Source organism: Cyanistes caeruleus, chromosome 9 (genome assembly GCF_971803275.1).
Source record: "Cyanistes caeruleus chromosome 9, bCyaCae1.hap1.1, whole genome shotgun sequence".
NCBI classification, from domain to species: Eukaryota; Metazoa; Chordata; class Aves; order Passeriformes; family Paridae; genus Cyanistes; species Cyanistes caeruleus.
The window spans coordinates 30482430-30733125 of NC_141709.1; the positions used below are offsets into that span (position 1 = coordinate 30482430).

The 250696-nt window shown below is 46.5% G+C and overlaps 3 protein-coding genes and 1 long non-coding RNA gene across 9 annotated transcripts; 1 reads left to right on the forward strand and 3 right to left on the reverse strand.

Annotated features, from left to right (window-relative positions):
* Window positions 1–127040: 127040 nt before the first annotated feature.
* On the reverse strand, window positions 127041–169871 carry PLPP3 (phospholipid phosphatase 3). Its single transcript, XM_086841635.1, has 6 exons — window positions 169300–169871; window positions 144255–144412; window positions 139463–139746; window positions 138417–138474; window positions 131556–131732; window positions 127041–127307 (listed from the first exon to the last, which is right to left on the reverse strand). The coding sequence occupies exons 1-6, from the start codon at window positions 169436–169438 to the stop codon at window positions 127182–127184; spliced, it is 942 nt and encodes a 313-aa protein (XP_086697761.1). The 5' UTR covers window positions 169439–169871; the 3' UTR covers window positions 127041–127181.
* Window positions 169872–177003: 7132 nt separating this feature from the next.
* Window positions 177004–182489, reverse strand: LOC147651753 (uncharacterized). Its single transcript, XR_015273712.1, has 2 exons — window positions 182394–182489; window positions 177004–177125 (listed from the first exon to the last, which is right to left on the reverse strand). It is a non-coding gene; the product is annotated as an uncharacterized LOC147651753 (long non-coding RNA).
* A 12680-nt stretch (window positions 182490–195169) lies between these two features.
* PRKAA2 (protein kinase AMP-activated catalytic subunit alpha 2) lies at window positions 195170–214178 on the forward strand. Of its 2 annotated transcripts, none has more exons than XM_086902254.1 (9): window positions 195170–195417; window positions 201245–201386; window positions 203341–203434; window positions 204758–204902; window positions 205719–205806; window positions 208267–208491; window positions 209594–210098; window positions 211737–211863; window positions 212051–214178. In XM_086902254.1, exons 1-9 carry the CDS (start codon window positions 195324–195326, stop codon window positions 212287–212289), a joined length of 1659 nt encoding a protein of 552 aa, XP_086758380.1. In that variant the 5' UTR covers window positions 195170–195323; the 3' UTR covers window positions 212290–214178. The 2 variants fall into 2 exon arrangements, with proteins under 2 accessions (XP_086758380.1, XP_023788128.2); XM_023932360.2 differs by lacking the exon at window positions 195170–195417 and adding an exon at window positions 196786–197479.
* Window positions 214179–220254: 6076 nt separating this feature from the next.
* FYB2 (FYN binding protein 2) lies at window positions 220255–243582 on the reverse strand. Of its 5 annotated transcripts, none has more exons than XM_086841728.1 (20): window positions 243421–243582; window positions 238996–239707; window positions 237808–238002; window positions 236774–236807; window positions 234213–234301; window positions 233456–233484; window positions 232283–232314; window positions 231399–231483; window positions 230942–231095; window positions 228987–229107; window positions 228845–228885; window positions 228480–228549; window positions 226596–226679; window positions 225346–225374; window positions 224544–224604; window positions 223943–224035; window positions 222227–222311; window positions 220964–221120; window positions 220822–220855; window positions 220255–220401 (listed from the first exon to the last, which is right to left on the reverse strand). In XM_086841728.1, exons 1-20 carry the CDS (start codon window positions 243442–243444, stop codon window positions 220392–220394), a joined length of 2139 nt encoding a protein of 712 aa, XP_086697854.1. In that variant the 5' UTR covers window positions 243445–243582; the 3' UTR covers window positions 220255–220391. The 5 variants fall into 5 exon arrangements, with proteins under 5 accessions (XP_086697854.1, XP_086697851.1, XP_086697852.1 ...); XM_086841725.1 differs by having other exon boundaries at window positions 224544–224601; window positions 228845–228888; window positions 243421–243501; XM_086841726.1 differs by having other exon boundaries at window positions 228845–228888; window positions 243421–243469.
* Window positions 243583–250696: the final 7114 nt, after the last annotated feature.

Consider the following 250696-nt stretch of genomic DNA (forward strand, 5'->3'; position numbering starts at 1 on the left):
CCACATTTCTTGCTCTGGATCAGAGTTTATCTCCCTTCTTGAAGGTTTAAGATTCCCAGATAACCCATATATGGGGTCCCCAGTTCATGCCCTTCCTGGGATTGCACTTGAAATTCTTTTCTTTCTCCCAAGTTTATTACTTAATGCCCAGATTTTTTATTATTTCCATGCTGTTGCTTGAGTTTGCTGTTGTGGATTGGAGCTGCTGTTGGGAATTTTAGGGCAGCAAGGCACAGCCTCAGAGCTGCCCAGGCGTTCACAAACATTCCCCTGCCCCCTGCATGGCAGGCGTTTCTCTAAGCCTACTCTCATGCTTTGATTTTTTTCACCAGGATGGAAGGAAATCACACAGATACCTCTCTTCCCACTTTTATTCTGCTACATAAAATGCTGAGAGCCTGTCCCACTTTTTCTGATTTGTTTCAAAATTTACTGGAAGCTAAGGAGAGGTAAATGGGATCTAACAGGGATGGTGCTGAGCCCAGAGGGGATGCTGAGCTGAAAAAATTCTTGGATAGGGAGATAGGTAAGGAAGTATGCTAGAGTATTAATACAAAATAAATCTTCCTCTATTGTTTTTCTTTTCCAAGTAAAATTCTAACAGATACTCATTTACAGTTTGGATATCTGCTGTGAAATGTTTGACATATGGTTAGCTTCATGCTGTTAATTATTGGAGGCTTTCTGGAAGTCTCCTGAGGCACTTGGTGCAGATCTGTGTGGCTCAGAAGTTCCTGTGCAGGAGAGGCTGTATCTTCTCCTGCCACCTCCTTGTTGTGGTGGCTGCTGCCAGGCTGTGCCATCCTCCCGGGTGGGATGTCAGCACCAGCTTGGAAAATTCATTCCCATTCATCATTCAGCCCTGTGCAGCAGGCAGAGGATGTGCATCATTTGGAAGAGGGATTACATCAGGGTCAGCAGAAGGGGCAGAGCTGCAGAGACCCACAGGTGGTTTAACTCAGAGCCTGTGAGAACTGGAGTGGAGCAGCAGCGATCCTCCTCTCCCAGGAGCAGGGCTGGGGACCCTCCCCTGCTCAAGCACTGGGGTTCCTGACATCCAGGGGGGATTCAGTGTGGAGTTCCAGCATGGTCCAGCGCTCTGGAGAGCCTTTCTTTCAGCAGGTTGAAGCTTGGAGCAAGCCACAGGCTGGTTTGTGTGTACACAAGAGCTGGGGCTCGGGCTGGGCAGCCGGGGAACCACGGCCAGTGGGAGCAGCAGAGCTGAAAGCTTCAAGCTCTGCTTTGTTCCCCATGAAGCCAGGGAGAGTTAGATTCTCCTGCTTACTGGGGAGGCAGGAAAGACAGGAATTCCAAAACTTCATTCCTTCAATTCGCCCTTCCCTCAAAAATGCTGCTCTTCCTTCAATTTCTTCTCTGGTCTCCAGCCTAAGCCAAGTTTTCATAACTCCTTTTTCCCCCCCACCCTCTGGTTTGAATTACTGCAGTGTCTATCAGTTTTAGCTGACGTTGTGAATAAACTCTCATAACGCAGAGAACATCTTGCTTTCTAAATCACTTCAGTGATAATCAAATTTAGCAGGATGATTTAGAGCCCAGGAAGTTTGGAGGGTGTGTTTATTTTACTAGAATTTTTTTGCACACAGAAGTGGTCGCCCTGCTAGCTGTCCATACGAAGCACTTTAATTCAGAACTTTCCTTCACTACCCCATTTCCACTTTTACTGTCATCCCATGTTTTGGAGGATGCTAAAATCACGGCTTTTGTTGCCAGAGATGGACTAATGCTGAAAACTCCCCAGAGAGAAATGAGTTTTCATCCAAGAGTGGGCCGGCCAGCCAATTATTTTTCCTTAATAAGAACAACTGCTTGATGCTGCATCATACTTGAAACTAATAGTGAGTTAAATAATAGCAACAACAGCTGGTGGAAAGTGAGAGAATAGCAGGAAAAAGCTCCTCAGGCATCCTATAGTTCGCTTGTGGCCTTCATTGGCACAGGAGATGGTGGTGTGACTGCTATTGTACAAACACCATGGCTGCTGCTCAAGAAAAACCAATCCTTATCTGCCTGAGAGCTCTCTGTGGGAGGTTCCTGGAAAAGCACATTGTGGTGGTAAGGTGGGGATGACAGGCAATGACTTAATGTGCAGGCAAGGTGGCTGCTCACCACCACGGTTAGGAAACCCTGTCAGGGTTCCTTGGAGGCTTTCTGGGAAGCTTAGCTAGCCTGGAATAAATAGCATGGGAGTTAAAGTTCCTGGAATCATAGTGCTTAATGGGTCATGAAATCACAGAACATGGAACAGTTTGGGTTGGAAGGGGCATTAAAGATCATCTCATTCCATCCCCTGCCATAGGCAGGGACACCTGTCACCATCCCAGGCTGCTCCAAGCCCTGTAAAACCTGGCCTTGGACACTTCGAGGGATGAGGCAGCCACAGCTTCTCCGGGCAGCCTGAGCCAGGGCCTCTCCCCATTCACAGGGAAGACTTTTTTTCTAATATCCCATCTAAATCTACCCTCTTTCAGTTTAAGTCCATGCTTCATTTCTCCTAAGCTCCCTGAAACCAGTGGCCAGCTGAGCAGAAGGGGTTTTGGTCTACAGCAGCTGTCAGATTTCCATTGCAAAATCACTCCTCAGCTCTACCTGCCTCCAATCTGACTCTGCAGAAAAACTTTTCCAGCTTTATTTTGGATCCTAATGCCTGTGAATTAAATGCTGTAGAGCCATGGAAAAGCAGGCTGTGAGCTCCACAGGCTGAGGGCAGGCAGCCTGTCCCCAGTCTGATATTTCCATCCCTGCACTGACAGACTCTGCCTCAGGCAACTCTAATTAGAGGCCAGGTTGTGTGAGGATCTGAGCAAATTTATTCAGTTATTCCGCATATCTTGACACCAGCAAGGTTTTCTCCAGAGTCTGCACATTAATTTTGACATTAAATTTCCTTTATAGGTTTCTAAGTTCATACTTCTAACAGACTTGGCCTGCACTTTTCCCACTGATGCCCACAATATGCTTCATTTTAAGAGCGATGGAACAAGATGAGATTTTTCTGGTTGTTTTATTTCCAGAAGGCAGGCTGGAAATTACACAAGGAGCTAAAACATGCTTGAACCTCTTATCAGCATCATCAGATATATATCACAGTGTTAAATAGGAAGGGCTGTCTGCACAACAACTGGGAAAAGGTGTGAGTCATCTCTTCTTACTCCATCTCGGTGAGGGGAACATCACACCACAGCTCATAAGATGCCATTGAATGTGAAAGGGAAGATTTCAGCTATCAGGGTTTATCGCTGAGATTTTGCAATAGAAATGACCCGTGATTCACTTCTCATTTTGGAAGGTTTGGCAGTTGTTGGGGTGTTTTTTTCTGGGGTTTTTTGGGTTTTTTTTGAGCGAATGAAAAGCAGCAAGGAATGCACCCTGTGAGATCCAGAGCCCTCTGTTGTACAAAGGCATCGACGCTGCTTGGACACATAAAGGGCAAAGGACTTGCCAAACAACTGTGTCCTGACACTTCACTATTGGCTGAAAATTGACATCCATGCAGGACTCCCTATCAGCTCAGCTGTCTCTTGTACTCCTCAGGTTGGCTCAGGAGCTGCTTTTTCTGCAGCCATGAATATGTGCATACCTCAAGTGTGCCATTCCAGCTGTCCTGCTGCAGATCTGCCTTCAGACACAGAGGTCACGTACATCTGATGACCAGAGGGACAAATGAGTCTGAGAAAAATCAATAAAAGCCTTACAGAGCAGCCCAAGAGCAATCCAAATGGTGATCTGATGCAAACCCCACCTTTTCAAGCATTTGGTGCAAATTTCAGGAATCTCAGGCCCGGTGAGAACGGATTCTTTACTGTAGGAAAAAAAAAAATTGAAGAATTTTGCAACTAGTGCCTCTAGTGCCTCTGTTCTCTGGGCTGATTCTTTCTGACTGGACAAAATTTCATCCCAGTACTCCTGTGCAGTCCCTTTTCCAAGAAATGAACAGCCAAGCTGTGGCCAGTGTGTGTGTGATGGGAACAAGAGCAGGAAGGGATGCTTAGAAGCAAGGACTACTCAAAACCTTGACAAATAACTTGATTGGAGTGATTAATATTGACTACACAGAACAAAATGCAAAGTTTGGGAGGTTTGGGGTGAAAGCAAACAGTGCTGTTTCCCATGATCTCCTCTGCTCCCTGGCTAAGCTCTGCTCTTACCCCAAAGGTTCACATTATTTACTCCTTTCAAGACCTGGATAGTCACGTTGACCAAATATTGGGTTTATAGTTATGATAAATCTTTTGTTCTTCGTGCCAAGGACAAACAAAATGCAATGATAGAGGAAGAAGTTCAGCTGAAGTCTTGAATGGAGGACAGATGTTGGTCTAGAGGACAGATGTTTGTCTAGAGGACACTGTGACTCAGCCATACACATCTATATTACCTTTGGAAATATCAGAGGGTTTTTGCAGGAGGGCACTTGGGTAGCTGTAAAAGCTCCTTCTGGCTTTCAGATCCATGACTCTGTGTATCCTCTCATTTAAAAAAAAAAAGCATTCTCTTGAGGATTTTAAGAAGCTGAACATAAACTGCTGATTCCTGGATGGAGTAACTCCCTCCAGCCATCATGAGTTATCAAATTCCTCTTTTACCAACATCATTACAGCTCTTATTCAAAGCCCACTGGACTCTGCAGCTCTTCACTGACCCTTGCTGGCCTTAGGCTGATGCATTTATGCACAGAAAAAGCTGTCTTGAAAATTTTTTGAGGCTGGGTTTTGCTGCCACTTTAAACATTGAACATGACTGAGGTTTGGGTAATTGTTCCAATGGTGAAAAACAGCAGAAGCTGAGCTCACCTGAACAACCGCTCTTGTCTGATGATCTGGGATTGATTAGGGCCCTTAGTAGATGTCTGAAAAATCAGTTCATACCCTTTGCTTCGTGGGCAAACTGCACAAAACGTATTTAGTGTCTGCTCCCGCTGCTGCTGTGTTTGTTTTTGGTCACAGGCTCAGTGGGAAGCCGCGCACACAAAGCTGCGGGCAGCGAACGCGCGCGCTCGCCGAGAGGCTGCCAGGCACACGGTGCCAATCTGCGCGAGCCTCGTGTAAACACCGAGTCTAGACAAAATGATCTACAGGCAGAAGCCAGCTCTGATGTCAGAGGAGATCAAGTGTTGATAAAATTGCCTGAACCGGGGAGCCAGAGGGGTTTTGTGTTAAACTCGAGTAGTGCTTAGCGGTGATGTTTTTGTTCAGGTTGAGTTAATGGAGTTTTTGACTTCATGTATTACTTCATCCTTCCTCACTCTGCATCCAGGATCTGAGTTAACAGGTTCAAAAAACCTTGGCTTTGCTAAGTCCTTAGGTGTCCTTCTGGGCTGCAGAGTGCTGAGCCCATCCCTGGGTGAGGCCTCAGTGCTGTATCCTACCACGTCCCCCCTGATGCCTCCAGGATGCTGCCTGCAGTGGACAGGTGTGTGATCCCAGGGATAGACCAACTCACCTGGACCCCAAATCCCCTTTCCATCTCTGCTGCCTGCCATAAACACAGTGGGATCTCTGCACTGCAGCAGCTGCTCCCAAATGAGCACCATCACCTTCAGTTCTACAGCTCCTCTGGAGTGTGTGATGTGGGGCTGGTGTGGGCAATGGCTCAGAAACTTTTGCACATTTATCTGCATTTACAGGAAGGGCCTTGAGGTAAGGAATAGCTGAAGCCCAGCAGCTGAGCAGCACTTGCCATCTGGAAGTACACTCCCAGCAAAACCGCTGTGATGAAATAAAGCACGAGCCCCACCTGGTCTGGGCCACACTTTTGCCATTAGAGCTGTGGGATGGCTTCTGGAGGCTCTGACTCTGCTTAGCATGTAAATCACAAAGAACCTGCTGCCCCTTTCCCACAGCACCCAAAAATGCTTAACCAGCCCCTTTCTATGCTCCGCTGCTCCTCTTAGGCCTTGCCTGCCTTTTCCGAGATCTGAATCACATAATCTGCTTTTCTATCTCTGCAGCTCCATCGATGGTTCTGGTTGCAGGAGTGGTTGATCAGATCCCAGTTTGCCTCAAGGTTGTCCTGCCAGCATCTGCACACACTCTGTTCTCTGTTCCCTGCTCTGGAAGGCAAACTTTAACTTGATTCCTGGAACACAGCGACAAAATTTCCCCAAACCAGAGTAACGAACAAACTAACAAACAAAAGTTATTCATGGGAAGTGATTTAGAGTGCAGAACAATCTGTCTCTCACTAATCAGGTTAGGGCCACAATAAGCACCATGAAAGAGAAAGCCTGACGTGTGGTTCCTGTGGTGGGACAGATGTCCCACAGTCTGTGTCCTTGGCTGTCTCTGTTCCCAAGGCACTGTCCTGCTCTGGTCTGCTTCAGGACTAACTCCAGCCTCTCCCAAAATATCATCTCCTTAGCTTCCAGCTATTTGATCTGCTGGATGCTTCTCTCCTCTGTTCCCTTGGCCACTGAGGTGTGAATGAACACTGGGGCTGAACCACGGCGTGGCTGGTCCTGGAGAGCTGCTCTGAGCAGTCCATGGGGACATCACAGTCCTGGCACTCCCAGAGCAAGGGTCACCATCAGCTCTGGCCCCTCTGATGCCAGTGCCCCTCCCAGGCATCAGATGTGCAAAGATGAGGTGTGCCTGTGCCCCCCTCCCCTCATTAGGAAAAGCTCTAGGGAAGAAGTTCTTTCATATTTCCTCCAGCTGCCCCCAGAGGCACAGAAAAGCCCTGAAATGAGGAAAGACATTTAATCTATGTTTTGGATTTGGCTTAAAAGCGAGTTAACCCCCCTCCCTTTTTTTCTTTTGGTGGAATTTCCTTTGTTTTACTGAACAGCTGCAGGCTGCAAGGTCCCAGAATTGTAATTTTGGCCACCATATACTGTCACAGTGTGTATTACATATCCAATAAAGCCTGACTATTGCATCCTCTGGGCACACTTTAAAATAATTGCTTGTAAAAGCACATACTCATCTCAGCTGCACTCATCTGAGGGACCAGTGACAGAAAAGGTTCCCTGACTTCCCAAAATGCAAGTTCTCCTTATTGTCCTTACACCTCTCATTGTCCCCAACCTCAAACCCAAGATTTTCCGAGGGACCCACACAATATTTTTCTCCAGCACTTCAGCCTTGCTCAAGGCTGAGATGGCCCAACATGCAGCAGAAGAAGCACCTTGGGGACAAGGGGGTGGCAGAGGAAAGAGAGTGGGATTGTCCTGTCTATCCTGTAGGAGATGAAGGACCAGACCACAGCCAAAGATGCTGGCTTGTCTGCAGAGACATGATGTCACCCTGATGTCTGCCATCTCTCTGCTGTGGTTCAAACATCAAAACTCCTGCAGAACACCAAGGAAAAACAACTTCTCCAGCCAACACGGCCTACAAACCCCAGAGACTTTTAATTTCCTCCATCTCTTCAATCCTCTGTGCAAGCATGGAGCCCGTAGCCCTTTCTTGGCTCTTCCACCTGGTCTCAGAGTGACTATTAGAAATTAGTGACGAGTGAACATCCAGTTTGGGGTCACTTAACTTTAAATAAGCATCCAAACGTTTGCAGTGGAAACGGCCAAAGCTCATTTGTCTTGAAATTTTCTCACGCCATTTCAGGCACAATTTCTTCTGGCCACAGCTGGGAGTATCAGGAGAATTGTCCTTTTTGCTGTGTTTTGGCATGCTTGGCTCTAGTGTTAGCCAGAACTGGAAGCTGGAATAAAAATTATCTATCTATCTATCTATCTATCTATCTATCTATCTATCTGTCTGTCTATCTATCTATATCTATCTATCTATCTATCTATCTATCTATCTATCTATCTATATCTATCTATCTATCTATCTATCTATCTATCTATCTCTATTGTGTTTTATGTCTTTGTGTGTGTGTCCAAAAATTTTAAACCCTCAGATCCCTAATGAAAGCTTTAATAAAGCTTTTAATAAAAATAAGCTTCTTTTTAAAATAAATTTAAATTTAAATAATTTTTATTTTTTTTTTAAATAAGCTTTTAATAAAGCTTTATTCCAAATTTGGCTGAGTTGGACCTAACATTTTGGGAAGTGGTTCCTCCTTTTTAACCTAGCATATACAAACTTAGTAGGAATCAGAATTTCAGTCCCTTTGAAAGAAAAGAAGTCAAGAGATCCAACTCTGTGTGTGTGTGTGTTCTCAACTTTATCCATTTTCAGAAAGTAATGGGTGAAAGTTTATCTGCTGACAGCTCATTGTGAGAATTCCAGGTAGGAGCTTGCAATATTTACACAAGGTGTTTCATTGTGAGCTCTCAGAATGGGAAAGCATTAAAACTCCAGAAATACGCAGAGCGAGTTGCATTAAATTAATTCTCTTGCTTCCATTTTGGTACTTGCAAGGAATCTTTGCCAGTCCTCTTTCCATTCCAGAGCACAGCAAGGCCTATAAAAGAGCAGAAGAGTGTCTGCTCTGTGCAACATTTCTACTTGTTTATAGCAGGAGGCTGGGGGAGAAAAAGGCCTGTGATTTATTGCAGCTGGTGGGGGAATCTGGTTTTGTCCATTTTACCTGACTGTGGCTGAAACCATATGCACAATATAAGTGTACAGGAGCATACCTGTAAAGAATTTCTGCTGTGGAGATTTCTGCAGGGTTTTCCTGCAGCCTGACCTTCAGCAATCATGGTTTTGCCTTGTTTTACAGAGATCTAATTGTTCCTAATTTCCTGTCGATAAATGGTACAAGGTGTGGAGTTGCACTTTTAATGTTAAATTTCAATCATTTGTCTGACTTAATAGAAGTGAATGGCTCTTTCAAGCCCAAGTGTTTTTGGTTCATGTAGGACATATTTATACTGAAAATCTATTTTGAGTGGGTAAAGCCATTTTTCAGGAGTAGGAAAATATTTTCCACCTGCAGCTGCCGAGCTCTGGGGGAGCTGTGGGCACAGGGCTGGGATGCTCTGATCTCCCAAAATCAGCTCTGTAGGATGATTTTTCTTTCCTCCTAGTGCAAATCACCACAGATTCCCACTTGCCACAGGCAAGTCACAGTCACATGTTGCTCAGCTTTAGGGTAACCCTGGGGGCACAAGGATAATGCTTCCTGCTGGAACATTGTTGGTCCTTTGGCATCTTTCTCCTCTTGAGATTTCTAGTAAAAATAACTGGTTTTAATAGCTGGGTTTCTGTGGAAATCACAAATATTTCTTGCAGCAATCTGCTTTTTGCCACCAGTTTCTCTTGCTGTCTCTGATATAAAGGCTTCCTTAGCTGGGGATAGGCTGGAAGGAAATTGGTTCATCCAATTTAGGGATTAAATTTTCAGGGGTTAGCTCTTCTACCTCCTCCTCTTGTCTGCAGAGGCAGGTGAGGGAGCTCCACACATTCCTGCTGTGCCCATGGAGCACAGGAGCTGCACTTTGGGATCCCTGAGCCACAGAGGGAGCAGCCAAGGACACTTCTGGACCTGGGAAAGGAGTGCAAGGCTTGAAGCCTCTCTCAGAGCCCCCATCTGAGTGTCTCCATCCCAAATACACAGCAACATTTCTGCTGGACCTTGACCTTGCTAGGTGTGGTGCAAGGAGTAGTGCTTCCACCAGTTAATGCTTCAATGAGGCAATAAAATCCCAGAGAAAACTGAGATGATGCAATTAAGCATTGGCAAAACGGTTTCAACAGGATGTAGGAGAAATTATAGGAGAATTATTAATGATTTCTGATAAACCAGCTCAGACAAAGCAGATTGTGTACAGGCAGTGAGTACTCGATCTGTTGTAGACATGAGTAATGCTTCAGTAAAGTGTAATTTACTGAAATTTTTAAGTCAGCAATCATTATCCTGTAATGATTAATCTACAGATGAATTTAGGTCTATGTTGCTAAACACTATTTAGGAACAGATTAAAAAAAAAAATTATGACTCACCACATAATTTCCCAGCCAGTACGGATCCAGAGTAATTATTCCAGTTACAATGTCCTTGTGTTTGGTGTTTTTCATTCAGTTTTGCACATTATTGTGAAATGATGTTAAATTTTGTCTATTTTCTCCCTTTCTAAAGCACTCAATTGCACCCAAAAATCTACTTGTTTCTGAATAAATGGAGCAATTCTTTTATTTGAAGTGTGTGAAATTGCTTTTTTGAGTTCTGAATCTCTGAGAAGCGACCGCTTTTGCTGAGAAAAAAGATGTGTATCAGAACTTTTCCTTAGCATAGAGTGTGCTTTAATATAATTCAACTCATAGCTAATCCCCTCCTGCACAGATAACATTTCATACTCAAATTTTGCTCTTTGAGCTTTCCAGCCTTTCAATTCCAGCTCTGGATCCAGATCAGGTTTCCTCACTTAAATAGCTCCCCTGTCTGTTTTGTATAACTCCCAGTGGTTTACAGGGTATCTTTGTTTCAAAATCTGTTTTTCCATTCTGCTGGGACCACATATGTCTCTGTTGTGTTTAACTATCCCCTGCAACCTGTTAATACAGAAATAATGGGTTTGCAAAGATAAAAACCTCACCAACAAAATAACACTTCTTTCATTACAAAATGGAGGCTGGGGGAAAAAAAAAAAAGAAAAGAAAAAAAGAAAAGAAGTAGAGTCTTGAAACGAAAAATATTTGAAGAGAAGAAATATCTAGGTCACAGCTTTTCTCAATTTTTGTAATTTAATGCAGCCTGGAATAATTGCAGCATGCATTCTTTTGAAATCAAGTCCTATAATGCACTTTTTGCTCAATCTCTATTTTCAGATGTTGCTGGTAAGATACAAAGTTCTGTTTTCCAAATAACTACATTGTAAAAATGTTAAAAAAATATGTTGAATGAGAGTTTATCCAAATATTGAAAAGAAATGTAGCCATCCACATCAGCCTGATAGTTGGTGGGTTCTTAGTGGGAAATCGACTCCACTGCTGAAGATGCCACAGCCACCAGGTCCCAAACTCTGGAGAAATAAATACTTTAGTGAGGGAGAAATAAAAAGGGGGAAGTTAAAGATATTGTGGCTCCAGTCTCAGGTAATCTCAGGGAAATCTGAGGTAATTAAGTAGTGCATAAATGATGCAGAGACAGTCTGTGTTGATTCCCTTCCGAGAAAACAGTGTAATCGTGCATGAGGTCTCCTTCAAGATCCTGCCCTTTTCTTCTTACATTATATAATTTATTTTATAATAATCTATAGTTTATTTTATAATTACATTTTTAATTATATTATATTATTTAGAGTGACCTTATATTTTAAGGTCACTCTAAAGCAATTAAAAAACATCAGGAGGACGTCAAAAGGTTAAAGGCTTTGAGTACAGTCCCTAGGAGTTACCTGGCAGTCCCAGCTTTGCATCACAAAAAATGACTGGAAAACCAGTTTTGTGAGCTTTGTATTTCTCAGGAATGCAGGGAGGGGGAGATTTTGGTCAGAAAACAGCAGGAAAGAAGCTGCACCTTCACTTGTCAGTCTCAGAAAATAAAAGATTGGCATATAATACCTTTGGGTTGGCACAAAATGGTTTTTAATTTCCCTCTAGCCTCACATTTTTCTACACCCCACCTCATGTGCCACCAGGTCAGGGGTAAGATGGAAGATAAAGACTGAACAAAAGTATCTCCTTATCTGCTAAGAGAGAAAACACTGGCACGTTTTCAGATCAGGCCTAAGTGTTTGAAAAGCCAGCCCCATTGCAGGGGAAAGATTGTTTTCCACTCCACGGAGAAAAGTGAAGCACTTGAAAAAATCTCAGCATGTTTCAAGAAAAATTGTTGACTGCAAGTATGAAGTGGAGCTGACAAGGTGGTGTTAGGCATCCATTGGAATTTCTGGCCACATTCCCTCTGAAATTAGCAGGCTTAACCTCTCTCCACTTCTGTTGTGTCTGAGGAGAAGCAGCTTTCAAATAAGAAAAGGGGGAAAGCTTCACTTGCCCTCGTGAATAGTTCCTTACCCTTCCTGTCCACCCCTCAGCAGCTCCTCAGCACAGTCCAGGCCTGTGCTGGGTTTTAGGAGGGGTTTGGAATTTAGATCTGCCCCATCTCTGTGGCTGGCCAGCCTGATGTGCCAGGAACATCCATCCCCCTGTTACTCATTGCCACATTTCTTGTCTTACCACTGGTGACCTGACACTTTTTCCTGTGGATAATTCCCATCTGCCCAGTTAAACTGCTATGGCATTTTGAACAGTAGAAAGTATTGTCTTTTTTTTTTTCCCCACCCCCATTTCCTATCATTGATTCAATGCAGAGATCTGACTGGCCTTGCAAAAGAAAACTTAAATCAGAAAAACTTTAGTTGAGATTTTTCCTACCAATTCAAGTAGGTGTCTCTCTTTCTACTCATGCAGGACTAGGGGTTAACCAGTTGAGAGCTCAGTAATTACTGATACAACAACCTAGCTGCCTTAAGTGGCTTTTTGGGCAGATTTTTAATTGCACTGCATAGATGGAGCAGATTTTAAAATACTTTTGCCCTGCTCAAATTTAATTATACAGTTTGGGGTTTGGTTTGTTTTGCTTCGAGAAGTCATCACTGTGTCTGTATTAACAAAATTGTCTGGATTGCCCTTTCCAAGGTGTTAAGTCTTAGTTTTTATTCTTTATGCTGATGGTGGTAATTGGATTGAACCAAAGGCTTTTTTTTTGTTGGTCTAGTGGGATATTTTTTTCCCCTATTCACATGGTTAGTCATAATGACCATAAACAGCCCTATTTCCATCTGAATCAGTGGAGACACTCTGACTAATGTTGGACGTTTTATACAGCAGAAGCTGAAAATTCTTTATGTTTTCTGATTTAAATTCACCATAACTACTGTGGTAGTGCTCCAGATAGGCACAACACCCTCTGCTCCTCTCCCCAAAAGTCTCTTCATCTGACACAAACAGCACCAATCAAATAATTAATCCACTGAATAAGCCTTTTTTCTTTATTTCCTTATCTGGAATAATCAAAGAACATCATTGCCCTTCTCAATCAGTACAATTTTTTTCTTCACAAATAATTGTTCACCTGCTGATTTTTCTTATCAATATTGAAACACCATCTGAGGTTTTAGTTTTGTTTTTATTAGCCACTAGATTTGCAGGAGAGAGTAATACAACTCCATTCCATGATCAAAGGAACACGCCACTTGGTGCCAAGTTTCCAATATAAATACTTGCATTATAAAAATATCTTTCCATTAATTTGTTGCTTCTATAATTGTTCTTGTCAGTAAATGTGTTCATTACTGGAAAGAGAAACTTTAAAAGAACGTAAGACCAGTTACAGTGCATTCAGTAAGGCATTAAAATGAGTATTCCTGGGAACCCTTTTTGTAGTATTTTCCCAGCAGTACGTCTTCCAATGGACAGCTCTACAGTAAGCTCAGGGAGAGAAGGAACCTAGGTCATTTTCCATGGAAATCCTTGTTCATTTAGCCCAGAGACTGCAAGACTGGACACTGTTTGGCAAGACATAATTCAATAACAACCTCTTCCCTGCCTGGGAATATAACTCAATTGCTTGGTTTATCTGGGAAACCTCGTCTGTGCTCGTAAGCACAGAGATCAGCAGCTGGTTAAGAGGAGGATTGGAAGCAATTTCATTTGAAAATGTGACCCTTTTCAAACCTCAAAGCTCAGCTATCTGTATTCTTTTGGTAACCTGAGATGAGTGATTATTTGAAAGAGCCTCGGTATACATCCATTCTTGGTGGCAAGCCTTGTATTTTCATATCCACTCCTCGGATGAAAAAGAAACATGAGACAAATTGCAAAGAAAGGCCTTTTCCCTCCTGTTTGCAGAGAAAGTAGACAAGGAAAAGGGAGCTCAGGCATTTTATTAGAGGTATCACAGCTTAGCTGCTGGACTGTGGTATCCCTTCACCTTCCCAAGACAGAAGAGACCCTTTTCTCCTCTCATCAACACCTCAAGTCCATGAGTCACCTTCAGCAACTGTTCTGATAGCAAATGCAATTTACCTTTGTTCCATGCTGAGACAAAGATGCTGGAATCAAGAAGTCAGCACCGGCTGGGCCTACAAGAAACAATTAAATAAATAGAACCTTGCAATTGCATTAGAAGGCCTTGATTTCACCTTAAATTTCATTGGTTTTGACCTATTTGGAGTGAAAGGCTCTGAAGAATTGCAGGAGTAGAACAAAGGAACTTACAGCAGGTAAAATGACACCTGAACAATGAGAGGCTTCATCCTACTTTGGTGTCGTAAATTTAAAGTTTTGTTGCAGATTCATGCATTACATCAGTTTAGCAGTCAAGGATCAATAGATTTTTTGTCACCTGTGTAATCACACACACGAGTTATAGCTGCACACAAAAAGAGCAGCACTTACTGCTCTGTTAGATTCATATTGAATCTCAGACTTTGTTCTTTTTGCTGTATTTTATGCCATCACCTCAGTCACCTGCAAGAGATGCCACTCTGCCCTACTCTCATTTTCTGTGCTTTAAAAAAAGGGGGTAACAATTTCTTCCAGCAAAATCTGTAGTGATGAGGCAGAAAACTCTCCCCAGAACACAGCCTGCCCCTCGACCTTAAACTGTGTGTCTCACCTGCCCCAGTGTGTGCTGATGTCAAAATCTGAGCTGGCAATCCTTGGAGTCAGTAAAGGGAGACAGGAACCTGAAGGAACTCAACCACTTCCTCTGCAGTGGCCACCACACCTTAAATTCACCTGTTTTTCCCCATGGATTTAAGAGGGACACCATGAACCTCTCACCATGGGCAAGTCCTCCTTGTGCATTGTTAAGGAGCAGGGAAGTGGATCCATTGACACTCATCACACCTGTCACCTGTGTTTCCTCTACATTTTTATTTTTCTGGCTCATAGTGGGTTAAAGGGAAATCCACACACTGCTAGAGCTGCAGGTTAGTGCTCTGAGATTTGGAAGGATTTTGCTTTCTTGTCAGGTCATTCTGTAGAAATAACATCATTGTTTGCTGGAGAACAAAGCAAAACATCTGTTTTCCTCCTCACACCAGTAACTCCATTTGTCAAACCCTGCTAAGGCTACTGAAGCAGGAGACCATCAAAACACGAGAACCACTGCAATGTCTGAGGGGAATTCACAGCTCTGCTGTACCTGGGAAGAACATGAGTCACAGAGAACTTGGCAAGCACGGAGATGCTGGAGGATGTGTCTTGCAAGAGGCAGCACAGGGATGTCAAAAGGAGCAGATGGATTGCGCTGGGCTTTGCTGGCTGGAGGATGTTCTGCTGTCTCCCAGAGCAGAGCAGGTGCTCTGGAATATGTCTCACATCACACTTTCTGCTGATGGAGTGGTCACTGTGCAGGAAGCAGCTGAACCCTCTCCAGCTCTTTCCAGCAGCCAGGGGTGAGCATCCTGGTGGTGTCATCCTTAGAGATGGAGTGTCTGAGGACAGGCAGTGACAAGTTAATGTGCTTCACAAGTGCACAAGGAAGTGTCAGATGAACAGTAGCAATGAGATGGCAATTCAGGGACAGAAATCCTATGGGAGTGTAGGAGATCCATGGATTTTTAAATTTTTTTATTTTTTTTTTCTGTGAGGGAATTACTATTTTTTGAATTGTGCATTTCTGAGAGAGAGGGAGCTGCGTGGGACCTTTTGTGAGCAGATGCCATCTGCTCCATGGGGAATAGCAAAACAGCCTGGATGTGTTTTGGTTAAAACCTGGATGCAATGCATTGACTCTGGAATTCTTTGCCATCAGTCCCAAGGCAGATGGGCTCAGACCTTCCCAGCTTGGAGCTGCTGTGTTCACTGGGACATCACTCTGCTGCACACACAAAGGTGTCCAGATATTCACAACCTGCCAGAAAAATATCACCTCATCCCCTTGCTTAAGAGAGAAATGTCGTGCCCCCAGAATCACATGGGAAGATTTTCCCAACAAGAGTTTCACCATGCTTCGTGTTCTGTTTACAAATTGTGACCAAACTCTGCGGCCAAATCACAAGCCCTGATGAGAGGGGAAGGGCTGAGAGGATGAGGTGCTGTGTGCTGTGTGGATGAGCTGGAACCACTCTGCTGTGCCTCAGCTAATTGGCACAGGGCTCACTAAGGTGTGGGTCGTTTCATACATAAAAGCTTGTAATTGTGTGAGTCTTTCCACTCACTCCCAGTTCTGCTGATGAAAACGCACAGATGTGAGGGTAAAAGGTTGTGTGAGACTCAGGATGTCGCCAGCTCCTCCTAAATAGCCTCCCTGGGCTGCTCAAACGTCATTGCAATAATAGTAGTAGCTGTATTAATTTATTGTAAATTGAAAAGGAGAGGTAAAGAGAAAGAAAACTGTGCCAGGATCCTCCAGGAAGACAAAAATTAAAAAAAAAAACAAACAAAAACAAGGGGAGCCTCTTCTTCTTTTCCAAACTGCCCCTCTGGGGAAGGTGAGGGCTGTGCATTTCTGCCACCCCACCCTGCCCACTCCATCACAGTTTGCACAGGGAGAATTTCCTCGAGCAGCTGGGCTTGCCCTTCCCACACACCATCCCCCCCTGGATGCATTGCATGGGCATTTGAACGACTACCCAACCATAAAATAAGCATTAATGTTTTCTCAGGGAGAAGAGGAGGGCTGTATTTTCAATCCATTCCAAGATTTCCCTAAAATAAAGACTCCATGCCCATGGACAATAATTGTATTAGCACACCAGGAAGTTAAAATTAAAAAAAGGAGCTAAATAGGGACTGTGTTGGTCACACACTGCTGGATTTGTCCCTTTCTGGACACACTTGATTGGAGTTTTTAGTGGTTTATAGACAACCTGAATCTAACAGAGAAGGACTGAAGTACTGACATATGGTTAAGACAGTAAAACATCCAAAAAACATTTCCAAGCATTAGCTGAATGCAATCCAAAATTCCATTAAAATACTGAAATAATGTGGAAAAGGAGGAGGGGTTTTAAAAATTACTTCAGCCATTTATGTGGGTTTTTGTGTGTCTTAGTGTCTTCGTGACTCTTGGTTCAAATACCTCAAGTTCACACACCTCACACAAAGTGCTGCACTTGACTGGGTGCCACGACTGAGGTCCATTCAGGGGAGTTTAATCTCATGGACCCTAAAATCTAACACCTCCAAATTAACACCAATTGTGGCTAGCTTCTTCTTGTGCACTCTCTAGATATTAATTTCTGGCTGTGTGCAACTGCTGACAGGAAGAACGTGTTGGAAAGATTTAACTCGAACCTCACGCGAGCAGATGATATTCCAGAATATTGGTGCTTTGACAGGGGTCTGGGAGCTGGAATGGAGACAAGTTGGAGAAGTGTTTCTGGTGTTTTCATTCCTCAAATGCAGTCCCTCAGTGATGGGGGTGCCCTGCTTCTCCAAATCCTATTCTAACAGCTTAAAAATGTCCAGAGGGCTCTTTCTTTCTCCTAAGCACCTCGATGGGGAGGGTATAGAATATTCCAGCCTGGGCTGTGAGATCTTGGGGGAAAATTAAGAGGCTTCTGGGACATGGCTTGGGTCAAGGACTTCCAAGAAATCTTTCTTTGACAAGCTGGAGTTCTGTGCACAGCATTATTTCCTTTCCATGAGGTTCTATCCCATTTTCTCCTTATTTTTCCAAAGTGCACAGCTTGGTCAGCATCAGAAGAGCAAAAGGAGAAGCAGATGATCCTGTGAGCCTCAAGTGCTGGAGTTCTTTGCAGTCAAGGTGGGCTGTGAATGTCACTGCAGTCACACAGGGCTCCACACCTGAAAGATGAGGAGATGTGGCTGCATCTGTGACTGATTTGTGAGTGCCCCAAAAAGGAAATTGAATTGCAGAAAGGTTTTGCACTCTGGCTGTGTTTTTGTTTTGAGCTGGTGAGATTTTGCTGGAGGTTTGCTACCCAGAGCTGGATGTGTGGTTTCAATATTTTGACATCACTAGTGGAGGAAACAGTGAAAAATTGTTCTGTGTTATCCTATTAATCCTAAAATGGGACATTCATCTGGAAAACAACACCACATCCATCTTCTCATTATTGGAAATTTACTGGACTTTTGTCTGAGAAGGAAATTTGCTAAAATATTCTTCTGAGATGATAAATTAGTCAGGCAACTTCCAGATAGCTTCACCTGCAAATCAGGGAGGAAGTGGAATAACTTTCATAAATTACATTTGTCTTGTTTAAATAGATTTTTTTCCTCCTGTGCTATTCGGAGATTTTTTTTTCCCACTGAACAAACAACCCCAGCTCTTTTCCAAAGGCAAAGAAAATAACAATCCAAATGTGAAAATGAAACAGAATCATTAATTTGCTGTCATACAAAGCAGATTAGTCAATCTGAAATGAACTGTTTTTCCTTATTTGTCTGGTTTGTCAGCCAAATTAAAATAGAAAATCCATTCTTCGCACAGCTCTAAATATTTTGTTTCAAAAATAGTCCAAAGACATAAATTCACACAGAAAGTGATTCTCTTTCATTTTCTAAGTCATCCAATAGAGCAGGGGGAAAAAGGGAACAGAAGCTCCTCCAAGTTTCCTTCTGCTGCTCCTCTAAAAGCAGGGAAAACACATTTCTGACCACATTACATGTTTTAGTTGGACACCACGAAAAACAAGGCTCCTGCTGAAATGCAAAACGCCACCCGACCCAAGTTAAAACCTGGGCAACCAGCCATAATTATTTGCAAAATAAAATTAATCTGAAAGTTGTCATAAACAAAAATTCAGTGGTAAATGGGAGCATCCTCCTGGCTGTAAACACCCTCCCACGGTGGTCCCCGACTCATTTATCCCAGGATTTACTCTCCCTTCGAGGCACAGACAGAATTTAGGTCATGAGGACTTTGGCTTGGGATGCAGGGTTGTCCTGCCTTTCCTTCCTTCATCTTTCCTGCTGTGTTTTGGTTTGGGCAGCACTTGAAGGCAGCATCTTGGTGTTCATGGAGTGCACTGGGATCCATGTCTGGGTAGAAGGAGGACAAATACAGGCCCTGCTATTGGAAAGGAACAGTGATTCCTCTGAGGGCTTTGCTGTCTCTCCTTCATCTTCCCCTCACTGGGATGATCTCTCCTGGTGGGATGGACTTTCCCAGTGTGGTATTCCATATCAGCAATCCTGGCCTTTTTCTTCCATATATCCACTTAAAAATAAAGCTGGGGGAGGGAATGTGTCTCTGATGTCTCTTAATGACTTTTATTCATAACTTTTACTGCATGTTGTTTTTTAATTCTTTAGTTTCTACTTTCTGGGGTTGTGCTTCAGTTCATTTGGACATGTGAATTCAGGATTTACTGTACTCCTCTCTCTTTTGTCTCCTGGGGACCTTCCTGCCAAGCCAGCAGTGATTCTGAGTGCTGTGAAGTGCCTAATTGCCTTCACACTCTCTGGTTAAAGCATGTGGAAGCAGGTGAATTTGCCAGATTACCATATTTACCAACAATTTAACTAGCAGAAGACCTGGGAGTGCACAAGGAGTGCAGGAACAGAGATTTTCCTGCTTCTCTCATCCCAAATCTCAATCCACTATGAGATCTGTGGAACACACCCATGTATCTGGGCAGAAAAAAAATCCATGTCCAAAAAAAACCCCCACCAAATATTTGTGTTTCTTTCCACACCCAAGAGCTGGGCATTCCTGAACTTCACCCCCTAAGAATGGTTTTGACAACAGCAAGATCTTTTGGCCTGCTTCTGTGCTTCTGTCAAATCATCTTGTAAGGTTGAGAGGATCCAAGAGAGTAAAGCAGAACCACACAAGATTCTCTGGATGTCTCCATACCAGCCACTGTGGCTAAAACTGGCCCAGCTCCTTCCCAGGCCCTGGTCCCTGAGGTGTGTGAACTGCACCACCCCAAACCCCCTCAGAACTGGTCTTGCAAAAACCTTCCCAGGTTTGAACTCGCCCACGGTTCCAGCAGTGGTTTTTGCTGTAACCAGAGAGGCTTTCTAACTTTACTTTTTGGCTGAAGCAGCTCACCAAAATTCTGGGCTTAGCACTTCTTGTTTTCCCTCCTCACTCCTCCTTTCCTTCCCTGTTTGGCTGGTGGGAAGAGGAATGTCTCCCTGGAATGGGAGCTGGGGGTGGTGTGTTCCATGTGAGGCTGTGAAGTCCCGCTTCCCTCCGCGCACCAGGAATCAAAGAGCCGGAAAGGCTCCTCTGCTTCCACCAGCCAAGTGCCGTTCCCAACCGGCTCTTGGCCCCAGAAACTTCCCTTTGGAGCTTCTCAGTTCCTGTGCTTATTCTGGCCTCGTCCTCTGCTGCTGCTGCTGCTTCCAAGCTGCGGGCACACTCCAGGCACTCTTCCCAGCGCCACGTCCACCAGGAGCTTATTCCCCTGTCCGTGATGGGATGGAGCTCAGGGAGCTGCCAAAGAAGATCACCCCAGACCAACCCATCCTTGGTGCTGAGGTAACCATTTTCCACCACAGGGAAAGCGTTTCCCACCACACTACCCCTCGGCAGTGGATGTCAACAAGGGAAACCATCCGTGCAGCACGGCTGGAGGTCTGCAGGATTTCGGGATGAGCAGGACCTGGTGTGTCCCACCTCCTGGTGCCAGCTCCTGGATTGGCAGCCAGGATGGAGGATTGGCATTTAAGGGTCAGACGTGGCATATCATGCACTAAAGCAGTCACAGCACTGTGATTTAAGTAGGACCTGTTTTGTTGTGATGGGTGAACCATGTGAGTTTCACTTGGAGCTTCCTCCCTGAAGAAAACAGACCCAACATAATTCCTCGTATATTTGGCTGCTTTAATAAATATACTTATGTGTGCTGTAAAAGTAGAATATTTTCCTGGCCCTCAGGGTATGGATTTGTCTGCAAGCATTGCTGTGACAAGAAATTTCACAATTCCTTGCTGCAGTGGAAAAGAGGAGATCTTAAGTATTTGATTTAAAAGAAAAAAAAGGAAAACAGTCACTGGAGTTGTCTGCAGCACAAAACTTCGTAACTGTTATTATTCACATCGTCAACAAACAGTCTAAAAGAAGTGGTGTGCAGGGGTGTGGGAAAAGAGCTTTGTGGTTTTCTGTTTCAGCTCTGCCTGTGAATCACTTTGCAGTCTTGGGCAAGTGGCTTAACCTTGTGGGGGCTCAGTGTGTGCAGCCCTGCAGTGGCTGAGCAGCATTCAGGGGACCTCAAATAAGGGGATGTTTGAAATAGCCACGAGAGAACATGCAGAGTCCCCGAAGAAAGATGGCATGTAAATGTAATATAGTATTATCCTGGCTTTATCCCCCTCAGAAATCCAGATGTCTTAGATGAAAAGGGTGTTTTTGCTAAGTATGTATGGATTTTAGTTCCTTAGAGGCAAACAAAGCAGCATCTTCCAGACAGGGACCAAGATCCTGACATCCTCATCAGGCAGACTCCCACCTAAGCCAAGTATGGTTTTGCCTGAGCTAGAAATTGGCTCTTTGTGAATTATCCAACACAATCCATTGACTCTTTAACCCATAAATTGTCAAACTCAATTATTTCCAGCTAAGCAGATAGCTGAAAATAATAATCTGTAAGATAAGATACTCTGTCTTTAGTTTTAAGTCAAATTCTAGTTTGCTCAACATGAATGTTATAGTTACATAAATAACAAGAGAAAAAATCACCCCCAAATCCAAAAATCGTTTTTCTGCAAAAACATAGAGGATCAATTTCTCCAGTTTAGAATTACCAAACTTGGCAGTATTTCACATTTGAAATATAATGATGTCATCCGGTTGGCCTCTTCCCATTGCAAACAGTAAATCTTAAAATCTGGAGAGATCTTTTATTTGGTTATTCATATTGTACTGCATCAAGGGGTTACAACACATGTGCCTGGGCTTATTAAAATCATCTGGTAGGGGAGAAGTTATTATTTAAAGGCACAGTACTTGAGCCTGTGCTGCTTTTCTTGGAGGCTGCTCTGTTCTGATGTCAGCTGCATGTCCAGTCGTGCGTTCACTGCCACGTGTGTGCCATCGAGAGGTGCCTTGGTTTGGAGTGTCTTTATGTGGTGTCTGGAAAGAGACACTTTATCCCACGGACTTGCATCCATCACCCCTGGGACTGGGAGTGCACAGTGCCCAAGTTTCTTCAGGAAGGACTTCCATCAGCATGGTCATCCTGCTTTCAAATGGAAAGTTCCTGCTGCCTGGTGGTGGAGCCCGCACGAGCCCTCCCATTCTGGCAGGAATTTTGTTGTGCCAGCCAAATATCTTCTTCCTAGGGACAGTTTCATTGCATTTACTCTGGTGCAAGGAACAAACAGCAGACTGGACTTCTTCAAGTACTGTGGTGCCTTCCACTGGGCTGCTCCTCTCCTTGCTTTCCCCCAATTTCCAAAGGCTTCTTTCTCCTGCTTGTTTTTATTTACGTTTCTGAGGTCTACGTTGTTTGGCGCTTGGTTTGGGCTGCTGGCTGCTTTTCTTGGAAAAAAAGTGTGGAGGAGCCAGTGCAGGATGTCCTCACAACACTGTTTCGTGGAAATTTCCCTCGCTGGAGATCACTCTGTGTTTCTCCAAGGCTTGGAGCCAGCCCAGCAGTACCAATCCAGTACCTAGATTTTTTACAGTCAGTGGATCCCTGGCCATAGATCTGTGCAGGACCTAATTATGCCTCTGCATCGTTTTTTTTCCCTGTTTACTTAATATCCCTGCATATGTGCTTGTGCCAGCAAATTCTGCTCTAGTTCCCCCTTAAATCCCTCTTTGTTGGCTTCTTCCTCCAACCTGTGTGGCTAAAGGTTTCACTGGTTTATTAAATTCTCCTCATAGTAGAGGGGAGAGGCCCTTTCTGTGATTTAGACAGGTAGGAAAGTTTCCTACTGGAGTGAAACTTTGCTGAACACTTTTCCTGCAAGAGCAAAGAAAAGAAACCACCACATTTGTTTTCATATTTTTGGAGGAGGAAACATTGTCCAACACCTGAAAAATTAAGATAAATCTGTCTGGGAACATCCTTTTACTTTTTTCTCTGCAAGTATTTGGCAAGATGTGGCAACAGGAAAAGCCCAGCTGTAGCTTTGAAATGAGCTGATGATTCCCCACATGGAATGCCACCACAAAAGCCACATTTCTGACTGGGATGGGCAATGGACATGAACATCTTGGGGTGTCAGGAATGTGAATGTAAGATCTGCCAGCAAAAGTCTTATTCTGCCCATTTCCTCTCCTTCATCATGATTTTCAGTGCAGCTCTTGCTGCCTGTAGTAATGTTTATCAAGTAGTTCTCTGAATCCATTTTCACCATGGAAAATCTTCCTGCATCCTCCACACTCATGTATTTAATTTTTGTCCATTTGTCTATATAAATAGCAGACTGATAAAAGGCAGATCCCTCCACTTTCTTAAAAAAGATCTACATTCTCAAGGCTTTAAAACTTCAGGGTCTGAGTATCCTTTTAGCACAGTGCTGTCACAGTTTTCTACACTTACTGTGCTACCCCAAGGGTTGTTTTTGTGTGTCACTTTCCTTTCATTAACATGAATGTTAATTATTTTTCTTCATAATGGTTGTGACCACAGACTTGCTTTAGATAATATTAAATCCTGTCCCAAGAGATGGAATAGGCTCCTCATGCTTTGCAGTTTGCAGTCTCAGCCTTGTTTGTGTGATTCTTCAGGATAATGTCCTGCAAATGATGATGATGATGATGATGATAATGATGATGATGATGATGATGATGATGATAATGATGATGACAAACAGCATTTTCAGGCTCTCAGCTGCTCTGGATTTGTAGCAGCAGCTGCCAAAACTTGGTTGTGTCTCCATTTCTGCATCTCACTTGTCATTGGTCTGCAGCAGGAGTTAATGTGGATGCAACATGATTGCTAGAGAACCCAGAAATAATGTATATAAGAAATAGTCCCAAATTTCCATCCAGGCCTATAATGCAAATCATCCTTTTGTCTTTCATTTTATTTTATTTTATTTTTTCCAAGAATAAGATCTGCTTTCTGTGGAGGAAAGAACCTGACATTTCCTGAAATCAACACAAGTTTTCATCTGGCAATGAAAAATTTACTATTCCCAGTTGAAAGATTTTTTCATTTTTTTAATGAAAACATAACAGTCCTAGAAAAGAAAGAGCTGCCTGGCTGGTCCTGGTTGATTGTTGATTTACCCTGTATCATACCTGATCATTTTTGCATTGACTTTTTCTTAGCTTAGAAAAAGTGCTTTGATTAATACAAGGCAGAAACCTGTGAAATGGCAGTGAATATTTCAGAGTTCTTGTACCTGCTTAGTCAAACAAAACGTGCTTCCAATTAGCGTCGGTCTGCGCTGTTTCAAAATAAATGTGTAACTTATTATCAGCTGGTATCACAGGTTTGGAACCAAAATACATCCCAAAGGAAATGTATAACAAATATTTTGTATCAGTTGCATAAATCATGGGAAAATGTGCTTTTTTTTTTGGTTTTTTCCTCTCTCCTTCTGGAGATGCTGTGCTCCTTAAACATGAGCATCCTTGTGTGCATGTCCCTGTTCAAATGCAGGATGTGTCACCTCCACTCCTTTCCCTGGAGTTCTGCAGAGGGCAATGGGCAAGTTCATCAAATCATGGAATCATTAAAGGTTGGAAAAGACCTCCAAGATCATCAGGTCTAACCTTTGACCCAACACAAGTTCCAGCTTCATAATGAATTAAGGTCAGATGGTATCAGCTGCAAATAACCCTGAATAAAAATCCCTGCTCCACTGGGGGTCCTGGGAGGCTGCAGGGCTGGGAGCTGCTGGATCTTCCACGGGAGAAGAGTGGTGGAGGAGGTGAGGGCTGCAAAACACGGATCTGAGAGGAAGGAGAGGCTTTCAAAGAGAAGGAATGCAGTGTTTACATTTTTGATGGGTCTACACATGAGCTGATTGGAGCGACGCTGCACAGACACGTTGTCCAAACTGGAGGGTGTTAAATGCTTGGATGATATTCAAACATGCACATTCACTGTGTCACCCACTGGCTCCAGCAGCAGCCCAAACCCCAGAGGAGCCCTGTGATTAATTTATCCTTGATTCTTAGATAGGCACAGACTATTTTGATAAAGGGAGGAGAGCTATTGTGACTTTCCTTCCTTTATTGCTCCACCCAAGATAAAGTAGACAGGATATTTTACGACATTGTACAGACAGCCAATTTGTCATCTAGCAAAAGGTGCTGGACCTCAGAGACCAGGCCCCCTTCTGTTCTAGGCTCTTTAGCTCATATATAAAACTGGAGAAATCTGATTTTTCAGGATTTTCTCCTTGCTTCTAAATTGCCCAGCCCAAACTTTTTTGCATCAGGTCATATTATAGAAGTGATGAAGACACATGTTTGGTCTTTACTTATCTTTAAATATAATTCAAAGGATAAAGCCTTTATTTGGATGAACAATATACCCATTTTTCTGGGGTTTTTTGAGCCTTCTACTGTGAGGTTTGCACTGCCTTAAGTCCTGCTGTTTTGCAGTAAGAGTTTTCTGGCCAAACCATTGATTCTGGAGCCATAGCAGAGAAACACACCACGAAACCTTCAGTCAAAATTCAGCCAGAATTCAGTCAAAATACAGCCTTGTCCCTTCAAAGGCTGTGCTCCAGAAGTGTGTGCAAATGTTGCTGTGGGCTCATTATGACCCACACCTTTGGTAGCCCAGGCTGTTGGTGACCCTCGTTTCTGCTTTATCTCTGTTGTGTCTCTGCCAGACTTTGAGCTGGCTTTGCAAAACACCCTGGGAGATGTGCAGAGCTTTTGCTGCCCACCACATCTCTCAGTCCCCTGCTTGAGAGGGTTGCACCAGGTGGGAAGACGAGAGTTCCACAGACGAGGTTTGCTGATTGTTGGGGAAATGTCACTGAGAAATCAGATTTATTATAGGTTTTCTTCCTACAGAACCAATTATTTTGCCCTCATAGGTAGGGACTTTATCAAGAAAAGCAGAAAGGACTCTGTAGACCTGAAATACCCTTAAACTGCCTGAGATATGGGAAAAGATTGGACTGGTGGTGAGGTCTTGGATAGGTTGCCCAGAGGAGCTGTGGCTGCCCCATTCCTGGAAGTGTTTGAGGCCAGGTTGGAAGGGACTTGAAGCAACCTGGGAGAGTGGAAGTTGTCCCTGCCCATAGCAAGGAGTGGAATGAGATGATCTTTAAGGCCCCTTCAAACACAAACCATTGCAGGTTTCTGTGATTCTATGACTGGCATTACTATTTATGTTGTTGGTGACAAAACATTGCCCATATTTATCCTTTTGGTGCCTTTTCAGTCCTACCCACATCAAAATATTGAGTCTCTTCTGGGAAAAAAACCCAATAATAGAGTCATGAAACTGCTGCTGGGACAGTTCCTGTGCTGATTCAGATCTAAGCCCAGACTCACACCATGGAAGTGACGTGTCCCATGTCTCTTCCAGTAACACAGAGATATCAGAGGGACACAAGTCTGGTACTGTGTTTACCCACCTTCCTCCATCAATACGAATGACTCAGACAAAATAGATCAATGTCTAATAAAAGGAGCCATCTACTCTATTATCCTTTCAAAGAAAAACAGCTTTAAATGTAAGCGATTAGGCCACATTGCTTTAATGAGACGTGGAAATTAGCTGTCACTGCCAAAATGTAATTCCTCCTCTCAACCTCCTGTTCTGATTATAAGAATGGTAATTTGCCAGCTCCCAGCTTCCTGTTATTAAGCCAATTGTTAAATTTTTATACATGTTTGAGACGGTCATTTAAAACCATGGGGTTGACATTCACCCAGCAAGGATGATTATCACTTTTTCCTCCTCCTTCTCTTCCTCCTCCTTTCCTGGGTTTATGGACCTTCCTGTCTTTGAGCACTGTGGAAATTCATGCAATGGGGAGCTGTAGGAGACCCCTTGCACCAGAGGCAACCAGCAGAAGGAATCAGCCCCAGTATTTCCTGGAGGAAATGATGCCACATCACAAGCCTTGTTTTTCCTTAGGGAAAAACCCAACATTTTTGCTCTGAAAGAGACAGTCTTTTTAAAGGAAAAACCTTGTTTTATTTGCAAAATAATGTACCTAGAATAAGTTGGTGATAATAGCACCGAGGCTGTGGGTTTGATCCCTATATGGGCCATTCATTCCAGACTTGGGCTTGATGATTCTTGTGGGTCCCTTCCAAAACAGGATATTCTCTGATTCTGTGAATAAATAAGGTTCCTGTGTGTTATGAAATCTATTGAAAGAGAAAATAACTACAATAGAAAAGGACTTTGCATGTCTGGCTTCTCTAGGGCAGTGAGAAAAGTCACCCCCACCAAGAGAAATACAGGTACTTGTTTTGAGGTGTTTTTATAAAAGCCTGTCACCATTCTGTCTAAATATTACAGGAGAGGTTTTCAAACACACAAATAGCAGTTCAGCTTCCAACTCTCACCAGCTCTCCAAGGGAGATGACCATGAAATTGCCCTTTGTACAGTGAAAATCATTCCTGCCCGTACTGTGCTATTAGGTTACCCATATGAGCTTCTTCTGTTGACCTCAAACCCCCACGGAGCTCGTGTTCCCAGCTGCTGGCAGGGCTGGCACTTGGATAAGAGATAACATCACCAGTGCCTTTGCACCCTGCGTGTTTCACTGTTTCTTTTGTATGACACACATTTTTTCAGTGTCAAATGTCTGTATTTCTGTGGAGAGATATATATATATAGAGAGAGAGATAGACAGATATAGATATATTTGTCCAACGTTCTTACAACACTGCATTGGAAATCTGTGACAGGCAGGATCTATGTTTTCGACTCCCTCTTCTGTGACTGATAGCAAAGTTAAGGTTTCCTAATGTATTTCATTAAGTCGCCCACATAAGAAATCTCACTGCCTTTGGCTTTGATTCCTCTTGCATTTAATTTCCTACCACAATCCATATTCTGTCTCTTCATTCTAAGGAAATATGGATTATGTGAAATTTACTGTCCAAATGAAATCTACTGAATATTTTCCTCCAAGTGAGGGAATTCCCTGTTGATTTGTTTCTGTGAGGAGGCTACACTAGCATACAGGCAGAGCTACACACAGCTCCTTTCACAGCTATAAAACATTGTTGTTTACAGAGGTATATTTTCCCAGATCTCTGCTGTATTAATCATTGCTCCCGATCCAGAATGTTTACTCTGAAAAACAACCACCACCGACCACATCTCCCCTCTGGGATGCAATATTAGAGTATGAATGCAACGGAGAGGGCCAGGACTCCATCTCAGGGAGGCTCTGCACGCTCCTCACCCCCTCAGTTGCCTTATAAGACACACCCCAGGAACCAGGCTGGGCCTGTAATTGAAGCCCATCGATCAGCTCCTTCCCAAAACCTGTGGCTCAGCTATAACTGACGTGGCAGGGCTGTTTGTTTATTCTCCTGAACAGATGTTTGAGCAGAGGCTCCCCAGCCTCCAATAAAATATCGCAGACAACTGTGAAGTTTGCTAACCCCTCGTTAAAGCAATCTCCTTGAAGTCCTTAACTCACCAGAAGATAAACTGCACCAACATGGAGCACTCCCACTCTCAAGGACAGAGAGGCATTCCCACCAGCAAACACAGATCATAAACTTCTGCACTGGAAATCATTGCATCCCTGCTTTAGATCAATGCCATTAAAACAAAGGCAGATGGAATATTTCACTCTTATCTGGGCCAGTGGTTAATCGCCTTTCTGAGTGCTCACATCTTCAGCTCTTCCCTTCCTGTCCCATGGAGTGGCTGTCACAGGGTGGTGGCAAGGAGTCTTGGAGCACCCATCTGTACATCCAGAGCCTGGGATTAACCCTGTGGTTGGCAGCACATCAGCACTTCAGGACCAGCACTCACAGCACGACCTGCAGAAGTGGTTCTCCTGGCAAAGCCAGCAGATTGACAATGATCCCATTCCCACACACCAAGTTTGTCAGCATTTCCTTGTTCTCCAAGTGCTCTCTGCCCACCATGGTTATGGTCAGCCTCAACCCATCCAAGAGGAGAGGAGAGGAGCTGACAGACAGGGGTGGGACCCATGGGCACAGAGCTGGGACACCACAGGGGACAAGAAGTGGGGAAGAGAGCAGGCTGACCGTGGCAGCAGCACATGGAACATTAGCTGAGGACAGCGTGATTAAGTTGGGCACTATTAGTGGCTGACCAGCTCCTTTTTCCCCCAAGGCACAGTATTTCTCTAAATCTGCACATAAAAATAAAATGCACAGCTTACATTTTATTTTTGACACCGTTCCCCTAGGTTTTCATCTCTCAGTCCTTTCTCCCTCCAGCCGCGCCCTTCCAGGAATTCACATTGGACACATTTCTGCAAAGGGAATTAGTGGCTTCTCTTTAAAGCTATGGGAGAGGAATGCCCTTTCTATTAATGCTTATCGTTGTGTACTGCTCCAATAAAGATTCCTTGTAAACCCAAAAGAATGTCCTGAGCAGTGCTGGGGGCTGAATTGCCCAAGATGTTCAGTGGCCAGGGCCAGACGCCTGAACATGCACAATTTTAAAAACAAAGAGAACACTAAATATCAGCTCAAATATTCAGTTGGCTCAGGGCAGTGTTTTTTCCATGTTGCCCATTGTACAGTGCTGGGGTTGTGATTTCTTTTTGTTTTCTTTGTAAATAAATCCTCGTAATGACTTTCCCGTATCTGATTGCAGCACAACCGATGGCGCAGGTGACAGCGATGATTCAGCGTTGGTGAGGTCCCCACAGAACCCGTGTCTGAAGCTTGCCTGTGCCAAGGGACCTCAAGAAATGTCCCACAGGCCCCTTCTTTCCCAAGGAAATGGGGGAGACAGCCTGTGCTCAGCTCAGTTCCCAACAAGGAGCCAAGCTGAGCATCCAGAGAGCTGAGGGTGAGCACACGCAGAGCCAGGGCCCTTCTCTTCCACCACAGCATTTTCCTGAAAGCCATCCCTTTTCCAAAGAGGCCAGCAGGCAGCATCACAACAGCACATGGGATCCACACATCCCAAGGTGTCATGGGATCACCAAAACATGGGAGCTGTTGTCACCTCTGCTCTGGTAGCAGCTCCCTCAGCTGGTGTCAGCAGCAGCTTTCTGTCCTCCACGTGCAAGAGGCCCTTGGGAGAGACACAAGGCCCAGTGCAGATGCTTCAGAGTGTCTGGGTTGACTGGTGGAAGGTTTTTCTCTTTTGCAAAGTCAGTCTTCCATGCTTTGGACCGTGTTAATAGCATTTGATAATATATAGTGTAGGAAAGATGGAGCTTCTACATCCCAGACAACAGACTCCATAAATGCATTTCTAAAATAATTCAGTGAGAGATCATCTGTTACACTTGTGCATGATGAGAGGGAAATTGTCCAAAATTTGTATTCTAATGGGGAAAAAATAATCCTTGGAAGCAAAGAGAGGGAATCTGCTGGCCAAGAGACCCCAGAAAGCTTTGAGTGTTTCACAGGCTGTAACTGATACTGAGACTTTTGGGCAAATGGACAAAGGGATTCCTGAAGGCAGACCTCTCTCAAGCCGTCAAATGCACTTTTTTTTTTTTATTTTGTGAAGAGAGATCTATAATGTTTTGGTGCAGGAGGTTGCTGGCCTGTCAAAGCTTCGGGAAGTTATTTAACTTCTTCCAGTCACAGTCCTGGACTTCATGGTCTTCTGTCTTTATTTCTGATGAATTTCTGTCTCAGCTCTAAGATGTCTGGTTCCCATTCCAAGGATGTAATTTGACTTCTGCTGCAAGAGGTCTGACTACATCCATGGTTTTTCTGCAGCCAGAACTTACAGGCACTTCAGCTTCTATTCAAAGCAAACTTTGGGCTCTATGTACATGTTGGGGCCAAACTCCAGCGAAGCCAAGTCCCCTCAAGCCTGCATGAGGTCAGGCCCCTTGTAATTTTGATGCTTATAAAACATAGAAAATGAAGTGTTCTGCCTCTTTTATAAAATAAGAGCAAAATGAGAGAAAGCTTTTACTGCTCACAACATCCTGGAATTTTATGGACATTTAAGTGTACTTGTGCCCACAGTTTAGAGCTTGAAACCACTGGGCTGGCTGGCTATGAGGGGTGTTAAGGGATGCCCATTATCAGGATGGATGATAAGGTCCAGGGCTGGTTTTAAACCTTAAGAATAAACCCTATTCATATCCCTTTTCTCTACTTATTCCCCTAATAGGAGTGAAGAGAATAATTTTCATAGTTTTTTTTTACCCCAGAAAGCTTCTCCCACAGCAATGCTCCCCTCCAACACCTCTACACCCCAACGCTGTGACTGACATCCCTAAATCCCTCTAGCTCTTGGAGTCACTCTGGGTTTTCAAATGTCTGCATCCCTCTGGATGAAGCTCTGAGCACTGCAAATCCTCCTTTCCCTTGGTAGCCAGTGTTCACTGATGTCAGTGGATCTTGTTCCATGAGCAAGCCTTATTAGACCAGATCTGTGCTGCTGCTTAACAAAAAAGGAGAGGAAGAAGGGACAGGACTAAATTCATGTACTTAAGCAGCAGAGCTGGGCTGAGAGATAAATAAACCCTTAAATCACGGTGCTGCACTGTTGCCAGGGTGATCTATCTCTCCTTTGAAAATTGTGTCTGCAAGGAAATGACGAATAATTTTCCACAGGCAGACACACCGGAGTGAGTAACTTGGAGGACATCAGGGTTTTCGGTATTCCCGTCCTTCCGGAAAGCTGCGGCCAAATCCCTGCTGAGCACAACCAAAGCCTCTCCCTCCTGGAAAGCCGACTGAGGACTCGGAGAGCACCGTCAGTAAACCACGAGTAAAGGCCCCAGAACGATGTGCAGGATTCCAGCAGGACTCCAGCAGGACTCCAGCAGGATTCCAGCAGGATTCCTGCAGGACGTGGGCTCGCGCCTGGCCCGCGGCCACGCGGAGGTCAAAGAGGGAAATAAATCAGTGGCCAGCGAGCTGTGCCGGTGGATTTGGCTGTGATTCCCACCCCAGGCTCATTGCAGTGACTCCAGGAGCTGGGACTCCATTCGTCAGCCCGATGGTGGAAACGCAAAACCCAGATCCTTCTAATGGAGACCACGGGAAGGAGGCCCTCAGGAGAAACTCAGCAAAGGGAGTCATCAGCACTTTACAGCTGCATGTGTGTTGTCTAGGAGGAGAAAACACGGGGAAAAATAAATAAATACAACCAAACCCTGCTTGAAGGTCTCAGACCAAATGAAGTCACTTCCAGAAAAACATTGTGGAGCGCTGTGCTCATGGAACACATGGGTCTGTGCTGTGATTACAGCCCGCAGCAGACTCCTCAGGGGTAGGAGAGCCTGGTGCCCTGCCCAGGGTGGGGCAGTTTGGGGTGCAGTGGGGTGGCAAAGTCCCTGCATGGTGTCTTCTCAGATGTCCCCAGGCTGAGCAGGGCTTGGGGTGCTTGCTGAGGGCAGGGTCCTGCTGCACTTCCCTACCTGGGAAACCTTTCCAACATAAGCCAAGAGATCTCTGGCTCTTGAAGGAAGTGCTCATTACCTATTGGACCAACTTGATCATTAACCACAATTTTTTCCCGCTAAGCTTTCCCAAACCTCACTTTTCTCACATTTATTTTGCCCTCCTTTCACACCCTGGCTTTTTCAGGCTAATTTATTTTCACTACTGCAATGGCTGTTGCCTGTTAAGGGCTGCATTTGTAAGAGCTTGCTGGTGAAACACTCTTCAAGGCAAGGAAGGTTTGTAGGAGCATCTTGCAAAATAAGCATCCTCTCCATGATGTTCTTGACATCTCCAAAAACTCCAAGGTGGCAGATTGGGAGGTTTCATTGTGCAGTTATTGCTGAATGCTAAACATAAGCTGTATAATGGGGTTTGTGCTTGTCCAGAGAGGTAAATCAGGGCCTGAGGTTGTACTTGGAGACCTAGCTACAAATTTAGATTTTAAGATGCTCTAAATAGAATAACCCAGGCAGAGCTATTATTTTTTTAAAAAGCAGGAGGGCTGAGATCTGGCTCTGGCAGCTCCTTGGTGCCTGTGGGATTATTTAGCAGGGAGAAAAGGAGGCTCCAAAAAGGGGGAGACCTTTTCCCTCTCCTAAACTCCCTGTCAGGATGGTGGAGCCAGGTGGGGGGTCAGGCTCTGCTCCCAGGGAACACAGGACAGAGCAAGAGGCAATGTCCTCAAGCTGCCCCCGGGGAGGCTCAGGTTGGACATCAGGAAGAATTTCTTCACTGAAAGGGTGGTCAGGCACTGGAAAAGGTTGGTGGTGGAGTCCCCACCCCTGGGAGTGTTCAAAGAACTCCTGGACATGGCACTCAGTGCTCTGGTGTGGTTGCCAAGCTGGAGATCAGTCAAAGCTTGGATTCAATGACCTTGGAGGTCTTTTCCAGCCTAAAGGATTCTGTGTTTCCATGAATCTGTGACCCAGGGAGCTGGCAGGAGCTGTCATTGCTTGCAGTCAGATGCAGCCTGGGAAGGTGCTGGGCTCCCGGCACTGACCCAGGCTGGGAAATAAAAGAACCACTTTTGTCAGAAATATTTCACAGGAAAGAGAGATGTTGGCTCAAAGTCTATTATTTTTTTTTATGAGAACTGCTGTAAATTTCTGCATAGACCATCGACATTGAGAATCCAATTTCCCTGAGATAAGCCCATTTTGGCAGGGGACTTTGTCTCTCTATTCTTAGCATCAACAGTCATTATTCAGACTTTCGAAAGACTTTGACCATTTTCATCCTTCTTCAGCTTCAGTTTTGCAGCTAGACAGACTCCTCTCTTCCCACACCAAGTGAAATTCATGGGTGGGCTGAGAAGGACCATATAGTTTATTGAGTTACATCTTCCTTAAACCCTCTTTTCTAAAACTTCAGTGAACCATAAGCAGGTACCTCACACAGAGCTGAACTTTGCAGAAGGCAGATGAAAGCCAGGCAGGAGGAGGGAGGTTGTCCCAGGAGGGTCAGTCCTACCAAAGCCTACTCTGGCTTGGCAAGGAGCACATCCTTATTAACACTGGTTGTAATAACATCCCTCAGCTGCTTCATGCCTGCAGCAGGTGAAGTCTGCTGGATGAAGGCTTTGCCTTGGAAAGCTTCCTCTGTTGTTCCTTTATTTCAGCTCCCATTTTCAGGAAGGCTGCAAAGCCTGCCCTCCTTTGCACGCTCTCCTTCGGTGTTTCTGCTTCCTTCCCATGCCTTGGGCTCCTGCTTGATAGCAAGATGTTAAGAATCATCATCAACAGAAAAACAGTGCGCTCTTTTATTTTATTTACACAGCTGCCATGAATTTTGTTATGCCTAAATCCTCTGTCTCTTCCTCTCTCAGTGGGCTGGAGAAAGAAGAATGGGCTTTCTAGCATTTGTGTTTACTTTTATTGCTCTTTTAAAATATTTTATGGCCTTTTAACAGAGTGGCACAATAATATTAAAATAACTTGAAAAAAAAAACCAAATTTACAGAAAATGTATTAAAGCATCATAGAAATTGATTTAACACTTCAAATACCCATTCAAAGTGGCACCATGTCCTTGCTTTGAAGCAAAGCAATAAATTCACTTTGTAATGTTTTATTGGAGGTTTTATTGGAAATTAGAGTGCATGTACTAAACAAAATATCAGCTTATCTACACACAAATATTTGCCTAGAAGTTGGATGTAAGACAACATATTGTCCATTTCAATGTGATTTAGATTACAGTAGCCAGCAGAGATTCAGTCACGGCCCAGCCCATGCTTAGTGCCTGTCAATCCAGATTAAAAGCCAGTTTTACTCTCAAAAATATGCAGACAGATGGTGTCAAATGGAAAAACAGATATTTGCTTCAGGTTGTGCAGCAAGGCCATGGCTGATGAGCACCCCTTGGGTACACCCAGCACAGCACCCCTGGCGTGGCAGAACATTCCTTTCACAAGAGCCCCAGCAGATTATCCCCAGCAAAAGTTGTGATATGCTGATAGCCTTATCTGGCTGGTGGCTGGAATTAAAACAATGCAGTCCACTAATGCAGGCTTTTATCAGGGAGCAGACAAAACAAGGGGGATGGAGCTGCAGGCAAAGGGTTGGTGGATGGGAGGCATCCACCTCAGGCCAAGCACAGAAAGGCAGAAGGTGGATTGGTTTTTCTACACATTTGCACTTTTTCACTGGTTTTGTGCTGAATGATGTCCTGAGGAGCCATCAGCATCCCAGGGGACAAGGCCAGGCTGGGTACCCCAGCAGCACAATGAGTACTACCAAGCAGACTGGTAGTACTCATGTGTGTGGTAGTACTCTCATTCTTCCTCATCAAGGATTAGAACTCACACAAACCCCTTGGCTTGCTCAGCACTGATCATTTTCCTTCCCATTCCCTTTGCTTTTTCAAAGCTCATTGAGAAGCTGGTGTTATTAAAGCTGAATTAAAAAGCGGGGAGGGATGGCTATGCCAGCATATGTTGTTTCCGTGACATAAATAATTGCTGTTCCAAAGGTCACAGCCACAGAGGAGTCACGGGTGGGATGAGAACAAATGGTAATTATGGCACTTGACAAGCTCCCAGCAGCCCAGAGAGATAAATCTGCTGCCTGCTCCTACTTGAACTTATGGCATCCTGGATTTCAGGAGCTTCCACTCCTGCATGATCCAACAAACATCCTCTCAGGATCTCCGGTGAATAAATAACTCTTTGAAATGCGTCTTCCCTGTTGTGGCACCCGTCCCGAGGAACGCCTGCCTGTCCCTTTGGCATTGTGTAAACATGCACAGCACAATCCAGAGCTGTTTTTTTCTTGACTAGCAGCATAATTACTTCTTCAAAGGGCCAACTCCCCATGCCTGAGTTCATCAAGCTGTCACTCAAGAAAGTCAGATCTCCGGACGGGCGCTGCAGCCTGCTCTTGGGCTCTCCAGCTTCCCGCAGTTTCTGGGCTCCAACAGGAGCTGTTTGACCCAGCTGGCTTCTGGGCTGCAGGAGGGCACGGTTTTGTGCCAATAAACAACCCTCTGTGCAAGGTCAGCTCCTTCACAGCCGCCCCTCAGCTCCCTTTGAAGCCTGGGGTGTCAGCGAGCTCGGCATCGCTGTCGTGGGGTGTGAGGGAAAGGGGTTTATTGTGCTAAAGGGTGTTCCTCCTGGAACTTTTTCTTGTTTACTGCAAACCTGTGATCCCAGAGCCTGGCTCTCAGGACAGAACAAGGTTTTGTTTAACTGGAACCAGGGGCAGGTTTTGCTTTGAAGGTGCCCTTCCCAGCACAGATTAGAGCCAGGCTCCTCAGTGGTGTAAATCAATGGCGCTTCTACAAAGTCATGTGTTACCAGTCAAAATCTGGCTGGCTCACCTCTCTGAGCATCTGTCCCTCTGGCCAGAATCAGAAACACTCAAAAAACACTGGCTTTGTCCTACCACACTGGCAATATCCAGATTAAGTTATAAATTTGGTACTAAAAGCCCATTGTCATGTTCAAGCTACACAGGGTGAACACAACCTCGCACTACAAGGTAACAGAAGGAGATTAAATATTATAACCAAATCAGTTACAGATTTATTCCATAAACTTCTCGTGATTTCATTGTGCTTTTCCCTCCTTTGATGAATGGATTTTCTGAAGTCTGACAGATTTATTTTTTGTGGCAGGTATTTTTTTTTCTGCTGCCACGCTTTATACCATTTTTCCATTAAATTTATACCAGTTTTCCATTAAATCCTAAGGAGCAAGATGAGGTGAGAAATAAATTTGCTTGTAGCTGCAATTTGATTTAGGTCCATGTAGTTCTTACTTCTTCTTTTGAACAACACAAGGACTCTGTTTCCAAAGTCTTTGTGTGCCTGTTTGGAAACACTGGTGATTTTAGAAAAGGGAAGAAACCTGAGAGAAATTACAGGATCTGTGAATGGCATTTTTTTAAAAAAATTACTATTTAAAAAAATAGAATCTGTTTTAAGAATCACCTTTAAATGGGATATTTTCTGAAAGATTGTGGAATATTTACATGTAGTCAAAAAGGTGTTCTTGTAAAGACTTGTGGAGTATTTATTCATTACCGAGAAGAATTTCACTCAATGTACTCAGGCAGCCTTTAGGTTTCCTCAGATTTCTTTGGAGATTTCCAAACCTAAAAATGTTGTAAATATGATCAGACATTGCTGTGTCTGAATTCTGTCACACTGACACTTTTTTTCCCTTAAAAAAAAAAAAATAAAATACAATCCACGGTTTATTTTACTTGACCCTTATTTGATATTTAAGGAAATTAAACAAATATCACGTTCAGCCTCCCAAAATAATACAGGGTGTCCATTAACACGTGTTAAAATTAATGAAAGCTTGGTGGTGAACATATAAATAGCACAGCTGCCAGGCTGTTTTGTAAAACTGGAGTTGAGCTTTCCCTGCTGCAAAGTGTTCAGAGCAAATTCTCAGAGATAATTCCTGTTGCTATTTCTTTTGCTGTTCCTGCTTTTTGGGCTGTTTGTTGCACACTGGAGCAGTGCTCCATCAGTACCCCAGAGCTCTGCAAAACTGTTTGCAAGTTTCTCAGTGTTTCTGCATTTACCCCTGTGAGGAAACATCTTGAATCTCTGCACATTTGCACAACAATGTGCTGGTGATCCTCCTTGTGAGCCCCTTCCAGCTCAGGATATTTTATGGTTCTATGAATATCTTGGTATAATTTCACTGTGTTTAGTAGGGAGAATTCCAGCAGACAGCCCAACTGGTGAACTTAAGCATCAAGTTAAAGGGGAAAAAAAAAGTAATCTAACACTTCTGAACATCTCTAACCAGAGATTTGGATCCTTGTTCCTTATCCCTCCTTTTTTCCCTATTATTAGAGTTCCTAATTTCTTTTTCCCTAAGACAGCAGCTCTCTTCCATTCCCACCTTCACCAGTTTTCATGGGCCTGACCATAATTACATGGCGCCGTGCTGTGGTTCCCCAGCAGCAGGTTTCTTACCCATTGGCTTATGCCTGGTTTACCTAGCAAAAAAATGTCATCAGAATCTGGCCCTCTGCTTTTGTGTTGCTCTGTCCTTAAAAAAACCTGGCACCACCAACATGAGCTTAACAAAACCAGGTAGACAGTTTGTTTGTAAAGCAGCTTTACCCCAAATCGCCCCTCGCACTCTGGCTCCAGACAAAACCACCTTAAAGCAAATCTGTGATTAAAAAACTCTTGCAACCATGAGGTTCAGGACACCTGACTTCTCTCATCAGCCTATGAAGTGAAAGCCAAAGTTTTGATTCACTATCCAGATAAAAGATCCTTCTTCCCATCAGGAAGTTGCTGAGGAGATTAAAATATTAAATGTGATCTTATGTGGGGCCAGGAAGTTAATACATCCCCCCCACACTGAAGAAATTACACCTTATAAACAAACAGCCAGCAGCAGTGAGTTTTCTGCAGAAAGCTTCAGTGGAGCTCAAGCAGGGACATGCATTAGAGGTGCTCATCTAAAAACATTTTCCTAACCAGTTTCCCCCCACTCCAATTAAGCTTGGAGATTTTTTTCCATCAGCCCTTACCAGAAAGCATCAAAAGCTTATTCCAAAATCCACTGACATCATAGGAAGCCTTTCCAAAGGCTAATGGGCTTTGGGATCAGGCCCTCAGTTTTCCTTCCAAGCCTTCACAACAGTGAGCTTAAATCAGCCCGTGCGCTCGTGAGCGCCCAAGAAGATTTTCCAGCATTACGTTTGTTTGGGACCAGGTTCTCCCCACGTGGTGGACTTGATGTGAAGCCCATTTAAATCCCATCAGTCACTACAAAGAGGATGGGAGAAGAGCCAGGCTGGCTGAGCAGAGGTGGAATTCACCATACAGCTGCTCTTATCAGCAGGGTTTAGGGGAGGGACACCCATAGCAGGAAGCTGCCAAGGAAGTGGTGCCAGTGGCTCCATGCTAGGATGGAAATAGTGGTGAGGCTGAGAAGTTTGCATGGAAAAGGGTGGGAAAACCACGGAAGAAACATCAGAGAGGGTCTCTGCTCTGCACAGCAGCTTTGCCACTATTCAGGTTGTGCGACAACAGCGTATCTGAGTATTTCTGTGCCTGCCTTTTGGTGGTATTCATCTACCCAGTGTTAGACATTAATCTCTGCTTAATTGACCAGAAGGCTGCAGATCCATGGTATGTGAATATGAACCTAATTAGCTCACTTCAGGTTACACATTGATTTTCTGCATGTCGCCTTTTGGAGCTGTGGAGCAGCTTGTTTTTTGAGGAGAACATAAAAGAGAGAGGGACAGGGGGGTGTTAGTTACAGCTATAAATTTTACAGTTCACTGGAAACCACATTAAATGGCAACATCAGTTTATAGATCAACTCTGCAACTGCTTGGTCGTTAAAGCGGTGGTGGCAGATTATTGTGTTGTAGCCTTGTAAAATATGGGCACCGCATTTGCTGGGAGAGGGCTTAAAAAGAACAATAAAGGTCTCCAGTGTCTTTGATTCCTCATTTCTCTTGCACTGCAGTAGCAACATGATCTGATCTGTGTGTGTTTTTCTTGGGGGGAGCATTTGCCAGGCTTTTCTCTTATGCTCAAGAACGCAAAGCTGGTGAGTCTTCCCGATTTGAGGTTACACCAACTCTGCATCACTTTGGACTGGCTCAGATGTGGAAGATATGGCCATGCCACTCTGAAGATGCTTCCAGGGGCAGCAGTTTTCAAATTTCCAGTGCTACTGAGCAGTGCATCCAGCTCAAAGCAGTGCCCATGATTGGCTGACCCTTCTGGGACACAGAGCACCAAATGCCTCTTCCAGTTCAGCCAGACATGAGGACAAAACCCATGTGCAAAAATAAAACTTGGAAGTGATTAGAAAAATGGAATCTCTTCCCAGACAGTGCCTAATCGCTCCCTGTCTTCTGAAAATGTAGACATTTATTTTGGACTCTGAAGAGCTTCTTTCAAATGTTTGGCCACTGCTAAAGACACTGAGCTGGTTGGAAAATTCCAGCCACAATATGCTGCCTGGTGACCAATAAATTTTGCATTGATATTTTCCTTCCTTACTGGAACTGGAGCACTGTTTGCAGCACTGGTGAGGTGTTTGGTGGAGTAATTGGGGTTAATGGTCACGTTATTATCTGCTTGTGGCACAAAATTTCTCCCAACCAAGGAACAGTAAGTGCTGCTTCACCACGGGCCTGGTTGATCAGAAAGCTTTTCTTTAAAAAAGGGAGATTTCCAGCTTGAAAATGCAATATTTTCAGGGGAAATGAATTAGCTTTACTGCACAGTAGACAAGTGGGAATTCTCTCACATACTGACTAAGAAGTTAATTGTGTGAAATGAAACATTTTACAGAATGCTACTGCTACCACTCACCACACTGTGCAGAATTTCTCTGGATGAAATCCCAGTGGCTTTGTGGAGGATAAGCCAGAGATGAGATGTGGCACATGGCTGTCATGAGCCACTGTGGTAGGTCCAGTTGCAGATAGGAAACCAAACAGAACCCCCCGTGTTTGCTGTTGATACAGGATTTAAGCTGTAAGGCTTCTGGCTGTCTTTTTTCCCCCTATAAAGGCTGGATCACTAAAGCCACTGGTAAAATTCCCACTGCAGGAAGAAGAAGTGCTCAAATTAATCCAGTCCAGGTTGGGGGTGATGGCAGTCACCACCACAAGGCTGACAGCATTTTTTTTTGTGGAGTGAGTCAATGGGATTGACCTTCCCAGTCACTTTCTTGGGACCAGCCAATATTCTGGGCATGTTTTTGGTGATTTCTGCAGAATTCACATGGCTGCATGTGAGACCTGACTGCACTGCTGGCTTTGGAGCCACAAGAGCAGCAGGGAGCTTCCAAGGATGAGTGAAGGACCTCTCCTGTCCCTTTCTTGTGAACAGCAACAGCTTTTGTTGCTTTCACCTCAACAAGTGGTGCAGTCTTGTGAATGCTAAATCTACTTTGGAAATAACAAAAACAGAATTTAGTAAAAGTGACTGAGTACGTGGCGGTCCTGTCAAATTTGTTTGGTTCCTTCCTAATGAACAGGATTGTGAAGGCTTTTAGTGACTCAGGCTCTGAGCAAGGCAGCTGGTTTCACAGTTGTGATTTCCATCAGAAAGAAAGGAAAGAGGAAAGCTGTTGTTTATCTAATGCAAAGGGAAAGGGCAATGTGTCTCTGCTCGAGATGTGTGTGCTAACATTACATAATCTGACTGCTCTGAAGTAAAGAACTGGGAATTTTCATTATATTTAGGGTGTTTTCTTTTTTAATGTGAGGGAGGTTTCTTGGCCAAGGAGAGCATGAAGACTGAAGATTTCCCTCTTCCACCAGGCTGCATCCTATTTACAGCACATATTGCTGCTGTAACCCAGCCACAGATCCATTTTGATGCCACAGAAAATGCTGTTTTCTACAAGATGTCACAGTTGTGGTGCTGGGGGAGGCTCATGGTGGGAGAGTGAGTCCAGCATGGCATCAGTGCTTTGATATTCCAACAGAGGATCCTCAGGGATCTTCTGCCAGTGGGACAAGGATGGAAGATGTGGCAGGGGCTCATCTCAGCCAGGGTGGTGGCACAGGTCAAGGTGTGCTGTGCTGTCCTGCTGCAAGGAAAGCCATTCATGAACAGGCCCCTGGAGATGAGCAGCTCAGTGTCTCTTTGATGACAAATGCTTGAGTTCATCTGTGTGTCTCAACCTTGTCATCATCTGGGTGTTGTTCTGTTTACTGCCCTGCTTTTAAAAATAAAAACCTCGTCAGGAAAAGGTTGCAACACGCCCCGAGAAAGACATTATTTTCAGCTTAAAATTTCCTATGTCCCCAGCTAAAAATGTGGATCAGAGATAAAGCCTGACACGTTCTCACCATTTGTCTCTTTGGCAAAAGGAAAAGAGGGGTCACCCAGCCCTGGGTCTGACGTACAGGATGCCACTTGAGCCGTCACACTCGATAACTTCAACTTGAACTTGTCCACTTGTGCAAGTGGGGCTGATTTATGCCCTTGCCACACAGACCTTGTGTGATTTTCTGTGTGGTGAAAAGCTGCCCTGCTGTCATGGCATTGAACATGTTTCTTCTTGCCAGTTGCCCAGCACCAGGGACCAGGGTGTGAAGGTCTAGAGGGCCCTCAGGATGCACAAAGCATGCTTCAGACGTGGTGTCCCTGTGACACAGGGAGCTGGATGGGGTTTGGTGCTGATTTGGAGTAAAACTCCTGATTCCTAGATTGGAAAAAAATCCTTCCAAATCCTAAAAGAAAGCTGTAAAGTCAGACCCTCAATTTACCTCTCCCATTAAAGTCATCATGAAGAATTCTTTATTTAAAAAAAAAAAAACAAACACAGGAAATCAACAAACTTTGCTAGTTGGTGGCATCCCTGCCCAAGGCAAGAGGATTGGAACTAAATGACATTTAAGGTCCCTTTCAATCCAACCCATTAAGGAAAATAATTATTATATAAATATATATATATATACATACATACATGCATATATATATATATACATATATATGAATAATATATAAATATATACATAATTAAATATTAAAATTTAAACAAATATAAAATATAAAATATAAAATATAAAATATAAAATGTAAAATGTAAAATATAAAATATAAAATATAAAATATAAAATATAGAATATAAAATATAAAATATAAAATATAAAATATATAAAATATAAAATATAAAATATAAAATAATTATTTTATAAAACCCCACAATTGCTGCTAAAATCTGAGGGACAGCTGTCTAAATTCCAGTGTCTTGGGGTCTTCCTGTGTTTTCTCTGACATGTTCAGCAGTAGTTGGGCTCTTCATGTCTCTGTGCAGCTTAGTGAGAGCAGAAGTGAACAGGATAATCCAAATCACGCTGTCCAATGGCTGGTTGGGAGCCCAGACTGGATGTGAGTTCCAAGAAGAGTTGTTCTGGCCATGGACAGGTGTGTTATGATAAATCTCTGTGATCTTCTGCTCCACATGAGACCAGCACCTGCCAAGAGTGAGAAATTTCCTCCAAACCTTCATTCCACATCTCCTGGCACAGAGGGCATTTCAAAAAGTTGAGGATGTCAAAAGCTGATGCCATTTGTAGATGCTGGTGCTGGGAGTGCTCTGACAAAGCCTTTTTGTGTGAGTCAGATGATAAATGTGTTGTTCACCCAAACCACTCCAATTTTTGTTTGTTTTTTACTTCATATATTACACAAAATTTTACATTACATGGCTGCAAAACAAAGCTCTTTCAACATTTATTTACTAAAGATGCAATTGACTGGATTTGAGAAGGCACAAGGGAAAACAGATGAGATCACTGGACAAAGCAGAATTTAGGTCTATATCTTAAGATGAATCCAGCAAAAATAACACATCCTATGGGTTCCTGATATATTTAAAGCCTCATGGTCAGTTCATGTCTTCACTGCCATACAGAGCCCAGCCCACAACACTGTTTCCATATGAAGATGAAGATTGAGGCAGGGCAAGACTTTGAAGGACAGTGAGTAGAGTTTTGAGCTGGACAGTGAGTAGAAAGCAGTGAGTTACTCTGTAGGATGTGTCCTCATGGGTTTTATCCTCCTCTGGCAGCATGTGCCACACAGCAATTCACTCTGGTACTGAAAAACACCCCAGGGTGCACAGGAACATCCTATGGAAAAAAGAGCAACCACCAAACCTCCTGCCTCCCACGAGACCATCCCACCCTGGTGAGTTCTGCTGCAGCTGCTAAAGCTCAGAAGTGCCTGTGTTTGTGATTGTTTGGGTTTTTGCAAGTGAAACAAGTGACTGGCTGCGCCAGCTTCTGCACACAGATGGCTCTGGGCAGCCTCACAGGTTGTACATCTACATTTCCAGTGCCAAGAGCTTGGCACTTACATTTCTGGGACCTTGCTCAGTGGTTTGGAGCAGATGATGTTGTGCAGCAATCCCATCCTTCCACCCCACAGTTTGCACATGCAGCTGAGATACTGTCAGAGGTACACTTGGACATCCTACCCATTTACTTTATAGGGAAAATATGTTCTGAATTGTTTGAGTAAGGAGGGGGAAAAAAACCTCATCCATGCTTTCCTGGCTGGATTCTGCATCTCAGCTCCTTGTTTTGACTATATTTTTCCTCCATCTTTCATTTGTCCCTTTCAACTAAGAACACATGCAGAGGTTATTTGGAATTGTTATGTGTGTCTTATATCGGAGTGATTAATTATTCAGAAATGTTCTGTTTAAAATAAAACTCCTTTACAACGCTTGGACTGTATGAAGACAGCTTAGAGCTGGCACAAATGAGAGTTATTCCCACTTTTAAAGGCTATTAATAGTGCCAAAGAAATACAAAGGAGACCCCTAGCACCTATGTACTTATTATTCATCACATCCATGCTTATTAAATAGGTATGCATGAGATAAATAGACAGAGAGATTTGCTCAGCACAATGCTTAGGCTGTGCCAAAGAAATAAAATTCCCTCCCTGGAGGGCCCAACTGGGAAGGCAAAGAGGGGCTAGCCATGAAATCACAGATTACAATCACAGCTAAATGGCTGCTTTGAGCAAGGAGATGAGTTGGCCTGTTTTCCCTGGGAGGCTGCTCCTGATATGCATGACCTTATAAATAAAGAGGCATGGGCCAGATGCCAAGGATGTGAGCCAAGGCTGATAAAAGTCAGTGGGAGTCCTGCAGTGTCCACAGGCTTGGGAGCAGGTCTGTGATGCCACGAGCTGTCTGAAAGGAGCTGCTGCAGCCTGGCATCCCCAAACTCCTCTGGACATAGCTGTGAACTCATCCCCACAGGATCCAGACACTTTGTGCATTGCCCTCAGCATCCTTCTGTAAGGAAGCAGTGCCATTTCTGTGTTACCAACACAGGTGAACAGGGTGGCTTCCTCTTGTCTGGGATGAAAAAGTAACCTGGGATGATCAGCAGGAACTGTGAATGCCTGATTTCAGCTTGCTGTGGGGACTCTGGAAGGAACCACTGTGCTAAAATAACCTCTGTGCAGTGTGGCTGGAAGAAAGTCACGCAGTGATTTCATTCCATATTTGTGTTGTAACTCCTAATGGTACAACATGAGTATCTGAGGATCTGTTCTCCTCCCAAGTGTAAACCAGACCACGCCTAGTGAAGGCAAAAATACTCCTTAGCATTCACCAGGTGGCAGTTTATATTAACCAGATTCCACCCTGAAATCCAACTGCTTCCACCTCATCACTTCCCAGGAAGTTGGTGAGCTATTAGATAAAGAGCTCATTTCAGAGACAGATTAATTTTCAGCAGGGATTTTCTAATAAATTCTTTCCATGAGAAAGGTATAGTTTGTTAGAGACTGCAGCTCAAAACACTACTTGTGGGAGTAGGTAGCATTCCTTTCTTACTTATCCATGGAGATTTTGAGCCAAAAAACAGGGACATAACTAGCCAAAGTAAGGAGCTCACCCAACTAAAGTAATGTCGTGTCATTGGAAAACAGTGGAAAATGTTCTGGAAATACTCATGTCATGTGTTCTCCAGCAGCAGAGTTTCTTCACAGAGGATCCCACTGACAAAGAGCCCATGAACAAACCTTCTCTGCTGGTTCCACCTTTTCCCTTTCTGCTGTGACCCCCAGCTACCAAGGTGTGAGCTTCTGGAGTTAGAAAGATGAGTAGAAATACATCTTAGTTCTTGGGAAAAAAAACAGAAAAAGGAAATAATTATGGTCATTGCAAGAAGATTTTGTTCCCTCCAACACATTGGGGTAAAACCATGACCATTAAGCCTGGCTGATCACTTTTTAGTCAGTGGAACTGCCTGAATGTTTATGTAATTATGGGCAGAGATTACATTCCGACCTTCTTGTGCCACATTTGGTCTTTAAATTAAAGCAGCATTTTCTGCTCCAATATATTTACAGACATGTATTGTGTTCATCTTAGAGGTCATTTAGTAGGCTAGAGGTAGCACAGGTTTTGAGTTTCATTTTGTAAGAAGGTCACATATTCCCTGGTGTTTCTGGTTGTCCTTTCCATGCACTTTTTCTGGCTGGGATTTCCCTTCCCTGGAAAGTGCCCAGCAATGCTGGGCTCTTATCGACGCCTCTTGCAAAGCCTTCCCTGCTCCCTCCTGTCTGCTCAGCCCCCTTTACCAGCATCAGATCTGCTCTTCCCAGCAAAAGCTGGTGCTCTGGAGTCACCCTGTGATTAATTAGCACAGCTGGGTCTTTCCCTCCTTTTTCATTTCCTTCTGGTGGCCAAGCTCCACCAGGCTGCCAGGTTCTCTGCTGCAGAAGCACAGCCCCGATTTCAGCTCAATTCTTGCCATCCTGGAGCCTCTGGGAACCTCTGGCACAACCCAGGCTGCTCCACAGCCCTGGCAGCAGGAAAATTCGGTTCCCATAGGACTGGCAGTAAAGCAGGGGCTTGTCCTGCATTTCCCCAGAGCTCCCTGAAACAGATGCAGCTCTGGAAAACAGTTGAGCCTGACAGATCTCCAGGCTGAGACAAAAGAGCCATTTGGTCAGAGCATGATCATCCAGCTGTATTCAGGACACAGCTTGCTGATTTTATGGATACACATATATCTTTTAGGACTAGAAATCAGCCTTGTTTTTCTCTTTGTGTGCAATGTTTGACATATGATGTAAATTTACTTTTACAACGTACAGACATAAAAGCTACTGTGGCTTGGACGTAGAATTTATTGATTGTAGAAAACTGACTACCAGGTTTGTTGATTAGGATTTTTTTTATACAGTGGGAAAGATAGAAAGAATCAAAGTACATGAGGAAAAATTTTGTATTAGACAGAAGTTACTCAGTCTCTTAAATTTTGCTGCTGTAACTAAACAATGGATTTGTTTTAGCATGGGTCTCTCCTATAATGTTTGAGATGTCCTCAGTAACCATCTACCTACCCATAAGCTTTGTTCAATTAATAAAATATCCTACCTAGATTTATACTTGCCCAAGTGGTAAGATATGAATTTAAAATTATAAAGCAAAGCTTGTCCCTTCCCTAGGACAATAAGAACATAAAATTTCTTCACAAGAACCTATGCAAAAATGCAAACTCTAAAATCAATGAGAGAACAGAGTGGTTAGGAGCTACACCCTGATGCTTTTAGATGGGTTTGTGCACTCATAAACTGCAGGTCTGCTTTGCTGTGCCCATCACTTTTGCAGGAAATGGCACCTATTTTGTTCCCAGGAGAGACTGGAACAACACAAAATCCCCTGCTCCTTTTGTTGGTGCTCATCTTTGGCTCAAGCAATCCATCACTTCTAGCAGAACTCCATAATTGTTGTCTGTGTGTAAGATGTGCAATGGACAGAGTCTGGCCTCTGGTTGTTATCACGGCCTGGTTCATATAAAATTTTCTAGCCTGGCTTTGTAATTGAAACCATTTTCATGCTGCAAAGCTACGGAGCAAGCCACGCGTGCAGCTGAGAGAACGTGTTCTGCTCCACAGCATCATTAAAGCAATTTCCCATAATGTCTGGCAGGGAGTAGGTTTCTTTTAATGATTTTATTAAAAAGTGAATTAAAGGCCAAAGGTTGCTTTCCTACAGCCCTTAATTTCCTGTTGCAGAGCCAAACGCCGCGCGGGAGCTGCTGGGAGCGGGGGACAAGGGAGCCTTCCCCTGGGATCAGCCCCTGGAGCCTCGCTGTGCTCAGCTCTGCTCCCACAGAGCCAGCAGAAAACACAGTGCCACCAGCACACAGTGGTCAATCACTGACACAGAAGGGAAAAAAACTGTTGCCTCCAAACCAGGCTCAGGAGATGCACCTAACACCTGGAACACAAATTTCCACTGATGCGGCCGATGCCACGTCAGTGCAATTCCAGGCAGGGAAAGCCACAGGAAAAGCGGATTCTGGGTCCTGCCCTTCGGGCTGGTGGCATGAGTCTGCGTTTTCGTGGCATATTTATGCAGCCTGGATGTTGCCAATCTCTTATTTCTGCTTTTCAGGTGGGTAAACTTGGGAAGCTCTTCCTTTTGAGGAGCACCAGTGGAGAAACAAGGTCCTCTGTGAAGAAGCAAACAAATCAATGAAATAAGAAAAAAACTTATAAAATAATAAAGGCACCATCAGGCCCCAGCCTGCTCCTGCTTGGATCTAACCAGCTCTCAGTGCTTGTGAGAGAGAAAATGCAACACCCCAACACAGATAATGGGGGTTAAACACCAGAGGTTTGGAGTCTGATGAGACTTGCTTCCTGTGGTATCCCATTATTTGGAAAATCAAACCTATATTCCCTCCTGGTGTGCAGGAGGGCTCTGTGAGAGGCAACTTGCACCTCACAGCATACATGGGTTTGGCCAGCTAGAGAAGCAAGATGTTGGTAAAACTCCAGTCTTTAAAATACTTTAATAAAACAACTATAATTTACCCCATTGCAAGAGCTATAAACTGTAATTTAATAATGTGCTTGTCAGGGGACAGCTTTTTTAAATAATAATAAAAAAAAGAGTTTTAGTATTATTAAAGAAACGTAGTATATAAAAAATGTCTAATTGCTGAGGAAACAGTATGATTATGATTTTAAGTTATTTAGAATGGGAAAATCATTCTAAGCAAGGGAGCTGTGTTTTTATGGTGGAGTCTTGCTGTACGAGTCTCATTAAGTTTTCAAGGAATACTGTTCCAAATCTTTACTGTGCTTCCAAATTATGTTAAACTGTTAAGCTTTCATCCTTCTCCAGCAGTGGGTTCTCAAGAATAGATGACATTTCTTGCTTGGGATTTAAACATCTTTCAAATAGAAGAAGTTTATTTCTTATGGGACAAAGCCTCATGCTTTGGGCTTTTGGATTTCCAGGTTCAGTTCCCATAAAGTACCCCCAAAACATCAGTTTTAAGATCAGTACCTGGAGTGGTTTGAACTCTCTGAAAGCTCAGCTCAGGGCAAGTTTAGCCATGCAAAACCATGTAATTTCTGCTCCATCTTGGTTGCAGTCATCTGCTCTGACACAAAATAGGATTAAGAATCATATAACTGCTTCCAGCTAATAGATTTAGGCTGTGGTTCCAGCATTATTAATACCAGATCTGTGCACTGCCAGCTCACCCAGGACCATAAATCTAATGTGGATCAGGCATGGACACATGATTGTGTTTTGTCAAATTAGCCAAGGGACATGATATGGAATTTATACCAGCTTGATCCTCCTGTGCTAGCTGCACTCCTGCTGTGGAAAGGCAGGAGATTGCTGGTCCAACATGAAGTTAAAAAACACTGATACACCAAAAACCTGCTGTTATAAAGGGTTTTTTTTGGTTGTTGTTGTTTTGACAAATGTGAGCCATTGACTGGAGTTTTTTTATGCTCTAGCAGTGTGTTGCTCATCTGGCACATGGCACTGGTGATGTGATACCACAAATCTTACAGCTGGCTGCAAACCACAGCCTGAAGAATTAGCACTTGAGCTCCTGTCACGTAGCTGCCCTTAGAAATCTCTTTCCAGGGCAGCAACCATTGTTTCCTTATCACATCTTATTGGGAGAAAGAGGTTTTTATGATAGCCACTTGCATGCCTGTGACAAGCCTTTTCTCTTGAAAATCCAACTTACAGAGGACTCTCTCTTGTTTGCTGTGATGCAGACAATGCTGGTTTCAATAGTGAGCTTTGAAAGCTTAGAAGGAGGAGTCCACATTTCCCCATTACTCTGCAGATAGGTTAAACATTAATTCTTGGTGTGGTTGAGGGGTTGGGATTGGAAACACCTTCCCAAAAGCAAAAAAGTGGAGCTCTCCTTAGTTTCAAGGTCATTGAACAGCAGTTAAGGGACTACAAACAACCCTATTTTTCCCTTTTATACGATTTTTTTGTTTGCTACGGGTTTTTGTTTTGGGGGTTTTTTTGTGTTTTGTGGGGGGTTTTTTTAGGTTTGTTTTTTTTTGTTGGTTGGTTGGTTGGCTGTTTTTTTAGATTTTTGGGGGGTTCTTTTCCTTTTTTTTTTTTTTTTTTTTTGTGGTGGGAGATGAAGCTCTCACATAACAACTTGGGTGGGGAGAGGACATTAGGTAAAGTCAGGAGGCTGGGAAGACAGGATGTCACCATGGTCACCATGTAGTCCATCCATGCTAACCAAGCTGGTGTGGGAGCTTGGCCTGTACAACATCAACGGGAAAAGGGGAAAAAAGATCTTCACTCTTCATTTTCTGGGTAAATCTCCTTGCAAAATAGATCCTGCTGAAGGAACAAATTAATTCTGGGGACTGAGCAATGAAGATGGGAGATGGGAGGTGATGTGTTCTGAAGAGGAGCTGCCACAATAAATGAACAAGCTCAGCCTGGGATTTTTCAAAAGGATACAAGCCCACTCTACAAAACACCCTTTTCAGGACAAACCTCTGCAGGAAGATGCAAAGCAGGTGAAGATCTGCTCCAGGGAAGCTGCAGCAACGTGCTTGAGCAGCTCCATCATTCCCAAGAATTTCTGAGGAGCGTTTCGCACTAACCCAGCTCACCTCACTGCAGTGAGTCACTTCTGTGCTCAGCCCTCCTCTCACCTTCACAAAAACGACTGCTCCTGAGGGCTTCTACACCTGGAACACACCAGCAGCACTTCTGAGCACTGCTTTGGCTGCTTGTTGACGCTGGAAATCAGGACAAAGTGAAATCTGGAGGGCCCTCCGTGCTGTATGAGGCCTGCGGGTCAGGACTGACACTGCAGGGTAACTGAAGTCAGGCTTTGACCCTTAACTTGGAAACACAAAGCTGAATTTACCTCTCATTTTCCCCCTCCTGAATCCTCCCTGGTTCCCTACATGGCTGCTCTGTATTATGATCCCTTTAAATAAGCAGCCTGTCATTAGCTTTTATCCCAGTGCTTGCTCAGCCGGACTAAAGTCTAGATCTCTTTGTTTTTAAGACTTGCTTGGTGTGTAAGTGCCAGATGTTTCCCATCTCCTGGCTCTTGGTGAAATAAACACGAACTGCCATAACCTTCACCTTTCAACTCCTGCATTACCTATTCCTAAAGTACAAAAAAAAATGGATGTGTGTTTATGCAGCAAAGCTTTGAACTACCTTCCAGCTTTATGTCAAAAGTCCGATTCTCCAGGCAAAGATAACAGATGAGAAGGGATTTTGGTGCTGCTATAAAATCCACCTCCTGCACCAATGGAGCAGTAGCCTGGATGGAGCAGAGTAATCTGTGGGGATTAGAGACCCTGTAAAACTGATCTGACTTTCAGGCCGAATCACTCAGCTCTGGATTTGGCACTCCTGGACAGCAGAGTGCTCTGTGGGTGACAGTGCAGTTATTTGATGTAAAAGTAGCACAGTTATTCGATGTAAAAGCAGCATAAACATGCAGAGTCCATGGGGATTTTTCTGATGTGTCACAGTTTTTAGCACAAACGGTGGAGTTCACCCCTTTGAGGTATATCCTTATAGAATGATAGAAAAGTTTGGGTTGGAAGGGATCTTAAAGATCATCTATTTCCAAATCCTGCTACCATGGGCCGGAACACCTTTCACTATCTTTACTTTCCCCTTCCTGCCACAGCAGCAACAAAGCTGGAGAGGGGTTAATAAAGGAATTTTCGTCATTTAGAACAGCTCATCTAAATTCATCCTGGAGTTATTTTTCTTCCTGCCCTTCTTTTGCCTGTCATTTTGTAAAATCTTCCTTGAAGGCACCTGGGTGATTTGGATTTTGGTGGGGCACAGAGGGCTTCCCCAAGTTAATATTCTCATGTCCTAGGGAGGAAGAGTGGATACGTGGCCCCAGGAGGCTGGGAGCAGCTGCCTGGTGACACACACTCAAAGCTTCCCAGAACAGCTCACCCAGGCTTAGGTGTCCCATAAGAAAGCCATGCAGCAGCTTTTCCTTTTTAACTTACGCAATAAGTGGGGAACAAGTGGTGTAATTAAGATTGCAAAAACATTTCAATTAGAATTCCAAGTGAATTAGGCAAATAGAATTTTAATTTGTGCTAATTCCTCTCTTCCCAGGGAAATGGAGTCCTCCTCTGAGGATGGCTTTTGCCTGTCATAGAGTCTCCTGAAAGGTGAGTTAACAAGAATGAGCAGTGAAATACTTTAGCCACAATTCACTCATATATACTGAAAATAATGAAAAAAAATTCCCACTAATTTCCACTAATGTAAACACATTAGTTGCTACATCTTTTCCTTCTGCAGACAGCTAAAAAACAGCATCCCTGCAAAACAGGGAAATTCTCAGAGACAATAATTATCATCAAACTTCCTTTTGTGTTTGGAGATCTTCGGAATATTCTCCCTGAGTTTTGTTGCAGTCCTTAAGCCAAACATTCAGAAACCACCTGTTTTAAAGAGTAGCACCCATTTTCAGGGTGACTTTGCTGTCCATGGAGATAGGAGAGAAAGGCTGGGAAGGCAGAGCCCAGGGATGGCTTTTCACAGGCACTGAGGAGTCTCCACAGAGTTACAGAGGGCCTGGCCTCTTTTATGACCTCTTAGTGCATATTTCCTTAACCAAGCTGACTCAGGATGCTGGGGTCACTGAAACACAAGTTGTTTCAAAGGCTGGACCAAAGTGTACATGCCATGATCTTCTATAAATCCAAATTAAACCACAGCCCTCAGACCAGGGGTGGTTATGGGGGTCTCTGGGGACTAATGAGAAAACAGCCCAAGGTGACAGGAATGGATTTCTGGCCTCTCCATAACTTCTGCAGTTCAGCTCAAATTTATGCACACTCTGACACTGAGCATTTGCTCAGGCCATTCATCCATTCAAGCACTTATTGATGGTGCACTGAGGCAAACTCAGAGATTTCAGCTATGGCACACACCCAGGTGCCTTCATCATTTCCTTATCCTTCACGGTGCCTTTTTGTCTAAGCTCCAACCCAGAAACCTATTTGTGGGTTTAAAAACTCAGTTTTTTCTATAAATTAACCTTGACCAAAGGCCAGTGCATTTTGGTGACATCTTAAAAATGCAAGAAAAAAAGTTAACATGCAGTTGAAATTAATTGAATTGAATTGAATTGAATTGAATTGAATTGAATCGAATTGAACTGCATTGAATTGAATTGAATGCCAAACTGCTCATTGCTAAGCATGAACCTTAGTAGAAGTTACTGTAATTTAGGAAATAGATCTCTGTTTTATATATCTCCACATATATATGTTTAATGTACCTATGCAATAATTTATATGCATCCTTAGATTTTGATGACTCTGCTCCTGTTAGACAGTGCTTCACTTTACATGTGGTTTCTACTGAAGCTAAGTATTTCTAAATATCCTGCTAGGTATCTGTGTGTCTAAATATATGTTTTTTGAGTTTAAATAGTCAGTGAGATAGTCTGGAAAATACATAGAGAGGGGTCCCTCCAAAGCTTCTCTGGGCAACCTGGTTCAACTACCCTCACTCTGTAAAAAAGATAATTTTTTTTACATATAAATGGAATTTTCTGTATTTCTGCATTGCCTCTGGCTTTGTCACTGGGTGTCACAGAGAAGAGCCTGGCTCAGCCTCGTTCAGGCTGCCCCAGCAGGTGTTTATCCACATTCATAAGGTAAAAATGGTATTCAAATTCATTCTTGGCATCTTCCTGTCACACTGCAAGAGCAATGTACATCAAAATGCATTTGAGGTTGTTTTTTCCTGTTACCTGAAGGCAGTAAATCACAGGGTTACAGAGGTTACCTCAGTTAGGAATAAAGCCATCACCTTTAGCATTGGTTTCAGTAAAAACACAAACACTTCTGCAGTCAAATGGCAAAGTTTTATGGCTGTGGTTCTTTGAAACAACTAATAAATATTTGTTTGCCATTCCTCCCTGGGCCAACTGTCCACTTGCTAATTTACACATCACCAAGAGGCCACTGAACCTTTTCCTGTAGGTATTAACCCTATCCACTACTGTGCAGCTGAAAATATAAACTGCCTGTAGGCTGAGAGATGTTTGGAGTAAGAGCAGCTCAGCCCACAGCAGGTCATCCTAGAGAGAGCTTGAGATCCCCCAAGAGCCTCGTGTTTCCTGATGTGGCTCCATGGCAGTGTTCAGCCCTGAGGATAGTGTGCAACCCTCTGCAGAGCTTTCCCACAGCTGTCACTTGTGTCTTTTGGAGAGGATGGAGCTTCTTCTAGTTTTCCTTCAGCTTTTCTTTGCCCTTCCCTTCTGATGTCACACCCACACCAGTGGCTTTCACTATATTGTCTGACTTCTCAGAATTTGTACATGCCCAAAATACTTCCCCAAACATTTACAGATTTTACTTTTGTGGGCCAATCTTCAGGCTTTTCTTCCAGCTCCTAACCCTCAGCCTGGGAATTGTGTGCCCAGCTCTTCCCTGGGCTTATTTATAAAAGCACATCTCAGGGTTTTATGTGTTTGTGCTCTTTGAAAACCTCATCTGTTTCCCTGAAGATTTCTGCTTCATCAGTTCCTGTCTGTGGGTCCCTGGTTGATAACCTGACTTCTAAAAGCCTGTGAATTCACTGACTGCAGTTGTTTATTTGTTTTCCTTCCTGTTTGGCTTGAAAAACCTGCTCTCTCTAACGTTTGCTATTAAAAACTTTAAGAGAAACGCTCTGGCGTAATTTATTTTTGTTGTTGTTAATTACAGTTCTCCAGGTTTTTCCTCTCTGACCTGGTGCACCAGCACTAACACAGCACTGCACTGGAGTTAAGAGAAATTTCTGCTCCTTTGCATGGGCACAGGATGAGTGCCATGCTCACCACAGAGCCCCTGGGCAGCTTGGACTGTGAGCAGCCTGGGGATATTTTGCTCTGCTTCGTACCATGGATATCCCAATGTTTTATGGGATATACCATGGATATACCACGGGTATACCACGGATAAACCATGTTTTCCCTGTGGCTGCAACATGGAGCAGGGTTTGGAAGAGGATTGGAGAGTACACATTGGAGTGTCACACAGCTCAGAGCTGGGAATGGAGCTGCCATTGGTTTTTTCCATTCTTTCTGTGAAGGTAGCAAAGCCTGGAGAACAAGCAGTGCTTGGAAGATATCATAGAATCAGAGAATGGTTGGCTTGAGTGGACCTTAAAAACCATCTTGTTCCACCCTCTGCCATGGACAGGAACCCCTTCCACTACCCCAGGTTGCTCCAAGTCCTGTCCAACCTGGCCTTGGACATTTCCAGGGATGGGGCAGGCTCAGGTCCTCTGGGAAACTTGTGCCAGGCCCTCACCACCCTCACAGGGAAGAATTTCTTCCTACTCTCTAATCTAAACCATGTCCTTGTGAACAGTCTCTCTCCAGCTTTCTTGGAGAATCACTATTTAGGCAGAACAAAAAAAACCCAAGAAATCCCCAAAAAACAGACAAAAAAAACCCCACACCCAAAAAAACCCCAAGAAAACAAAAAAAAATCAACTAAACAAACAAACAAAAAATTGTGTAGGTTTTAGCATAGTTGAAAAGTTTCTTGAGTTCCACTGGAAGTGAATAAAAATGAAAGGAAGCAGCAAATCTAAAACACCTGCATGACCTGCCCATATTCTTGCTCTTGCTGACAGGAGTGTTTCAGGTCAGAAAGGTCTCACCAGGTCCCTTCACCTGGGGGGCACCCTGAAGTCTCCAGTAATGCTGTCACCAACACATGAGTGGATCCCTGTCCCTGGAGTCTGGCCGTGAGCAGAGCTGGAGATAAGCCTGCTTGGAGAATGTCACAGCCTGACAAGTGTTTTTCCCACCTCTCTCGAGGACTGCTGGACTCTGGCCTCTTGTTCCTGCTCAGGCATTGCAGAGCAAAACACTTGAAAGGCGACATTATTTACAGCTTGTCAGGCTGCCCCGTGTGCCAGTGAGTTATGAATGCACCTAGAAGGACACAGGATGTATTTTTTCCGAAGGACAAAGCCTATTTGCACATGAGGAGCCACCTCCTGAGCACCAGCACTTTTCAAGGGAGCCTTCTCCATCCCACCATTGCCCAACAACAGCCTGTGAGCTGCAGATTCAGCTTTTGTCAAAAACGCCTGCACAGAGCTGACCCTAAAATAAAGAAACCTTCCTTGTGATATTTTTCTTTTATAGCTCCCAACTACTGTAAACTGTGGAGGAGCAGAGCTGCAAAGCTGGCCATTAAACTGTCTGCTCTTTCCTGTTTGAACAGGACCTCTCCAGGGTTTTAGCTGCCTCAACCACCATGGGTCAACATCTAGGAAGGAAGACGTTTCTAAGGAAACCACAGAGGCTTTCCACCAAGGTGGTTGCATGAAAGCACTGAGACTGGTGAGAGTGACAAAAAGCAGTTCATTGGATATTGTAGAAAAAGGTAAAAAGTTATTACATGCAGGCTGTTTTTATAATGAGGCCATTCAGGCATAAAATCACTTTAAATAGGTAGTTTGTTTCCACATTGCAGAATTATTTTCGTCCTACTCTTTCAAGGAGGAGTTTATCTAGGCACAGTGGTGTATAAATAATAAATAGCCCCGGGGGCAAGGCATTTTTACTCTTTTTCTCCCTGCTTCGTATCCTGTTGCAGTTGGTCTCAGGCAGCAAACTGAATTTTGTTTTCTGAAATAATATTATTTACTTTGAGCACAGTCCTCTGCGAGAGGCCACGAATTCTGGTCTGCAGTTGCAATGTCCCAGAGCAGACAGGAGCTTTACAGTCCAGCATTTGCATTAAATGACTTTTCTGTGGGTTACAGGGCAGTTTGCTCTGGGGACAGGTACACTCACACTAGCTCAGGGACCTCCAGGAAAGCTCTGTGTGTGCTTCCAGTGTTTGCACATGGCTTGGAATGGGAATGGTTTGGGATGAGCCATGCACAGAAGTGCAGGATCACCCTGGAGGTGGTCAGTTAGGGAAGGAGGTGACAGCCACCACTCTGGAGATGCACAGCTGTGACTCTGGACAGGCACAGCAGGTAATTTTCTTCTGTTGGCTGCCACGCTGAGCATCTCTGGATGTATTTGGAATAACAACCACATCTGATCCCCCAACCAGCAGCACCAGGAGGCCACACCAGCACCAGCACTTCTCTCACAAGGTTTCATCCTGCCCAGAAAGCCTGTGGGTCTGCCCTCTGTGGGCTGGCTGCCATCAGCACCTGCTGGGAGGAACCAGTTTTGGGTTTATCCCCCAGCCTGGACCCCTGATGGGTGAGGTGGTGATCTGCAGAGACCCCACAGCTGCTGTCGACCTAATGGGACAGGAAGGAGGCTGGAGCAGCCATGGGGCTTGTCCTGCTCACTGCTGCTCCCATGTGAGTTTTGGAGGCAGTTTGGGCACATTACCAATGGCTGCCCACAATTTAATCCCAAGGGCTCTTGGTTTGAGCGTCAGTCTCTCTGACCTTTGCTGTTTTCTCCTGGCACAGTCCTGTGTGTTGCTACCTCGAACTCCAGTCCTTGCAGGGAGCCCTGGAGCAAGACTGGACTGAGCAAACAACAAATATTTAGGAGCCTCAGGGCATGGGAAAAAAAAAAAAAGGAATTTTCCTTCTCTACTTTGTAGCCTCAGGCTTGCCCTATAGACTTGGTAGGAGAGAAAGGAAACAGGAGAGTGCTGCTGCTTCTCTCCTCTTCTTTGGATTGCCACCTGTGCATCTTCAGGGGTGAATGTTGACAGTGAAACAGGCAAAAAACCAGGATTTTTGGTATGAGAGACACAGGGTTCAGTGGGGAGATCCCAGAAGAATGGAAAACACAGTAGGTGGTTCATGGAGAGGGATAATAGGGACCTGCAGCAGGGAAGGGTTGGGTTCAATGGGCTCGAGCAGAGAGCCTCCATCAGACATGCCAGAGAGCTCCAGGAGCTTGAACCTGGGGGAAATAAATGGAAAATGTTAGGGAAGGATCAGCCTGAAACGATCCAGACACACAATAAAGTCCCAGGTTGCTGGAGGGGGAGGGAGGAAAATTCCTGCTCTCCTCGAAGAATGGAATCGAGAGATTAGCTGTAAAAGCCATGTGCCAACGCTCCTCCTGCTCAAGATAAAATAACACATCGTCTGTTGCAGCCTTCCAGGCTGAAGTCTCATTTCTGTGCTCCAGGGCTGGTTCAGAGGTCACCTCACAACTGGGCAAGGACCAAGCTCATTTTGACTGCAGACAGAGCCCTCGGGGCAGAACCCTGTACTGGGTCCCTCACACCCCTTGGCAGAGAAGGAGAGGTCTGGAGATCAACAGCCTGGGACTGGTGGTGTCACCATGCTGAGATGGGGATTTGTTTTCACTCATGTCAGAGAAAATCTTGCAATGAAGACCTGCAAAATAAAGCTGGCCTGAGGGAAACCCCCACGGTCCATTCCCTGGCACCAAAACACTGTCTTCATTCAGGAGACATTTTATTCCTTCCTGAAACTGTGACTTCACCTGCATGGTGGGTGATCTTTGTCCCAGCTAAAGATGCAGAATGTTTGCAGACAAGTGTAGATCTCTCAAAAAAAAAAATAAATAAAAGAAAAAGCATCTCTTTAAAATGGAAACATTCATATTTGTGGTTTGAAAGGACCTTTCATTTCAGTTGCTTGCCCCTGGTTTCTTGTTACCAGAACAGTAATAGTTAATGGGGTTTGGAGGTGAAACAGCACCTGAAGCACAGCAAACACCCACTGGGTGCTGGGCACAGTGATGTCCCCATCCTTGTCCTTATCCTTATGGGTCTGCCCTCAGCTGTACCCAGAGCTGTGCTGCTGGAGAGCTGCAGAATTGACAAAGTCAAAGCAGAATTTTATTTTATTTTCTTTTTCCATTTCCCCAGACAGCATCGAAAAACACAGTGCAAAACAGAGGTGAAATAAAACGAGACCCCCTTAATCAGACAAGCAAAACCATAGGGAGAGCCTCTCCTCAGTCCAACAAAGTGCTTGTGCTAGAGGGCCATTAGATAAAAGGGCACTAGAAACTTCGGGAAAACAAACAAACCAACCAGGATGCCGATGTTTTATACAGAATTTCAGCCCACATTCCACCTGAGCCACGAATTTCCATCCTATCCCCTTCACTTATACACGACTCTGTTTTTTCCTGTAGCAAATCCCGTATTTGCAGTCCTTTATTGCCCTCGGAAAAAACCACTGCCCTTCCTAAGAAAGAAATAACTCACAAACCCTAAGAAACAACTACATCCCAACTGCAACACAGGGGCTCTCAGGGGCTTGTTGAGGTGCCCTGCAAGCCCTTCTGGGTTTTAATGTTTATTCATTTTAAGCAGGAGCAGCTTTTTTCCATTACAAAGTGATCTATTTCACAGCTTTCAGCCCAGAGTGTCAAGCAATCAAGCAGCAGTTATGCCTTAACAATGCTAATATATTTCAACACCTAATGAATCTATGCAAAAAAAGGCAGGTAAAGCCTACAGTTAACTCCTGCATTCCCCCTGCAAGGATTTTTACCCCCTGCCTCCCAAACTTATGTTTTTACTGCGTGGCAATTAATTAAAAAGATCAAGATAGAAGAAAGATGGAAACCTTATTACTGGTGTTGTATTTCCATACTAGTTTTGCCCAGGGAAAATGTTTCCCAGGAGATTGGCTAATAGTTAAGCTATTAAAATCTTCTAAACTGGAAAGGTTATTTGTGAGGTCAGGCAACTTTACTAAGCTGGTAGTTTCAAAATTATGCCGGGTTCCTTTACTAATTCATCGATCAAAATAACACGTTTTAAATTACAGATGAAAATGGGACAGATTTAAGTTCCCGTCATGTAAGCCCTGCATGAAAACTGCACATTACAAGGCTCTGAGCGTGGTAATTTTTAAGTGAGAATGAAACATTTGTTCTTATTACGAAGTGCTGATTTACTACAAATTCACAAAGAGCTGAACAAGCCTTCACACTGAAAACAGGTTCATCTGACCGGCTTCTCCCAGGGGCTTTTAGCAGTTAACACTGCTAACATTAGCTGTCCTTCCAATTCCCTGTTAAAAGCAGGGATGCACTTCACAGGAAGGAGAGATAAAGGGGGGGCTCCTCTCATGGATTCACTGCTTTAACCCAAAATTTCTGTATGGGAATCCAAGAGATCTCCAGGGGCCAGCTGAGCTCCTGTGACCTGTCTCAGGGCAGAGCTAAACCCCTCAAGGAAGGTCATGGGATGTCCATGTATGAGAGCTGCTTCCACTGGTGTGCCAGGATAAATCCTCTGGATCCCTGGATAGGGTCAAAGGCTTGTTATTAGCCTCCTGCTTTGAATTTTGAAGTCCTCCATCTCCATCAGCCCTTGGATCATTCAGATGTCACCCTGCTAGGGTGGGAGTGTGGGGTTTCCAGGCTCTGTCAACCTGTCACTGCAATTATTCCCAACACTAGGAGCCCCACTCGTGGGTAATTTCAGATTGGGCACTGCAGAGGTAGCATTTGAAAAATCTTGCTCTGGAGAGATTGAGCATTTCTCTTTTGAGAAAATAAAGTGGGGAAGGAGTTGGGAAGGGGTTGAATGAACTTGTAAAGCATTAGCAGGCAGACAGTCCCAATCCTCCAAAATCAGCGCAGAGGATTGAGATGTCCAAGGCTTAAAAAAACCCAAAAAAACAGCTTCCAGCCTCATAGGGAATGCTGGGGATGCCCAAGACTGGCAGACCTTGAAGCTTTTGCATGCTGTGCACAGCACTTGGTGCTCACAAGAGCCATGTCCCCTCCTGAGCCATGTTTTAAAGGATGGTTTTGTGCTGTTAGAAGCACAAGGGCTGTTCCACCACTCTCTGTCTCAACAATCCACGTTTGGGGGCAGCAGTGGCAGAACTGCTTTTCTCTCCATCTGGCCCCTCTGTGTCCTCCAGCAAAGGAGTCAGCACTTGTGGCTACAGCTGCAGCAATCCCCATATGTGGGAGCTTGGATCATTTTCTCTCCCAGCCAAGGCATCTGGCTCTGTGGCTTGTTCAGCTAATAGCCTTGCTGGCAGTGCTGTGAGCAGCTCTGGAGCTAAATAGTCATGGAGAGGCTCGGGGAGGAGCTCACCTGTCCTACAGGGCACTTTTCATTCTTTGCTTTGAAAGGATGTGACTCACTGACATAAATTTCGTGGGCTACAGAGAAAAACGCTACTGGATAATAACGATCGCCTTTCAAAGTCTCTGCTATCAGATCTCCTGTTACTCCAAGAATTGTTCCTGTCAAGGTAATGTGTTTATAAGTTGTTTTTTTCATCGTGAACCAGTTGCAAAGTATTCAGGCAGCAGGACATATGGAAATCATATGAGGTTTCAGTGCACTACACTTGAAAATGATCTCTTGAGGAGCGCGGGGGCTCGCGAGTCGCAGGGCATTGTTTAATGCCAGACTGCTGAGGCATCACCCAGAGGTGATGCATGGCAGGAAGGGAATCTGAGACTGCTCAGTCTTTCATCTTTGGGGGGATCTCTGAGCTCTCTGGGTTGAAAGTGTCTTTGGTGCTGGTCAAAAATCTCCCACTAAACATTTTTCCAGAGAGAATATGGGGTTTGGTTACACCAATGCCATCTGTGTTCTCAGAACATTTGTTTTTTTCTACTGGAAACTGAAACCCCTTCTGGTGAGCAGCCCAGTTCTCCCATCCAACACCTGACAAGGGGGTTTGGAACAGTGATGAGCACAGCATCACCCACCCTGGTGACGTTTTCCTGAGCTGGCACCCCCCTGCTGCCACAGCACTGAAAATGAGGCAGGAATGTAGTGCTGGGATAAGGGAAAATGGCTTTAAACTGGAACAGAGTAAATTTAGGATGGATATTAAGAAGTTCTTCCCTGTGAGGGTGGTGAAGCCCTGGCACAGGTTGCCCAGAGAAGCTGTGGCTGCTCCATCCCTGCAAGTGTCCAAGGCCAGGTAGGATGGATATTTGAGCAGCCAGGTCTAGTGGAAAGTGCCCCTGCATGCAACTGGATGATTTTTAATGCCCCTTCCAACCCAAACCACTCTCTGATTCCTTGATTCTATGAATGATGACATGAGCAGATTTCAGGAGTGGGACCTTCTAACTGTGGCTTTTTCCACCTCTCATTTCTTGCCTGGCACATCCCTGGCTGCACAAATTGCTTCTTATCAAGCTCCAACCATGCTCTTTGCCGCTTTTTTCCTAGATGGACTCCACCCTCAGTATCCTTATGGGGTAACAGACCATAATTTCTTTATGGTCTTTATTATTTAATATCGTCTTTATTATAATTTCTACCAGGTCTAGAACCTGCCCATGGCTCTGATCAAAGCAGTGTGTGAGCAGGCATTGAACAAGGCCAGGTCACACTCGCTGTTTTAACTCTGTCTTTGCACTTCCCAGGTGAATGAACCCTCGTTGCCCTGTAGAATTCCAGGGGTAAGAAACTGCAGCAGCTGAGCTGATAGAAAAGTCTCCAGATCTATGTGGGCAGAAAATAAATTTGCTTTGCAGAAGGCCTGGAGCAGAGAACACAAGGGTTGGCAATTACAGTGTGACCATCAGGCTTGTTTTGCCTCTTATTTAAGCCACTGTGTCATTAAAACTTTCCTTACTTGCAATTCTTTGGTGGGTACATAGCATATTTTTATATTTTAACAGGATGTGCTTTACACTGGCACCTCTCTTAATATCATCTCTGGGACTGGCTGGTTCAGCTTCTGGAACAAGAAATGGCTGAGCAGACTTATGTATTCTAGCTGAACATCATGAAGTCTGTAGTTTTCTTTAGGGGACAGCATGTGGGTTATTATTAAACCAGAAAACATATGTGAATAATTGAGGAAAGCAATCCAGCATTTAGGTTAGAAAATGTGAAGTCAGCTTGCTGTGAATAACATATCTCTGCATTTTGACCTGTTGCTGACAAAGAATATATTTCACTATTACCTGGATAGAAATGATTGGGGATTTTTTCTCCTCTAAATGAAAGCCAGTTGAGAGAAGCTGGCAACAGACAAATGATGCTCATTCCTCCCCTGTTTTTACTTAATGGCTGATATCGAGATGCTCAGCATTCATTGGTGACATTGCTATTAAAAACATATTTCTTATCTAGCTCTTTTGTTCCTACAAATGGAGCATGGAAATAAATCTGTGCTGATGGAGCAGCAAGCAAGGAGTCATGGAAGGAGAAGAGAAGAGCTGGCCTCGAGCTCAAGGCCACCGAGCTGTGCACCTGCCTGGGCTGAGCTTGCCATGCATCATTTTCACACAGAAATCACAAAAACCTAATCCTCAAGGAGCCAAAAATGTGCTGGACTCAAGAGAGGGGATGTAAAACCCAAAGGAGACCCCAGTGCAGCCACTCAGCCCAGCAGTGGTGCTTTGTGGGGAGGACTGGGGCACCAGGATCCGTGTGGAATTCTTCCTGTAGCAATCCCAGGTGGAGGGACAGCAGCAGAACGTGCTGATCCACCATGCAGTGCACTCTGCTCTTGGCAGGAGCTCATCCTATTAATCCCATAAATAAGTACATTAATATGTCAATATGTGGATGGAACACATTGCCAAGTGCAAAATAATCCCTGGCAAGAGATATGTGTGTGTGTGATACATGATATACAAACACCATCCTTCCCAGATCAGGTTTCCAGAGTTAAAAATACACGATGAATTAAAATTTCATATGAAATTCTAGCTTTGGTGAGTACTGGAAAACATTACTTTCCCCCTTCAACCCCATAAAGGCTTTTACTGGGGAAGATGAGTACATGTTTCACAGTCTTTTCCACAATGGAAGGCAGAAATGAAATTACCTTACCAGATTGCTTTAAGGTACTCCAAAATCCCTGCAATGGTCCTTAATGCCATGCAGGCAAGGTGGGACAGCACATGGACTCAACTGAAATCTAATGAGAGTAAAAATGTCATCTTTATTTACATTAACCAAATGTGATTTTGGGGTGATATTTTGCCTCCAGTTTATCTGAATTTCTCTGTTTATTTTATTGTCTATCCTTGGGGCGTGGATAAAGCTTTACATGATTATCTGAAGCCAGCAAAGACATAACTTCAGGCTTTTTAAGATCTGCAGATGGGCTCCTCTGGAGCGCTGGCAGTGCGTGCAGACACGATCAGGTGTCTGCCCTGAGGGTGTCTGGTGACAGGGAAAAATCCCAATATTTCCTTGTAATGGCATCACCTACTGACCAAATGGAAAAACAAACAAACAAACAGAGGGCTGGAAAAGAAAAGAGGACATTGGTGCCTTCATATTTCATGCCAGCTCAGATTTGGCCATGTCTTGGTAATTTTCATGCGGCAAAGTCCTTTAAAGAACACTCTCTGTTACCGTGTAGCCAAAGAGGAATCCCATCACTCCTCCTATGAGAGGCCAAAACCCAACGAGGTCTTCTAGGGAGGCTCTGAGCTGCACTTCTCATTCTTGAATTTCAATGCAAAAGGGAGCTCTTGGTGTCTCCCAGCTGAGTGATGAGTGCCTCTGGCTGTGCGAGAGCCACAGTCCTGCAAGGACCTTCAGATGCAAATCCCGAGATGTTCCAGCCTGTAAACAGCCTGGGTTCCTCCTCTGCCCTTGTAGGGCTCCCTCAGGAATAACCTGGTGTGGTATCAAAACAAAACCCCTCTGTTGCTCCACTTTTCATTCTGCCCTACCAGGACAACATGGGAGGAATCGATCAAACAAGATTGATGAGGCCAGCAGGCAAAGCTTGGGTGCAAACCAGTTCCAGATTTAACACCAGCTTTGCCTTTATATTCCCACTGAAATCACCATTTCACTGCAAAAAGTAACTCAGGAAGGAACCAACCACTTTGGAGCCAGGCTCTTGGTGCAGTTCTAATTTGCGCTATTTTTCCGTTGTGTCTGAACATAATTTTAATTTTGTGTCAAAATAAATCTGAGCCTGATCATTTTTGTGATTGTTTTACTGAGAAAAGACAGTAAATTACTTGCTTGGGCTGCACGTCCTACCCTGCAGAAATTATTTGTCCAAGCACAGCAGCAAAGTAGGGGAGGAATAATAAAAAAAAGCACCTTCCCACAAAATTCTTTAATCCCTTGCAAAAATTAGATTAAGGTTCAAGACACTGGGAAAAAAGTGCTTGTCACGTGCCCTGTTTCAAAGGAAAGGTGTCAGCTCAGAAAGCAACATGAAAAAGCTGCAAAGTTGGGGTAAAATCCCTCTCCCATGGTTTGTGGTGCCAGACAAAGCAGGCAGCAGAGAGGAGGAGTCAGCTCTCAAAGCTGCTCTGACTTTACCTCAAAGGCATGTAAATCCCAAAGAACCATTTGCTTCCTTAACTCCATGAAAATAAAGTGCTTGGGAAAATCTGGGTGAGCAGCAGCACCCATGGGGAGGATGGGAGGAGGAGGAAGGGGAAGAAAAAGCTGGTTTTCTGCAGTTTCTGCCACTAACTACTCTTCTTAAGTTTAAGAGAAGAGTAGCATCTTTTCCAGCTCTGAATCGAGGGGCGCTTTGCTGAGCCCTTGGAAATGCACAGGTAGGTTCCACACAGGAAAAATAGAGAGTTCAAGCTGCAGAAAAAGAGTGATCTAGGAGAGAAATGTAAGAAAATTTGTAGTCTGAGAGCTCCCTGTAACTCCAATTAGGCTGCATCAACACCTTGGACTGACTTCTTCCTCCAGAAGTCGTCACTTTGGTGCATCTGGGCAGACTGGAATGAATCCTGGTATAAAATGATATTTGCAGAGTAACCAGAGAAAGAAGAGGTCTCACCACTTGTGAAAGCAATCTGAGTAGGGAAGCACAGGCATTGCTGGCAGCTCAGCTCATCAGGAGCTGACGTTAATGAACCAGAAGGGGAGGAAAGGAGATAAGCCCTGGCACAGCTCTCGGTAGGATGGGGTTTCTTGCTTCACCATGGAATCCAGCCATCCCAAAAACCCAACCTAGCTCTCCTTGGTTTAGGTAATTTACCCCAAATCTTGGCTCCAACCAAGCTTCAGCTGGTGCTGTACACTGATATTTATTTGTGCCTCCTGGCGCTGCTGAGCGACCCTACAGGAACACGAGCAATCAGCAAGACATTCCCACCTCTGGTGCAGGCAGAGGAAGTGATATCATCCTGAGGGGAACCTGTGGATCTAGAAGATGAGGGAAATGGGATTTTCAGAATCACTCTGAGCTGAACAAGGTCTGATCTCACTGAGGTTAATTGGAGGAACATCATTACTGGGGGGCAATCCCAGCCAGGGCTGTGCAGCATCAGGCAGTGCTCCCTGAACGGATGCAATGCTAAGTGTTGTCTCCTGGATCACAGCTTTTCCAGGGAATCTGGCCTTTATTAAGCTGGAAAAGCAAGTTCTCAGGGGTGACATTGCTGGTGACCTCCCCAGGCTACACAGGACGTCAGAGGCAGAGCTGTGAGCAGAGCTGCAGCTCTCCTCACCCCCGGGAAATGTCTCAGAGGACAAAACCTGCAAGTGGAAAAGCTGTAAAGTGCCTGGGAGGAACAGACCTCTGGACAGGAAGGTGGGTGACTTCTGGGATAAGAAGAGCTGGTACTTTGCACAATAAAATCCCAGAATGACTCCAGATTCCCTTGATGGGCACCAGGTTTATTCTGTTACTTCCATGTAAGTCGGATGTTAGGTTGCTTCTTTTCTTTGTGTGTTTCCATGGCTACTGAATGAGGCCTTCCCACTAACTCATCCCTTGAAAAGTAGGAATTTAGACAAGTTTGAATTGTCTTGTGGGGGGAAAAAAATAAAAACTGAGTGGATCTGGCTTGACATGCTGTTGGTTTCCACACCAAGAGGTGATTAGAACCAGAGGTGAGACCCATGGGTTAACTGGAAAATATTATTATGCTCATCCCACGTGACCTTTCCTCACCAGAACGTTAGGAAACCAAGCTGTGCGGGATGGAGCAGCCCCAGATTGCTGGCAGATGTCAGGATGAAGGGAAGGAGAAGTTCATTTCCGTCTGTGAAGGCAAGGTCACCGAGGAGCACAGCTGATGGCAGTGTGGATGTGCCACCGAACATGACAGCAGCCTGCTGCCAGGGACATTTTCTGTGCAGGCTGCACATTCCACAGCTCCAGCTCGAGTTAGGGTGAGGTTAGGTGTAAATCCAGGCTCAACCTCTGACACCCACTGCTGTCCAAGCTGTTTTTAAAGCTGTTTTCACCCTGATATTTCCGAAGAGCAGCTCCTGGAGGTGGGTGATTTCCAAAGAGGCTGATTGTACAAATGAGTGGTTGGACTGGGAAAACCTGCAGCTGGAGGAGTGGTGGGGCTGGATATTTTGCAGTGTTTGGACTGTTTGTGAGCATGGCCTGACTCAGCTGTCTGCATTTTCTCCCACACAAGGATGGATATTTCATGCAAACTTCACCATCCTGTTCTTGTTTCCTGTGTATAAGAAATGACCCAAATGCAGAAAATCATGATGCATGAGGGGTACATATAAGCCAGGAGCGTTTTAAAAGGAAACTTTTCAGTATCTGAATTATTTAGCAGCAGAAGAGTTGGACAAGAGGAGGGAGTAGCTGGCTGATGGTAAAAACAGGCAGCTGCACTGTGGAGATGTAGTTGTCACTTACACATGGTGAGAAAGAGGAAGACAAAGACTTCCTGCCTGTCAGGTTTTGGTGGGAACCATTCCAGGGATGGGAGATGCTCTGGAGAAGGGTGAGTAGCTGGTGAGTAGCTCAACTTGAGACATGTGAGGAGATGTTTCTGTCCCATCACCACAGCCCACACGTATGCTGGGCACCTCTCCCATCTCCCCAAGCAGGACACCCCATCCCTGGGAGTATCCAAGGCCAGGCTGGATGGAGTTTTGAGCAACCTGGTGTAGTGTAAGGTGTCCCTGCCCGTGCCAGGGGGGTGGAACTGGATGAGCTTTAAGGGCCCTTCCCACCCAAACCATTGCACAATTCCATGATTTTATGATCTCTGTTTATAACACTGCTACTGATCTTTTTACCCCTCTTCCTTTCATTGCATGCATTAATCCTTTAAAAAATCACCAGTTTCAACCAAATATGAATCGTACTTTTTTTTTAACAAATGCCCTTTAAAATATACAACACTGAGTTGTACAATATACAACACTGAATTGTACAATATACAACACTGAATTAATTTCCTTTGCTTGAAGCTCCTCCCTGAAAATCAGCTCAGCTTTTTGGGGTCTGACTATTCACCAGCACAGCCTGAACCTGAGCCAGACAAAGCTCAACAGCTCTAAAAAGTCAGCTTGGGCTCCCCTGGGAACCAGGAGCTGAGCAGGCCACATGAGAGCTACCAGAGTCCTCCTCTGGAGGCATTGCCAAGCTGGTATCTGGCTCACACATGGTCTGGACCATCCTGATGGAAGCTTGCAAAGCCTCACCATCCACACTAGATTTCAGCTGGGGATTTGTGTAGTCAGGACTTCTCTGCTGGCTCAGAGAATTCTCCCCCTCTGTGACTCTCTCAGTACTTTTCCCCTTCCTGGTGTATATGACTCTTTTAAGACTGCCATGGACTGGGAATTCATCTTCAGATGAAGAAGAATCATCTTCAAATGATTTTCAGCCCAGAGTCTGCCACTGCTCTGTGGTCACCAGCAGAAAAAAATGCCTGAAAACATTCATCATCATTGTGATAATTATGACTGTGATTGTTGTTCGTTCCCAGGAAAACAACAGAGTTTTCTCACACAGGAGTCCCTGATAAACCAGCAGCAAATATTTATTTATTTTAACTATTTCTATCAGGAAAAAAACTCACTTCTCTCTCCTTTAGGGCCACATCTGTGGGTACCAACACCAGGCTTTGTGTAACCCAAGTGAAAACAGCAAAAGGTAAATGGGAAAGAGATGTCAGCAGTGCTTCTAATCATCTCAGGCCTCCTTTGACACATGGTTTTAATTGCTTAGACTGGAAAAAAAAAAAGGGGAAAAAAAAAAAAAGAAATAAACCCAGTTATGAATAATCTAATAAGCTTCCCAACCACCTGTGAAACGTGGCTCCCCAGCTGCAGAGAATCAAAGGCAGCAATAGGAAACAGAGCATTCTCCGAGGCAACACACATCCACATTAGATGCACGTCATTCCAAAGCCACAGAAAAAAAAATGCATTAATGCCATTTTTGGGCTCATGGCATTCGTGCCACTCCATGAAAAAGTATCTGGGAGGAGTGTTTGTTTAAGGAGCAGCAAGAATCTGCTTTAAAGTCAAAAGGTAGAGGGGGAAGATGGAAGAGGGAGACCTGCTCCTTGGCATCCTTTCAAAAGAAAAGAACAACATCATCAGGAAAATCCCACATAGCATTTATTTGAGGAATTACAGTCCAGCAGGCAAAATTACTCAGGAATAATTAAGTATGTTTCCCTGATATAAAGATATTCAGGAGTGAGCATTCAGGCAAAGTTAAAATGCAGAACTGTATAGGCATGGCTTTATTCCAGAAGCAATTTGTTTTCCTGGTATGAAAAGAGTGGTATTTTCACTGCATTTTGGAGCCACCCAGCAAATATCCTCAAGAAGCTGTTTTTCATGGGAAAGAGCTGCTACACCGAGGGGAAAAAGGTAACATCCTGACCTGGAGGAGGGAAAAAAGGGAGCTGTACTTTCAAGGCTGCTTTGACATGTTTTTCTTCTACACTGAACCAGACTTCAAATACAGCTTCTTAACCACGACAGCTCAATGACCCACCCAGAGAACTCTTTTTCCACAAACAATATAGCGTCAGGAGAAGGAGGCTGAGAGGAAAAGCAAACACTCCTTAGAGCAACTGCTTTATTTGGATAGTTCTGAACCACTGGCATTGGGGGCAGGTTTTAAGTCAGTGGGCGTGAGGAGAGGAAAGCTCATGGTTTTGATTTGAAGTAGCCACATCAAAACCTGTTTTAGAGAAGGGAATGGCAGTATTTTGAAAAATACATCCTTCTTAAGGGGATGTTAGGGAAAACAATTCCATGGCCTGTTGAATGATAAAAGCCAACACACTGGCTGAGGGGGGAAAAAAGAAGCCTTTAAGTGCCCTGGATAAATGCATGATATACCTTGCTTGGCTGCAGCAGTGCCTTTAGGTGAAGGAAATTGTCATTCACACGTGTTGCTTGTGGGCACAGAAGGGTCAGCCAGCAGAACTGACGTCAAAATCTTGTCCTTTCCTCCCCACCAACCTGCAGTCATGCACACAGTGTCAGCAAGAAACTAAAAACTGCCTGTCCCACCCTAAAGGGACCCACAGGGATACACCCACCCATCCTAGCTGGGTACCTGCTGCCAGCCAGGAGTCCCCAGGCCACTGCTGGTGCAGCCCTGATGGGTGACACTCAAAGCTGCACGCTGGCAGCCGTGGGAGGTGTTGGATAGCAACACTCAGGGGGGCTGTTGGAAATTAGGACATCCCTTCCAGACTTGTCCAGCCTCTAGCTCTGCCTTTCACATGCACTCCTGAGAGCTATGCTATAACCTGCTCTGGGTTTTTATTTGGTGACAGTATTTCACATCTCGTGACACCACCATACTGCCTCTCCCCCAGATGCACCCAGAGAGCCCCTCCTGCTTTTTGTGAACCACCTTGCACATCTGCACAGGTGAAGAAAAGCAAGGCAGCTCTTCTGCATTTCCAAAGGCTTCAGGGCAGATGAGGAGAAGCACAGACAGCGGCAGATGGGTGACATCTCCACCCAAGTCCATGGGTGGGGTGGGGTGGCCATGGCGTGGCTGGACTAACAAAGGACTTACCTGTCCTTACAGTCCTAACTTGCCAGCCCCTTTCCTGATGGACCAAGAAGTTCCTGGTTAAGGCAGCAAGAGATCTGCAGTGCTCTTCCACAAAGGTCTTTGAGGTCTGGAAATGTGTTTTCATTCCGGCATGGAAAAAGAACCAAACTTTTCAAACGCTTCCCCAAAATGTTTTTTGTTGTTGTCGTTGTTGCCATTGAAACATCTGGTTTCAGACTGAGAAGATTGGGGTTCTCATTAAGATTCTTCTCTGTTTATAAATTGACCCCAGAAAGTCTGAACACTTTCCCATGGAAATGTTATTAATGGGACTATTTCTCTGCAAGATGTTCTGGTTTGGATGAAGCAGCGCTTTCCAACAATGACAACAAATCTCATTAAAATGTTTGAGTAGCTCCAGTCTCCAAAGGCACCAAGTGGCTTTTTGAGCATCTTCAGATCCTGAAGCCTGAAACATGCAAAAACAAAGTAACATTATTGTCACCCATCAGATAGGCAATAATTTGGAATTCACTTTGCATATCTGTAATGGACCCACATCAATGGTGCTTTGTTTGCCAGAAATCCCTTACAAAAATGGAAAAAGGAAAATGCCATGAAATACCTCCAGCCTCTCAATGCCATTCAGCAAGGATGCATTTTGGTCATTAATCATCCACATTTAGGCAAGCAGTTAGAAAAGCCCAGCTGTTCCAGGCCACAATGCTTTCCTTTATTGCATTAACGCCTCCCTACTAACAAGACAACTTCAACACACGATCCCCAAGAAGGGCCAGAATGTCTTATTCCCAACGTGGTCATTGTGGCATTGTTTTAGATTGAAAAGTTCATGGAGTTAATGCCTTTTTAAGAAATCCCAGTTGAGCCTAATTATCTTGTGAGGAGTTTTGTGTGGGAGATATCTGATTTCAAACCCGCGCTGTGTTTACCCGGCAGCTCCCAGGACAGCACGGGGTCTCGGGGGAATCTGAACCTCAGCTCATGTTCTCCCCTAAAAACCTACATGAAAAGCACAGGCTGGGAGCAATTTTGGGCACCACCCCTGCAGAGGTGCAGGTTTGGGATGGGGCTGGGTATGAAACAAGCTCTGACTTTCCAACAGGTGGGAGCTGCCTGATGCGTTTAACCTGTGCTTTAGGGCCACATCCTGCTGAAGCAGTGACCAAATCCACCTCAATCCTCCCCCTCCCAGTCATGTGCAGTGCAGAGCTGCAGTGTTTCCTCTGCTCCTCTCAAATTCAGGAACTTTTTTAGTCCCATGAATCAGACATCCTGCTTCCAGCCTTCCTTTCCCTGATACTCACACCCACTTCTCCAGAAATGCGGTCCTTTTGTTTCCCACCACTTTTCTTCCTCTTCATCCGTGTCCAACCATTCCTGGTACTCCCAAGACTGGGCTTTCCCAGGGGATTTGGTGCTGGGAGGGATTCAGGCACAGCTGAGCCACACCAGGTTGCTGAGCACTTCCAGGGAAAACTCAAGGTGTATTTATCCCTGCATCCAGACATTGCACATCTTCCCGCACAGGACCTTGATTCTTCATTTTCACCCCAGGACAGCTCACAGCCACCCCCTCTTTTGACAGTACCTCTCCCCATCCTTGCCTTCCAGGGACTAAATCCACCACTGTTCAAACCCACAGCTTTGGAGTGGGTTTAAAATTTCCCAGGGCACATTCCTATGGCCTCTAGTTTCCCATCTCTCAGGAATTTGCCATGCAAACGTGTTCCTTCCCTTTATTTGTTTCTTCCAAGTAATTAGAGGGGGGATTGTTTGCTACCTGTCATACCTTGGTTTAAGCCATTTGGGAACAAAGTGAGAAAAGAAAAAAAAGAAAAGAAAAAAGGAGAGACTTGCAGTGGATTAAGACTGCTGATTGTAGTAACAAGAGGAGGTATTTTAATGACAGGTTTAAGACTTGCTAAGTAACTGCCATGAGGATTATGAATACATTTTGTAACAGGGTAAGATTAAGAGATAATCCTTAAAAAAAAAATAAATTCAAAACGGCAAATGGATTTTTAGATGAAAAATAAACTACAAAAAACACCAAAAGCCTTTGGAAATTCCGACCAGGAAAAGTTTTCCCTAGAAATGTTGACTTTGTTGGACATTTTCAGGTCAGTGTCCTCGGCAGGATTAAGTTGGTGTGTCTTAATGTGAGTGGAACGGCGTTGATTTATACCTCGTTTAACTTGGGCATTTTTTAAATGAACTAACAAGCTCCTTGCCAAGCAGCAGCCTGGCATCCCCAGCCACAGGGAGTGTGGTCTGCAAGGAGCAAGCTGCCTTCCTTAGGAAATGAGCTCTTGCTCCCCAACAATGCCATTATTGATACCTAAATGTCATATGGAAATTTTGAGGACACTCGGGGCCTTTCTCTTTCCTGACTCCACAAGACTTGATCTTAACCCTCGCCCAGCTGAATCTCTGGCCAGCCACTGGCATTTGGATTTGACCCTTTCATTCTGTATTCATCACGAGGAGGACAGGAAAGGCTGTATTTTCACTCTTTATCAGAAATGGGAATGTACTGGATGTGGCACCTTCTTGGCTCTATCTACCCACAAATCCATGCAGATCCCTGCTGGTAATGAAGCAGTTTCTGAGCAAGTTTTGGGGCCCTGCAAGACCAGCTGAAGGCTTGAATTCTTATGTTTGGTGAGGGACAACATCTGCCAGCTGCAACACAAACCCAGCAATGACAGGAAGAACTCTGCCTTTCTGCTGGCCAGAAGAAACTGGGACTCTTTTCCTCACTGTATTTTTTAAATGACACTTTTCCAGTACAAAGAGGAGTACAAATTTAGAAACTAGTTAAAAGTGATTTCAGGAAGTGTTATAGGCTCTTTCAGTCAACTTGAAGCTGAGCTTCACCAGGTCTGTTTTCCAGCTGAAAAATCAGCTGCAGGACTTGGATTCCATAGGGAGAATTTCTGGTCTAAAGCATATCTGAGCTTTGTCTTTGCAAGTAACACAACCTTTTATCCAAGAGGGATGCACTGATATTACCCATGAATGAGACACCTCAGGAGCCTTTCACTTAAGAGCAGTGGAGAAAAAAGCAGTCTGTGGAAATAAAAATAAGAATTAATGGATCATTTTTGGCTGGAAGCATTCTGTGAGCTTTTTACAGTCTGTTAGGAGCAAGAGGTGATGATCACTGCCTGTCACACTGGGGGGTAAATCCCAGCTTCCAAAGGCTGCACCCATGGGTGGATCTTTACCCCATTTCAGACTGAAGCAGCACTCAAACTAAGTTGCTGCTGTGACATTACATTGCATTTTGGGTCTCCAGAAGGGTTTTCTGAGATCACATAGAGAGAAGTTACAGGAAACTGATGTCAGTGAAGGACAGTGTAGCTCAAAAGGACAAAGTAGTCAGGACATAACCTTCCTCAAGAAGCTCTGGGATGAGTGCAAGCCACCTCATGTATCAGGACAGGTTTTGTAGTGAGCTTGTGGTTAAGTGTCCAGTTAAGGTCTTTGTTCGGTCCATGGCCAGAAAGAAGCAAAAACTGATTTTTCTCCCAGAGAAATAGTTTCTTGCCAAGAATCCCCACACAAAGAAAACAAACACATGAGAAGGCACCATCACAGATACCTAGGGAGATAAGCTGCAAAAACATGTGCTCTGGGCAAAAGTGCAAGGTGCAGAATGTGAGTTCATGGTCTACATGTGTTCTTCACTCTGCTTTGTTTGTTTTTGCTCGGTTTTGATGTGTTAAATTAAGGGATAGTTCATGGCCATAAGTCATCTTCTTGCTGTTGGAAGCCAAATAGTGGGAAGCAGGTATCTTGCACATCAGAGACCATCTGTTTCACAGGGAGACTTCAAATGCCAGAGCGAGAACACGAGCAGTTGTTCCGTGGCTTTACAGTGTTGAAGTAACTCCAAAGTTTCAGGAACAAAGATTGCCCTAGGTCCCAACTGCAAATTAGAAAGGGATGAAAATACCTGCTCCTCAAAGGGCTTCAGTTATTGAGATCATTAGACTACTGGGGGTGAGACTGAGTTTCTGTGATCCCACGTGCTGTAGTTGCTGCTCTGAAGGCTTTGCTTGGAGCGGGACCAGCCTGTGCAGCGCACAAGGTGCTGAATCTGAAAGGGTGATTCTGCCCCCACAGTTCAGGAGCAGGGAGGGAAAGATGATTCTCCTTCACCTGCCTCTTCCACACAGGGAGCAGGGGCATGCATGAGGCCAGCTGTGTCCCCTCAGATGGCTGTGGTGGTCCTCTCTCCTCCTGCCATCAAACAGGGAAGGCTCCTGTCTCCAGATCCTTTTCCTTCCTGCCCTATTCTGTGCTTCCATCTGGAATAGCCCACATTTTTTTCCTAAGCTGCTTTCATCTGCTCCTTCATCAGCTATTTTTGTGATCAGAGAGGGCTGGATGGGGCCTGAGCAGCCTGCTCTGGTTGGAGGTGTCCCTGTTCACAGTGACAGACCTGTTCTAGGTGATCTTTAAAGCCCCTTCCAACCCAACCACTCTACGGTTGTACAATTTTCATCCAAGGTGGGGCCACATATTTCCTGCTGAATGAGGTCTGGCTGCTGAAGCTCTGTGTGCAGCACACACAGGTGGAAAATCTTGTAAAGGCAAAAGCAATGAAATTTCATAATTTGAAGAAGAGATGAATGCTCTCAACAGGCACAAATAGACAAACAATTTGGGCTGGGAGGGATCTTTAAGGTCATCTAGTCCAAATCCCCTGAAATAGCAGGGACATCTTTCATCTCTAACTAGATCAGGTTTCTCAGTTTCAAACTGGCTCCATCCAAGTTGGCCTTGAATGTTTCCAGGGCTGAGGCAGCCACCACCTCTCTGGGAAACCTGTGTCAGTGTTTGATCACCCTCATTATAAAAACTTTCTTCTTTATATCCAGTCTCAATTGTTTTAGTTTAAAAAAAGTTACAAAAAGTACAAAAGTAATCACTGTTTGTCCTGGTCACAACAGGCTCTGCTGAAAAATTTGTCCTCTAAAAAATTTATCCCTTTAAGTACTGAAAGGCTGTAACAACATCAACCTGGAGCCTTCACTTCTCCAGGCTGAAAAACCCCAACTCTCTCAGCCCATCTCCGTGGAAGAGATGCTCCATCCCTCTGACAAGAGGAACTTGGGCAGCAAGACAAAGAAAAATCAAACTTTCTACAGAGCTTCCCCTTGCCAAAACCCTGACTTACAGCTGTTAACATTTAGACAACATCATCCTAAAAGAGTTGTGCAGCAGTAAAATCTCAGGGTTGTCACAACCTTGCTACTTGTGCATCTGGCAAGTGTGCTGTCAAGCACCAGGCTAAAAGCAGCAGCAATCAAAGCTGGAGGATGATCAAATATTTCTGGTTTGTGCCTCATTGTGATCACCATTTCTATCTTTTTGTTTCATAACAGAGCATTTCAGGAGACAGTGGGGAAACTGCTGGAAGCCAAAATCACGTTGCTCTGCTGGGCTGCACAGACCATGGCTGGGAACCCAAATATTGTCCCATGTCTGTGAGACTGGGAGGGCTGGATCAAATAATAAAGAGAAATATAATTATTTTTTTCCCCCCACAAACAAACAGTGAACTTCTCAGTTTGTTATTTATGGGTTTCATAGCTTCAAGTATTCTCTGGAAGTGTTTCCAAGAGGTCCACTGAAATTTTACCACGAAGATATCTTTCCTCATAAAATTCCAGAAGTGAGATATTCATTCCTGGTTGCTCAATATTCAGCTCCCCAAGCAGGAAACAGAGGGTTTAAATCATCAGTGGCACACTGGGGCTTCAGAGAAATTAAACTAAGAAGTTTTTTAACACGCCTCAGTCGCCAGAAGAGTTTGCATAAAATGCATACCAATAAAGAAGGCTTTCATAGACTCATCCATCACTGCACACAGGGATTGGATACATCTGTTAATTTATTTCCAATGGATAACCCAATCTGTTCAGAGCTAAAGGAAGGTCTGGGCTCATTTATATCCACCACAACTCACAGGTACCTGTGATGCCAATGGAACCACCAACTAATGCCCAGCTTGGTATCAAGGCTGTAGCTCTCCTGTATGTTTTCCCAAATCCAATTTAAAGTCATACATACTTTATTAGCTGTAGACAGAATATTTAAATTCAAATTTTATTTTTTTTTTTAAAGTTTAAGCTTTTGAAATGCCAATTGGTGATATTCAAGCCACATGTTAGCCACTTGTTTTTGGGGCAGAGGCTGTACCTTAGTACAAACCTTTCTCTGTTTCTTGAAAAAACAACAATAAAACACCCTTTGCCTTTTATCCACATCTGGCTGCAGCGAAAACAGTGACCCATGGAATTCAAGATTTCATACTTCACTGCTGCAGGCAAAGTCCAGAGGTTACTCTTGCTGTGTTTGTAAAAGATGTAGTGCTGTCAGATGGAGATTATTGAAAAAACACGTGGGAGTCCTGTTTTCAAAAATTATGGCATTAGCTGGTGATAAGAGACTTTTTAATGACCTCTAACCATTTGTGGGACTTAATAGGGAATGGTTCTATTAATTGCAAGACAAGAGTAAAGAGTCCATGTGAGATCTTGAAGAGTGCCACCACCACCAGCACAGCTCAGCTGCTCTGTGTTGCAGAAGTAATACCTCTCCAAAGGTCTGCAATTCCAAAGAATTGGGCATAAATAATAAAATAAGAATAACCTTGGATCCAGCCTTACGCTAAAGGTGTCACAATGCCATGGTGACTCAAGCTTCCACAAATTCAGGGAGGGAAGGAGTTACCAGGAAGAGGAGGAGGATGAATTTAAGTTATTTTCCCAATTCTTAAGTCAGCCTTCTGCATTCCCAGGAACCATCAAGTAGAACTAAAGTTTGGCCTGAATTGAGAAACTGGGAGCTCTACTCCAATCCACATTCATCAAAGCAGCTGCCATTGGTACCACAGATCGTACAAGAGAGACGTGGCCAAACACCACCACTGACATTTTATCATCCCTTTAGCTCCTTGCTGTAGGTGTCAATCTCATCCCTCATGTTCCTGTCCTCTTATGAAAGGAGTTCCCATCTTACTTGGCATTTTTTGGGGTGAGAAAGTACAGCTGGGTAAACACAACTCTGGAAATAAAGATGTGAGAAGCCTCTGTCAGCCTTACCATTCCCAAATGAATTTTTCCTCATGAGGAATGAAGATGGATGATGGGGAAGTGAAGAAGGCAGCCGTCCAGGATCATGTCCTGCAGGAGAGGCTGAGCCCAGGGAGAAGGAGGGAGCAGTGCCAGCACATGGAAATCCTCCCACCTTTGTCAGCAGGGAGCATCCTCTGCTCAGGTGTTCTGGAGCATCCTGAGGAAAGGCCACTGTGATGTGATTTACAGGGAATTCTGTGCTGTGATGAGCCCTCTGTGGAGCACAGACAGGTCAGGAAATGTTCTTCTACACAGTAAATGGAGGTTTTTGGAGACAGTTCCAACCAAACCCCTCTTCCATTGATTTTCCACCAATTGTGTGAGAAGAGGCAGCAAAGTAGTGGCCAGGAGTGGCCCTGTGTCCCAGGGCTGGCCTGTCCCTGTGGTGAGGTCCCTGCACAGAGGTTCCAGCAGGTGTTGGGGCACAGCAGCACACCAGCAGATCACAGGGAGCTGCACAACACGACCAGGTCCTTGCTGTGCTTCCCCCCACCACATCCACTGCACGATCCATGTGCTGCTCCTTCGAAGGGAAACGTCCAGATCCCAAATCTGGCTTTGTCTGGGATGCAAATCCCTTCATCTTTCATGTGTGTGCAGGGAGGGGGCTGGGGAATGACTTTACAACTTTAATGACTGCAGAAAGATATTCATCTGCCGGTAGGACCTTTAGGAAGCACATTTCCTTCTGCCGTGCACGTGACTCGGAAGAACATTTGGTTGACATCTTTCTTTGAAGCTCCCCAATCATCCTACATATCTACAAACAACGAGCAGCAAACCATTGGCAGAAGCAGAGTTTCACAATATTTTGATTAAGGAACAACTCGTGCTGTCTGCTTTGATGCTTCCCGGTCCGTGTTTCCTGGGGGCAGGATTTCAGCACTGAGAAGGCCACTGGGCTTCATCTGCTTAAAGGGAAGGTGGCTCCCCTTTCGTGGTACAGACTTAAAGATGTTTAAGCCCTCTCCTGGCTTATCAGCTTCAAGTTTCAGCACATGCCATAATAACTCCTCTGAACATGCCTGAAATAGATGCAGGATGAGGAGAGCTGCCTGCTTATGCTCACACATATGTGCTTACAAATCATCATGCACTGCAATAATTCAAACATTGACAAATGGAAAAAAAAAAACAACTCAGCCTAACAAGTAAAAAACCACTTTATATACATAGTGCCATTATCTATTCCTGTTAGGAGGAAGGTCTGGGTAATGAACTCCCTATTATTTCTTTTAAACCCCAAGCTGAGTAATTCACTCTCGTTTTAGCCATATGGGAGCTGTGGTAGAAATATTTCTTCCCATTTGCATCACCTAAGAGTTAACCTAGGAGAAACACGGAGCATACTAATGACACCAAGCCCATGCAGATAAACATCATATGCTTTCCAACTCCATCACATGGTTTATATCAACAGTGCTGAATTCCTCCATAATTCCCAAAATTGCATTCCAACTGGTTGACATCCACATTAGCTGGATGTTAATCCAGTTAAAAATAAATGCAAATTTTGGGAGGAAAATGAACTCATATGTGCTTGGAAAACAAGCCATTCCCAGTTGGCTGTCTTTTGGGAGACATCAGCAGTCTTTCTGCCCTGATCCTTTCAAGAACATTTGAGAGGGTTGCTTGAAAAAAGGTGTCTTAAAAGGCCAAAGGGAGAGGAAATAGGGGGGGTGACTCCCCCTTCTCTGGAGGTGACCTTCATCCTCACCTCTAAGGTCCTGTGTTTGGCCTAGCAAGCCAAAGGGAATGGCTCTGCCGCCCATCCAGGTCTCCATCCCAGGTTACGTGGATTTCCCACAGTGTTGTTCCAGTTGCAGGGAGGTGTGATTAATGAGAATAGCTTTTCTGTGTATTAGCACAGCTTTTAAAGAGAAATGCAATCAAACTGGTATTCCTGCTTTCCTTTCCTCCCCCAAGACCTGCTTGCCCATCCGTGCATCCATCCCATTCCAGGGTTATCCATAGCAGCACCATCTGCTGAGTCCCAGGGTTACTACAAGCTCCTGAAGCCTTGAACAGGGAGGAAGCCCCAGAGCTGCCAGGGATATTCACTCCCACGTGGAGAAGCTCCTGGTGAGGACATCTGAGCCTGGTCCATGCAGCTCTTGCCCCCAGCCTCATTTACCTGCCCGGTTTTCTCCCCAGAGCTCCCAGGCGTCCCACTCAATAACGCACAGCAGCATTCCCATAAGCCTGGGAGGGGGCTGGCCCATGCTGGGATGGAGTCTGTGTCCCTGATTACAAGTGCTTTAATGTCCACTTCCCCACTCCTTTGATCCTGCCCATGGCAGGCAGAAGAAAGGAAAATCTGGCTTTTGTCTGAAGCACATTTAACCCCGCTGCCCAGAAATGGGACCTTGTCAGTCAGTGGATTTCATGGGTGGATGAATGGGATCACAGCAGTCTTCAGTTCATTAAAAATAAAAGGCAGTCCTAGCTCTTACTTTAGATCTAGTAGGAAATTAATGCATTTAATGTCAGACCTTAATGGCAACAGAACATGGTATTATTACTTTTATAAGACAAATACAAGCGGTAGCTAAATAGCTCATCGGCTCCCAAGCTGCAGTGGAGTTCAGACAAGCTCCTGCTGCCCAGCTGGTACAAAATCCCCAGTAATAGACCACAGATGGTACCACTGTAGCCAGGGGTCGAGCAGGCATGCTGCTAAATTGGCCTGCAAACAGCAGCTTGGACCTTGGGATTGCATGTCCCTGTCTCCAGCCAAGATTTTCTGAGGAGTTTGATGTTGGGAGCCAAACCTGGCTGCTGTTTTTTTTGTTTTTTTTTTTTTTACTTTAGGAACTCCAGCCTGATTTCAAACCTTCTGTAGACACTTTTTCCTTAAAGAAATGAAGCATTTCTCAGAGAAATGCCCATGTCCCTGCATCCTTTTATAGCAGATGCTGATCAAAGTGCAAGAGAGAGTCCAAGTAAACCAGTGGTGTTGTTGGGCTGTGGGCTGGTACATTTAAATATAGTCCAAAAACCTTCTTTGGTGTTTGCTGCTGGGAAAGTCTGCAGCACAGTGTCCTCTCCTGAGAGGAAATTGTGCCAGAAGCAGGATGGATGGGATAAAACTGAGCCCTCTGGACTTTTAGTGCTGAGACTCAGGAGAAGAAAGACTCATGTGCACAATAGTTTGGAGGGATGGATAGGTCCAGCTGCCTCTGGAATACACCCATGGCACGTTGTTGGGATTCCACTCTCCTGAGTCTGTATTGCTGCATAACCTCATTTATCCACTACCACAGACATAAAAGGTGATGCTGATTTCAAAACAGAGGCAAAACAGCAAGAGGGACATTTTTGGGCTTAAGTTTTCCATTCAGGTCCCACCAAAGGCACCACAGCACATATTTGAAGAGCACCAGCCCCTCTCCCTGCACTTGGTGGTGCACTGCCAGTTGTGTTCAAATCACCAAAATAAAATAAATCCCTCAACAGCATTCAGAACCAAATGTCATTCCCTTGCTCATGCCAGCAAGGATGGAGTTTCCCTGCACCAAACTCATTGCCAGTGGTGAGGTGTAATGACCAGAGAGCTTGCTACCAGGAGGAAGACTGGGGGAAACTGGAAAAGCCTTCATGGTATGCCTGTCATATAGAGGCTGGAATAATCTCAATATTATTATTATTATAATATAGAATATGATTATAATACCCCTCTGAAATTTCCTGGCTTGCTGTGTGCACCCACAGGGGATGAGCATCTTCTTCCTGATCTGCTCACTGATAGAGGCACTTAACAGATAAAGAGAACCCCAGGTACATCCAGCAGACGGAGTTAAAGCTCTTCCAGCCATAAAACAGGCACTTTGAGTGTAATTATCCTCTGGGCCTGTCCCAAGGGATGTGGTTGACTCTCATCAAAGGTTTCCAGCCAAGATGGGGTGTCAGTCCCAGAGCATGGCTCGGCTCCTGCACGTGGGCTCCACACTGCAGGAGGTGCAGGCAGCCAAGAGCAATCCCCTGTGATCTCAAAACAGGCAGCTCTAGGAGGCATCTGATCTCTGAGTTCCAGTGTTGATATGTCAGCACTGAGTTAAGCTGGAGTTCAGATCTTCCCAGCAAATCCAGCAAGTGTTAACAGTTATTGATGATAATTAAGGCACTGAATGTCTGACTGCAGGAAGGCTGTGGCTGTACAAGCAGGGCTCAGCCTGGCACTGAACAGCAGCATTAAAAGGTGATGCCTAAATCCTTCCTGTAGCCATACCTGGCATGTGTGGAGGTGAGAGGAAGGTGTCTGTCAGCACTCCCTTCCTGCATGTAGATCTTTCAGTGACAGTAGCATCTCTCCCGTGTGCTTTAATTGAAATTTGCTAAAACATCTGATTCGTGCTTAGCCTAATTACGTTAATCCTAAAACAAATAATCCCAGCTCTTATGCTACCAAGCTGTAATTTTGCTGTTATTTCAAAATCAGAGAAAATGGGGCTGGAAGGGAGTTTGTGAGTTTACATGGGTGCCAAAAGCTCTCTGAGCCATGCCTGGGAGGTGGAGGTGCCCTGTGTGGGCTTACAGCAGTGGCAAATGCAAAATCCATGCCAGAACATCCCTAATTCTCTTTTTCAGATTTTAACAGAAGTCTCTTTTGCTGCCTATGATTTCTTTCCTCATTTCTCAGTGGACACAAAACCAGTTTATAAATTTCCCCTCTGTCTAAATATTTGAGTCAAAATGTCATGTCTTCACCCTCCAGCCTCCCTTTTCAGGACAGCATGAGCTTAGTTCTTGTCATTTTCTTGCAGAAATCACATTTTCTAGACCTCTCATCATTCTCTCTTCCTGCAGACTCCCAGTTTCTTTCCTGCTCTCCCCAGCTGTCTTAGAGAAGTGCCAGGGTCTACCTTTTTCCACAAAAAAAATCCCATTCTTTTATTTCAGATGGAACCTCACTTTGTTCAGGCTGTGGCTCTGATTTTGTCCACAGAAAGGTTTACAGCACCTCTTGCCTTGTCACCACCTAAGGGTTGTTGTTTGAAATTGCTCTCAGTATGAGGGAAATTTATTTTGTTTTGCTGTTATTGTTGGATTTTATTAATAAACCAGCAAAGAGAAAACCCAAATAACCCCCCTTCTTTGGCTTTCCAAACCACCTCCAGTGTTCAATGTCGACACTGAGATGGGGAGGTTTTCCCAAAAATTACCCAGCACCTCCAGGCTTTGGCTTCCTCTGATCATTCCCTGAATGATTAGTCTTGATGATAGGAAAATGTGCTTTTATTTCAAGCTTGGGCTCACCCTGAGGAACTGGGGCTGTTGCAATCTCGCTGGGTGAGTGTGAGGATGAAGGAGGGCTTCCCACTGCTGCTTCAAAAACGAGTCCCACGTGTGCCCAGCCAGACAATAGTCCTTGGCCATCACAGCATAAAACACCCCTGAGAGCTTCCAAACCCTGATCAAACAGCTCTGCACACTGACAAACCATCTCTGAATAAATTCCCTTCAGCTCTTCTGCAGCCACGAGGGCGCTGAGGTTGAGGGGAACCTCAGAGCGAGGAGAATCATTTCTGAAAACCTGCTTTTAAAATAAAATCAGGTCTGTTTGTGAAAGGGGTCATGTGCCAGCAGGCAGTGGGCATTTCAGCCTTGTGACCCACTGCTAGAGCAGCATCTGGTAAGAGAAAAAGCTGAGGAAGAAAGTAAATAATGTAATACTACTCTTGTGAATCACTGCTACACTGTGGGAGTAAATACACTGAGGAGTAAATATTACACAATATTGCATTTGGAATGAACTTTTCCAAAACAAAAGAACCTAGCCTGCCACTGGAGCTCCTCAGAGCTGGGTCCTCTGTGTCCACAGCACTGAGTGGCCGCAGATGTGTCTCAGCATCTGTCCTGTGTGTTTTTAACCCAAACAGGAGCATGTCCCTGCCAAACTCTCCTGTTTTCCTGGCTACAGGAGCACCAGGCAGAGCCTAGCAAGCCTTTACCATGGTTTTGATGTACAGCCATAAGCCAGGTTCTCCTGCTTTGCAAATCACAGTGACCTCCAAGCTGTACTTGGATGAGTCTCATGTTTCCCACCAACTAACAATAACACTAATCCACTTTAAAAGCTTCACTCTTTACCACACACTCAAAAAATCATCCTCTTGATTTTGGTTTTTTTTATCCCTTTGTGCAATAGTAGTATATCCCAGAGCTAAAAGCCATGTTTGCTTCCACGAAACAGCAACAACAAAAAGTCTTAATTGGGTTAATTAATTCCATGTGCATATCTGGAAGGACATTCATCTCAGCAGCTGCTTGAGGTGCTGCTCAGTGAAACCTGCTGTGGGCACAGCCTTCTGGGCTGGGGCTTCTCCTGGGTTCTCCCTGTGCCTTAGGCACCACAAATGCAGCTGGGGCAGGTCAGAAAGGAGATTCTGAGTCCTGGAAACATGGACATGGGAGGGAAAACCCTGCTGAGGCACTTGAGTGCACAGCTGCTGGGTCCTCAGTTGCCTCAGCCCTGCCTGGGCTCCTCTGCAAGGAAATACCTGAAGACTGAAGCTGAGTTTTGGGATTCACCAAGGTGAGATGATTTTAGGATGATGGGAAAGACTGATGCACACAAGGAAACATGCATAAGAATAAAGAGCACACCTAGAGCTGTATCAGGTGGGAGAAAAACGCCAGGCAAAGAGCCAAAATCAAGACAAAAAAGATGCTTCCCTGTGGTATAACATGCACAATTAGGTCTGTGTCAAGGGTAGCAGGTGAGGATCTATGTTGCTGTGAAGCTCGAAGAAACCCTAAAAGCCCAGTAAACCATTCCCATACGACAGCCCCTAAACTCCAAGACATGACCTACGTTCTGTCTTCAAAGATACATCTGTGGCCTTTCTTCCCCTGTCACCATCCTTGAAAAACCCGTGTCAAGCCAGCCACAACTCTCCCATTGGGAGTGTGTTTGCCTGCCATGTCCTCACACAGGACAAAAGCATTTCTGGGAGGCCAGGGAAGAACATGGGGTGAGAGCAGTCCAAGAGCAGAAGTCATGGACCCACACTGCTCCACCACTAAATAACCTGTGCTGCTGGGGATTGGCTTTTCCATGAACCACCCCCTAATTGATGCAGCTGGGCCCTGCTCTGATTCCAGGCCTGCATCTCAGCCCCAGCCTCATGCTGCTCCCTCAGACATCGCTGCCATGCATCTCAACAGCAGCAGGGCTGGACCACAAACACCCACCTTCACCCAGCCTCCAGCACAGGGGGGGGTTAAAGCTGCTCTGCCTCTGGTTTTGCTCTTTTTCCTTCCCCTGCCAGAAGAAATCACACCTGGAATGTCAGCAAGAGCCACTGCACGTGCCATGCACAGCCCTCAGCACAAAGATGCAGGAAGGGCATTTTAAGGGAGGTTTAATGAGAGTATAATGAGGGGTTTCCAGCATTAATGACAAGGTTTCAGATGGAGCCAGCAGTGTGCTGCGTTTTCCAGCCTGCCACACTCTATGGAAAACCAGCCTGAGCCCAAACCTTGCCAGCCCAGCTTTGATGTGGGTGATGAGTGTGCCCACAGTTTCTCCTGCCGTGGCCATCCAGCACTACCATCCACAGATGTCCCCTCTACTTCTTCTGTTTTGAGGAATCTCTCCGGTTTCAGGTGGCAGCAACTGAACATTTGGCACAAGGCATGGTGGTCAAAGCCATCAAGACCACAAAGATGCGTCTTCAGGCCCCCACATCCCAATCCAAACTACTTTGATGCTCCCTGGCACGCTGCAATGTCAGTTTACACTTCTTCTCCTTCTCCTTCTCCTTCTCCTTCTCCTTCTCCTTCTCCTTCTCCTTCTCCTTCTCCTTCTCCTTCTCCTTCTCCTTCTCCTTCTCCTTCTCCTTCTCCTTCTCCTTCTCCTTCTCCTTCTCCTTCTCCTTCTCCTTCTCCTTCCCCTTCCCCTTCCCCTTCCCCTTCCCCTTCCCCTTCCCCTTCCCCTTCCCCTTCCCCTTCCCCTTCCCCTTCTCCTCCTTCTCCTCCTCTTCTCTTCATTATTTTCAAAATGCAGTAATATTTGCAGAATTTTGTTTAATGAGAAAAAACATTCATTTTCCTACTTCTGTTCTTCCACAGGAGGACATGAGGGGGGGTGTCTGCACAGCTGCACCCAGATCTGAATTGTCTTTCATTTCAAACCCCATCATGAAACAATAAAATGGATTTGTTGAAAGAGTAGAGTCGAACAATCTCCATGGAGGCAGCTCCTTAGGGCCAACTTCGATTTCTCAGAGGCACTGACACATTGCAGCTTGGGCAAAGTCAAATTGGGGCGAATTGGTGTGAATTCTGTGTGACTGTTGAAAAAATGGACTTGAAATGAGTGGTTTTCTTCTGCAAATGTCATTTTTCCTTCTCTAAAATCACTTTTGTTACAACCACCCACTGAAACATGCTTGGTGTTTGACTGTAGATGTATTGAGTTTTTGGAAGCAGCTGATTTAGTTAAATTAGTTCTATTGAGATTTAACAAGTTTGTAACAAATATCTCAGTAATTTCTTGCTGAATTGAAATGAAAGCAAGGGTGTTGTATTTTCTGCCCTGCTATGATGGCAGGAAAAGGGAATAAACACAGCCAGAATCAGGCCCAAAGGTTTCTGATACATTTTAGACAATTTCTGGCTGGACTTTCCTTCCATTTCACCTGGTTTTTGCATCCCAGAAACCAGTAAAGAAAAGTCTTTATATGAGAAAGCAGATCAAGCCTGGGCTAAAGAGCCAGATGCCATTTATTCCCAGTCTGGCAAATGACCCCAGAGTACATGGCAAAAAGTGTGAATAAAACGACACAGACCTCCTCACCAGAGACCAGTGAGTCTGTTTATTTATTCAGCTCATACAGTCCTTGTTTTATACTTGGATGCATATGAAAAACAACACAATTTTAAGGCTGTGCCAGCTGGTTTGTTTAAGACTGTAACTGCTTCTGCAGCCAGGGCATGTTGAAAGGAGGGGAAACGCCTTCCCACGATGAAACCAACCCACCCACCAGTCCCCATCAGAGAGCCTTGGCTCCTCTTTCCCTGCCCTCATCCTTAATGAACCCTCCTCACTCTTTCAGGCATTTTGCAGATGATGTAAAGGTACTTGAAGAGCTTTACACAAATGACCAAATATATTTTAATTATTTCCTTTTGTTTTTTAAACAATACTTCTAATAGATCTACCATGCTGTGAACCAAACCATTTTTTTCCCATGGTTTTGCTCCTTCCTTGAACAATTTTTTCCACTTCACATGCATTCAGCTGGACCCATCTCCTTGTCCTCTTCTTCCTGTTCTCTGTATCTGTCTCAGTACAGAACCCTCCTTGCCCCCAGATATTTCTTTTTCAATGCCAAGCTCAGGATCCCAGCAGTGATGCTAAGTAGGAAAAAATAATTACTTTTGCTATTTGGCCTTTAAGAGCTTTTAGGAGATGTGCAGCTACAGGAAAGGTCCAATTATCAATAGCTTTTACTTTTTTCAGCCCCTTTAAGCATTCTTTCCACCCATGGAAGCACACATCCCTTTCCATCTCAGCCTTTCATGCCCCTAAACAAGGCAACAGCCTTGATGCCATGGTTTTTTTTTTCAATGTATTAAATAGGCAACATTCCCTTCCCAGCTTTCAGCAGTTTTGGGATGCAGGGATTTGACCTGGACCAACCATTTCATCACACAGGATGTGTTTTTCAGGCAATTTTTCCTGGCAATCCCAGCAACAGCCCAGAGCCACAGGCCTGTTTCAGTGTTCTCCTGGTCCTTGGGGTGACAGGCACCACCTGCCCTCACAGCACAGCCCATTCTGGCTTTTCTGCTTCCTGTGATGGGACCAGCAGGACAAGGGAGCAGATGGAACCAGCTGGGCATGACCCACCCTGGTGTCTCCCATCCACACCAGGGGGGACTGACCCTGCCAAGATCATCTGGCTGAACTTCCAAGCAAAATTCTTGGATTGGGATCGTTCAGTGTAGCGACAACAACAGCAAATGCCCTTTTTCAGGAGGTTGCACCCAACCTGGTCAGGGTGGAGCTGGGAAAAAGCATCAGAGGAATTGGTGTTCACCAATGCTCTTGGCCAGGGGAAAAGGCTGGATCAGAATTTTTTTTGCTCCCGCTTATCCCTCACTTACTAACGCAGAATTTCTGGGGTTTATAATGTTCTTCTGCACTATTCCACACTAGGCTAAGCCCATAATGAACGTGGTGTAAGATGTACATGGCGCAGCACATTATGAGCAGCTCTGATTGACGGTGCCGTGCAGTGATGACAGCTCTGTGTTTTGCTTTCATTTTTGGAGACTAAGTGGCTTACATGTGGTCCCATTTAAAGGATGTCTGGGTGGCAGCTGCTTTCTCCTCTGTGCTTATGAGAGGGAAATGAGCTTTTCAGTCCCAAAATGCTGCAAAAAGAGGGGTTATGTAAAAAGGCTGCATGCAGCAATTGAAGGGGAAAATATCCTCTCCAGACAAAGTGACTTCCTGTTTACAAAACACAAATGTTTTGGACATTGCTCTGAAATGCCACGCAAAATTTTTGATGTTTTCCAGAGCAATGTCCAGCTTGGGATCAGGGTGATTTTTTGAGAGCACTGTCTTCAAAGAATGAGGCTACTTTGAGGTTGCACATCTGGAACTGAGGGCCTGTTTCCCAAATTTCAACCTACCTCTTTAAACACCTCATGTTTAAAGAGTGCCCACAGCAGCATCCTTCCAGTGATGGGCAGCACATTGTCCTTGTCTGAAAGGCAGCCATCTACCTATGATTTCTTTCTTTTTCATTTCCAGACACTTTGGAAACAATGCAGCACTGAAAAAAATCAAATCCATATAAGAGTTAGGATGGGGGAAAGCAACTGTAATTTTAAATGCAGGAAAAGGGAGGAGATGGTTCAGTTTCTGGACAAAAAAGGGAGGAATGATACTCGTCTGGGAAATTTTGTGAGCAGTTGTGGTTCAAGTTGTGCCAGGGGAGGATTAGATTGGATATTAGGGAAAAAAAATCTTCACTGAAAGGGTGGTCAGGCATTGGAACAGGCTGCCCAGGGAAGTGGGGGAGTTGCCAGCCTGGAAGTGTTCAAAAAGCATGTGGATGTGACACGTGGGGACATGGTTTAGTGGTGGAGGTGCCACTGTTGGGGGAATGAGTAAAAATAGATTATCTTAGGGGTCGTTTCCAACTTTAATGATTCTTTGTTCCATAAAATGTCTCTCTTCATCAGGGCCAAGGGATATTTATCCTTATTACTGTGTGAGGGTACCTGAAACCCCCTGTGGAAGCCTATGGTGAGAGCCACAAACTCCTCCTTCAGTTCTCCCTACGGACCATGCTTGAGTAGGACCTGCCAGCACAGAGCTCCTCCCTTTCCTTGGGCACTGGCAAGCAACATTTTCATCCCTTTTCCTTTCCTATGTCATGGGCTGTCCCCACAGCTCAGCATTCCTCTGCAGAGGGGAAGCCAAGGGCAATTGAGGGGCTCTTGGTGTGCTTTGGCACCAAGCAGCAGAGCTGGGGAGGGAGTGAATAAGCAAAGGAGTCCTGCCAAGACAAGATGGTCACTGTAAGTGGAGTTTGTGGCCTGCAGTGACAAAGTACGAGGAGGCTGCCAACGGAGGGCTGACCCAGCAAAATGTTGGTTTATTTATACATTTCAGCCTATGCCGAATGCGGGCACTGTGCTGGATTCCCCGGGAGGGGAGGGGAGGAGGGAGGGAGGAGAGAGGGCAAACCATGTGATGAAAAATATACCCTGCAAAATACACGTGCTAGGGCTGCACAGCCCTATGGACATGGACACAGAATTCCAGGGAGAAGATCTGCCAGGGGATGCCCAAGAGGTCTCTACTTCCCGCTCAGGAATCAGAGCCTGGCATTTCTGAGCTGGTGCAGAGAGTATTGATTATGTCTGGCACCCAGGAGGAAAATGAGATCCTTACTCCTTGCATCCCCCCCTGGATGTGGATGCTAAATGTCACACTCTGTCCTGCCCCCACCTCCATCACTCAGGACACAAATGACAGCAAATTCTCTCCCCTGTGATGCCAAAGCTGAGAAGTTCTACTGAACCTCTGTCATTCAAGGATCCTCATATTTGGGATAAATTTCCCTCTCCTTTCAGGCAACTCTGTCATACAAAGGGGAGGAGATGGGGAGGGAGATTTGGTGGCTCTGCTACAGAGCCCACACCAGTTTGGGTCCTGCTTCTCACATGTCTAAAAGGATAAACCAGATGTTGCTTGTTTCCCTTGGGATTTTTGTTTGCAATGTTGCTTTTGCTTGTTGTTAGCCTGGGTGCTCTGATAAGCTGAGTCTGTGAAGGAATTAAACATGAGAATTTGTCTTCAGCTGGCACAAGTTTGGGTCATTCCTGTCATACACACAATGTACCTCACATGCTCCTTAGGAAGTCAGAAAACAGTGTCTGCATGAGTGAATTTGTTGGGGTTTTTTTGTCTGTGGGGATTTTTCAGCACTTGAAGGCAGGCATAGGGGGAAGGAGGTCTCTCTCAGGCTCCTTGCTTCTGTCTGCTCCCTAAATAACACATTAATCACCTCGACAATGTAACTGAACTCCAGGCTGCTGCCTTCTGCCTTGAAAAAATGCACTTTCCTCTCTGAAACATCAGTATCTGCTAAGCAAGGCTGTTGTTGTGGTGTTTTTCTGAAATCTGACATAGTCAGGGGAGTGTCTCCTCTTGGGAGCTCTGCCTGGGTCCAAGGGCTTGTCTGAGGAATGAATAAAATCTTCTCTGCTGATAAGCTGAGGAGGAGTGCAGTGCCTCGCTCTCCAGCACACCTAACCTGGATGAACCTTGTGTTAGGATATAAACAAGCCCTGCTTTGGTTCAAAGCAACTGTTCTTATTGTTCAAACAGACTTTTGACATTTTTCACCCTGACCCCTTTGCACTGCTGCCCACAGCACCATTAAAGGGTTATCTAATTCCACTCGAGGCCGTGTGGGTTTCTCAAAGTGCAGAAAACGTCAGGCAGAGATGGATCACAAATGGTCCAAACTCAGTATTAAGCTGTGTGTGAGGAAAACATCCTTCTCCTGACAAATCCCAGACCCATTCCAGCAAGGTTATTGACAGAAAAGCCAAACCAAAGCGCAGACAGGGGTCTCAGAAGGGTACAACAGTGAGGAGGGGGTAGGCATGGCCTCAGAGTGTCCTGAGGAACTGTGGTGGCCACAGGCTGGCTGCAGGGAAGGATAATAATCCCCTGCATAATCAGGGAACCTGTCCCTCTCGCAAAAGAATCGAGAACAAATCTGAAAATTGACTTTAGAAAATGAGTTTTCATCCAGGTCTTGGGAAAAAATAAATGGGGAGGGAAAATTGCCAGCAAAAGCCTTAATAAATGTCTGCTGGGATGAGGAAAAGCACATGTCTGCATGGTGTCAGGGCAGGGGCTGGGAGAAAGGGAGAAAGGGGCAAAAGGGAGAAGGAGGAAGCTCAGGGGAAATCTGGAAGCAGACACAGGACTCTCAGAGGTCCTGTTTGCTCAGGGTGATGCTGAAAGTCACTCAGCTCTCACCTTCCTTCTCCCAGGCTTGAAAACCTCGATGTCAGGTGGCAGCTAAAATTTTTTCCTCTGGACTGACAAGCCCCCTCAGCTGCAGGGCTGGAGACTGAGACATTTGGCAGGGAATTGTCACTTTCTGTGGGTGAAAGGCTGCTGGAGTGAGAATGGCTGCTTTAGACTGGTGACCTTTTGTGGAAGCAAAGGAGAAAAAATATCAATAACAACATGGTGTCTGCAACAGAAGGAGGCAAATGGAAATCTGGAAGGTACTGGGTGGGTGTTCTTTGTTCATTCCCCACGGATGCTCCTGCAGCAAAGCCTCTTGCCAAGTGCCAGGTAAACCAAATCCTTTTGTCCCTTAGAAGTGGCAGGGGATGTAAGGCAGGATTCCTTGAAATCTGAGTGTCTCTGACACCTTCCTGGGGATACTGAGGGCACAGCAGGGAGGTGTGCAAGGAAAGCCCAGAGTTGGGGGCACAAGCACACACTTGTCTGTTGTCACAAGTCACGAAATTTCTGCTTCTCAACCTCACCAAACCTGCCTCAACCAACCTTCATTTGGCTCTGAGCACGGAAAGATGGCTCAGCAGGTTTTCACCGTGGCAATGCCATCATTCCTAATGATGTGCTGTTGAAAATTCCCCCCTTCACCCTTCCCTCTTTATGCTTCAGTGGGCATTGCTGATTCTCACACTACCAGGCTGGGAAGGCTGAACAGAGATCAGCACACTTGGAGGGAGCAGGGAACAGATTTTCCTCACCATTTCTTTCTTTTAACACTAAAAACGTGCTAATGCCTCCAAGCTCACGGCTTCCTGCAGCCAGGTCTGTGTTTGTGGTTAGTGCTGAAGTTCACCCTGCTGACAAATTCCACTTCGCTATTTTTAAATTCAAATACCAAAAAAGAAGAGAAAAAAAAAATAAAATTAATAGAGATGATTATGCAGAGCAGGGAATAAGCCAATCCTTTCCACATTTGATGAAAATGAGACCAGAAGTTACGACTGTGATGTTGATGCTGCTGCCTGAAGCTGGATGATCCATGTGATCCATGTAAAGCAGGTGGCTGCACTGCAGGGTCCTTCTGCCCAAAAACTGGATTAATAACCCTTCAGAAATATTATTTTTTTAAAATGTGCATTGGCAGAAGCTGAAATGAGCTGAAATGAACTCGGGGAGCACCCAGGGAGCATTCACATCCCTGTGGGGTTGTGCAGTATTAAACTGGCAGCATTTATTGCTTCAGGGCAATGTCTGTGGAGCTCCAGGTGCTGACCTGCTATGGACCCCTTGCTGCCTTGCTGGCCACTGCTTCCCTGCTGTTTTCCCATCTGCTGCACACAGACAAACAGGAATGTCCCATTCCCTTATTGCCAGCAAGGACCTGCTGGCTGTGTGACATTCCCCTGGTGCAGAGGGGCAGCAGAGCCACTCCAGCCCCCTCTGCTGCATTTAATTCTGTCATTTGTGCAGCACCAAGGGTGCACTCAGAGGCCTGAGTGCTCTCCTGGCAGGGCAGCTTCTCTTAGGGTATGGCCAAGCTGTCAAAAAACCCCACTAAAACGTGGTTTTACCCAATGTGAGGCTGTTCAGAGATTGCTCCAGCTTCCAGGGAAGTGCAGATTCACCCAGCTGTGCTGCCAAGTGTGTGCTGGGATCTGCAGCAGCACAAGAGAGGGAAAGGATTTGCTGCTGTCCCAAGCACTAACACTGCTTAGCCAATTTGTGTCAGCATCCTTTGGTTCTTGATCCAGGTTTCAGCAAAGAAAAATACCTCACATACCAGTTATTACCACCATTTTTATTTTCTTCTTTGGAGAAAAAAGAAATGGTGAAGTTTCCCTCAGCTGAGTCACAAGATGCTGGAAGTGCAGCTTTTTATAATAGGCAAATATGCAAAAATTAACAGTCTCCTCTTTTCTTAGACACTCTAATTTTTCACAAAACTGGCGTGGCTCGAGCCAAATTTGCCAGGGGAAAAAAATATCCAGCTCCCAGAGATTGGAATGGCAATGTTTTCCTGAGCTCTGAGTCAGAGCCCTTGATAACAGGGAACCAATGACACGTTTGGAGCTGCACAATCCAGAGGCCAAGCAGCAGCTGGATTGCTCAGCTCCAAAGAAATCCCTGGTTGCAAAGGGCAGCTCAGTGCTGCTGGGCAGAGCACAGGCTCCCTGTGGAGCAAGTCTTGTTGTGCTGCTCAGGGGCAGCTCAAATGGAAGCAGAAAGTTTCCAGGGCCCCTTCCCAGATGTCTTCTCCATGGCTTCATCTTCCCTGAGAGGCTGGAGAGGTCCTGGCACAGGGTGTCCAGAGGAGCTGTGGCTGCCCCATCCCTGGAAGTGCTCCAGGCCAGGTTGGAGACGGCTTGGAGCGACCTGGGATAGTGGAAGGTGTCCTTGCCATGGTAAGGGGTGGAATGAGATAAGCCTTGAATTCCCTTCCAACACAAACCATGCTGATTTCATGATTTTATGGTCCTCTCCAGGACACCTCAGCTGCATCCATACCAATAAACAAAACAGGACCTGAGCCAAGCATCCCACAGATGCCTGTGCCAGCCTGTACTTTTACACTGCTCACATCCTGCTGCTCTGCCACCACAGGGGCTGCCCAGAGCTTCTGCAGAGTGTTCAGCATGAGCAGAAGGAAACACAAACCATGGAGAGTGTGGCTGTTGTCAGGTTCAACAAGGCCAAGAGCTGGGCCCTGCGCTTGGGTCACAACAGCCCCCTGCATGGCATTTTTAACTTTTCACTTGTGTAATGGCACCTTGTTACACCCAATTAGCTCTGATATGCAGGGGAATCCATTAAATCCAGCCCAGAACCCAATAAGATACCTCTTATTACACAACTAAAGCTGCTTAGGGAGTCTCCAGGGGGTTGGTGGGATTTGCTATCCACAGCCCAGACTGGGCACAGGAAGGTTTGTTCCTTGGAGGCTGCTTGGCTGGAGGCTCTGACAAATGCCTGGATGGTAAGGAAATGTAAACCAGCCCCAGGTGCTACCAGGGCTTTGCCAAGGCTCATCTGTTCCCCTCCAGGAATTCTGCCACTGTGGTGCTCAGAGCCAGCCAGGAGCAGATCCAAGGGGCACCCTGGAGGCTGTCTCAGCTCTCGGTGTAACCCAGCACCTTCCCCTCAAGCCACAAACACCCAGGGTGCTTTTCCTGTCCTTCTTTCATTTCCCTTTCTCTCCTCTTTCAGCAGGGATGACAAATAATGTTTTAAGCTCATCGAGGAAATGACTTCATATTTTAAGCTCTTTCCTGGGGCAGCTTTTAATATTTAAATATATGTGTGTGCTTTTCTGCTTCTTTCTTCTCTCCTACACATCCGATAAACAGTTTTCTCCCCAGAAAGGAGCAGAGGGTGATATCATAGTGCACTTGTTGCTCCAGCCCTCCTTGTGTTTCTGAGGGCTCACTCAAATTTCACTGGAGCTGGCTCTATTTCAAAGCCTGGGATGATGGATCACTGGGCCAGGCTTCTCCTCTTGCCATTCCAGAGGTATATAGGGCACGAAAATTAATAATGCTGTGATTTTTGTTGGGGAATGTTAAACATTAACAGTTATGCACTCTGGGGAAGGAAGGAAGGAGGGAAGGAGGGAAGGAGGGAAGGAGGGAAGGAGGGAAGGAGGGAAGGAGGGAAGGAGGGAAGGAGGGAAGGAGGGAAGGAGGGAAGGAGGGAAGGAGGGAAGGAGGGAAGGAGGGAAGGAGGGAAGGAGGGAAGGAGGGAAGGAGGGAAGGAGGGAAGGAGGGAAGGAGGGAAGGAAGGAAGGAAGGAAGGAAGGAAGGAAGGAAGGAAGGAAGGAAGGAAGGAAGGAAGGAAGGAAGGAAGGAAGGAAGGAAGGAAGGAAGGAAGGAAGGAAGGAAGGAAGGAAGGAAGGAAGGAAGGAAGGAAGGAAGGAAGGAAGGAAGGAAGGAAGGAAGGAAGGAAGGAAGGAAGGAAGGAAGGAAGGAAGGAAGGAGGGAAGGAAGGTTGGTTCACAGGAATATGAGCTGTATTAACTAGCTGCCACTTTAGCCAATGGAGAGACACTGGCACCTCCCTGGTGCAGATTGTAGATTTTCACAACTTTTCTGGAGATGTGATTATCTAGAATAATCACAGAATCATAGAATGGTTTGGGTTGGAAAGATCATCTTGCTCCAACCTCTGCCAGGGTCAGGGACACCTTTCACCAGACCAGGTTGCTCAGAGCTCCATCCAACCTGACCTTGACACTTCCAGAGGTGGGGCATCCAATGCTTCTCAGGTGTCAGTGCCTCACCATCCTTGTAATAAAGAAATTTTCCTAATATTGAATCTAACCCTGCCCTCTTTCTGTTTGAAGCCATTCCCCTGCATCCTGTCACTACAAGCTCCTGTAAATACTCCCTCTTCCTCTTTTCACTGAGCACAGATGGAGCACAGTGAGATGAAATCTGCCCCAGCTGCCTCAGCTGAGGGCCCATTAGCAGTTTATGGGATAAAAGGGAATTAAACCATCCTCTCCCACATCTCTGAGCTTCATGGTCACTGCCTCAGAGTTCCAACCTTCAGCCCCATCCAGATCACAGTAAAGGGCAGTTCCTGGGCCACCTACAGAGAAGCACTTGCAGAGCAGAGATTGGGGTACAGTGGTACCACTGGGCAGATAAAGGCCTTTCCAAGAAAAGATAACTTCAAGCAGAACATATTTCAGGGCTGATTATTATCATGGCTACTGCTGTCCTCAGTCTCTTCTGCTGCATAAAGTAGGGAATATTACGCTGGTTTGCAGCCTTTCATTTGCAATATCACTCCCAGGCCAGCAAGGCAATGTTTTATTAAAAGACACATGGCACTTTTTATAGGCTAGTTATCACAAACCACTAGATTTCTTCTGATCCTGTCCAAAGTCCTTCTATAAAACTGCAGATTATTAAAAATTTCATTTAATAAAGCCTGACACTTACAGTTTTTCTTTTTGGGGGAAAGAAAAGGGGGAGATTTACATTCCTTTATAGCTTCCCTAACATCCCATCACTGGAAATATTCAAGGCCAGGTTGGATGGGGTTGGAACTGAATGGTCTTTAAGGTCTCTTCCAACCCAAACTGTTCTAGGATTCCGTGATCTGAAACACCACAGAAAAAAGAGGGAGACCCATAGTGCTTGGTGATCCTTGTCTCAGGGATGCTGATTCAATTTGCACCTTATAAATTAACTTAATTTCTGTAAGCTTTCAGAGCACCCGGCACAGAAAAAGTCAGAACAACTCTGTTTAAGAGAGATTCTGAAGGAGATGAATCCACAGGAACTCTAAGGAGGATTAGGTATCAGGTTTGCATCCAAACCTCAGCCAGTGGAAAAAGGATGACATCTCTGTGATTATGTTTCTCCAGCTCTTTTATTAATTCCTTTGCCACCTGGATGTAAAGCGCTACTTCCTCCTCCCTCTAGAGAATTCAGTCATCTGGTTTGTGCACCAGTGGTCATAAAAAAATCTACCATTCAAGTAAGGCTCAGGATGAAGATATTTAAAGACAGGCAGACAGGCTGAGGCAAAGGCAGTTGGTTCTGGGAGACTGCTAAGGGCCCACAGATGAGCCAGGCTGACTGCCTCGGGCTGTGCTGTGAATAATGCTTCAGGGTTTGCTTGCTGGAGATGATTTTTTGAATGGCCCAAATGCATTTTTCGTATGTCCAGGCACCTTTATGCTCCATCCCACTGGTGCACAATCTGCACCCATGAGGCAGCACTTGGGGGCTACTGGGATTTAAGAACTAATTTCTCATCCAAACCATGACTGAAGAAGCATCACAGCCAAATCACTGCAGCTGACTCCATTTGGCCATTGGGATCAGGATGAAACTTGGTCCAGGATGATGAGAGTGGATAAATGTAGAGACTCATAAACTAATTTGTGCCTGAAGTGACACTGTGCTATGTCAGGCCTTGCTTAACACACACTTTCACTAATGGAGAAAAGGAAGCAATATTCCTGAAAACTCCAAAAACGCAGAGTTTCCAGCTTGCATCCAAAGATGTTGGTTTATTCCTGCACAATTTCAGCATGTTTAGTAGGGGACGAGTCCTACATCCGGAGGCAGACACCCGAGAATTTCTTTCAGCACAGTTTTAATGAACTGCTTGTGTCATCAAGGAAGAAACCAACCGAGCAGAAAGGCCAGTGAAGGAACTCTCAGCCAGGCCAGCAAAGTCATAACTCAATAAAAAAGGAGCAGCAGACATCAAAGTAAGGATGATGTGATTTTCGACACACCTGGATGTCACTTCCCCCCTCAGCTCACCATCCGTGTTCCGTGTCAGCAGAAATATGTTGGACCCCTCAAGTGCAACAGCAAGGATTTGGGAACAGATCCAGAGTTCAGTGAGAGCTTTCAGGAACCTCAGTGATCATGAGCTCAGGCCCAGCGTGATAGACGATTGGTTTGCTCATTGGGGTTTTGTTTCTCAGGTAAAACTTTTCACCTCCTCGTTCGGCGAGAACAAGTCATTAGACATTTTTTTAGGATCTTGATTTGCTTGTGTGCGAGTTGACAGCCCAAGAGTATTTGCCAAAAGTTGGTAAAGTGCCAAGTTTTCATTAAACCTCTTGTAAACCCCAAACTGCCGTCCTGCGAGGCTACATCTGGCAGGGAAGCCATCTGTGATTCGTATAGTCTTGCTCCAACAAAACGACAACAGTGTGAAAAACTCTTTTCTCTGGTCGGCAGTGAACTGTAAAAGTAACATTAGTAATAGCTTCTGCAGGCTCAGTAATGACATAATTGACATTGGCTGAAAGCAAAAGCCCCAGCAGCGAGGTCTTGCCAAGGCTCTGGGTTGATTCATATCATCCTTCAAAAATACAGGTTATAGTCAAGAGCCCTCTTGGACGCTGCTTCTCACGTGAGTGGCGAGGCTGCTCCTCCTGAGCACAATCTCACAGAGCAGGAGCCTCCTGACCCCAGCCCCAGCAATAAAAAAAAAACCCAAAAACCCACAAAAAACTCCAAAAAGCGCTGCTCTGCTTGACTGAAGCCATTTACTTGATCCATAAACAAGGTCTGTATTTGCAATTGTTTAAAAACCTGCAGCTTCACAGCGAAGCGCGCGTTGCACCCAGTAATCTCTTATATCTATAGCAACATGACCTGGTGCATTTTATTTAATGCAGAGCCCTAGTAAGGAGGCTGGGCTCCAAGCCATCTGCACATATGTTTCTTGGATGCCTGATATTTTCATTTTGCTTCAGATGAGCTGCACTGTTAGGGGGCTCCCATTTATAGCATCCGGGATTTTTTCCAGTATATGTTGTGCTCACCCTGTCTGCAAACCTCTCTTTTGCCCTCAACCTCCTTCACCCCCACGACTCAAAAAACACAAACCCCAGCAGATGTCCATAAAAAAAAAAAAAAAAAAAAAGACAAAAAGCTCTGATTTGCTCAATTCTCTTGCTAAAGAAACCATTCCCCAGCTCCCTTTGTATTTAAAAGCTTGAGGCCCCTGTTTTAGAGAAATCCTAGAAATACAATTTAAAGACCTCGGTGGGACCGTGCAGCACTGAGAGACTGTGTGCTTACTGATGGGGAATGTTTGGAAAAACAACACCTAATGCCACCAAGGTTTCTATTTGCACCTCTGCTCTTCTGCACTTTTCATGGAGCCCTGGCTTGCAAAGCAGGAGCTTTTCCTGCATTATTTAGACAAGTAAGTGACAAAAACCCACTGGACCATAGCCTGAAATCTTTACTAAATCTTTAGACCTTCCTGACTCAGGCAGCAAGTAACTGGGGGTTTAATCAGCTGAGGGAAAACAAAAAGAAGGTGAAAAAGGAAGAAAGAGAACAAAGGACTGTAGGGTAGCACAGAGTGCCTGATTCTGACCCTCCCCTGCAGCAGGAGTGAATCCACATTTGTGGAGATCAGAGGTGGATCTGTGCTGAGTGATGGGCTGCAGGAGAGGGACAGAATGCTACTGATAACATAATTTTTTGTTTTGGAACATATCAGGGCCAAGGGGCCAAATCCAGAGCTGGTGTCAAGGGGTGTTCCTCTCTCCAGCTCCCTCCTGCTCAGCGTGCCTGAGTTTGTTGTGGGAAAAGATGTAAAAAATCAAAGCCCACACCTGAGCTGAGGTGTGATGGGCCAGCTGTTGTCCTTGGAGGTGATGTTAATGAGGGCTGGGCTGGCTGGTGAGACATCTCACTGTGCTGCTTGTTGTCCTCCTGAGGTCGCTTCTGCCCCTCCTCTGCATCCCTCTCTTTGTCCTTGTGCTGACTCCCGGGCCAGACTGGAAAAGGGATTTATTTCTCCGAGCTCTCTTTCTCCTGCAGTTCCCTCCTCCTGCCAGCCCTGATGCCAGAGGCAGAGCCCACACAGACTGCCAGACTGAGCCCGAGGTCGGGATGCTGGGAACAGACTCCAAATCTGCCCTTCTCTGGCTGCAGCACCCACTGTCTCTTCCCTTTGGGGTGGCTGGGAGTTCCCACAGGCCATGAGCTGTGGTCTCTTTTTTCTTTCACTCTGACTCCTCTACAGGAGCCTTCGGGGTCTGTTCATGGCCGGCTCGTTGGGTGGGAGGCAGGGAATTCACAATCCTGCCAGGGCCTGGCTGCCAGAGCTCCCAGCTGGCAGGGCAGCACTGCCTCAAAGAGGAAGGTCATGGTCCCTTGTCAACGCCAAGGAGGGTTGTGCAAGCCCTGCATGAGGTAGGGAGGTGTCCCCAGCATGGATTTGTGACATGGATATGCCAGGACAATAGAGCTGAAATGATGCTTTCCAAAAATAAAGCCGTCTTCTCCCCCAGAAGGGCTCGAAAGGCTCCAGCAGCTCCTGTGCTGCTGGCTCTGTTGGACATGTCTCTGCTGCTGAGGAGGGACCAGGAATGCTGGACATTCTCCATGGCCCAGGGACAGCCCAAGGACAGCATTTCTTGGTGTGCCCAGGAGGGCCCAGTGTTTTGGGACTGGTCAGATTTCCTCAGGCAGTGGGGACTTGAGGCTGGCTATGCCAGAGCTGCCTTCCTGGTACACAGCCGACCTTCCTGAGGCTTTCAGCTCAATGGCACCCTGCAAACCACTTCCCAGGGCCCCTCCAGAAGCCATTCCCACAGGCTGGCTGAGCATTAACTCATTGGCCTTGCTCAAGCGGGGTCGCAGCTGATTGCAAAAGGGAAAATGTGTAACACAGGCAGGGAAACAGGCAACATGAGCAGAAACCTGGTCAAGGGTGGTCACTTCCTCCGTTTGTGTGAGGACTCAGGAAGTCCATTACAAGGCACTCCATCACTGTCACTTAATTCCAGCTAGATTACAGAAGATTAATAGTTCTGCTCCTTCTCCCCTCTGCATGTGCAGAGGGTGGTGTTACCAAACCCTCTGTGCACACCAGGTAGAGCTCCCCAGGACTTTGAGGAGCCCTCTTTTACTTTCTAAATCCTTAATAATCTGAGACAAATCATCCCAGGAGCCATCAGTGTCCAGAGGAGACATGGTGGGACAGCAGCTGAGCAGGGAGGTGTCTTTGGGCAGCAGGGATGAGGCTGTGATGCCTTGGTGTGACCTGGCTGTGCTGCCTGGAGCAGGGACCCTCTTTTATTGTCTTGTCCCTCAAGCTGGTGTTGCTGTCACTGCACACCATGAGGAGCTCTGGGATACAGCACTGAGGGGATGAGCAAGGCCATTAAAAGCTGCATTCCTGCCTTTGGCCCCAACCCCGTGCTCCTGAGGAATCCACCCTGATCTCCAGATGATTTACAGCTTCTTCTTTTGCTTCTTTTAAAAACCTTTTCCAGTGTAACCTGACTTTGATGTGAATGAGCTCTGAGCAGAGAAGTCATTTGGGTGACCACAAGCAGAAATGAGTGTTTGCCAGTGTCTTACTCTTGCTCTACCTATTCTACACACCTTGGACCCGAGCACCAGGGAGCCTGCTGTAATTAGCTGAGCAGGGTGTTACAATTCACTTGACTTCCATAATTTCAGCAGCTCCTCCACTTTCCAAGGGGAATATGATGGTGGTGGCTACTCCCCATGCAAAATTTGGGGGGGTGGTGATCTATGTGGGGTGCTGGTCCAGGATGGGGAGGCAGGGCTGACCCAAAGTGCCTCATCCACATCTGCTCCCAGGGAAGTTCTACCACAAGTTCATCCCTCCAAATGTGGAAGAGAAAGACAGTGAATGGATTCAAATCTGGTGAGCAGGTCCTGCGAGAAGAGAGAGCCCTGGAAAACATCTCTACTTTTCTATCAGTGTTTCTTTAATGCAAAGGTTGGCCGTTGAAATGCTGCAATGTTTCATTTTGTTGGGTTTTTTTTCTGAGTGTTCACCTGTTTCAGATCTGCTTTTCATCATGCTTCAGTTTCAAAAATTAACTTGAACCGAAGGAGAAGGTTATCCAAAAAGATTATATGGCCCCCAAATGAAGTTAAAAGTTTTATCTCACGTCTAGCCAAAAATTTCATTTTGACCCACTAGTGAAAGTTTCTAGGATTTTTTCTTCCATTTCGGTGCTAAAACAAGTAAGGTATTATCACTGGGCTAGACACAAACTGATAGTCTCTCCCCAGCAGGACTGTAAGAAATACAGGGGAAGAAACATAAGCCAAGGTGATTAATTATAATTATCAGTATTGCTGCTGTAATAATTTTTGCATGGACAAATCCTGGTGGTAAAGGTGGTAGGACCTCCCTGATCTGGGATCCAGTGGCATGGACCTATTTTCCTTCAGGGAATGTGACTGGGCATGCCAAAATAGCTGGTGAGCCCTCTGCTGCATCTGCTTGGCTCTTTCACAGGACAGCAAGCAGACAGATAATGAAAAAAAGGGTCAGGGAGCCGGGAGAACAGAATGTCAGACCAAATATCTTGGACAGAAATGTGCAGGTTGTTCTGATCAGCCCCTCTGAGAAACTGTCTGCTGAAAGACTTGGGCGCTTCTGTACCTCATAGTTCACACATCATAATTTATGTGCCTTGTCCAGCATTTTTTCCTTGTTGTAACCGTATAAAGGGTCTTAGTTCACCGGTGGATCTGGATTCTGTGGTCACAGAAAATGCAAGGATAAGCCCTGTGCCTTAACAGGAGAAAAGCATGGTCTGAGAGCCATTTTTCCCATATGATTCTTCAGGGTTTGGCCCTTAGTTCACTGCTGGCCAAAAGAACCCCACCAAGGCTTGTTTCTTTCTTCTCCCAGAGCTTCTTACTCCACTAAGGATGCGTTATTATTTTAAACTTAACGGGAATTTAATCATAAAGGAGTGACGCAGCGACTAGTCACCAGCTGAGCTCTGCAGAGCTCTGAGGGATGGGGCCAAGCCCCAGTCCAGCCTTGCCAGAGCTCTCTTTAGGGTTTGGAAATCATTACCATTGCCTCCCGTGGACGCTCCATGGTCGTGGCAGCTGACTGAAGTAACGGGGGGAATGAAAACCCTTCACCTGCTGCGGCTCTCGCTCAGCTTCCCTCCCTGCCAAGTCCTGTCCTTGCTGGTAGCAGCCTGAAAAGGCCCAAAACATCTTAAAACTGTGGCAGATGTTTTGTTTTAATAGCGGGGGAGGAGAGGAGGAGGAAAGAGTATCGGTGACAGGCAGTGAAGAAGAAAGGTGGGAGGAAAAACAACAGAATGGAACCATCTTCTCTGCCTTTATCCCCCCATTAGCTGACACAGTAAGCAAGGGTGGTTCAGACTGGTTTATCTGGGAGGGATGCTGTGCTGCTGAATGGAAAACAAGCTGGAGGTGTGCACTGAGTACTTCCCACCGAGTTAGAGTGCTCAAACAAAACAAAAATCCAGAAAAGCCAGGAAGGTCCCAAAATTTGACCCCAAACTAAACTCTGACCCGTTTTGTGCCTCATTAATATCATCTCAATTTTCTATCCTGTTCTCATGCCTCTGAGTTCAGCCTGAGATTTTGTTTTAAATGTCTCTGAAATGTGCAGTTGTTCAGGTCAAGGGTTTTGCTTTGGCACTCACTTAACTATTCCTGGCTGTTCCTGTGCTACAGGAGGTCTGAGAGTATTTCCAGGTTTATCAGAAGCTTTTATTCTGGAAGTTGCTCCTCTAACCCTGCATTTTTTTTGTGTGTGTTGCTGATAACCCATGTCTGAAATAATGGTGTGACTCTGTGCATCATTGGGATCCACCTGGGTGTGGAAAAAAGGATTTGCCAGAGGGGTGCAATTTTGCCACCTCAGTTCCTACCAAGGAGGCTTCCGAGTTCTTGAAGATCTTTAGGTGTAATGAAGCAAATCCTCAGAAATACCAGTGAGATTCAGACCCCCAGACCTGCAGTGAGGATTATTTTGTTGAGCATTTTGCCCCCTTCTCTTATATTCTGCATTTCTCTGGTGTTCTTAAAGCAAAAGCCAAAATGCTTCTTCTCTCAACAATCTCTGAAGATGCCCCCCTGTTTTTCCTTCAGCTGTGACACCCCCAAGCCAACAGCAACATCAAAGAAATCTGCAGAGCTTCTCAAGTTTGAAGCAGTGGAAAGGAAAGGTGGGATGCCAAGGTTGCTGTGGTACAGTAGGAAAGCAGAAAAGTTTTCTCCATCTGGTTAAAGGAACTGTAGACAAATAGAGCTAATACAGGCACCAAAAAGCACTCCCAAGAGATGCCCAGCTCACAGGACTCTTTTAGTAGCCACATTGATTATGGAATATTTTAAACAGAAAACAAGGATGCAGCCTTCTTCTTCTGGTGCAGAAGAAGAAACCTGCTGTTGAGAAACCCCACCTGCTTTCCATTTTTAGGGCTGTTTTCCATTCTTGGGAAAAACTGTGGACAATTGTCCAACTATATAAAAGATGTTTTATTTCCCTTTGATTACAAAAAAAAAATGATATGCAGGATTTGCAACTGTTCTGAGGACAAAATGTGTGACAAGAATGAATAGCTCTTTTTTTCATTAATATGTATGTCTTTGAGCTATGCTTTTATAGTGGAAAAAACTGCTCTAGAGAAGCCTAAATGTGACTTGAAGTCTGATCCTCTGCTAACTTGGCAAATACCTGAGGGTGAAGTATGGAGAAGAGCTAACCTATAAAGTATCCTGTATTTTAACAGCCTGTTTCTCCATTAAGAATTTTTAGACATCAATAGAACGAATTGTCCTGTATTGTATGTTACATGTCTGTGTGCTGTAAAAACATTAAGGGTTTTGTCAGCTTTCTGCCTTAACCCTTAAAGACATTCCTGGTGTCTGGTGCTCCAGCAAAGTCCTTGTCCTCAGGATTTTTTTGGGAGCTGCTGTTGATTTTACGGCTGTGCAGCCACATCATGGTTTGTTTTCACCCTCAGGTGATACAGATACAGATGCTGCTGGTGGATTTATTCCTGTTCCTGTTGTTATTTGCTTGTGAGCTCCTCCATGGCCCAGGATACTCTCAGATGAAGGAATAAATAAATATCAAGCAAGGAGGCACCAAAAGGTTCTGTAATTCCAGCCTCAGCAGGGCAGGTTCTGCAAGAGAGGGACACCCTGCAAGGGTGAGCTCCAGATGGGTATCGCTCAGCTTGTGTCTCTCTCTCTGTTGACAAGAGCTGGTTGCTCTGACCAGACTCTGAACCTTCTCTCCAGGCTTTTTGGCGCCATCTTCACTCCTTCCTGCTTTGTTCTGGGACGGGGTGACTCCCTGTGTGTCCTGCCTGACCTGGGAAGCTCTGATAGCCCCACCAGCAGCTCCCACCTACACAATGATCACGCTGTCCTGGTTGTTTCCTGCACGCCTGACCTTGAGATAACCACTGTCCACTCCTCCCATGGGTACAGCCTCTCCAGCAGGTTCCCACCAGGCAGGGACAGCACCAGTTTGTAATGCACTAGCTGTCCATGTCCTTGCCTTGGTCCACAATAAATGCAAGGGAACTCCAGTCTCAATGGGTCAGGAGAACCCCCAGGACCCATCACCGTTACTCTGGGATGACATTTGTGCAGGGCTGCCACACTGGACAGCACCTCCAGCACAATCCTGCAAATATATATATATATATACCTGTTATTTATATTTATTTATATATATATATATACCTTTTTCCCCTGAAATACCTATTTTTTATTATGATTTCATGGTGGCCCTGCCTGCAAACAGAACCAAAGTTAGAAACTCCTTCCTGCCCTTTCCTGGGGCTGAGGGCTTGCCAGTTCTCCCAACTGCATGTTGGCCTGTGGAGAAATTGCCCCCACTGAAATGGATTCTTTCTCCCTCTAAAACATTGTTTATAGCCCAGATCACCTCCAGGATCTGACTCACACCTTGGCTGTGCAGTTTGGGCAAGGGGGATGGTGGAGCAGCACCATTGTGAAGATGCAGAAGGTGTTTCAGCTGTTCTTGTGTTACAACAAATTACTCACTTTAATGATTCAATCAGTCACGACAACCTGCTGGGAGGAGCACAAGAGCACTTGGCTGGTCTAACCACCAACCCCACAGCCCTCAAGCTTCAGCTGTGGACCACCAGGGCCGTAGGACGTGGAGAGGAGGGCTGTGAAATGATTGACGACTTTCCTCCCTATGGTGGACAACCAAACACAAAATCCAAGCCAGGTATTAGTTCTCAAGAGTGCAGGGGGAATAAAAACAACCAACCAGTGCAAGAAGTGAGCATGCATCCTAGCTGAATTTTTCTAGTTTTCTAAAAAAAAAAAAAAAAAAACTGATGGCACATGGATGGTGGACTCGGGGTGCTCCTCAGAAAAAAGGCTCTGTGGACTTCAGCTTGAAAAAAAAAAAAAAAGTTGAGGCAAACTGAAGGACTCCAATATTTATGCCAAGCTTTTAATAAGCCAGGGGTAGCAGCTGCAGGACTAACCAGGAAATCACCGAGGAGCTGGGGCTTGAGCAGCTTGAGAAAGGTGTTTGTGAGGAGCTGGTGACTGGGCCCGTGATGCAGGTGGTCCCTTCCAGCCCAGCACGGATGGATGTGTGTTCCCTGCCGTGGTTTGGGGAGCTGCTCTGCTGGAACCAGCAGGTTTTGTCCCTGGAAGCCCCACAGGCGACTCCCACACAAGTCTGAAGGGCTCACCCAAGCACTGAGATGATGACACAGCCAGTCAGGGCTGCACTTTCCCATGGGGAGGAATCCACAGCACCCCAACTGTCTCGTTAAGGACTTTGGGATTAGGTTCTTTTTCCCTTTGAACTGAAGATTGATGAGAGGGAGGCAGTTTTCTCTTGTTCCATCTCAGTTGTTTATTCTTTTCTTATCAGCATTACAAGGTACAAGGAGCTATGTGCACTATGATAGAAAAGGGGTAAAATGGCTGACAAAGATCTTCTTCAAGGTCTTTTATATGTCCATTTACCCAATTAAAAGATGCCAACTAAATTATTTTTCTTAGTGACCCAATGACCCAACACCTGTGTGCTGCACTGTGGCATTTTTTACCCAATCACTTACTACTGCCCAAAAACCCCTCGGAGAAGAGCATGAAGAAGAAAGAAGAGGGACAAGAGACAGCACCCTAAATCCTCCATCTTGTCTCCTGTTCTCTAAACTACTTTTTCACCCAGTGATTTAAAAAACTTTCTAATCTACACACTTACACTTTTCCTATCTAACTTTAACATTTGTTTTCACCTATCACCATGAAAACATGCTCATGAATTTCATGTCATATGAAATTCAGTGTTTCTTTGAATCCTAGAACTAGGTATTAGAAACAAGGGCACACACTCTGTATCTCAGACTCCAACACCCAACAACTCACATTCCCCTGTCCCTTGCCCCTTTTTGTTAGTGTTTTACTCTTGAACACGAGGAAATCTCGCTGTCTGCTCAGGGAGCATTTAGCAGAAGAATAAACAGGTCCTCCTTTCTCTCTTTGTGTTCCAACATGGGAGTTCACATCCTCTGCCTCTTCCTCTTCACTCCTGGCCCTCTGGAAGAGCAAAGCACACCCCAGGGACGGCACAACAAACAGCACCGAGGGGCAGCCAAGGAGAACAAAGAGCCCTTCAGCCCTGTGAAAAGCTTGTCCTGGAAAAGGGAGTCCATCCCAAGGCAGTGCCGGTGCCGGGATTAAAAAAGCACCAGGAAAGCAGAACAAAAGCAAAGATAAGGAGGCTTCAGTGGTCCTCCCGTGCATGTCTTGGGCTCCATGCGAGCCTTTCCATACATGTTCTGCCAGAAGGGAAACATGAGCCTTCTTTATAAAAATTACAGGCTTGCATCCGAGTTTAACCCCTACCCTTTGAACAGCAGCCTAAGCTTAGGAATGGCTTTGTTTAGGGCGAGCTGCTCCTCCGGGCTTGAAAGGGGTGAGCAATTGGAGATTTTCTCACCAAGCTGCTATCTGCTTTTGTCTCCCGGCATCCCAGAGAAAGGTGAGAGCTTTGCAGAGAGGGGCAGGACTCTGATTGCATCATTCCCATCCTGGCAGCCGAAACCAGGCTCTTTTTCCTGTCCCCTTCATGCTCCCAGGGCTGACAGCCTTGGACACACTTCTGGCTCTTACTCTTGTACTTACCTCTTGTAGTTTCCCTTGTTACTACCTCTCATAGCTATTTTGTGTAATTGCTTTGGGTTGTCCTTGTACCTGCAGCTCTTGCTGGCTGTAGACAGATTATGTGATGCCTATGATAAATATATTTATGTCTAAATGTCATCAATTTATGTCATAATTATAATTATGTCTAAACCATGCAGTGTAAATATATTGATGTATGTTATTTTTGCATAAATATATGTATTATTGGTGCTGCTCATCTTTAAGCCTGTGATAGGCCTTAATATATCTTGTATTATATATTGTGAGTGTATATATGTATCTATCTATTAGATAAACACCTAACTCTCCCATTCATTCATCAGTGAATGTTTTGGGCATGTAGAAAATATGCAGTGGTAGACAGAAATTCAACCCAAAAAAGAACTGTCTTTGCAATACCATAGAATTTCTCAGGAAAAGCACAAATTAGAGGAGATTGGAAGGTGCTGGCCATAGGGATGTCCTTGTCATATCCTGGGCAAAAACAACTGTTCCACACAGAAGAGAAGATGAAGGACTGTGTTGGCCTCTTGTCCTGAGGATAAACAACAATAAAACCAAACTGGGTTATTTTTTAATGTGATGTTAAGTACAAGGTGTGAGCGTTCAAATTCCCCATTGGTATTTAATCTTTGGATATCACAAGGCAATGTAAATTTGTGCCACATTGTGCCTGAGATGGGAGCCCTCACCCAGGAGCTTTGCTCTGGTACCCACCAATGGGAGTCCATCACAGGCTTAAGGAGGGACAGGACCATCAAAATCCATGAAAACTCCAAAATGTCAGAAATTGGGTGCTGTAGTATTGATCATTACCCTTCTCCCAGGCAAAACTCCTGCTGGGAGCACCCAAAGGTTTGCCCAATCTTGTATTGCTGCATCAGAGCAAAGTACAGAAGACTCAAAGCAGACAGTTGCATAAATGTGAATTTTCTTGCCCTGGATCTGTTGTTACAGTTCACATGATTCATTGAGCGATTCCATCGGAGCCTGTAAATAACTCCCCCCCCCTCCCCGCCATTATTACCCTAATAATTCTCCTGAGATTGAAAATGTGTTTATTTTTACTCAGAGATTGTAAAACCACAGGAATAAAACAAGTTTAGGCTGCCAGCACTTTATTTAATTTCTCGTTCTTTTGCCGAAGCTCTGAGAATAACTTCTGTTTCCTGCCGAAGGAGGAAACAGAGTTTTCCTTGACTTATGTAAATACGACTTCCCCGCTCCTACGCTTTCCCACTGCTGGAAATAGGCAGAAATCTTCCCAGTGCCTGAAGTTTGCAGCCCATGTGGAAGATTTTGCTCTCCACCCAGTGCACCCTGGGCTGGCTTGGGGGGAGGATGGAGTTTTCCGGGATGGAAGTTAAGTCCTGACGGATTTTGACCTCAAGGCAACGCTCCTGCATGTTTTGGTTTTTTTTTTTTTTTTCTCTTCTTCTTCTTCTATGATTTAAGTCACTTGGCCAAACCTATAATCAAGACTTCCCTTACCAAGATGGGCTGCAGCAAGAACAGAGGGACTAAAATATAGGCTTGGCATGTAATGGGAGCGTGTGAATGTGGGCTGGGAAGCGCGAGGGGAAGGACAGAGAGGCAGGGACACGGTGTAGAAGCAGCACGGACATCGGGAGCCATTCCTCTGGCATGTGTATAATCAGAGGATAATATCCAGTTGGGAGAACGTGGGGCAGCACTTCCAACAAAGGAGACAGCCAGTGCCTGGAGCTCCTCTGCATATTTATTACATCACCATAATGATATAGAGAAATAAAAGAGAGGCAGAGGTTGGCGTTATGAGCGTGTGAGTGTCCTGCTCCTGTGTGGAGCTGCTGGGAACGTGCCTGGCTCAGCTGGACTTCTGAGAGGGCAGCAGTGGATTATTGAGGGTTTAGGACAGCATGCCAGGAAAGAGATGAAAACCTGGCTGGGATGAGCATCTCAGACCCACTGTGTGCCCCAGGAGGGCAAGAGGTGTCTCCATCCCAGCTGGGTGGTGCTCAGAGAAGGGAAAGGGTTGCTGGTGGCAAATCAGCCTTTCTCTGAGCCATCAGAAGTGGTGCCAGGGCCGGAGGCTGAACCCAGATAAAATCAGTGCAAATGGGAGGTGGAAATGTCAAGTCTGACCCCTTCTAATGAAAAGACTGCTCAGGAAGGCAAAATGCTTCTGGGGGCATTTAGGCTGGAGCTTTTTCTCCAAGACATACTCTAATGCAATCAGGGAATTACAGGCTTGATGCAAAGATTATACAATTTAATTATCTAGGCTGCCTTATGCAAGAGGCCAGGGAAGATAACATTTCTGCCAGGCCTTTAATCAATGATGCGCCCATTGCAAAAGCACTGAATGATTTGGGGCTCCCTCAGTTTTCAGGGGTCCTGCTGCAGGAAGTCTGAATTTCCCAGGGGAGAGAACAACTTCTTTTGGGAAATCCAGCATCCTCCAAGGTTTCTCCCTCTATCTGTCCAGATGTTGGGCCACTGAATATTGCTGTTCACTTTTGAAAATGGTGATCCCATCATTGCACCAAAATATGAACTCCAGATCTAGAAAACATAAGACCCCAGGAACCCTTAAATCTCGTTTTTTTGTTTTTTTTTTTTATAAAGACAATGACTTTCCTATAGTTTGACTCTTCTATCTGAAGGTTTCCCAGTGTGCTCTGTCCATAAATGAATATTTTCACCTGAGGAAGACATCTATCAGCTTCCCCACCAGGGCCATTTCTCTTCTCACTGTACTCCCAGCCATCTTACTCTTCTTTATCTACTTATCTTTTTTTTTTTTAACCTTTCCTTTCTATTACTGCTGAGGTGATGGCAATTCCCTGTAACAATATAATCCCATGTAATTTATCACGGTAAGTCTGTGCAATGGAGTCCCTGTTAACTCTAAAGAAAAATTTACAGGCAGGAAAAATCAGTGTAAGCCATAGAGAACTTGCACAGCTGAAGGGCTGCCGGGGAAAAGCTCGCCTGCTGCTGATAATCAGGGCAATGTATCGCTGCTGTGGTCTACTCATAACCCTTGAAATGAGGTTTTAATTCCTGAAGTCTTGCACAAACAAAAGAGTTGCAGAGAAAGAGAGAGAGAGACTGGGGAGGGGGAGAGGAGCAGTGACCTTTGCAAGTGAACTCGTAAGGAAACAACAACGTGCCTCAGCCTTAGCCTGATTTTTTTGTATTTTTTTTTTTTCCTCAGAATGAATTTGGCTGTTGGAAAGCCAGAAGCACTGGCTGTCAGGCACCAGCCAGATCCTGCGTGCTTTGTTATTCCGGTGTTTGATCCCAGATGAGGCCAAGTCACACTCAGATTGTAGACATGACAATTGGGTCTGGGTCCTGATTGCTCTGGACTGTATTTCTGGCTGGCACCCCAGAAAAATAGAAGGAGGAGGCTGAGGTGATGAGTAGGTTTAATCACTGGAGTAAACCTCGTCTACTTTGAGCCTGACATCCTTGTGCACGCACTGCATTCTCTGCAGGATCAACTTGGTCCACAAAAGTACAGATTAAGTCACCCAGAAGGAATAACAATGAGGAATGAGGCCAGTTATCCCATATATTATGTGTATGATATATGTCATATACCATTCATGCAGTATCATGATGAACGCTTTTCTTTTTAATGGTGATGATTCATGAAAACATAATTTTACAATCCCGATGATTTCCCAACCTCTCCGTATCTTCTTCAGCTCCTTCCTGTGTTTTTCTCTTGCTCAGGAAAATGTGGAAAGCTGTGGCAGGCTGAGGCTCCAATCTGGGGGTTGTTTTCCCGTCATCTTCCTTTTGCCATCTTCCCAAAAAGCCATTTATGTCTCCCTTGCTCCCTTTTGTCTGGGCTGCCTGTCACAAAGCGCTGTTGCCCAACAATCCCCCCACCTCCTCAGCAGAAACCACCGTTTGCCACTATCATTTTGGTGTGAAATCCCACACTTCTGGGAGCAAACAACAAAAAGAAAACACCCAAGTTGCTGTCTCTGGCTCCAAAGCTTTTTCCCCCCATCAGCTCCCTGACTCCACAGAGAGCACTCCCATTTCAGCCCTCGCTGGAGCTCCTCGGGGTAAGATTGCAAGAGCCAGGGAAAGACACATGTTTCCCATTACATGCCTAAGTCTTCGCAGAGTCCTGGTGACAAGAGATCTTACAAAATAGCACTCGGTGGAAAGGGGCCACAGGTGGGGGAGGGACTCGCTGCTTGCAGGGGAAGATTCACAGGAACCCCAGTAAGGATAAAATAGAAGAGATGGAGAGAGGGTAATAGAAATTAAAAAAAAATGGCAGGGGATTATTTTAGCAGAAATAAACAAAAGTAATTGACTTAATAAAATGGTCTCCCAAGGTGGTCAGGTCTGGGAATATGTTGTTCACAGCATTTATCCAAATGCATGCTATGCCATGGCAAGAAAACACCCACACCTCAGTTTATAGAAATGACTTGATTTAACCCTAAAGTCATCCTCAGCACTGCTCTCACTTACTGCTCCCCCACCCCTCCCTTGTTTCCAGGGTTGTGTTACAATCCCATTTGTTTCTCCCTGTAAAACCGGCTCATTACGTGGCTCTTCCCATCCCTGCTGTTCTGATGGAATACCAATTTCACATTTGCTTATGACACACCATGATCCCAGCAATATAAATATCGTGGCTGGCCTGGTGTTAATCATCTCGGTCCTGGCTGATGGGAGAGCAATAGAAACTGCACTGCAGGTTATTCATAGCACCAGTTTCACTATTTTTTACCGAAATACATCCACTTTTGAATGACATGTTTATTGGAACTTCTTCTGCCGTCAAAGAGAGTTACTGTGGGCATGGGCGAAATGCGTTCAGCCATTATATCCTACAAACCACGCTTAAATGCCAGACCTGGGCTGAGCTGGCTTTGAAAAGCCAAGCTACAAAATCTCCTTCATGTGTCACCAGGACAGGATGGCTAAAGAGTTTACCAGCTTAATACATTAACCTAATACATTAGCTCTTGGCCTAATATTAAAATAACAATAACTGCCAGAGGTACAAACGTTGCGGCCAAGCGGAGAGCGCTTGGAAAACGCAGCCCTCGAAGGGAGTGGGTCATCAGCCAAGAGAAATAAATTACCTTCAGCTCCCAGCACACCAGCTGTGTCTAAATCAGCTTAAACTTACGCTGTCCACAGGCTGGCTTTATCTCCTTGGAAGAGGAGGAGGGTTGGCGGTGCTTGGCTGCCGGGGGCTTCTCTTTTCAGCCTCCTCTGGGGATGGCAATCACCTGCCAGGTCAGGAAGATTTGTCCCCTCCCAGGTCTGCCAGGCCTATCTCCCAAGGAAATCTGGCTCCTCTTCTCCCTTCTGCCTCCAAATCAGATTCCAGAGGAGCTGGTGGCTGCTTTGCATGACACTGCGCTCTCCTCCAGTTCCAGCTCTGCTGCTCCTGAGGTGGAATAAGGGGAACATTCATTAGGGAAGTGAAATCAATGAGAAGATCCTTCTCTTTGCTAGTTTACACAGCCAAAGCATGGGCTGTCATGGAGAACTGGTATCTAGGTGGGCTCCATCCACAGGGGCTTTGCCACCTTGCTGGTTTTACTAGCACATTAGCACCTCCATGCCAGATCTCCTCCACTGGGGACAAGCAGCCCTGCTCAGGATGGGGTTTGATTCCTCTCCCCACCCTTGGGAGCCATGGAAAGCAGAAAATGATGCACACTTCAGGTCCACTGTGAGCACAAAACTTGGTGAGGGCTGCTCAAAACTCGGTGGAGACACAAACCTGTCCTGGGAGCTGCCAGCAAGCACAGCCCCCAAAAATCACTGCTTCCCCTCGCCATAAAACACTCTGCTGCTTCTGCAGGACACGAGGAGGTTTCCCCTCCTGGTCAGGTTTTGTTTGGAGTTTGTGAGTCTGCAGCTGTTTGCTTTGCAGTGGGCTAGCTGTTTTTTGGGGGAAAAAGGAAAATCAAACCAATGCAAAGCACAGAGCTCTATGGAGCTGATTTGGCTTTTGTTGTGAACCTGCCTCTCTTGAAATGCAAAACTGAAAGAATACAAACCAGCCTAGGGGAATTAAAGTTGCAAAGTGCACCTTTGTGTGTAAAAGAAGTTGGGATGCCAAGCTTTCTCTTGTTCCCAGTTTCCCTCTTTGTCTCCACATTTCTTAGGGAATCCCCTGTTCCTGTGAAGGAGGCAAGGACAGTAATAGCAGTGAAGCCTTCACAGAGTTGATTCAGACAAATAAATGACATGTAGACTTGCGAAATTATGAGAAATTACTTCTTTCCATCTTTGAGATCTCAGTCCCTTGCTGACACCAAAATGTGAATCAAAAACTGAATAGTCCTTGCTGGGGATATTTTTGTCAGAACTTTGTACAATCAAAGGCAAAAGCCCAAAGATGGCTGCATGCAAAATACAAATGTGCTTATACATTATAAACCACTGCAGATCAAGTACTGAAGAATTGCTTAGAAAAAATCAAAAGTAGTTTTTCTGGTGGTTGGGTGGGCTTTTTTTCCCCCAAGAACACAACATTTTCTTATTTCAAAAAATTGCTATTTTTCCCAGACCTCAAACTTGAAACGAGACTGGAGTTCTGATTGAAAGTGATGTGAAAGGAAAATGTTCAATTGGATAATGCACTATTAATGTTTTTCTTTAGGGTGTAATGCAGGGGACATTTTTACAGGCTTGTCTTTTTGGGTTTTACTCCCTTTTTTGCAACTCTATTGTTAGAGGGAGTGACAGCAGAAAGAGGCTGTGCAAGGATTAAATATGGACAGGAAATTTCCCACATGAGGACAGGCAGAAAAATTTGATGAGGCATCAAAATGTAGCCCTGCTCTCCGGGAAGTGGATGTGAGACCAACACCTTTCAAAGCCTCCACAGAGGAAGACAGCTCATGTCTTGTCCCACAACTGGTCACAATCCAGGTACTGGGCAATCAAATAACTTTAAATACCATTTTTTTATTTTCTTTTTGTTTTTTTTGTTTTTTTTTTTAGCAATAGCTGAAGCAGGAATGAAATTATTTTGGCTGGATGAACCAGAGTTTTGTGAGCAGCCCAGGCCAGCTGCACCAATCTGGTGAGACCGTGACCAGAAGTTTTGTCAGGGATGGGAAGATTTGGCCACGAATTCTAACACAGGTCTAGGGCTCCCATGTCTCCATCAAAGGCCTTTTGTGGCCAAATACACACATTTTTGGACCACAAAGCAGCTTGTGGTGCCAAGAAACTATTCTTCAAGGGAGGTCAGTTAGAAAGAGCTTGTTGTCATGAAATGACATGAAATGACAACTTATTTTGTAAGAAAATAAAGAAGAAATAAATAGAATAAATAATAAAGAACAAATACAGATACAAATACAACAAAAACAAATATTTTTAAATAATAAAGAACAAATACAGGACAAAGCTGAAGTAGTTAATCCAGGACTTGCCATTTGTCTTCTCACCATTAGATTTTGAGCAGTCCATGCTAATCCACTTGAGAGAGTGGGTCAGCAGCTATGGCTTCTCCTTTGAATAAGGTCCCACAGAGATCCTAATTGCTGCCACCCCCCTCACCTGACCCCAAGTTTGGGACAATCGTGGTGTTTACCTTCCCTGCACCTCCTTTTCCCTGCTGCTAATAAAGGGAAACAATGACTGCTGCCTGCTTTGATGAAGTCTCCTGTGATCTACAAGTGAAAAATACAGTGTAAATGCAAGGAATGTAATTATTATTATCACCAAAGGAGCTGCCTGCTGACCTCAGAGCTGATTTATAGATTCATAATTGGTTTAGATCAAAATGGTGATGAGGCAACAAGGCTAAACATGCCACTGCATTCTTGCTATGCCCAATCCAGTCCTGGGGGACAGTAAATGCTGCTGTTAACACATGTTTCAGTGAGATAATGATTGTGTGGCACCTTCACAATCTTCTGAGCTCCAGGTGCCCCAGTGAGGCTGGGATTTGGAAATTCCCAGTGGACACTCATCGTGTCACACAAATCAGGTCAGTTTTCAGCCGATGTTTTGTCACAAGGAATTGTGTGCAGACCTCTGGAATGAGAGCCCAGTGCTATTTGACATTTACAGAGTGTTTGATTTCAGAGAGAGGCTGTGGATAACAGCAGAGAAGAGCCCCTTCCAGCCTGAAAAACAGCTGCTGTGTAATATTATATGATCACTTTTTGCTCCCCTGGAAAATGGAGGGTGAGAATTCAAAGGTTGCATCCTTTTAAAATTATAGGAGAAGTCCCCATTGACCAAAAGCCAAATGGGAGTTTAGCTGTAATTATGGGTCAAACAACTCCTCTTAAGTAAAAAGTGTCCTTATTTAATGATGTGATGCAGCATGGCTACAGGGGATTTGCTTTTCAGCAGATTTTTCCCCTACCTCCCATTTATTAAACTAATCTGGCCAGAAGGAGAACACAACACAACCATGGGGAGGGCTATAAATCTTCCAGCTTTGGAGCAGAACTCAGGCCCTAAGTAAAGGGAGGTTGGGAAGCCACTTCCTCCATCAACAGGTTGTTCCATAATTATCCTCTCCTGGGCTTTCCCCACCTTCCCCTGCAGCCTGTGAGCAGAGCCAAGATGCTGGGCAGAGTGGACACACCACCAGGGCCCCTCTTTCCCAAGGTTGTGCAATGCAGTCTCTGTTATCAGTGTCCTCAGGATCTTCCCACACCTGAGACAAAAGCTCTGGGGTTATTTGTAGATGTCTGTAATTTGCAGGGTCCTCCCTTAGGTTGATTTGCTCTTAAATATAGGACTGGGAACTCCTGTGCAGTCGTCCCTCTCATTGCTCGATGTTTCCTGTCAAAACAAATATTCCCCTGCCCCTGTTTACCATGTTCAAGGTTCAAGTCTGGCATCTCACACTTCAGGCCCGGCTTCCTCCCAGCTGCTCATAATCACGATTGCCTGAACAGGAGCTATTGAAGGCTTTTAGCAGCTCTTTCCCCCACCCAGGAAAATGAACCGGATCATTCAGCTTTTTGTTTTGTTTTTTGGTTTTTTTTTTGTGAAAACGGTGGTTAGAAATCCACTTAGCCAAGATGGGACCATCCATCCTTAACTTCCAGCCTTCCCCCTGTAGCCAAACTGGCTCCTGGCTGTTTTCCTTGGCAGATATTTAAAGACTATCGTAGTATTCATCTCTCCTTCCTTTGCTATTTGTGTGCTCCATCCTGGAGCTTGTGTTCCAATGGGTTCCCATCCTTTCCCCACCTTTCTTTTGGGTGTGGATGGAGGAGGGGACCCGCAGAGAAGCCGTGGATGGCAGGACTGGCACTGCCACATCCTAAAACTTCTCCCAGGGTCCCACACAAGGTGGGGCTGGGGTTTCCCATGGGTGCACCCCACAGCCTTGGCCTCGGCACCATCGGCTGCTCCACACCAGAGCAGAACCTCCGTGATGGAAACCCACCGAGCTTAGGCTGAGGGGTTTCTCCTCCTTTAGGACCACAGGCTGTTCTGGACAGGTGAGCTGCAAGGGGACAAACCTGCTGATTTATCCACTAAGCCACACAGGCCCCTCAAACAGCTCCTTGGTATGGAACCAGAGTTCTCGCTCCGGCTCAGCACCGGCTTAAGAAAAAAGAGAGGCAAAATTAAGGTGCCAAGGTGAACAGGACTCAAACACCAAGAGCCTTCGGACAGCGGAGGTTTTTGGGCAAGGAAAGCCCAAAACCCTGGAATTTCCAGCATTCCTGGAAATCCCGTTGCTGCAAGAACACTCTCTTTCTGCCGGCACTTATTTTGACTCCGGCCTGAGTTATTTGCAGGAGGCGAAGGATGTTTTGTTTGATGTTTATCAGATTATGACGGGTTTGCACAGGCAATGATTCATGCTATTTATGGCAGCAGAGAATGGGCAGGGCTCATGCTCAGGACTCGGGGTCTGTACATAAAAGGTTCTTTAGACCTCTTCTGCCCGGTTAGAGCCAGCTCCTGTTAAAATCTGAAAGAGCAGAGTGCCTGAATAACCCCACAAAACACCAGCGGGATCCCTGAGATCTTCAGGTGCTTGGCAGATGCTACACAGCAAACTAAACCTGGCACCAGAGCTGGGCGACTGCTGTTAACTGGAGGAGTCATTTTAATCCCATCACTTCATTATTGTTGGAATATTTGCTCCCACTTTACCTCCCTGCTTTGCTCTAGGGAGAGGAAATGGGTGGTTACAACAAAAGCACCTCGCCCGGAGGCTTTAGCAGGGGATGGCCTCAGCATCTCTGAGCATCCCCTAAACCCCGAGGATGGATTAGCACAGCTCCAGGGGAGAAGGAGGCAGGAATTCCCTGCTGAGGGCTATGCCAGGAGGACCAGGCTTTCCTGAGCTCAGGAGTGACACTCCAGGCAATGTCTCACAGGATGGTGGTAGGCAAATGCACTTGCACAGCTGCTGTCGGTGAACACGAGCTCACCACACTTTGAAATGATTAATCTTCTTTTCCTGCTGGTGCCACGTCTTGAAGCACTGAAGGAAAGAAGAAAATGTGTTCCTTTGAGGTTGTGAGTGATCTTGGAGTCAAAGGCACTTCTTCTGTGGTGCCTGGAGCTGTGTGGGGCTGCACTAGATGGGCAAATATATTTGCATAAAAAATGTTTAACATTTCCTAACGGGGATTGTTTGGAATTTCCCATTCCATGGAAAAAAAAAAAAAATTTAAAAAAAAAAAAAAAAAGTTGTTAATATTTTGATTTTCTGACTCAGTTCAGAAGGAAAGCACACAGTGAAATAGTGGAATTTCTCAAGGGAAAACCCCAAACTCAAAACCGCCTTAATAGCGTGAGGAATGGCGCGGAGAAACCCCAAGCAATTTTGGTAAATAGAAATACCAGCAGACTGGCTTCCCCCTCAGGAGGTCACCTACCTTGGCTGATAGTGCAGGTGTGGGGAAATGCCACAGAGGTGTCCCTTAAGGACACACTTCCCTTCTGCCCCTGTTTCCTGGAGAGCTCAAACCCACCCACCAAAGGTTTTCCATGGGCAGAGCAGGATGACTCTACAGCCAAACCCACCTCCCTGCCCCAAACTCAACACACTCCTGTTCACCTTGGCACCTTAATTTTGCCTCTCTTTTTTCTCAAGCTCATTTTCTGTTCCATAAACCCCTTGATTATCTGTGAAAATGTATCTATTTCCCCTCCTAAAAATAAAAAAAAATAAAGCACAACCTCTGATGAGTGAACCACCCTAAAAGGTCACCCCTCCACCACTGTGGGTGCAGGGGTAAGTGGAACTCTGCCCATGCCATTCTTCCCCCCCTTTCTCCACTTCAGCAAAAAATAACTGCTCATAAATACAACCAAATTGGGAGAAAACGTCCTGAGGCAAACTGGAAGCTCATTACAGGTCCTGGGCTGGCTGGGATGTTTGTGTTAGGCTCCCATTAAAGCACAATGTGTATTTTTGGGAGGTTGGCTAGGGGCAGGCTGCTCCCTCCCAGAGCCTCTGGCTGCTTGCAGAGGTGCCAGCCTGTCGAAGGCTGTCCCGCTATGTGCTAATATCTTCTCCCAGTGAGGTCTGGCGGCTGCTTCATTAGTTTAAGCACTAATCCACACTGCCTGGGACTTACTTGTATGGAGACCTGCCCTGCAAGAAAGCTGCTTTCCATGTCTTTCCCCTGAACAGTTAATCCACCTGCTCGCTGCCTAACCCGGCAGAGCTTCACGGCAAGATAAGACATGCATGGCTTAGTGCCCCCGGTAAACTTGCCTTCTTTATTCAAATCTTCCTCCAGGAGCTCAGCCAGGCAATTGTCTTCCTCTTTTCCTGCCAGTTCAGGCAGGGAGCAGGCACACAGTTATTTGAATATTATTATTATCTGTCCTTAGTGAATAAAAGTGAAGATGTGACCCTGTGTTTAGCACGCCTCCCCTTGCCCCTCCAGCCTGGCACACGGGGTGGCTGCAGGGTGTCCTGCAGCCTTTTTGTTCATCTCACATTCACTGGTACTGTGCAGTTATCCACCCTCAGCCCAGGGTGCTGCTCACTGCGAGGTCACATCTCCTTTTGTCTCTGCTGGAACATCAGCTGCAGTGCAAGAATTTAGCACAGAGGTAACTTCCAGTTCCTTTGCATCTCCTCTGGAAAGCCTCCAGAGGATGCTCCAGGTGGTTAGAGACAGCTGTGCTGTGTGAGTTTTAAGGTGCCTGCCAATCCACACAGAACCTTATTTCCATGACTTAACCCTGCAGCTTCGCATCACCCCAAGGAGTCACCTCCAAACCTCAGAGTTTTTTGCTCAATACACCCTACCCTAACTCATAGTGGCCCAGTTTACCTGCCTAACAATGTCATACCTAATTTATGCCAAGTGCTGAGTGATTTATCCTGCTCCAAACTAGCTTAGAAACCCTGCCTACCCTCAACACTGCTTGGAGAAACTCATCTTACACACTGGAAGTCGTTAATGCTCACTTTTAAAAGGGGATTTTTCTGCAGCTACAGAAAACCCCTTGGGGAGGGTTATTTGCTGTTCAGGGGTACCCTGAGCTCAGAAATACCCCAGGTCTGGCAGATAAGGTGCCTGACTGAAGAAGACTGAAGGAAGGCAAATTCTGTCAAGCCTTTACCCTCCCAGGGCCTGAAAGGTGGGGAGGTTAAGACCTGGTAAGGAATCTCTCCTCTAAAAGAGCATCAGAATAAATCTGACCTACAAGAAGGTGTTCTTACTTAATTGCCTGTACAAAGCAAAATTGGTCCCCAGCTGGTCCCTCCCTCACTGACTTTCTGTGATAACTTGCAGCATTTCTGATGTTCTTGTAGGGGAAGCAAAAAGCCTGAGCAAGTTTTAAAGCAAGAAGAGTTATTTGTGAGGAAACCCCATGAAAAGTTAACCAGGGGGTTCAGCTGTGGGAGAATAGCACAATTTAATAATAAAAAGACTTTTTTTTTTTTTTTTTTAATAAATAAAAGGAAAGGGATATGGGGTATGGGAGGGTATGGGAACACAGAAGCAATTATTAATGAAAACCAGGGGAAGTATTAACATTATTTTTTTTAACAGTGAGGCCAACGAGCTGGTGGGACAGCTGGCCAAGGGATGTGGTAAATCCCATTTAATCTGGCACCTTCACATTGAGCCTGGATTTCTTCCTGAAGGACTTGCAGTACCTTGGCCATAGGCTACAAAGCTAAATCTGAGAGCTGCTGGATGGCTCCTGAGAGGGGGCTGGAGCAGCATTAATTTGGTGATGGACAGTGTTGGTAACTCTTTGATGGGTGAGTTGGAACTGCTACATCCAGCAGGCCTCCCCCAGATCCATTCAAGGGGATGCTTAGGCTGGCCCTGCTGAAAAGAATTCCCTCTCCTGAACTGAGCAGTGTTTTTTCAGCTGCAGTCGTCTCATCATTTACAAGCAAAACTTTCATAGACTTTTTCTGGGTTTTATTGTTTTCCCATTGAAAGAAATACCTTGTAAAGAAAAAAATAAAACCCCATTTTTTTGTTTTAAATAAAAACTTCAATGGGTTTTTCCCTCCCTCCCCTAAGACTTGGTAGTTATTCTTCCTTTAATTTAAGCAAGGCTTATATCAGTTGAGGTTGTACTTGTGCTTACTTGACTTGAGGTAAACATGGCTAATCCTGCTTAAAAATGAACTAAGAATATCTACTCAGTTTAATGAAATGGATTAAAATTTTACCTCATATTAAACATTAACAACTTTTCTTGTTCAGACAAGCCCTGGGAGGCTGGAGCAGTGTTATTAATTTGCCTTCAACATCACTAAAATTTCTTTGAAAATAAGCAAATTACGCTCTTGTGCAGAAGGCAGGTCCCTTTGAAAGGATGGTGCTCACAGGAGATCTGGCTCCCTTTCTTCTTTGGATAAAAAAGAGTGTTTCTTTTTTAGATTTTATTCTCATTTTAACATTTTATTTTCTTTCTGAGCTCCTTATTGCAACAGCACCATTCTTTCTGTTCCATTCATGGTGTTTCTCCAGGGGAAAGATCAGCCTAGCAAGAATTAAATGCTCCTTTATTTAATTTATATCTCAGTCTGACCTCAGCTCACACACACTCACACCACACACCTGGAAATGGAGATGTCAAAGCGTGGTGGGAAAGCCCAGCTTTTCACACCAGCTCCTGTAAAAATGAACTGATGGCTTTGTTTCGAGTTTTTCATTTTTCAGGTAGGAAAGAGAAGTCACATTTTATTTCAAGTTTAGATATATTTTGAATCATTTCAAAGACTTCAGGAGCTGGCTGAATCCACGGCAATTCCCATTCATCCCATCCTTGGATGTGTGTGTGTGTGTGCACAGTTTGGTGTTTTGGTGGCTCTGTTCAACTTTCTGCTGACACGTGGAAACACTAAAAGGTGCTTTTCTTAAATAATAGCCCATTGTTCCTGCTGGTTATGAACCCTCTGTATGAAGTCAGATCAAACCCTGCCGAGTTCATGCCTTCAGACCCTGCAGGTGCTCAGCCCTTCGCCACCAGCGCTGAATTACCGCGCGGCCTCGCGCTTGACGCATCTCTGAAAGTCACCTGCTGCGAAATTGTAAAAAAAAAAAAATAAAATAAAATAAATCAAGAAGCCAAGACGGTTATTCTCTGGGTTCAAGACCAGGATTAAACGCTCCACGAGGCCACAGCACTATATATTAAAAGCAGCAGTGCCTGCGAGGTGCCGCCGCGGTGGCACTCGCAGGAGCTCGCAGAACCAGACTTTCTAAGGAAACCGGGAGATGTTCCCGGGGACTTCGCTCCCTTCTAGCTACAGATAGGATGAGGCGTGGATTCATCACAACCAGTCGGATCATTATTACCCAAACACACACATAGGTGTAGTCTGTGCCCCGAGGAAATTGGAACTCGAGACAAGCTAACGCAGGCACTCCTGCGCCGGCTGGTGCCAGTGGGGGTGGCGTGCAAAGGTGATAATTGAAAGTTGTTGGGTTTTGGGGTTTGTTTGTGTGTCTTTTTTTTTTCCCCCCCCTCGCTGAGTCAACAGGGGGTTGTTTTCTACCTTCTGCTTCCTCCAGTGACGGTGACAACTTCAGCTCAGCTTTGCTGGGGAATCCAAGCAGTCAGGGCTGAGCCTGGAGCATCACAGGGAACAAGGCTAGGGAAGTCTGGAGGAGATGGGCAGCAGCTCCTGTCTGAGGGCAGCTGTAGGAACCATGGCTGCAGAGGCCAGGAGGCAAGTTCCTAAAAATCTGAACCTCTGATCTGGTGTCCAGAGGAAAAGATAAACACAGGGCAGGAATCGCTTGCCTTTTGAGAGGAGAACGGCAGATGAAGGCAGGGGACAAAAAATGCAGCTGAAGTGGGGTGCTGGCTCCAGGGCCAGCTGTGCTGCACCCCAGCCATGGATGTGGGCTTGACACCAGCCCTCCTGTGCGGCAGGACCTCACCCCAACACATCCTCTGGCTCCACGGATGAACGCTGGTTTCGGCTTTACAAAGAGCTGGGTGAAACCTTCGGACACCCAAAACAAGGCAGGCTTGGAGTGTGAGAAAAACAGGTCTCTGCTTGTGGGGCGAATCTCCTCCCTCCCCCTCCCTTGATTGAGAGCTTCATATCCGAAAATCATTGAGCAGAAGTACAGCAGCTCCAGCCTCTGCAGGCTGCCAAGGCATTCTTGCTGAGTGAGGCTGTTTAGGTGCACCGAGACACGGCCGGACCCGGGGCTTGCGTAAACCTCCCTCCCCCTGGAACAAAAGACCTGCTCCCATGGCTGTCAGGTGCACCAACGAATCCCTGCCTTTGAAAACGTGTTCAACCGGTTTCTGTGCAAAAAAAGACAGGTTTGACCAGAACGTCCCCTTGTGCAGAAGAGGCTCTGCCAGCCGGGCCCCAGCATCAAAGGCAGACAGCTGGGTGCTCCGCAGCCCCTGATTAGCATCAGCATCAGCAGAGCCCAGGCTTTGCAGCACTAAAGGCCACAGCCAGCACCCAGCCCCGGGCTCCAGCAGCACAAGGCTTGTTTGCATGAGTGCATCTGGGTTTGTACACCCGTCTGCCTCCTCAGGAGAGCTGCAGAGAGCGGCAGCGTGCAAACCCCAAAGTGTCCTGGCTGCTCAGCATCCCTGCAGGAAGGACCAAGCAGCACAGCAGAGCAAGGTGCAAGCTCCAGCACTGCAGAAAGTGGTGGCCTCAGGATCCCAGAGCTCACACGGATTTGGGTTTGGGTTTTATCTTCTATTTCACCTATTTATTTTCTCTTCCTTCCTGCCCCTCAGGAAGCAATGACAGTAGATACATCCTGTCACCATACTCGTGGTTTGTGGTACCTACAACTCTGCCCCTTCGGCTTCTGCTTCTCTGTGGGGTTTCAGTGAAATGCTCCTTTAAAATCAGTCCTTATTCCTCCTGTAGCACTGGAACATTCCTCCGTGCTTGGCTAGCCCAGAGGTCTCTGTGCACCTTGCCTTTTTCCACCCATGCCACCAGAAATGACCACTCCTCTTTATCCCCAGGCAGTGAGTAGGGGTGAGCCCCAGCAAAGTTGCACCCACCCACCCACCCAGGTGTTGTGCAAAGCTGTCCTTACCCTCCTGGGATGGGATGGGATGGGATGGGATGGGATGGGATGGGATGGGATGGGATGGGGATGGGATGGGATGGGATGGGATGGGATGGGGATGGGATGGGATGGGATGGGATGGGATGGGATGGGATGGGATGGGATGGGATGGGATGGGATGGGATGGGATGGGATGGGATGGGATGGGATGGAATGGGATGGGATGGGATGAGATGGGATGGGACAGCACGGGAGAGGTGGGCAGGAAGCAGAGCAGGAAACAACTGTGGCTCAGCCACAAATAGGACTTGGCACTGCTGATGCTCAGCCCCAGTTACAGAGTTCAACCCTGTTGCCTTCCATAGGTTTATCCACGGCCTTTTCTCCCTCTCTCCAGGCTGACCCACACATCCTGAGGGAGATCCTGTGACTCGCCAGCCCCTCTGACCTACCCGGGCTCTTATTGCCTCCTGTGCCTCTTCCCTCTGACCCTTCTCCAAGCCCTCCTCTTTCACCCAGACATCTGTATTCCTGTTTTTTTCCAAGTAGCTGGGCTTAAGATGCAAACAGACACTTCTCTCAGCCTAGCTGCACTGGGGCTGGCTCTGCACATGGAGGGCTCCACAGCAGACGGGGCAGTGTTTCCTTCTCCCGTGGGGGTTATTTAGACCCAGGCACTGCATTTTGGAGATAAACTGGGGACTAAGAGCCTGTCCTCACAGCCAGTGCCCCGAAGCTGAAGTCTCACCTCTGCAACACACTCAAGCCCCAAACACTCAGGCTCAGATCACACGTGGCACCATGAAAACTCCCTTTGCATTCGGGACAGGTGCGGGTTTACGAAGTTTTTCCACGCGTAATAAAATTTTACTCCTAATTAGGATAATAATAGCAAGTGCTAGCTCAGTTCTGCTGGCTTAATTTCCACCTGCTCTTTCTTTGCAGTTTGATGTGGTATTTGCTTCCTGTCATGCATTCTTGCATATTATTTCTGTGCCGTGTTATCTCGCTGATGTGGTTCACTCAAGGAGTGGTTGAAAGGTGGCTCTGACCGTGTGTCACCACCAACAAGTTCATTTGCCTCTGTAGGAGGAGGAAAATAACAATAATAAAAAAATAAAAATAACAATAAAAAGATCCAGGCTGTCTCATAACAGCGTGCTGTGCACATGTGCCTCTCTTAGCACGTGTTGTTGTGAGATTTTTTTTTTTCTTTTTTCTTCTTTCCCCTTCCATTTATATTTGTAACCCAGCAAGCTGCAAGGTTTTGGTTCAGCTGCCAAATGCCTGCTTTTCATGGGAAAGGTGTTTGTGCAGAGTGTAGCTGGGAGCCCTCCTAGGCAGGGGCTGTCCAGGACAACCAGCAGCTGGTCTGTGGCCCTTCAGACCTTATTCTACTTCAATGATATTTCTTTAAAGCTTATAAGATTGTTAAAGAAAAAGGGATGCCTTCAGTAAAATGGGATTTGCTTTAAGACTGGACATAGAAAAGAAAAGATCAATGCAAACCCATAAGTGCCCCCAGCCAGGAGCTGGTGGGACCTCCTCATCACTCCCATCAAAAATTGCATCTGTTCCTTTTTATCCTGTACCATCACATCCCAAAATTCCATCCAACATCCACATCACACTTCCAGCTGTCCCACTGGGCAAGGACCCTCCTTTTCTGCCAAGGAAAGGGCAACCCAAAGACAGAATGCAGCTTGCACTGGGATGTTTAGTTGTGTTATGAGCTTTTATTTAAAAAGCACATTTATACAGCAATAATTTCGCAGATACAAACTTCAATTTTGTATTCTACAAAAGTCTTTGAATATTCTTCTCTTTACAAAATGGAACATTACAAAAATACAGACAATTTAATATGTTTTTTTATACAAATGTCTCTAATTGTAGTTATTTTCATTAAAATATTACTACCACAGAACTACAATATTTTAGTCGACTATAAAAAAATTAATTCAATGCTTTTTTAAGCAGCAAAATGTAAATAACACAGGTCAGGACACAGTTTATAGTCATAGTGGATATATCTAAAATTGTTTCAGAAATAATATTTTACATAGTTAATTTTTAAGGTTTTATACATTATTTATATAATATTTATAATATAAAAAAAAAAAAAATCATAGCTTGCTATAAGTTGAAATGATAGGACGGATTCTGTGAGAAGGATGTGCAAATGGCCGTTCTGCGTGTTCTGCGGGATCCCTTTGCAAATGCGCTTCGTGGAAGGGCTGCAAACCAAGCGCCTGTGGCTTCTGGGCAAAAGAAAAATTCATCATCACACCCGAGAGAGGCACAGCTGGTTTCCCACCGGAGTGACCCAGCGGAGCACAGGACCTGGTACTGCCATGGCGCACCCCGGGGTGCCCCAGGGAGGAGGAGGAGGAGGAGGAGGAGGAGAGGAGGGGATGCACAAACCGACTGACACCCAGGCCAGGACGTGCCGCCCAGCAGCCCGTCCCAAAACTGCAGAATAAAAGTTTCCCCAGGACTCAGCCCCGGGGTCGTAGTGCGAACGAGTTTTCGGCAGAGCCGCCGCTCCCCTGGCGCAAACCGCCACAAAAACCTGCTGGGATTTATTTTTGTGGGGGGAAAAAGGGGGATGGCTGGGAAGTGGAGGATGCTCTTTTCATTGAGGGGGGCTCGGGTGGGGTGAGCCCTCGGCAGGGAGCAGGTGGGGAGGAAGAAATGTGGCTTCTCTGCACGGAGGAAGGAGCTCTCCGGCCTCACTGCGCGTCTCGGGGCCGCTCGTTAAAGGCGTGTAGTGTGAGCAGAGAGAACAGAGACCCTTCGGAGATCTTGGACTGGGCAAGCTTCTTCTAAATTTAGTCACAGTATGGAAGAGAGGAGGCAAAAATAAACTAGGACCAAAAAGAGAAAAAAGCAACTCTTACAAACCAACCCCAGATCTTGACTCAGTGCTGTTGTCATACATAGTGCTATACAATTTTGTCGTGAGTTGGTTTTTTTTTTTCTCGCAGGCATTGGAAATCTTCGTAATCAGAAAAAAAACCTAGGATGGCCAGCTTTCCAAAAACCCTTTAGTGTTCATTGAGCTAGGAACAATTTGGCGTTCACTACAACATGAACACTCAAACCAATTGCACATCCAGAACTCCGGCACCTCTCTTTGTTTCTTCGGCTTTTTGTGTTGTGTGGGGTTTATTTTTTCCTTTCTCATTCTCGCCTTTGCCTTAGTTGACCACCACCACCCCTTTCATCCAAATGTCGTAAGCTGAAAAGACCACAGAGTAAGACTTTACTGGTTGGGCAAGAAAGTCTCTCCCTACATTCTACTGTCTGATGAGATTTGAGAGCAGCAGGTAGTTGCTGTCAGCAGTCACTTTTTTTCCGCAAAAAAAAAAAAAAAAAAAAAAAAGAGAGTTTAAGGTACAACGCCCATCTGATTCCTCGAAGTTCTACACCATGTTGTGATGGTTATTCCTCTCAATGATGTCCACAGGTGAAAGGATCTCCTTCCGGATGGGAGGTGGAGGCAGGCAAGTCTTTGTTTTGGGCTTGAAGAGATCTGAGACGTAAAACACCTGTAGGAATGAGTGGAAAAGGCAAGCTTAGCCACAGTGGGCAATGCTTTGTTCAAGAAGTTGGTTTACAGAATATATATAGACATCTTTAAGCTGCAAAAATAGCACTTTCTGAATGCCTGCCTGTAACAGCTGTGAAATCCCAAGCACCTGCTACCACCTTTCTGTACAGCAGAGAAAAAGGCTTAGACCTGGCAAAATTGTAAAACCATGCGAGGGCAACTTAATTTCTCACTGCGTAATCACCGAGTGCAACGCCCAGACCTCTGCTGAACTGGTTGAAAAGCCAGGAAACAGATCCACAGCCTGCACTCTAATAAAATAACAAAGGTCTCCAAAGGGCTGGACTGACTCATCCTGAGTGGTTTCAGGGATGGAGTTGGTGTGAAACAACTCATTCAGCCAGACAGCAGGTAAGCAACTAAAAGCTTTCAAGTCAAAGCTGTGTTAAAGGCTATCAGCAGTGAGTCAATGGCGAATGATGCTCCTCACGCCCCACCAGGGCACCAGAACAGAGCTGGGGTCTGGTGGAAGCCAAAGGCTAAGGAGAGGAGGAGCTATTCCTGACTCCTTCTTCCTAAATATCCCGTGATGTAACCCCTCTCCCGGATGTGAAAAAGCCAGTGCCTGGCAATTTCGGAAGGTAGCAACACAATAAGAAACAAAGTGCTGGGAGGAAACTTCCACATCCTCCTTTGGCAGCGGCAGCACGAAGCTTATCAGCCTTCCAGGACCAGGGCACTTTCACCCTTGCCAAACCTCAGCCCTGTGCCAGAAGGGAAAAGAGTCAGCACAGATGCTCTGGATGGAGCAAGAAGTGGCAAGGATGCATCATTTTGTCACCTGGCGCCACAGCCCCAAACTTCTGTCCTGCCACCCACTGCCTCTGCCAGCACAAATTTGACAGTTCATCTCAGAAATCCTTAAACCCCAATAATCTGGACTAAAGCCACGCTGAAATCCCAGGATGAGCAGCACATGGCTGTACTAATCAGCACTACATTTTTTTTTTCTCCCACACTACTCAAACACAACACTTAAACACCCAGATAAATCGGGGGCAAAAAATAATTACAAGGTGCCCAAAGAAATAATATTAGATTACAACTTCCAGGCTGGGTAATGCAGGGAGAAAGCAAAGGTTTGGCCTACCTGCATCTCCACATTTTCTAACTACCCAGAACCTTGTGCAGCAGGTCAAGTTGTCCTTGGAAACAACTTTTGCAAGCCCCTATCAGCACGGCAGATAAGGCTCAAGCTGGACAGACAGCAAAGCTGCTGTAAGCAGCAATTTACTCCTACAACTGCAGCCAAGGATGAAGGAAGCTGAGCTGGTGTTGCTTTGTGGAAAAGCAGAGGAGGAGCTGGCGTACAAAACAGTTCTTTTCTCGATGCATGTGCTGGTGTCTGGCTGTTTTGTTGTATAACAGAGCTGATAAAGTTGTTTACAGGGCATCCAAATGGCAGCACTTTTGTATGTTTGGGTAAATAACAGCATCCAGCTGATGATCCCGAGGATCACAAGCTGGAGTCTGGCCCCTTGCTGCAGCATCCCAGTGTAAAACCTCATTGAACTGCTCTGGCACTGGCTTTCTTTTGGGTTGTTAATAGCTATAAACCCCCCCATTTGTCTGGTTTGGTGTATTTCTGGTGCCATCTTGCTCATTTGTCCACCTCTGAGAGCTGGATCCAATCAAAAAGGTGTCCAACTTCTGCACCAAGATAGCCATGACAAATCAATTTATGGGAGGAGGTTGCTGAGTGCAAGAAGCATCTGGGGATTGCTTTGAGTCTGGTCCTTATTTTTAACAGGAATGAGTTATGGCAGAGTGTCATCCTGGATATTTTTACTTTTACTGTGCTGCTTTTCAGGGTTTCATTCAGAGACTGCTTAAGAGGTTTCATTTCTCTTTAAACTGTATTTCACTTTAACATGGCTGGAGGTTATATAAACATTTATAGGAATCATGAAACGTGATCTTTGGGGGTTAAAAGTGTGCTAAATCCTCCTAATGCTTGAACTGTTTAACACAAAAAAAGACTAATAAACGTGCTAAGTTTTTCACTTGGATTAGCTCCATTTCCTGTAGAAGGTGCTCTCCACCCATAAAGAAAACTTGATGGGAGAAGACTGAGAGCATTTTAAGCCAATATCTCACATTGCCACCTAACAATTCCTATTACTTTTCATCCTCTTGAAGCAATTTTTAATCATACACAGAGAGAGGTTAAAACAACTCCTCTGAGCTAACCAGAGCAACACTGGGAGCATGTCCTTCTGACATCTCCCCTTTTCCCTCTCCCTCAGATGAGACATAAACCACACAAGGCACAGCAAGCTGCCTACAAGGCGCATAGAAACTATTTCTATTTGAGAAATCCTCGTCGTATTTCACCCTGGGTCCAAGCCTGAATGTTTCATCAGCTGGAAGTGCTTGACATTAATGCCTTCTGCTTGTTATTTCAGGCACTGAAAGACAAACGTGTCTGCTGCAGCACGACCTGGGTTTAAGCTCGGGCAGCCTTTCGGAGATGAAATCCACAATTGGTTTCTACTGAAAATTATGGCCTGATAACTGAGGTGTTTTTACAGCCCTTGGCTATCAGCAGGGTGGACCCTGAAGGCTTTGCTGGGGAAAGGGTGGCTGGGAGCACCCAGGGGTGGAGGTGATGAGTTTCCAGGTGCCTCCCTCTGTTTCAGAGCAGCCTGTGCAGGAGAGCTGGGCAAGAACCCCCAGGACATAACAGGGATTTCAGCAGAAAGCTGCTAAACTGCTCCTTCAGTGCAAACTCTGGGGTGTTTTGGGATCACTCTTCCTCTTGTCCCTTGCTGCCACCTCCCAAAACGTAGGAAAGTCTGCCAGGCCTTACCAGGCAAAGGCTCCCAGCAGGTTCTGCAGAACAGCACACTGCTGGTTCTCTGCAGGCCGATGGAATGGGACAAGGGCTGGGTTCAAACCCTGCCCTGAGTGCTAAGCTGAAGCCTGAGATGTTCCAGGTTACTGAGCCATTCCTGCAAAGCGTTTGGACACAACCACCCCTTCCACCAGCAGGCTGGGAGAGCAGCTCAGGCTGCCCCAGGCTCACAGGCAGCTCCAGGCAGCTGCTTCCTATGACACAGGAAAGCAATCCCAGCCCTGCCACAGCCTCCCCTTCCCAGCACAGCTTCCAGCTGCCGGAGGGCTGGGAGGGGACAGCCAGGCCTGCTGCTCGTCCCAGCCAGGAAGCATCCGGACACCCATCCCAAGCATCCGGAGAGCTATTGTCCTTCTGGAACCATCCAGGGATGGACTGCCTGCACCCCACTCCCCTTCCACATGGCTCTTATCCCACTTCCCAGCATAAAGACACACTTCTCCTGCCTCCCCCTCAGGATCTGCCAGCCCTGCGTGGGACATGGGCACCGGGCAATGGCAAAATCCAACAGCTACTGCTCACAGAGTTAATAATACTCCATAAAAGCTTCCCAACAATGACATTTTTGTTTTGGCTTTGGAATATTATCAACGGGTGGGAAGTACATAAATAACCTATTTTCTCTCCCGGCAAAATGTAATATTGCTGAACTTAACTCCTTGTTCCCGAGGCTGATTAACTTTTAGAACAGTTTTAAAAAAAAAACCAAAAAAATCCATAAAAAGTGGCAAGCTGTAAAAATCTTGTTTTCAGGAGTTCACACAGACACAGAAACCACCACAGCCCCCTTTGTGTCTATCTGAGGCAGCTGCCTGACCTGGTGCCCCCCATCCTGCCAAATTAAAACATCTCTGTGTGTCACTTCGAGTTACAGGGCTCTGCAATCAGGTCACCCTTTGGAGAGCAAGTGGCACGAGAACCAGCCCAGCGGCTGAAGTGGGCACAGCTTTTGTTGGCTGCTTTCTCACGAGCCCTTTTGCTCCGTGGAAATCCATCAGCCATCAAACAGCCTCTCCTCATCAGGATAACACGAGATTTTGGATGGAGTGTGTGTGGAAGAGCCATAATCCCAAGCACCCCAGACTCTGCTCAGCTCCTGGTGGAAAACCTTGCTAAGAAGCCTAACTGAGAACAGCTGGAGAAGCCAAAGCTTCTGATGGAGAGGCAAATACCCTCCCCTGACTGAAGACCTTTCCAGTGCCCCAAGCCTTTGGCGCACAGTGCCTCCTGACACATGCCAGGTGTGACAGGGGATCCCCCGAGCTGAACTGGTGGCTTTCAGAGGTTCTGCTATTTCCACAGCACTGTTCCTGCCCTGTTTTCCACACTCACCACGCAGTAAGCCACCAGGGCTCCCTGTGCAAAGCCTGCCAGCACGTCGGTGGGGTGGTGCTTGTGGTCCGACACGCGGGACAGCCCGGTGTAAAACGCCATCATGATGAGGGTGAACTGCAGCAGGGGACGCAGCAGGCGGGCTCCCTTCCACGTGAATCTGGCCTGCAGATAGAACTGTGCCAAGAGAGGGAAACAAACAGACAAACAAACAAAAAAAAGGTTGCGTTAATTTGCGTGAATTTGCCCGAAACGCAGCAGCAACTGCTCTGAGGGGGTGGCTGTGGGGCATCCAAGGCAAAAAGGAAGGATGATCATTGCACCATGTGGCCTCTGGAGGGATATTTAACCCATGGAGGGGATGAGGACAGAGGTGGATGTGCACAGCCCTTCCTCAGAGAGCCAGGACCAGGGGATTGGGACCCCTGCACCCCATCTCTGCTTCGGCCTCCACACAACACCACCCGAGCACAGAAATCCCTCCCCGGCATTATTAATGCATAATGAGGTCCCAAATCTGGGGTATTTAGGACTCATACCATCTCTCAGAGGAAAAGAAAGACAATGCAGCATGCTAAACCTTCAGAGCCACCCTGAAAATTCCCAGACACGGCCACAAGCACCAACAATGCTCACAATGCCACCCTCCAACACTCCCATCGCGTTTCCCAGCCCGCGCCGCGGGGTTTTCGGGGAAACAGAGAGCAGCTGCCCCACTACACGGCCTGGGAATTCCCTCCCTGGGTGGGAATGACAAGCAAAGCCCCGGCTCAGCCCCAAAAAGACGACGCTGGGGTGATGTCAAGCAGACATTGTAGGCCTGCCGTGACTATCTCGGGCCCGTTTCCGCTCCGGCTGCGGGCACGGCCGGTTCCTGTGGGAACGGGGAAGCTGGGCGGGAAGAGAGGGCAGGAAAACAGCAGCTCCTGCCGTGGATGAGCGCAGGGAGGAAGGCTGTGGGAAGGGAGGAGCAGCCTCCAGGCTTGGGGAGCAGTGAGGCACAAAGGGTGTGAAAATGAGAGGCAAGAGCTGCTCAGCTCCTGCAGCCCAGCCCTGCAGCTCTGCTCTGCCTGCTGCTAAATGAAGGGTCTGGGGTCAGACCCAGCGTCCTTCAAGGGGCTCTGCTACATCAGAGGGCTGAAAAGGGGTTTACTCCCCCATTTATGATCCCTTTTACACACCCAGAGCAGCTTGCACTGCCTCGATATGAAAGGGAATGAGGCTCTCACTGGGCTCCCTGAAACCACAAATAACTTAATGACAACATAAAAGCATAAAATGACCTATGAAAGCAGAACTAATTGGGAAGCTGATAAGGGGGAAGCATCCATTTTGGCCAATTTAGTATGTTTGGCTGTTGCATAAACGCTGTGTCTGCCCCTTTTTGGGAAGAACACACACTGGGCTCTTCAGAAGAAATGAAACATCACATCATCTGAATGGAGCAGATGCTCCAAATTATCCAGATTGTTGGCCAATTAACGTGGAAGGGAGCAGCACCAGAACAGCTCAGTGCTGGCTAATGCACATGGTGATTCTGGGGGAAATATCTGCAAACCAGCCCGAGCCTGGGAACAGAGCCACAGCCCCACAGAGCTGAACCCACACCCCACACCTGCTCCCTTCCATCCCAAACCAGTCCATGACTCTATTTTCATGTTCAAGAGCCTCAACTGAGTTTTGACAGTGCAAAACAGCGTGCTGCTGCCAGCAAAAAAAAAGCTCCAAAAAAAGCATCACCCTCAGTTCCCTTAGGAAATCCCAAATCCCTTAGGAAGGAAACTTGCTGCTGGATAATCTGACATTTGCCACTTTTGCATGGTCTGGACATCTCAAATCTTTCCATCCCACAAGCCTGGACTAAAAAAGTCATCTAGAGGTGAGAGTGCAAAGTATCAGTTAAAAATTGGCAATAAAAAGCAAACAGCAAGTTTGAAGGCACAATAAAATAGCCACTTCTGGGGCTGAAGGCTGAACTGTGTCCCTTATGTGCAATCTTTAGCTCTGTAAAAGGGGTAAAAAGTCCTCTTTATCTTGGAGGACAAAAACCCACCTGAACAGGTGCCCCTCAGACACTGAAGCATCAGTGTGAGGATCTCAGCTGAGCTTCTTTTACTGCCACAATAAAAGCCATGGAAAAATTGCTCTTTATTCCCCATTCATAAGGATAAAAAAAAAAAAAAAGAGGATAACAGCACTCCTCATATTCCACAGGTATTTTATGAACATGCAGTGTTACAACAGCTGCTCTCAAACACCAGGATCCCCTAAATACTTTCAAGGTAAGACTTGGGGTGCTCCAGACTTTGCCCCTGCCCTCAGTATGAAAGTAAAACCCAGCTGATAAGGTCAAAAAGTGAAAGTAGAATTTGGAGGCTGAAAGGATCAGAATTTCCCTAAAGCAGGAATTAGTGCTATTACCAAGAAATGGGAAGTTCCTAGAAATTTATCTGAAAATCTGCTTATGAAGGTGGTTTGGGGTTTTTTGTTGTTTTGTTTGGGTTTTTTTGGTTGGATTTTTTTGTTGTTGTTGTTATTTTTTTCCTCCTGGGAGCAAATCTGAAATGCTGCCTGCTGCAGACTGACAGATTTGGATGGGAATGTGGAGCTGGAATGGAGCCCTTCCCGGGAGGGGGTGGAAGAGCAAGACCACAACCGGGGTTATTTCCACCACAGATCATCCCAGGGCAGTGAAAAGCAGGAGCACCAACAGGAGCAAGGGTGGGTGAAGTGGGATCCCACAGAGTGGGAGTTTCTTGGAGCTGCCATCCGCCGTCTCCTGGCAGAGGCTGAGTTACCACAAAGGCTCGAGGGACGTCACATCGCTCTTGCTGTGCCAGGGGACTTCCACAGTGCTGGTGGGGACAGCCCACAGCCACACACAGCCTCTGAGCAGTCCCAGCAGGAGCTCAGAGCATCACCTCCAGCCCCCCTGGGCTTTCTGCTCTCCAGAAATCCCGTCCCCTTCAACTGCAGCCCTTGGTCATACCTAAAGCTTCCTTCTGGGAAACAGCTGGGGCTTGCTCCCGGCTGGCTGACCCCAAGTGACCTCCTTCTGCAGCCCCATCTGCAAGCAGAGTGGGACCCAAAGTGCCACAGGGACAAAACCTCTCCAGCCCAAACTCTTCCCAGTGTAATGCCCAGCCCTGGCTGGACAAAGCCAGCTGGAGGCTGGGGAATGCAGAATTTGGATTTTAGCACCAAGCTGGGCAGAAGGGAAGGAAAGGAGATGGGCAAAGACCTCTCAGCATGTGCTGTTTGCCTCTTCCCTGCCTTTGCTGAGTGCACAGCCCCCTCTCACCCCATCAAAAATATGCCCATCAGCTCAGCAGCTCAGTTCACAGCTCAGCCTTGGCCTCCAATGCAATTCCATTTTATTCTCTTCTTTAGGTCACCCCTAAACTCAACTCCAAGTCCACAACCACCACAGAGGTTCCTTCACAAAGGCACATCACTGCTCAGCTGTACCAGGGCACCTTTCCCACCCCTCAGCACGGAGCTCCAGGGAGAAGCCTCACACTCCCCCTGACACATCAACCCAGCACCATTCACATTTTCCATTTACATCAGCAGAACACACCACAACCCATTCTGAAACCTTCTGCCTCACCCACTGACACATATTAAATGCACAAGTTTTGCTTGCATTTTACCCAGAATGGGCCAACGTTGCTGAGGGATATTAATTCGGCTTTTTGGGTATTTAAATTTAGCTTTTCTGCACCCTTCGCGTGATTTCAGGCAATTCCCATGCTGCAAATAAATCAGCATTATGGTCTCACATGCTCAAGGGGAGTGGAAAGCATCCATTTCTCCCTGCAAAGACCCCCACATCCACAGAAACAAAACAAAGAGGTGTGGGTCAGCTCCAGGGGGCTGCATGGAATAAGCTGTTCCATACCCCCTCTTTCCTCAGCCTGCTATAAATACATATTACAGCTCACTCAGCCAAGGAGTAACAAAGCAAGGAAAATTAGGACAAAGAGGATTACCCAAGAGTTATTTCCCCTTTTAAATTTTTTTATACAAAGGCCTGATGTTAATTGAGTATTCCTGGTGACAAGAAGGCTGCGAGAAACTTAGCCCTGAAGAACTAAATCCCAGGGGATTTTACTGCATTGCAAGTGCCTTTCCCTGAGACTTTTCCCTCAAAGCCCTCCAGGGCTTGGCATCCCTCAGTGTTTTCTTGCTAGGAGCCCATGGATAGCACAGGGCTCTGCTGCAGTGCCAGGAAATGGGGGAGCAGTGGTCACTCATCCACTGTTCACCAAATATCTGCACAAATCCAGCCCCACGCTGCAGGCAAAGCCCTGAGGGATGCGTGGGAATCCATGGATCTTTTAATAGACTGACTGGAATCTTCTGGCACCCCTCTCCACCAGGTGAAGCAAACTCGAAAACATTTTAATTCAGAATGGGCTCCGAGAGTGAAGCCAGGGAACGCCAGGAAAGAGGGGAAGTGACTTATCCTTAAAATATGAAGTATTGTTCAATCAGGAACACGCTCGGGACACGGCTGATCTGCCAGGCCTCTGCAGGACACGCTCAGCCCCACGGATATCCCCACTCTGCAGCAGCTCCTGGCACACCCCTGGTACCCAAAGTGTGGGCAGCAACCTGCCCTCACTTCCCAGGAACAGGGGAGCACCTGCTTTATCTCGATTGAGATGATTCCCTGATTAAATTCACCAAACACACCTCCTGTAGGCACTGACATGGTGAATGCCACACTTCCTACCAGGCTTTCAAAACCCCAGCTCATTCCTTGAGGTGAGCAAGACAGCAGGGTTTATCTTGCCTCAAATAAAATCCCTCTGGCTTGCTATAATCTCTTTTTTCTTGTGATTATTTTTTGATATTATCAGCCTCTCCAATGTGTCAGATTTCCTTCCTCTCTTTTTCTGTGAGATTTCTCTGTCAGGCTCTGGCAGTGACCAGGGAGTGATGGAGAGCAGGGTGGTGCTAGACCAGCTGGAATCACAGAATCATTTAGGTGGAAGAGGGCCTTAAGATTGTTGCCTCACTTGTCTTGTCTCAAGTTGCCTTTTCCTTCAATTTATCACCAAATACTTGATGTAATTTTTCCTGACTTCTTGAAGCACAAGGCAACTGGAGAGCTGGCCAGACAGAGTCTGCTACCAGCCACATCACAGTTTTGGGACAAGGTAAAAATTAAAAATGAAATAATTTTAAAGGGATTTCCCCCTCCATAGAGAGGGGTAAATGGAGCAGCCTGTTGTCCTGGGTCAGGGGGTGTGGGGCAAAGTCTGGTGGGTGCTGACAGCTCAAGTGTTCCCATCTGGGGACAGGGAAGGGCAGCAAAGAGAGACCAGAGGCATCTGAAGCATCACACACGAGCTAAACACCACCTCTGAAGCCTGCTGCAAAGTTAAAAACAACGTCAGGCAGCAGGCATTGGTGCAAAGCAAAAATGGAAAATGAGCCATGCAGGTTTTCTGTGCATCCTGTGGGAACCTGGAATGCATTCTGCAGTTTTGGGGTCTCTGCCATCAGCCCCCCAAGCTCTGTATTCCCATTTGTTTCTCACCTGCTCCAAAAGTGCTGGGTTTTCAGAAAAACACATGAAAAAATAAAGTTTGTCCAGCAACCTGCAGAAAATAGGTCAAGCCCTGGTAGAAGAGCCATCACCATCTTAACAGGGACTGGCACTCCTTGCTGTTCCCAGATGCTGGGCTGGAAAATATCTCAGGGCTGACTTATCTGAGTGCCCACAGACCTTCCCAGAAATAAATGACAGAAATAAATGTGAGTGATGGCTTCCAAACTCAGCTCACAAAGTTTTACGATGGGCTGAGCCTCCTGTGAAGCATCACCAAGGCAGCTCTTTATTGTGATACAGCTGGGAGGAAGCAGCCAAAACGTTTTGAAGAAATTCAAAAGTTTTCCAAGAACAGAATAAGAAGGAAAACAAAGAAGGAATTTAATATGCAGCCCACAACTGCTTGGAAAGCTCAGTGATGCAGTTAGAGGAGTTGCTCACAGGGAGGGGGATCCAAGGCTGGAAAGGCAGGAGGGAGCAGTGGTCACTTATCTTTCCAGAGGGTGAGGGATGGGGGGAGCACTGCTCACAGATAAAAGCTCATGCTTCATGTTTTTATCAGTGCAGCTCTGTTCCTCTGCTTGCAAGTCCCAGATTAGCAGGGATGGAGGAGGAGGAGGAGCACAAATCTTAAAAGCAACACGAAACTTGATTTTTTCAATGAAATGAATAACTTATAAAAAAGGAGAACCAGACAGAAATCCCTGTGAACCCCCTCAGAAGGGCGTGTGTGTGTGTCCAGCCCCCTGTGGGCAGTGCTGCCTCCCGCAGTCCTGGCAGGAAGCACCTTGGCAGCCACCCCGGCCCCAGCCCCAGAGCAGGAAGGGCAGAGCCATTTCTCACTGACAAAGGAAAACAAGTCCCAGCTCTCCCCTCCGGAACCAGGCAGGCAGAGGCTGCTCCACCTGCTCCGCTGGCACATTTCGGAACCAGGCATCACCTCCTGACACGGCAGCGCATCCTCCCCCTCCGTCCATGAAAGGCTTTGGCTCGCCCCAATCTCTCCACAGTGGAAACCACAACGTGGGGCCAACAGAATTGCACAGGTCGTTCACAAATTTAGCAGGATTTGGATTTAGCTGCCACCTTGGCCACATCCCAAAGCTGCACACACAGCTCAGCTACCACCCCAGGAGTCTCTATCCTGAATAACACCACAGCTGAGGGTGGATCTTCCCACCAACAGCTCAGACTTTTTTTTAATTCAACCAACTTTCCATGTCCAACACTCATCCTCCCATTATTCTACGGAATGTGGGACAGGGGGACAGGGAATCAAGCAGCTCAGGGAGGTCACTTACCACCAAGTACAGCATGGTGTATAGGGAGAAGGACGCGTGCCCAGAGAAGAAGGATTTCCTGCAAAACAAAGCAGGTGCTCAGAAGCAGCCAGTATAATCCTCAATATTATAATTCTCCCTTAATACAGTGAGCTGCCTGTGGCATCTGAGGCTGCCAGTGCACAGGGACTCTCAACCCCCAGTTCTTTGGGTTATAAAACCCCTGTTATCCGCCCTGCTTGCTGGTGAGGCAGAAAGCGAACGGATGGACAGGATGCTCGCATTGTTTGTCCCTTCCTGGCCTACTCATGGGACAGCAGTTATTTCCAGGATAGCCCAATAACTCATCATCTCGCCTCAAATAACCGGGAAACCCGAAAGAAACGAGAAGAGAGCAACTTCTCCAGCTGCTTGATTGCAGCATGGGGAATGTGCCCTTGGAAAAGTCAAAATTTGGCGTCTGATGGATGTGACAGAGCTCCAAGGGGAGGCACTGGCAGCCCTGCCTGTGTGGTGGAGCCTTTCCTGAGGAGAAGCTCTGCTGTGACACACGGGACAGCTCGGGCTGCTCACCATGAGCTCAGCTCTGGGGGTGAATTCCCACACAGAGCGGCAGCTCAGGGAAACAATAGTGTAGGAGGAAAGAGAAAGGAAAAGAAATATTATTCAGCTGAGTGCCACACTTCCCAAGGGAAACTGCTGCTCACTGGAAAACAGATTTTTTGGGCCTTTGCAGAAAAAGCAGCATTTCATAGAATTCTAGAATGGTTTGTGCTGCAAGGGACATCAAAGACCAACTCATTCCACCCTCCTGCTATGGGTAGGGACAGCTTTCACTAGACCAGGTTGTTTAGACCCCCATCTAAGATAGACTTGAACATTTCCAGGGGTGGGGCATCCACAGCTTCTCTGGAAAATCTATTCCAGTGCCTCCCCACCTTCACAGGGAAGAATTTCACCCTAATATCCAAGCTAACCCCAGTCTCAGTTTCAGATTCAAACCCTCTACTGCTGACAGAGAAACCCGAGGCACATTTAGTGGCAGCAGCCCTTGGCTTTGGGCTCACCTGGCTTCCTGCACCCTGCTGTCATTTCCCCTGCAGGTGTAGTTCTGGATGTAAACTCCCTTGGCGCAGTTGATGGTGGAGAAATCCAAGTCACAAACCGCCAGGAAATGCGGCCGCAAGCGCCCGACGGACACTTTGGCAATGTCTGTGAAGGACTGGCTGATGGCGCAGCCGAAAACAAAGCAGCCCACTTGCTTGTAGAGAGCTGCCACGTAGGGGTTCTGGATGAAGGAGCGGGATTTCTCCTTCAGGTAGTGGATGCGGTAGAGCTCTCCCGTTATGATCTGCGAGGGAAGCACAACAGAGAGGTCAGGGAGCGGGGAAACGGCTGAGCAAAAGCAGGGGGTGGGTGTGAACTCAGGGCTGCGGGATCCCAAAGCAGGAATCTGCTCCTGACATGGCCCAGTGTCTGTCCATCCTCCCCCTCCTTCCTCCCAGTGCTCGGGATGTTTATGGAGAAGTCCAATAAACAAAACAAAAAAGGGTAGATTTTTTGGGTTAGCACGTTGGCCTATCTCTACAAAAGTGAAATAACACCCTGGCATAGTGGGAAAAGAAAATTGACATAAAGAATTGGTGTGTGCTGGGAAGGAGAGGCCAGACACACTACCCCTCTTATCAAACTGATTTTGGAGGAAAAGAAACCCACAGCCTGCTTATCTTCCTCCCTCAAAATCATTTACACAACAATGGAAGAAACAGAAAGTCCCAAATTTTTCAGATTCTGGCCCAAAACTTGCTGCCAGCAGACCCAATTCAGACCTCTCAAGGCCTCCAAAAGGTCCAGCTATTTTGGGGCATTTCAAGGGGTCTTGCCATCATCACATGGCAGCAGATTGTGTTTTTCTTGTGTCAGGGGTGCTGAGGTTTGACAATATCACCATAAATCACTGTCAGGGAGCAGAGGATCCAACTTCCCACACTCATGACTCTTAAAAGGCAGGTTAATGAAAATCAGGCTGTGAAATGAAGCCCAAAAGTCTCACCTCTCCCAAAGAGCCAAAGGTTTAAATTGTTCTCCATCACGCTACACATCTAAATTTTAAGCTCCAGATTTACAGCTTTAGGATTTCATTCATTACTCCAAACGTTTTTTATACCTGAGTAATAAATTGAGGCAGAGGTTTTGGGAGGTTTTTTTGTTGTGGTTTTTATTTTTTTGGATGCCCCCTTGTCCCTGCCTCTCTGTAGTCACGAGGACTTTGATATGTCAGGAAAAATGCCTTCATGTTAATCCCTTTCTGGAGCAGCCAGCAATATTCCTCCTGGTGTGGCAGCCTGCCAGCCATAAGCAGGAGACGAGGCTCCCCTGCCTACCTTTTTTAAAAGCTTGGCACAACCTTTGGAAACTAATAAACTGGAAAAGCATGGCAATTAGGCTAAGAAGAGTGAAGCTGTATCATTGTTTGAACTCACTGGTACCAAGGCTTGAAAAAACAAAGGTTGACCTAAGGCAGCTGAAATTGCAGCTAAGCAGGCTTTATCAAAGAGAGATACAACTGTAATAACAGAGAATAAATACCAAGCTAGAGCAGCTACCATGCACAGAAGTTCTTTGAGTGGCTGCACCACCATTTGGGGTTTGCATGTCACAGCTGAGATTTCCTCTTGGAAATCTGGTAGTGACCAAGGCTTGTTTAGGGAGCTGCATCATTTCAATCCTCACAGTCTCCAAAGACCACGGTTTATCTCCATTTTGAACCTCTTTCCAGCACAAGCTGCCAGCCAGGAAACCCACAGGCGTGAGGCCTGCAGAGGGTGGTTGTCCTGGATGGACACGGAGGCTCCTGCACAAGGGCAGGTCCCCTCCCAAAAGCCCAAATTCACAGGAAAGGGAGCTCTGAGGCTCTCGTGGCTTTCACAAAGGGAAGACCAGACAAATTAAGGATGATATCTGATACTGGGAGATGTGCCATTACTGCAAACTCACAAAAAGATCCATGCAAACCTGAGGCTCTTGGCCTGGGGAAAGGCATGTGACCATTTTAAACAGGGACCAACAAAAGTCTGGGGAATTAATATTTTTCTCTCACTGTTGGTGGTCTGGGTAATTGCACACATGTAGCAGATTGTAAACTGGAGCCTTCATTCCCTCAATGAAATGCTGCTGGGTACCCAGGAACCCTCCCCAGTTAGTGAAAGCCGTGGATCAACTTAATGAGAAGATAAAAATTGGGTAAAACTTGGTTTTTTGGCAGTGCTGTCCCAGATAAAGCAGGATGGTGAAAAACTAATGCAGCACAGATGTGCACAGACTGGAAGGGCACCCTGAAAAGAAAACAAGTTTTAAAGATATCAAGATCTTCTCCTGCCTTGCACTCCTGGTGAGCCATCCACACAGGACATCTGCCATTCCCAGGTGATGGGCACAATTCCCTGGCACACATATTTTAAAAAGTTGGTCAGTAGAGAGAAGCCAACATCAAACTTTTCTGTCTGTGAATGCTTTCTGCAGACTTTCAGTTGTCAAATCCATTTTACTGTTATTATAAGGTATCACCAGCAATCCATTAGCCTGCCATTAGAGCTTTTCTAGCCACTTGCTTTTGGTACAACATTCTCTGTGCTAATCACATTGCAGCGTGTCACCTTCAGCTGTAAACCAGCCAGCTAATCCAGGTGTGTAACTTAGATCACCTAGCAAATTAATTTTATTAGGAATTTTTCATAGCCCTCCAAGACCTGTCAGGTGTGGGGACACGGTGCCACAGCAGTGGTAGCCCTACAAGGCTCAGGAAGAGGAGTGTCACCTTCCCCTGGCCATCCAAGGGACCACCAACATCACATCAAGCAGGGCAGCCAGGAGAGAGGTGAGAGTGCATAGCCCAGGGGCATGAGCCTCTCCAGTGTCATCTGCATGGAAATTTGACTGAAGCCAGTAAATAGACAGGTATTCAAACCAAATGCATATCCTCTCCCATCCTGATGGAAGCCAAGGTCTCGCCTCTGCCGTTTACTTAGCAAACTCTCTGGGTGTCCTCAAGCCACTTAAAACATGACCTGGACCTTTTTACCCCAGGCTAGACTGGCTGTGACACCACATAAATCAAGGGTGTGAAATTTTGGCTGCTCCATCCCAAAAGCCATCCCTGGAAGTCCTCGTAACCAACTGCCCTGCCTTCCAAAGGCAAAAGATGTGAGCGAAAGGAGAGGAGTCAGTGCTTTGTGGATTTGGAAGGAATTCCTATTATGCTACAGTAATGCTGGTATCTGGGTTACATCTGAAAAAGGAGGTCAGGCTGACTTGAATTTTCCATGCAGACTGCCATAGCAAAGAAATCTGTTCCTTCAGTTCCTTGTTAGCCATTTGTGTCACTCAACAGCAAATAACTGAGCTTTTGAATTTACCTTATTAAGTTACATTTGTTGTGGGCACAGTGAAACCAGGGCAGAAACATCCAATTCTTTGGGGATTTTCTTTCTCTTTCAATTGACCTGCTATTTCGTGGTAGAGAGCTGATGGATCACACAGGCAGCTGATTATGTTTCCAGTTTCTGTTCCAACTCCTGTATTTGCCACTGCCTCATTAGGGATCAGAAGCACACTCTGCTTGGAGCTGGCGTGCCGATAGCTCCGGCAGTAATGCGAAAATGAGAGCCTTTTTCATTTCATTTTTATGGCTTTTCCACACTCAGGGGTCATTCACCTGCAGGGTGAAGTTCTGCTGCATTTATAGAATTGGGGCCCTGGCACCTTTTGGGTTTGTGTTGGGGAGGGAGGGGGCAGAGGGACAGGGCAATTTTGGGGACCTGCTTTGCTGAGTGTGTCTATGTGGTCAGGGAATGATGGAGAGATGAGGAAATGATGGAGACATTCACCACACAAAGCAGCAAGGCTGAGGATGGGGTGTTACCAAAGCAGGCACTGTGCCATCCTAAAATCTCTGCTGCCCATGACATTCCATCTGTGAGGAAAGCTGAAAGGGGAACAAGTGCTCCTGACCTCTCCATTCCCAGCCCTCCCAGCTGAAGGAGCAAGAGGAAGGTGGCACCTCTGGGAAAGCACCTGAGCTGTTCTGGCAGCAGGTGAGAAGGAAAATGTAGGTACTTTTCACAGGGGAATTTCATCTTAGCTGGAAGTGTTTAAGCAACAACCAGGAGACAGCTCTTTTCTCCTGCCCCAGACCAGGCACACGTGGGCATCAGGAGGCTCAGCTCATGGGCTGAGTTCAGCTTTTTGGCTGACAAATAAAGCTCTTGCCATGCAATCATATCCTAGCTCTAGAAAAACTGGCAGAAGGAAAAGGAAGAGGCGTTGGGAAGGTGGGACATTAACTACATTTTACAGCGAGGACTCTGGGAATACGCTCCCCATGGAAGGTTTTAATTGTCTTTTAAAAATGGCTGTAATATGCCATCTCTTAAAAACCTAATACTAACCTGTTAAATTTTTCAGGCACTGGTTAGCTGAAAAGATGTATCCTTTCTTTGTTTTTTAAAGCTTATAAAATAGGCAAATACCACGAGTTATTTGAATAGGGACAAACCATGCCAAGTCTTTACTGACACTCAAGTGTTTTTGCCTCCACTCTGAACTCCTACTGGAGGGTGAATAAGTTCTTGTGAAGCACACAGACTTGCCCAAACAGCTTTGGGCCTGTTTACAAGCTTCAAGAGCAATCTCATTCCTCTCATTACAAGCTTTCATTTGTAAATGTTTGCAACTCCAGGCTTACAAAAGTCAAACAATCAGCAGAGGAGATGTGCACCGGGTAGATATCGGCATTAGCAGGACAAAGAGGTGCCAATAAAACCCCTGGGGGACACAGGAGGTTCTGGAGGTGGGACTTACTGCCAGGATGGCGATGAGGATGCCCGCAGCACACAGCACCGCGTCGTTGATGGTTTCCACGTTCTTCTGCGGGTACCTGATGCTGTCGTCGTCGCAGTAGAAGCCCCTCTGGTAGGGTTGGATTGTGCTTGTCTCGATGATGAGGAAGGGCAACCCGGCTACAAGGAAGGGGAGACAACAACCAAAGCCATCAGCAATACAGGCAAAACCAAGCAGCTCGCAAAAAAAAAACCCACCAAGCCAAAATTTAACTAGAAAACCTCTTGCAAACCACCCATCGCCATTCCTGGTGCTTTTCTTTCCATATCACTACCTTTCCAAAGGGAAAACAGTGATAGCATTGGGATTTGTTTTTCCAAGCTGGTCTTGCAGGGAAAAAGCATCTCCTCTGTTATGGTTATCAGATGTCTGCGCAGCCTGGTTCCAGTTAAGCCCTGTGCACTGCAAATATTAACTTACAGGAACAGACCCCTGGAGCAATCCCTCTGCAAAAGGCCATGAAAACCAATCTGGCACTTTTCTCCGGGGAGGGCCCAATGCTCTTCCGAGCGCACCGGGCAGAGCAGCCCAGAGCTGTGCAAACAAACACGGCAGGATCGAGTATCCGCAGGGCTTCTCTCCTACCTGGCCAGCCCAGCTACTCCATCCCCATCACTTCCCTGCCTTTGAAGCCTCACTCCTCTTTGCATTTTCGGGGTGTATTGACAGTTTTCTGCCGGTGTTCACACCTACTAATGCACCAACCATGTGCTTTGAGCAGCCAGGGGACACCCATCCAGAGCATCCACAAAAGCCGATGAACTCCCATCAGAGCCTGTTCACCTTCAGTCACAATAAGGCCACGTGAAGTCTGGGTTTTAAATACTGTCTGTAAACCCTCTGTGCAGGATTCCTGTGTCTGTACAGCTTGGCTGGATCTCTGCCCCAGGCAGGGAGCAGATCTGCTCAAGAACATGGGTCAGGACACACAGTACGGAAGGGACACCCAGAAATTGTGACATGTCCCTAACTCCGTGGGTTTTGAAGTTTTTCAGACAAATACAGCACTGCCTCAAACCTAGAAACACCTAGAAGGGTGTTTCCCAGCCACAGTGTCACCTTGGGCAGGGCACCCTCCTTCCCTTTGCCTCAGTTTCCATCTTTGCTGTTAAGCCCATCATCGAGAGGAGCACTACATCCCCACAAAACCAAGCCCCAATTTCCCTGAAACCCATGTTCAGAGTAAATCACAAGCCACAAGGTACAGGAAACCCTCCTCCCACCTGCAGAGCGAAACCCAGGTAAGGGGAAAAACAAATGCACAGTGGTTCCAGCTGTCCTTGGGCCAAGACAACAGGTCTCACACCCAGATCCTACCGAAGGCATTAGGGAATACTTGTCGACCACTAACTTGCTTAAGTATCTGTGGGTTTGTTTACACAGCTAGCAGTCAAAGACATCAGAGGGTTTTTCCTTCTAGAATGAAGAAAAATAATAAATAAAAAATGAAGCGCTCTTGGGTCTGACCCAAAGCTGTCCACAGTACATTTGCAGCGAACATCATCTCCTAGATATGATTAGCAAGGGCACCATCCATGTTTGTCCAGAAGTGTCATCAAAATAATGCTCCCCTTGTTCTCCACATGAACCACTCTCTGGATTTCACTTTGCGCAATCCACTTTGGCTCCTTTTCCTATATGTTAATGGGTTTGCCTAAGCCAGGATTACTACAGGGTTTTGTTAGTCTTAAGAAAAAACTCCATCACCTCTGAGCAGGGACAACACACACTGAAGTAAAATTTCCAGGTACCCAATAATGGTCTAGGCCACTGCTTAGGACCCCTTTCAGATCCTCTCAAAAACTCTGGAAATGGGTTAGTTGCAAGTTCTTGGCCCCGAGCTGCTTGGCAAGGCGGGACAGTTTCCACCACATGTATGAACCAGCGAGGAACAGTTTCAGAACTGCCCGCCCAGCTCAGATTTGGTAAATAAATTCGGACATCTCTTGTGAATCCAGTTGATCTTCATTCCGCGATTTAACCATTTTGATGCCCAGCCAGCTTGGCCCCAGAAGCCTGCCTATGATGCCAGCAATCCTGTTTTAATGGGCCACTTAAAAAATCCTTAGGTTTCCAGATGAGGGATGGCAGGGGGAGAAGCGCTAAGGTCGCTGGGCGCGATCCGGTTTCACGCGCGCCCGGCGCGGCGGCACGGGGTTGAACTCGGGGAGTAGACACACCACAGTTACGTGGCTCATTGTTATTCCTCCAGTTCCTCTTGTTAATGGCTTTCACATGACAGGTCTGTAAAACACATGTTCCCACAGACAATAAAACACATCTGAAAGCTAAAACCGGCCCTAAAAAAAAAGCAACTAAAAAAATAATAATAATAATAATAAAAAAGAGACAATAGTGTTCCTATATATTCTGTGAACCCAGGAATAATAAAGATTTGTTTCTCCTTCATTCATTGAGCAGCATGGGGTAGTATTTCTGTGCTTCAATTATATATGCACTTGCCACAGCTATAATAAGAGCATAAGTGACCTATATGGGACACATTTCCATAAAGTACATAGGCATAGTTTGGAAAATCCAATGGGTTTGTTTTCTCTCCTACAAACTTGTGGTTTAGTGGGATATTGCCAATCAAGTCTTGATATTTTTCCAGCAAAACACTAACCTCAGATTCCCTTTCTTTTTTTTTTTTTCCCTTCCCCTTTTTTAACATGAGAAACATAAACACACTCCCCTATAACTGAATGAATATTACTTAGAAGACATAACATGCCCTAGATTTTGAGAGTTGGGTGAGAGGCTGCTCTTTCACCCAAGGAATGGAAGACCCCAGTCCATGGAAAACAATAAACTGTTCTTAAGATGGCTCTTCTTCCACGAGGTTATTTCTTGGAGGACGGGTTGTCTGAAAGACTAGGTCACCACCCACGTTTTTTTTTTTGGCAAGGGGGTTCCAGCACAGAGAAAACTGTAGTGGTGGCAAAAGGCTGCCAGAGCATGGGCTTTGCAGAAAAAACACTACAGAGGGAAGTCTGGAAGAAGACAGAAAATTAAATGCAGAGAGAGATGCCTTTGGGATCCCTCAAACAAAACACCACAGAGACATTATTCACACTAGGAGATCTGCCCGAGGCAAAAGGATCCAGAAGTAGGGCTTAGAGCCCACACACCTTGGAAATGGAAGGCAAGCAGAATAGGGCTGTACTGTGAGGATGGAACATCTGGCCTCATCACCTCTCCTGCCCCAGTCTGCCTCTCTGAGTCAGCATTTTAACAGGGAATTCAGAGTGTGCATCCCTGGCTCCAGTGGTTTGGATCTACAGATTCAACAGCTGAACCCCATAAAGGTGTTAAGTCTCCAACCTCCACCACTTCCCATCCCTACACACGGTACTAAACTGTTGAGGATACAAGAGGTTCATTTCAGGAACTGAAGTGAATGACAGATGTACGGGACAGACAAAAAAATGACACTGATTTTGGGGATGTTCACTTCTCTCCAAAAATGGTACTATCTGGTCATTCTGTCTGTGGGTACAAGTCACCTACATGCACAGAATGACTGCAAAATATCTCTAGGAGCGCTGCAGAAGGACCTCACATCCTCCTTAATACTGGTATCTCCACACTGAGAAATGACACAGAAGCCTTTGGACCATGTCCTAGAGCATGGACACAACACTGGCACATCCAAAGGGACCTGTGCAACCAGAGAAGGGCTGCTATCCCCATCTCACAGGAAACTAAAGCATAAAACAAAGGGATTTGCTTCTTCCCATGCAATAAAGGCAGGGAAACATCACTGAAATTACCTTCTGACCTGCAACATCCTTCACAAGGTGAAGAAAAGTTTCTTTTCCTTGTACAACAGGGATGTTTTGCTTTAATAACAAGGGAACAAGGAAATCCCAACCACAAGCTTTTATCCAGCTATGCTGTAGGAGATCAAACACAGCTCCAAACCATGAGCACAATCGAATTCTCTCGGGGACTGATCTTGCCCCATCCAAAGGGGCTCAGCCCCGCTCCGAGCAGCACAGAGCAGGTGTGGACACTACAGAATTGTGTGAGGCACTGCGGGATGCTGTGGGGCTGGACACTGAAAAATGATGTTGCTTTTGTTGGGAGGAAGTCCAAGTGACTTGGTGACCTCTAACTGCTGGTGTCCTGTGCTAAGGTATTTCAGAGCAGGGCTTGAAGTTATTTGTCTTTCCATTTAACAAAGCCAATCGAGTTTGGAAATCTAGCACCAAGGAAAAAATATTCCTTTCTTTGGTCAGCACCTTTATTAAGAGGCAGTTAATGGGCAATAATCCTGGGAAGGCTGGCAGCTTGAAAACCAAAACCCCAGCACCAAGCCTAAACAAAACTCCGGTGTACTCTCTGACCAGCTTGAAATGTGCATAAAAATCAAAGGCGGGAGAAAAAAGGGCTCTGTGTTGGGTACAGCACTTTGAATCTCAGAGTCTTTGAAAAGTTAACACTTGTGCAGATTTAATGGGGGGAAAAAAATAATTTAAAAAGGGGATAAGCTTTCATTGGCCACTCATCAAAAAAGTGGAAGGAGCGGAAGGCAAGAGGCATTTGTGCAGTGACCCACCCAGGCCACTCTTCTCTTCCCAGCCCAGCCTTCACCTCTGCACCAAAATAAACACCATCACCACCTTTTCCTTTTAAAGGTCTGGTTTTGATAGAGTTTAGGGTTTTTTTTTTTTCTATTAAATCTTTGTTCTTTACCCCTGCAGGTCAGTGGGATGTTGCTGGCTATCTCAACAAAGCAATGGTAATTTCTAACAAGCATTCCATGATGCTTTTGCCTGCCACTCTCCAGGCCCTGGGTGTTCTTAGGGTTTCACTAGATTAGACATCGACCTAAATTTGTGAAAAAGACCATTAATTAATTTGGCAGGGCTGAGTGGGGTATCTAATTCCTTACTCAGGTCAGGCTCTGTAAATATTTGGGAACCTACAAGGCTTTCTATTTGAAGTACTTAGTGGCTGATCTTGGGTACATATAAACCTTATTTGGTTTACAATATTTGTACATATTTAAAAATGCATATAAACTAGATTAGCCTAAGGTAGGCTTTTATTTGGGCTTTAAAAGTTGGCTTCCCAAAACTTCCAGAGAAGAATTGCAGCACTGCAAGGCCAGCCTTGGCAACTACTGCAAGAGTGAGCAACTTTTGAAGCCAACTTACACTGTACATGTATAAATACATGTATAAATATATAAATAAAATTTAATAACCCAAAGAACAGAAGTATTTCCACATTTCTGCCGTATCAGGCACGTGCTGTCAATCAAAACAGAACCCAGCTCTGCAGCAGCACTGGGTGAATCTGGAGGAGTGTTAGGAGCGTGCTCAGCTAAAAAAATAATCTCATGGGACCAGATTTGCAGCCCAGCATCAGCCAAAATAAGGATCCTACTGCAGACTGGAGCAAGCTATTAAATTCAGATTTTAAAATGCCTTGAAAGCACCAGTGATGTGCTTCCATCCCAATGTGTTTTGACTGAATCTGGATACTTGAGGACAGCATATTCACAAGGACAAGGAGACAACTGGGCTAACCATCAGCTCTGCTGTTCTATTACCTGCACAGTCTTAATTGTTCTTCACTTTGATTCCAGCAGTCCAGCAGACTGATCTGTGCATCTGCCTGTATTTTGGAAACACATCTAATATCTCTGTTTGCAAAACAGATTCCCATTCAGCTCGATTACAGTTCCACTACTCTCAGCTACACAGACACATGAGGAGAGAAAATTCTCCACACAAACAAACCCTAGACTTTACAGTAAAACAGGTACCTGCTTTAGAGTACTAAAGAACCTATAAACAAGGATCAGTATATATTGTATTTCTCAGATTTGACCTGTTTGGAAAAGTTCTTGGGCACAATGGGTTGATTTCCACAGGAAAAACCCAAAAAACAAAAAAAACCAAACAAACAAACAAAAAAGAAAACTCACCAAAAAAAACCCTACTAAAATTAACTAAAAATTAGTTGATTTTCTATTTGCTGTAGGTTCCTTCATGTGACTCCCATGAACATTTTCCCTATCTATATCAATTTGTCTGGCATCCTTCCTATGAAGGGAGTGACATTTTTGCTGTCCATTTTACTATTTTTATTTTTCAGCTAGATCTTAGGGACTTCAAAGCAAACCTCACCATTTTAGGTCCACCAGATGCTACAGATTCCAAAAGACCTCCTAGTGGCAGACACAGGTTCATTTTGACTTAGATGATATTTTCTGGGTTCTTACTTTTTTGGGGTTCATTTGTTTTTAGGAAGATCTGCTTAATCAGGAACACTGGGCAAAACATCTTCTCATGCCTGTTAGTGCAACAGCAAACAAGAAGAAAGCTAAAAATATTTATTTTCTATATGGACAACCCTGTAACATTGGTGACCCCAGGCTGCAGAGGTATTTGAGAAGTGCCTTTAAAAGGAACCAAAGGTGGTGTCAGAAGTGACAGGTGTGGCCTGATGCCCAAACCCATCCCTGGAAGTGTTCAAGGCCAGGTTGGATGGGACTTTGAGCAACCTGGTCTAGTGGAAAGTGTCCCTGTACATGAAAAAGACAAGCTATAAGGTCCCTTCCAACCCAAATAATTCCATGATGTTCATCCTTTGTGGTTAATACCCCCCTGTGCAGCCTACAGCATATTTATTAACCCAGCCATTCTGGGGAGGATATTATTATAAAAATGTTCTTGGTCATGGATACTTTAAGCCAAATTCCAAATTATCCTCTTGCACTGCAAATTTCTCTGGATTTGAAACCAAGAGAAGGAATACTTCCTCATGTGGCTGGAACACAACGTGCTAGCCTCACGCTCCAAGAGCTCCAGATGAACAGGAATGCTGCCATTGTTTTTTTCTGGGAGAAAAAGTGCTTTTAGTGAGTAGCTGTCACCTATTTTCAAAGACAAAGACCATATAAAAAGGAAGAAAGAGAAGGGAATTCTACAAAGAGTGTTAAGTTGTTCCTCATGGGAGTTTGGCGTGAGCTGATGCATTAAAAAACCTTTAATATATTAAAGTGCACATTTATTTTCAGAATACCTCAGAATGTATTAATAAGAACAAAAGGTCTTATCCAAGCCACAGTATGTAGGTCCACATAAAATTCTGCATTTGTGGGGTAAAACAGATTTAAACCAGACTGGCCAACCAGTAAATTTGGAGAGGGTGAATATAAAAGACATTACCAACAGGAATCCAGAGCCAGCTCCAGCCAAACATGATGGAAACAGCAAATTTGGAGAGGGTGAATATAAAAGACATTACCAACAGGAATCCAGAGCCAGCTCCAGCCAAACATGATGGAAACAGCAAATTTGGAGAGGGTGAATATAAAAGACATTACCAACAGGAATCCAGAGCCAGCTCCAGCCAAACTTGATGGAAACAAAGCCATTATTTCACATTGTCTACAGCAAGGGATAAAATGCAGCACCCATGAAAACCCCGAAGTGTCAACACCTTTTGAGGCACCTCTGCTTTGGAAGTCTCACAGATATGACAAGCCTGACCTAGGATGACCCAGACTGAAGAGAGGGGAAAAATTTAAAAAAAAAAAAAGAAATTAAAGATGTGCCTGTGAACTCTGCAATGCTGAAGGCAAGCAGCTGGTGTGAAAAACACACAGTGTTATGTTTTCAATTACAAATGGAGCGGGCAGGGTTTGCTCTGCTGGTCAGTGGGGTTTGGAACGAGCCTCTCACCACCACTCCTCTGGGCTCTGCCTTCGAGGAAGGGCTCAGGCCCCTGCCCAGCCCCAGCAACACCCAACACCCCCTTTCTTTTGGGGGGAAATCTAAGAGATTTCTGCCAAAATGGTGGGTGAGCAAAGCAGTTGCTCCCCTCCATCCCTGGCATCCCCCTGGCTGGGTGAACACCAATATTTCCCCATGTTATCACAGCTCTGTTCTACTCATGTAGAATCACAGAATGATAGAAAAGGTTGGGTTTGAAGGAACCTTTAAAGTCACCTGGTTGCAACTCTTGCACAGGGATGTCACCCACTAGATCAGGTCGCTCAGGGCCACATCCAACCAATTCACCACCCTCTAATCAAAAGGAAAATTTTGTGAGCTGTAGGTACTGTTTTGATACATAAAATAGCAAGGAAAAATTCCTTATCTCAGCCCCCAAACACCCAGACACAGAAGCCCTGGCTCCTCCTCTTTGCACAAGCACCCCAAAGCAAAACAAGAACAGGTAGAAATATAAAACTGTAGCCAGTATAATGCAGCCAACAAAATTCTATTATTTTTAACTCAGTAAACACACAAAGCATATGAAACAAAAATAAAGCCAGTAAACCCTGTCAACATTAGGTCTCTAAAAAAAAAAAATTCATCAAACTTCATCACTGAATTTCCCAAACATCTTCCTGAGCACCGTGGCCAGGCAGTGCCACTGTAATTAAGGACATTTTTGGGAGCAACTGCCCCTGTGCAGGAGGCAGCAGAGCTCCTGGCCATAGCCCTGAGCCTGCCACCAGTAGCTTTTTGACCCAGTTCTGTCAATGTACCTATTGTAAATGCAAAATCCTTCTTTGGATTTGAAGCAGCAGCCACCTGCACAAATAAGGCTGGGTTATAACTCTGTAACCCAATACAAGCACTGGAAGCTTAAAAAGTTTGTATTCCAAAAAGCACTTCTGACCTCTTCCTTAAAGGTTCACTAATCACTTTTAATTCATAATTTATTTCCTCTTAATATACTTGCTTTATGTAATGCCCCCCTTTCTTCCCCCCGCCTTCCTCTCCTCCTTTCTTTTTTTCTGGAAGTTCCCCAGGAGAAAATGGTATTACACAACTCCCTTGATTAACTGGAAATGAAGCTTTTTCCCCTCGGTAGTCGCGATTTGGTAGAGTTTCCAGGACATAAAGCATGGCCCAGAGTGCTGAAAGGCAGAGAGACGTGGGTGGAAGTGATCCAAAGGCCCTTAAAGTGATGGGGGGTTGATCTTGGTGGTCCCCAGAGCAGAGCTCTGTGAGGCTTTGCCTATTTATCAACAGGTTAAAAAAGTGTAATATCACCATTCCTCTTGTTCCTCTGTATTTTGACTGCACAGAGTGGCATCCTAATGTATAGCAATACATGATAGAACTGAGATTGTGCTGGTAATATTAAAATAAAAAAGAAATAAAAATCACTCTCTTAATTAAAATAGTTTTGTATTACAGGGAAAGGAGACTTTGCAGGGGAAGGAGGAGGTATGACAGCTGCTGCCTTGGCCATGCTGACACCTCCCTGCCCACAGAAGTTCAAGTTACTTTGGTGAAAAGCAGCTGGGAATGGAGTATTTTGGAGGCAAGACGTCACCTGCAGTGACACCAGAGGTGTCCACCCCGTACTGCACACAAGGACTTACCTACCCTGGCCCATCTGCCCCTGGATGTGACCCTGTGAATTGTCTGCGCCCCTGAAAGCCAAACTGATTTTTTGGGGACAGCACGGCTCCGTGCTGCACACCATCTCGGACCTCTGGGTGCTTTTATCCCTCTAGGAAACTGAAAATTCTGCAAATCCAGTGTAATAGCAACACTGAAAATTTCAGCACCGTGTTCTGCAAGCACAGGGTCGGGCAGGGTGGGCACAGCCACCTTGTTACCCCCAGCCCCTTTCCCATGCACAGCCCAAATGTCACTAAAGGACACAAAATGATTCACACAAACACTTTTCAGTGTTAGAACAGGAAAGAACCAGCTTTTATTTTCTGACTCCAGTATTTATAGATTCTCAACAACGACCAGGGATTGGATAATTAAGTTACCACCTTCCCAAGCACACTGGGCATGCAAAACACATCCATCAAAAGGCGTTTCTTAGAAGGAAAGCATACACATCTATGTTTACAGTTGCTTTCCTGGGAAAGCAGCTACAGTTATGAAAAACAAGATCAGAAGACTTAATTTTCAGGGTGACACCCAAACCTGCCCATAAGAGCTGCATTTTGCAGGCAGGTGACATCTCATAACCCTGATTCTTTAAGGGACAGGATGAATTGGGCTGCATCCGAATGGCACAGGCAAGGCCCAAAGCTCTATTCACACCGACTCCAGGGACACAACATGTACCATGCCTTTTAAAACCAAAAATTAAGAACTCCCAGTTTCCCATTTCCAGCCTCCTGCAGCAATGCTGTGCCCTGCTGTCAAGGAACTTGTGAATAAATTGTGGAAAGAAGGTTAAAGAAGCCCAAGGGAATAGGAGTCCCTTTTTCTTTATTGCAGTTAATTTTGACAAAGGCTCTTCTGTTTCCTCTCCTCCCCCCTTTTTTTTCTTTTTGGAAGGGCTTCATGCCAAGCTGCATTATTCCTCTTCACCATGGTACTGCCATGAAACCCGCCTGGTATGTTTGCCTGAAAACTGCAGGTTTTCATGGAAATTGTTTTCATCTCAACAACTACTCCCTTTGTCACCTCAGACATGAAAAGAGGAGGAGAAGGGCTCAGGCTCAAATCCCATCCCAGCAACAAAGCATCCACGAGAAAGCACCACAACCTTCCAAACCCAGCACCACAAAAACCTGCCCTCCCAACAGAGCGGAAACCCTCCACAAACCCTTTTACCACCTCACTCAGAACACCAGTGCAACTGCAAACCCATGAGAGATGCTGTGCACAGCCCCTGTTGGAAGCACTGAGGCTTGGGGGACAAAAAAAAAAAAAGCATCCCATTGGTGGGATTGTTTTGAAGTATTTTTGAAGTGGAAATAGTTTCTTTTCTTGCTGCCCATCGTGGCAACCGGAGCCCTCTGGCTCCTGTCAGCAAGGCAGGAGCTCCTCAGGGGTGTCCTCTATTTCCAGCCTATTTACTGCCCTGCTGAGAAAGAAGCCTATAGATGCTCCAGTTCTCAGATTTGGGACTTTGGAGGGACTGGGTTATTCAACAAACCAACCCTTTCTAAACACTGTCAAAGGAGTGATTTGATGCCTTTCAGTGCTTACCATACAAAACGCTGAAAGACCAGCGGACTTCAAAAGCCACAGGAGCGGAGCTGGAGTTTGGCAGGAGTTCATTAGCTGCCTGTGTCCTTCTGTGTGTGGCTTGTAATTACATGCAGACCTGGTGCCAAATCCTCATCTACTGAGGGGTACCAATTAACGTGCTGCTGGATGATTCACAGGTAGCTGATGTTGAGATTTATACACCCGGCATGCCAAATAGCCCATGCTTTATTATTATTATTATTATTATTATTATTATTATTATTACTATTACTACTACTATTACTATTGTTATTATTAATTTTAAGCTGGCCCTTTCCCCCCTCTTTTCAAGTTATCATATAAAAACAAGGTTTTTGGCAGTAAAATTTGGATTGTCCAGCCTGTCTCTAGGGCCACACATTGGTGGGCCTGATCCTGCTGACACTGTGTACCACATCTGCAGGGAAATGCACATCTCTTGGAGCATGGGCCATGGGATTGAGAGTTAAACCGCCCACTGTGGTTTCCTTTTGTAAAAAGCAGAGGTTTTCTGCTCCAAAGAGAAAAAATATAAAATTGAGGTATGATTTGCACTCTATACTTGGCTTTCCTGCTGCTTGCACCCTCTTACTCCTACAGGTAGCAAAGCAACAACAGCAGACGATTTAAGAGCAGCTGGGGGAGCTGGGGAAGCAGGTAACTAAAAGTGATAATTTATTTTTGGAAGTGGAAATGTACACAAAATTGTATCTCCTGTAGGAAAACATAACAGCTGTTAGTTTCTCTGACAAAAGATTAAAAAAAACAACCACCCAAAACAAAAAAAAGCCTTTCTTCTCTTATTTGAAATCTGCACCCCTTTGCCTCTCTTAGTGGAGATCTGCATCCCTTTGCAGCCAGCTGGCTCCCAATGCAGCCCTTGGCAATCAAAACCTTGGGAAGTCAAACACAACAGCATGGAAGTGAGCCTTTTGTTTTCCTGTTTTGTCATTCCTGTCTTGTGTTTGATCCCAAGATTTCTCAGGCTAGAGGGAAACCATGGGCCCACTGGAGCATCTTGGCACTGACTGGGCACAGGTCTCCAAGCTCACTGGTTTGCCACTGCTGATGGTTTTCCCGTGGGGAGCAGGGAGACCCAGGCCTCATCTCCTTCTGCTTGACCTTCTCTTTTCCAAAAAACACTGCTCCTCAGCCCTGGGGGACAACAGTTCCAGGAGGGCTGCAAGTACAACCCAACGCTCGCACCGCTTTATCCTCCTCTAATAAAGCTTTCACTGCATTTGACACGACACAGGTCTTGTCCAGCCATGAAAGCTTTCCTGCTTATCAGGAGAATTTTTAATCAACCAGCAGGGAAAACATGGCCTGACATTTTATTGCTTCCTTGTGCTTTGCTTTTAGATGTTTCAGTTTCTTCCAGCTTGTACTCTTGCTAATCTCTTTAGCCAGGGATCAGTGGAAAGCCTCGAGTTTTCCATGCCCAGCAGCTTCCTCCAGGTCATTTGGAGCCAGGGCAGGCAGAGGAGCGTGGGGACAGTGGGGGGTTTATGGTGGGATGGAGAAGAAGGCACCAAGCTCTCGATTCACTGCAGGTTCTGGAACAGGGTTTCGTCCTGGCCACAATTACAAAACAACAAACAACGTCTGTGGGGAAGGGTCATAAGAAGTTCAGCTTTCCTCTATTAAAACCATCTGGTGCCTATAAAAAACCCCAACTGGTTGGTTGGGATGGTTGGTAGCACCTCCTCCCCGCTCGGCTCTTCCTGGCACCTGACGGGAACGTGGTGGCACCAGAGGTGTCCCAGTGAGGGTCAGGGCTGCCATGGGAACAGGGGGCCTGGCAGACACCCCCTCCACTTTGCACCCCTCCTGCTGCAAGGAAGGTGCCCCAGCATCCACCTCATTCCACCTCTTATCTGAGCCAGGGCTTCTTTACGAGGTGCCTGTCCCCTCAGGAACGCCAGCTCCTGCCAGAGTGCCCTCAGTGAGCCCCTGAGAGGGCTGAGCTTTCTGTGCAAAATAAAACATCCCTGTGAGGCCTGCGTGGGACCCTGCAAAGGGTTTCTCCAGGTCACAGTCACCAACGGGTCCCCCTCCAGCATCAACAGCGAGAGGCACCGCCAAACCTGCAGGGGATGGGAACCTTTATTAAAAAAACAACAACAACAAAAAAACCTAAACCTCTCCTTTGTTTCCAACAGAAATAAAAGAAAGGGGGGTGAAAAAAAAAAAAAAAAAAAAAAGGAAAAGAAAGGAGAGGAGAGCTTAGACTCAGTTCCCCAGCCTGTAACACAAAACCAGGCTGTGCTGGGAAACCTTACACCACACAGCATCCAGCTCATGTACTCCTGCTCCGCTCGCCGCCTCCCGGATGCTTCCCCAAGCCCAAACTGCCCTTGAGAGAAGCCAAGCCTCAGCCTCTGCTGAAAAGCCTCTTTGTTTGGATTCCCTTTCCAAATCAGCGTATCCTGAGATTGAACTCCCTTCCACCCCTCTGCAGGGCTTTTTTAATGTTGGGATGCCTTTGGCAGCAGGCAGATCTGCCAGCAGGTTTGCGGTCCCGTAATAGCGCTCAGCCCGCCCAGCCGGGGCACACTCAGCACGAGGAACTCTCTCCACGATAAAGGAGAGAAAGGCAGGGAACAAGAAAGTATTGCAGAATTACTTCAAAAGATCCTTTAATCATGAATTGTGAACAGAGGAGCTAAGTTCTCCTTAATTAAACAATAGCTTTAATCAGCCTTCAGTAGCTGGCATTACTCACGGGGTGGTGAGGCCCTGGCACAGGGTGCCCAGAGGAGCTGTGGCTGCCCCAGCTCTGGAAGTGTCCAAGGCCAGGCTGGACAGGACTTGGAGCAACCTGGAAGAATGGAAGGTGTCTCTGCCCATGGCAGGGAGTTGGAACAACATGAGTTTTAAGGTCCCTTCCCCCCCAAACCCTTCCATTGAGTGACATTAAGGCACACCAGTAAGCTGACCATTCTGTCTTCCTTAAACTGGCACCACTGAAAGGAAACCAGACAAGGCATCAAAGAAAGCCAGGCACGAGGTCTGGACCACGCAGACATCACCCAGAGGGTCTGGCTCCAAGTATTGCCTTGAGCTTTCCATGCAGCCCCCAGGCCATCACTCACTGAGGCCTCCAAGACAGACCCCAAGTCCATCACTCACTGTACACAGAAATAAAATGCATTTTCTTGCACTGCCCACTCTGTCTGCAAACCCAGGGCACAACTGTGCTACATCCATACAGCCCCTGACAGGCAACAGGGCTCTCCTGTGTCCCTTGGGACTTGCAAATGCCCCCAAATCCTGCGTTCCCACAAAAGGCAGGGACATGGTGCTCCCAGGGCAGGATCTCTGCTCTAGCACTGACCCAGCTGGGACCCACAGGCAGCACCAAGGCAATCATTTCACTCCCCAGAGAAAACACAGCAGATCTTGCAGCATGGGAGTGCTATTGAGAATACCAGCCCTACACCTCACCCTGACACTAAAGAGAAAACCCTCTTCTCCAAAAGCAGCCTCAGGCCCAGGCCGGAGCAATTTCACAGGGGAAGAAGGTGTTTTTCACTTGCAGGCAGCTTTCATTTACCTCAGTAAAGTTACATCTTTCCCTCTGAAAGCAAAACACTGAGATTTAAGCAGGTGGATTTTCAGGCTGTGGACCCAATAGCCACTTGTGGCAGAAAACTTCAGCAAGAGCAAAAGCAAAGTAGCTGTTGTTATACCCACAATCCTGATGTATCCCAAACACTATCCCACTTGTCTGGCAATTTCAAACATGCTGCATGCCTAGATTCTGCAGTGGCTCTGAGAGTTTTACAGACTGGAAAACTTCTTTGCTTAATAAATGATCAACTGATAAATCAGAAAGCCTGATTTATCAAAAACAGGTTTTCTCCAAAATGCTATCCGGCTTTTCCATGGGTTTTGCATTTGGCAAAGATTCATAGCAGCTCAGTCAGAAAAATAAATGCCATAAAACTTCTCCTTTAAGGAAAAAAAAAAAAAACAAACCACCCAACCCTCACAGCCCAATGCTTTAGAAATGCTTCCACATGCTAATCAGCCTCCTATTCAGTTCCAGACTGAATAGGACTCCAACAATGACAAAGAAATACGCTGAACCTATCCCACATTTCATCCCCTTCACTCAAAATGTTGCTGTTACCTTGGTTTTCAGCCGCTTTGTGGGAGCTGCAGCAGAATGAGAGCTGCATGCTAAAGCTGCAGGGATGGCCAAGAAACCAGGAGTTGCTGGATGAAAAAATATCTGGCCCAGATATGGGGAAAAAAATGGGATTTTATTTGAGGGGCTAGAAACTGATGCTGTAAATTTTTATAAGAGTTATAAGAAAAGGAAAAAAACAAAGAAACAAAGCAAACAAAAAAACCCCAAACAAAACCCTGAATCCTCTATGAAAAGTACAGCCTCTTGTGGTCAGGGAGCAAAGGGAACTTTCTCTCAGCCTGGCAAGTGTGAGTAGGATAAAAGCCCCTCCAAGCCCTTCCCTTTGGGAATCATTCCCTTTTGTTATGTATTATCAACTGGCAGATGCCTCAGTGCAGTTTTTCCTCCATATCCTCAACCTGAAAAACTCCAGCTCTTCTTCTGGGGAAGGACAAGGCAGCTCCTTCTGCAGTGGGTGAATCCAAGGTTGTCTCCCTTTCCTGCAGGACATGGAAGCACCAGAACAGAGGCACCTGGGTAAGTTTTCATAAGAATTCAGGTGGGAAGCTCCAGGACAGGTGCACACATGTCCTAGGGACACACTTCAGCCCAAGCCCTGGCACTCACAGACTCCTCCACAGTCGCTGAGGATCTGATTTCAAGATGCTTTGGCAGGACTGGCAGAAGCACTGAAGTTTGCAGCTCCAGTGGGGAGCTTGGGAAGGAATTAGAGGTACCTCAGTAGCTCTGCAAGCCCCACTGGGCACCTGGGTGCCTCTGTTCTGGAAACACTGCCTTCAAAGCGTGCCCTCGGCGCGCTCCAGCGCCTGCCCACGCGCCCAGGCGATGCTGCTCCCTCTGCTCCCTGTCTCCCTAGATTAGAAACTCCCAGAGGCACAAACCTCCCGTGACGTGCCTGGGCAGGACCAAGGGCAGCACAGCCTGGCACATCCTCGGCCCAGCACTTGAATTCAGGGAGAAGCAGCTCCCCAAAAAAAGCAAGGGCCATCTGATCAGTGATCAAAGAGCCGCCCCAGAAACCTGCTAACACCAAACTGATTCACAGCTATCGACTTCAAAGGAGTTTTGCTGCCTGCCATCAGCTCGCCAGCCATCCAAAATTACTCCCTGAGCATCCCTCAGAACACAAATGCACTCAGTGGTTACTGACCAGACCTGCTTATCAGCATTTTACCACGCTGTTTGCGACTTTCCCTTTGGAAAGCAGCACTTTAAAGGGTGGTGGGCCTTGCAGAAAAGCCTTGGAAGCCCTCAGAATGTTTGGGATGTGGGACCAGCTGCCACGGCCGCTGTGCTGCTGCAAAGAGCAGAGCAAAGACCTGGCTGTCAGCTGGGTGGGGATGATAACCAGGGCTGGGCTGGCTGCTCCCTCCAGGCTTCAAGGAAAGCCCATCACACCACCCTCCCGAAAAGGTCATAAATAACCTGCTGAGTGTCAAGGAGACAGGAAGCCCAGACCCCATTTGGCACTCTGGCTTTCAAATTCAGCGGCCGGGCACTTGGAGGGTGTGATGAGGTCTCAGCTTCATAGGACCACATGCTGAATTAGCAGAAATGTAATTAATATCTGAGTGCAGTGCCTGCATGGTCAGACACATGGCTGCTGAAAAATGGGAGTTTTTGTGAACTTGCAGGTGAAAACAGCTGATTTCTTCTTTTGTGCAGCGCCAGACTGACACTGCTGGGAGACAGAAGCTCTCTGAAGGACTATCATTTCTTTCAGGAGGGATGGCTGCCCAAAACATCTCACCAGTAACTTTCACTTCTTCTCTTTAAAGCCATGGAAGGGAGAATCCCAGTGTTCTTAACAAAGATGCTGAGGCTCTGAGAGGTGCAGGCTGACATCTGCAAGCTCCTGAAGCAGTGAAGGACAGCTCTGTCCCACAGCCACCTTGGTGCTCAGGGCAAGGTGAACCCAGCAATGCCAATTGCTCCAGCCTCAGTTTGCTGGATGCTCGGATGTTTTCCAAGCTTCACAGGCTGTGCCCACTGGTGTTTTGTCAGAAGGCCTGCAGGCACCTCCCAAGCTTCTCAGTGCTATGATCAACACGCTTTGGCATCTTTCTGGGCATGGGATGCAGAACTATGGGAAAGCAGCAGAGGACTATGAGCACTCTCCATTGGCTCAGTGTCACCACCACTGTCAGACCAAGTGCAGCTCCATCTGGGCTCTGGCTGGCAGCCCCTGGCCCTGATGGAGGGCACCATGTGCTCCAAGAAGACGAGGTCATGTATGGGTGCAATCCTGTGCCAGGGCTGGAACAGGAACATGCAGCACAAAGAGCACAGGCATTTTCAGAGCATCACAAGCTCTGGGGTTAAATTACATGTTCTGCTGATAATGTGACTTGATGCAGAGTCTGTTTTCAACCCTCTGTCTCCAAAACATCCAACACATGTGAAAAACAAGCCCACTTACGTGACTGACTCCAAAGGATGGAGTTCCATAGGAATTTCTGATACTTCCAAACCTGCCAGGACAAAGCCAAATTTCAAACTCATTCATGCATTGCCTTGGTAACAACCTTATGCTTAAGCCCTGCTTTCAAACTCTCTGCATCAAAATCCAAATGAAGACACTTCAAATTCCCTGGTTTTCGTGGCATTCTGCTTCCTCAGGTCGAACTGGAGGAGCAGCTTCTGCCGACCACGATCCCACTGTGTCACTGCAACCGGGGCCTTGAGTGCAGCTAAGAGGCAAGAAGGGTTCTCCAATTTCCCAACAGCTGCTCCAACACATCCCTGGGCTCAGACATCTGATCCACATGGAGGAACTTTCCACCTGCTCTAAAACTGTGGATCAGGTAGTGCCCCTGCAAGGTGGATGTGATGGGAGGAGTGAAACGGAGACGGGGTGGCTTTGAAAGGGATACAAATGCCCTTCTGAGAAAGGGGCCCACTGACCCAGGACACACAGGGCACCCACCACCCAGCTCTTGGCAAAACCCACCCAGCTGAGCTATCTGGAAAGGCAGATGGAATGGAAGGCTGGCCACAGGATGGGCCTCCAGACACACTGGCAAGGGAGGAAGCACAGAAGTGCCTTCAGAAAACTGACTTCAGACTTTTATAATTACAGGATAAGTGCTGGATTACTTTAATTCACCTCTTTCATTGAGGTTTTATCATTCTCATTTCTGAGCCCTTTTTTTTTTTTATTTTTTTTTTGTTTGCTTGAAATATGAAACCTGACCTATCAGAAGAGCCGAGCAAGGCCTTGAGACAGAACGAAAAGGAATAAATGTAAAAAATAAAATAAAAATAATAATAATAATAGAAAAAAAAAAAATGTTACAGCACTCATACAAGACCCCAGCTAGCAGGGGGGAAAGCCACATCCTGGGAGGGGATTTCCCTGCTTCCTTCCCCCTCTGGGACACAGCCCCTTGGGATGCCAGGGAAGCTGCTGTTCGCAGCGCCGGCTGTGTGGACACTGGGATAGGAGGGTTTGAAGGCTGCTGCCTTTCCCCACGCTGCCTTCAACAGGCAGGCCCTTGTTCCAGGCACAGGCAGGCCAGGAGACCACAAGGGTCCCTTCTGGATTACCATGGATGAAGTGGGAGCATTGTATGAAGGGAACGGGGAGGATGGAGCCTGCTCCGCCAGAGCGAGCCCGGCAGCAGAGCTGCGCCTTTGCCTCCCCCTCTTTGAAGGCATTTCAGGCAGGGATGGAGCCACACAAACACCCTGCCTATCTCAGATGCTGAAGAGGGGCCCTGCTTTGCCAGAGGTTCCCCAGCTGTGGTATGCAAACCATCTTTGGGTGGTACACGGAGCTCACGCATCTGGAGACACCACCAGCCTGTATCCAGACAAACAGTCAGACCAAAGCAGCCGAGGAAAGGCATGCATATTAAATTGAGATTTAAAGGGTATAAAAATAATCCGTTTGATCTGGGAGTGATGTTTATATTATTTTCCTGTGCTCACTACAAACAGACAATTATAAAAATGTCATCTGCTGTAATTGTGATTCCCATCTCCTGCCTGTCTCAGCAGCAGGTACACAGGATTCAAAGCACTCCTGGCCATGAAGCAGTTGCACGTAATTCTGCTTTTCCTGGAGACACATCTTCAGGCTGGCCAAGTTCCACCAACTCAGGAAAGCCAACAGATTTATACCCCTGAGGACTCGGTCTGCCATAGGTACAGCATTTCCTTCTTCTGCAATTAACACCTCAGGTATAATTGTCACTAATAATCTCTTTTTGATAGGTTGGTTGTCTTTTTTTTGTTGTTGTTGTTGTTTGTTTTCACAAAGCAAATGCAGAAAAAGTGGATTTCAAACACCTCCAAAATATTTCTCTCGCCTTTGCTTCCACTCATCTTTGGTTCCTTTGGTCTTTCAGGGGAGGCACAACAGATGGGTATCACACTTTAGGTGCTGACTGTTGGTTCAATAAGAAGCTTTTCCAGGCTCAAAAAAACCCAAAAAGCTCCTTTACTCCCAAGTTATGGCAGAGTCCACCTGCACAACAACCCCATGCCAAGGTGCCACTTCTGCCCACCTGCCTTTGCCAGAGCACCTCCAGAGCTCCCTGGCCAGGAGCTGGCTGCCACCAGGAGATCCTGCAGGTATGGAGTGATGCATAAACATTAATGGCCAAACCCCACCTAGGGATGCTGAAAACACGATGACGACTCTCCACCCACACGTGTGGTGTGGGCTGGGTCCTCCCCGGCACGCAGGAGACACAGCGTGGAGGAGACAACACCGAGGGGCTGGGACTGTCCAGCTGCTTTGGTACAGTCAGGTCTTGCTGTCCCTTGCTGAAAACAAGAAATGGTTGGCTCAGCATCTTCTTCAGGTGCATAGAAAGATGTTGCCCGTGCGACAAGTGAGAGCTGCACAGCGGGGTAGTCCTAAAAATAAAAACAACAGCCCCAACCCAAACAAAGCAAAGTTGCGCAGCTCATCACATCCATCTTTACACCATCCAAATAACTCTAACCTCACCCCTCATCTCCAATTCCTCCCACTCCTTACACTTAAACGACGATCCCAGGCCTGTTTGCACCAATTTTTGTGATGAAGCGACAGGGCCCCTGGCAGAACTCAAATCCTTTTTTGCTTCTGAGAGCTGCAGGACTACACCATCTTCTACACAGAAGAGGAAAGTCAAGAGTAACCTAAACTGTTAACCCAAATTATAAGATTATATCCCCACTTACATAAACATGTCAAGGTCCAGCTAGCATAAATATTTACTTTCAAAGTTCATTTTAGCATCGAGCTCGCTACAGGAGATGCCAAATTTGTGAGAAAGCTGCAGAGATATTAAGGTTGTAAGAGGTCTATCCATCTGTTGCTTAAAAAAACCTCCCCAAGGCAGTAAAACTTGTGTTGTACAGATTAACTGGGATTGACAGAAGAGAGAAAATTAAATTAGAGGCAGAAAAGAAGAAGGGCAGTAAATTATGTGCAGTTTACATCCCACCAGCCTGAAACATATGCTCCCATAAACCAAATTTCCACAAGCCTCAGAAGCAGGTATGCCAGATGAAATCCTTCTATTTTATGGCACAAGCAGGACTTTTTGGAAGCTGTTTTACCTGCACAAGCTGCACAAATACAAGCTACTGAGGACCCTCATCTGCCCTATCACCCTTGCTGACACAGCCTTCCCCTCTTCCGAGATTAAACGCTTGACTTAACACCCGTCAGCAGAGCACAGGTGGCTGCTCAGAGCTTGCTGAACACCAGGAGTCCCTGCCAAGGGAAAGCAGCAGGTCTGAGAGGAGTAAATTTAACTCTAGATGCTACATCTGTGGGGCCAGGCTCCAAAACATCCCACCCTCAAGGGTCAGGGCATGAGGCGTTTCCTCAGCTGGCCACATCTCCTGCATCAGGAGGAGGTTTGGTGGCCATTGAAGGACAGCAAAACCCCATGGCACCAAGGAAAGTGACCCCCTGAGATCTGCCCCAGCCAGGGCCACCCCAGATCCCCCAAATAACAACTCTAAGCTCCAGGTAGGAGGTACAGGAGACTCCTGGCAGAGGGATGGGCTGCGGATGATCAGGTGAAGGTGGAGTGAGGTCCACCCATCACACCTCTTGTTTTGCTGCTCAGAGAGTTCCCCACAGCTCTACAAAGCAAAGACACCAACCAGCTCAGCAGGGGGACCCGCCCAGACCCCCTCAATCACATTTTCAGATGTTTTGCAGTGATCAGGAGACAGGGGCAGGGCAGTGGGGACTCTTCCACACCACCAAGCTCGCCTGTGGCCCCAACAATTTCAGGAAGCATCTTCCAATTCTCAAAACAGAGCCCTCCCGAGAGATGGAGAAAGTTATTTTCCCCCCCTTGCATGACCTGCTTTAATAAATGCACACTCAGTTATTTTCTGCCTTTTATACTGAGTTAAGTACGGGCATGGAATTTCTGGGAAGTTCACAGTGTCAGCGACCAAACCTCTTGTTCATGCAAGAAGCCAGGGATTTATGAGTGCCAAGTGCACTCATTAGAGGAGTGAGCTGGTCATTCAGTAACATCCAGCTCCCTGTCAACTCAACTCAAGCTGAAAATGCAGGAGAAACAGAGGGTCTGGTCCAGTGGGTCTTCATCCAACCCACTCCACGGGCTTCTGCCCATGGCTCTGTGCTCCCCAAGAAAAGAAGATACAAATCTTCCTCCTATGCATTTGCTATCAAGATAACCATTGTACTGCTTAAGGATGAAAGACAAAAGTGAATCCACCTAACTACTCTCACCAAATTAAAGCTGAAGGAAGCTCCTGATAGCTCAGCTTTGCTAATTCAGACTTTCTTAGATGTTTATGATAATTGTCTTCTGGGTAATTTGTTTAAATTTGTGTGTAAACAAAGGGTTTGTACACATCTACAGCCTCATGGAGAGTGTGTCATTTCTGAAAAACATTTCAGCCGTAATGCACTCTTTTCATTTTCCCCTCAGAGAAAACCAATTCAAGGTCAAATTATGGCATTACCTGCAGCAGGAGCCAGTGCAGCGTCACAGGCCTCTGCAAATCAAATGGCCAGTTTTAATATTTCCTAAAGTGCCTCTCAAATGAGAAAAAGCCTTTCTGTTTCCCTGCTTCTCTCAATGTCTTTGGGCGGCTGCTCAAGAGGCGTAACTCAGTTTGACTGCACTGGAGGCCACTGGCCGTGTGCCCACATGCACCAGCAGAAGACCTCTGCTGGTCCCTCCACCTCAGAAGAAGTCATTTCACCCAATTCTGCTCCTTCTTATCTTATATAGGGCATTTTGATATTTTCCCCCCACTGAATATGTAAATATCCATCAACTCGTACCTGTGCAGCTTTCTCTTACAGGAAGGATTCAGCTAGGGCACCTTTTTTCCACTTTCCAAGTGGTTTTTTGGGATTTTTTTGTACAAGAAAATGGGAATCATGTGCTTGGAAACTATAAACACATAGTCTTCCTTAGCAAAAGGCAGAGGGAAGAGCAAGCCAAGGCCCCCTTGAGTGGGGCAGCTTTCACAGCAGCTCATCCCCAGTGATCCACCAGCAGGTCTGGTACTCCTGGTCCGGGTGTATTTGCAAAGCCCATCCCCAAACACATATCATGGGCTCTCCATCCCCTATCACACATCATGGGCTCTCCATCCCCTATCACACATCATGAGCTCTCCATCCCCTATCACACATCATGAGCTCTCCATCCCATCCCCTAACACAAATCATGGGCTCTCCATCCCCTAACACACATCATGGGCTCTCCATCCCCAAACACCCATCATGGGCTCTCCATCCCCTAACACACATCATGGGCTCTCCATCCCCAAACACCCATCATGGGCTCTCCATCCCCTAACACACATCATGGGCTCTCCATCCCCAAACACACATCATGGGCTCTCCATCCCCAAACACACATCATGGGCTCTCCATCCCCAAACACACATCATGGGCTCTCCATCCCCTAACACACATCATGAGCTCTCCATCCCCTATCACACATCATGGGCTCTCCATCCCCAAACACACATCATGAGCTCTCCATCCCATCCCCAAACACACATCATGGGCTCTCCATCCCCAAACACACATCATGGGCTCTCCATCCCCAAACACACATCATGGGCTCTCCATGTCCCACCTATATTCCTCACCTGCCAGTGATCAGCCAGATCTAAACTTTCCTTCAGCTACTGTATTCATGCTCTTACTTTTAAACGCTCCTCAACTTAAAAAACCGCAACACAACAACAAAAAACCCCAGCAAAAACCCCTAAATGAGCCAGCTCTGGTGTTTACTTCCCCATTTCCACCTGTAGCAACCTGAAACAAAGCAACAATCACAGTTTTGCTGTATCACATTATTCCCTGCTAACAATACTTTCCAGTGATGCTTGATAAGTCCTGTTTACCCAAACTAGCACAAGTGGAATAACACATGTCAACCAACTGCTTTTTCATTTAGGACCCTTAGCCCAGAGAAGGGGAAGCAAAACTCTTTCCCCATTCAAATAGCACCTACTCATGCCAGGAACGCCTCAAGTTAAGAAAACTTGGGTAAATAAAAGTTTGAAAGTTCTGACTCCCAGGAGCTGTTTTACTAGGAATTCGACTTTTTGCTTAAATAAGTGAGGTAAGTCCAGCTAGTTATGTTTCTACTTATATTAGTTTCATATACGGGATATCAAGTATTTTTATTTTTTCCAGATCCGAGAAGATGAAGCTTTCTGCACTGGCCCCTGTTCTTGTGGGAATATAAAGAGAAAACCATGCCTCTCCTCCTGATGTTATTAGTGCCCCCTAATATACACCAGATGATCAATAAACTGCATAAAAATTAAATCAAACTGACAGTCTTTAAAAAATGGGCTCTAAGCAGAAACAATTGTTTTAAAGACTGTGGTGTCTGGAGTATTAAACTCACGTGCTGTTGTGTTATTAATCTCTTTGTTGGAAGCCAGTTGATTTCCCCTGCCTGTGTCTGTCAATTAAATATTCAGCATCGCAGCCACAATGGAAGGGTTGATGTTTTGGAATGCAAAAAGTTTTTTTTTTGAGGCGCGCTGTTGACAGTTCCCTTCCATGCCACAGCATCTCCAAAAGCCATCGCATCTCCGAGAGCCGAGCAGGGCAGGCAAACCCAAACCTCTGCCAGGGGCCGCCAGAGCGCTCCGGGCTTTGAAAGGAATGAGTTTAGCGAGATGCGAGAGAGAGCAAAGCCGGCAGCAGAGCGACACAGTAACCGGAGCGGCAAGAGTTGCTGTTTTCCGTGATTAACCAAAACACGAGCCGGGCTGACCGTAGAGCGCTGCCTCCACCTGGAGCTGGCGCCGGCGCCGCCGAGGTGCCACCGAGCCAGCTCCGGGCGCGGGGCCCGGGCCGGGGGCACCCCCGGGGCGCATCCCCGAGCCCACAGTGCCCCCTGCTCCCCGCCGAAATGGGAGCAAATCGCCCGCAATGAGCGTTTCGGGGCTCGGGGCTCTCCCCCCGGGGACCCCCGCGCTCCGCAGCCCGGCCCGGCCCGGCCGCTCCCCGGCTCCCCCCGCTCGCCGCCCGGCCCGGCTCTCCCGGCGGCCCCGCTGCGCTTTTGTTCGGGAAGCGGCGCGGCCGGGGCCCGCCCGGGCTCTGATCTGCTCTGCCCGGGTTCTGCTCTGCCCGAGCTCTGCTCTGCTCTGCCTGGGCTCTGTTCTGCTCTGCCCGGGTTCTGCTCTGCCCTCCCGAGCTGTGCTCTGCCCTCCCGAGCTGTGCTCTGCCCTCCCGGGCTCTGCTCTGCCCGCCCGGGCTCTGCTCTGCCCGGGCTCTGCTCTGCTCTGCCTGCCCGAGCTCTGCTCTGCCCGGGCTCTGCTCTGCTCTGCCTGCCCGAGCTCTGCCCGCCCGCCGCACAACTTTCCCAAAAGTTTTTCCCGAGCTGCGGGAGCGGGGAGAAGGGGACGCGGAGCCCGCGGTGCTCACCCATGACGAGGCAGAGGCAGTCGAGGCAGATGAGCAGGGCTTTCTTGCTGCTGCTCTTGGCCGGGTTGTTGTTGAGCGCCGGGCTGCCCCCATTCTTGCTCTCCGGCGGGATCGCCTTGTCGTACTTGTAGCTCTGCATTATCGGGGGCGAGCGCCCGGGACGAGCCGTGCCGAGGCGAGCCGGGCCGGGCCGGGCCGGAGGGAGCCGCTCGGAGCCGAGCCGAGCCGAGCCGAGCCGAGCCGAGCCGAGCCGGGCCGAGCCGAGCCGAGCCGGGCCGGGCCGGGCCGGAGGGAGCCGCTCGGAGCCGAGCCGAGCCGAGCCGAGCCGAGCCGAGCCGAGCCGAGCCGAGCCGCGCCGCCGCCGGGCTCGCACGCCGTGCGCCGGGGAGGTGCTGCCCGCGCCGCCGGAGCCGCTCCCGGCCTCTCCGCTGGGGCACGGCAGGCGAGAGAGGCAGGCGGGTCTTCCCAAGGAGAGACGAGGAAAAAAGGGAAAAAAAAAAAAAAAAAAAAAAAAAAAAAAGCAGCAACAACAAAAAACGAACCAAACCAAAAAAAAAAATAAAAATCGAAGTAGCAAAACAAAAAATCAAAACAAGCTCTCTCTCTCTCTCTCCCCCCCCAACCCCCGAAAAAAAAACCAACCAAAAAAAAAAAACCAAAACACCAGGAAAGCAGCGAAAGGGCAGCGAGCGAGAAGTTTGCGGGTTGTCCCAAAGGCGGTGGAAAAGTCCTGGAGGAAAAGCCGGGGGGAAGGATTTAAAAAACAAAAAAAAACAAAAAAAAGCGCGTGTGTATATATGTTTATATATATATATAAATGTGTGTGTATGAAGGTCTCAGTCCGGGAGAAGCTGCGGGGCGATGCTGCCCCGGGGGCAGGTGGGCTCCGCACTGAGCTGCGCTGGGGGCTCCCGCCGTGCCTGCCCCGGCCGCTCTGGGAGCCACCGGCTCAGTTCTGCACTTTTATTTCGAGAGGCGCTTTCCAGCCCTCAGGAAAAAAAAAAAAGAAGAGGGGAAAAAAAAAAAAATCAAAAAAAAAAATCAGTCACTTCGCCTCGGATGGGATATCCAAGTAAGCACAGCCCCTTTCCTGCATCTGACATTTTACATAGATAATTAACTCCACATTTTTTTCCTGAGGGAAGTTAAAAAAAAAAAAAAAGGGTTAGGAACTAAAGTTTTTTCTCTCTCGCAGCGGACCAGAAGGAGGGAGCCTCTAGCGTTCGTTCGTACAGGAGTGCAGGGGGAATGGGAAACAACCAGCCGATCCAAGGCTGGAGGGTTCCCCAGAGCTGGGAACCGTGCAAGGCGCAGAAAACTAACAACAAATAACTTTATAAACATTTTTTCTCATGTCTTTTTTTTTTTCCTCCTGCCCTCCAGCTGTGCTCCGTGTGCTGGGGCAGGGGTGGGGACATGATGTGTGTGGTACCCACAGAGCCTGGCAGAGCCCAGCGGGGCCAGTCCGGAGTTTGGCTGTGCCACCCTGCCTGGTGCCATGGCAGCTCTGTCCCTCCCGCAGCAGCACCTTCACCAAATGAGTGTGACGAGAAACTCGGCTCAGGGATTGCTGCCTCGCTTAATCGCTCCTTTGCTCTAATTAAAAATCATCGAGGAAGTGAAGGAAAGGTTTCCCAGGAGCCCGAGCTGGCAGGAGGGCGATGCTCTGCTCCGAGCAGGGCTGCAGGAGGTGGGGACACAGCTGCTACCCCAGGGAGCTGCTCAGGACGGTGTTCAACCACTTCTCCTCCGATTTTTGGGGTCGTGCATTTGAGCTCAGCCTCTCACCTGTGTGCTGGCACATATCCTGCTGCATCCCTGCTGTTTCCCCGGCAGGGAGAGCCCCCAGCAAGGCCACCCTTCCCTGCTGCCCCTCCCGGAGCTGCAGATAGCACCAGAGCCCTGGAGAGTGCGCCTGGGACAGGTTTTCCAGGAATCTCTTAGATTATTCCATGGGGAATCCTGGGGCCAGCCTGGGAGGGAGCAAGAAAGTGAAGAGGCTGTTTTCAAATTTTACTTTTACACGTGAGGTGTGAAAAGAAAGGGGGAAACAGACCTTGGACGTTCAAATCAGGTGCCAGCTCCCACCCTGCCGTTGAGGGTACTCTTTTGCCCATTATCACCCCGTGGCACTGAATACAAAAGCATCACTTTTGGCCCATGATGGTGCCAATCACCCACCCAGGGGACCAAGCTGCCCAGGAGGGACACTCCTCAAGGTCTCTTTGTCTTTCCCCTGAGAGTGGCAGAGGTGTGGGTGCCTAATTTAGGTTCCTTGGATGCCTGGAGCAAGCAGAAAGAAATCTTCACATGGGAATTCTTCCAAACCTGTGGGCACACTGCCCAGCCCAGTCCACCTTGGGGCCAAGCACCCACCTTCCCCTCACCCTTCAGAGCCTGGCCCTGCTTAGAGGAGCCCACAGATTCCAGCAGCTGGCTCCAGCCTCCCCACATCCCCAAATCTGCTGATTCCCTGGGTTAAATTCCATTTTGTATTCAAAGCAAGGAGAAAAAAAAAAAAAAAAAAAAAAAAAAAAGCCAACAAAAATTGAGACTTATCATTGTAACAGCAAATAAAAAAAAAATAATAAAAAAATGAGGCTTTCTTGTACTTTCAGGGAAATTGAAATCATGGGTTTGTATTTGCATTTACAAGACCCCTCAGGCTACTAATGTTTGCATTTTCATAACAAAAAGATTGTGCTGTTAATTGATGCCAGCCAGGGCACACAAATCTGAATCTTGGACAATTTCTTAAGCGAGCAGCAGCCACCACAATTGCCCAGTTCACGTTTGACAATGGGTAAGTCAGCAGTGCCAAGAAGCAGCTTCTGTGCCTTTGTCAATAATATGCAAGAGATTCATTAGTAATAATGAATTGTTTATTCATAAATGGGATAATCATATACACCATGCAACAGTATCCTTCAAGACCTCATATTTTGCTTTCAGTCACACTCAAAATTCTCACTGTGGATTGGGGTTTTTCTTTATATAAATTATTTTAACTGAGTTTGTATTACCAGTGAATTTTGCTCCTCATTTTTGGAGAAGGACTGATTTTTGCTACCTTCCCACCCCACATGGACCCAATCCCTGGTGAACAAGGAATATGTTGATATAATTTCTGGGAAGAACAAAAATTGTTGTACCACTTGTTCTTTCCCAAATTTCTTTCATAGCCCAACAATTTGAAAAGACAAATTGAGTTTTATTCATTCAGTCTTGTCATTTTAAGAGAATCAGCTCTTCAAGGCTATTCCTGGAATGGGTAATATCTTTTATCTTTGTATCAGTGGGACAGGACTATGTGGAAACCTGTTCATGACACATCAAGATCTTAAAAAATTGAGAAAAGGTTTTACTTGTACCTTACTCAATCACCATGACCAGTCAACATGATCCCAGCCAAAGGGTGTCTGCCAAAAAATCCACCCCAAGACAAACCAAAAAACAACAGTACAAATGTTCTTGTATTTCCTTTTTTCTCCATAGAAAAGGGTGCTCAAGTGGGACAGTAAGGTCTGGTTTGGGGCAGGAGGAGCCCAAACCTCTTGCTTGAAAGGTTGTGAGAGGTTGAGTTTCCACCAGGTATGCAGGGCTGGTGTGGGGAGGGAGAAGGGAAGGGAGAAAGCTTCAGATTCTGCTCTGAGGCTCGTGGAAGTAGTTTATCCCACACATTATTTAATGAAAATAACTGTTTGTTGGAGCAGGGAGAGAACCTGTGACCTGCCCTTATGCTCCTGCTTACCCCATCCCGCTCCCCTTGGCCAGGCAGGACGTGGTCCTGGCGCTCTGGGCTGCTCCGCTTACAAGTGTAGAGTACCCCAGAATCCTGGAATGATTTGGGTTGGAGGGAACCATAAAGATCATCTCATTCCCCAGGGGCAGGGACACATTCCACCATCCCAGGTTGCTCCAAGTCCCATCCAACCTGGCCTTGGGCATTTCCAGGGCTGGGGCAGCCACAGCTTCTCTGGGCACCCCTTGCCAGGGCCTCCCCACCCTCACAGGGAAGAATTTTTCCCTCATACCTAATGTAACCCTGCCCTCTGTCAGTTCAAAGCCATTCCCCCTTCTATCACTCCCATGTCCTTGTCCAAAGTTCCTCTCCACTTCTTCTGGATCCCCTTTAGGTGCTGGAAAGGGTTCTAAGGTATCCCTGGAGCCTTCTGCTCTCCAGGCTGCAACTCCTCATCTCTTGCTGCTGTGCTGCAAACACAGATGCTGCTGCAGAGCAGCTGATGCCCGGTGTGCCCGGTGGGATGCTCATTTTGAGGCTCATTTTGAGGCACTGCCCAGTGCCACCCCTTCCCCCTCACCCCTACAGCCAGATCTTCCTTGGGAACCTGCTCTGCTTTTCTGTCACAGGGAGGATTTTGGCAGCAGCTCTTCTGGAGAGGGGACAGCAGTGTGGGAGGACCAGGCCCTGCCTATTGTATTTCTTGGAGCTGCTAATGACCGTGGCTACAGCAACCCTAAAATAAGAAAGGGAGCCGATTGTTATCCCTTATCTGCGATTGTTCCCCACCGAAGGGGGAAATCGGAGCTCAGTTACATCAGCTGGCCTGCACTGGAGTCACCAGGCAGAAGTGCCAGTAAAATTCTGAAAATTCCGAAGCCCAACCACCACTACCCTGTTCAGGGGTATTTTTAGCCCCACCAGCTGCTGCTGCTGCTGGAGGAAACACGCTCAGAAGGGCTGCAGGTGGGGACATTGCCCTGCCCACCCCATGGCAGGACACCTGCTGTGTCCCCATGCTGGACACCATCCCCGGCGCCAGGTTGTCCAACCTGCACGGTCAACACCGCCCTGTTAAATTTTTACAAAGGCTGGGGTTCGGCCTGTCACTGCAGAGAAAGGCAAATATAAGTGAAATCCAAAGGGGACCCAGTTCTGCCCCCTCCAAAGAGGCTGGGAAGGATCAAGCCTCATAAACCTTCAGGTCATTAAAAAGAATTAGCTGATAAATGTCATCCTGGTGCAGGGTTTGGTGCTGTCCAGGAATCCAGGGGATCCAGGGGATTGGGGATCCAGGCTGATGCAGGCCAGGAGGGTCAGCCCTCAGGCACGTGCCTCAGTGACCCGAGGGGTGGCACAATCTATGGTCATGGACCCGTTCCTGGCATCACAAATCACTCAGGGTCAGCAACATTCAATTTGCCAACAACTTAAAGTCCAGTCTGTTTTGAAATCAGCATCTGTATTCCTGCCAAGTTTCACAACCCCGATGTTTCTCCCTAATTTAATTTAGCTCCCCTAAATCTTGTTGGCTCTTGACATGATTGGAGAATTTCAATTCACGTTATTATAAAAATGAAGAAAAAAGGAAATAAATTTCAAATCACATGATCACAACAAAAAGCTTGAAAACGTAAGCTGGAAATCTCATCCAAATATCAAAACATAGAGTTGTAATAAAGGATGTTATTTGTTTTAAGATTTTCTAAAGACCAAATCCCGTGATTTGAAGGAGCCTGATTTATAATTTGGGGACACTGGGGTCTGGTAACACCTCGTGTTCAGTCACAGCTGTGCCTGTCTTTCGTCTGCCATCCCCGTCCTCAAAAAAGAGAATAACAGCACCATCTACTGCCATTCCTCAGCATTCGCCTGGGAATGCCAAACTTCAGCTCCATCAAAGCACCTCGGCAGCTCCTGGTATTGACAGAGAAACGAGCAGACCTGGACTGCAAAAGTCAAAAATCAGCAGTCTAAATTAACTATTGATGCGTGCTAATTATTAAAAATTTCAGGCCTCAGTAACAGACCTTCCCCCCAAAGCTGGTGGCATTGAAAAAAAATCATTTCAACAGACCGGTATTTTCATATATTTCCCCCCAAATCCTTTCGTGTGTTTATTAGCGTAGCCTTGAAGGGCTGGCTGTGGAATTCCCAGTTTCTACCTCGGGCAGGCATTTCCACCATCAACAACAGCTCATGAAAGAGGTGGAACATCACCCTCGTTTCCAGCCTGGTAAAACCCGGGTCTGTGCTGGGGCTGGCCAGCTCCCAGGAGTTTGTTTGAAAGTCAAGAATGTGCCATGGTTTAATTACCAGGGCCTAAATGAAAGCCCCGTTATAAAGAGCAGTCTCAGAGGAGAGGGGTCCACGCTGGGGTTTTTCACCCCCAATTGATTACTGGTTAACTCGGGGTAGTTAACACGTTTGTAATGTCTGGTCCTGGCACTTCCCAGGTATTTGTTGCAGGATACAAACATTTGTGGTTTATAAAGTAAACAGGTCCGCCGACGTTTTCTCGGCTTGGATTTATTTCTGGTCGCAAACTGTCTCAATGACCTGGTTGAAAATGCTCCTCGTCCAAGGGAAAAGTGAAAGAAAAATGAATATCTTTTTTCCATGTCTAGACCAAGCCATTTTTATGGGCCACCCCACAGCTTTTGGCGTCGCCTTCAAAGCGTGAAGCCCCGACGATGAACGCGGGTGCTGGTGGGGCAGGTGTGTGGTGGCCACCATGGGGCAGCAGGAAAGGAGATGCTCAACGTGAGCTTGTGCCTTCCCAAAGTGAATCAAGACCCTGCTTTGATGGGATGGTGCTGGAGGGCTCTGGGTGTGTAACAGGGGGAGGCTTTTGAAAGACATCACAAGCAAAAAAATATTAAAAAAAATGTGGAGCAATATTGGGGCTCATCAAGAGATGAAGCAGCACAAGAAAAAAATGAAGCATGTGGCCCCACATGTGGGGACCCTCTGTTCATCCTGTCTTGCACAATTATATAGCAAAAAAATGGAGTTTCACCAGGGCAGAGCTCCAGCATTGCTCCTCATGTGAGCTTCGAGGGCCTGGCCAGGTATTTGTATACAATGCACAAGTCCCTGAGCTTATCTGCTCCCAGGTCTCTCTACCTTGATAAGTCATTGTCCAACAGCCTCAAGAATTTCAATGTGTTTGACAGGGCCAGGCTGGACCCTCCCCAAATATTTGCTTCAGCACCCGGACTGGGTTTGCTGTGGCCCTGGTCACCCCTCTGTGCCACGCAGTGCCAGGGGGATGCAAAGGAGATGCCCAGTTCTGCTACAGAGGAACTTCTCTGCCTCTGCACCAAAACAGGGGAAAAAGAGGTGTTTCAGGCACAGCCCTGCAGAGCTGGGGCTGAGCAAGGCTGTGCCATGTGCTGACAAAATTTAATGGGTCCACGGCAGCAGCCGCTTGAGCAGGAGGGGAGAGCAGGACCTCAGTGGGCTCTAATTTCTGTACCAAGCCTTCAAGGGACACAGCACACACACAGAATCTCACCAGCAGCCTTCAAAGCCTGCTCTTTGCTCCCATTTATCTTATCTAGTGCTCCACTGAAGCATGGATTTACATAATACACACCTAATATATTAATGTTGCTATTCATCGAGAGGATCTCGACACTGTTTTCTTTGAAAGCCTTGCCAGAAATGATGAGGCTCCTTAAAACACGAGAGGGTTTTATAGCTCTGAAAAGGATTTGCTCCCCCATTTGTATTCTGAACCCTTTCACAGAGGCTGTTTGCTTCTGTGATAAGAGCCAGGCCCCAAAACTCAGGAGTGGTAGGATCCACAGTTTGGGTTAGTAGCACATTGCAAAACTACAGCACTCAAATCACTGACTCAGCATGAACCAGTTATTTCACACCCCCTTTCTAGCTGCAATTCTCTCCCCAAAAATTATCTTGCAACACAGTCTTTTAATAGTCAAGCCTTGTCACACACATTTCCAGTTAAAAAACTTTTTCATTTTTCTCTCTGAGTGCACAAGCTTCCCTTCTTGCTTCAGTTTTCTCTGCCAGTTTAATTTTGCTTGGGACACTGGATTTCCAAATGCTGAGGAAATGTCTGTAAAGAAGAAAAAAAAGTCTCTTCAAGTTATGATATTGACCTTAATGCAGCTCAAATGACTTTACAAATGCACACAAAGTTGCCTTGCAGACCACAGCATCAAACCACTAACAGGAGGCTATGTTCCCTGTAAAGCCAAGCAGATTCCCTGGGATATTTATCCAGCCTATCTTTTTCCTTTATTTTGAATGGGTTGAAGAAATACTTGCTTTTACATGAATTTTTGGGCATAAATTATTCTTCTACCCAAAGGTAGACTAAGAAAAATGAGAAGTACCCAAAGGTAGACGAAGAAAAATTGTGAATTGCCCATTTTATTTTGAACAGTGACAATACTCAAACCTTGGAACAGATTTTTGAGTATTGGATTAGTGGTTGATCTTTCTACCTTCATCTCTTGCTTTTTGGTGCAGCTGAGCACAAAGTATTTGGCTCAGTACAGGAGGAGATGAAATTAGGTGGCTTTGGCTATCCAGAGACTCAGACCATGGCATTAATGGTCTCTTCTGATATTCAAAATCTGCAAATTTGCTCTGAATCAGGGATTATGAAATAGCAAAGAGTAAATCCCTTTAAAATTGGCAGTAAATGTCAGGGACTTCACTTTAAACACACAAAGACACAGGTTCACTGACAGCCATTGCCCAACAGCCCACAAATAACTCGAGTGCTCCATCACGGACCCTTTATCTCCTTTATCAGAATTACCAACATCAAACACTGAATGTCAAAATCCTCCTGTTTCCAAACCACGAGGCTATTTTGAAACACTGGGATTGAAAAATTAAAGAAAAAGACACCTCCTCCCCCCTCAAAATATGTGTTTTGGGTTCTCATTTTACCTGTTCTCCCCTGCCCACCTTTTCCCAGGCAAGGTGGGAACCTTTACACCCTCCTGCCTTCAGCAAATCCTCACCAGCTGCTGGGAAAGCAGGGAAAAAAGCTTTTGGGGTGACAAACGCAACTGCAAAAGCACAAATCACACAGGTCTGAGAAGGCAGAGTTTTCATTTGGGTTTGTTTTCATCTGCTCCTCAGGGACCTCCAGCCTGGGTGGCTCTGTGACTGCGTGTGCTTCTGTGGGCACCTCACAAGCAGAACAAAAAATGCTGGTAGGTCACGATGGGCATAAAGGAACCTGGCCCTGATCTTACTCTTCTCTACTGTACTTACATGAAAAGCTCCTAATAATGGCCCTCAAAGAGAAATCACAGAATGGTTTGGGTTGTAAGGGACCATAGAGATCGTCTTGTTCCATCCCCTGCCATGGGCAGGGACACCTTCTTCTATCCCAGGTTGCTCCAAGTCCTCTCCAACCTGGCCTGGGACACTTCCAGGGATGGGGCAGCCACAGCTTCTCTGGGCAACCTGTGCCAGGGCCTCCCCACCCTCACAGGGAACAATTTCTATTATCTAATCTACCCCTGCCCTCTGTCAGTGTGAAGCCATTTCCCCTTGTCCTCTCCATGTCCTTGTCCAAAGTTCCTCTCCAGCTCTCTTGGAGGCCCTTTAGGCACTGGAAGGGGCTTTAAGGTCTGTTTGGAACCATCTCCAGGCTGAACACCCACATCTCTCCCAGGGTTCTGCAGCCCTCAGGTGATCTCTGTGGCTGGACTCCCTCCAGCAGCTCCATGTCCTTTTTTGGACACTCCACATGGCTTTTCCTATTTCATGACCCATTCTTGCTCATGTTTTCCATACTCAGACAGCACCTTGGTGGCTGAGAAGCTGTTGTTGTCTGAATAACACACCCCACCTGAAGGGAAGAGAGAGAAAAGACCGAAACAGAAAAAGAGCAAAGGAGAACAGAACTTAAACTCACATGAAAAATAATTGCATAAAAGGGGAATCTTGCTTCCTAAAATAGGCTGGCACCAGGCTGTAACACGAGACCCTTTTGCTGATGCCAGATGAGGAGAGTGAGCTCAACATGACCGCCTGCCCTTACAAGAACTCAGTCTGGACAACACAGAGCTCTCTCTGCTGCGGCTTAAGACCTTTGATTTCAGAAGAAAGCAATAAACAGCACCTTGCTTCAAAAGTTTCACGATCCATAGAAATTAAACTTGGCCAGTTCAAAAGGCTATTATTAATGTGCCTTCTTGTGCAGATATGATCTCAAGAAAAACACACATCTAGGACTAATAATAACAAATAATAGAGTTATTCATACAGCTGCTGCTTACACGATGGCAATTTCCCCATAATTGCAGGCACAGGGAATGGGCACACAAACAGCAGTCTGTAGTGGCTCTGCCTACTCAGGGCTTGGGTTCAAGCTATTTCTTGTAGGTACATATACTTTTGGGAAGAGAAGTATTTCAAACCCCAGCAGAACCTCGATAAAGCTCTCCTGCATCCCTGCCTGATGCTGCGCTCACACCAGGAAAACATGAGGAAAAGAAAAACAGAAGGTGTGAGCACAAAGGTGTTCCAGAGGGAGAATGGTTTCTGGGCAGTGCTGAGGTATTCAGACCTCAGAACCCTTTGCTCAGATGGAGACAGAGGAAAACCAGAAAGGTGTCTGTAAAGTCACCTCCAGGACCTGGACCTTGGCACCCTCCTCAGCAGGGCCAGGGCACAGGAAATGGTGCTGGCAATCACACAGTGCTCATTAAGGCCTTGAGGTCACCTGCAGAGTGCAAACAGGGCAGGGAGAGAGCCTCGTGTCTCTCCCGTGGCTCCTGCCCCTCCAGGCAGCCACCCATGGCCGTGTAACCATCACCTGTCTGCTCCTCACACCTCTGTGTGCATTTGAGCCCCTTCCTGGCCTGCAGTGCCACAGCCCTGAGCCAGGGGTCAAGCACAGCTGCCTCTCCTGAGGAGCCTGCTCATGGCCATGGCTTGGTTGAGAGGTGATAACAGCAGATAATTTGCTACCCAAGCTGGAGGACTGAGGGTCTAATCCCACTTTCCACCCAGGAGAACACAGATGGGTGACAGGGAGAGGTGCTGGGCACCCCCCCTCCTCATCCCACACCAGCAGGGGTAAAGGGAAGGAAAAATCCACCAGGCAAGAGTTGTCTCTCATGGTGCTTCTGCTTTCTCCCAAATCCCATCAACGGTGTAGGGACAATTTGGCTCATTTAGTAATCAAGGTGAATGATGCAAAGGTAATTCCCTCATTGGGAGATGTTTTCCAGTTCAGAGCAGCTGCTCCAGTCACCCCAGGCTGCATCCTGGGGTGACACCAAGGGACACAAGCATTCAGCATCCTTTGCAGTGTGCTGTGTGTCCAAGCAGCCACGGGGGCTGGCAGCATTCAGAGGGAAAAGAGGATGGGTGAATGCATCCCTGCAGCCTTGAATGCACCTTGCCTTGCAGGTGCTGCCTCTGCTCTTCCCTCTGTCACATTATTTTCCTGTCCTGCAGGCCCAGCACTCAGCTGAGGTGGTGGAACAGACCTTGGAGGAGGCTGCACCACAATGAGATGGCAGCAGGAGATGGGAAAACTCCACCTCCTTGGCCCTTTGATTTTTCTCCTCTTTCAGATGGGATCCTCATTTTTTAATCCAGTTACCACTATAATTTCAGAGCCCAGGACTGCATTTGGGAGCCCAAATTCCCACCTTGGATGCCATCTAGTGCTGAGTGCTGAGAGCAGATGAAATTCCCAAGGTGCTTGGAGCTGCCAGGAGGAAAATCATCTCCACTCCTCTTCCAGCAGCTGCTGGCTTGTGACAGACTTTATTTCTCAAGACACCATTGAAAGTCACCTGTGATTTGGGTTGATAAAATGTCTTCTGACCGCTTCTTTATCTACCTTTTTATTTTTTCCTCTAACACAGAAGAATTTCAGGAATAAGCAACCACATTTGCAGCACAGATTAAGGAGATGGGACACCTTTAAAAGGCTATGTTTTCTGGAGACACCCAAAATGTGTTTGGATGGTTTTGGTTTCCTGGAGATGAACCACCCAGATGAAGGGATGGGGTTTGTCCCAGTGCCAGGCAGCAGGGTCTGAGGATCCTCAGTCAAACCCCAAGATCCAGGCACTCTAAGGAAGAGGGCAGTGTATTTTTCCCAATTTCAGCATTTCCAATTTGTCCACTTCCCAGTGCTGCTGGTTGGGAAGTTTACATTGGATATGAGGAAAAGTTTAATCACCAAAGGGTTTATCAGGTGTTGGAACAGGCTGCCTGAGGCAGTGACGGAGTCACCATTCCCAGAGGGATGTAAAAGATGTAGAGATGTGGCACTTGGGGACATGCTTTGGTGGTGACCTTGGTGGACTCAACGACCTCAAAGGGCTTTCCCAACCTAATGATTTCATAATTTTATGATTTTTCCATGTGATTTCTACAGAATGGCCACCCCACTGATGAGCACAGCACATGCCAGTCCATAGGGTCCTTCCACCAACCCAGACTCAGTTCCCAAAAGCATTGTGAGGCTCTTTGAGGCAAAAAGCCTCCCTCCTCCTCCTCATCCACACCCCAGAGCCCAGGAGCACACAGCTCACATGTTCTGGGTGCTCCACAGCCCCACGGCTCCCAGGGGCGAGCCCGGGTCTGTCTCACCCAGCCCAGGTCTCACCTCTGCACTGCAATGCAGACTTATCCTCAGGGCACGTCTATCCACCCTGCTCAGACTGCTCTGGAGCTGGCAGGGAGCAAGTCAGGTCTGGTTTGGGAGCTGCTGAATGGCACTGGGGTGCAGAGCCAGCCCAGTCTGCCTGGGCACCGTGCCAGCCGCAGCGGCTCCACAGCCCGCGGCCAGGGCAGGAGGCTGCACAGAGCTGCTCCTCCACGGCCTCCTGCTCCTCCACTGCTCCCCATGGCTCCCCAGGAGCTGTGGCACGCTCCCACCCACCCCTAGTCCTGCTTTCCTCTGCTTCTTGCCCTCCCAGAGCTGGCATATCCCTGCTCTTTCTGCACCGGGGCCATCGGGAACATTCCGGTACCTCTGGGGTCACGCGTGGCTCCTGCCCCTGTTTCAGGGCCACAGGGACTCAGCCTGCTCTGGGAGAAGCTGAAATTATTCACTTGCAGGCTCGCCTGCTGTTTTATTAACTCAGTTTTGTTTTGTTTTTTTTTTCATCTGCAAATTCAAGTGGTGCAATTTTGAGATCAAAGCCCTGCCCTGCTCTAATGGCTCCGTGTAAGCCCGGCCTTCACACGCACAGGAGGCTCTGCCTCCAGGAAAGATGTGAGACTCGGCCTCAGCCAGCGTGAACCGATCCACAGAGAAGGCAAAACTGGACTAAATGTTGCTCCCATTCATCCCCATCCAAAGTTAATTGGCTTTAATGTGGGAAGAACATACCTGCTCGACTGATCTTGGTCAGGCCAGGCCCTGCAGTGTATTTTAGGAAACCCACTGGGTAGTGCTGCCTGTGAAATAGCTGCAGTTAGCCCTGGCCTGAGGAGAGCAGGAGCAGCTGGGGAGTGTCCTGAATGGACAAACAGAGGGCAGGACACAAGGCAGGGGGCTGCTCCATCTCCCACCAGCAAGAGGGATGCCTGTGCTGGGCTCCTGGAGCAATACTCAGCTCCAGTTTGTTTAAAGATGCTGTGCACACTCTGTCTCGTTCCCCCAAAATATCACCAACAGTTTCATGTGTGCCCTTTCCTCCCCTGCTTCTGCAGCACAGGGAGATTTTAAATGAGGCCATAAAACAGTACCAGACAGAACCACAAACAGTTCAGGTTGAATTTAAATATCATCTACTTCCAACCCCCCTGCAATGATCAGGGACACCTTCCACTAGCCCAGGTTGATCAGAGCCCTGTCCAACCTGGCCTTGAACACTTCCAGGGATGGGGCATCCACCACCTCTCTGGGCAACCTGTGCCAGTGTTTTACCACCCACATCATAAAGATTTCATCCTTACATCGAGTCTGAATCATTCCTCTTTTAAACTGAAACCACTTCTCCTTGTCCTGTCACAACAGGCCCTGCTGAAATGTCTTTCCTCTTCAATTTTTGAAGTCCCCATCTAAGGTAGAACAGACCTCCCAGGCAGCTGGAGGTGCTGGTAGATGTTTCCCAACATCATTCCACACATCAGGAACAGCAGAACCTGCACCTGGGCAAACTCTGAAGATTAACCTCAGGTGAACCTACACAGAGGGTAGTGAGACTTCATTTTGGTTTAGACCTGCCATAGTAAAGCTTGGCTTAAATTGCTTAGGAATTGTTCTATGATAAAATGAAGCCAAATCTGTCAGAAACAGGTGCATTTCTGCACAGCAATTCTTCTGGGCAGGAAGACAACAGGGTATGGGGAGAGCCAGTCTCACCAGTTATATTGGAATGTAAACGTGGTCTCTACAGGGCATGGTTGAAATTCCCAGCCTGAGGACACAGGAGAAGATCCAAAGGATGTCCAAGCTGGATCAGAGTCAGCTCCCCCTTCTAAAGGTCCCAAGGTAGCCCCCTGAGCCCTGCCCTCTCCCTTGGGTGCTGGCTGAGGCCATCTGATGTGTGACAGCTCAGGAATCACTCTGAGTCAGGAGCAAACCAGCCACCCCCAGATCTGAAATGAGCCTAATCTTGTTCTCATAGACCTATTCCATCATTCCTCATTTTCAAGAAAGCTCTCACTCTTTTTGTTCTTTCACACCAGCCAGCAAGCAGAAGCACCATGCTGAAAGGGGTCTCTTTCCTGTTCCTGTTGTGCATTTGATGTGTGTGCTGCTGATAAAACACAGGCTGTGGTTTAACAAATCACTGCAACAGTCCTGATCACAGCCCCTCTGAGCAAAGGGCTGCTGGATGCTGGATGTTTCCTTATCTAATCTTTCACACTTCAGCATTTCTTCATGTAAAGCATTGATAATTAAAAATGCAGAAGGGGATGATCATGAGGAGAGATTAAAGAACTCGAACAAAACAGTTGAAACAATAATAGCATTACATTACAGGGAACAATGTCTTCTGTTAACTGACTGCTGTGCAACAGTGCTGAGGGATCCCAAGCTATGGCTCAAAATCCCTCTGTGTTAGGTGACAAGAGCTTCTATAAAAAGCAGACAAACTCCCTAAAGGATGCAAAAGGCAGCCCAGCAGCTGTTTACAGCTCCAATTTTTCTGACACAGATCCTTAATTTCTTCTTAGTTTTTTTTCTGAATTCCAAAGGTTGATGAAAAGCTGCCTGAATCAAGATTCGAGGTGCTCTATTCTTCCAGCTACTCTGCATTTTATAAAAAAGAGATTTACATCAGATGATACATCAGTTAAAAATAAATGGGAAATATCAAGTAATCATAAGTACATGTCCCACAGGTTTGCATATCTTGAATACTGAAATGACTCTCACTATGCAGTGAGTCTCATTTTTGCCCTTGGAAATAACATACACAATTCCTTCTGTTTTGATGGGGGGTTTTGTTTTGGAGAGCTGTCTTAATAGACACTGCTCAGTGTTTATGTCAAAGAAGGGAGACCAAAAACCTCTGCTTTGCAGCTGGAGTAGGACAGGAGATTGGTTCTCGTGGGATTTTTCCTTAGGATTCTCTGCTGGCTTTGGCTGAGGTAGAGTTAATTTTCTTTGTAGGAGTTTGTATAGAGCTGTGCTTTGGATTGTGCTGAAAACTGTGTTGATAATACAGAGCCTCATCCTTCATAAAAACAGGAAAGCATTGGACTCCAGATGAAGGATAAGCAGCGAGGAATCCAGGCTTTCAGCTATGAGTTCCACAAAAAAAATCAACAAACCCACAGGCTTTCTTCATTATGGCTCAAGAAGCACCAGGGCTGCCTTAAGAGTAAAAATTGCTCCTACTGCACATGGAGACCCAAGAACATCCCTGTACAAGAGCCCAAACCTGTTTTAAACTGCAAAAGCAGCCATTAGCTAAAAATCCCATCTACCATTCCCCACCTGTGTAGCTGCAATCACTTTAGAAAGGAGAAAAAGCAGCAGACAGCATTTATTTACCATTTATTATTGTGAACACAATTCCTCAACACACTTACACTCCTGGTAAAGAAATAATTCCTCCTAAACCTTCCCACATGTCCTCTCACTGGATATCAAGGAGAAGATACATCCCATTCCACGTCCCAGGAAGTTGATTCCAAATGAGACAAGCCCAGCATCCTTAGCCATTCCTCCTAGGATGTGCCTTCCAGCTTTGTTCCCCTCCTCTGGATGTATTCAAGAAATTTCAGAAGGAGCAGGACAGCTAAAAAAGTATAAAAATGAAAGAAACTAGTCAGACTGGACACTTTATAAACTGAGAATAAAGACTCACAGCAAATATGGTCAAGTGAGTGAAGAGCATGAGACAACTGAGATGTAACACACAATGAGGAATTCAACAAATGAAAAAGCCCTCAGTGGTAGGATGCTTTCATTTGTTCAGCTAATCCCTCTACTTCTACCAGCCCTAACTAATTTAATGCCTAAACCAGAATTTGGGATGCTGGCAGGGTGAGGAAAAGGCACACCAGAAGAGGTGAAAAGGATCTGTAGCAGTATTTTTTTCCACTATAACCTCTTGCCCTTTACAGCCCTACCTCAGCAGAGCCCACAGTCACACATGGGATCACCTTCAGCAGCCAAGTTTGCAGGATGTCCTACAAGACTGCCTGTCAATCACTGTATCAATCATTGCCCTCTTTATTTTTCTCATGCTTGTATTCCAAATCAGACTTTCTCAGCAAAGCTGCTGCTCAGTCTCAAGGAGGGTTAAATGGTTTTCCAGCTGATCCTTGGCCACGGTTTCTCCCAGTCCGAGCAAGGGCCAAATCCGAGCCTGGCTCCGCGCCCTCTGCTTTCAGTATTACTCGATAAGTTCCTTTTGTCTGGAAAACCCTTCAGATTTATCTCCCACTCCTCCCATGCAGAGATAAGAGCCAAATCCCAAGCACCTTGGCTGAACATGTGCGACTCAGATGGCGGGGGAGCACAGCAGGGCTCCGTTTCCATCTGCGGGATTACGGGACCCAAAGTCATCTGTTGTTTCCCACTTGTTGCACACCCCAGCCTGCTCCAGATGTGGCACTGAGTGACTCAAGGAGACCTCATTTTGTACTAATTAAGCTCTGTCACTGTAATTCCTGCACAGCAGTACATGCTGGTGTAGGGCTCTCAGGGGAAGCCCACAAGATTCCACCTACATCTGCACCTTCCAGATTTTCCCTCCCGGCCCAGCAAACTTGGCAAAAACATTTTGCTTTCTCCTCAAGTGGGCTGTGAAAAATGAAGGTTCTCATCTGAGAGCATGTCTCCAAAGGCTTGTGCAGAGGATGCAAGCACGGCTCCCACGGCCACACCAGCCCCAGGGCTCCCATCCCAGAGGGCATCCTCAGGCTGGAAGCATTCCATGGCCTCAGCAGAGCAGGAGGGATTAAACCAGGATGGCTGGCTGACAGAAATGATAAAACCAGATTAGGAGATCTAATCTCGAGGCAGCAGGAGCAACTGATGGGAAGGCCAGCTGTGAAAATGGCTTTCATTTACACAAGGCACGAGAACGGGCCAAAAATGCTACTGTAGGATGATGTCTGGTATCACATGAGTTGCTTAGAAAACATTTGCAGGATTATTACGATATAGCATTTCTCCAATCAATCAGTAAATTCCTGACACAACACACACTGAAGTCCGTGGGAAAAGCCAACTGCATTCAGCAGGCATTGGAAATAAAAGTGGAAAATTATCCTAATGCACAGGCTTGTAATAGGACACAAGTAAAATGATATCCCTGCTTATAAAAGCAGCCATAGCAAGACTGTAAAATTAAATTGATGCACAAACACATATTACAGCCTAAGCAAAATATGATATCCCTGGCTATCTAGCACTACTGCTGCACACATCTAGTTAGGGCATCATGAGACTGCTGCTTAGGAACACAAAATAGGGACAAAAGATTGTTATTTCTCATGGAAGAGCTTTTTGGGCTGTTTGTTTCTAACATGGATTGTTAAATTCATGTTTATTTTCCCAATACACTGCTGGGTTAGTAAAGAAAGCATCAGAGAGAGGTTAACTCCAAAGCCTGGGAAACAGGGAAGACACCCCTTAATATGTGTGGCTTGTGGTTTATCTTCTGATTGATAAAATAAGCGTAAAGTCCTTTTGGAGACAACACTTGGGCCCCTTGGCCCTAACTCACTGGGATTTTTCCACTGCAGTAGGAGACACAGGTTGAGGGGGAATTTCCCTTAGGAATGCTGCGAGTTGGTGTTTGCACACACATTTTAGAGGGTTTTGTACACAGTCAGGTTGCTGTGCTGTGGAGTGTTCCCCTGCTTTAGCTGAGGGATCATCACTGCCCATGGAAGGGGTCTCACCTCCTTATGGAAGCACAGGAATTCCAGGCTCCATCAATGCCAGGGAAAGCCTGGGTGCACAAAATTCCTGCGGAGCAGTCGAGGGACAGCAACTCCTTGGACAATGGCAACTTGTGCTAAAGCCTTTAGCAATTATTTCTCATCAGAGCTGCTGGATAATTAAGGCTCCTCTCCAAATGAGTGCGACAGCTCTCCCACGTTCCTCGCTGTGGCCCTGCTGAGCTCAGTGACCCACATAGACAGTGCTGCTGCAGCCTTGGATGAGCCTCCAGCTCACAGCCACACTGAAATGCCACTCATGGAACCCAAATCTGGTTTGTGGCAGCCTTTGAAGACCATTGCAGACATGGCACTTCTCATCCTCAAAGATGATCCTGCCAGGATTGGTGTGCAATGAGGGGAACGCACACTTTTCTACCAGTCAACAAAAATCTGAATTTCTGAGTATACATCCCAATGCAAAGGCCCTTTTGGCTGATTTTCCATCTCTAGGAGGCTCTGTGATTTGTCTCTGATCTGGTTGGGTTTCAGGCTGATGCAACAGAAGGGGGAAATCTCCACTTCTCTTGTAAACAAACTTGCAAATAAATCGAGCCATCCTGTTGCCATGCCATCCTAATTCATAAGGCAAGATTTGCTCTCAGTTCCACCTCTCCTTGCTGTGCACAGGTCTAGGAATATATGAGAGACCATTCAGTGAATGTCTGCAACTTACACCCACTCCATCTTCATGCCACTGCAACCTACACACAGCTAGATTCCACTCCCCAGACACATTTTCTTGATTCATGTTCAAAATCTGAGTGTGTGAGATTTTGTAGTTGTCCAGACTTTTCCCCCTGCCTTGCTGGCTGCCACGTGGCTGGAATACAGATGCACCTTTGGGAAGGTCCTGATGAGCCTGTGGCCACAGTGTGAGCCCCTTCCCTCCTGGAAGATGATCCCTCTGTCACTGGTTGTGGATATCCAAAGTTATTCAGGCTGCTCTCTCAAAAGTATATTCAGGGGATGAGGTGGAAAAAGTTCTGCTGTCAGAAATGGGTTTTTAACTTGACTTTTAATCAACCATCTTGCTAATGCAACTGTGGTTTCCCACATCTCCTACAAAACTCGTTCCCATGATGGAATCTAAAATGTTTTTCTTAAAACCTATAAATATTCTTATGCATGGAATCTCTCAATCTTTTTTCCCCAGTAGCTGATTTATTAAAAATACTTAATCTCAACTGGACCAGTTCCTCAAGAACTCACCCCAATGACTTCTGAAAGAAGGGGAAGCCTCCATAAAATATCAGAGACAGAATTTCACACCCATAACAGCAAGGGAAGCATCAAATCTAGGGACATAATCACATCGAGTTCCTGATGATCCTTATAATGTGGGAGATTATTTAAAGTCATATATCTTCCAGATTTATTTTTTTTTTTCAATTTAATATTATTTGAAAGAAGCCACTCAAGCCTCTCCAACTAAGATTTCTGATGCAAGAACTCCCCACCACCGACCAAAAATAGCAGAATTATGAGCGCTAAAAGTGTCTAGCAAGGCTTTTTATTTTAATTCATATTTGAGAAAGGTTTCTAGCAGCTGGGCAAAGTAAGAGCTGTATTCATAAAACCCTTGGCTATTTGCCACACAAATGGTGCTTTTATTGAGCAGGGGGCAGTGGTGGGGGGAAAGAGGGAATGTGCCTATTCCGCATCAGGAATGTGTTTCTCCGATTCATAAATCCTCCTCCTCTCCCCCAGCTGACTAAAGGAAACCTTTCTCAGCTTGCCACTGTGATGAGAGAGGGCAAGAACGATTCCCTGAGAGTGCCAGGGCCAGGGAGGGAGAGGCATTTCAGCTAAAACAACACGGTTATTAAAAACACACACACACACAAACAGGACTATGTGCTCCAGCCCGGCCTGGGGACAACAGCGGGGACAAATCTGTCAAAGGTACAGCCAACCCATCATACTCACAGCCTGCCACCGAGGGTAATGCCCTGCCATAAATACAGACATTTTTCAGATACATTTTTCAGAACGGGTCTGAGAGTTTCCAGCCTAAAATGCCCCCCCAGACACAGGCGGGGAGGAGGAATGAGTTACGAGGATGGGGAGCTGAAACATAGACAGATTGAGGGCTAAATAAAAATAATATAATACCTAGGTTTACTTAAAAAATGGTGATTGAAGGTGGTGTGTTGACACAACTGGAAATGGGAGCTAGAAGTCCTGATTTCCCCCAGGTAAGGCTTTGTTCTGAGCTGCAGGTACCACAAAGCACTAAAGATGCTCCTGAGATGCAGAGGAGTATCAGCCCCGTGGGTTGTTCTGGGATTAGTGACTTCACAGCTCAGCCCTGTTCAAAGTGGAGCAGTTTGGGTTAATAAGAGATGTCTAAGCTTTGGCAGATTCCCAGGTGGGGAGCTTGAAAGCAGAAATAAAATAAAAGCCACATTAGGGCTTGGCAGCAGCCATGTGGAAGGTTTAGATGGACATTTTTTGACTTTAGCTCAGCTCAATTTCTCCCACTTTGGGCACTCCAACCCTTAACTGCACGTAACCCTTGCCAGCTTGCCCAGCATCCCACAGGGGCTGAACCCAAATCCTGAGGTCCTGGCTGAGACATGAACCAGGCACTGGATGTGCAGGGACTGAGCTCACAGCATCCCTCCACCCCAGGCAGGAACATCTGCACTCCACGGCCCTGTCCAAATAACAGATTCTGACACTTCAGTAAGCCTCACTTGAAGTATTTCTTCATTTCATACCATCTGTGTGTGGTTTAATTTTAGCCCTACTCTTGTCCTGGCCATTGTGGCTGTGGAGAACATGCTGTCCCTCCCTGTTTGATACAGAGAATGCTTCAGACGGGGCAAGGAAAAGTGGACTGAGGCTGCAAGGTCACAGATCTTTAAACACATTTCAAATCAAGGTCAAAAAAGGCTGGATCTACTGCACAGGCAGCAGACCAAAGCCTAAACTCTTCCTCAGTCTGTCCTTGGAATAGATGCTCATGGGTGCAAAATGAAGGGTGAACATAAACTTCAAACTCCTGCTCAGCAGCAAGTGCTTTCCCAGTGGAGCTGGGATTATCTCATAGATTATGCTCTAAAAGAAAACATACTTGGCAAACCACTGGAAAAAAATGCTACTACAAGCAGCTCACAGAGTCACTGAGTTTGCCTTCACCCAGATAAAAGTTGTCTTCCAGGATTTGCTGCTGAGGCTACAAAGTTTCTGTAGGAACTCTGCTGCCCACAACTTGTGAAAAAAGGAGGGTAAGATTGCATGAAAATAAAAAAAAAGATACACTCTGGCCTTTCCATATGGCTCACCTAGCACCCATATTGGGCTCCATATAATCAAGATTGATTGCTTGGTTGCACAAAAGGGACAAAATAGAGAATCATACAATTTTTAAGGTTGGAAAAGACCTCTAGGATAATAGAGCCCAACTACAGCTATCTGCTTTAAAAATAACCCCCCAACCAAACCATCACACTAATCACAGGGCATATAAAAAAGATAATAGGAATTCATTACTGTTACATTCTAATGGGCTGAGGAATCCAATTACTCATTTGTGCCCTTAATAAAATTATATTCAGAAGTCTCATTCTCATGTAGGAGTAATCCTCTCAGAAATAATGTCCTTCTCCTGCTGCTGGTTAGAGTGTTGTGCACCCAGTGCTCGCACAGGCAGGCAGCCTCTCCTCATGAAATGGATGTTTATCATGTGCATGCTTAAAATGTTCTATTTTCAATGCAAGAAATACCACCCCTCCTTCCCCACTCTCACACAGAGTTTTCAGCTCACGTCCCCACCAGAGCATCACATATTGCCACACAGATTTTAGCCCAATACCAACAAGAGGCCATAATAGGTTCTGGACTCACACCCATTACAGTTTTTTAATAATGCTGCTTGATGTTCCATGATATTACACTCACAAGATTGTGTTTGAATAACCAATAATTTTAATAACCCCCAGAAAAGTTAATTTCCAACGCCGTAGCGCAAACTGTTCAACATCTGCTCTTGGCTGCTACATGGGGTTTGATAAATGACATCACTTACATAATATAAATGGGATTGCTCAGTTACAAATCTAAAGTGCATAAGCTGCCTCTGATGCATGCAGTTTCTCCAACATTCAAAAAAACTCCATTTCACGTGTCACAGTTTACCCACTGCTGCATTATCTCATTAACTATCCCCTCCCAAAACAGACTGGGAATGCAAATCCTACTGAAAATCCACAGATTTAGGGCACTTACAAGGGTTGCATAGCATGCCCCAGAAGTTGAGCTTTTGTGTTAACAGATGCACAGCATCCCTGGCACTTATTTTTGGTCAAATTGAACTGGAAAAATGCAGCACCTCAATGTGGTGACAGGGGCAGGGTGCTGAGGTGGGAGGCTGGACACAAGTGGAGATGCCCAGTTACAAACCCTTCTGTAGGTTCATGGTGGTGACTGGAACCAGTGGCCTCCCAGCCCTTCAGCATCCTGCTGCTTAGCCCTGCATTTCCAAAAACAATCCCTTGGAATACCCAGTGAAGGCAGTTTGGTGCCAGAGAGGAGCACCAGCAAAATGTGAGCATGAGCCAAAGCCTCTGTGGGAACTGCAAGTGTTTCTGCCCAGGACTCCTGCATCCCACAAAAGGGTGCAAAAAAAATCCCCATGTTTTAGCACTCAGACCTCATTTCTCCAGACCAGGGAGAGGGAAGGGCCAGGTATTCCATGGCATTTTCCTATGCCATCACACAGTCCCTGTCTGTGAGGAGGGTGGGATGGGGGGGGTGGCTGGAATGGGGGTGTAAAAAGGGGTGTAACAAGGCACAGGCAGCAAAGGAGGAGAGAAGAAGCCCTGGCAGGATGTATTTAATAAGCCCAAACCCAGAAAACCTGACTGCTAACTCGCAGTGTCTGAAAAAACAAGAGGCAACCATCCACAAAGGAACCAGAGGCATGTGAGGATGCCCTCCCCTAAAGAGAGACATATATCCTGCTGCTCAGACAAGGGATTTCTCAATGAGCAGGGAAAAAGAAAATAGAAAAAGAAAAAATTCCTGGGGATTGCAAACACCCAGCCTCCAGCTGGACTGAACACCATACAGTCTACATTTGATTTGTGTTTTAAATGAGCTACAACGCTACTACACAAAACAGATCATTCAGAGATGAATGTAAGCAGGGAGAGGAGATTTCTACCCTGCTTCACAGTCAAATACCATTTTGTGTGATCTGCACCAAAAATAAAAATGCCACTTTGCCAGACACTGGAGTCTCCATCTCCTAGCAACACGCCCCACCCAGCCTTTTCCTCGAGACCCTTCAGCTCCTGCCTGCCAGCACAGCTCCCTTCCCCCGTGGCTGCCAAGGAGGTACACACACATACATGTATATTCTTAAAAGCCAGAGGGAAATGAAGTAAACCTTCTCAAGCCTGAGCCCTGGCACTGCTTTCCAGGAGCATCCCAGGCTCCGCTCTCAGCTCTCACCAACAGTGGAGAGGGTGGAAGGCACTGACCCACCTGGGGACATCCTTGCTGCCAAGAAAATCCTTGCTGCCATGCTTTCCATGAGGCTCTTGTAAACCTTAAGCCCCCAAAACATGTCCTGTAAGTTAAAAACCTGATTAATATTAATTTGATGTTTCTAGTAGACAGCTTCTGTGTGTCAACAGGCAGTGGAAACACTCATGACATCATCTTGCTCTAAGATTTAGTGGCCAGCTTCCAGGAAACAAGCAGGACAGCAGAACAGGGCATCTCCATGCAGCAGCTCTTGTTAAACATATTAGTTTAACCATGAAACAAACGGCACTCGAGCTCACACCTCTTTGTGTGGTGTTTCATTCATGCAGAGCCAGGGCTTGCCAGGACTGGAAGGGGAGATCAAACAAACCCCAAAGACAGAGCAGAGCTGCCCAGAGCTTGCAGGGTAAAGGCTTGCATGGGCTGACAACCTTGCAGCTGCCTGAAGAAGGCAGAGCTTTCTCAGGCATTCCAGGAGATTGTAGCTTTGCTATCTTATCCAAAGTTTATTGTTTGTAAAAGCTGTTTCTCTTATGCCTTCACGTACATCAATTGTTCTGGTTGAACAGAGATGGTTTCATTATGCTACAAACAGTTTTGTGTTACAGCAACCTTCCTGTTCTACCCCCAGCTTGTTATTTTAGTTATTTATGTTATTGGATTTCTTGAATTAAGTTGCCATTTTATTATTTATGATAGCACAGTAGCATAGGCTGGTCATTATTTTATCAGGGACCTTGTGTTTACACACACTGTTCCAGCTTCCCTAACAGCTCTTTATTACCTTGGAGCACAGATTGCATTTGTGACTGCCTGCTGCTACTTGGGGCAGCTCAATGAGAAACACAGAGCTACAAATTAACACTATAAAAATGTGGCAGGACCGCTTTCCTAGGTGCGAATTTTGGTGTTCAATCATGCTACTTTCTTGGGATGAGCAGCCATTCTTCTCTTATTTTTTTATTTTTTTTAAATGCAAACAATTCATGTTGTCTAGACAAAGTTTATGTTCTGTGTGGGAAATGAGAGAGAACATCCTGCTTTCACTATTAAATCTTTTGGGATTCTGGCTGAAACTTTCCATGGAGTGCACCTTGTCTGCCAGCCCAGGGCACAGAGGGTGCATTTGGAGCCCTGCCCCTCACACCCAGCATCCCTCCCGTGGGGATTTGATCTTTGGGCCAAAAGCAGCTCCCCTGGCTGGTGAGCAGGGTCACCAAAAGGAGCAATCAACCCAAGGAAGCAGCATCAAAAGCAGGATACACCCCAAGGACAGTGCCACCCTCTGACAGGCAGCTGTGACATCCCTCAGAGGCAGAGAAGGGTGCATCTCCAGGACACTGTGACACTCAGGAAGGTGTCACTCCAAGGAGGGGTCACTCCAAGGAGGGGTCACTCCAAGGAGGGGTCACTCCAAGGAAGGTGTCACCCCAAGGAGGGGTCACCCCAAGGAGGGGTCACTCCAAGGAGGGGTCACTCCAAGGAGGGGTCACTCCAAGGAGGGGTCACCCCAAGGAGGGGTCACCCCAAGGAGGGGTCACTCCAAGGAGGGTGCCACCAGCACCTCTCTGACATGTGGCACACCAAGCCAGGCACACCACAAGGAGGGTGCCCCAAAAGGAGGATGTGCTTTAAGGGCCATGTCCCCACATCAGACAGGTGTACCCCCAAGGAGGGAGGAGCCTGAGGGTGGCATCACCCCGAGGAGGGTGTCAGTGCACGCAAGGAGGCTGTACCCCGAGCACAGTGCCACCAAAGGAGGCTGTCACCCCCCAGACAGGTGCACGGCAAGTGAAGGTGCACAGGGAGGTCAGTGCCACCGGAGGACGATGTCCCTTGTGGCAGACACTGCTCCGAAGGTGTGTCACCCCCAAAAGGTGGGTGGGAACAGAGAATGCACCCCCCGAACAGTGACACCGGGAGGGTGTCACCCCCATCAGGTACATGGCAATAGGGAATTCACCCCGAACAGTGTCACCGGGAGGGTGTCACCCCCATCAGGTACACGGCAATAGGGAATGCACCCCGAAGGTGTCACTGGGGAATAGTGTCACCCCCATCAGGTACATGGCAATAGGGAATGCACCCCGAACAGTGTCACTCGGTGAGGGTGTCACCCCCATCAGGTACATGGCAATAGGGAATTCACCCCGAGGGTGTCACTCGGTGAGGGTGTCACCCCCGGCAGGTCCATGGCGATAGGGAACGCACCCCGGAGGTGTCACCCGCTGAGGGCGTACCCCGGCAGGTGCCGGCCCCGGCGGGTGTCGCCGCAGGTGTCCCCGCGGGCCGTGTCCCCCCGGGCGGTGCCACCTGCGGCGCCGGGCGCTCCCCGCCCCTGCGGGAGCCGCGCTCCGCTCCCCGCCCCGCCGGCCCGGCCCTGTGCATTGTGGTCCGGCGGCGGGGGGCGAACATGGCCGAGAAGCAGAAGCACGATGGGCGGGTGAAGATCGGCCACTACGTGCTGGGGGACACGCTGGGGGTCGGCACCTTCGGCAAAGTCAAGAGCTGAGTACCGCGGCCGCGGGCGGGGCCGGGCCGGGCCGGGAGCGCCCCTCGCCGCCGCCTCCCGCTCCCGCTCCCGCGGCCTCCGCTCCGGCATCCCCTCCCTCCCTTCCCTCTGCTCCGGCATCCCCTCCCTCCCTTCCCTCCGCTCCGGCATCCCCTCCCTCCCTTCCCTCTGCTCCGGCATCCCCTCCCTCCCTTCCCTCCGCTCCGGCATCCCCTCCCTCCCTTCCCTCTGCTCCGGCATCCCCTCCCTCCCTTCCCTCTGCTCCGGCATCCCCTCCCTTCCCTCTGCTCCGCAATCCTCTCCTCTCCCTCCGCTCCGGCATCCCCTCCCTCCCTTCCCTCCGCTCCGGCATCCCCTCCCTCCCTTCCCTCCGCTCCGGCATCCCCTCCCTCCCTTCCTTCTGCTCCGGCATCCCCTCCCTCCCTTCCTTCTGCTCCGGCATCCCCTCCCTCCCTTCCCTCTGCTCCGGCATCCCCTCCCTTCCCTCTGCTCCGGCATCCCCTCCCTTCCCTCTGCTCCGGCATCCCCTCCCTTCCCTCTGCTCCGGAATCCTCTCCTCTCCCTCCGCTCCGGCATCCTCTCCCTTCCCTCCCTTCCCTCCGCTGCCCCGGCGGCTCCTCTGGCATCCCCGGCTGGCGGAGCCGTGCCCGGGCACACGGGGGGGACTCCGGGAGATGCTGCGCTCTCCCCGGGCTCTCACAGCCCCCGAGCCCTCGCTGCGAGCGGGATCCTCCAAAACTTTGCTGCCGCGCTCGGAGGGGGTGATGGGGAGGCTGGAGCGCATCCTGCCCCTCCGGCCCGGGAATGCGCTCCTCGCTCCTCTCCTTCCCGAGGGCCGGCGGGGGTTCCGGGGGGAGCCGGGGGGTTCCTGCCCCTCCGGGCATCGCCCCGCGGAGCCCAGCGTGCCCCAGCCCCGCAGCGGGGATGGAGGGGCAGGGATGGGGCAGGGATGGGGCAGGGATGGGGCAGGGATGGGGCAGGGATGGGGCAGGGATGGGGCAGCTCCGCCTTCACCTGGGGAAGGGAAGGCTCCTGAGCCCCCGAGAGCACCTCCCAGTGCCTAAAGGGGCTGCGAGACAGATGGAGAGGGGCTTTTGGTGGGGCGAGGGGGAATGGCTTCATGCTGACAGAGAGCAGGGTTAGGGGAAATACTGGGGAGAAATTGTTCCTGTGAGGGTGATGGGACCCTGGCACTGGGTGTCCGAGTCCCTGGAGGTGCCCAAGGCCAGGTTGGACAGGGCTTGGAGCAACCTGGAATAGTGGGAGGTGTCCCTGCCCTTGATGGGGTGGGATTAGATGATCTTTAAGGTCTCCTCCATCCCAAGCCATTCCAGGATTGCAGGATGGGGGGATTGTGTCAGACTGGGGCTCCACACAGGAATTCCTTGGCCAGTCCTGCCAGAGCAGCCAGTGCACATCCTGAAGGCTTTGCTTTACCTGGCTGTGAGGTTTGCAAACATTGGTATTTCTTTTTCCTAATTTTTTTAAACGAGGTGCTGAAAAAATAGAAAACCTGCAAAATTCAGTGTCTAAGCTGTGTTTCCCAGTAGGAAATGGGTTTAGCTTGAGCTGGGGGAGCAGTGTCCCACTCAGTGTCCCCCCACCCCACTGAGATGTGGCTGGGCAAAGGGGTGCTGTGCCTGCCCTCAGTGCTTGGAGCTTTAAAAGAAACCCAAATCGACAGCAGATGAAAGAAACCACCACAACCTCTGCAGCTAAGTCCACCTGTGGCCATTAATCACGCCCCTAAAAATATATTGCTGTGTTTAATCCCAAACCACAAATTTACTGTCTAAAGAATTATCAGAATAAATACTTCTAACAGTAAGGACCATTTAAATCACTGGTGTGTACTAGCAAACCTCAAAACTGCTCCAAAGGCAGTTTTTTCTTTCCTTGCAGACCAATTTAAACCTGCCAACAATAGCCTTTTTTTCCTTAGCTAGCACAAATACCCCCTACCCCATATATGACCCGAGTTTGGTAAAAATGGACTTTTTCCAAAGCAATATTTTAAATAACATAAAAGAGATTTCCCAGCTCAAAATCCTTTATAGGTGAGTAGTACCTTTTATATGTCTTTTTTTTCCCTTAATATTTTGCCTGCAACTGACAGGTGAAGTTTGTGCTTGGGACTGGGCACTGAAATGAAATGAAATCTCCCATTTATACAGAGCTACAGCATTTTAATCAAATAAGCTGTAGAAAAAGTTGTATTTACATGAGAAAAGTAGAGGTTTTTGTTGATTGATTCAAGCATTGTGTGTTGGGTGTAAGAATTGCTTTTTAAGGGAGAAGTCAGGTGCCATCAGTGACAATTCTTGTTGCTAATGTGTTTTTTCCAAATTCTGATTTGCACAAGGTTTTGGTTTTGGCACTTTTCCCTGCCTTACTCGTCAAAGTTAAGAAATCATAATTTGCAGTTGTTCAGGATTATTGTTGTTAAGGAAATAAGAAATGGCAATGGAAGAGAGGATTTAGTGACATGGGGTACAAACCAGAGCTTTAACTCATGGCTGGAGCTGAGAAGTCATTTTGAGCCATCAGAGACATGATGGGAAAAGCCCCTGTGACTGCCTGGGTCAGCAGGGAGCTGATCCTCCTAAAAACTGGCTGAACACTGCAAGAAACCTTTGTTTTAAGCCCATGCAGTTTCTTGATCTCATTTACAGAAAGTCCACACAAGGCATGGAGGGGAGCAAATGGGTTGGCAGATGAGGGCAGGATTTTGGTGATAATACTGAGATTCCATCTGGAAATGGTGATGAGGACCCAGCACCTGCTCGAGGAGAGGATGTGGATGGATAGGAGGTGTCATATCAAGACTTGAAGTTACCACACAGCATTTTTACCAAGTCTAGTTGTCTTCCCTGTCCTCCAGGCCAAAGATTAGAATAATTAGCAGAAACAGAACTGTGGAGAAGATCTTGGATTTGGAGTTTAGCAAAGCCTTGGAGGAAGGAGGTGGCATCTCCTTCCCTGGGGCTTGGTAAGAACAGATGAGACAAATGGTGTTTGCTGTGGGCACGTCCCACCCTGTGGAGCTTCACTCAAAATCCAGTAGAGTAACCCAGATATTTTCTTCCCTGTGATGCCTCCCACAGCATCCCTGGGGGCCTTGGTGGCTTCTTTCCCTCGCTTTTTTATTTTTGTTTGCCACAGAAGTGACTGATTTGTGGTCCTTGAAGGACTGGCAGTGCTTGGGTTGTGTTTCTGTCACCTCCCTGGGCTGCAGGCGGGGTCTGATCCCATTTTTGCCAGGCACTGGAGGATTGCTGCTGAAAGACAAACTTTGTGTCAGGGGGAAGATAAACCAAAGGAGACTGAGCAGAGGGGGGACAGGGAAAGGCACAAGACACAAGCAAGTGGCACTGGGGCAGAATTAACACAGCATTGCTAAATATATGCTTTGGATGGATTTCATTTTTAACTTTGGGCTGAGATAAGGGCCAGCAAGGCTGATGGGGAAGGAGTTTCTTCACCCCTCCACAAGCTTCTACATTGCCCTGAAGCATTTGCAAAAATATTAAGAGCTGCTGGGATAAAGAAAGTGATGTAAAAACCCGTGCTGTCAAGGGGTTTTATTTATTATCTGTGCTCATGGTGCTATAATCACTATTCCTCCTCAATTTTTCTTTTTTCCTTTTATAAAAATAAGTAAATGTAAGGAGTCTCCTTTCCACTTTTTTACCCTGGGGAGGCAGTGAGAGGGAAGGAGGTGTGTCCTCACCACCAGCCAAGGCCACCACTGCCCACCCTTGGGGTGAGCATCCTCTCCCATGCCCGTGGGAGACCTGGGACCTGCTCCTCCCTCCTGAGATGATGCTGGGGTTCAGAGACAAGGTTCTGTGAGCTGAGGGAGGGTTGTCCTTTCTGCCCATGCCTAAATTCCTGCAGCTCCAGAGGGCCCTCAAAGGCTTAAAAGTCTCCCACCACATAGGAAGTTGTGTTCCCTCTTTGTCTCTCTCTCACCGAGTTCAAGGAGGCTTAACAAGTCACTGGGGACAGAAACAATAATATCTCTGTATCTAATGCTTACTGTAAGCAAAAGATGGATTACAAAATAGGCTGTTTATTTTTAATTATTAATGTGTTTGTGCTAGCAAACCTTCGCAGAGTTACACATTGTTTGTCACGGATGGGAAAGGGGATGAACTATTTGGCAATAGTATTAAAAACAATAATTATTCATCCTGGGCATGGCCATTTTTTTTTTTTTTCCCCCTAGTGTACAATAAAAATTTTTCAAAGTATATGCTGAGGCAAGGCCAGAAAGCGTTGTCCTGAAGCAAAGGGTGGCAGAAATCAGGGTTTTCCTCCTAGTTCAGTGAAAAAATTTTGCTTCACTGCCCTGCTCTCCTCTCCCCAAGGATTCACCAGGGAAAATGCCTCCCTGGACTATTTACAGCACTCTCCTTGCACTGCACCAGAGGAATTATCTGCCTCCTCCAGCCCTCAGCTAATCCCTAAATTGCATCTCTGCTGCAAAGCTGAGTTTATTTTCATTCCATCATCTCGTAGTTTTAAGTATTACGAGGAATAAAATGGACATGCAAAGTGGTGCTTTAATTTTCAAGGGCAGTAAAGTGTTTTATTTTTAGGATGCTCTTATTGAGGAAAGAATCTCTGGCAGGTCTTATCTGGTGGCTAATAATAGTGACCTGGTGTGCCCTGAGTGCTGCTGCCCTGCCCTTCTCACGCCTCCTGCTTACCCTGGGTGCTTCTGATCAGCTCATTAGGGCTGCCAAAATTACAGGCTCTAATAATGTAATAGCAAGGTTTGCTCGCAGTAATTAACTCCTCGCACCGCGTGTTTTTACTGGAAGGGTGACGTTGGTAATTAGAGAGCACAAATATTTACTGTAAGCAGGTTTTCCTCTGCAGGCTTTAGGAAACCATCTGTGTGTCACCCTGTTGAATATCACATTAGAAAATACTGAGGAGGGGCAGCTTGCTCTGAGAACCCTTTTTGGGTATAAACACCCCGTTTTCAGGCTCTTCCTGCTCTCAGTTTCAATATAAATCTTGCTTCCTGGGAGCTTTTTGGTTTTTGTGTGGTCTGTTTATTGATAACAAATGGATCCCACGCTGAATTTGTTTCACATCATTAAATACAATTTCCCCAGTGACAGTGGGGCTGCTCCTCCCAGTTTATGGTTATGGTTTTTCCCTGAACTCAGGAGATAAACATCAGCACCTCAATGCACCAAGTGCATTTTTTTAAAAAAAAAAGCCATGTTGAAGTTTCCATCTTTCCTAAAAGCAGAATTTGCTCCTGCAGTCCAGCAGTGTTCCTGCAGCTTGTCATCAAAGCAAGAAGCATGCTGGAGGAAGTATAAATAGAAATTCATTTTAGTAATGCAAATCCCACAGTCCTATTTTGGGCAGGGAAAATCCCCACACCATTTTTTTAAAAAAGAAGTGTGATGGTCTAGTTTTAAGACTAGGCTTATGAGGGATTTTGTCTACCAGTGTGTTGTGGTGGAGATTCTCCTCTGCCATTTAAATATATCTGTTTCTGATTAATCTAGCTTTTACATGCTATAAATCCTTGCAAATTAGCTTGGGGTATGACCTCCTCCAGCAACTCACTCTGTTTTATTTAGTGGAGTGGTTTTGGCAGATAAGTCCCCTCTTTTCTGCCTTCTATGACTCCACTGGGAAAACAGTGAAGAGACAAAAACTTTGAAATATTTCACACCCTCATCTTCTGTTTTTTTTCCCTTCAGACGTGGCTTTTTTGCTTATAGCCCCCTAAGCTGCTTGTGTGACCCCTGCTGCACCGTTTAGTGACTTTGCAATGCTCTCTCTCTCTCTAATAGTTGGTGAACACCAGCTGACAGGGCACAAAGTAGCAGTGAAAATACTGAACAGGCAGAAAATCCGCAGCCTGGATGTGGTGGGGAAGATCAAGCGAGAAATTCAGAACCTGAAGCTCTTCCGGCACCCTCACATTATCAAGCTGTGAGTATCCTCCCTGCCACGTGTCCAGCTGCTGCTCTGTGCACAAAGACCTCTCTTACACAGTTACCTGCCTTCCAGGAGATGGATCACAGCTGTGAAAGATGTGTTTGGTCAAGTTTTTGCGTGCCAGATGTTCCACTGGCACAGGTTTTCCAGAGAAGCTGTGCTTCCCAGTCCTTGGAAGCGCTCAAGGCGAGGTTGGATGGGTCTTTAAACAACGTGGGATGGTGGAAGGTGTCCCTGCCCATGGCAGGGGTTGGAATTGGATGATCTTTAATGTCCCTTCCAAGCCAAACCATTCTGTGATTCCACAAACTGCAGCACGGTCAGGCTCTGAGAGTGCAACCTTGGCCTCCAGTCAGTAGGATTTATGTTTTAATGGTCTGATTACCCAGAGCTTAAAAGAACACTTTTTTTTTTTTTTTTTTTGGTCAAAATTTATTATTCAGACATAAGTTTTGAAAGTCACCACTTTGATGAACCTGAGTTGGGGCTGTAAATCAGCACCTGCACTGCAGCCTCTGGGATTCCTGCTCAATCCCCAGCTTGTGCAGCCAGCCCACATTAATGAGGCACTTGATAATATCTTTGGCATTCCTATAAAAGAAAGCTGTTGAATGGTAACTGCAAGGGTAAGTTGACATTTAGGTCAGCCTTAAAACTGGCATGAGATATAGCAAATACCTGGGACTTAGAGGCAAGGGAAAACAAATTCTCTCTGCAGTTAAATAACTAACCATGCAGCAACTGTTGATTTTAGAGTAACTTCACAGTTCCATGGATTTATTGGAGAACAGATTGGTATTATTTCATGAAAAAAGCGCCAGCAAGGCTCCTCAGCTCTGTGCCCAGCATCCTGCAAGTCAGATCCTGTTTGCACATTTGTCAAAGCCATAAAAACTAAATCCAGTTTGACAATATCTGTGTCCTGTGATACATGTTGCATTCGTGAAATACAGTGATAAAGATGTGAGGAGACTGGGGCACACACACCTCTTTCAATAAGGTTTTAAATGTATATAAAAGAAATATTGGGGCAATTAACAGTGACTTAGATGTCTGGGTCCAAAGCTCTTCAGAAAAATGAGGCTGATGCTATTGATCTTTATGGGAGTATCCCACATTCCCTTGCCAGCCTCTGAAAATTGCTGAAATCTGTTTGTTTCAAATTACAGCCCTGTAAAAATTCATGAAATTCAAATGCAAAAATGAATTAAAAAAAAAACAAAAACAAAAAAAAAACCAAAGCAAACAACAACAAAACAATGAATCTGAAATAAAAGAGAGGGAGGTCCCAGCTGGTGCTGCTGTGAATTCCTGGGGCTGCATTGACCTCAGCTGATCACTTGCAATTTATTCCAGTTGGGACACTTTGCAGCACTCAGGGATCATTTTGAAGGAAAATGAAGAATAAATCTTCAAACTCAAAGTGATACTCTGGGTTCTCCCCCCCATTCTAGAAGGATTTTCCTCCCGTTCTAGAGAGATTTAATATTTGAAAAATAACTTTAGAGGGTCTCCTTTTCGTTTCTGTACCTGTCCAGAGGGAGCTCTCTCTAGTGCCTAGAGCTCTTTATCTTCTTTTTTCTTGCTATGAGGGAAACCAGATGGATCCTCTCCTTGCCCCCAGCTAACCAGGACTTCATTTCTACCCCAAATGGAAATTTGAAAGTCAGGGCAGTCCTAAATGTGATAAGATTGCCTGGCAGATATTTCAGGGGATTATTTAAAGGGCTGAAGGAAGATCATAGATCTGGAAAAGAGGTCCTTTCACAGACAAGTGAAAGATTATACTGGAAACAAGAGACGCCTTTTCAGAAGTGGAAAGCATTTACAAACGCAAGGTCCAAACAAATTCTTATTTGAAGTGTTGATGTGGAATTAGAAATCTGTTTAAAAGCCTTTCCCTGCTCTTAATTACATGTTTTTTCTAAATCTGCTTGTGTTTTTGAAGGTACCAGGTCATCAGCACACCAACAGACTTCTTCATGGTCATGGAATACGTGTCCGGCGGGGAATTGTTTGATTACATCTGTAAGCACGGACGTGTAAGTGCCAGTCCCAGACTTCTCACTGGGGTGGGAAGGAGGATGGTGTTCAGGAGCAGAATGACTGCTCAAGGGAGCACAGTTAAGGTTAAGGCCCAAAATAGAAGTTGCTTCACAGCCTCCTCATCTGGGGTGTCTCGTACCGGCTCACATGAAACTTGTGTGTGATTTTTCGCAGCGTTCTCTGGTGTATTTTCGGCCCTCAAACCAAAATAGCCAAGGTAGCATGTTGCTTAGGGCAAATGTTTGGAAAACTGGCTCATTTTTGTGATTTTTACCTATGGGTTGCCTGTCAAAACCCCCATGGATCAGCAGCAAATCTGTGGCATTGGAGTGGAAGACCACTTGGTGTGGTCTCTGCCCCAATCATTCACCTCTCCCAGCCCCCCCTCTTGGTTCCATGTCGGGTTCTTTGAAGACTTTTCAAGGATGTGGCTTAGCTGAACAAAATTTTCAAATGGCAGCAGTCCCACTGGGTATAAATCACCTGAGGTGTGGGTTGAGCCTGTGAAATGTGAGGTTTTGGTTACAAGGAAAATCGCTGGTGTCTGCCCCGTGGAGCAGTTGCAGGGCAAGGAACTAAAAATGGGCCAAAGTGGATATCCAGAATAAGGGTTCAGGTGAAGGATCAGCCCCTCACAAATTCCTTCTCTGTGCCACCAAATTAATACATTTACAACAATTTGGGTTAGATTAGTGTAGTGGTCAATGGAGCTGACTCAGTTTTGTATGTACAGTTCTGATTTCTCACACATTTTACCTGCCTAGATCTTTTCAGTGACTGATTCAGATCTTTTCTGAACTTCTGCTTTCATAAACTCAGCTTTTCATGAAGGGAGTCTTTTGGAATTCATCAGTAAAAATAATAATTTAAAATTTAGCTTCTCTGATATAGCTCATACAGCTTTATAGTTACACAGGTAATTAAAATCAAAATGATATTCAGCTTCACCCATTGCTTCCAGAGGAAATCCATGAGGAATTGCTCCCAGCAATATCCTCTGTGGTGTTTTGTCCAGCCTGGGTCTGTACCAGTCCCATTGGGACAGCAGGCTGATAGGTGCCACCTTTAAATTCTTGTTGACATCTCAGCTAAACCGAGGTCTCACCCTTCCTCTCTGGGCTGTATCATTTTCAAACACTGGCACACTGTAAAACATAAGGGTGAGAAATCTGCTTTATTTGCTGCTTCTGGTGGCAGGCACACTGGGATTTTCTCTCTGAACTCTGGAAGCTTTTTGGCTCCTTGCTAAGTCAAACCTTCCCCTGCCAGCTCTGCGTGCACCCCAGCCCCCAGCGCTGTTCCCTCCGCTGTTCCCACAGGTCGAGGAGGCAGAAGCTCGACGCCTTTTCCAGCAGATCCTGTCGGCAGTGGATTACTGCCACAGGCACATGGTTGTGCACAGGGACCTGAAGCCAGAGAACGTGCTGCTGGATGCACACATGAATGCCAAGATAGCTGATTTTGGTATGTGACCCCAGCAGCATTCCAGAGGCGCAGCCAGCGCCGCCGGAGCGTGGCCGCACAAAACCCAGAGCCTGCTGCTCCACCTGGAAATCCCACACTTATAAACACTGCCCTTCCTGCTGCAGCAGGGATTACTGGGTGCAGGCTGCTCCTGTACTGGCACTGAGAGTGGAGCAGCCAAGCATTTTGTAAATCTCTGCTGTGTTTCAGTGTAATCACCCGATGTAAAATTTCCCTAATTTCTGTTTGAGGCAGGCTCGGTGCAGCCTGCTCAGGGTGAGCTGGCTGTGTGTGTTTATTTTCGTGCATGTTCTCCCTCTGTTTGGCCATGTGCTCTTGGCCTCAGCTCATTTTACAATGAGCAGAAACAGGAGTCTCTAAGTGGCATTAGGGGTTGAAATCCATTAAAATACCTGGGCTACCAACTCTGTCCTGGTGAGTCCTTTCTGGTGATGTAAATCCTTCTGAAGATTTTCTCGTTCCACAGTCCCACCCAATTGCCATGTGAAGTAAGTGCTCTGGGATGAATTGTGTCTCTTCTCCTCTGTGCTCTGAATTGCAACTCAGAGGAACAAAATTAGCCTGGAGTGAATATTTCAATATTATAACAAACCAACAAAAATAACAAACAACAACAACAATAATAACAAAAGTAAAAACTTTCAAATCGATTCAGAGAAATCTATCTAAATTATATCAACAGTTTCCTCCCAAATATTCCACTCCACTTCCTTGCTTTTCCTCTGTGTGACACGGGGTCCTCAGGTCTGGACCTTCAGATCAAAAATCAGTGTATAATAAGCATTTTGTTTTTAGGACTGTCCAACATGATGTCAGATGGTGAATTTCTCCGCACCAGCTGTGGTTCCCCAAATTATGCAGCCCCTGAAGTCATCTCTGGAAGGTAAGACATTCCATTTCTTATCAAGAGTCTGCGTGAGCACGTGGACTTCAAATTTGTTCTTGGTATTGGAAACAGCTTTGCACATCTCGTAAAAGCAACTGAATCCTTCCAACCTGGGTGTTGTGTTTGGGTGAATCTGTTGGCAAAGATCTGAAGGTTTTCTTGGTTATTTTACTTCTCAATAGCTGTAATAGCAAACAGTGTTTTGCTACAGGTGTTTACTTTGGAGGAATTATTAATGCCAGATGTTGACTGTTTATATTGCAAATTAAAGAGGGTGAAAATGACTCTTTGGATGCAAATGCTGAGGTTCCAGGTGGAAAGGCTTATCCAGGTCACCTCCTCCTCTCCTGCCCACCTGTAATATAAAACACAGTGTTAATGAGGAAAACCATTCACTAACAAAAGAACCAGGAGGATTTTTAATCACTTCCCAACACTTGTAATGAAAATACTTGTCTTCTGGTTCCTTAAGCTTGGGGTATGGCAGTAGGTTCAACCTTCAGAGCTTTGTTTTGAACTGATTCATTGAATTGACAAACCTCTTCTGTGGCTGCATCTCTCAGCATGGAACATCTGTACAGCACATGAAGTGCTGAACACACCCCACAAGGCTGAACTGGATTTCCATGTGTTGATACAGAGGTGTTGCCTCCTGTATTTTGCTGTCAGGAACAGAAATTACATAGCATGTACATTTTTCCCTAATTCTCTGTAATACCTTAGCAAAGATTGCAAACCTAGATTTTCAAATTTTCAGTCCTCTGAATGGTCCTTCAAACTGCCCATCTCATTATCTACCCCTTTTTTTTTTTGAATCTCCCTTTGCCACAAGCTTTACTTTTCCTAATCCAGTGTCTTTTTGCCTATATCTGTAGCTTTTAAATAGAACATTTTGTTCAGAACATGTTTGCTGTGATTATGATTATTTTATCCCTGTTTGCACCAGAGCAAGCATTGGCAGAGCATCCTAGGAATTAGACTAGCATCCAAAAACCCTGTTGTGACTACAGCTCTGTGTGTGTGAAACGAAGTGAAGTGAAACAAGTGAAAATCCTCATTGTCAAGAAAGGGACAAAGCCAGAAACTACTGGGATTCCAAAGAAATATCACTAGGATTTCCATCTCAGTGAAGGCCAGACACATGTTTTTCAATTTCTATGGGAGACAAGGCACATGGCAGATCAGCAGGAAGGATTTAGTCCCCCTGAGTGTTCCAAGGGTACAGGGAAGGCAGCTTAGTAACAACAAAAGAGGGAAAACCAAAACCAAGCCCATGTGCTGCACTTTTTTGCTGGCTGCAGCTGCATCCCTCCCTCATCACTCCCACCTACAGGCTCAGGGCTACCTGAGTTTCATGCTCAGTGTGCCAAGCTGGCCTCTTCTCAGAGCTGTGTGAGAGCTGCATTTGAGGGGGACAGGCACAGTGCACCCTCCCTGCCCTGCTGCTGGCTGTGTGGAGCAGGGGGAGCTGACCCCTGGCTCCTGCTGCCTTCCCTGCTAGAGCTCAAAAGCAGTAGAGCCTGACAGCTCAGGTTTCAGAGCTGTAAAAGTGCATCTCATTTGGGATTAAAGGTCCAAAAGACTGTTCAGGCAGTGCACTTATCAGCAAAAGAATCAAGCTTCTGGTCTGTGGGAGCTGGGCATGGAGGCAGGGCTGAGGGGGCAGCCAGCTGATCCTCTGCCCCTCCAGAATGGCTCTGCTGCCATCCCCGGCCTCAGCAGGCAAAGTCTCACCCCTGGACAGGCAGACCAAGTGTTTTGGGGTGTTCAGAGAATGGTCACATGCGTGACCAGCATGATTTCTGCACTGATATCTCTGCAGTGATGCTTTTCAGGAGCAAGTGCGGGATGCTGGGGTTTCATGAAGAGACTTCTGTAGTTGTGTTTCAACTTCTGTATTTTGGTTGGGCCTCAATGCCCAAGGGAGAGTGTTTCCTCCCAAAATCTCTGGGGAGGCATCAGTTGTAGCAAAAAGAGATGAACAGGAGCAGAAAAACTGTATGTTTGGGGTGTCCTGAGTTGGTGATGGCAGAGAGCACATTTGGCAGCTTGTTGGATTCAGGAGCACTTAAATACCAGCACCAAAAATAAGCACTCAGAGATAGAATTATCTGTTGCTGTTTGATCTGCTTCCTTCAATGAACAGAAATTTCTGGCTGAGCCCTCGGGGCAAAGGAGCAAACAGCCAGGCAGGGCTCTTGGAAGTGTGGGGCTTTTTGGAGAGTTTGGTGCAGGCAGGGTTGTACACAGGAGTGTGGGCAGCCAGTGCCAGCCCTGCCTTGCATTTCCCTGAGCAGCCTTGGCTGAGGCAGATCTGGTTTTGGGGGAGCCAGGTGAGCAGCCCTGGTGTGGGCTGGAGCTCTGTCCCTGCTGGAGCTGGCAGGAGGTTCCAGCCCTGCAGCCTGACTTGAGGAGAGGGTGGGGTGACAGCTTTCTCCTGGCCTTGTCCTCGTGCAGGCTCTATGCTGGCCCAGAGGTGGACATCTGGAGCTGTGGTGTCATCCTCTACGCCCTCCTGTGTGGCACTCTGCCTTTTGACGACGAGCACGTCCCCACCCTGTTCAAGAAGATCCGTGGGGGAGTGTTTTACATCCCTGAATACCTGAACCGCTCCGTGGCCACGCTCCTCATGCACATGCTGCAGGTGGACCCCCTCAAGAGAGCCACCATCAAGGACATCAGGTCAGCTCAGGTGGGCTGGGGAGGGCTGGGGCTGCCTCTGGGGGTCACCTGCTGGCAGGGTGGTTTTCAGGGGTAGTCAGCTAATCCAGATGGTTTTTGGCCCAAGTGATTCAAGGAGCAGCCCTGCATCCCTTCTGTGCTGGCTGGAGGTGCGTGATGAAGACCAGGATGAAGATATTTTATATATATATATATATAAAAATAATATATATAATATATAATTATATATTATATATAATATATATTATACAATACATAATTATATATTATAATACATATTATATATAATATATTATATATTATGTATATTATATAATATATAATATATTATACATTTATAATATACAAATATTTAAAATTCTGTTTTACTGCATTATGAAATAGCCTTAAAAATCTTCTAATAGCACTTAATGAAACCAAGCTATAGCATGCAATAATCCCAGGAATTGAATGTCCCACAGCCATTTTTCATTACTTTATTTCAAGACCACGTCCCTTTGGGTACCAGATAGAGGGTAATCGTTGTACTTGCTGTATGTCCAAAAGAAAAGGAGGAGAAACCAAAGAATTAGTAACTTAATATGTAAATATTGGATGTATTACACCTAGCTGGTGCTAAGCTTAAACATAAATGTTACTACAGCTTCCAGGAATTCTCAGGTTTTTAATGCATTTTCAATGGACAGCCTTAATTTTACCTTTCAAGTCAACCTATGCAATCTTCCTTTTTTATTTCTTAATTCCTTAGGATTAGAGGATTTAATTACATGTTGGAGAGGCAGCACACGTGGTGAGATTACTGTCAACACACAGAACCCATAGACAAGGCACCGGATGGGTTTTAGACCCCTAATTATCATTCACCTCACTGTAAATTGGTGGGAATTGCAGAGGTTTGGTGCTCTGTATCTCCATCAGACAATGGGAATCCTGAAGTGTGAGAATATTGGAAGTGCTGAGGTCTTACTTCAAAGCCCAGCGTGCATTGTGCCATCGCTGTCCCTGCCGGGCCGGGTTTTGCTCCCGGTTCATCAGCCAGGGTTTATTCCTGGCTTGTTTCCCCATCCTGCCCCTCACAGGAGCTCCCCTCTGCCTTCCCCAGGGAACACGAGTGGTTCAAGGAGGAGCTGCCCAGTTACCTGTTCCCAGAGGACCCGTCCTACGACGCCACGGTGATCGACGACGAGGCGGTGCGGGAGGTGTGCGAGAAGTTCGAGTGCACGGAGTCGGAGGTGATGAACAGCCTGTACAGCGGCGACCCCCAGGACCAGCTGGCCGTGGCCTACCACCTGGTCATCGACAACCGCCGCATCATGAACCAGGCCAGCGAGTTCTACCTGGCCTCCAGCCCCCCCACCGGCTCCTTCATGGACGACAGCTCCCTGCACATCCCTCCGGGCGTGAAGCCGCACCCCGAGCGGATGCCGCCGCTCATCGCCGACAGCCCCAAAGCCCGCTGTCCCCTGGACGCCCTCAACACCACCAAGCCAAAGCCCCTGACTGTCAAAAAGGCCAAGTGGCACCTGGGGATCCGCAGCCAGAGCAAGCCCTATGACATTATGGCCGAGGTGTACCGGGCTATGAAGCAGCTGGACTTTGAGTGGAAGGTAGGGAGTGCTGGTTTCCAGCATCCTTTATCCCATAAACTCAGGGGGGTTTGGAAGTGTGGTTACAGCCTCACCTGTGTCCAGATAAATGCCCCCACCTTGCAGTCATCCCTGCTATTCCTTGTTAAGGCAAACTCACTGAATTAAGGTGCCAGCTGTGCCTCAGTGTCTGTGGTGTTTATTTATGGCGTGAAAGAAGGGTTTTCAAGACTTCAGCTGGAAAGATGATTCTGCCTCCTTTAGCTGCAGGGATAAGAGGAGCTGTTCACATTTCTAATTTTAGTGGCTAATTCCCTGTGAGGTCATCTCAAGTGCTCCTGAGCAAAGGGACTCCCATTATTTCTGCCTGGTCCTGTCAGGACTGAAATGGCACAGTAGGAATTGTCCTGGAGGATGCACAGAGGAGGAGCAGGGGCCCTTGGATGCAGGATTTGTATCATTGATGTGGTGGCCTTTTCCTTGATGGAGCAGTGCTCACAGTGATGTGTTTCCAGACACTTATTGCTTCCTCAATTTAGGGCTCAGCTTCTTGATCTAAACCCAGATGTTTTAGTTGTCAGTACTCACTGCAGGTATTTAGTCGCAGTCCTTTTCAAAGCTGGAACAATAAATCCCTAAATTAGCCCTAGATCTCTGCTGCTGTGCCTGACTCCCCAGATCCTGGTGCAGCCCCTGGGGTGAGCTCTCCTGGCTCGTGGCCTTTGGCAGCAGCATCATGTGAGCATTGGGAGCCAGGTAAGGAGAATTTCAGCCCAGATCTTCATCACCAGAGGAGCTCCCCTCCTCCCTCCAGGTCCCAAGCATCTTTCTGTGTGAATTTCACTGTGCTGCTTCTTTGAAACCTCTGGACTCCTCCTTGTTTTTGATATTATTATGTTTTTAAGGCCAAGTAGCTTCCAGAAATCAGATTTCCCTGCACCAGGCAGGAGATGAACCACTAGCCAACACCAGCCAGACATTTTTTAGCTGCATGCTTGTACAGGGAGTGTATTTCTGCTACAGCCTCACAAACCAACTCAGCCCAACATCTCTGTGTAGGCAGTGGAGCTGATTCCATACGAGGAGGTTTCACAATAGCCTTCCCACCCTAAGAATAACTTCAGATGTGACTCTTCTTCAGAATTACCTCTCCCATCCACGCAGTTGCTTCATAAATATAGCTCAGAGAAGAGATCTCATTGTAAATGAGATGCAGCAGATTGTGAAGGTGGGAAGCAGTGAGGGAAACACTCAGCTTGAGGCTGATCCACCAGCACTGGGTTTAACTGTGCTGGTGGGAGAGGCTGCTCTGCCCAGCTGGCTCTGATTTCATGAACACTGTCCGTGTAGGTGGGTCCATGAGTGGACTTTTTGGTTCATGTGGCCGTGGCTGCTGGTGAGGGAGGAGCAAAGATCGGTTTTGTGCCTGGCAGGTGGGTCACTGCAGCTTCCTCAGCCTGATTCTGGTGAATCAGAACCTTAATAAGAATATTTAAAGATAGGAGGAAATGAAGCCACTTGCTTCATTTTATAGGCGTTGTCCTTTTGAGAAACCGTTTTTCCCAGAAGATGTCTTGCTCAAATTCAGAAAAAACAAGGAAAGAAGTGTTCCCCTTGCTGCCTGGAGTGTCCCTGCTGAGGGCAGGTTTCCCCTTGCAGGTGGTGAACGCCTACCACCTGCGGGTGCGCCGCAAGAACCCCGTCACCGGCAACTACGTGAAGATGAGCCTGCAGCTCTACCAGGTGGACAACCGCAGCTACCTGCTGGACTTCAAAAGCATCGATGGTGAGTAGGAGATGGAGAACACGTGGAAGGGCAAGGCTGGGTGTTTTAGAGCCATCCTCAGCATTTTGAAGCTTTATGCGTGTGTCGTTTCAGCGGAAGCACTTTCAAGCCATTCATCTCCGCTGCTGTTCCCGTTTCCTTACCACGCTTTTTCTCTTTTCTTCCTTTTTTTTTTTGGCTTTTCAAGACGAGGTGATGGAGCAGAGGTCTGGCTCCTCCACGCCCCAGCGCTCCTGCTCGGCCGCAGGCTTGCACCGGCCGCGCCTGAGCATCGACGCGGCCGCGGCCGGCGAGTGCCAGTCTCTGATGGGCTCCCTGAGCGGCTCCTTGGTGGGCAGCATCCCCTCGGTGCCCCCACGCCTGGGCAGCCACACCATGGACTTCTTTGAGATGTGTGCCAGCCTCATCATGGCCCTGGCCCACTGATGGCACCGGCCCCTCTGCGCGCCGTGAGGATCTGCGCCGACTCGTCCGCGCCTCCTTTCTTTTGCTCCCTTGTTCTTCCTCCTCCTCCCCACACTGCCGAGTCCAGACCCAAAACATGCTTCCCTCTAGCGAGGCACCAAGGAAATTAACTTCATTTCCTCTCCTTGTGCCTGGCAAAATGTATCCAATACCCCTTTGGTTTTCTTTCCTCGTGAAGCCCATGGGGAATGTCGAGGCTGTAACCTAACAAACGTATCACGGAGTTTTTGGAAAACTTCTCCCCCCTGGTTCTCCCTGAGGAAATGGAGGCATAGCCAAGCTTCCTGCAGGGAGTTTGATGTAGGGGCAGGATGGGCTGAGCCAGGGTGGAGGGGCTGACCAGGAGCTCTGTGGAATGGAGGGTGATGAAGCAGCTCTGTTCACACCCAGGTACCAGCCTCCCTTAACACTTTTCTCCCCAAAGCAGCAGCTGCTTAGATGCTTCTGCACTAGTGCAATATGACCTCCCTCCCCTCTCTTTTTCCCCTCTGCTAAAGATGGGGAGGGAAGGTGGGATGTGCAAAGGTCCTGCTGCAAAGCTGCCATGGGGAGGCCTCCCCGTGTCCAGTCTTTGCAGAGGAGCGTCCCTAAGGTGCTTCATTTCCTCCCGAGAGCTCCGGACAGCGCTGGCCCGCTCGCCACGCTCAGAGCCGAAGGCAGATTGCCTTTTCCCCAGCCCTTAATCCTCCCTCCAGCCTGCTCCCCCTCCCCTGCCTCACCACGGGCTCCACCTGGACCCCAAGCAGGGTTCAGGTGAGCAGAGGACAGGATCTGGGTCACCCACCTGACAACCCAGTGCTTCACCCGAGGGCTGGCATCGTCCCTGCCGGGCAGGAGCCATCAGCAGCTCCGGAGCTCTCACCTCTCCCCTAGGAAGCTCTGCCTGTTGTCACCTCCCCAAAATCACTGCCAAATCTGCCTTTCCTGCTGCTGGACACTCACTGCTCCTGCCCAAGGGCTCTCCTCTCCTGCTGCTGCCCACTGGACCGTGACCTTCGCCACGCCGCTGACCAGGCAGGGATATCCCAACCCGGAATTTTACTGTTCCTTTGCTACTGGCTACCTGAAGGATGGGATTTTAATTTTTAAGACAAACAGCAGGGATTTTTAAGGTTAAATTCTTGTTACCCAAGGGTAAAACCCAATGCATGTGTGACTTCTTTGTTTTAAAGAGTTATTATTTTTTATTACACGGGATTAATCTAATGGGCAGCATTGGCATCTGCTTGGCTTTGACATGGTATTTAATTCCATTTACTTGATTATGAAGTAATAGTCTAATCAAGGAACAAATGCTTTATGAGAGCTTTGCCAAAAAAATCCTGGGTGGGGGGGGTTTGGTTTTCTTCTGGTTTTTTTTGGTTTTTTCCTTTTGTGTTCTGTTTCAAGAAACAAAGCAAAGAACTTTTGCTGGTCCCAGGTATGCAGTCATTCAACTTGAGAAAAAAATTCATCTGTCTTTTTGATAGCTTCTTATGACCCCTTGAGGTTTTTTCCTAGGTTTTGGGGGTTTCTTTTTGTACAGTTGCACTTTAATTTATACTTTCTGCAAGTTTTTTTGAGAAGCAAGGAAGAGAACACATTAAGCCTTTTTTACTAATTATTTAAGGTAATCAAGACAAACACAGGATATTTTTGCCATCTACTGGCAGTTAAATGGACCTTTTCAGCTTGAAGTCCCTTTTTTTTTAAAAAAGAACCACAAAATTGCCTTACTTTTGTTACAGATTGTGCTTGGATCCTCACTAATGTGACTTTAGAGCTCCAGTTTTTCCAGAAGCCGCACAAAGTAGAAAAGTAGAAAGCTGACACAAAAAAAAAAAAAAAAAAGAAAAAAAAATAAAAAATAGTCAGTTTTGCTGTTAAGCTCTTGAACACTAAATCCAACACAGCAGTGGTTGGACTGTAAGCCCACAGCAGAACAGCTCTGTTTTTAAAAGAAATACTGGAAATATTTGTAGTGCTCCTAGGTTTTGTAATGAGCCTTTTATTATATTATGACTATTAAATAAATCCTCTGGGGTGGAGGATGGCTTTGGTGCTGTGCCTGGTGACTGCCAGGTGATTTGTGTCGCCCCAGTGCTGTGGTGTGAGTTTGGATGGAGAATCCAAACTCCTGCATGCAAAAGAAAAATAATAATAAATAAATACAAACCCCACCCCAGAGTCAAAGCTGAGGAGCACCCAGCCCTTCAGCAGCTTTTGGATCAAGGCTGAGATGAGCAAAGAGCCCTGAATGGTTTTGGGGTGATGGAGATAAATCCCTTTGCAAAGGAGCAGGTGTAGGGCCAGGCATTGATTTCCATCCAGGAAAGAGCAATGAGTGAAATGTGTTTGAAATGTTAAAGGCTTTTCAAATCTTTACTCCCAGCTGAGCATCTTGCCAAATCCTGGCAGCACCTGTAGCCCCCTTGCTAAGGGGCTGGGGTGTTACAGTCTGGGGCTCAGGAGCAGGTAGATGTACTGATTGTCTTTTTTTAAATTTACCCTTCTCCTCTGGGATTTCCTTCCCAGCAGAGCTAATAGTATTAAGCAGCAGCAAATGCCCTTGGGAGGAAATATTTGCTTCCTGGAGGCGGGTGGGATTTTGAGGTTGGTAGAATCAGTCCCTTGTGGCACTTGGCAGATTCTCAGACCCGTGCAAGCATTAACTGCTGTGTGGATCTGCAAAACCAGTCCTGCCTGGAGTTACTCAGCTTTCCCTATGGACAGACACAAAGGGATGAAGCACTTAGATGAAGCTCAGGGTCAGCAGAGGCAGCAGAGGGAGCAGGACTGGTGCAAGCACCTCCTCAGCGACCACATCGGATTGAAGGGTCCATCACAGCCTTACCCAAATCCGTGCTGCACTCTGAAATACTCTGAGGACTTTCACTCCTTTTTATTATTTATTTTACCTTCAAATAGGTAGGCTGTGTTCTGCTTCCCAGCTGCAGAGGAGCTGCTGACCTCGTTATATTTTCCAGGGGAAGAGTTTAACTTTCACACTGTTACACTGTGGTCAGCTCTTTTTGAGTTATGCTGGTACATGCACAAGCGTCGGGAAAAGCAGGGTAGACAATATTTGAACTACAGAAACTTGAATTACTCCAAGTGCAATTCTTCAGAAGCCACTGGACAGCTGTGCTTTGCAAGCCACAAACTCACCCAAATTTTGCTTCAGCCCAAGGGGGAGAGAGACAAAACGCAAAGGATAAAGAGTTGAGATAGGCTCCAACAGAAACCTCCAGCTCCTGGATGAGTTAATTCAGAAATACCTTGTGCTGTTCTTGTTGGAAGCTATATATATGTAAATATTATATATGCACACATGCATATATATAAAATGTAGGTGGCATCCCTGTCTTTGACCTCTCAGCTTTATTCTTCCAGCAGGGCAGGTGTGCCCTGGGCACTGCCACCACTCACTAATCCCAGCCTCTGAGAGGACCTGGACAAAGGGGATGCTGTTTTTACACCCTCTTTTAGGTAAAGCCCCTGAGTAGCTTAGCTGACCCCACCAGGCTGGGCATGGCCTTGGCCAGGGATGGGAGGGGAAGTGGCACCAGGAGCTGTGAGAATGCTGCCCTTCCACGCCCCTGGCCAAAGCCCTGGTGCCAGCTGGGGTTTGGGGTAGGTTTAATTTCAGGAGCTGCAGCTGAGCAGGTAAAGGCAGCAGGATTTATTTTTTTTTTTTCTCCTTCACTTGAACGGGTCAGAAACTCATCTTCAGCTGTGTGTCCAGTTCAGCATTTCATGAGGTGTGTACAAGCACAGGGGAATATATCTGCAGTGTTGTGAAGACGTGAACCGGCTGGTTAGTGCGTGTCGTGTGTACGTTCTTACGTGTGGCTGTGGTGGCATTCGTGTTGGAATAGATGAGGTTTGAACAAAATAACCCTTCTGTCTGCTCCTTTTCATTTCACTGCTCTTTCCTGCCAGCGTGCAGCCCTGCAGGAGGAGGAGGGAGCTGTGTGCAGGACATGAACTCGTGCCTTTGCTGCGTGTTGGGACCGCTGCAAGTGGCAGCTTTGTTTCACGAGGTGCACAATTTCCCCAGCCCATGCAGGATCCCCCCTCTGAGACATGCAGGCCGTGTTTCTAAATACTTGAAGTACCATTTGTTGTGCAATTATTTGGCTTCACCCTTTTATTAGCTGAGAGGAGAGGGGGAAGAAGAATCGCACATCTGGATGAGCCAAACCAATCCCCGCTCCAGCTCCTGCTGTTTCTTTCCTGGAAAGTTTTAGGATCTGGTTTTGTTCCAGGTGGATGATGTACCTTACTAGAGTCACCTTTCTTAAGGTCTTACTTTGGTATGGGCTTTTCATTTAGTGCTTTCCTTTGGCTTCCTCAGCCCTCCCCTTTTATATCCCTTTCTCATCATTCACTTATGAAAAAAAAAGAAAGAAAAAACCAACAGCTTCTTGTAATTCTGAATTCCCAGTCTGCCTCCCGGCCACGGAGCTAACGATTCAGCCAGAGGTACCTCACTCCCATGCCCGAGAGATGAACTGGGTTTCAGAGTTCCCACATGACACCTCCTGATGGAACACTGACTTTTGCAGAGAGCACTCCTGGTATTCCATGCACAGATCCTTGCTCGTTTCAATCTTCAAAATTAGGAGAACTGGACTGTGAATCAGAGCTCTACCTGCAAGCACGAGTACACTTCTGGTGTTAGGAAAAGTCTGTTTCCAACAAAAGCCTTGAAGTTCCTGCTGAAGCTGCCTTAATTTAAAAAGTCAAAGTTTATTTGTAAGACTCATCTCTGATTTATTTTTTTTTTTGAGTTTGGAAATAGTTTATTTATCCTCATCTCACAAAGCTGTGAAGTAGACCCTGTAGCCATGGTAATATTTATTCTTGTTGATGAAAGCATGTTCATGTGTTCTGTATCATGTTATATTCACGTGGTTTGTACCTCAATGCATTTGTTTTGTTTTTTTTTTTCTTTTAGAGCACAAAGCAAAACTGAATCCCAGGATTTCTGTGGTGTCTGTGGCCCAGCATCTTTGGGCAGACAAACCTCAGCCCTATGAGAGAGGTGAGGTGGACTTGTCCACAGCAGTTCTTAAATTCATACTCTTAAGGAGTATTTATGATTTAGAATATTTATGTATTTATGATTTTAAGAAAAACATACTGAACTTAAAAAAGTTCTGAGTAGAAGCATCTCTTCAAACATATCAGTAACACAAAGCTCAGAAAAAAAACCCCCTGAGCTCTATAAACACTTCATCCTTCTCGATATTTTCTATTTTGTCAGATAGGGAGGGCCTGGAGAGGTTTTTGTTTTCCAGTTCATGGCTGTGGTACTTTCTGTTATGGCAGGGCACAGAGCCCTGGTTCAGTTTTGTCCTTTGTGCATTAGATAATCACAACGAAGCCTTTTTCCTTCCATTTATGGTGTGGAAAGTGTTTCTCGGTGTACTGCACTGCATGTGATAGCTGTCTCCATGGTTGACATTTGCACTTTAATAAACTCAGAGATGAAAAGAGATAAAAGCAACAAATCCTTTGGATTTCCTTACTGCACAGTCCCTCTCTGCAGGCTGGGGTTGGCTGGTGGAGTTTCCCTCTGGGGATCCCTGCACATCCCAGCTGTGGGACCACAGATGCCCTCAGGGCTTGGTGGGGGACAGAGGGGCAGGGGGGTGGAGGTAAAATCTCTACATGAGCCATTTAAACAACTTCCCCAACCCAAAATCCATGCCAGGAGCCAGGCCTGGGTATTTCCACATGCTGACTCAGATCCTGACTCCTTACAGCAAGGAGTAAAAGAGAGAGAAGCATTTTGAAGACATCATGCAAAAATAACCTTTCACTGCAGAAAAAAGTGTTGGGGACAAAACTGGGCACCTGTTTCCTCTGTGCCTGTGATGCAGGAGGATGTAACTCCAGTCCAAGCACACAGCTGCAGGGAATGCTCCACATTTGTCCCTGTCCTATCCCCTTTTGACACAATTTCAGTTCTCCCTCTGACTCATCAACTCACAGCTGTTATCATGATTATTTCCCCTTTGAGGAGAAACGTGGAGGAACAGGGCTTAACACTCACAGGAGAATTATGTTAGGTTTTGATGTGGTTAGGATGTACCAATAAGATTATAAAGGAGGAAAAAAAAAAAAAAAGGATGAGTTTAATTTCCTGACCAATCCCTTGACCTAAATATAGCCAACCTGTGGTTTAATTGAGGAAATCTAAGTTTGTGTCTAAAGCATTTTTGTATTATCTGGAGTCAGCCCACAGCAAACTCTTTTCTTCTTTGCATGCACTGGAATGTGTCCATGAGGGGAAAAAAAAAGAACATTTCTGAGGGTATGGCAAGGCATCCTTGCATGAAATCAGCTGCCTGTGGCAGTGCAGAGTTTGTGTTTGACAGGGATTTGGGGCACAGCCCCACCAGGACCGCCCGTCACCGCACGGGGATCGGGGCCGCGTCTGCCGCAGGACACGGGGGAGATCCCTACAAAAACCTTCCTTTAAAGTAAGAAAAGATTATTTAATAACTTCCTTGGGAGGCAAAGAAGAACTTGCACGTGTGGCTAAAGTAGGATTTTCCCCCAGTGCTTACAGAAGGGGTGATGGAGAGACTTCACGAGTCGTGAGCGAGCGCTGGCGGGGAGGAGGATGAGGAAGGAGTGGAGGAAGGGGGAGTTTGCTTCAAGGTTTTAATCCTAAACATCACCACGGGGAATAAAAACAAACAAAAACCTGTGGAGAAACCATCTCCAGCACTTCCCTGGGGCTGATTCCCTGCAAAGGGATGGAGGTGAAGGGCACAGAGCACGTCCCAGGCTGTGCCAGAGCCAAACACAGACTCCAGCTCCCCAATCTCTCCCTCTCCACCAGAAAAATCCAAATATTTGGGCTGGCAGGGCTGCAAAGCTGCGCATGCTTACAGGGGAGTGCTTTATTTATTTTTTTTTGCTGCAAGGATGGATGCAGGCCAATGCACTTAATAGTAACCACATGGTAAAATAAATAAGAATGCCTGTATAGACTTAAAAGTAAATGTTAAATATTTGCTCTGTTTTTTTTGGTTTTTTTTTACTGATGTCTCCTATGCCAGCTTTGAAATGGCCTTGTGGCAAACAGCACTTTTATTTTTCTTAAGCCTGGAACATTTAATAATTTCTAATTAAAACATCTTACATTTTTAGGATATTTATGAGCAAACTGATATGGGTTCCTAAAATGTGCCAGGGAGGGGTAAAAGCTGTACACTACAGTTAGATTTAAGGGTTTATTTTCTTTCAAAGCCACGTAAAAACTTTATCCACATTATTTTTTCGCTTTTGAAAAGGTATCTACTGAGTACATGGAGGAGAAGCCATGAGCAATTTATATTTCTCTTCCTACATTTAGGAGCATTTTTCTGAAAATAAGTAATCATCCTCCAGGCCCACAGTGGGGAGAGCCCAGCCTGAACACAGGGGCAACTGTTGGGTAATTCCCTGTTGCTGTGAGTCCTTGGGAGCCAGGAGACAGCTTTTACATATCTGGGATGCCTAAGTTTGCTTAAAAAAATAATTTTTGACTGAATGCTTTATTTACTCTTTTTTAATTTTTTTTTTTTTTTGCAAAGAAATGAGTCAGCTTTTCCACTGTTTTATATATTTAACATAGCAGGAGTGGTGATACTTCTCCCAATACTTTTAAGAGCAAAACCAGTTCCAACTTCTATGGTTTGCTTTTTAAAGAGCAAATCTTTTTGCAATTCTGACAGCAATGAGATTGAGCAACTAAACTGCACTATCACTATTATTTTCCTGAAAATGTAGAAATATTTGTGGCTCTTTCAGAGCTGACCAACAAGGTACTCCAAAAAGCGAGAAATACTGAAAATAACTAATAATCAGTGAAGACATGCTCTAAGTGGCAGGGAAAAAAGAAAAAAAAAAAAAAAAGAAAAAGAAAGAAGGAAACATCTCTTGCACATGAACAGTATAAAAAAAACCCCAGCTTTATTTACATTCCCATCACCACCCCAGAGCTGACCAACGTGGGCTGTCACGGAGGCAGGAAGCACAAAAGAGACCTTCAGGGATGCTCCAGGGGAGAGCAGCTCTCAGGGCAGTTAGTACTGTCTGTCTCAAAGGAAAAAAAAAATAAAAATAATCCCCAGCAAGGGCCACCTGGGTAAGAGGAGGCTTATTTCTATGAATTATGCATGAGCATGCAAGGAAATGCTGCAGCAGGGAATTTAAGGGTGTGTTTTGGCCCATGTTTGCAGCAGATGTGGATTAATATGGCATATCTGAAGGCAAGTCAGGAATCTCCAATTTATACAAGTCATGACTGGACAGGGCTTTTTTTAGCTGCAGTTGGACTGGAAACCTGTCCAGGGGCAGAGCAAAACTGGAAATACTTATTTAATATTTAATACTGGCTGTTTACATTAACTCCCCCTGCCTTCAGAAGTTTTAAGCACGTTCCTCCAGCTACCTCCACACAGGAGGAGAGAGAGAGGAAAACATGCATCATAATAAATAAAAATCCGAGTTTACCTGAAGTTCAAGTGCTCCAGCAGAACGTACCCATCTGAGGGAAGAGGAAGGAGGAAGGGAATGAGCGAGATGTGAGCCAAGGCAGGCCGTGCTGTGGTCTGGGGGGTGATTTGTCACCCAGAGCTGGGCTGCAGACACTCACATCTGCCCTGGGCGTTGCGGCAGATGACGGCGTGGCCCTGCACGGCCTCGATGACATCCAGCTGTTCCCCAGCTGTGAGCGGGAGGTCGGCGCGCCGCTGGCTGGCCACCGAGCAGCCGGCGCTGGCCCTGGCCAGCACACGGATCTCCTTGTGGTACTGCAGGACAGGGAGAGGCCTGTGGTTATCCTGCACCTCGCTGAGGGCAGCGGGTGTTGGTCTAATGCCTGGCGTTAGGAAGACTTGGGGATGTTAGAGAAAGTTAATAAATCCCCTCTCCGTAATATGGTAATGACCCCTGCAATTAGCCAATAGCACCTAGCTGTGACAAAAGCAGATGGGAGTAACACAGTGAGCCTAGGTTATAAAATGTTAAATTTCCCTGCAATAAACACCGTATTCGCCATCCATCACATTGATGCTGTGGGTTATGGTCCAAGTGGCCAAAGGGGGCCACCGTGCTGGCTCTGAACCAGGGTGTTTGCCTTGCTTGAGAACCAACAAGCGTGGAGGGAGGCACAGAGGAGATTTGGGGATGGGATGTGAGGTTTTGGGGAGAGGGAGGGAGGGAAACCCCAGCAATGCACCTGGTGAAGGTCCAGGTTAGGGGAGAAGGCAACAGCTGGGTGGGACTGGTGCCTTGGAGTGGCTGCCTAAAGCCACTCTGTTATATATTATTGTATGTAAATATATGTATATTTATGGGGCAGTCAGAAGCCTCCCAGAGGCTACACCCAGGATGGACAATGCTCACCAATTTTTTCAGACAATTATGAGTTTGGTGCATTTAGATACCAGGGGTTAATGCTCCAATTCCAGCTTTGGGTTAGGAAGTCTTTTACCCTCAGTTTGCTCCCCCTCAATTCACTTTTGTTTACACTTCTCAGGGCCTGAGGCAGTGAGGTGTCCTTGGATCTCAGGCCTAGGGGGATTGTTTTGTCTGACCAAAATGTGAAGACAGTGACTAATGATTTACATGGAATTTAGAGTTATGCACTAATGCAGTACAGGATTTAAAAAATTTAAAAGCTAAATCCTAAGGCAGCAGGACAACTTTCCCAGCTCAGCTGAGGACCAAGAGGGTTCCACCAGGTGTCTTTTAAGCAAACCACAGAGCTGCTTTTCTCCTCTGGAAACCCCAGATTAGGTGAGAAGGCAACAGGTGAAGGGACAACTTTCCCAGTACAGCTGAGGAGCAACAAGATGTGTCTTTTAAACAAGCCACAGAGCTGCTTTCCTCCCCTGACACAGCTAGAAACACCCACCATGAATGTCTCTCTAAAGAGTTTCTCTTCTTTGTCCATCTTCTTGCCCTTTTCTTCACTGCTCTTCTTGAATTTGAAGATATTTCTGCAGCAAGACACACACACACATATGCACTTTTGAGCTCCATTTAAATAACCCCTGGCACATCTGAAATTGCAACCCAGAGCCTAATTCCAGCCTTGTCTGCAAGGAACCCTTGGAAAAGCAAAGCACACTGTTCACATCCCTATTTCTCACAAAAGGGTGAATAGACAACTCAAACTGAGTGAGGCACAACTTGAGCCATTTTGTATCTCCATTTAGGATAATTTATTTTTTTTTGGTCTGTAAGCAGCGTGGGAACAAATAAACTCTATTGAGTGTTTCAAATCAGCCCCGTTTTTATGGAAGTCAACAATTCACTTTTCCCCCAGCAGTTTGTCTCCTTCTGGTTTTATTTATACTCAGAAATAAAGGGTCCCCAGATAACTCTCATCCTGAATCATTTATGGAAGTGGGGTTTGACACAGCTCTCCAGATTTTCTTTGGGTTTTTTAGCACATGGAGGAGAAAGTCTTCCAATTAGACATTTATATGGCACTGTGAAGTGGAAAACAAGTTCTTACAACCCACTTAAAGGGACTGGGGCATTCCCTGCATATGGGGATGCCACTCTTTGTGACACACGAAATTACAGCTGTAGCATTCATTTCAAAACTGAGACAGGAAAAAAAAACACCAAACAAAAATCTCCCCCACCCATTTGTAACAAATTATTCATCCTTGGCTCATTTTGATGCACTTAAAGAGGAAAGGACACAAGAGCTGAAATTAGGGACTTTAAAGCAGTGAAGAGATTCCTCCTTGGGCAGGACCTGTGATCTCCAAAGGAAATTTGAAATTGCATGGACTCCCCCATGGTCTGTAAAGTCATACCTGTGCCTTTGCACAGCACAAACAGTGGTGTTAGAGCAGCCCCACACAGGAGCTCTGTGGTGAGTACCTGAAAAATGGGTCTCTGATTTGCATTCAAAGTCCCAGGTATTAGGTCATGAAAAGGGTTGTTGTGATGCACATTTTTGTGATCCAAAAGGGAAAGGAAATCTCCCACTTTCATGTGAATTTTTGCAGCACCAGTAACCAAAAAAGAAAATTAAAAGAATTTGCTTTTATGCACAAATGGCACAGAAAGAATCAATGCAATCAGCCCAAATAATCAATATTATAAAATACAAGGCCCTTGCCAAAATCATAGAATGGTTTTACGCCCTTGGCATGGGCACCTCCCACTATTCCAGGTTGTTCCAAGCCCTGTCCAACCTGGCCTTGGGCACTTCCAGGGATCCAGGGGCAGCCTCAGCTTCCCTGGGCAACCTCACCCTCACAGGGAATAATTCCTTCCTAAAACCTAATCTAAACCTACTAAGATAGTAAAAAGGAGCCAAATATACAGCAAATAACAACTGTTTGTCTCAGCTCAGTGGAAAGTCACGACAAGACTTCAGGATGAGACCTCTGGGTATCCCCCCCTTGCTCTCAGTTCAGACCCAAGAGTTTGTTTCACCCTTGGGATATTTTCTGCAGAGATTCCTGAACTCTGGCTTCAAAGGGAAAGGACCCTGGACTACCAACCAACACAAAATGTCTGTGCAATCAGGGACATCCTGCTCCTGAAGCCACTCAAGAGACGTGTACAAAAGTCAGACAAAATGGGAACACAGGATGGAAATCAGGACCTTTCCACGTTGTCGACGCTTTTCCTTTTGTCCTTGTACTCTCTCATCACCCGAAGCTTTGGCATGCGGACTTTGTACTTCTCATCCTTCCCTCTGAGAGGAACAGACAGGCAGGAATTCAGGTTTTTCCCAGCAGATCGTGTCCCCTCCCCAGAGCCGTGATTTTTCTCCGTCTCCCCCCATGCCCTGCCCTGAAATGCAAACACTTGCTGTGATTTACACCAGCACGCGTGGCCGCCGCAGTCATCTGGCAGCAAGACACCAGGACATGCTGTTCCTATTAAAAGTAATTTTTCTGACAAGGAGCCTGCCAGGATGGGGTTGATAATCGGGTCTGGGAGATGGAGTTTTCCTTCCTTAGGATAAAGATCTGATTTTTCACGTGTTTCAGGGAGCTGCTCTCTCCTTTTCGCATCGCTGGCGCTAACCGGGTTATGGTGAGGAAATATCCTGCCAAATTCAACACACAGAGGGAGGGCACCTGGACTGCCTCCAGAGGGCTGAATCCCAACCAGCTCGTGCCCCTCAGTGGGTTACAGCACCAGGCATGGGTTTGTGCCAGGAGGAAAATCCCAACCCCAGGACAGGGCACACTCCTCACCTGGTCTCTGCCTGCCCCACCTCGACGTCATCGTACACATTTTCCTCCTGGGAGACAGCTGCTGTCAATCCAAGTGCAGGACAGAAAATGAGGAGATGTCACTCTGAGCCTGGTACCCCAAATAATCTATTGCAGAGGAAAAACTGGGCTGCTGCTCGTCACTCAGCCCAAAGGGGCCGAGGAAATGCAAGAGGAGCCTCGGAGCTGCCAAACACCCAGCAAAGGTCCAGCACAGTGAATGCTGCTGGGGTTGCTTAGCTGTGTTTATGGGCAGTTCTCTGCATGGGTTTGGCCATCCAGCTCCGAGGATGGAGCAGGAGCAGCAGCAAAGCCCCAGCTTTGCTCTGCAGCCAGCCCAGGCAGGGCTCCCAGCACAAGGATTTGGCTGTGTTCACTCCTGCACCTCCTCAAGGTTGAGGCTGTATCCACCCCATTTTTTTGACCCTCCAACAGTCAGGAATAAAGAGTTTTACAAAAATAAAGAGTTTTGCTAGAGTGCCATGGGCTCACACAGCACTGCCAGCCTGGGAGCAGTGGTTCTGCATGGACTGTTTCACACATTACCTTCCTGGATATATCCAGATCTGCAGGAGGAATGCTCTTCTTTAAAGTAAAACCACCCAAAAATGAGCAAACACCACCCCCTCCCAAATGGAGCACAAATTTCTATCAGGCCTTCAAAGCTACTACTACCAAATACATGATTTTCACAAAGGCACAGTGCACCAAGCTGATTGTACAAAACATTTGCCTCTTCAAACACACACAAATCCCCAGGAGCCAGGTACAGGTGGGTGCTTACCTAAATTTGGTACTGAAATGGAAACCAGTCTGTGGATAGAAAAAAAGGCTTTTAGAAACAAATCTGCACATCAGCAATGCCCCAAAAAGCTGCCTGTGATGCTGCTGAAGTGACAGAGACAAGTTGGGGTGCATGGGCTCCACGGTACCAACAGCATTTCCCAAAATGAAATCCCTTGCTAAATAAGCATTTCCTGACAGCAACAAGAGCCATGTGTTCATCAAGCAGGAAAGATCTACCCTGCATCCAAAGAACAGCACAAACTCCTGCTGCCCCTCTCAACAGCAAGGGGGGTGCTGGATAGTTGGAATTTTTAGTCAGTAGTAATTCCTTCCTCTAAGTCTGCCAACACCAGGGGGTGTCCAGGAATTCGAAAGTGGCAATGTCTTTAGATATTGAAGATGATTTCAGGAGCTTTAAGAGTTCTTTGAGACAAGAGAATGGGACAAAACCTGGCAGGTCTTTCCCTATAATGATATTTATATTTGAAGGAGCCACTGCAGGGCATCTTGTGTGAAAAGATTTGTAAGGGAAAAAAAACTCCCTGACATAAAAGAGGAAAGAGGAAAGGTTTAACCTGGAATTTCCAAAGAAATAAGAGAAGGGGGTGTTTTCCTGGAATTCACAGTGCACAGGGTGAGGCACTTGCTGGCAGCAGTGGAGGACAGGTTCTGCAGGTTCTGCACTCTTGAGGAAAAGGCGATTTCCTTGGAAACTTATTGACAGTTTTGGATATTAGAGTACCCAAAAAGGCACTGTAAGAAGTTATGTAATCTTCTCTATCCTGTTAGAATGAAAACTCACTTAAACTTCTTCAGCAGATGCTCTTGCCAGCTTGGCTCTGAATGGGACTTGGAATAAAACCCCACATCAGCAAGGCTGTCCCTAATCCTGGCTCACAGGTCAAGGCAGCAGGTTTCTACATTTCTACATTCCCTTGTGCACCTTGTGTCATGCTGAGGTATCAGAAAGGTACCAAAGGCAGCAGAAAATCCATGAAAACCTGGAAACTGCTGTAGGACCATTTCCTGGAGATTCCTGATGCCAGAGATTCTGGAGAAGCTGCACAGATGGACCATTGGCCACATCAGCCATAGTAGCTCCTAGTGAGTTGATACAAGCACTTTTGGCCTAAGTTTCCCCAAAAAAGCTGTATTCCTCACCCCTAGACCTCCTGCTCTCAAATAACTGCCAGGAGGAATGCTCAGGTTTGAAGGGGGAAAGGGGTGGGACCACCAACATTTTCCTACCTTAGGCTGTCCTTGAGCCTGAAATGGTTCAGCTTCAACTTTTCTATCTTAAACAGGTTTCCAAATCTCTTTTGTTTTTCTGTTCTGTCCAAAAGAGAAACAGGTTTTAGATTAAAAGAGGCACGAGGTGCAGAAGCAGCCCCAGAGATAATAAAGCAGGGAAGGGAAGGGCAGCAGACCCTGGACCTCAGCTCAGAAGGAGAATTTAAGTGTTAACAGCATCATATGGATGTCAGACTCGCTGGGATAAGCACCAGCACAGCAAAAGGTGCTTAATTATTAAGTCCAAGCTGATATCTTTGTTTAGCTTAAAGCTTTTCTGTGTTAATTGAAGTTGTTCTCCTCTGACCCAACAACTGGAGGGTGATCCAGGTTTCCTTGGAGTGAAAATTCCTGGGGAAAGGGCAGCATTACCCAGAAGCATTGCAGTGACCATTAAAGGAGACATCAGGGGCACGTTCTGAGCCACCCTCCATCACACATTTCTACTGTGTGTGTCCTTGAGGAGGATGCTCCACGGCACACACTCCTCTCTGGAGTTTACAGAGGGCTGCAAACCTACACAGCAATTTTCTTGTAAAGGATCTGCAAGCAACCAAGATCCTCCCCTGGGGGTCATTACCCCTGCACAAGGACCATTAAAAACCCTTTATGTGTCTCAGCACACTTAATCCTGCACGTGGGATCAATAGAGAGATCACAGAAAGGCTGGTCTGGGGATTAAGAGCCTGACCTCTGAAACCTGTGAATTTGGTCCCACATGGTCTTGGAATTCCTTTGCAGCCCCAGCAAGATGCACTGCTCCCTTTGTGAATCAGCAAGAGGGTTTAATTTCTGCACCCATGTGCACAGATGTGCTCCCCAGGGGCCGGGGATGTGCAGGATCCATCTGGGAACACGCTTCCCTCTGGATGGAGAAGCTGGTGCACCGCCAGCACACAACTCAATTTGCAGAGAAATGACACTTCCTTCTTTTAATAACCATCCTGTCACCTCCAGGGGTTCAGCTTTCCCCTTTTCCCTCCCTCTCTGTCACACACAGGCTCTACATCCACGTGGAGGCTGGACTGGGATGCAGATGCAGGCCATCCATAAGGGAAAAGCAGATGTGCAGCAACACCTTATTATTCCTCCCACGCTGCTCCTCAGGAGAGAGCCACCAGATGCACTCCAAGCAATTCTGTGCCACACATGCCTCCCCCAAAGGCTGTCTCAGCTCCTTACAAAGGCAACTTTTTACTGCATGAGGGTAGGGAGCCACAGAAAACACAACTAAACTTCACATTACACCTCTTAATGCGTTTGGGAAGCTCAGGCAACGCATAAACCCGAGGCTGCAAAACTCATTGGTTTTACAGCACGCCCCGTGGAAGCAAGTATCTTAAGAGGCTACATAAAAAAAGAGCAGGTTGTAAGTTAGTTACAGCACATCAGGTTCTTCTCCAGCCTTCTGTGATCTCAAATGTGAGCATTTTGTCCCGTTTTATGGGGACAATTTGTCCCTTGAGCACCACCACACAAATAAGGTGCCAATTCTCAGCTACAGCTGAGCAACACTTCTAATCAAGAGAAGGCAAGTGAGACTGTCCTGGGTGCCTGGTGCAGGAGGAGGTCTGGGAGGGCAGGACCTCCAAAGGATGGAGGGTGTTACAGGAAGAAAAAATCCCCCACATGCTTTGGGATTTAAATTTGGTAGTGACTTTTTGCTCCCTCAGTGTTAGCCAAAGGGGAAAGAGGGAGGAAGAAGGGAAGAAACCCACCCACACAACTTTTCTGCAGTTGAGTCAGGAGAAAAAAAAGAGGCTTCCAGCCAGTACCTGGCATGTGAGAGCAAGGCTGAATGGCCAGAATTTCAACATGCAGGCTACAGAAGTTGCAACTTACTCTGGTTTTGCTGGGTTATCACCCCCAATCTCAACATCTTCATATGTTTCCTCGTAGCTGTTTCCTGAAACTTAAAACCAAGGCAAGCCATTAAGACAAGCCCTGCTCAGTAGCAATAGGGTGAGGTTTGCTGGACAAATTGCACCCAGACCTTTCACATTTTATTCTTACAGAGGTTTCAGGGCTGCTCAAATTAATTCCATGTCAGACATGTATACTACCCCCCACGGGTTCTAATGGGCTTTCAGAGCAGCCCAGCCAGAAGGAGACACTGTGGATGCTGAAAGTGAAGCTAAACCATTCCCAGCATCTCCCAGGGACCAGCCCAAATTAAAAGCAGCTTCTGTTTGAGCTTCCTCACTTACTGCTGTCTGAAGTGAAGGAACTTGAGGCATCTGAGCCGTGGCTGCTGGAAGACACAAGTGTGACATGGGGGTTGGCTGCAGGAGAGATTTGAAAGGACATTTCATAGACACAGGCACTGCAGGGGCCCAGGTCCACACTCACAGTCTGTCCTGCAGCTCCTCAATGTCATCATAGATGTCCTCTGGTGCCTGCAGAGGCTGCCAAGGGTTTTGGTCCAAGGCTGGTCCTTCTGGCTTTGGAGCACCAACAGCCACGCTGTGCCCTGGAAATGAGGAAGGACCTTTGCTTTAGGGGCTTTTCTGAGGAACTTCTCTCAGAGAAGGGACAACTGCTGAGAGGAACACAACAAATGAGAGCCTACAGATATATTTTCCATTCCAGGAGTCCAGGAAATGCTCTGCTCTGAGACACTTCAAGAAACGAAAGTGAACGATTTTCAAAGTTTTAATCTTTAAAACTTTTAAATGTCATAAAAATGTTTTATGTTTAGAAAACTTAAAATGTCTGTAGAATTTTTCAGCTGTGGCAGCTCTGACCCAAATCTTCCTCACCTAAGAGCATCCAAGAGATTATTCTAGGATCTCCACAGAAGTGATTGCAGAGAAAGCTTGGCGTGGTTGGTGGAAATGTTAAGATCCAAATAATGAACCAGTCTGTTGGAATACACCTGTAAATCAACATCTTGGAAAGGACCCAAGGAGGATGAGCACCCCTGAGATGGATTTCACTGAGGGCTGGAATCAAGCCTGGCAGTTGTACCTCACGAGGTTAAAAACAGATTATTACTGGAGAACTCTTAAGTGGCAATGTTAAAACTTTAAGATGGATTTAAGAGAGTTGGAGCAAGGCAGAAACACAGCCAGACAAATAAAAGCAGGTAGTGCTTGTAAATGAACAGGGGGAATGTGCAAGGCCAGGTTGGGCAGGGCTGGGAGCAACTTAAGCTAGTGGAAGGTGTCCCTGCCCATGGCAGGGTGAGGAATGAGAGGATCTTTTAGGTTTCTCCAACCCAAACCATTCCCATTCATGCAGCAGATCTTGCTGGAAATAAGCACCACCTCAATATGGTCCAGCTACAGACTAAAACTCCTGCAGAATATCCAAATTCAGCAAATTAGAAAAGCAGGTATGGGTGGACCAAACAATTCTCCAAATCAGCCTCTCTGTTGAAGCAGGAGGCTCACCTGGAGTACTTTGGAAAAAAAAAAAATCCCAGCAGAAATTACCTCCAGCTGTTCAAAGGTCAAGCAAACCAGCAAGATCTTTTACAGAAACAGACACCAACCAAACCAGAAAATTATTACGAGGTGATTTAAAATAATAATAATAATAAAAAAAAAAAGAAGGAGAAATACCTGAGAACCACACCAATAAAAATAACCACGGTCACAGTCAATTTACACTTTCTCCCTCACACCCCTGGGTCTGTCCACAGAGCCCAACAGAGGCACTTTTCTCTCTTTCATCTTTGAAATGCTGCCCTATCACAGCAGTGGCTTGCAGAGCCCTTGATGGATGCAACCCACGAGCATTTCTGGCTGGAGCTGCAAACCTGTGCTCACAGAGGGGATGGGATTTGGTTCATTTGTGCAGCTGAGGTGCCCAGCAGCAGCTCTGGTCACTGCCTCGGGGTCCCCTGACAGGAGGAGCCCAAAGTCAGCCTGGCACCACGAGGAGGTGGAGCAAGGAGCCATCATCCATCTCAGTGAGGGACACAGGGACACTTCAGGCTCTCGTGCTGCTCACACGTATTTCTACCCCAAGCCCTAGCCAGCCCCTTTCCTGAGACTCCATAAATCTCAAGGAGCAGAGGAGATGGATTTCAGCTCCCACGGATAAGGGCAATCTGCTAGGAAAACAAACACCTCGGCCCCAGTTATGCAGATGGTTAACCAACTTAGGAAGCTATTTGCACAGCCAAAATAAATGATTCAGACCAGAATACAAACGCTCCTGCAACCTTTTGCCCTGGTTTAACTAAATTGGTTCGAGAGTTGCATCCAAATTTAACGTTATTTCCCATATGGAAGAGACATTTGGGCAGCAGATGGGGCTGGGGACTGAGGAAACACTCAGTGGTGCAATGAGATACTCACAGTGCTCTGCTCTGCCTTTTGCCAGCCCTGGTGGGGTTGGATACGCTGCAATTTGGGGACTGGTCACATCCTGCTTCCCCTGCAGAAGCTTCAGCCCACCTCTGCCATCTGCCTTGGCATGGCTGCTGGGGGTCATGTACTCACTTCCACCTGTCTGGGATCAAAGGCTCGGTGTGGTCACTGCAGTCCTTAGAAACAAATATATTCTAATGTGTATTTCCATTACACATCTATGCATCCATAAGAATATGAATTGTCTGTGGACTTAAAGCGGTTTCTCACCCTTCTCCATCAACCTTTCAGGCTGAAGCAGTTGAGTGATCAACAAGCAAAATAGAAGGTGGAAACCCCCTGGGATTAAGGGCTTGAGTTTCAACTGTTTCCCAAAGGGAGGGAGGGCAGAAGGAGAAGAAACACCCTATAATAATTATTAAAATTAACCTCAAGGATACAATACCTTGAAAATGTTGTTCTCTTCCAGTTTCGTTCTTTCATGACTTGGTTTTCCCTCTTTTTCATCCTCTATTAGAGTTCTTTCTGGGCTGAGGTGTTCAGAAATGAGAGAGATCTCAGCACACAGACACTTCAGCAAAGTCACAAACATATTGCCTTATGACAGTGCCCAAATAAATAGCTCATTTTCCCTCTGAATGAGGGAGATGCCCAAATGACCACCAGCAAAGTAAGGGCAAATCTAAACCCAAAGGCCAGTGATCACTCAAGGATACTACAAATCATTCTTGGGAGAGAGACTAATTAATATGATTGCTTCCTCATAGCAGGGAAGGACAAAATAGATCCATTTGTGGTGGCACCTGGATCACACAACGTGCCTCTCACCACACTGTACTGAGATTTAGGGAAGAAGAAACAGCAACAGGATGAAGGACTTGTTATCTTTATTTCCCAACATCACAACAGTTCCCAGGAAAGTGACCCCTTTTTATCACATAACTCTTCTATCACCACCAAAAACCCAGCCTTTGGACAGTGACCATAAATACACACCACAAGGAGCTCAAAGTGTGACATTTGTAGGGTGAAATTCAGAATGGACCTTTCCTTGGACCTAGAACCAGTTTGAGACTCTCCCCCTTTACACTCTTCAGGTTTCAGTAGGACTAGACAGAGTAACTCTTCACAATCTCCCCTCCAGATACGCCTTAGAATGAAAACAATCTTAGAAACCATGAGTGCTGGCACAGAAAAACATCATCTACGCTGTCTTGGTCATGAAATATATGAAATTTATTTCTATTTACTGAGTGTTACAATATTCAATTCCTAACCCGAATCAGTTGTGGGGCTAGAAGAAGTTTGAGAGAGAGGAAAGGAAATTACCTGGATTTGGCAAACGGAAAAATCTTCTGTTTCTAGAATAAAGAAGAGGAAAGCCTTCAGCCACTGTGCTTTTCTCAGCAGTCAAGCTTTCATACAAGGCCTCAGCTGTCAACCAGCATTTAAAGAAATATTTCTTTAGAAAGCCCAGAAGTATTTTATGTTTGGAATAGTCATCAGACAAGGATATTTCATCTACTTTGCAGGACAGGGAATACACACACTGACAAACTATACAGGGATAATAAAACAGTGCTAGGGTTGGAGCAATGAAGCCACTGGTCAGCATGGAAGCTATTACAGAAAGGAGAGCTTACAGAGGAGGAGGAGGAGGAAGTTTTTTAAATTTAAATAAAGATCTCCCAGCCTGCCATAAAATGAGACCCCAGCCAAGCCAGAGAACCTCTCTGCAAATCACACAGAGATAGAGAGCTGTGCTGTTTCCCAGGCAGCTTGATGGCTTTGCAAGACAAGACTTGACAGTGGAGTTTGACATTTCACGAGGGGTATTTCCCCCTGTTTCAGCAGTGCCAGAGCTGATAGCCAGGACATGGACATCTCCTGGCACGAGGTGCTGTGTGCCCTCAGCTGAGCTCAGCCAAGCAGGGCTTCCCTGGGGACAGCAATTCCTGCCCTGTGCCTCGCAGGATCCTGCCTTCCCTGCAGGATGTGCTCCCTGCCACCCTCTGCAGCCAGGGGGAAGTGAGAAAAGTCAGCAGAGATATCCCTGCAGCAAGGGATGAAGCCCCTACAGCTGTGCCCACCACACTTGTCCTTACTTATGAACTCCAAGTGTGCTGCCAAGCCAAGCAGCCTGGCTCAGTTTTGCTTTCACATCCTCACAGAGGGATTACCAGCACCAGCTCACCCTTGGCAGGAAACTCCAGAACATTTCAGTGGATTATTTTTTTCTCAAAAAAATTCACGTTCTTGATATTGTTGCTTAACACTCGGTCTACCACCAACATTTATCCAGCTGGTGTTATCACTTCTTCACATTTCTGCAGTGGAAGTCAAGGCTACTGACTCTTCCCACTGGGATGTTTGGGGGTCTCATCAGTCTTTGTGTCCCCTCTGCAATTTCTTATTTAATTTTTGAGAGTCTTCACAGACAACACACAGAGAAATTCTTGGCAGGTAAGAAACAGAGATATTAGAAGTTTTCAAGACACTTACCCCATGTTTTTGAGGCTCTGCCTTGGGTACTAGGAAAGATATTTGTGAACAGATATTAATTTTTAGTCACTGTTAAAGTCACTGCACTTGTAGGTGCAAAACTCAGCTTCAGCTGGGATGCTCAGCATCCAGGCATGGATTCAGACATTCAGCATGGACATTCAGCATGTCCTGCAGCTCCTTCCCTCTGCTCCTTGAGCATTGGTTCACATGCAGGGGGCTGCAGCTCCAAGCCTCACTGGCCACAATTTTCAGAGCTCTATGAAATCCCAGGGGGCTGAGGCAGTCCCCCCCAAGGGTTCCTTTCCCACTGGGAGACAAAATCACTGCACGTGGCAGAAATAACCTCCCCAAAAGCGGAGCAGTGGCGTCTTTGGTAGAGATAATTATACTGGGAAAAAATATTGATGGGCCTGGAAAAGTCTTGTAGTCTGTGCCTTTCTGCTCCCAAGGAGATGCTGAGGTTTGCCTCACTATCTTCTTTTTATTCTCCTCTGCATGGGTAGTGTCTTATGATATTCCCCACTGAGTTTTACTATGAGCATCATTTTACCCCCAAAATTTTAGCTTTTTTTGTCATTGCCCCAGAGTCCTGACACTGCACAGAGGGACAGGACAGTGATCCTTGTTCTCCCAGACAACTGTGCAGCTGCTCTTCTCAACTATTCTCAACAAAAAATTGTATTATTTCCTATTTTAAAGGCTCATTTTCCCAGCTAGCACATAATTCACCTCACAGTCCTGCCTTTCAAAGTACCTTCAATGACACACAAGGTTGTGGTGTCCCCAGACTGATTCAGGTACATCGGGGTTTCTTCATAATTATTCTGCTCTTCAAGCTGAGCACTGAGAAGATGAAAAAGAGAAAAAAGATTTTTATTTTTTTTTTCCTGTCCCTTTTAGTGCTATGAAAAAAAAACATTCATCTTAAGGACAAGGAAATCAAGGGCTTTGATAGTGAGGCCTACAAAAAAAAAAAAAAAAGCAAAGTGCAATCAGGAATTCCTGGGAGGAAGAGAAGACCTTTGGCAGATGCAGGGCTCAGCTGAACCTTCCCCCCAAATCCACGCTCCCACTGCTTGTCCTTTGGGAGGCCAGGCTGCATTTAGAGGGCTCAAACACATCAGATTTCCTACCAGGGTTAGAGTCTCCTGCCTACAGCAATCCCTCAAGTAGAAACAGAACAAAAAATAATAATAATAAAAAAAACAACTAAACAAAAACCAACCCCCATAAGGAAATGGGAGCGCAGCATTTTCCAAGGTGATCACTCTACTCTGGTGCTTTGAAATTGATAACAATTCCCAGTTGCACTGTCTGGCACATGGCTTCTGGTGGAAGGGAGCAAAAGGGAAGGCAGGGGTAGCAGAGGGGATGTTTAAAGGTCCTGAGCTTGTCCAGTCACCCATTCCATGCCAACACCACGAGCAGCACGTGCCAGCCGCAGGAGGAGGGAAAACACCTCCAGCTCTGGCCTCCCCAGCCCAGGGCCCACCTCCCCTTTCTCCTCTTTCCTTCCCTCCTCCAGAAATTCACATTTGTGTCATCTGGGAGCAGGTGCAGGGGGAAAACCCAGCCTTCCTGGAGAATCCACCAGCCTTCCCCTCCACCCACAGTGGTGGGGTTTTGGCATTTTAGGAACGCGCCAGGAAGCATCAAACACACAAGACACGGCTTGTAACACCCGTGGGGGACAGGGGAAGGTGGGGAAAGAGCACCAGGAAGAATTCCAGCAGGAACCTCTAACTGCAAGTCCATAAAATCCCTCAGGGAGGGCGGGTTTCCCCTGGAATCACCCCGCTGTCACAGCTCAGCTTCAACAGAGAAAGGACCAAGGGCAAACCAGAACACGAGGAACACGAAACACAAGAGATCAGAGAAAGGAACACCCCCTAAAGTGAAGCAGAAGGCTGAGCTGATAGCAGGGGCTGTCCCAGCCCCCTGGTGTCCCCTGCAGCCCCCCAGCACTGCGTGTTTATCCTCACAAGCAACCACAGCTCAAGAACAGCCAGCACAAAAATCTGTCTCAGGGTCTCTAAGAGACCAGACTTCATTCCAGGTGAGGCTCCCAGGAGGGGAATTCCTGTCCCCAGACTGCTGTTATTTTGCTTTTATGCCAGAGTTCTTGAATTAATTTCCCCCGTTATCACACAGTTAATATTTAACAAGTGACCTACTGTAAAGACCATATCACAAGTGTTGGGGTGAGACAGCTAATCCTGCTGCATGACACTGCTAGAACAGCTTCTTGCAGTGCAGAACAGCCTTGGAGGAGGTCATTTTTTGACCAGCTCTCTTCTGACAAGTACAGGTTAAAAGTTAACACCAGCCCACGCTGCCAGGAGTGCCCCATGATGTCAAGAACAATTTGCTGTCAATAACTGGAGGAGTTGTTTGGGCACAGAAAGTATTTTAAGAATTCCCCTCTCTTTGCTTTTGTTCAGCTGTTCCATTTCCCCTTTTCACAACTACAACAAAACATGTGTATGAATATTTTCCTCCGCTTTAGCTGTTCTTGTTGCACAAAAGCCAGGCTGCCGCACAGCCACTCATGACAAGTCAGAGACCAGAAAAGGCCAGGATCTCCCTGCATACAAAAGAATTGTGTCTGCAAGCTTTTTGAGCTGTTTCAGACAAACTCAAGTGATTTTGGGCCACCACTGGATAAAAACCGCACTTCAGCATGGGATGGGGAGGGAAGGCAGTGGCTCCTGTGCCCTGGTTTTGCTGGCTGCACAAACACAGGATCACAGAATCGTGCAGGAATACAAATTCCTTTGCTGCTGGCAAAGAAACCCCCAACACCTGCTGGTTATGCCAGGGCTTTGTTTCAGCAACAGCTTTCAAAAGCATTTCTTTTCTAAAAACACAGAACTTGAGTACACAGCAAACAGGAAGACAAAAAACCACATGGGGGGTGATGATGGTGCAACTAAAACAATGGCAGGTAAACCAGACCCAAAGACACGTGGAAATGGTTCTCCATGAGGCTTTAAGAGCCCACAAGAGAAAAGAGGGGTGAAGCTTTCTCCATTAGGAGAGGGTCATCCCAGCCAGCTTTGAGCTTGCCATGTAGGCTCACACAATCACAGAGTCCTAGAATGGGCTGGGTTGGAAGGAGCCTTAAGGATGATCCAGTTCCAAACCCTCCCTCTCCCACCAGGTTGCTCAGGATCCCATCCAACCTGGCCTTGCACAGTTCCTTGAACACCCCCTGGAGCAAGCTGCTGCCCCCAGGAGTGGGACATTCCCTCCAGAACGGGGAAAGGAGATGTTCCCATCACCTGTGAGCCACACCTTGCCTCTCCCCAGGCTCACCTTTCAGGGCTCAGGTAATCCTCCTCTCCAGCAGCTGCACACAAAGACACACAGGATTAGTGTTGGAAGGCAAGCCCACGTCCCACAGAGCACAGGGGAGGTGTGACAGGGACAGCCCTTCCTCGTGGCCCCCTCATTGTCATTATTATTTCACATTTCCAGACAACAACCTAGAGGCAGATAATATTGGGAGGGCATGGAGATGATGGCATATAAATGTAGCTAGTTCCTCCCATCAGATTAATATATTTAAAAAAGGCAAGCAGGCCAGAAAAGAGTTTCAGTGAAAAACTCTCTTTCCTTCTCATTCTTATCAAAGCCAGGGCACACCAATATGCACTGGCACTGTAAAGCCAAAAAGAGATTTTAGCAGAGCCCTTCTTACAAAAGCAGCTCCCTTTGAATTCATCAAAAGTTGTGCCTAAAGATCTGGCTATAATTAAGGCTGTATCTATAAAGAAACACCACTTAGCAGCTTAATAAGTGGTCCAGAATATTCTATTATGCAACATCAAGAGGGTTTTATTATGGGAATCTGAACTTTTGCATTTCTTGATGTCGGAACACTTAACGACGTTGCCCTCTGTTGTATTTAAAGCAGAGGTGGGGGGGAGGGGATTAGCAGACTATTTCCTAACAATTTTATTGTGCCTTCCCACAGTTGTGTGCTCCAGAGTCGAGGCATTTCCCATTGAAGAGGAGTGATAAAGACCAGCTCAGCTCACAGGCAGCTGCTGCTGCTTTACAGCCAGCTGTAAACTGCTCTCAGCACGCTGCAGTTGGGAGGGAAGCGGGTTTCTGAGCATGGGATGGAGTCCAGCCTGGAAAACCAGATCCCTTTCCCAGATTAAGAGCAAAAATCGGCCCCACTGAAACTGCTGGGCTCCTATTAATGTCTGAGGAAGAAGTTATAAACAAGTAACAATGATTTCTGCGTGCTGGAAATCGCAGCCTTACAGATGTCAATAAACCGCACACTTTAATTTGTTTTCTGTAGAACAGATCTGGGGGAAAAAAGACTAAATATCTCTTACTTGTTTCATTTCCTCTGTGGGCCAAAGGCACTGTGCTTTGGAAAGCACTGAGATCAACCTTTGGGGGTCTTGGAGGCTTCCCAGGGGCAGGACCCAGGGATTCAGCTGAGGGGAGAGGTTTAATCCTTGGCCACTTGCTCCCAGGGCTGTAAGACCATTTTCCTGCTCCAGGCTGGCAGAAGGGAGGTTCTGATTCTGCTCCAGAGAAGCACAAGGACAGGCAGCAATTAGCCCTGATTTAAGCAAGAATCCAGGTAGGATAATTAGTTGTTATGTTGACATTTCTAACCAGCTCTGCCTCCTCCCAGTTTCAGTGTCCCCATCACACAGCGGGTCTCTCACCTCGCTACCAGAACAGCAGAACAAATGGAAATGAAATGGAAATGGAAATGTCCATTTTCACTGATTTTTACCACTTGAACAGTGTTGGGGTCTCAGCTCTTGACAGCTCCATTCCTCTGGATTATAAAATACCAGCCCAATTTTCTGTGCTGGTAACAGTTTAATCTGCCAGGATTTAGGGCCGTGGCTGTTTGCAGTGCTCAGTCCAGGTGAGGAGGCTTTCCATGGCAAACAAAGATTTCAGTCTTTGTTTAAAAGACTTTACAACACTGAAAAAGGTTTTCAGTGCCCCATCACCCAGTCACGTCAGTAAGAGGAGCTGCACGGCCTCTGAGTTTCTCAGCACCAGTTTCTCTAAGAAATATCTTCTCAGATCTTAAATATGACCTTTTGCAAAGCTGGGAGAGTGCAAGGGAGGGGAGGAATTCAGGTTTAAGCTCTTTTAATTAGATTTAAACTGTCTTTGCAGACCAGCCAAGCCTTTCACTTCTGTGTGAAGTCACGTTTGCAAACAGCCAAAGCACACCAAAATTAAGATAGTCTCCTGTTCTCAGTTTCCATTCTACTCTCAAAACCTGGACAATTTCTTAGAGAAAATCTTTTAAATAATTTGTTGGATATGGGGGATGCTCCCCTTACTCAAGTGAAGCAGCATTTTGAGACCCATTTCTTGCCTCCAGGACCTCCAGGGCAAGAGCAGAGCATTCCAATGGTTCAGTTTGGCCTCTTGCTTGGGGGTCCCAACCCTCAGCAGCTTTTCTCTCCTGCTGCTGTATCCTGCACTCCCAGATCACCTATACACTGCTGTATTTACATATTCAGTGTTAAGAACACCCCTCACTGTACCTTTCTGGAGCGGAGGCGGCTCTCTGGCTGCGCGATAACCCGGCTGGCAGGGCGCAGATGCCACCGCACCCTCAGCACCTGCTCCATCAGAGCTGCTGTGTCCTCTGGCAGCCCGAGGAAGAGCTGTCCCACTGCCATGCAGAGCATCCTTCCTCTGGGCACTCCAGACCAGCACAGGGGAGCTTCCAGAGCCTGGCATCCCATCACTGCCTGATGCAGGAGCTGAGTTTGCTGCCCGCTGGGTTGGGACTCTTGGGCTGGTTTTCTCCTTGCGGGATAAAGTCTCTTCCCAGATCTGTAGGACGTGCTGGAAAGAATCCGGGAGCTGAGGGTCCTCTGGAGTTGTTTGGCTTGATCCTTGCTGCTCAGTGCCACAGGACAGCAGAGGCTTTTCTGAGCTGCTCTTGGGAGGACTCAGCCCTTTCCCCGAGGTGCTGCTCTCGTGCTCTTTGCTCTGCCCCTTCCGCTCCCTGTAACCCCGAGGCCGGACCAAGGGGTCGTGCTGGGCGAGCACAGGGGGCTGGGAGGTGGGATGGGCAGGCTTGGACACTTTCACCTCTCTCTTAGTCAGGGGCAGGGGGCTGGAGGTGATGTTCCCTGCAGAGCCAGGCTTGGGGGCCATCTCCGTGGGAGGTTTCTGCCCCAGCTTGGTGGCCAAGTTGGAGTCATTCTGAAATTTTGCTCGGAGTGCTTTGAAATCAGTCACACCTTCCTGGGTGAGGGGAGAGAGGAGAGCACAGAACAGCTGCTTACAGAGGTGGAAACAGGCAATTTAAACAATCATACTGTTTTCAGAGAGAAACAGGCTGCACACTCAACCTTGGTCACCAAGGATGAGGTGATCCTGGTGAAAATTTAAAAGCAGTGGAAGAGAATCTGCTCCTTCAAAGGATGCTCCAAAGGCTCAAAAATCACTTCTGGTGAAGACAAAAGAGCTGAAACCAGGGGGGAAATGCAGGAGCACAGCACAGAAACAAAGCAAGACCAGAGTGTCCAGGGGAAATGCCTCCTTCTCCCACTGTCACTGAGTGATGGAGAATTTCCCTCGGGAGGATCTGGCAAACACTGGATTCTAACAAAATGTTAGAGCTTTCCTGGCAGAGGTGCTGCAATGCTGTTTATGCACCTGCTGGGTGTGAAAGCTGCACTTTATTTTCAGTACACAAGCACCAAACAGGGGAGGGGCCAGTGCTGCTCCAGAGATGCCCAGCCCATCCTCATCCTCCTTGAGAAAACTCCACCAGGAGAAGAGAAGCACTAAATATCCTCCTTGGTGCTGCACTCCTAATGAACCCTGGGACAAAATTCTCTTCCCTCCAAGGTGCTGGTTCGGCTCAGGGTCCCTAAGGCCCTTTGGATGCTTCTCCCCTTTCCTTTAAGACCACTCCAGGAAGCAGAGCACACACAGCCCAAACACGTGGCCCACAGAGACATCAAGAGCATCTCCCAGTGCAGGGGATGGATACTGGCCATGGCACTCAATTCCTCTCCCACACAGGCACCAGACCTCAGGTTCTTGAAGAAAAGGAGCAAATCAGTGACAGTGCAGTTTAAAAGGGCACTTAAAGAACATTTTGTTTCAGTTCCTCACTCCCCTGCGTCCCACGCTGGGGAAAAGGGACCACAATTTTTGCCTGCAGTGCCGTGGCTTAAATTCATCCCTGAACTGAACTAGGGAGAAAATATGAAGAAAAATTTATGAGCTACTTAAGTCCTTGAACTGCTCTATAACTTTTTATATGCCATGATTACATTAGGTGCTCTGCTCTGGCAGCTTAGTTCAGCGCAAGGCTTCACGAGAACCTGTCTAATGAGGAAATTGGAAAAAATTATCTAGGACAGAACTTCGTTATTCTGAAAAAAAGCCCAGCCTTAAGTGTTAAGACAGAGCAGATGAATAGCATACTGAGGTTTTATTGCATTTAATTGCACGATTTATTAAACACTGACAATTTCTCTTGAATAACCCCTTTCACTGACTTTATTACTTTCACAGGGTAGTACATGATGTAAAGAAGCAGCCCTTGGGGGAGAGGTTTGAATTGCTCCAATTATATTTCATATTAGTGGTCAGCAGCCTGATGCTGTGTGAGCTGCCCAGACAGGCTAATCTAGCAGCGAGCCACGGATCAGGAGCTTCCAGAGGCACACCGAGCATAAATCAGATTTTGGGGAGAAAAAAAAATGGAATTTAAAAAAAAATCCTGCATGCACCCGATCCCTGCAGCGATGGCAGACAGGAAATAAAGCAGTGAGGTGCCCTAATGCAGCTGCAGGGAGCTGCTGTTGCATGTGCTGCAGCAGTGCTTGAAGAGTTCAGTGCTGTTTACCTCCCCTTGCTGGTTTTCTTTACTGGAGCAAACTGTTCCTCATCAGAGCCCTCAGAGACAAAGAAAAGAGAAAGGAAAAGGTACCTGCTTGTCATAGTGTGCCCCAGGTGAGGCAGACACGGGGGTTTTTATTCAGGCCTCTCCCTGGCACTGGCTGTGACAGAAATGGGCTGTGGCAGTCAGGAGCTTGCTACTAAGTTTAACTGAAGTGGGATGGACACGAGCTGGCCTTTTCCCCCCTCAAACTGTTATTCTTCTTGCCCTGAAACAACTGATCTGCCTAACTCAGAGGGAGATTACCTCAGTGCCCTCTCAGTAGGATATGGTTCCCCCAGAGTGCAGCCTGATGGGATGCTCTTGGGAAGGAGGGACAAGTACAGAGGGACAAATACAGAGAACTGCTGGGGTGGAAGGGGTTAAACTGCACCCCATGGCCACCTCCTGCACACCCACACCCAGCTGGGCAATCCATCTCCCCAAAAGCTCCTGCAAATGCTGTTTCCTTGCACAGGGCCGAGCTTAGCCAGACCCTCCAAGGCGCAGGGAGTTCTCCCTGTCTCTGCAGGGATGATTCTCCACCCGAGCTGGGACTGTTTCAAACCACAGACCCATCTCAGCAGCTCTCCTGTTCCATCCATGCACTTTCAGCTGGCCCAGGGAGATGCTCAGATTAAGCACAGTGCTGGGCAGGTCACAGGCAGGACACATGTGGAGTCCCAGGAGCCCAGGGGGGGCTCAGGTCCCCTGAAAAATCAGAGCAGCTGACAAGCAGGGAGAATACCCTCACACATTTAAAGGCCTGTCAAAAGCTCACAATGTGTATTACAGCTACATCTGGCCAAATAATTGACTGTGAATAATACTACATTTGGCAAAAGCCCACGCAAGATGAGAGGGTAAGAGAGAAAAAAGGAAACAAACTTCCACTGGCCGGAAAGCTGTGAGCATTAAGGAGTCAGGGGACAGGAGCATTATGGAGTCAGGGGGCAGCAAAACTTTCCATATTTTCTCTCTATAAATAAAATGCTCTTCTAACATCAAGATCAGTCTAGGAAGCAGATCTTAAGCCTATGATAAGGGTGCCTTTAGAAGGAGTCCCAGCAGGAGGCTTGTGCTGATACCTTGGACTAACCAAAAGGAAGCTGAATTACAGAATCCCAGAATGGTTTGGATTGCAAAGGACTTTAAAGAACCTTTAAAGGGTTCCAAATCCCTTCCAGGAGCAGGGACACTGACCAGGCTGCTCACAGCCCCATCCAATCTGGCCTTGGACACTTACAGGGGTGGGGTAGCCACAGCTTCTCTGGTCAATCTGTGCCAGGGTCTCCCCACCCTGTAAGTGAAGAATTTCTCCCTAATATCTGATCTAACCCTGCCCTCTTTGTTTGATGCCATTTCCCCTAATCCTGTCATTCCATGGCTTTGTCACAAGTCTCTTTCAAGCTCCCCTGTAGCTCCTTCAGGTACTGAAATGCTGCAATAAGGTTACTCCAAAGCTTTCTCAAATAATTAACTAAATCAAACTAATTCTCATTAGTTTGCTTTTCTAAAACGAATCAACACAGGAAAATCAACCCCATCCAAGACGTGGCACGCCGGACAGCCGAGAGGAAGCACTGCCTGTTCCCCTCCTGGAATTTTTCTGGTTGACTCCATTCTTTATCTTGATTCCCAAGGGAGCTGTGGTGGGTAAATGTTTAATCTGTGCTGCCCTGTGCCCTGGCGTGGGACTGCTGGAGCCCAGCCCAGGCACCCCGGGCAGGCTGCAGATACCGGCTCATTAACCCGGCTTCTCCCAGAATGAGTAAAAAAACCCCTCATCTTTACTTTTTGTTAAAACGAGAGGTACAAGTGCGGCTGGTGTCAGAGTGAGAGGGGAAGAAAGCAGGCTCTGGGAGCCCCTGTTTTGGGGCAGCAGAGCAGAATCTGTGCGGTCAGCAGAGAGCAGGAGCGGCGATGAGAGCGCAAAGCTCACTCCAGGGATAAACTACAGCAAGCTCTCCCTGGAGAGAACAGCCCCGAAGCAGCAGCAGCAAACCAAGCAGAAATCCTTCCCCGGGGCCAGCAGCAGAAGAGACAGATCCCCAGCAGTTACCAGCTCCATCCCTCGCTGCTCCATGCTCAGCCCCGCATGTTCCGTGTGCTGCTCTGGCTGCCGTGGAGCTCCGAGCCTGAACACACCTGGCTGGGGCTGGCTCTGCCCCCGGGGCGGGGAGAGCCTCACCTGGGCAGGGCTGAGCCTGCCCCGAGGCTCCCTGAACCACGAATGGCAGCAGGGACGGGAAAGGGATGGGAAAGGGATTGGAAAAGGATGGGAAAGAGATGGGAAAGGGATGGGAAAGGGATGGGAAAGGATGGGAAAGGGATTGGAAAAGGATGGGAAAGGATGGGAAAGGATGGGAAAGGGATGGGAAAGGGATGGGAAAGGGATGGGAAAGGGATGGGAAAGGGATGGGAAAGGGATGGGAAAGGATGGGAAAGGGATGGGAAAGGGATTGGAAAAGGATGGGAAAGGGATGGGAAAGGGATTGGGAAAGGATGGGAAAGGGATGGGAAAGGGATTGGAAAAGGATGGGAAAGGAAGGGAAAGGGATGGGAAAGGGATTGGGAAAGGATGGGAAAGGGATTGGAAAAGGATGGGAAAGGGTGGGAAAGGGATGGGAAAGGATGGGAAAGGGATGGGAAAGGGATTGGAAAAGGATGGGAAAGGGATTGGAAAAGGATGGGAAAGGGATTGGAAAAGGATGGGAAAAGGATGGGAAAGGGATTGGAAAAGGATGGGAAAGGGATGGGAAAGGGATAGGAAAGGGATTGTAAAAGGATGGGAAAGGGATGGGAAAGGGATGGGAAAGGGATTGGAAAAGGATGGGAAAGGGATGGGAAAGGGATGGGAAAGGGATTGGAAAAGGATGGGAAAGGGTGGGAAAGGGATGGGAAAGGATGGGAAAGGGATGGGAAAGGATGGGAAAGGATGGGAAAGGATGGGAAAGGGATGGGAAAGGGATGGGAAAGGGATTGGGAAAGGATGGGAAAGGGATGGGAAAGGATGGGAAAGGGATGGGAAAGGGATTGGAAAAGGATGAGAAAGGGATTGGAGAAGGATGGGAAAGGGTGGGAAAGGGATGGGAAAGGATGGGAAAGGATGGGAAAGGGATGGGAAAGGGATGGGAAAGGGATGGGAAAGGGATTGGGAAAGGATGGGAAAGGGATGGGAAAGGATGGGAAAGGGATGGGAAAGGGATTGGAAAAGGATGGGAAAGGGATGGGAAAGGGATTGGAAAAGGATGAGAAAGGGATTGGAGAAGGATGGGAAAGGGTGGGAAAGGGATGGGAAAGGATGGGAAAGGATGGGAAAGGGATGGGAAAGGGATGGGAAAGGGATTGGGAAAGGATGGGAAAGGGATGGGAAAGGATGGGAAAGGGATGGGAAAGGGATTGGAAAAGGATGAGAAAGGGATTGGAGAAGGATGGGAAAGGGTGGGAAAGGGATGGGAAAGGATGGGAAAGGATGGGAAAGGGATGGGAAAGGGATGGGAAAGGGATTGGGAAAGGATGGGAAAGGGATGGGAAAGGATGGGAAAGGGATTGGAAAAGGATGGGAAAGGATGGGAAAGGGATTGGAAAAGGATGGGAAAGGATGGGAAAGGGATTGGAAAAGGATGGGAAAGGGTGGGAAAGGGATGGGAAAAGGATGGGAAAGGATGGGAAAGGGATGGGAAAGGGATGGGAAAGGGATTGGAAAAGGATGGGAAAGGATGGGAAAGGGATGAGAAAGGGATGGGAAAGGGATGGGAAAGGATGGGAAAGGGATGGGAAAGGGATGGGAAAGGGATGGGAAAGGGATTGGGAAAGGATGGGAAAGGATGGGAAAGGGATGGGAAAGGGAGAGATCAGGTTTGCTTCACTTTTCCAGGGAAAGAATGGCACCTGCATGGATGCCCTGGCAGCACTGTGTGTGTCCATGGGATGTCCACAGCCGTGGAAGTTCATGGAATCTTGGAGTGGTGTGGGTAGGAAGGGATTGTAAAGATCATCCAGTTCCAATCCCCCCACAGCACGCTCTGATCTGGGGTAGGAAAAATTGAGGAGAGAGGATGTCCAGCAGTAATTCTTACCCCAGATTTCAGGTCTCCCCATAGGTGTCACCCACCCTCCTGTACCAACCCAGCCTGCAGCACGCTCTTCCCCACAGCGATGCCAGACACCTTGGAGTGATTAAACCAGACATTTCCCCAGGGAAATTCCTTCATCTCTGGACAGCAGAGCCCAGCAAAACCCGCCTTCCCTGCTGCAGCTCACACACACTCCCTGGTGAAGCAGCTCCTTTCCACGGAGAGCTGTTCCTCAGGGTCCTAAGGAACAGTTAAATTAGGGCAATCAAGACTTCTCCTATCACTGGGTATTTCTGCCCTGGAGAACAGGCTGAAAGTATCTGTCCAAACACTGAGCCCATGTCTTTACAGAGCCTGTCTCCCAGGAAAAGCAAGGCTGGTTAGCTTGGCAAGAAGAGAGCTGAGAGCCCCAGGACTTCCTTTTTCCCTCTGTGACTGGTCAAATGTTATTTGCTGTGTCTCTTCAGGAGTGCTCGGTGTTTTCCTTGGAGCAGGAACATCTGCACGGAGCCTGGGGGCTGGGGGCCTCCAGAGGTGCCTGCTGATGGGGCTTGGGAGGGCAGGGCAGCCTGAGCAGTTCTCATCAGCTGGCCCTAATCCCACACACCAAGACTCAGCCCCTCTCCTATAGACATTCCCAATAAGATGTCTGGAAAAAGAAACCTTAAAAAACCTCTTAAAAATCGTCCAATTCCAACCCCCTGCCATGGGCAGGGACAGCTTCCACTATCCCAGGTTGTTCTAAGCCCTGTCCAGCCTGGCCTTGGACACTTCCAGGGATCCAGGGGCAGCCACAGCTTCTCTGGGCACCCTGTGCCAGGGCCTCACCACTTTGCAGGCAAGATTTTTTTTCCTAATATCTGCCCTAATAAATGTGTCCTCTTTCAGTTTGAAGCCATTCCCCTCTGTCCTAACCTCCTCTTCACATGGGCATTGAGCAAATCCTTTCCCCCAGCATCCCTAATTCCTTCAGGAACCGACCCTGCTTTCCAGAGCCAAATGTAAGGGGGAAAATAGCAGGAAGAGAAACTGAGGAAAAGAAAAAGGCTTATTTGTCAGAGACACGACTGGAAGCATGAGTCTGGCTCCTCACCACATGAAAAGCCCTGCTGCTGCGTGGAGGTCTTGGAGAAGAAAGGGGGATCCTGCCGAGCTGGAAGCTGGCAGGGAAGTCTCCCAAGGCAGTGCTGGAGTGGCAGTGTGATGGGAATCAATGCCAGCTTTGTGTACAGGTAGCTGGGGAGGATTTATGACCCGCCCAGTGGTGTGAACACAGACCATGAATTAAAGCACTGTTGGAGAATCAGAAGGTTCTGACTTCAGAGCTGCAGTCCTGAGGAAAAGGACAGGGTAGATTCCTCTATATGCACTCTAAAATGAAAGTAAAATGCCAAAAGTTTCTTTAAAACTTGCATTTTGTGAGTGCTAGCCCTGTGGGACCCCAGCAGCCCCACCAGGGCTGCCATAAATCACACTGGGCTACAAAAACTGCGCAGGGAGCACGGGGCAGCCGTGGTGTTGTGAACATCAAACACTGCACAAGTGGAAGCCAAATCTTTTTTTGATTCCCCAGCAGAAGAGAGTGACCCCCTCCTTTGGGCAGGAGCTTGGGGTTTGCTCTGGGATTGCATCTCAGAGGCACCAACCCAGGATGGGAATTCCCAGGCACAGCCCCAGTGGGAATAAACCCAAACAGCACAGCCCCAAACACTCCCTGCACGTGCACAGCCTCCCCAGAACAAACCATTTCAGCCTGTTTAAAAGTTTTAAATTTCATGTCTTGAGTGTTTTTGTTGTTTTTTTTTTCCTGCAGTGAAGCTTTTAGTACATTACGTAGTTGCATCAGTCTGGGGGCTACAAGAACAGCATCCAGCTGACTTATTTTCCCTGAATTATCTTTCTCATTTTTTCATTTTTTTAAATTAGTGAACTGGTGGAGTTGGTATCTAAGTCTGTTATAGAGATTTGGGATTTTTTTTTTTCAACTTTTTTATCCTTTTTGGATTTTACAGAGGCGCTACTAGAAGCCAAGAACAAGAGCAGATCTTGGGAATATGCTTTATTCTTAATATTTCAGCTTTTTAGAAAGGTAGGGCAGTGTGACAGGTGAAGATGAGACAAATTTTGGGGAAATCCAGTCATTTTCGGAAGATAACAAGATTTAGGTATTGCCCATGACATAATTGTGATAACATTAGCCCAGTGTCAAGATATTTTAGATTGGGGATGGTCTGACAAGTTGTTTTCCCTTGTCACAGCTACTGGCTGCTCACACGTGGGACAACACTAGGAAAAGGCAGTAGGGTCCACATCTCTGAAAAGAAACCCACCTCAAAACTCCCCAAAATGGGGGGAAATGGAAAGCAGGGCACAGCCTTATGCTGGGGAAGGATTTGGATCGCTTTTAGTGCATTATTCTGTTCCCAGGAGGGCCAGGACACTCCCTCCAGCCTGGCTCCCTGCACATCTCAGAGAATTCTAGAATGGTTTGGGTTGGAAGGGATGCTAGGGGTCATCTAATTCCCACCCCTCGCCAAGGGCAGGGACGAGGATGGCTGGAATCTCATCCTTTTTCCTGCCAGGAGGTGATATCCTGATTTTCCAGCAGAGGGGGAAATAGGATCACTTGTTCCACCATCGAGCTGCTGGCTCTGTCATTGCTGGCAGGAACGAGGGGTTCAGGAAAATGCAGTGTTATTGATCCTTGCATTCCAAAAGCCAACACTTGCTGTGACTGCACAGGGCAAGCATTGTTTAGGAGCCCATGGGGGTACCCACACAGCTCCACCCAAATTTTTAAGATCAGGCCCATCAAAGCACTGTAGGACCCATGAAAATTAATTTTAAAGCCTTGCAAAATGTCAGGGATTTTATCTGTCCAAGCAACACGGTTGTCTCTGCAGGATGGCCCCGATCCCACACTTAAGTGCTCAACTTTTTTTAGCAATATAGCCCAAATAAATCCCTTGTGTGCAAAGCTAAGTGGTTACTCTGGTGGAAGGGACCTTACCAGAGCAGTTCTGGGTTCAGGGACACCAAATGAGGACTGGCAGGTGCAGCACTAGGGCTGTGGTCATCTGCTGGTCCTTGGGTGGACCTTTCCCACATCTCTCCACAAGCTCAGTCCTGCACAGAGGAGAAGCGTGGTGCTGAGAGGCTGGGCAGCAGCGTTTGCTGTCCCCCCTCTGCCAGCAGTGATGGGCAGGGTCAGGCTCAGCCTTTCCCTGCTCTAATGCAGCCTTGGAACATCACCACAGCATCTGCTCTGCAGGGTGAACTCTACCAAACCTCTTGTCCTTCTTCTTGCTTCTACTCAGGTCTCCTGCTTGCTCTGCAGCATCAAGCCATCTCTGAACCGAAATCCTTCTCTTGATGGCATCTGCACTGGGATTCTGATTTTTTGATGAAGACTTCCGTAGCCAGCTTGGCTTCCTTGGAAAAACAGAAGTTCTTTTACCACGCTGCTGTGCAGAGAAAGAGAGGATGAGAAAAGCCCATGTGTGCTGCAAAAGCATGTGTGAAACAGCAAAACTTCCCAAGGGTAGAGCTCCAACTGCAAGGCACAACTCCTTGATCTTACAGCCCTGTATAACCTCTGCACATTGCAACAATCTCTACATTGTTCCAAAAAAACCCCCACCACCCCTGAATAAAAGGCTGTCTGCTCTGCCCTTTTCCCTGCTGAACCATGAGAGAGCAAACAGCACGTGGCAGGTGTCAGCCACAGCAAACTTTGTGGGGAGGATGGCTGGAATAGAATAAAAAATGCCTTTAAATGGCCATGGTCTTCAAGTAGGAACAAAATTCAGATTCAAAGTGCTGCGTGAATAATAGACTACAAAAAATATAAATAGAATATTGGCATAAAAAAAGGATGAATTTTTTTAACATAACTGTATCCCCTACAGCAAAAGCTATATGAATATACTAAAAATAAAAATCCAGATACAAAGAAGGAACAAATGCAAATCACTGGGTGGCAATAACATTATGTTATACCCATTACAACTTCACCCTGGGGCTAGGCTTGTGCAGCCAGCCACGCTAGCCACGGGCCTCTCAGGTGATACCTAAAAGATCAATGCACTCTTCAGGCAGAAATTAATTCCCTTTGTTGGGCCAAACACATTTGAAATGGAGCCTTTTTTGAAGTGGAACAAAATCCTGTGTTGCTATCACAGAGTTTGTTTACACTGAGTTAATCTGCCCTGATTTTAGATAGGCAGGAGTTGTGAGTGAGGAATTGTGTCTCTTTTAATTAAAGGGTTCTTCAGCGTCAGGGAAAGAGCTCTGTGGTGGGAATAGCCACAAAGTGATGATGTGAGCTCACTGCCCAGCCCTTTTTCCATGCTCCTGAAGACTTCATGGCACATCCTCCTGAGGGTGACTGCATCGCCATGGACAGCACAGCCAGCACTGCAAGGCAGAGGCTCAGAGACGTAATTTGGGTTTGGAGTAGACACATTCAGTCCAAAATGTTCTAAATAGAACCACAGCTTTTATATATATATGTGTGTGTGTGTGTATATATATATATATATATATATATATATATATATATATATCACTTTTGGAACATAACAGCTCTGAGAAAGGTTCTTTAATTTCACCTCTAACGTGGAGTGCCTTGCTGGCTGCTTAAATCTCTCCCCCAGACGACCTCACCTATCAGTGAGAAATTGGTGTTGTGCCTGATTGCACAAACCAGCCCAGCCTTTTACCTGGGAGATGTGCCACAAATAACTTCCATTATATATAGGGGGTGTTTCTGATGCTGCTATCAGGAAAAAAAAAAAGAAGATATAATGCTTCGACAGCCTTGCTTAGATGCTGAGGATGCACTTGGCTGTGCAAAACAGCCATTTGTATCACAGGACAGCCCAGGTTTGGATGGAAACCAGTGGGGTGCATCCCTACCAGACCTCTATAAGCACGGCCAGCAGCTTTTTATGTCCTTCTGTCTTACCAGGCACCTGCAGAGAGGCTGTGATGTGTAATGGGGAGGTGATGAGGGGGATCGCCTCAGGCCAGTTACATTTCCCTACTTTTTCTCCCAGGCAAAAGCAATTTAGGTTTAATAGTATATTAAAAAAATATTAAACCCCTCATTGGAGTTCTTCTTGCACAGGCAAAGAGAGGAGAAGGCCTTTCTGAGCCCATCTGCAGTGCATTAGTAGGTAAAGATTGCATTAAGGCACTTCCGAAGGTCACAGAAGGGCACTGCTCATTTCATTCCAATACTGAGTTTACCCCTGTGCT

What these genes read in the sequence shown, in the direction of transcription:
- PLPP3 (XM_086841635.1), bottom strand. Translation starts at nt 169,438, where the DNA reads ATGCAGAGCTACAAGTACGACAAGGCGATCCCGCCGGAGAGCAAGAAT. An exon ending in AGCAGGGTGCAGGAAGCCAG is followed by an intron (nt 138,475 to 139,462) that starts GTGAGCCCAAAG and finishes TTTGTTTTGCAG; the next exon opens with GAAATCCTTCTTCTCTGGGC. An exon ending in ACACCATGCTGTACTTGGTG is followed by an intron (nt 131,733 to 138,416) that starts GTAAGTGACCTC and finishes CTCTTGGCACAG; the next exon opens with TTCTATCTGCAGGCCAGATT.
- PRKAA2 (XM_086902254.1), top strand. Translation starts at nt 195,324, where the DNA reads ATGGCCGAGAAGCAGAAGCACGATGGGCGGGTGAAGATCGGCCACTAC. An exon ending in CACCCTCACATTATCAAGCT is followed by an intron (nt 201,387 to 203,340) that starts GTGAGTATCCTC and finishes GTGTTTTTGAAG; the next exon opens with GTACCAGGTCATCAGCACAC. An exon ending in GCCACCATCAAGGACATCAG is followed by an intron (nt 208,492 to 209,593) that starts GTCAGCTCAGGT and finishes TGCCTTCCCCAG; the next exon opens with GGAACACGAGTGGTTCAAGG.
- FYB2 (XM_023932358.2), bottom strand. Translation starts at nt 243,444, where the DNA reads ATGGAGCAGCGAGGGATGGAGCTG. An exon ending in CCACAGAGGAAATGAAACAA is followed by an intron (nt 236,808 to 237,807) that starts GTAAGAGATATT and finishes CTTTGTGTGCAG; the next exon opens with CTGCTGGAGAGGAGGATTAC. An exon ending in GTGGGGCAGGCAGAGACCAG is followed by an intron (nt 224,036 to 224,543) that starts GTGAGGAGTGTG and finishes TGTTCCTCTCAG; the next exon opens with AGGGAAGGATGAGAAGTACA.